This window comes from Ictidomys tridecemlineatus, chromosome 7 (genome assembly GCF_052094955.1).
Source record: "Ictidomys tridecemlineatus isolate mIctTri1 chromosome 7, mIctTri1.hap1, whole genome shotgun sequence".
Lineage (NCBI taxonomy): Eukaryota > Metazoa > Chordata > Mammalia > Rodentia > Sciuridae > Ictidomys > Ictidomys tridecemlineatus.
The window spans coordinates 139,697,960-139,986,317 of NC_135483.1; the positions used below are offsets into that span (position 1 = coordinate 139,697,960).

At 35.7% G+C, this 288,358-nt stretch overlaps 3 protein-coding genes, 1 non-coding gene and 1 pseudogene across 11 annotated transcripts; 4 read left to right on the forward strand and 1 right to left on the reverse strand.

The window, feature by feature from the left end:
• The first annotated feature begins 529 nt into the window (after window positions 1-529).
• Window positions 530-31,919, forward strand: Gorasp2 (golgi reassembly stacking protein 2). 2 transcript variants are annotated; one of them, XM_078017583.1, is made up of 10 exons: window positions 530-759; window positions 14,537-14,617; window positions 16,015-16,218; window positions 16,814-16,900; window positions 19,808-19,938; window positions 20,809-20,941; window positions 22,455-22,578; window positions 27,793-27,879; window positions 29,132-29,232; window positions 30,794-30,983. In XM_078017583.1, the coding sequence occupies exons 1-10, from the start codon at window positions 697-699 to the stop codon at window positions 30,905-30,907; spliced, it is 1,125 nt and encodes a 374-aa protein (XP_077873709.1). In that variant the 5' UTR covers window positions 530-696; the 3' UTR covers window positions 30,908-30,983. The 2 variants fall into 2 exon arrangements, with proteins under 2 accessions (XP_077873709.1, XP_005324635.1); XM_005324578.4 differs by having other exon boundaries at window positions 536-759; window positions 29,132-29,242; window positions 30,794-31,919.
• Window positions 31,920-32,073: 154 nt separating this feature from the next.
• Window positions 32,074-47,652, forward strand: LOC144365562 (uncharacterized). The gene is made up of 3 exons (XM_078017584.1): window positions 32,074-38,131; window positions 46,171-46,225; window positions 47,529-47,652. Exons 1-3 carry the CDS (start codon window positions 37,877-37,879, stop codon window positions 47,597-47,599), a joined length of 381 nt encoding a protein of 126 aa, XP_077873710.1. The 5' UTR covers window positions 32,074-37,876; the 3' UTR covers window positions 47,600-47,652.
• A 758-nt stretch (window positions 47,653-48,410) lies between these two features.
• On the reverse strand, window positions 48,411-187,856 carry Tlk1 (tousled like kinase 1). 7 transcript variants are annotated; one of them, XM_078017575.1, is made up of 22 exons: window positions 187,136-187,856; window positions 137,902-138,020; window positions 113,251-113,322; window positions 97,636-97,711; window positions 94,293-94,339; window positions 92,460-92,555; window positions 90,891-90,980; window positions 88,958-89,050; window positions 85,996-86,139; window positions 84,320-84,430; window positions 84,072-84,208; window positions 80,448-80,636; window positions 75,656-75,722; window positions 63,540-63,637; window positions 61,111-61,192; window positions 59,075-59,166; window positions 58,904-58,993; window positions 58,580-58,749; window positions 57,725-57,860; window positions 54,872-54,983; window positions 53,755-53,862; window positions 48,411-51,771 (listed from the first exon to the last, which is right to left on the reverse strand). In XM_078017575.1, the coding sequence occupies exons 1-22, from the start codon at window positions 187,272-187,274 to the stop codon at window positions 51,595-51,597; spliced, it is 2,445 nt and encodes an 814-aa protein (XP_077873701.1). In that variant the 5' UTR covers window positions 187,275-187,856; the 3' UTR covers window positions 48,411-51,594. The 7 variants fall into 7 exon arrangements, with proteins under 7 accessions (XP_077873701.1, XP_077873707.1, XP_077873702.1 ...); XM_078017581.1 differs by lacking the exons at window positions 94,293-94,339; window positions 187,136-187,856 and adding exons at window positions 112,145-112,213; window positions 115,658-115,777; XM_078017576.1 differs by lacking the exon at window positions 85,996-86,139 and having other exon boundaries at window positions 187,136-187,854.
• LOC120883852 (small nucleolar RNA U3) lies at window positions 116,662-116,894 on the forward strand (annotated as a pseudogene).
• On the forward strand, window positions 176,854-176,927 carry Trnaa-ggc (transfer RNA alanine (anticodon GGC)). Its single transcript has one exon. It is a non-coding gene; the product is annotated as a tRNA-Ala (tRNA).
• Window positions 187,857-288,358: the final 100,502 nt, after the last annotated feature.

Consider the following 288,358-nt stretch of genomic DNA (forward strand, 5'->3'; position numbering starts at 1 on the left):
AGGGCGGTTGAGCGGGGGAGATACACACACACACACACACACACACACACACACAAACAAATATAAACATAAAGATGTAAACAAACATGTGGGTATCCCATGACTCCATAACTCTTTGGGACAGCTAATTTACAATAGGAATGTTTTCCTTTATAAACCTGTGTACAGCTGTGGGTAATACCTAATGGCTCTTTGGGAGCGGCCTTAGTATTCAGCCTACGTATTACTCTCAGATGTACAATCTGAGACAGGCCTTGTGCACCCAGAGTACAAGAACCTCCTTGAATTTTGCATTTGCTTTCCTGCAGTAGCCCTTGCCCCTGTCACTGGCCACCAGGGGGAGCTGCAACCAGGCGAACGCGCCTAGATGAATCTTGTCCAACTCAGGGCCCTATAGCAACTAGTCGGGCTCGAGGAACTGTTTTCTCGCGAGCACAAATAGGCTCCTCCCCGCCCTTCCTCGCCGCCGGTGGGCTCTCAGGCCCCTTTCTGTGGCTCGCGGCAGGTGGCGCTGTCTGCGGCGTCTCAGAGGCCTCGGCTGCCTCGGCGACGATCTCCCGGCGGGCAGTGCGGCCCGGCTCTCGGGCGGCAGCGAGTGCCACGTCCTAAGTGCTACGCGGAGGAGCGGAGCGGGTGGTACGCTGGGGGCGGGGAGCAGCACGAAGTCCGTCTAGTCCACACCGATCGCCCGCCGCCATGGGCTCTTCGCAGAGCGTCGAGATCCCAGGCGGAGGCACGGAAGGCTACCACGTCCTACGGGTAAGGGCTCCGACGGCGGCCCGGGAGCTGCGGGCTGGAGGCGGGGCCCGGCCGCGGGGAGGCGGAGGCCCCGATCGGCCCCCTCCCGGAGCTGCCAGGCCGGATCCTGCGGAGGAGCGGCGGCCGCGGGCGCTGCCTGGGCCGAAACTGGGTCGGGAGGCCGCTGGCGTCCACCTCCCTGAAGCATCCCGGGCCCGGATCCGCGGCTCTGGGAGGACCGGCCAGAGCCAAAGGACAGTGCGGGTGCCTTGGCCAGGGGACGGCCCTGGAGAGGGTCACTCTTGGCTCCTCTTCCTGCGCACGACCTTCTTGGCGCCCTCCGCCCCTCCATTCTTAGCTTCCAAAGTTTGGAAGGGCTTGAGAGCAACGTCTCCAGAAGGGGTGATGAAGATAGCTGTTGAGGTTTCCCAGAAAGGCATCCTAAAACCCCTCAGTCGAAGCTAGGGATGCGAAGGCAGGTGTTGATTCACCTCGGCGCTGTCTGTGTGTCCGGAAAGGCCAACTAGACAGGAGAGGGCAAATTGAATGCCACCAAGTAGTTTTGACGGGCTTAAATTTACTTGATATTTGACAGGGCTTTTTTCTTTCCTGTGTCATCCCTGATTCTTTCAACACTCTCCTTCAATATTTCCTGGAGGGGAACTTCTGTTCTTTTCTAAGGCTGATGAGGACGTGTTGGAGATTAAGGTTTAGATCCACAGTGGTAAAAGATGTAATGGGGAAGAATGTTTTCCAAATAATCTGGGTAAGTAAAGGAAAGCAACCTCCAACATCAGGATGCAAAACAAACAAACAAAGAAAACCATCTACCTGTGAACGACCTTGGCTGTACAAAAAACGCTGCTTTTTCCTCCTGGAACCAGAAACCAGGAGGCATTAATGGTTGTGTGCGGTGACACCTGTGTGAGTGGCAGTATGGTGAACGGTGAACAGAGTGATCCCAGTCTGTAGCGCCATTTAGGGATGCAGTAGAGTGTCACAACATGTTCGTTTATCTCAGGCAAGAGCATTTTCATTCAGAGAATGCACTTCCTGGTACTACCTTCATTTTCTGGTCCAGGTCCTGTGTTCTAGGTGAGATAACATTCCTAAATTACCCAGATCTCTGAGTGGTGGACTGTGAGAGGTCTCCTTTCTGATCTTTAGGATTTTTGTGTCCAGTTTCCTGTTCATTTATTTCACTAAAAAAAAAAAAATCCATCTTGATGTCACATTCTTGGTAGGAATAGGTGATTTTTTTTTTTCCAGGAAGAATAGAGAACCTATAAATAAATCATATTACCTTCCTATTCCCTTCACCTAACCCAAACCACAGGTGCCTACTGATAGGGAACATGGAAGAACTGTCAGTTTCCAGACATGAAATGAAAATTAGTGACAGTGCTTTTCTATTATCTGGTCTGAACTGAGTTATCTACTCTGGGGTATGTTATCCAGTTATCAGCTCATTCTCACAGTAGCTGATTGTAACCATAAATCCTGGGGGATTTGTTATATTTTTATAATATATACACTCAGGGAAACTTAATAAGACACATTAGTGTTAATGAGTAGAAAATACTCTGAAAGACATACACATCAAAAGGGCTCCAATTTAATGGCTTCTGTAAGTGATATAATTCCAATGGAAAACAGCTTGAAGTGTACTTTCTTCTTCTATAGGTTCAGCTCAGTAAATCTGTGTCATACATATTCGATGGTACAGATGTGTTATTAATATATAAATCTAATTTTTGGAAACACTACAGACAACCTTAGTTACCAATATGCATTTGGAACATAAATGTTGTGAAACATAGCAGGACATAGTGGCATACTCCTATAATCCCAGCTCCAGAGGCTGAGGCAAGCAACTACAAGCAAGCCTCATCAACAAAGCGAGATCCTGTCTCAGAATTTTAAAAAAATAAAATAAAAAGTGCTGGGGATGTGGCTTAGGTGGTTGAGTATCCCTAATCCCTGGTACCAAAAAAAAAAAAAAAAGTGTTGTAAAAGATAATTCTTATTTAGTTAGAGTTTTAGTAAAGGGAAGCTTTGAAATAATAATGATCGAGTTGGAGATGGGTGCTTCCAGCCTACAATCCTCCTGTTTGGGAGCCTGAGGCAGGAGAATCTCAATGTCTAGGCCAGCCTACACAATTTAAGGAGACCCTGTCTCATTTTAAAAGGGCTGGGGGTACAGCTTAATGGTAGAGCACTCACTTAGCATGTGTGAGGCCCTGAGTTCAATCTCTAGCAACACAAAAAATAAAAAATAATAATGAATGATCATCTAGTTTAGAAAAATGCTTCTGAGTTCAGAACCCCATCTGCCCTTAATTCTGGAATTGGATTCCTTATCTTTGTTTTCAGAGGGAAAAGTACTATGTGAAATCTAAACATATAAAAATGTCTTCCTTTATTATTGCCTAAATATATAGTTTTAAAATTCCATTGGTGAATTATTGAACTTGTAAACCAAAGTAGATATGGTAGGATATTCAGGGATTAAAAATCACCTGTGTTCAATGAGTTCTAGACTGATTTAATTTGCAGTTTTCTTTGATAACCAATTCCTTGGCCATTTCCTTATTAGTAATAAATAATGTGATAGGTTTGAAATTATTGTGGTATAAAACACCCAAATCCACTGCTGTTTTATTGTTGTTATTTCAATTCCTATAATTGATAGAGTAAACTTTCCCCTTTTTCCATTTTTTTTCAGTATCTACTTTTAGGTTCTGCTTCAAAAATCTTTAGGGAGGGCTAGAGTTGTGGCTCAGTGGCAGAGTGCTTCCCTAGCACGTGTGAGGCACTGGGTTCTATGTGGTCATGATCCTATTATATATCCAACTCTTCATCTTTATGCCAGAGATAACTAACCTTTGTGCAATATCTTTTGTGACCTATCCAATTTATTTTATGCATATAAAAGAATCTTTCCCTCCACCTCTTTTTTTCTAAGTATATATATGTACATCCTTAAATCCTACTTTTTGTTTTCACTTAAAATACACCTTTCTAGCAGGCTGGGGTTGTGGCTTAGTGGTAGAGCACTTGCCTGGCATGTGTGTGGAACTGGGTTCAATTCTTAGCACTGATATAAATAAAATAAAGGCCCACTGACAACATAAAAAAATACACCTTTCCCCAAATTATTGAATTTTAATATTTTATTTATGTAATATGGATCTTCTTTTTAGTAAATGGCTACATTGTTTTCTGGTTCTCCATTCACCAGAGAACATTTGAGTAAGTTCAGCAAGTACAGTAAAATCCCTAAATTACATGTAACTCTACTACCTAAAGGTAAATTCTGTTGAAGTGTTTTTCTTCACTTTTTTTCCTATCCTCCACCTCCTTTTTGCCTAACTTTGTACCTTAACCATGTTTTACAAAGATTTGAATGATATGGACATGTTCAAGCACAGTATGGTGGAAAGTTGAATTAGCTTTCCAATCTAAATCATCCAGTTGCTTTATTTATTGTTACATAAATCAGGGCCTAATCACTGATCACAATGCTATGCATTCAGTGGAAATCAATGTTTAAAATTAATACCCTGTGTAGATACATGTATGTTCCAGTGCCTAGGAGAATAAAACTGAAAGATAATAAACCAGAATTATTAGTAGATGGTGACATTTTTATATTCCTTTTACATCTAATATATTTTCTAGAATTTCTGCCATGATCATGAAATACTTGAATAACCATAAAAAATATAGTGGTAAAAAGTTATTTTTAAAAAGTGGATTCCTACTGGAAAATTTAAAAAGATTTTTTGAAACCTTTGAAAAATAACATATTTCAACTTCCATATTCACCATGAGTGCCACTTTTATTGAGGTCCTCTGATCCTTGTACAAGGTGGGAAAATTTTTAATCTAGGCTTCTCAGTTTTATTACTATGTGTTACCTCCTATAGTTGAATTATATTGAATACAGAGTTCTTGCTTTGATTCTCCATTAGTTATCAAGAGAACCCAGCAGGGCTTTCACCCCGCTCCCTGGTGCTAGGGGTTGATGGAATCTAGGGCCTTTTGCATGTTAGTCACTTAACATTCTTTGAGATGGAAGATACCTAACAGTATTTTGGAACCAGTATTCATACAGTGTGGGAACATGGAACTATCATGTTCAATGTTCACTCTTCCCTATGATTTCCTCTAGGAGAGATTTTGAGGTGATGGATGTTTCAAAGGAAGGGTTATTAAAATGCAGTGTGTCTTCAGTATAATAACAGACATTTATTCCCTGAGTCACTTGCTGCAAATTGGACAGCATTTAGGTGTTTTCTTAAGAGGACAAAGTGCCCACAAGTGGAATTATTTTTATAGAAAACAAAATACCTAGCTGGGTGCAGTGGTGCACACCTGTAAACTCAGCTACTTGGGAGGCTGAGGCAGGAGAATCACAAGTTGAAGGCCAACTGGACACCTGTTTCTCCTGGGTATAACTCTATAGTAAAGCCCTCCACTGGATTCAACCCCCAGTACCAAAAAAAAAGAAAGTAACACCTTGACCATATGTACTATTAGATGGAACTGCTCTTTTAAAATGGTGCCTCATTAATCTACTGAAATTCTGCTGCAGTGGGATTTTGATTTCATACTTATTTTGAAAAAATTAATTTGTAATATCTGATAGGTATAATTTTTCTTTATTGTTCTAAAGAAATGTTTCAAACTTTTTAAACTTATCCCTCTTTTGAAAAACAAAAATCTCATTGCAGCTTCTTTCTCATCCATTCTGAAAACAATATGTAAACAGAAAACACTTGGATTATTTTATTTTGCTGTCCAATTATAATTGGAAAAACTTTATAGAGACTCTACCTGAATATTCTGTCCTACTTCCCAAAATTAGTCTCTTTAGTAGACGTTCAAGAAGTTCTTTAGCTCATAAACATTCTTTGAACTTACTTTCAAATGTAGGAATCAGAATATTTTTGTTTATTAAGGCCATGGACTATAATATGTGAACCTTTGGACACTTGGAAATTCTATCATTAAGAAAAAAAGAAATTACATCATTGAACATAAACTTTCCTCTATATTGCTAGACCTTGGATAAATTAGTATCATGTTGCTTATATATATTTCATTTTTATATGATGAAGTATGTTTTAATGCCTAACACTTTTGAGGACACTTTCTGTTAGGGATTAATTCTGGTTTCGGTAAGCAGTACATTACATAGGGGTGGTTCTGTCTTTTGGGACAGACACTTAACAGGACTTTTTATGAAATTTTCATAAGAATTGAGCTTAGAATGATCACGAACATCAGTACATTTATTTTGTTGCCCTTAATATTCTACTGGGAGAATTATATTATTTTTATGGATTCTCTAATAAATTATTAATAATCTAAACTGGAAATATTTGTGAAGGTTTAGTATATGCTTTGGTATCTGACTGTAAATTTCCTGGGGAAATATGATTATCAAATAAGATGGCTTGTTTTTTAAAATGAAATACTCAGAATCAAAACAGTTACTTAGAGACTATATACTTTCCTCTTGGCATCACAGGTAAATTTATTGCAGCGTAAGAAGAATGATGCAGGGCTTTTGTTCTTTCTCCCCCTTCTTAGCACCAGTGAGACATCATTCAAGCACATTTTCAGAAATAAGGACCCATGTCATCTTGTGGACATGAATATATTGAGACTTAGTAGACCAACAGAGACTACACTGGGAACTGGAATCTAGTCCCTGCTCCATCACTTCATTGTGTTTCCTTGGGCAACTTTCCATTGAACTTCTTTGAACTTCTCTTTTTATCTTAAACTTTAGTCTGGAGATAATAGTAATGCCTCTTCCACCTCTTTCACTAAAAATCCCATTAAATATTACATACAAAAATATTTTGAAAACAATTGAACACTGTTGAATCTCTTTATTAAAACAATACTGTCTACTTTGAACACTGTTGAATCTCTTTATTAAAACAATACTGTCTACTTCAGTGGGTATTCTTTGGATCAAATGAGATATTGTAAAACATTTAGCATATAATCTGGAATATGATGAAGATTCAAGAAATGTTAGTTGATACCTTTATTATTAGCATTTGTATTATTATATCATTCATTAAGAACCCTATTGCCATGGCAATACTAGTTAAAATACACTAGTTGTAAATATTTTTAATAGTATTTCCATTTTATCAATCAGCAACCTACCTTTTGTATAACTAACCATATACTTTACTGCTATTTAAAAGATAAGTTCTGGGTCAACTCACCAAAGCACAAATACATATGTTGCCTGTTAAACTTTAAGGATCCTCATTTTTTCTTTTTAATTTATTTATTTATTTATTCTAATTAGGTATATATGACAACAGAATACATTTTGATTCATTGTACACAATTACAGCACAACTTTTCATTTCTCTGGTTGTACATATGTAGTGTCACACCATATGTGCAGTCATACATGTACCTAGGGTAATGGTCAATCTCTTTCCACCATCTTTCCTGCCCCCATGTCTTCTCCCCATCCCTTCCTCCCTTTTGCCCAATCACAGTTCCTCCATCTTTCCTATCTCCCCCAACCCCTTTATGGATCAGCATTCACTTATCAGAGAGAACATTTGACCTTTGCTTTTTTAGGGATTGGCTTACTTCACTTAGCATGATAGTCTCCAACACCGAAGGATCCTCATTTTTCAGGAAATTGTAAGTCTGTTATGTTCTGATTAATTTTTTTGTTTTGTTTTGTTTTTTGATACAAGGGATCAAATCCAGGAGTGCTCAACTGCTGAGCTGCATGCCCCGCCCTGTTTTTTATTTTTTATTTTGAGTCAGGGTCTTGCTAAGTTGCTAAGACTGGCTTTGAACTTGCAGTCATCTTGTCTCAGCCTCCCAAACCTCTAGGATTACAGGTACAGGTGTGTGCCACTGTAAGCCTGTTTTTAAAAACATAGGTAGGTGCTAGTATCTTCCTCACTGCTTTACTGCAGTGTTACTATGCACATTCATTAAAATAACTTGAGTCTCTGTAATTAAAGATCTTACCACATTTGATTTTTTTCATTGTAGAATCTGTAGATAGCTTAGTGACAGATTTTTTTTTTTTTCATGGTGAGTCATTAGTCTTACCATCTCCTAGATTTACAGCAAGAGAAAAGGAACAGAGAGATTAATAGGATTTGTCCAAGGTCACATAGCAAGTTTTCTTTCCCTAAGAAACAAATATCTGAATGGATATTTGAAGAGAGTAAAATGAGTGGCTGGTTGTGAGAGTGGCTTCTTTTGGAGCAGACTTCAGTTTCTTTCAATATTATTTTCCTATTGTTCAAATCTTTTTTAGGAAGCTGGTATATGTAAAGACCAATTTTTATTTCCTTTTAGTTGCCATTAGTGGTTTGTTTGTTTTGTTTTTGTTTTTAGTGGCAGGGTTTCCTTATGTTGGAACTCAGGGGCTCAAGTGACCCTCTTGCCTCAGCCTTCTTGGTGGCTGAGACTATAGGCCTGTGCCATCAACCCAGCTTAAAATTTTATTTCAAAGTGCTTTATATGTTGGAAATTGTGTCATAGGGCCAGTGTCAGGAGGACATACCCTTTGAGTTATTATGAAAGAATGTGTGAGAAAAATGTCTTAGTGTGTAAGGTTTGAACTCTTCTAGTCTATTGCAAAATTATTTACCGCACATTTGTGTCAAGACTCAAACAGGGAATCTTGCCCATTTGCAGTCATAAAGTAGCCTTTATCCCCCTGAAACTAACTTTTATAACTATGAAGGATTTAGGATTTCTTTTCATTATATCACATTTGCAGATCTTTTCCCATCATTTTGATCACCTGAGCACATGCACATATAATGTGACTACTCACACATATGAGTGTGAGTGAACTATTCACCTAAGTGAGTCACTTAGGTGTTACTTGGGTTGAATTTATTTTCTAGTCTTAGCATCTCTCCTTTTTTTAAATATGGTGCAGAAGTGAGAGTGCTGATATTAAACTAAGCTAGAGGAAATGATGATGGAAGACAAAGTCATTCAAAGGGACTTATGAACATTTGATGAGGACTGCATGGTACAATAATCAAAAGGAAACAGTTGCATTCCACTTAACCTCCTGTGTTCAGAAAGTAACCTTGTGGTTTTCCATTTTTGTTACTTTAAGGTAGCAGGTCTGTATACCTCAGAAGGATACATAAGTAAATAGACCAATGTATTTAGGAGAATTTCTAATCTACTCCATCCAAACTTTTCTTCCCTTCTGTTTTGCTACTCTGCAGTTCCTTCCTCCCTCTTCTAATCAAAGAATTGGCAGAGAAAAAAAAGGTTCATGTAAATGTCTCAAACCTATTTTAGAATAGTAATATTTGAAGTCTTAATCCTAGAAAAAAAGATGGATGTGTCACTAGAAAGCAACAGGAAAGAACAACAAGGTCTATAAAACAAGACTGGGTTTTTTTTTGTTTGTTTGTTTTTGGTGTTATTGTTGTTGTTGTTTTAAGTCTAAATCTGGTAATACTTTCAGATCTAGGATCATAAGAAGAGGGAAAAGTCAAAAGTTTGATTGGTTATTACCTGGAACTTGATTGAACAAAAAGGTTAATTATATCTTGTAGGACAGTTTTTCAAATTTAAATTGCATTACAGCTCAAAGAAAGAAAAATTTCTTTTGTATCCAGTCCATACTACTATGTCATGAAAAATACTGATCCTTATTATGTCATGATTTTTTTTACATTTTTTCTGTTTGACATGTTTTGTTGTTTATCCTGTCTTTGACTCACTAATTTCAGAACTGAAACTACTTGCTTTTAGTTAAATTGACACCACAAGAGATTATTTCTGAGAAGTAGTGGTTCAGAAACCCAGCTTCTAATCATTGGTGCTAATTTATTTTCATGTAATAGGGATTCTCCTTTACTGTGCAATCTCATCATAAGCAGCTAATTTTTGCTTATTGAGGGGTTAAAAATGTTTAGCAAATTTCACCTCAGGCAACCACTAATCTTTTTACTGACTCCTTGATTTGGCCTTTTCCAGAATGTCAAGTATTTAGAACGAGTAGTATATAACTGTTCATACTGGTTTCTTAAAAATCTGTGTTTACAGTTTATTACATGTTTTCCCCAACATCATGAATAGGTGCTAAGTATCATTTAACCCCTTTGTGACTTTATTGGGGTAGGGGTGGGTGGTGAGGATCAATCCCAGGGCCTCGTGCATGCTGGCCAGTGCTCTACCACCAAACTGCATTTCTGTATCTTAATTGTTATTATGACCATCAGTTAATGATGTGTTGAAATACATGTAGTTATCATGAAGACTTGGGCTGTCTGGTACTGTAGCTTTTAGCATCATATGACTTTTTAAACTTAAATGTAAAATTAATTAAAATTAAATGAAATTAAAAATTTAGTCCCTCAATCTCACTAGCCACATTTCAAATGCTTTGTCAGTCACATGTGACTAATGGCTGCCTGATTGGACAGTACACATACAGAACATTTCCACTATCACAAAAAATTCTGTAAATAATATCAAACTTTTGTATCTCTTTGTTCTCTATAAGACACTATCTAATCATACCTTATATATACGCACACAGTAACTACTCACTACTATGTGGTAATAGTATCTCTTTCCTCTTTCACTTCTTTTGCCTATCATTCTCACTGTTGGTGGCTTGGAAGTCATATAGCTAAATTATGTAAAATAAATGTCAGTGGAGCCTGAGAGTGGTCCTGAAGCGTTCTTTTAAAGAACAGTGAGCATTAGACCAAGTTATTTTGTGGTCTTAATATTGACTATGTAGAATCCTTTTTGACTTAATTGTAGGTTCTCAAATTGTTCCTTTAGGTGAGGTGTGGGATATGTTCTTAGGTTATAGTATTTCATTTCCACTTTTTTGGTAAAGAAAGAATGTCTAAAAACTTTATGTTAATGGTGTACACATAAATGTACCGTTTCCCATCCCTTTTTAGTTACATTTCACACACACCCCACCTCCCCCGTGTGAATATTATCTACTATCCTGATTTCTGGCAGCATAGAATTAGTTTGACCTATTCTTGTATTTGGTGTATATGGAACCAAGTGGTATGTATTCGTTTGTATTTGGCTTCTTTTGCTCAAATTTTGCCTGTGAAATTTATTCATGGTGTGTATTGTTGTAGACCTTTCATTTCATTAATGTTTTTAATGTCATAGAAGGTTTTAATGTCATACAAGGTTCTTGTCCTAGCATGTATCAATACAGTATTTCATTCCTTTTTATGTGGATATACCACATTTTATTTATGCAATTTATCCACTGAGGGATGTTTGGGTTGTTTCTACTTTTTGACTGTTATAATTAATATGTATGAAATTTGTGTACAAGTTTTTTTGTAGACATGTATTTTCATTTCTCTCAGTTGTATATCTAGGAATGGAATTGTTGGGGTCATACAATAACAATGTGTTTAATATTTTGAGGAACTGCCAAACTATTTTCCACATTGGCTTTACCATTTTACATTCCCACTAGTTTCCTCTGGATTCCTTTGTCGGATATGTATCTTTTCACTTTCACCATGTACCTTTTGATGAACAGACGATCTTAGTTTAGTATAATTCTTGAATTCTTCAGAACTTAGTATATTGGGGCTGGGGATATGGCTCAAGCGGTAGCCCGCTCACCTGGCATGAGTGCGGCCCGTGTTCGATCCTCAGCACCACATACCAACAAAGATGTTGTGTCCGCCAACTAAAAAATAAATATTAAAAATTCTCTCTCTCTCTCTCCTCTCTCACTCTCTCTTTAAAAAAAAAAAAGAATTTAGTAAGTTCTTGAGTTTATTTGGTTGACAATGCTTTTTTTGTCAGTGTTAGGAAGCCTTTGCCTACTTAAAGACCTCAAGTATTGTGTTTTTCTCTAAAAGTTATATGGTTTTCCTCTTGGACCTTTAGATCTGCTACCTATCTAAATTGATTTTTGAGAGGTGACATTTAAAAAAATTGTCTTCTCTTACCAGCTGAATAACATAAATATTTTTTGTTTTCTTTTTTAAGGAGTAAGAGATACTTAATAGATGGTTGGAAAAATAACCTTATATCCAGGTATTGATTGGTTACAAAAAAATTGCCCTCAGATAGTGTTTGCAGAGTTAGGGGATGACCTTAAGTTTTATAGGGCTCCTGTCGTAAGCTAGAGATTGAGATGGCATTTCACAAAGTTTAGTTCATTGAATTTTTACAGCATTCTTGTAAAGTAGATAATATTATCCCTTACTTGCAAATGAGGAATTGAGGCCCAGAGAAGCATATGAAATTTCCCAAGCTCACCCAACTAAGTGGGCAGAACCACAGCTTGAAACCAAATCAGTATGTTCTGAACTTTTATGTTTGCACTGTACAGATTTTTTTAAACTCTAAAGTCTTAGTTATTAAATTTTTACATTGAGTCTGCTCATCTTAAATTGCTATGGTGTTTGGCTCAATAATAAGTGTTAAATGACCTATGGAGCCAAATATATTTGTAAACCACTTAATTAAAATGGACTGAAGAAAGCAGAAGATAAATTTTAACTATCAAGAAATCTTATAGGAGACAGAAGGTATTGAATTAGTAATTCAATGCTGGCGAGATGAGGTGCCTAAGAGATTCTTATCAGTGGATAATATTGCAAAAGAAGTTTGCCTGTGCACATGTTTAGTTGCTGTATTTATCCATGCTGTGAAATATAGGAAATTTCCTTCAAATGTAGAGGCAAAGAGCATTTTCTAGGGCTCCCCCTGCTGGTTTCCTAGCACTAATTAAGATACCTACTTATTTATAAATGATATAAATAAATTTGGGGAAGAAATTAATTTCAAGGCCCATTAGAAACAGGAAATCAATATTTGTAGCAAATGAAATGGAAAAATAGAGTTTAGGGAAGAATTATTTAAATTTTATTTGTTTTAAAATTCACACTTAACTATTGGATCCTTTTTGAGTTATCAGAGGTACACCTGATCCTAAAAGCTTTCCATTTCAGAGAAATAGTTTAAACTTTATACTCAGAAGGTGGCATGATAAGAATCATTGTGTAGGGTCAACTTTCTGAGTCAGTGATGACATTACAAAAGTGTTGTCGTTAGTCTTTTTAACAAAAAGATAAAGTTGACAAATTCAGTGAAGTCTAAAACTGATGATGAACTAGTTGCCTTCTAGATAAAATGCTATTAATGGTCATTTGGAAACATTAGATTAGATAATTAGATAACCAGATGACTAGACATGGACCCTTTAAATGAAACTCCTAGGACTCTAGGGATCTGTACCATCAATCCCCTTTTCATACCTGAGGAGTTTCTCTTCTAACTGATGGCCACGTAATGGCCAATCATTTCATGCCTGGTAGAGGTGACTCCCAGGTGGTAGTGACTTATAGATCCAGGCAGCCACCACTTTCCCGTTCAGAGTTGTCATTGGGGTGGGGGGAATTCTTTCTGTTCCTTGGGTTCTAGATATTTTGTTTAATACATAGAATAGGAAATAACTGAGCATAAGAAAAGAAAACAGTATATACTGATTTTTTTATTAGAGCTAATACCTTTAAATAATGAACTCCTTTGATATTTAACTTCATTATGAAAAGGTTTTAGTTCTAAATTTGCAGGAAATGTACATAATGCAAGATCAAACAGTTTTAGTAAATATTGAACCATCTTTCTGTTTACTGTGGCCAAAAAAAAAGAAAAGAGAATTTAGTTTTTCTTCCTTCGTACAGTGATAATATGATTTAAAGTAAATAGATAGAAGGTAACACTAATTCAAGAAGTAATGAACAATTCTGATTGACATTGGCATTAGAGGAATGTATCTGGGAACAATCTGAGTTCCATTTTTAAAGCATTAAAATGATTTGTTACTGTGTAAATAGCTACAGTTTTATGTATAGATGAATGTGTATCTTTTATTTGCATAGCTTTAGAATTGACTATTATAACTGTGTGGATTGTTATAGAAAATCAAAAATATTGGTGCAGACTTTTTGCTTTTGTATGATAGTTTTGACAGTACTTAATAACAGGTAACAAAGTAAAAATCCTTTAGACAATTGTGAAAATTATTTTAGTAAAGGAAGTATAAGGGCTGGGAATGTGGCTCAGGCGGTAGCGTGCTCGTCTGGCATGCGTGCGGCCCGGGTTCGATCCCCAGCACCACATACCACCAAAGATGTTGTGTCTGCCGAGAACTAAGAAATAAATATTTTTTAAAAAAAGGAAATATAAAGTTGATTGTATTCACATTTTGATTATATTGGTCATATTTCTATTACTAGCTACTAATATTACTGGAAATTTAGAGACTGGATAATCAATTTTAATCCATTTCAGACTTTCTCCTTAGATTCCTATATCTCCATTATAAAGCTACCCTCTTTGGTCCTCGATTAGAGGGCTGTGTTTCTCTTCTCACCTGTTTCTCAGCAGATGACTATCTTGACAGTCCCTTGACAGTCAAGGAATAATGCTTGAATTTTTTGCTCAGTTGTAATGATTAACTGTTTACTAATTGCTGGAGGAGTGGCATCTTCCTCTCTAAAAAAGAGAAAGTAATGTGGAAATAGAGCCATAAAGGGACAACCTCATATAGGAGATAAACTTAAAAAGTGAGTAGAATTTAAAGAGCTGAAAGGCATTCTCTGGGAGAGATGAAGAGAAATGCAAGAATTAGCATGTGTCTGTATTTCATTGTTAATGAAATTAATCTATTTTTACTGAAAAAGGATAGCTATTGAAATTTAGCTTACAATTTTAAATTAAGGTTTACATTTTTAATATTTTGTTTTTATAGGTACAAGAAAATTCCCCAGGACATAGAGCTGGACTGGAGCCTTTCTTTGACTTTATTGTTTCTATTAATGGTTCAAGATTAGTAAGTTTGGCTTTTTGTTAGTTTTGTCTATAGTACTTTGTGATCTTTTGGAAATGGAATTTTTCTTATTATCTGGGATGGATGTTTATTAATTACTTAGATTATTTAGAGTATGATGTTAATTTTTAGAAATAATCACAGGTTGGTAAACTTTAAAATGTCAAATCTATACAGTGCCTCACACCCCAGTGATTACCTTAGGGGGGGAGTACAATCACTGCAGTCTTTTACTTTATATGTTAAATATTTGATTTTTATAAGCCGAAAGAAATAATTAAGATATAAAGGATTGTTTTTAAAGGTGGTAGACTTTTGAACATTTTGGCAAATGGATTAGTAAAATGTTTTACTAAATGTTTTCTTGGGGCTAAATTCATGACATACACATAATTTTATTAGAACCAAAAGATGTTCTCCAAAAGTACAGAATTAAAAACTAGTTTTTATAAATCATTTCATTTTACCCATAATAAAGCCCTACAGGAAGGAAATCATGTCCTATCAGCAAAGGAATCTTATGACAATAGATACTTGATTAGTTTGTTTGTTCCTAATAGACTTAAAGTTTTGTTCATTACTTACCAACACTCTGACATAATGGCCTTTATTCATTTATCTAATAAAATATTTAATATTCTTTTTCCATTTTCTTTTCCTTCCGGCTCCTAATAAATAATAAAGTATATATTTAGAAGCAAAGTTCAAAATTAAACTTTAACCACAGTAGATATTTTAGATTGTGACATCAAAGTCATTGCAATTGTGTTAGTAATCTGATTATAGTATATTTTGTTTTTAATCACTGAAGCCCTTGATCACTGTAAATAATGTTGAGATGAAAATTCTATAATCCATACTCAACTATTAGAAAAAAGGTTAGTTTATGACCAATAATGGGTAGGGAGCGGGAGCATGGGAGGAATAGACAAACTCTAGATAGGGCAGAGGGGTGGGAAGGGAAGTTGGGGGTCAGGGACAGGAGGTTAGCAATGATGGTGGAATGTTATAGACATCATTATCCAAAGTACATGTATGAAGACATGAATTGGTGTCAACATACTTTATATACAAACAGACATAAAAAATGTGCTATATATGTGTAATAAAAATTGTAATGCACTCCACTGTCATGTATTTAAAAAATAAAATCAATAAAAAACAAAAAACAAATAGATCAGTAAAAAAAACAAAAGGTCAGTTTAAAGATAGTACCAACATAAGAGTTGTTCTTAACTTCTTGACATTTTGTATATAAAGGAATATTTGAATGTTGATGAAACTTTTGCCTGATGAATGTTATATTTATATAAATTTGATATTATTCCTTGAGAGCTGTAGAATACTTACACTAAGAATAGTTACATTTCTTAAAAAATGTGATTTCTGTGTGTTCACAGAATAAAGACAATGATACTCTGAAGGATCTACTGAAAGCAAATGTTGAAAAGCCTGTCAAGATGCTCATCTACAGCAGCAAAACCCTGGAGCTGAGAGAGACCTCAGTCACACCAAGCAACTTGTGGGGTGGCCAGGGCTTATTGGGAGTGAGCATTCGATTCTGCAGCTTTGACGGAGCAAACGAAAATGTCTGGCATGTATTGGTAGGTACGACCATGAACTATTACCTGCAGTGGAACAAGCAGTGTGGAAAGGTGTTTGTAACAGTGATTATCTCCAGTTTGGGGAGATCATAATAAATCATCGCTTATTGCTTTTTAAATATAGATTGATTTCTTTTTAAATATTTTTTTAGTTGTAGATGGACACAATATTTTCATTTCTATCTATCTATCTATCTATTTATTTATTTATGTGATGCTGAGGGCCTTACATGTTCCAGGCAGGTGCTCTACCACTGAGCCACATTCCCAGCCCTTAAATATAGATTGATTTTTTTAAAAAATGTGAGGAGATGCAAATATCAAAACCTAAGAATGCTTTCTAATGATGTATCTGTTAGAATAAGATGTGTTAAGCAGAAAGCTACAGAAATATTTTAAATAATATTTGAAAAATATTATATAATTTTTAGTCTTGAAAGTTTTAAATTCTAGTTTCTGACTTCTAACATTATTTCCAATAAGTAAGATAGATAGATTTCTAGGGTTCTTAACTATAATTAAAAATAGTGGCTATAAAACTTGGAGCATTACTTTATATGTATTAATTTTAGGATGTGTTTTTGTGTCATCCTAGGAAGTAGAATCAAATTCTCCTGCAGCACTGGCAGGTCTTAGACCGCACAGCGATTATATCATTGGAGCAGATATGGTCATGAATGAGGTAATTAATGTGTTCGTTAATGAATTATCTTCTAGTACTTTCTCATTGTGTGTGGACTCAGAAGAATGTTTGCATGCTTTCCATTTAGATTGAAAATTTTGTTCTTTGCTGATCAAGATAGCTTATGCTTCAGTGTTTGATGGAACATCTGGGAGGTATCTTATTAGGTATATTATGAGGAAAAACACATACTTATGGCAGTTGCACAGATTTTATGTATATGATATACAAAATTTCTTATGTGCCTTAAAACTAAATCAAATCTTCATTTTAGTCATCAATTTCATTTTTTCTTCCCCTTTTGTTTTTTATGCCCCCCTTGAAGTGCTACATCATCTCCTTTTTCCTTTTCAAGATTACAGAATTGGCTCAGGTGTATTAGTCAGGTCCTTTTCTAAATCCATTAGCTGGCATAAGTATATATTACCAATTCAAGATGAGAAAAAATAAGGTGCCAGAATAACCAGGCTTTATATTTGTTTGTTGTTTTGTTTGCTTGCTTGTTTTTGTTCTGAGGGTTAAACCTAGGGGCTCTTTACCACTGAGCTACATCCCCAGCATTTTTATTTTTTATTTTGATACAGGGTCTCACTAAGTTTCCCAGGCTGACCTTAAACTTGCGGTTTTCCTGCCTAAGCCTCCGAAGCCTCTGGGCTTACAGGCATGCACCACTGCACCCAGCTAGCTATCAGGTTTAAATAATGGAGAGTAAAAGGAGAATATGTAGAACTTGAGGATACAGGGGTTTGAATAAGAATGCTGACTAGGTCTTATGGACTGGGCTCAAGCCTTACACTTAGTAGGCCTTTTTTTAATTAAATTATTTATTTATTCTAATTTGTTATACATGATGACAGAATGTACTTAATTTCATATTACACATATAGAGCATAATTTTTCAAGTCACTGGTTATACACAATGTATTTTCACACCATTTCTGTCTTCATGCATGTACTTAGGGTAATGGTGTCTAACTCATTCCACCATCATTCCTACCCCCTTGCCCCCTCCCTTCCCCTTCCTCACCTTTGCCCTATCTAAAGTTCCTCCATTCCTCCCATGCTCTCCTCCATTGCTATTATGAGTCAGCATCCTCATATTAGAGAAAACATTCAGCCTTTGGTTTTTTGGGATGGCTTACTTCACTTAGTATTATTTTCTCTAACTCCATCCATTTACTGCAAATGCCATGATTTAATCTCATTTAATGCTGTATATGTGTGTGTGTGTGTGTGTGTGTGTGTGTGTATACACCAAAGTTTATCTATCCATTCATCTACTGAAGGGCATCTAAGTTGGTTTCACAATTTACCTAATGTGAATTATACTGCCATAAACATTGATAATGGCTGTGTCTCTATAGTATGCTGTTTTTATGTCCTTTGGTGTAAACCGAGGAGTGGGATAGCTGGGTCAAATGGTGGTTCCATTCCACATTTTCCAAGGAATCTCCATACTGCTTTCCAGATTGGCTGTACTAGTCCTACCAGCAATGTATGAGTGTGCCTTTTTCTCTACATCCTCACCAACACTTATTGTTGTTTGTATGCTTGATAGCTGCCATTCTAAATGGAGTGAGATTGATTTGCATTTCTCTAATTGCTAGAGATGTTAAACATTTTGTTGATTGATTTATATCCTCTTCTGAGAAGGGTCTGTTCAGTTCCTTGGCCCATTTGATTGGGTTGTTTATGGGTTTTTTTGTTTGTTTGTTTGTTTTTGGTTTAAGGTTTTTGAGTGCTTTCTATATCCTAGAGATTAGTGTTCTATCTATCTGATGTGCTTGTGGTATAAATTTGCTCCCATTCTGCAGGCTTTCTACTCACCTCACTGATTGTTTCTTTTGCTGAGAAGAAGCTTTTTAGTTTGAATTCATCCCATTTATTGATTCTTGGTTTTAATTCTTGCAGTATAGGAGTCTTATTAAGGAAGTTGAGGCCTAATCCCACATGATGGAGATTTGGGCCTACTTTTTCTTCTATTAGGTGCAAGGTTTCTGGTTTAATTCCTAGTCATTGATCCACTTTGAGTTGAGTTTTGTGCATGGTGAGAGATAGAGGTTTAATTTCCTTTTGTTACATGTGGATTTCCAGTTTTCTCAGCACCATTTGTTTAAGAGGCTATCTTTTCTCCAATATATGTTTTTGGTGCCTTTGTCTAATATAAGATAACTGTAGTTATATGAGTTAGTCTCTGTGTTCTCTATTCTTCTGTACTATTGGTCTACAGGTCTATTTTGATGTCAATACCATGCTGTTTTTATAACTCTGTAGTGTAGTTTAAGGTCTGGAATAGTAATGCCACCAGCTTCACTCTTCTTGCTAAGGATTGCTTTGGCTATTCAGGTCTCTTATTTTTTCAGATAAATTTCATGATTACTTTTTCTATTTCTATGAGGAATGTCATTGGGATTTTGATTGGGATTGCATTGAATCTGTATAATGCTTTTGGTAGTATGGTCATTTTGACAATATTAATGCTACCTATCAAAGAACAAGATAGATCTTTCCATCTTCTAAGGTCTTCTTTAATTTCTTTCTTTAGTGTGCTGTAGTTTTCACTGTAGAGGTCTTTACCTCTTTCGTTAAGTTTATTCTTAAGTCTTTTTTTTTTAAGCTATTGTAAATGGGGTGGTTTTCCTAGTTTCTCTTTCTGAAGATTTGTTACTGATGTACAGAAATGTAGTAGGCCTTTCTTGAGATAATATATTGCATTGTACATTGAATGAAATCTTTCGTGGCATATCAAAAAATGATTTCAGTGTCTGGGGCAGAGCCCAGAATCTGACTTTTTTTTTTTTTTTAAGAATGTTTCCCAGATGATTTTGATCGTAGCCAGGTTTGAAAGCAACTGATTTGAAATATTATTATATTTAAAAACTTTTTTCTCCGATGACGGTTTTGCAGTCTGAAGATCTATTCAGCCTTATTGAAACACATGAAGCAAAACCACTGAAGCTTTATGTGTACAACACAGACACTGATAATTGTCGAGAAGTGATTATTACACCAAATTCTGCATGGGGTGGAGAAGGCAGGTAAGATCATTTTTTAGGCTGAGTTTTGACTGTTTAACCTTTCCATTCAGATGTATTGTAAGCATTGATTACATTTGTTTTGAAATAAGGTATTAATTTATACTAAGACTCCTCAAAAAATTCCTCCTCAATAATTCTCTTTTTTTAATTTTATTTATTTATTTATTTATTTTTGCTTTTATTTCTTTTGTACAGTACTGGAATTTGAAACCAGGGATTCTCATGTTAGGCAAGCACTCTACCACTGAGCTTTACCCTCAACCCTTTCTTTGGCAGAGGGTGTGTCTCATCAAGTTGCCCAGCTAGTCTTGAACCTGTGATCTTCCTGAATAACCAAGATTATAGGCATGTGTCACCATACCTGTTTTTGTTGTTGTTGTTGTTGTAGATGGACACATGCCTTTATTTTATTTCTTTTATTTTTTTATGTGTTGCTGAGGATTGAACCCAGTGCCTCACACATGCTAGGCAAACGCTGTAGCCACAGCCCCATCCCTGATGTGTATAACATATTGGTTGACTGTCACCATGTAGCAAATAATTGTCTACATGTGCCAGGAACTGTCAAGGCAGTAAACAAACAAGGTCTCTGCCCTTACAGGTTTTAACACTTTATTGAGGGAGAAATACAATAAACAAATTGGTAGTCATGGCATACAATGGCTATAAAAGCTTGGGGGAAAATATTAGGGTGCACAGACACAGATAGTGTCTGTGGTGGAGAGAGGTGTGCTGTTCATAGAGGGTGGACAGCAAGGCGACCTTATTTACAAGGATGGAAATATGTCTGAGTGATTTACATTTCAAAACCTCAAAAAAAATGTAAACTGTGATTGATAGCAGTGACCTTAAGAAAAAATGTTTTTATAGCCTAGGATGTGGCATTGGTTATGGTTATTTGCATCGAATACCTACACGCCCATTTGAAGAAGGAAAGAAAATTTCTCTTCCAGGACAAATGACTGGTACACCTATTACTCCTCTTAAAGATGGGTTTACAGAGGTAAGATGATATTACTGCCTGAATAGCTCAAGACATTTCCACTAAAACAAATCAAATGTGTCAGTGCATATGTTGGTAGCAACAGTTGAGATAAGGGCAGATAATGAATTAAGTATTGATAATCATGTTGAACTTGAGGTTTCTGGAAGGTATCCTAATGAAGGTTGGGAAAGAGAACAGAACTAGAGATGCAGATTTGGGAATCATCAACAAAGAGCAGATAATTCAACCTAGTGTATATTGATGATTGTTGAGGGATTGGGCCTGCCTGGTTAGAGGACTAAAGTTAAGATTTTGAAAATCTGAATGGATTGAGAAAGGGAATCAATCAAAGGATGCTTAGGAGGAAGCCAGAGGGAGAAGAAAGCTTCAAGCACGCGGGTGTGGTCAGCCAGGAAGGTGCTGCAGAGAAGGCAGGTGAGAGGAGCAGAAGGATGTCCTGAGGGAGGGCCATTTCAGAAACTTGAATTACAGGGCACACCAAGTGAGTGGTGGGGGATAAGGGAGTCTCACTGATGTGTACTATTTAAGGAAACTTGATTGATATGCAAAGAGAGCTAGGTATTTGAGCAGGTATATAGGATTTTTAATTGTTTCTTAGGTAGGCATCACAGCATGTATAACTAAGGAAAAACCAGACACCCAGAAAGAAAATGTAAAGACCAGGCTGGTGCCACTGTCATTTTGTGGTACAAATCAGCCATCCCCTGTTCTAGACAAAGTGAAGCTACCAAGAATCTTCATCCCTTCTCACCCGACTCCCAGCATGGGCTCAAGGCCAGAGCCAGCGTAGTTACATGTCCCAGCTCTATCGCCATCTCTCCCACCCCCAATCAGTGCTTTTGGTCTCAGGTGAACCTCTAAAGTTGGTCTTAGTAGACCAAGTGGTAAAATGACAGCTGGGGAAAGGGTCAGAATACAAGCTGTTGGAATGCAGTGAGGGGCACCAGAACTGGCAGAAGTTGGAGTAATTGGAAGTAACACTGCCCATCTGTGGTGTTCATATGGAGTATAGCCTCCCACAACAGGTAGAGATCCAGGGCCATTTTTATTCATTGATGAGAAAAGATTAAATTTATTTAGGGAGTTAGAAATCTTGAGAAACTTAAGAAATCTGTTAAGACTTCTTGCTGATTTCTTCCATGAGCCATGAAAATATTTTTTAAAAACTTGAGAATTCACAGAGGAATAATTAGCAGCATGTTTAAGAATTGAATAAAATGATTTCCAGGTGTCTAAGAAGGGAAAGAGGAAAATCTCTCCTCGTATGGGTATAGCTAGCTAGGCCAATATGTGTAACTGGGGCTAGAAGCTATGCATTCAGAGAAGGGAAGTGACAGGATGGAGCATAAGTATAGTCAAAATTAGTAAGCAGTGTCTAATGCAGAAGTGCCAGGTAAAATTTTGGACAGCTAGTATGTGATCCAAGTGTTCATCTGTAGGGCAGGTGAGAGGCAGTGCTCACATATTCTTTTAAACTAACTTGATTTTCCTTTTTTCTCTTTTTTGGAAGGTCCAGCTGTCTTCAGTCAATCCCCCATCTTTGTCACCACCAGGAACTACAGGAATTGAACAGGGTCTGTCTGGACTTTCTATTAGCTCAGCTCCACCAGCTGTCAGCAACGTCCTCAGTACAGGTGTGCAGAAAGACTACTTCAGTCTACTTTTTTTTTTTTTTTTTAATAGTTGTAGATGGACAGCATGCCTTTATTTCTTTAGTTTTTTTATGCAGTGCTAAGGATGGAATACAGTGCCTCACACATGCTAGGCAAGTGCTCTGCCACTAAGCTACAGCCCCAGCCCATTAGTCTACTTTGTCTTACACATATTTGTACATAAAATTTTAAGAATTAATACCAAAATGCCTTGAAAACTATAAATGTGGTCCTGTCTATGTAAACATAGTAACCCACCACACTTCCCATGCACAGGTTCAGCACTTCAATTTCTTCTCTGTGTAGTTGAGACCCTAGGCTTGTTTAGATTGTTTTATTTATTCAGGGTGTTGGCCTGTTTCCTAGGTTGTAGGCATAGGGGTACAAAAGTGAGCAGGATACTGTTTCTTCCAAGGGATTCAGTCTTGCTCAGGGGATATATGCTTATTCCCTCTTTTATTCCTTATTCTTTCTGATATAGTGTCTTTTAGTTTTAGGGGGTTTTGTTATTGTTTTAACTGTTTTATCAAGATAGAATTCTCATACCATATAGTTAATTCATTTAAAATACACTAGTCAGTGGTTTTTAGTATGTTTGCATAGTTATACAACCAACACCTCAGTTAATTTTAGAATAGTTAATTGCCACAAAAGAAACCCTGTACCCAACCCCAGTCACTGCCTAGGTTTCCCAAACCCTGGAGTCTACTATCTGTCTCTATGGATTTGCCTAATCTGGATATTTCCTAAAATATGCATGGTCTTTTGTGACTGGTTTCTTTCACGTAGCATAATGTTTTCAGGACTCATAAGTGTAATTTCTTGTATTTATGTTTCATTTTTATTGCTAAATAATGTTTCATTATATGACTGCACCATCTTTTCTTTATTAACTTATCAATTGAGGGATATTTAGGATGGTTCTACATTTTGGCTTTTATGAATAACACTGTTGTAAGCATTTGTGTACTAGTTTTTACATTGACAGATGTTTTGTTTTCTGTTGGTTAGATACCTGGGAGTGAAATTACTAAGTGTTGATACAGTTCTCACTAATATTGGTAGATTTTAATTTTTTTTTCTGATCTCCTGTTTTCTAGTTTTTGTTCTTTATAATACCAAGAGTTATTTCATGTACTCAATAAAGGTTGAGTAAATAAATGAAATACTGGCATTACACATGATGAAATATTTCCAGTGTAGTAAAAATATTATTCATAATTTTGTTCTTGAGCTCTTTTAAATATTTATATTCAGAATTTGCTTATATCCCACCCTTTTCCAGAATGGATTTCAAACTAGCCCACCAAGAAGCAGTAATAAGGTGAACAGTGTGGTATCTGGATTTGGTCCCCTCAGTTCAAACCCCAGCACTTTTCAGAATCTTTGTTTTATTTTCCAAAGATAGTTTTTTCCAGATGAAATTTAATGTTTGTAAACTTAGCTGGGTATGGTAGTACAAACCTGTAATCCCAGTGCTTCAGGAGGCTGAGGCAGGAGGATTGCAAATTCAAAGCCAGCCGTACTAAGTTAGTGAGACCCTGTCTCAGAATAAAAAATGAAAATGTAGCTCAGCTATTTAGTACCCTGGGTTCAATCCTCTATACCCACCCCACCAAAAAAAAAAAAGAAAAAGAAAAAAAAGTTTTTTAATTTTCAAACTTACACAAAAGTGATGGAGTAATATAATGAACCCCATTACCCAGCTTCACTAGTTATCTATATGTCGACATACTTCTCACCCCTTCTCTACTAGTTCTTTTTCAACTTTACTGAGACATAATTTGTAGACCATGAAATAAACTAACATAAGTGTACAGCTCAGTGATTTTTAGCATATTTATAGAGTTGTGCAGTCATTACCACAGCCCAATTTTAGAACATTTCCTAGATGACATTAAATATTAATGTCATCAATATCTAATCATAGACACAGTCATAAGTGATCCTAGAGTTTATTTCATTCAAACAAAGTGAGTGACTCCTTTTCATGATATTATATTTTTTTAAATATCCTATCAGAAGGCCTTCTAGTTCATGCTGAACTAGAAGCTAAAGGTAGGTTGAGGTACTTTTTAAAGATAGCAGACCATTCTGTGGCTGAATATCTCTTTCCTGTTCTAGAGTGTTCCAGATGCTATATGACCACTCTTCTGATCTAGGAAAGAACTGATATCTCTTTTGAAATTTTTCTCTGACATTTAAAATCTTCCCTCATTAAATTATAATTGTACTTATATATGCTTATATGCACTGCACTGAGATCCCTGGCTTTTAACACTGAAGAGGAATGGCTTCTTGAATATTAAAGACAGAAACATAAGTGAAAGAGTAATTGTTCACAAGAGACTGAAAGAAATTGGCAATTTATTTTTTGAGTAAATCAATTTAAAAAGACTAAAATGTTCTGGCATCATGACATGTGAGAAGTTTTTGTTAGACATTTATTTTTCCATCATCACTTTTAATTATATTGCTTGTAAAATAGCCCAAAAGTAACTATGGAGATATAAAGGTGCTTTATATATATATATTATTTTTTAGTTGTAGTTGGACACAATACCTTTATTTTTATTTATTTATTTTTATGTGGTACTGAGGATCGAACCCAGGGCCTCTCACGTGCTAGACGAGCGCTCTACCACTGAGCCACAACCCCAGCCCCTATAAAAGCATATTTTTAGGGCCTTGTAGACCCTTTTCACCAAAATGGCGCATAAAGCTAAGAAGGAAGCTCCTGCTCCTCCCAAAGCTAAGCCAAAGCAAAAGCTTTGAAGGCCAAGAAGGCAGTATTGAAGGGTCTGCACAGCCACAAAAAGAAGATCCACACGTCACCTACCTTCTGGCAACCCAAGAGGTTGAGGATCCAGAGGCAGCCCAAATATCCTTGGAAGAGAGCCCCCAGGAGAAATAATCTTGACCACTATGCCATCATCAAATTCCTTCTGACCACTGAGTCAGCCATGAAGAAGATTGAAGACAACAACACACTTGTGTTCATTGTGGATGTCAAGGCCAACAAACACTAGATCAAACAAGCTGTAAAGAAGCTCTATGACATTGATGTGGCCAAGGTTAACACCCTGATAGGGCCTAATGGAGAGAAAAAGGCATACATTCAAAACAGAGTCCAGCTGCCTAATTCTAAATATATATATATATTTTTTTTCAACATAAAAAAGTATTTAAAAAATATTTTTTTGAGGATTTGAAAGTTTTTAGATTATGAAATTTCTAGAAAGTGAAGGTATTTTGAGTTCCTTCTCCTCTCCCACTCTCACCCTTGAGAGAGAAAATGGGAGAGGAGTTGGTTGGGACAACCGAAAGAAAGAAAGGAAAAGAAGGTATTTTGACATGGCATTAGTCAGTGTGACTGTTTGATACCTGCTCCCTTCACACTTCCTGTCCCCCTTCCTTGCTTGATTTTTCTTCAGAGTACTTATCGCCATTTTTCATATCGTAGATTTTACTTGTTTGCTATCTGCCTCCTTTCCTTTTCCTTTCTGATTAGAATGTAAATTTTCTGAAAGTTGTGATTTCAGTTTCTTTATGCTGTAAAGTGCCCCAGTACCTAAAACAATGGCTAGCATACTGTCGGTGCCCCATAAAACTTGTATGAATGAACACACCAACCATCCATCCAATCCCTTTGAGAATCTGATGAAAACAAAGATCTCTCTTCCCAAAAAGTGTGTGCAATTTTAGGGGCTTTACACACCTTGTGAAACCCATTCAAAAGCCCTAGGTTAAGAATTCCTGGCTTAGATTCAGTCTGTTATTTTTGAGGCAATGTATCTACCCTTTAAAAATGAAAAGAAATTTATGTAAAAGATGTTATTAGGAAATAGAAGGAAGTTGCAAGCAAATCCAGGTGGTTTTCATTTTCTTTAAAATAATATTTAGACAGAAATATAAAATAGCACTGTTTCTGTAATAGACCACTTAGCAGAGCACAGAGTATCTAATAATTTGGTACAGAACAGAGAACGTTCCAATATGTGAGTAAAATTAAGTAGACTCAGTGGAGCTGTGGCTAGTGCTTCAGCTAGGCCTTTTTCTTTTTTGCCATTTGCATGCCACCAATTTCTGCAGAAAATAGATAAATTAATAAATGAAAGATGATTTAAATATGGTCATACTTTGAAGCATAATTCATTCCTACTACTATATTTAAGCAGATCTTGTAAAACAAGATCTGGAGTCTGAGAGTCTGTGTTGAGCATCCTTGTGAGAAATGGTTGGGACCAGAAGTGCTTATTTGCATAAACATAATGAAATATCTGAGGGATGAAACCCAAATCCAAACACAAAATTGTTTCATATATACCTTATACACATATTCTGAAGATAATTTTATAGTATTTTTAGTGCGTCTGCATTTGACTTGTACTCATCACATGAGGTCAGATGTGGAATTTCCTACCTGTGGCATCATGTTGACTTTCAGAAATTTTCAGATTTGGGAGCATCTCAGATTTGGGAATTTCAAATTAATAATGTACAATTTGCATTACCATTGCTTTAACATAAAAAAATCTCCTACTTGAGTAGATGGTAAACAGCAATGGACAAATCTTTATTAACTGTGCCTTGAGGGTCACTTGTACATGGAGAATATAACCTCGAGCCACCATCAGTACAGATAGGGGACATGTTAGACTGCAGAGGAGTGTGTCATGGAACTTAAGGTCAAAGGAAGTGGAGATTTAGTCATTTTCTCCGCCTCTAGAAGTCCATATGTTCTTTTGTCTCTCTTGGGTTTCTGTGTCATTAGTCCTCTTTCATGGATGAGCATTCACTGCTTCTCAGGGCACAGGGAGGGCCCCAGCAACTCCAGGTTTACAGGGTCTTCTAGTTCAGGAGACCAGTAGAAATTGACTAGAATCCTTAATCCCATTTCCAAATTTCTAAGACAGTTTGCTAACCCTGCCCTATAGAGGTTCTGTGCACACATCTTGTCCAGAATTTGCTGGAGGCAGGTTATATAGCCCTCTGCCCTCTTAACCTTGGTTAAGGTCTCTGCAAAGGCCATGGGCAGAGTAGGTGGATCAGCTCTGAAGGGTGGTGTGCATCTAGGGGTACAGCCAGAAATTGGGACTGAAGAAGACCTGATTGTGGGGCGTTCTATTGTAGTCTGTTTATTCTTTTGTCAGAGGAATTTGTTAGAAATTTTTTTAAATTGTGCTTTTATTTTAGGTGTGCCAACAGTACCATTGTTGTCACCACAAGTAAATCAATCCCTTGCTTCTATGCCACCAATGAACCCAGCTACTACGTTACCAGGTAAGCAAGAGGGCCTAGAGACATATGTGATGATAATATTTGCATCTGAAAACAACCTGCACCTGTGTGATGACTGCTTATGCCATTTTCCCCCCTAATACTGGGGATTGAACCCAAGGCCTCACACATACTAGATAGGCTAAGACTGTGCTCCATCCCCAGCCTTGCTTATGCCTTTTAATCATCATTTTCTCTCTGCAGTAACTTTGTGATAAAGGAGAGAAAGTGGCCCCTCTTCCTTAGCCCTGTCTATCCCAGAGCTCCTTAACCCCAGCTAACTACCACCCACCCCCCAGTCCCACAGTGCAGCTAGCACTTTGTGATAGTTGTTGATATGAATATCCTGGGAGAGATGTTCTTTGTTTGGGTCTTCAGTAGCTCTAACATTATAAATTTTTGTGTTTTTCTCTTAGTATTGCCAATGGAGAGCAAGTCCAGAAACAATAGAATGTTATTTCAGTAACTATAAATATACTTTTATTGTGAAGGGCCTTTAATTATATAGTTAATGTTGTTGTACTTTTTTTTCTTTTGGTCCCAGAACACAAGTCCTCACATACACTGGCATGCGCTCTACCACAAAGCCCCATCCCCATCCCTTTTTGTTTTATTTTGAGACAGGGTCTCACTAAATTGCCAAAGCTGGCCTTAAATTTGAGATCCTCATGCCTCAGCCCCTCAAGTTACTGGAATTACAGATTGGGACACAAAAACCTGTCTGTCCTTGTACTATTAAGACAGGAACCAAGTTCTCACACACACAGTGATGGAGCAACTGTGTGCAAGATTAACTTGGGGAGTTGGGGTGATAGGTATGTGTGGGAATTATTTTTACTACTTTTGTAACTATAAGTCTGAAATTATCTCAGAATGAAAAAGAAAACCAGAGAGACTGTGAGCTCAACAATCAAAGAAAAATTCAGTTCCATTTACTACTATAGTGACTGAGTGAATCAGGCTATCTCCCAGACACTCAGGCCATTGTTGGTCTGATTCTTGTTCCAGATTTTCAGGAGTGTAAGTTATTTGTGTTAACTTTTACCCACATAGCCAACTAAATGGCTTAGGTATAGAAATATAGTTAAGTTGAGTGAGATTTTTTGTTGTTGATATTCTGGACAAAAGTGACACACATTTAGTGAACCTCTGGTATTTGCATTTTGAAGTGAATCATTTTTTTCAGTATTAAAGAATCTGTTTTCTTACCCAGGTGAAGTGATATAATTTTCCTTCTCTTCCCCACTCTGTTCAGGTCTGATGCCTTTGCCAGCAGGACTCCCTAACCTCCCCAGCCTCCCCAACCTCAATCTTCCCGCACCACACCTCCTGCCAGGGGTTGGCTTACCAGAACTTGTGAGTCCGGGTATGTTGCACATCTTACCCTCCTAGGACCCTGCTAATAAACAACTGTATTCAGGAAAGCCAGTCCTTTAGTTCAGTTTATTTCTAGAAAAGGCAAATTGGTTTAATAAATTTCAGCTAACTTTAAATACAAATATTAACCTTTTTTATTTAAAAACTTTTAAAAAGAGAAGACTATCTTTGTGATTCCTCTGCCTGCTGCCTCTCTTTTTTCCTCTCCCTGCATCCTGACAGCTCAAGCACCAGAAAGGCCAGTCATAGAAATAAAGAGCCATGGAGTGGCACTGCCACACTGAGTTTGGTGAAGGGGGTTCAGTTCACCCAGTGGAGATGAATGAATCCCTGTTACTCTCTTATCTCTGCAGCAGTGGCCAGCGGGAGAGGAGTGCTGCTATTTTGTGTAGTGCAAGCCCAGAAACTTAGGCTGTAAAATGATGAGACCTGCTCAGCCATCTGGGCTTGTTGTTTGATAAATATATCCCCCATTATTCACAAATGTTTTATAGTAAAAACTGAGAGATTTTAGCTGCAGATAGTTCAGTTAGCAGATATGCAGAGTGCTTGAATTTTGTGCACAGGTGAAAATGAAGCAGCAGCACCTCATAAATCTGCTGTCAGAGCTAAGATTCCCCAAATAAGAGCGACCAAGCAGCCCCTCAGTGATCCAAGGAGTTCACTGTACCATTGTGCTCAGTGTCACTGTCACATTTCTGCCTAGATCATAACTGTCCGTCTGTAGCACTCACAACCTTTGTGTTCATTGACTCACTTAGTTTTCAGTGCAAGGGAAATCCTAGTAAACCCAAACTGCCATTTCCAGTCCTAGCATCCCCTCCAGCTTTTCTTTTCTCTCTGTGTTCTTGGCTCTTCCTCTGCCCTCCCTCCACTTTAACAGCCTGTCAGAGCAAGAGGGTTGTGCCAGCCAGTGGTCACCCTGCATGTATGTTTGACAGCCTGCCTTCCCTTTGTTGCTGTTTAATATTCCTTTCATGCTTTCTGAATTATAAAATCATCAGAATAAACCCACTAACAAAAATATGAATAGTCGTCAATCATAGGGCTACCAAGATGCTGAGACTCTGTGGCGAGGCTAGTAGAGGGGCTGTTCCCCAAGCCCCTGCTTTCCACAGCTTTCACAGGAGGGTGGCTCCTTATCTCTTCTTCCTGGTTCTCACCAGAGAAAGCTGTAACGCAACTTGCACCTCACCTCGGGGAGCATGAGTCCTCCTCTCCCATATCATTGTAGCTACTTTGCTACTGGATGGCTAACGTCCATCTGGTGTGGATCCGTCTCCCCTGAGCCTGTTTTCCTCAGTGTTGGGCTGAGTCACCTGGGGCCTATAAGCCTGGGAACCTTTGCCCAAGGCCAGCTGCTGCAAGATGCATTTAACTCTTTCATGGCCTCCAGCTGGAGATAAGCAGAAATTGGGATTTATGTTCTCTGTCCTCAGCTTCAGCATTCCTGATGAGATCAGATACAGGCAGTCATCTGATGAGGAAAGCTGCTCTCTCAGTGCTGGGAGGGTGTATGACGTATGTCTTTTTGTCCTAGGTTTGCCACCTCTTCCTACCCTGCCTCCCCAAAACTTACCTGGCATTGCACCTCTCCGCATGCCGTCCGAGTTCCTCCCATCATTCCCTTTGGCTCCAGAAGGCTCTTCTGTAGCCAGCTCAGGGGAGCTGCTATCTTCCCTCCCACCCGCCGGCATCCCATCTTCTGACCCTGTCACGACTACTGCAAAGGCAGACGCTGCCCCCTCACTCACTGTGGATGCAACGTCCCCCACCTCCAAGGCCCTCGTCACTGTTGAGGACAGAATCAGCGACTCCACCCCGGCCAGCGAGAAGCCTGTTTCTGCGGTTACAGTTACGGATGCAAACGCTTCTGAGTCACCTTCACTCTGAACCTGTCTTCAGAATTGGCGTGGTGTATTTATTTAACCACGGGAGCGTGTCTGGAAATGCAAACTATCATTAATTTCATACTAGTTTGTACCGTATCTGTAGGTGTCCTGTAAATAATTCTAAGGGGAAAACTAAGCAAGCGGACGTGGGTTTGTATCCTGCCAAGTTGGGGTGGGGCTCACGGGCCAAGGAGGGAAATGTCAGAAAGTGCTTGTATTTCAAACAACCAAAAAGAGTTGTAAGGGTGGCTTGCAGCTAGGCGTCCACTGCCATTCTGGGGTGTACATCTTTGGGAAAGGAGGTGGCAAAGTGTCCACTGGGTTTCCTGACCCCTACTGCTCCTTCTATAAGAAAATGGGATATTTTATGCCTAGTGCTCACACACATTTCTTGTACTTTGTAAATCGTTGCAAGAATGCAAACCACCTCACTAAACTGTAAAAGGAAACGATAACTTTACTTTTGGTCTCTGTGAGTTGAATCTCTATTAAGGTTTACACAGAAGTTCCAATCGGAGATGTTTGTTAAATTTACACAGTGTGCACTATTAATTGAACATCTTTTTATTCAGCCTTGTTTTGAGCTCTCAGAATTACTCAGACAACATTTTGTAACTGCTGCTGTTGCTTTCTACGTCCACCATTAAGATGGCATTTAAAGAGAAATAAAGGAGATGTTGCACAATTTTAAACCAGAAGGTGGCACTTTGTGGCTACTTATAATATAGCTATTCTGGGGAAGCAGAGATATAGCAATAAATTACTGTAATTTTACTTTTCTTCTTGTGTTACATTTAAATTGCAATTCAGTTGCCATGTGTGTCATGTGTTATTCTCTCAATATGTCCCATGTCTTTAATTGTTTATGATTTATGTTTGCTTTTTTCTAAGTTTCTAAGAGATGGTAAGTTAACTGGAATTGATTTATTGAATGAAATTAAATGCATATTATGTCCCCAATTTTGAAATAATATGAAAGAGGCTAATTGGTTTTTGACCTAGTACTAGTATAAAGTCATGGGTACCAGCAGTGCTGCTGATACTGAGGTGCCAACATGGATGACTCATCTTTGACCACTCATCTGGGAACTAATTAACGCCAATCCTGCACCTCTGACAGGAGGCCCAGTGCTGACCAATTTTTAGGCTCTGTCCATTTCTGGAGCCAAATATGTAGTAAAACTGAGTGATAAAAGAAAGTTCCAACTCTAGTCATGGCTTTTGCTTGTGTGATAAATATTTACAGATTATTTCTTTCTGTTAACAGTCGTAATTTTTTGCAAAGGAACTGGCAGCAGGTAGGGATAATATTCACAAGCATATTTTAAATGTTAACAATTTTTGGGTTTCCAGTACAGGGAAAGTGATCATGTTACCACTTTCTAAAAGATGTTCACATTAAAATCAATAACAGATTTAAAGGACATCTCTAAGGGGAAAACAAGTAAGTGATTTTCAAGCTCTGCCAATTTATTTCTTTTAACAGTATGTCCTCCACTGCAGTGATTCTTAACTCTTGAGGTCATAGTTCTCATTTGAGAATGACAGCCCTGGACCATCTTCCTGGGAAAATATCCATAGGCATGTGGATAAGGCTGAGAGGGAAAGCAATTCTTGACACTCAGGTAAAGGATGGCACAGATTTGGCCTAGAATGGCTCACTGGATCGTCTCTGGGGTGGTAAAAACTTAGGTATTCTCTACTTTCTTCAGGAAATCTAGTTTCAGTCTTTTTCTTTCTTTCTTTCTTTCTTTTTTTTTTTTTTTTTGTGCTAGGGATTGAACTCGGCGTTGTGCTTGTTCTGGGCACTCACTTAACCCCTGAGCTGTGCCCTCAACCTTTCGTTTCAGCCTTTAAAGACAATAGAAGATCCCGTTTCAGGTTCTAAAAACACAGATATAAGATGGTGTCCCTGGCAGTAGCCCACTCCCTGGGGCCTCTTAGGGGAGACAGGCCATGGATTCCATCCTTAGGGCACTCCAGGATAGTGCTGTAGTCATGGAGATGGAACTCCACTGCAGCCCCAAGCAGCCCCGAGGGCCAGAGCCCATAGAGTCAGAAGGAACTTGGATAGCCTATATCTCGTCAGCATCTTCCCAGGTTCACAAATGAGAGTCATATGGCCATGATTTGGGGGGGGGGGGTTGACATTGATTTGGATTAGGCTCAGTTACCTCAGAAATTCTCAACACGATAGTATCTTAAACAAGAAAGCTTATTTCTCTCCCATGTTCAAATAGAGGTAGTCAGTCTGAGCAGATCTGGCCCAATGGTGCCAGAAACCTTAGTTCCATCTTGTAATTCTCCTGGGTGTGTTTTCTATTCCCAGGGTCATGGCCTGGTCTCAGATGGCAGGTGCAGCCCCAGCCATTCATCCTTGTTCAGCCAGGAGACATTTCCCCACTTCTTTTGGGGTAGCTTCAGAAAAGTTACGTGTAGCACTTTGGCATACATCCTTTTAGGCAGTGTGGAACCATGTGACCACGTCTACCTGAAAGAGGCTGTCAATGAGGGACAGTAAGCAGCAGTGTAGCCTTTAAGGTAGGTACACATGCAGCTCTACCATTTGCCTAAGATTTGAGGGAGCAGAAGAGACATTTCAGACAAGGGTCACTGGGAAGAGAACAGCAGCTTCTAAGGTGACATTTCCCATGAAGACTTGCAGAAACTGCAAGGTTAGATGAGTCTGAGCACCAGCCACTTTCACACAGATGGCATGGAGAAATGTCACCACGGGGCAGCGTGTCCTTGCAGTGCGCCACTGAGGGAAGCAGTGGGGAGGCTGAACTCCAGGAGAGATGAGGGAAGGTTACTGTCACCCAAGGCCCATGAGGACTGGAATGATTTTACCTTTTCCCTGTTGATTTTTATTCCTGTTTTGTGTTAGTTCAGCACTACATGCTCTTAGAACAGCTGCACTTAGCTCATTTCCTGAAACTTTTGAAGACCTAGAAATGGCTTTGTGGTCTCTTCCCTATTGATGTGGCACATACCAAACCTCCAGGACTGCCTTGCTCAGAACTGTGAGACCTGTGGGCTGCTGGAGCTGCTGTCATGGCTCAGGACATAGCCCTTCTTTAAGAGACTGAGAAATGCTGCGTGTGGTGACTCATGCCTGTAATCCTAGTGGTTTGGGAGGTTGAGACAGGAGGATCACAGGTCCGGAGCAAGCCTCAACAACTTAGTGAGGTTGTAAGCAACTCAGTGAGACCCCATCTCAAAATATAAAAAGGGCTGGGGTTGTGGCTCAGTGGTTAAGCACCCCAGGTTCAACTCCTGGTACAAAAAGGAAAAAGGGGTTGAGGATATAGCGCAGTTGGTAGAGTGCTTGCCTCACACGCACAAGGCTCTGGGCTTAATCCCCGGCACCATCAAAAGAAAACAATGAAGCAACTTCATGGCAATTCACAAATACTGTGACAAGTGAAGGGTCTCATGTAGAGGGAGGTGTGGAGCCTTGGTGACAGGAAGGATCTCTGGCAGCTGAAGAAGGCTTAACTGGGCTGACCCTTTAGATGGTAGAAAAGCACTCAAAATTTGATAGGTGCCCCTGGAGCTCTCAATAGGAAAGCCCTGTGCTGCTGCCTTGATCTGTTGGCTACAGGTACATTTGCTTTATTAGGAAATAAAATACATCTTATTTCAACAATTTGTCAATTTTTTTTTCTTTCAGAGTGGCCCTATTTATCAACAGTTCCCTTATAAGAAAGGCTGGGTCCCCATCTCTACCCTAAAGGCCTTCCTCTTTAATTATCTTGAGCACCAGCAAGAGTTTCAGCTCTGCCTGCAGTAATTAGAATATGGATTCTGGACTTTTGGAGTTTTTTAAAAACATCCCCTGGGAAGGAAGTGAAAGCCAGAGCACTGAACACTGACATCTTCCTCCTAGGTGATAATTAAGCCAGGCTGGTCCAAAACTGGAGGAGATAATAAGGCCACAGGAAGGTCACCTGCCCAGACACGGTTTAGCAAAGGTTAGAGGAGGGAGGGTATTATCACTGATATTTTTTTGCATTAGATCTGGGAAGAACAATTTTGAGCATGACTAGCCCAAGTGTTCATTTAAAGCCCTCTTGCATATCCATCCCACTGACTAAGTAGAATGAAAAATTAATGTTGTGTAGGTATTCACGCTCTAGAGCAAGAGACCAACGGAAGGGCAAGTAAGACCCACTCCCAAGCTTGTGTCCCCCTGGGAGCGTCACATGAGGGGGCTGAACGTAACACAAGGGTGCAGCCAGCACCCCGGGACAGTTTTTACCTGTTAAAGTGCAACTAAGAAGTGCAGAAACTGCTGCCTCTTAAGGGAGTGACATGAACATGGCTACTATCGTCAGTTCTCTTTTTCAAGTATACAAAGTTTAGTAAGAGTTCATGCAGGCTTGAATGACCTTATCCTTTCCTTCAAAGGGAACTCCACATACCATCTGCTAGTGAGGATGGGCCCCAGGAACTGTCAGTGTTATTACAGTTGAGGTGGCTCCATGTTTCCCAGCTATATACAAATACAAGCCTGTGCTTCACAACAGCCATTGGGACTTGGGGCAATTATTGTAGCTAAAATTTATTAGGCATCACTGTTTGTGGAGTGAATGATGAGGTGAGCTCAGCTCCAGGCAAGCCTTTCGCAGGACGGTCTGCACAGAAAACAAACGGGGTAGCAAACTGGTGTTCCAACACGTTTCTTTGAACTGCTTTGTGTATGACTAACACAAAGTTAGGTGACTAACTTGGGAACATCTAAATATCAGGACTTACATAAAACTAGATTTCTGGTTTCTCACAAAAAGTCACAGATCAGTCCCACAGGGAAACAAGTGCTCCCTAGAGCCTGCACCTTCCAGTCCTTCAGCCCACCTGGACCTGCATGAGTCTGAGTTTGCAGTGCCCTGTACTATCCTGGTCCTCAGGGTACAGAAGATGAGGAAAGGCAGGGCACAGGCTCAGGTGTCCAGAGCCCCTGGAGGTCCAGATTCATCAAAAAACAAGGTCCATCATGGACTTCATTCTTAGGAATCAAATGATTCATGGTAGAATGGGCACTAGGTTGATGAAATTTGAAGCAGTTGCTTAAACTATAAATGCAAGGGAGAAAATAGGTCCCTAGGCAATGAATGACAAGAACAGTGACAGAAATTTGAGTTTCACCAGCCTCTTTTCCCAAAGCCATATCCTGGGTCTCCAAATCCATTATTTATCTTAACAACATGCTCCATTAGAATTTATCGTCAGTTCTCTTTTTTAAATACAAAAAGTTTAGTAAGAGTTCATGCGGGCCTGAATGACCTTATCCTTCTTCCTAGTGAGAGGGACCTACTGTCCACCCAGCTCTGATGTGACTGGCCTGTTTTGACACTGGCACTCAAGTCTTCCTGAGGTTCTAATAAGCATCTTTGAGAAGCACTTAAATTAGGGTAACTAGGGACACAGTTATAGAAACTTCTCATTTTTTCTCTTACATACTCCTTTATTATCAGAATTATTATTTTTTTGTGGTGTTGGGGATTGAACCTAAGGTCTTGCACATTCTAGGCAAGTATTCTGTCATTGAGTGACATCCCCAATCCTGCTGAATTTTTAAAAACACATTTAAATTACTTTTTAATTAGCACAAACAAAAGAGTTGTTGTTTGTTTTCCATCTGGGAGTGGGGGATGGGGGGTAGGGGCTTTGATATGGACGACTGAGCAAGAGAAAGCTTTATTTATATGTTGGTCTTCTTACAGCTTAATCTCCCCCCCCTCCCCCCCAGCATCTCAAAGGTTCATGCTATGACTGGGCACACACAGAGGTAGCTCTTCACTGAGAAGTCCTAACACTGGTCCTAGAACACAATCATCAGTGATGTCTTAAAAGACTTGCACTGTGAATGATTTCCAATATTACTTTGTGTTTGTAAATAGACTTGACCAGGAATGTCCCTATTATGATACAGACAACTGTGCTGAAAGCAGACCTAGGGACCCAGTGGCAAGTCCACACTGCATCTAGGTATTGTTTTGGCCTTTCGATCTCTGGAAATAATTTTAGCCATCAGGTATCAGAAGCATACATAGCTCTAACACTGGTTCATTTTAAATCAGTAGCTAAACAACCTGTGTGTTTATTGGCAGTGAGGAGCAAACTCCATCATCTGGTTAAGGAGCAGAATAAAAGCAGGAAGAACCAGACTCCTGTTGAATGAGTCCAGGAGCTCCGAGCTCATTGATCTGCCTGTTCTCTGCCAAGGTTGTGTTTTTCTTTTCCTGAAATGACCAGAAATAAAAAAGCATGAAACTGCAGAGATAATGAAATTCATTTTTAAATTTATCTCTCTCCTAGGCCAAGAGTTTAAAGAAGGGTGGGGCGTTGGCAAACCAGGCTCAGGCTCTAAACTCCATCCCATGGACTAATGTTACTCAGAGTATGATGTACCCAAGAAAAAAAAAGAATTTCTAATTTAATACCTAGTGTTTATTTTAACATGTATTGCAACAAATAATTGCTTTAAATAGGCTGAAGTAGTTTTCTTTACAAATAAACTCCAGTGAGAAAAAGGAACCAAAATAAAGCAAGCGTTGTGTTGATTGTGCCTGCCAGGCCCAGGGCTGGGAGAGTTTTCCTGCAGGTGGTACCCAGACCTCACCTCAAACCGAGGCTGGGAGGGCCCCGTTCACGTCGTAAGAAAACCTAGGGGTAGGAGCTTAATCCAGCTCGATCTGTTCAGTTTCAAGCCTCAGTTCTGTCCTCATATGGGGGTTCACCTGCTCTCCGCAAATTTTTTTTGGCACAGCTTCACTTCGTCCAGGGGCACCTTCTTGCTTCTGCCCACGAGGGGAATCGCCGCCAAGGAGGACTCCCCCGCAGGACCTTCAGTGAGCGCCGTGGGCCACCAGGTGGCGCTGCGAGCCTGGGAAAGCCGCAGCCCGTCGGAGGCCGCGGGGTCTCCGGACCGGATTGGCAGGGCCCCTGGGCGGGGCCGAGGCGTCGCGGGAGCAGCCCCAAAGGTGGGGGCGCTTTGGGTTGTTTGTAAGGGACCCTGGTCCCGCTATCCTTCTAGCACAGTTATGTGACTGGATGTGGGATGCAAAAGAGCCTGGGTGCTTTTACCAAAATTTAAACTAAATGTATTTACTTTATATCTATCTACCTGAGGATGGTTAAATAAAGCGGAAAGGCCCTTCAGGCGGCCGGGGTGCCCTCGAGGGTCATGAGGAACCCTAGCACCTCGTGGAGGCTGCTGGCTCCCCTCCACCCCAGACCCGCCTCCCTCCGCCCGCGTCCCGGAGTCACGTTAGAGCCCGCGGGGGTCCCCTGTCCCAGTCCCCGTCCCGGGCCTGGGCGGTCCCTCCCGTCGCTAACCTTCCCCGCAGCCCCGCAGGACAAACATTCCTGCTTCTCACAGACCCGAGAGCATCTGGGGGAGCCGCTGCGATTGAACCCAGGCGTCTCTGAATCCAAATCGTCCCAAGAGGAGCCACTGGTCCCCCCGTGTGGCGAAAGCAAGGGACGGAGCTGCGCAGTCGAGTTACTCCACCTGAGGCGATCAGAGAGGCTTGGGGAGGAGGCGACGTCAGGACTTCGGGGATGGATAGAGGTTACCTTAGGTGTTAAAGTGGAAAGGCAGCAAATACCGGCAGGGACAGAGCACACTCGGCCCTCGGAACTGCTCACTGCTGTGGCGCTGCGGTGCCGAGGGTGAAGCACGGTGTGAGCTAGTGGCATCAGGAGGGGAGGTAGAGCCCGGTCGTGCAAAGCCTGAAATGCCGCGCTAAGGAGCTTAGATCGTCCAGTCAGGGAGTTCGTAAAGGGGTGCCTATTGTTTGGGCAGGGAAGTGCTCAGGGAGCTTGTTCTTTACAAAGATCAGTGGTTTCCAAAACCTCCTTGTTAGAAGAAGAATTCTTTTGCAATTGACACACATGGAAACGTGGGTTCAAAGCACGGAGCAACCCAGTCAAATGGTGGCCATCAAATCGCCCGCTTCTGGGGGAACTTCAATTATTGGAGAGGCGGCCACGTCCTCTTCCTAGGCATAGCCTCTTTCTATCCTACGGATTGGCAAAGAAGTAGACGGTCAGAGTGGACCACTCAACGTGACCTTTGGAGACCGGGCGCCTTGGGGTTTGTACTTTCAGTCTTCCTGCTTGGTGGTTGGGACCGTCCGGTTTAGCAGTCCACTCCCCAGCACTCGCCATCTGCTAATTGAACATCAGACAAGTTTAATTCCAAGTGGTGACCTCCGGATGATAGAATAAGGGTAGCAGTGTCTGATGCATGGAGAGTACATCGTGGGGTCCCTGACCCCACCCTGGCCTTGACCCTATGTAGACCAGAGACCCTGGACAGGGTTGGGTGGGGAAGGGCAGCCTTCCTGGCGGGGTGGGGTGGGGGGGCACAGAATGGGCTGAGGAGGAGGTGGGAGAAGTTTAATATTACAACCTCCTGCCCCTTCCCTCAGAGCCCTGGGCTGTCTCTTGAAGGTGTCTGTGCCTGTGACCAGAAGAGACTTGCAAGGCAAGGGCTGCTCTGCCCAGTGGCCAGGTTCACGGTTTTGTCTTTCACCATCCAACTGGAGGATAAAGAGAATTTTATCCTAAAAAATTCTCAGTAGAATTGCTTTTATGTTAATTATCATAAACTATCCTTATGAATCTCATAAAGATATAGGAAACATGATCTGCAGGAGTTGAATGTAATTTTTCTTGATATTGCATTGTAAGTTAATTGAAGACTTTGTCTTGCCATTACTTTTGTCAATTCAAAGGTTTCTAAACAGTGTGCTGGGGATTTTAAGGCCTCTCAAACACAGGAGTGATTTTAAGAAAACACTAGGGGCTGGGGCTGGGGCTTGGGCTCAGCGGTAGGTAGCTCACTTGCCTGGCATGAGTGAAGCCCTGGGTTTGATTCTCAGCACTGTATATAAATAAATGAAAAATAAAGGGCTATCAAATACACACACACATATATATGTATACACACACACACACACACATATAAGCAATAAAAGTTAACCTGTGAAAACTTCTGAGGAAATTTTTAAAATAATTTTATTGTATATTTTTTTAATGTGATCCTGATGACCCAACCCAATGCCTCAAGTGCTAGGCAAGTACTCTACCACTGAGCCACAACCCCAGCCCAGGATATATTGTTTTAAAAGAATGATGCTGGTGAATAATAGAACTAGTGATGCTTAATCCAAGTGGGCCTTAGAATCTAGGCTTTGGGGCCAGTCGGGCCTGGGCTTAAGCCCCTGCTCTGTTACTTCACAGTTTGAGCTAACAACTTAATCTCTCAATGCCCCTTCCCCTGCTCTGCCTAAAATATGGGCTTTGTTGTGGGGTTGTTGTGGGCAATTCAAGAAAAGGTTGATTATAATACCTGGTATACAGTAAGTGTCCAACAAATTGACTTCGGTGTTCTTTCCTTCGACAGAGGACATGGTTGTGGAGATGGAGTGAAGCTTCATCTCAGTTTTCCTTTGCTCTTCTGCTTAGGTATGCCCCCTCCCACATGGGTTTTCATCCAGAGCATGGGGCAAGGGATCTGTTACTGTCTTGATGGAGGACATTAGGTTAAGTGAAATAAGCCAGACACAGAAAGACAAATACTGCATGTTCTCTCTCCTATGTGAAAGCTAGAATGGTAATTACTAGCGGCTAGGATGAGTAGAATGGAGGGAGCACACAAGCAAGATGAAAAATAGGTCCCAAAACAGAGTTACCAGGGAGGAGTTAAGTTTGATGTTCTGCAGCATAACGGTGACCAGTACCTAGTATCCGAGTATCACAGTACCCTAGTATCCACTTTTTGAGGATCTGTAAGAGGAGCTCCAAGGCTCCAAACATAAAAATCAAGGAGAGGGAAATGCTAGTCACCTTGATTTAATCAGTAAATCTTGTATATATGTGTTGAAATATCACCCTGTACCTATCAGTATGTACAGTTACTACATGATAATGATGATGATGGTGGTGGTGGTAATGATGCTAGTAATAATAATAACAACTCCAGGGATTCTGTAGGTTAGAAATTTCCAGTTAAGCTCTTTAGGCTTCTGCTTTATACAACTCCCCAAATCTAGCATGTCACCACAGAGACCAAGGTTGGTCTCTTTTTGAGACCCTTTTTAGAAAGTACACATTACATATAAAATGATTCTAACATGCAAATTATTTTTGGTTTGTTTTGTGACCAAGCATTAAACCTAGGGGCACTTAACCACTGAGCCACATTTCCCAGTCCTTCTTATTTTTTATTTTGAGACAGGGTTTCACTAAGATCTTAGGCCCTTACTAAATTGCTGAGGCTGGCTTTGAACTTTCGATCTTCCTGCCTCAGCCTCCCAAGCTGCTGGGATTACAGGCATCCTCTGCTGCACCCAGCTCATACAAGTTATTGAGGGTGATAGAAATATAGTACCTCCTGTACAGTTATTTGGGATCATATGACTCCACTGTAGCAGGGAATGCCACTCTGGTCTGAAAGATTTGAGAACCAGGAATGTCTCTCCCTCACTTTTCTTCCTATACAAGTGAATGGATCCACAAAAAGCAAGCAACCTGGATCTCATAGTCATTGCACGGAGGAGATCTGTCTTGGAGAGTTGCCCAGGAGAGCCAAAGTAGATTTTGCATGAATTGACAAACCAACCTTTCCTTTGAGGGGTAGGGGTGGGCAGTGAAGTGGGTAACTTGTTAACCATAGCTTCTCCCATTCTATTAATTATACCATTTCATCCTTAGATGGAAAAATAGCCATAGCAAAAAGATTTCATACTTGTAGAGGAAAAAAAAAACAATGAAACAAACAACAACAACAAAGCAACCTTAATACTTTCAGGATGCAGCCTGGGTTAGGTACCTGGGAAAGCTACATGGAAGAGAACTTGGATACTACCATTTTTAGCCTTCTGTCAATTATTAAGCAGTATTTACTAACATTTATTAACTTGTGTGTGGCATAGTATTATCTATGAAGAAAATAGACAAAAAATTTTAAAAAAGAATGATTTTAAACCTATGTCTACTTTTAAGAGTTTAGGGTCAGGCTTAAACTTTTAATTTCTGTGGTAACAGCAAATTACTATAGTTATCAATGTTTCCATCATGGTTTTATTCAGCTTTATGAACCACTGAAGGAAAGAGTTCTAGTGCCAAAATAGTTGGCTTGTGAAACAAAGGAAAAGGGGCTTTCTGGAAAGTTTAAATTACAAATTCAAAACAAGACACTTTGTTGCCACCGTGTCTGGCAGTGCCAGGCCACTAAATAAATGCAGGCATGGTATTCCTCCCAACTAATGTAGGACTGAAAAATTTCCTAGGGCAAGTCTTTATATTTTCCAGATTTTTATCTCTGAATATGGCTTCTTTCCACAGATGTGGGGAGGAATTAATTTTGTACAATAAATTTCCCTGTGGAACTCAAAACTTAAGTATCTCCATGGTCCTCAGCAGAATGAACATCTTCCATACATGGTACTAGAAAGTCTATTACTTTTTCTAAATATTCCTTACAAATAGGTCAATTTACTAAGGACTTCTACCTTCCTTATTTTGTAACTTTAAAAACCAGAAAAATAGGGCTGGGGATGTGGCTCAAGCGGTAGCGCGCTCGCCTGGCATGCGTGCGGCCCTGGTTCGATCCTCAGCACCACATACCAACAAAGATGTTGTGTCCGCCGAAAACTAAGAAATAAATATTAAAATTCTCTCTTAAAAAAAAAAAAACAGAAAAATAGGGGCTGAGGCTGTAGCTCAATGGTAGAGTACTTGCCCTGCATGTGTGAGGCACTGGGTTCGAGCCTCAGCACCACATAAAAATAAATAAATATATTGTGTCCAGTAAAAATAAAGAAAAATATAATTTAAATAGCATTTTAGCAAAACTCTATTTCATTAAAGGTTATTTCACTCTCCCAAAGAAACTACAAAGCACAATTACTTTTGATAAAATGTAGAGATAGTACATTTGAATATAAAAGTGTTGTTGATGCAAGACAATAAGAGAGAATGCTGCCCATGTTTAAAGTTTCTCACCTCATACAAATTTGGATACAATATGGCTAATTCAGCTTCATGAATCACCTCACAATGCCCTAGAATAATGATTCTAAGCTCAATTTCTTTTAGTTTTATAGTAAAAACTATGAGTGTGCAATATTCTACACCTCTGGGAAGAAAGCTTACAAACTTTAAAAAAAAATCCTACTGCTAAGTTAAAGTTCATTGTCAAAATGAAATATTAGTAAATTTTCTGTCACATTAGTCTAGAAGCCACCTATGCTAATATTCATGGTAGCTTGACCAGAAAGTTTTGAGAGCTCAGAGGAATGGAACCAGCCATCTATGGACTGAGACCTTGGAAACCATGAACCCCCAAATAAGCTCTTCCTGTTCTAAAGTTGTTCTTGTTAGGTCTTTAATCACAGCAGTGAAAAAGCTATCTAAAACAGAGGCTCTAAACCTCTTCTGCACTGTGGCATTTGTTCCAAGTGTCCAAAGCCAGTTGGGAACATTTCCCAAGTCCACTCCTGGAGCAAAGTGCCTGTTAGGCAGGCACCATTTAAAAATTTTTTTTAAAGTCCTATTTTTTTAATCTGTATTTTATTTGGCTTATTTTTCACATGTGGTGCTGGGGATCAAACCCAGTGCCTCACACATGCTAGGCAAGTGCTGTACCACTGAGCCACAACCCCAGCCCCATTTGTAGAAAGAGTTTAGATGTGGAAAGTAAGCCGCAGAGAAGTTAGTGGAAGCCACTAACTATGTTGACTACTAAGCAACAAAGTTGGGAGACAAAGCCAGGTCTGACTTTCAAACCTATGTTTTCTGCCTTTCATCCTTTTCCTGAGTACCTTAATAGGAGGTTATGAACTTGGTCATTAACAGAAATAGATTTCTAAGAATGCATATGATCATTTGAAACAAATTTCGATGGATATTAATAACAAATTAGTCATGCTTATTTTTTGGACCAAGTCATCCAAGTGTCTATATTTGATTGCTACCCTGTTCTAGAACTCACCATATCCTGTTAATGGCATTTAGCACACACATTTCAGACACGTGTGTGTGTGTGTGTGTGTGTGTGTGTGGTGCACACACACACACACATCAGGGATTGAGTCTAGGAGCATTTTACCACTGAGCTCTTTCCTAGTCCTTTTTTAATTTTCTACTTTGAGATAGGATCTTGCTAAGTTGCTGTTGCTGGCCTCAAACTTACCATCCTCCTGTCTCTGCCTCCCACACTGCTGGGATAACAAGCCATGTGCCACTGCACCCAGCCAAACTTAAACAATGGTGGGCTGTTGACCACGTCCATGGTCATGAAAACAGTCTATGGGCTGGGGATGTGGCTCAAGTGGTAGCATGCACGCCTAGCATGCATGAGGCACTGGGTTCGATTCTCAGCACCACACAAAAACAGTAAAGATATTGTTTCCACCTAGAACTAAAAAATAAATTAAAAGAAAAAAGAGTGAGTGGCTCACTAATAGAAGAAATATTTTTTAAAAAACAGTCTAAGGTGTTTCCAATGAAAATGATCATGTTCAAAGGGAAATTTAAGCTTTACATGCAGAATTTTGAAACCCATTAAGAGCCACTCGATGCCGTCAGGGTCATGCATGTGTGGTGTTGCTGCTGAGCACTGCATGTGAATCATTTTGTCAGTCTTAGATGATTCTGAGACAGAGTTTGGGATAATATAACCACTAATGAATTTTACCCAAAGTTCCAGGGCTTCCATTTGAGGAAGCTGTTCAGAGTTGGTTCCACAAAGTTCTTACTAGAGATCAGCTGGCTCAGGGAAGCCAGGATGTATTTCTGTGTTCCCAACAGTGCCCACAACCAGGCATGGAAGCCTCTCTTCAAGGTAGACAGGGCCAGACTACATCTTGATTTAAAAAAAGCAACAAAAACCTGACAGAACAGGAACAGGCCTGTGACCCACTCTTCCTCTTACCCAGAATGAGTTTGGGACTACATTTGCATTTTTATAGTGACAATCATGTTTGCAGCTATTCCTCTGTTGTCAGTCACAGTATTCCACTGTTGTCAGACTTAACTCAGTGAACAATGTTTATAATAAAGCAAATGTTAACATGGCAAGGAGCTTGCTCCAGGACTCCAATGCTTATGCTTTAGCTCTTCTTCTGCTTATGTGTTACCAAGTTATATCCCCTCTCCAAATCTGTTTCTTCCTTTGTAAAAAAGAGGGTCAATACCAGCCACCCTACCTCAGATAGCTGTTATTAGAACAGAAAACTCTGGAAAGTAGAGTAGCATTGCCTGTAATGAAGCAGCATAAATGGTGAATGCATGATCATTTTGGTAATTATAGTTCACAGTCACTACCTTTTTCTGTTTCAAATTGCTACATTTTCTCATGTTCCATTTTCAGGTAATCTGATTATCCCTTCTTTGAAACCAGCCAAGCAGTGTATAACTACTTTTTTCTTAGAATTTAAACTATAAAGACCACCACAATTTTATACAGAAGGCAAAAATAGAATAATCTTTTGAGTCTTAAAGACAGTGGCAACAGCATGTTGTTACACATGCTATTCGCTGTGTGCTGGACACGGTTTTGAGTGCTTTTACATGTGTCCTTATTTATTCCTCACAACCACTCTGTAAGTAGGTACCTCTTATTATCTTCATTTTCACATAAGGAACCTGAAACACAGGTAGTTAATTTAGGTCCATAAATTCTTTTTTTTTTTTTGCTTTGGTAACAGGGATTAAAGCCAGGGGTGCTTAGCTACTAAGCCACATACCCAGTCCTTTTTGAGATAAGGTCTAAGCTCCTCAGGGACTTGCTAAGTTGCTGAGGCTGGCCTCTATTTTGCGATCCTCCTGCTTCAGCCTCCAGAGTTGAGACTATAGCCATGCACCACTGCACCTGGCCAGAAATCTAAATTCTTAAAATCATATTTTATTGCCTTAAAAGTCATATGTATGCAGGCAATTCACATCTCCTGTTTTAAACAAGTGATTTCTGGCTGAAAAAGTAATATATTTCCTCTTTCTCTGCTTCCAGGCTGCCATAAATGAAGCATCTTCCTTCTCTCTTCTCCTGGGCCATGAGCCAAAAGGTACTTTTCTTCCTCTAAGTTGTTATTGGCAGATATTTTGGTCACAGTGACAAAGAAACTAACACAGAAATTAGTATATTAGTGGAGTCCTGCTGTGTCTAGTTCAGAAGTCTGTAGAGTTGGTTTGCTAGAAGAATTTGGAAAAGGCTGGATCCGTTTGTTTTCAAATGTTTTAAAATGGAGTTTAATGGGCAATTCTGATGGGAGCTCAAAAGATCAGAATACAATAAGAACTGTGTTCTGTACTCATGAAGTTACAATGGTAATGGAAACCACTGGGAATTGAACTAGAGGCCACTAGGGTTATATTATGGCAAAGAACTTGTCTACGTTTTGTCCATGTCCTGAGACTCTGTCTAAGGCTGAACCTAAATGTGATGGGCTAAATTAATCTGGTAGAGAAAAATTCAAGGCAACATAGCAGTCACTACATGCCATGAATACTATAGGCATCTTTTAGCCAGGTTTACTGTGAAAATCAGGAACAAAAAGCAGAGCTAAAGGATTTTAAAGACTTCCATGGAAGGTGGGATTGATAGATTATAGACTGTGAAGAGATGCCAAGTACTTTTCACAGAGACAACAGGAGAGATGGCTTGAGGGAATCTCTAGAATTTGCAAGACTGCAACCGTCACAGACTAAAGGATGTAAAAGGGAAAATTCCTTTGAGATCTTGGGGCAAGGGTCATAGATCAAGCTCAGCCACACAGGCACTCAGAAACCACAGTCATGATTCCAGGAGGTACAGGTTGATGGCAGACCTTGGTGTCATCCATGTGGTACTAGCTGTTGAAGATGCAGGATGCTGGAGTTACAGGGTCATGCAGGCTCCCACCAAGATTCAAAGACAAGCCCAGAAGGTCAGGCAAAGTATAGCAGGGTTGGAGTGCCTCTGGGCTGCCCATGAGAGGGTAAGGCATGAAGTTGTAAAGGTAAAGCCAAAGCAGGAAGAGAGATCCCAGAAATTAGAGATGCCAGTAATGTGCACTGTCCGCAAAGAAGTCGTTGACCACTGACTGCAGAGAAAGTTGTGGAGATGCTGGACTAAAAAGAGAGCCCATGTGTGTTAGGCTAAAGGAGATGGGGTGGGAGCTGCTCAATCCCTCTCCATAGGACATCTTGCCATCATGTGTCCTCTTGTACACAAGAGTTAAGGGACCTGTTTTCCCAGATGGATTTACGTCTTGCTTTGGACCCATCCCTTCTTTCTATGCTCCTATTTCTCCCTTTTTAAACAGGAATGTTTACTCTGTCACTGAATACTGGACATATGTAACTTGCCTTTTTTTTTCTTCTTTACAGGGGAACAGAGTCAAGAGTGTGCCTTGAGTCTCAGAGGATACTTTGGTTGTGGGATGTTTGGGCAATGTTGAAACTGTAAAGACTATGGGACTCTTGGAAATGAAATAAATGCATCTTGCATGAAGCTTATGGGGGTCAGGGAAGAACATTATGGTTTGGATATTATGGTGTTCCCAAGAGCTTCTGGGTTAATGCAGGAATATTCAGAGATAATTATTAGATTATGAGAGCTGTTACCTAATCAGTCAATCCTACTTTGAATAGATGGTGGTTACTGTAGACAGATGGGGTATGGCTGAAGGAGGGGGTCACTAGGGCATGACCTCGAAGGGCTTATCTTCCCTGTGGCTCCTTCTTTCTCTGCTTCCTGGCTGTCACGAATGGAACAGCTTCCCTCCTCCATGATGTGCTACCTCACCTTGGGCCCAGAGCAATGGACCATGAGCCAAAATAAACTTTCCCTCCTTGTCAAAAAGAAAGCAAGCAGGCAGGCAAGCAGGCAGGCAAGAATGCAACGCATTTTGATTCTAACTTGAAATAACTCTTCTACCAAGTTCTTCTCTGGCTTTATACATGGTACTCCTCAAAAAATGTAAAGGGGGAGGGGAGGGAAAGTAAGGGAAGGTAAATGGAAGTGTTATGTGTTTGGGGAACTAAAGTTAATTCAAATCAAAAGGCAATTTATATAAATTATAAAACTGTTTCAGCGTGAACTGAAACCCAAGAACTAGAATTCTAATAATTCCATTTAAAAGCACTTATTGAATTAAACATTCCAAACAACAAATACCTGCCAATGTACTTATAAAAGTATAAGTAAGGCTAAGACTAAGTGAAAGATACAGTTGGCATTTCCACTAAAACATAGCTAGTAACATCTGATGATAATCAACACTGCATTTAATAAGTAATGATGAACAGCAAAACAACACAACAATAAACCACCATTTTGGCTTTCTTTAAAGAGGTATTTGTAGAGACATTTGTTCACATTTTATGTATAATTAAACTGAAATGACTTGTTCTTGCTCTTTCTCTCTCCCCAACTCCCAACTTAAAAAATTAGGGTGATCTTCTATACTTACTTTTTCTCAACATGCATACAACTAAAGCTAATTTATTCCCATTTTCTGTATTTCTTCTTTTTTTGGGGGGAGGTGGGGCTTGGTATTGAACCTATGGCCTCACACATGCTAAAAAGCACACACTACCACTGAGCTACAACCCCAGTTCATGAAGCTAATTTAAATGAAAAAAGATTTAAAAATTATATATAATAACTACATTTTGCCTTGTATTAGTTCTGACTCTTAGAAACACTTCAGATATCACTGTAAGGACAGAATACATATTTTAATTCTGAAGACAGACATCAGAGGACTAGAAAATAACAGAAGCTTCAAAAGATACTAGAGCTAAAGATTACCAGAGTAACTTAGAAATAATTTAATAGTAGGTACCAATTTCCTATCATAAATTATTCTATTTGGCTCAGTTAGCCACCTTGGACCTACTCGGTGGCATGTTCCAAAATCTATAGCACTCACTTGGAAAAACGTTAGAAGACCTAGATCTGTTAAATTGATTCATCTCCTATATACCTTAGACATCAAAATGATTACCTAAACCCAGGTCAAAGGAGCAGTGTCATTTTATGGCTTACTTCCCTCTTCTGCATTCTTACACAAGCTAGAACTGTCATTCACTTGAAAATGATACGGTGAAGCAGTGATCTAGGTCTACCACTTTTTCAGCTTCATGTAAGATTCACAACATTAATTCTATATCTCAACAACAAAAAAATTTTTTTGGGGGGAGGCGCGGTGAGAGGGGAGTGAACTCAAGGGCACTCAAATACTGAGCCACATCCCCAGCCTTATTTTGTACTTTATTTAGAGACAGGGTCTCACTGAGTTGCTTAGCAACTCACTGTTGCTGAGGCTAGCTTTGAACTCCGAGATTTTCCTACCTCAGTTTCCTGAGCCACTGGGATTACAGTTGTGTGCCACTGTGAGGCCCTCACCAAATTTTTAAATAAAAGTGGGCATTTTCTTTTTAATTCAGGACTTTACGAATATAGTACTTTGATTCAGAAAGATGAAAACCCAAACAACAAAACTGAAAAACATGCAAGCAGCACTAAAAACACTCAGCCAGTGCTAACGTTTCATGACCAAGTCAGTATTCTTATAGGATTTCTATCTTAAATCTCCAGAGGAACAGGTATAGCCCTTGAGCCATTCCTGATAGTGCTAAGTGTTACTTACCCAGGATTAGCCTTGATAATGGTTATTAGGTTTAACTCCAACAGCTTCAAACACTTTATACTTGTCCTGAAGTATACTTAAAGATTTTTTTCAGCTGATCCTTAAGTAAAGGAGCTAAGTTAGCCAATATCCTAAATCTTGAAAGCTCTCTTTGAATGTAATTTTCATAGTCTTTACTTTTTAACTATTATTGTTTATTACTGTTTTGGCTACATTCTCTACAATTTCAGCAGCATCTTAAAGAGACAATGTGTCTATGTACAATGAAAAAACAAAATGGCTAGCAACTTCAGAAATAAGAGCCACAGTTTAACTGTACAATATTAAGGGGAATCTGTGGTAGGTAGGTATAGCCTCTGTTTTCTGCAACATGGACAACTTACATGTAAGTATCAGCAATATGAATGTGACAATAAAGAAAAGGTCCTTGTAAGAATGAAATACAACATCCTGAAAAATATTGGTTTCTACCCATACAAGGCAGTTAGAAAATGTTCACATTTTAACAAATTTGTACAAACCACAAGAAACTTTTTTATGGGACTATCATCCCACCTTGATGATAAGAACCTTCTACAAGTGTAGAATAACCATGAACAATTGATAAATCTAGTATTTATGTGCTCCACAGCCCTAGAACCCAGGAAACTAATTTAGAGAACTCAATATGCCCAACATGGATCATTTTTACATGCCTTGATTGTTAGTGAATGCCTGTTTTTAATTTCTATAATGTACAGTCAACTTGCACCTTCAAGGAGCTCATTCAATTCTTTTAGCAAAGAAGCAACATCATTTTAGCAGCAATTAAAGCGCCTTCAAGAAGACTTAAAAAAAATACAATATCCAATTAGAAAAGCCATATTTTTAAACATTTGTACAAGAATAAGCTGCTGAAACTTAGTAATTGAAATAGGACATCTGTACAACAATTTACAATAGAGCTAGAAGGGAATTTTATCATTATCCTGCATAGAACTGGTCTGCATTTGGTTACAAACTATCTCTTGTTTTAATGAACAAGGCCTGGAAATGAAAGAAAAATACCTGTTAATAATTCTAACATGTTGAAAGCACTGGAAATATTACAATTTAGTGAATTCAACTGATTTCAAAAGAAGCAGATCTTTTCATCAAAGGTGTAAAATACCTAGGACTAACAGCTCTCCCTTTAATATAACCAGTGGAAAAAAAACGGACATGTGGTTTCGAGGTACAACTTGGTAAAAGCCAGAATAGGCAAAAGACAAAGTCTAACTCTGTCCAAAGATTCTAACTCTCACATTCTACTATAAAACACAATGGCCACTGTCATTCAGTTCTTACTTTGGTTTCAGCAGATTAACTGCTGAATGCTGAAGAATGTATCCAGGCACTGTAGTTCTTGTGTTAGAAATATGTCTCATATTTTCTCCATGTGTTTTTAAATAATGAAAAACTACCCTTCAATTAGAACTCTCTAGTAACAATCAAATATATTTAAGTATTACAAACGTTATTTACAGTGTTCCCCCAAATAAACAAACAAAACCCCCATTTTTCTTCTATCTTCACATGGTATTCCTGTTTCTGTGCAACAGGCAGTCATCCTTCACTGCTCAAGGTCAGAGTAAGAAGTGTGCATTTATTCACTGTCCATGATCCACTCTCATACAAATGATGCTATGAAGAACTTTAGTTCACAAACAGTTCCTAACCATGTCCTGTAAAAAAACAACACAAAAAACACTCAAATGCTCTCAAACTCAAGTTTGCATCTGGAAGCAATTCAAAGATATCATGCCAATCTTGAAGGAAAGTCAGTAAGTAATTATGCTTGAAGAAGGGGGCGTAGGGGATGCTGTCAGCCCAGCCATGTGTAAGTTTCCTGAAGAATTTGATCTTCTCATGTGTGGGAGAAGGTATGGGTCATTTGCCAGTTGGTGAACATCAAATCGATCCTCTTTTCGGTATGCTAAACAGCGTCGTATGAAGGCCTTAAAAGGAAACAAAAAACAAAAAAAAAAAACAAAGCCAGCCATTAAAATGATCTTTTCTCCTTCTAAATATCAATTAATGCCTAGCTATTTTCATTTTACCATGATTAGCTTACTCCTATTTACGTAAAATCCATCTCATCCTTTAGAGGTCTTTATCTGTTTTAGTCTTTAATAAATAAAAGTTTTAGAATCTACTTTGAAAATAATTAAGATGAAGAAAAAATTAAAGGTTACTGATACAGTAGAAGGCAGAATTTGAGGGAGTGAAAGGCTATCAACAGCAGGTTAAGAAGTTAAGTAAAAACAAGACACCCATACACAGCCATACACAGGTTAGGGAAAATACTTGACAAAGGTGTATTCTGTAGGGACATTAAGAAAGAAAAAAAAAAAATGCACACGGAACCCCTCCAATAGCCTTTGATGAATTCCAGATACTAAAAAGTGATTATGAAACCTATAAGGTGTAAGGATAGAACCAGAGAAGGCTAAATGAACTCCCTTGTGACACATTCCATTCATTCAGGGTCATTTTTGTCAGTATTAAAAAATAAATAAATGATTTAATTCAATTTCTGTTCTCATTGACACAAGATAGGTAAGACCCTATTTTGAGATAGAGTCTTACTAAGTTGCACAGACTGGCCTTGAACTTAAAATCCTCCTGCATCAGCCTCCTGAGTAGCTGGGATTACAAGTGTGCATCACCACAACCAACAATATTTTTTTTAAAGGAATCATATTATCTTCATTACATTTTAAAAGGACATTATATTTACCTCTTAAATTTAAAAAATCATAACTATCACTTAAATAACTTGAAAAGAACAATAAAGACTTAAGGTGCAAAATGGAATGCTTACTAAATACTTAGTGAGATAAGGTAAAACCCAGCACATCTTCAGTTATGAAGGCTACTATGATTGCAAACATCTAACAGTACTTTTCTGTACTATATGTGAATAACAGAAATATAGAAAACTATATACTGCCTGCTTATGAATTTTTTTTTTTTTTTTTTTTTTTTGGTATTGGGGATTGAACTCAAGGGCACTCGACCACTGAACCACATCCCCAGCCCTATTTTGTATTTATTCAGAGAGTTGCTTAGCACCATTGCTGACACTGGCTTTGAACTTGAAATCCTCTTGTCTCAGCCTCCCAAGCTGCTGGGATTACAGGTGTGCACCACCACGCCCGGCTTATGAATTATTCTTATGGGTTTGTTTTTTGAATTTCATGGGATTTTAAAAGGAGTCCCATAAAAAAGAGCTTGGGAACAAGTATGAGAAAGCAGGAGTAAAATAGATATGAAAGGTCAATAGGGCAAAGGGGAGAAGACACTCAACATAAAAAAAGTTTTGCTATTAATTAGAAATATCTATTTCCTGTTATTTTATTACAAAGACATATGGTTTAGAACTGGATTACTGGATATACATGGATTATACTGGATTAGCTCTAAAGAGTTAGTGCAGGGCAGCACAGAGGTCAAGGGTGTGGATTTTGGTGTCTGATAGGAACTGCAGCTCTGCTACCTACTTGCTGGTAAGATTCTGAAGAAGGTACTTTTGTGGTGGTAAGGCTGGTTTCTCATTCTACAAATCAGAAATAACTAAAGTATTTCATAAGTTTGTTAAAAGATAATATATATAAAAGCACTTAAATTTTATCTTAGTATTAATATAAGCTGATTAAGACTTAAAAGTAATGATGGCCCCAGACCTTGTGATTTTCCCTGATTTTCAAAGCAAGCTGATTTTCACAAAGAATCAGGAACTATACTTGAGTACTTAAAAGATGAAAACTATAATAACCAATGGCTAAAGCAGCTCCTTTTTCCAGCACAAATCACTAGCCCCTGCTGGACAGATCACCTGCAGTGATGATTCCTGTCAGGGTACTTGGTAGTAAGTACTTACTATGTTGTAACCACAATTGAAAGTTACTGCACAAAATTTATACAGGTGAATTTTATACCTTGGCTTCACTGCTTACAACTGGTTTAACAGGGAACTGGACTTCTGTGGCTTTTAATATTGTATTTTCTTGAAGAATGTCTTGTTGAGATTGATTGTGACCAAATGGCTTTAAAAAAATAAAAATAAGATGTTAGGATATTTATCTCACAAAATATAAAACAAAGATCATCAGTGAATCCCCCAAAACAAATAACTTGTTTTCTAAGATATTGTCCTCTGTAATTCAGAAGCTGGAATGCAGTCTCAATGGGAATCAGATTATAACTGAAACCAGGCTGAGAAAGCCTATCTAATACAGTCCTTAGCACAGATAAAATGCTATAAGGAGAAGAAGAACATAATGCTGTTACAATATAAATAATTAAAATAAAATTACTCCAGATTTGGAGTTAGGAGACCTAGATTTGGTCTTAACATGCTGTGAATTTTCAGAAAAGTCCATTAACCTCTCTTCCCATACTGATGCAAGAATGGGGTGGGATAATATCTACAGCAACTTGTACTTCTGACTTTAATGTAAAAAAAAAAAAAAAAAAAAAAAAAAGGTTTGGAACCAGGTGCAATGGTGCATGCCTACAATCCCAGCTACTTAGAAGGCTGAGGTAGGAGGATCCCAAGTCTGAGGTCAGCCTCAGTAACTTAGCAAGACTTTGTCTCCAAATAAAAAATAAAAGGGCTGGGGATGTAGCTCAGAGTGCTTATGGATCCAATCCCCATTTCCATCCCCCCCCCCCAAAAAAAAAAGTTTGTGAAGAATTAAAATGAGACTCTGAGGAGTCACAGTGGAAAATTATGAGGAGACCAAACTGTGTCTGAGGTCTGATGACGGTGGATGTTAGAAAAAGTGGAAAGAATGGATAATGAAAAGTGATGCAGGGTTCCTAACAACAAATGTTATTAGCAGTGTTAACAGAGAGTACTGGAGAGACAGAGAGAGAGAAAGCCAAGTACACTGCTATATTAAAATAATTTTAATCAATGGGAATTCAGGAATAAAGAGAGAAGGCTAGGTTCCCATGAAAGGATTTAAATTGACTTCAAATTAGTAAAATTTTATATTTAAAAAGGAAAATGCAACTTAATATCTCTATTCAGTTGAAGCTGGGGTAACTTACCTTTCTACCATAAAGACACTGAAAGAAGATGACGCCAACTGACCATACATCGACCTTATTGGAAATCTTTGGTGGCTCTTTTCCAACTACAAAACACTCTGGAGGTAAATACCTATAAAGTTATTTGGGGGAGAAAAAGAAAAAGAATACTGTTAATAATCTTTAACTTAAAACCTTTAAAAACACTCTAAATCTTAGAATGCACATTTTATTCATACTATCAATTAAACTTCTGAAGTATTTACATTCTTTTATCATTTGATTCCAGAGTCAAAAAATATAATTTTGTGATAGTATATTTTATATCAACATATATATCTACAGAAACAAAAATTATCAGAGACTACAATATTCTAATTTGAGTATCTAATAAGAGAAGAACTCCTCTCCTATCACTATTCACCATTGTTCAAACTATAGGCAGTTCCCTTCCTAAAATGTCCATCAGATCACATGGTTCTCTTGTTTAAACCACCAGGAAAGCACTTACTGTCAACAAGATAAAACCTCCTATCATTCTCTTTAAAAATAAAAATAAATTAAAATAAACCTAATTTGACAACAATATAAACTTCAAAATCTGTACGCGCTATCCATACTTTCTAATCCCCAGTTAACTCACTTGCTTCTTTACACTTCTCTCCTTTTCCCTCTGATTTTGAACCTACCTAATGCCCTTGCTAATCATTCCATTTCATTTGAGGAACACAATTTCTTCTTTAAGACCCCACCTCCATGAGCCTTCTTTATGTCTCTCCAGGCAGGGCCTTGCTTGTGGCCCATGTTAGGGCAGGATGGTGTGGTACCGCTATGACGACTAGACTGTGAACAGTTCAAAAAGCTCTTATTCACAGTGCAGTTTCAAGCACTGGCAGTGTCTAAAATATACCGAGTATTCAAAAATACTATTTTTTAAAAATTTATAAGTGCTATTCATTAATTCATTCTTTTTGATAAAGGAAGGGTTAAAAGAAGTGAAAAGATCCATCAGGAATGCAAGCATCTCACACTTCAGATAAATTAAAAATCGTGAAAAGGAGCAATGCAGTTATATGGGAATCTATTTTTTAAAAATCTAGTTTTATACTCAGTGTACTAAATAAAATCACTGAGGTTTCAGCAGGACATTGAAAGATCTCTTAAAAATGCAAGAAACTTTTCTTAAAGTAGAGCCACCAAAGATAACTGATGACTCACTTATGATGGAAATCCTTTCCTCCCCCAACAAATAAAGTAAAAGGCTTAGATTTGTTCTATCAATGAAAGTGTCAATATTTTGTATAGGTGTCTATGTATGTAACTAAGAAAGCAGGGCCCTTGAACACTATGAATATTGTCTCTATAGGCAAAAGGATGTAAGCAAGGAAGCTAGATATCAAGGACATCTGAGGGAAAAAAGTCCACCAGGATTTTAATGGATGACTGCATCTGACTTCAGGGAGAAAGGAGGAGACAAACTTATTTTTTCTAAGTGATACTGACCAATCTAAGTTTGTGGGGATGACACATAATTTATTAAAGCAATATACATGTATTCTAAAAATATGGATAAACCATCCCAGTTTTTAAAAACACAGCTAAATAATATGGCCATAGACACTAACCACTTGTGGGAAACTTTTTCTATCGGAAATATAGTCATGTTCCTATATGGAACATCATAACTGTATCTCCTTCCTGCACAGACCCTAAAGTAAGCTTCCCTGTCTCATGCCTGAGGGAAATTTCCTTGTGTTGACCTTCATTCGTGAAGCCAGAGCAAGAGGGAAGCAAATAATGAGTATGTTCTGCAGAAGAGGAATGATTTCCTGTTCAGAACATGATTTTCAAGCTGTCTTCCACAAAGGCAAGGTTTCTACCAAAGAGCCTTGTTTTTGTTGGTTTAATCATTGGGATTCTAAGTTCTTGTGAAAAAAATGAGTCCTGCTGCTAACAGAAAAAGTCTGAAGACTAATGATTAAATATATTAACTTTTAAGGGGTTAGAAGTTTAAAGGGCAATTTTCTTCAAATATGGGAGGGGGGACACTGACACTGTTATTTTATCCATACCAGATTCCTGAAGAAATGCTACCAGCACAAAAGGGATTATGAGTAATCCCTTTTCATGAAAGTTAAATCTATATAGACCTGTGGCATCTTGTAGAACAGGTTATCATGTGCCCATGTAAGCTATGTGAAGACTGAAACCCTCAGTCACATTTATATCTGCAGTCAAAATCCTGTTCAAGATGAGTATATTTCTCTTCCCATTAAAATTCCACTCCTTTTCCTAAACTAATTTATTCTGCAAACTATGTTTGTTTTGAGATTTTTATAGTCTATGTTCTTGCTTTGGTGAATCTACCAGTAAGTTTGAAAATTCAGCTTTTATAAATACCTAGGTACTCTGGGGAGATGACATTCAGTTAGATTTTTATCTGTAAACTGATTCTATCTATGTTTATGAAGTCTTTTTTTGTGTGTGGTACTTCAATCACAAAACTGCTACAGAGAAAGCTGGATGCTTAGTTTTCACTTGTATAGTTAAAACATTATATTTATATAAATATCTACATGCATGATAAGTATCACTCTAACATTATAGAAGAAAATCCATGAATTCTCCATGTGTGGAGTTTCTGGTTGGTGGGTACTGAAGTCATTTGTTAATGCCACACACGTCATTCTCCTTCTGGTTAGCTGGTATTTGCAGTTGAGAAAAGAAGGCTAATCACGATATTCTTCCTCTCAGATCAGAGGCTTAATATCAATACCTTCACCATAATAATTTCAAAGACAAATGAAAATAAAACTAAAATCTCATAAAGCACTGGGGGCTAGATAATTGTGATATTTTTAACAATACATTTACCAGTAAGTGCCTGCCCCTTGGGAAGTTAGATCCATTCCATCTACACCATAGCTATCATCATCCATAATCTTGGACAGACCAAAATCGGTGATCTTGATTTCTCCACATGCTGTTCCATCTACCAGGAGGATATTTCCTAAGAACAAAATATTTGATTCTTTTTATGACATATATGTGCAAAACATTATCTTTGATACTTTTAACTCTGGGGAAGTAAATATTTTAAATGTGGCAGTATAAGCTGGATGTGGTGGTGCACTCCTGTAATCCTAGCAGTTTAGGAGACTGAGACAGGAGGATCACAAGTTCAAAGCCAGCCTCAGCAATGGTGAGGCCCTAAGCAATTCAGTGAGAACCTGTCTCTAAAGAAAATACAAAATAGGGCTGGTGATATGGCTCAGTGGTTGAGTGTCCCTGAATTCAATCCCCGGTACCAAACAAACAAACAAACAAAAAACCCAAATGTGGCAGTATATGGGTGGAAGGCACACAAACCCGTAATCCCAGAGGCTCAAGAGGCTGAGGCAGGAGGATTCCAAGTTCAAAGCCAGCCTCAGCAATTTAGTAAGGCTCTAAGCAACTCAGTGAGACCCTGTCTCAAAATTTAAAAAGGACTAGGGATGTGGCTGAATGGTTAAGCACCCCTGGGCTCAACCCCCTCCCCCACAAAAACAAACAACAAACAAACAAATAAAATGTGGCAATATAATAACACTTGCAATTCTCCTAGTATTCCATTGAAGTTTTAAAAACTAAACCAAAAAGTGTATTTTCAAAGGACTTAACTGAATATGACTTTCTAAAATTCACAGTTTAGAACTTTAAAAAGATTATGAGACACATTTCATTAATTACCTGGTTTAAGATCATAATGTATAATAGGAGGTTTGATCTCATTGAGATATCTTAGTGCATTTACAATCTGCATTACAATAGACCTAGCTTCTTTCTCTGACATTAATTTATGTTGCTTCAGATAGAAATCCAAGTCATTGCCTTCACAGTATTCTAACACTGTACAAAACCTACAACAGGAAAGAGAAAAAAAAAATCAGGCGTTAACTATTGTTTAGTAATTCAGCATCACAATGGAAAATATTTATATCATCACCACAGGATAGGGAAAGCAAAAGCAAAGGTATCTTTTCTTAAAACTTAAATCCTTGAGTATTCACTTACGTATCTGTGTCCAAGGAAAAATAATCATAGAGTTTAACTATTCTGGGGTGATCCAGTTCTTTGTGTATTCTATACTCTCTGCAGGCATGCCTATGGAAAGAGAGTGTGTTAATTCTCCATGACCATTAAAACTTTTTCAATTTTTAAAAACCATAAAATACTAATATTTACTTGTGGTAGTTTTCTTTTTTCTCATCTCTCCAGCTTTTATTAAGCTGATGGATCTTCACAGCAGCATATCTTTGTTCATATAGGTCAAAAGCCTAGGATTAAAGGCAAAGAACAATGATTTCTAGAGATCAAGTAAATAACTAAAGATCTATATTTTAATTTTAGTGAAAAAATTTTCAATAATACTAAGAGTTAGAAGAATATTACAACTTTAGTGATCATCTCTGCAAATGTTATATATAGTTGAGTGACACATTTACTAAGGAATGAGATATAAGTTTCATGGTGATAAATTAGAAAATCTTAATGTGAATTTTCACATTCAAGTTTTTAAATGTCAACACACTGAATCAAGATTAATCAATAAAACTGGTATTTATTTTTAAAATGGACCTCTTCTTCTGTACTGGTAGTAGTAGTAAGCAGCAACGAAAACAGATGGCTGGGATGCTTTTCTATGGGTCAGATAAAACAAACCTTTCTATCTATCTTTTCTTGGTAATCCCCTACTTCTTTTTTTAAACTAATAAGTTCCTAATAATTTCCCAATTACTAAAAACAAAACAAAACAAAACAAAAAAACAACTAGTCATTACAGAATTGCCCAACATATACAAAAGTAAAAAGTAGTATAATGAACCCTTATATATCCACCATCCAACTTCAAAATTTATCATCACTTTGCAAGTCTTGTTTCGTCTATTTCCTATTACACATGCTTTTTCATATATGTGTATTTCTTTCTCTCTGTCCTTTTTTTTTTTTTGGTGGTGCTGAGGAACCCAGAGTCTCATGTATGAGAAGCAAGCACACTACCTGCTGAACTGTATCACCAGCCTCTCAAGCATATTCTTCCTTGAATTTATTTATTTGTTTGTTTGTTACTTATTGGAGTGCTAGGGATTGAATCCAGGGCCTCCTGCAGGTGAGGCAAATACTTTTATCACTGAGTCACATCCCCAGCCCTCCTTGGATGTTTTTAAAAACAAATCTCAGACTATATATCATTTCATCCATAATTTCTTCAGTATTTATCTCTTACAGATAACAAGGCTTTTACAATGTAACCACACATCATTACCACTATTATCCTAACTACATCTATAAAATTCCTTAATCATATCAAATATCCAATCTGTCTTCCACATTCTCTGGTCTCAAAAAAATTTTTTGTACTTAATTTATTCAAATAATCAATCTATTTTTTAAGTTAAAAAAAAAAAAAAGAAAAGAAAGAGGAGCTGGAGTTGTGGCTCAGTGGAAGAGCACTTGCCCAGCAGGTGTGAGGCACTGGGTTTGATTCTCAGCACCACATAAATAAATCAATAAAATAAAGGTCCATCAACATCTAAAAAAATATTTTAAAAAAAGGAAGAAAGAAAAACCAAAACCAGAATGATTGTACTTTAAGTCTTCACATGATTCATAAGTATTTTTTTAATAGCAATAAATGTCACTGCAAAAAAATTTAATAATTTAAGTTCCACTGTCATTTATACAAAGGTATCCCTGTGAAAAACACATAGGGGGGTTCAGGGTACAGCTCAGTGATTAGCATGGGCAAGGCCCTGGGTTAGATTCCCAGCACTGCAAAAATAAAAGTAAAAAAATATATATATTTTTTAAATTAAAAAATCCAAAACACTTAGAAGCTTACATATTTGTTAGAAGGTAGGTTCCCCAGTCCCCCCACCTGCAAATTTAACCTAAAAATAAGTAGTAGAGGAAAAACAGTAAAATTACTGTTTTGTTACAAAATCATTAAAGCACAAAAACAGACATAATACAGTAATGAAGAAGTTTGGAATGCTCTTTGAGTCAGATGAACTTATTACCTGAGTGACTATGCTAAGTTACCCTCTCTGAGCCTTAGTCTTATCTATAAAGTTAGAGTTGTTGAGAGAATTAAATGGGGATAGTGCAGGGGCAAGGACAGGTGTTTAGACAAGTACTTCTTAACCACATACTCCTATATCTTTGCTATAAAAAGAATTTTTATCTTTGTTAGTGAGAATAACAATAAAATGTACAGTTACCTTATATACTTCACTAAAGCCACCTCTTCCAAGCAGATGAAGTAATAAATACCTTTCATTTAATGTTGGGTGATCTTTGAACCTTAAGGGTGGAGAAACAAAGCCCACTCAGATACATTAAAAAACACACATAAAAATTCTGTCTACGTTAAAGTTCCATTCTCTTTTTCTACTCCTAGCTAGCTATTTCTTCCCTAGCTCCTCTACTGATAATTTCACATTTCATCAATATTTCTTTTCATTCTCTTCAGGAATATCACCTGTCTTAACAATTTTGTACTTACAAAGCTTGATAAATTACAGTACTCTCATAAAGACAACATTTACTGTATTTTTGTTTTCTTCTTCTTTGCACTGGGAATTTAATCCAAGGGTACTTTACTACTGAGCTATATCTTCAGACCTTTTTAAATTTTTGATTTTGAGACCGGGTTTCACTAAGTTACTTAGAGCCTAGCCAAGCTGCTGAGGCTAGCCTCAAACTTGCAATTCTTCTGTCTCAGCCTCCCAGGTCATAGGATTACAGGACTGTATTGACATGAAATGTCTTCCCTACTTATTCTTCAGCAATGATTTCTGTGGTAAAATATACTCTTTTATGGGGGGAGAGTATTGAACTCTGGGGCACATGACCTCTGAGCCACATCCCCAGCCCTATTTTGTATTTTATTTAGAGACAGGGTCTCACTGAATTGCTTAGTGGCTTGCTTTTGCTTAGGCTGGCTTTGAACTCTCAATCCTTCTGCCTCAGCCTCCCAAGCCTCTGGGATTACAGGCCTGTGCCACCACGCCTGGCTGGAAAATATACTTTTATATTGAGAGTTATGGCTGATTTTATACTACATAATTAAAATAATTTTATTTATAAATAGGTCTTGATTCATGATAAAATTTTACTGTCTTTGCACATCTATAAAATAAAACTTTGAAAACCAATTTAAAAAGTAAAGGTTTTTTAGAACTTATAAACAATATTACTGTTATTACTATGTAACAATTATGGTACCCTTTACATTTTAAGCACTTAACTCAATGAAATAGGTCCCACTACTGGATCTATTTTATATAGATACTAAGAGGATAAGTAACTTAAACTTAACAGCTAATATATGGCAGGTATTAGCAGAAAAATGTAGTTCCAAAATGTGTATTCTAAAAAAAAAGGCAACAATAGCTTTATAATTCCAAGTGAAAATACATTTTGTTTTATTATCTTATTCAAAATCAATTGAGTGTAGGTTGGATAATTTGAGCTTTCCTAAGAATCTTGTGAATAAGAGAGACTGCTGTTTAGTTTTAAGGCATATTGTAAATCTGAAACAATTCACTTTATTTTAGTTACTTGGGATTTCAACTCAGGGATGTTCTTCTATTGAGCTACATACCTATCCCTTTTTATTCTTTATTCTGAGACAGGATCTGAGCTGCTGAGGCTGGCTCTGCACCTGCCATCCTTCTGCCTCAATCTCTCAAGCAGCTGGCATTACAGAGGGTTGTCACTCCACATGGCTTAGAATAGTTAATTTTAAATTAGTTTTATCCTATCTGCTTTATTTGAATTTTAACTGATAGAATTTAGGTTATTCTATAACTTTCATTATTTCATTCACCTCACACACTGGGTTACTTTCTTTGCTTTGCATTCCTTTAACGTGTACTATTCATGGCACTCATTTGATTACTAGGGAACAAGAACAGAGAATTATAAGTTATAATTGTTTTCCATTTCTTCCCAAATTCTTGCATCAATAATTCTTGCATATATGGCATACTAGAATACTTTTAGTTGAAATAATTTCTCCTCCAATAATATAACATTAACTTTGATATTTAGGCAACAAATATTTATTAAGTGCCTATCATATGTCAGACACTGGTCTAGGTTCTGGTGCTACAACAAGAATAAAACCAAGTTCATTTTCTCATGAGGCTTACTGTCTGGCAGGAGACAGATAATAAGTGAAATTTTTCCAGATAGTAATAAATACTATGAAAAAATAAAGCAAGGTAAGCATACTGATATAGGGAATAACATGAGACAGGGACCGTTTTCTGAGATAGGGAGGTTGATGGACAGCCTTTCTAATAAACATTTGGAGTGAAATAAAAAGTAAGCCACTCTGGTATTTAGAGGAAAAACATTTCAGTAAAGGAAATGGTAAGTACTAAAACCCTGAGATGGGACTATGCCTGACATGTCTGAGGAGGTCAATGTGCTTGTGACATGTAAATAAGGGAAGGATGACAGAGATGGAATGGTGCAATAGTCAGGGACTAGCATACAAGGCCTTCAATGCTGTGAGAAAGACTGTGGATCTTTTCTATGTGTGATGAAAGGCCTGACAAGGAAACAGTGTGTTTATGCTCTTCATGGAGGAGGGGGAAGGGAACTTTTATCATATACAACTCAAATACAAATAATGACTCACTGTGAATTATCTTCATTGTTTATTCTTTTGAGCTCCCGTATGTGAAGATTTCTGACTCTTTCCAAACGTTCAAGTTCTGCCTGGATTTCTGCCTCTTCCTGAAAATGAAGAGAGGGGACTATAACAAGCTCAATTTATTTGTGATATAAAAAAGATATTTTTACCCATGCATCAATTTTCTACAGTGATGGGAAGAATAGTGCATTATAAAGTTCCACTGAGTTAAAAGACCAAAGTGCTTTTTTTCAATGCCTGAAAGATAGAAAAAGATAAGGCAAAAAGCCTATGTCAAGAAACCATCCTCCACATAAAAAAAAAAAATCTAGACCTAATGAGATGGTGGATTTTGTTCTGTAGTACAAGAAATCTACTTTTATAACGTCTGTACCAAAAGTGAGTGCAAGATAGTCTGAAGTTATAAAACAAAATGACCTGAAAATCTTATTTTTTGTCCATCCAAATTTTAAGAGGGAAGAACTTAGTATAAAACACATAAAATGAAGAAATTTTATAATAATTAAAAGAGGAAGAAAGGAAGAAGATAGAATCATTGAGTATTCCTAGACCTTACAATATTTGGAATAAATCCAATTGTAATCCTAAAGAGACAGTAAAATAAAAAATGTAGGGAATGCTGTGGTGGATCCTCAGTTATCAGAGCAAACACAGACTAAAGATTTAAGCACTTTAACCACTATTTAATAATATTTTTATGAATGTATTTTTAGTGTCTTTAAAATACATAATTTTCAGAAAAACAAACTAGATGCCAAAACAAATAAGCAGATATAGCACCCATGTTACTCACTCTCTCTCACACACACACTTTTGTCAATATAAACTTCAGTACTACTTAAAGGATGTACATGTACATAGCAAATTTTGGTGGAAATATCTAGAAATGTCCTGTTTTTAAATATTCTGAATAAATACTGTTGAGTAAATAAATAAAGATTACCTTAGCTTAATATGTATCCAATACAATTACAAACTTAGACCACTTGCAACAGAGATTATTTCTGAATATTTCATTAGCTCTTTTGCTTTTCCTTTACTAATTTATTTTTACCTCAAAATATTAATAATTCTGAAATTTATTTTGAAATATAAATATTATCATTTCATTCAAATATAGATAACAGAAGTGTAAAGTCTATTACATCTATACCTAAGAAGTTGAAAGGAATACTTTAAGTAGTATGGAGAAAACACAAATCTTCAAAGATTTTAAAAAACTAAGTCTAGCTATATTGTTTGTATTCTACTTAACTCTTAGAGTTACTTTTATTATTTAAAGTGGAATTCAACCACAACAACTTTTTGCAAAGATATTTAATAGATTAGACTTACATGATAAATGGAAAATTAAATAAAGAGAAACCTTTCTAGAATTTTGATTTTTCTAAACAGGTACACTTAACAGACTGTCTTAATTACAATTTCCTCATTTAATATAGCTTCAGTCATAAATATTTTTTGTCTTCCTCTGCCCACCTTCAGTACTTGGGATTGAATTCAAGGGCACTCTACCACTGAGCTACATCCCCAACCCTTTTGATTTTTTAATTTTAAGACAGGGTCTCACTCAATTGTTGAGGCTAGCCTCAAACTTTTAATCCTCCTGCCTTAGCCTCCCAAGCTGCTGAAATTACAACAGTGTGCCACTGTACTTGGCTACAAATATTTTTCTTAATGAAGAAAAAAGTAAGGTGACATACTAGGAGATTCATTAATCTAAGAGTCATTATAACAGGAAATGAATTTTAAAACTTTGCAACAATAAACTCAAAACATAACTCAGCTATCTTAATTTAGTCATACAAGACAGAATAAGAAACTGGTCATATAGATGTGCCTATGAATATGGAAAATCTTAATTTAGACTATTGAATCTAGAAAGGGGTAACTTTTTCTCTTTGTATTTGTCTTTGTACTAACATTTGGTAGGCTGGCTAAATTTTAAATACTTGAAGCCTATTAAAATATCACTGAAATAATTTTAACTTTTTTTTTAAACTGTGGCATAGGAAGACTATTTCAACAGCCAATTTACTGAAGTTAAATTTACTGAGTCATATATATATATATATATATATATATATATATATATGAGATTCAACTAGATTGTTGATGCAATTATAAAATTTGTTTTATAATCACGTCTATAACCAATGTCACAAAATACTTATTTAAGAAAATAAAATATCTGTCTATATCAGTAAATTAAAGAAAGTTTTCCTCCTCTATAAAACATGACAAATGTGCTCCATAAAATTTTACAAAATAAAAGCAGTCAATCCTCATTCATTTTGAACTGTTATATTTACTGAGGGAAAAAAAATGTTCAAAGAACTAGGGGATATTACTGGATTCTCAGTAATTAGGAAGAAATGTCAAAAGGACGAAACTCTACCTGAACCTTCCTTACAAATAAATCCATACGCCAGTAAAATTTGTTTGTATTTTCCATCTTGTAATGCAACATTTCACAGTAGTAGAGGCCATAATACAAAACAACATGATTCTGGATGAGAGATAATTCCACAACTCTAAGTAATTTCTCTCAAATCCCAATGAAAAAAGAATATACGCTACAATGAACTAAATATCTGTGATCCCTTCAAATTCATATAACGAAGCTCTAAAACCCAATATGATGGTATTTGGAGACAGGGCCTTTTAGGAGATCATTAGCATTAGATATGTACCTGAGGGTGGTGCCCTCATAATGGGATTATTGGTCTTGTGAGAAGAGTGCCCCACCACCTCCCAAAGAACAAAGAGAAAAGGCTATATTTAAGCCAGAAGAGACCACTCACCAGAAACTAAACCCTGTTGGAACTTTAATCTTAAAACTTTTAAGATTTCAAAACAAGAAAATAAATTTCTGTTGTTTAAGCCACCCAGCCTGCTATTTTATTATGGCAACCTGAACAGACTATTACACATCCTGTTAAACAAATGTCAGAGGCAATAGTATTCTAGTATTCTCTCCTCACAGAAAGGGGCACTGCCCAGACTGGATCTGGCTGCAGGCACAAGAGTCTAGAAAGCAGTGGTTTCAAAAACTAATTTATCTTTAAGATACATTCAGATCATTTCCAAGGGTTTATCCTATAGGCTATACTCTACTTGCTTGAAACTGACATTAACCTCTGGGACATCCTCAGAATTAATCTTTTTCAGAGGGTTTAGGAGAAATGAGGATGACCTGGATTCACAACTAATCACTACAGAATGGAATCCTCACACTCACAGCAAAACTAGGCCAGATCAGTACAATAAAAGAGAATCCAACCAGCTGAACTGACTTTAGTAAGAACACTTAAGTTTCAACCCTGGATTAATCCAGGAGCTAAGCAGTTAATTAAAATGGAAAATTTAAAAGAAACAAAGAAAGAAATAACATTGAGAATGATTAGGTCTCTGTAGGCAATTACAATGTAAAAGGAACATGAATAATAGACCGTATTGAAGAGAAGTAGTCTTGGTGATCAAGTACAAAATAAATGGACATAGCTCTTATCTGTTTAAAGGCACAATAATAAACAATGCAACACTACATACTAAAGCAGATTTAACAGTACTTTAAAAAAAGCTCTGATATTCTGAATTATATAAAAAAACCAAGTCACACAAGTATACAGCAACATATCTCAATACTGCCTCATTGTTTAAAATAACCTGCAAAAACACCACCTGCGACATTTAAAATTTTTAATTATATATATGGAAGATTCATCCCCAAACAGTTTTGTCTCTCACAGATCTTCACCACAAAAATGTTTTCAATTTGTAAACAAAGTCTCCTCTGATAACTTAATATCTCCTTGGCTCAACTCTCTTCTAAGCCAAAAGCAAGCAATAATAATGAAGAAACTGTTAACTTTCAGGTTAAAACTACCAGATTAATTTGGAGTAAGCATTTCCTATTGTAACAAATTTTCAGAAAAGATAATTATTAAATGAAAGGGAGAGTGTGAAGGCTTTGAAGAGTTATAAAATGTATTTCAACATATAAATCTGATATATTTCATTCCCAAATTAAGCAGTTTTGAAAAGTATTTAGTAAAACTTGATGTATATTACATTTTATCCCCACCAAAAAAACTTAATTTTCCCAAATTTCCTTTTTTTATATTAAAAAAAGCCAAGATAGGAAATATTTCATTTGTTTTTGCAGTGCTGAGGACTGAATCCAGAGCTTTCCTCATGCTAAACAAGTGCTCTACTACTGAGCTACACCGCCCCCCCAGCCCAGGAAGTATTTTGAAGCACTCTCAACTTGCCTATAATCCACAAGTGTTGGCAAAAGAAAATAATTTGTATGGCATATTATAAAAATGGGGAAGCACAGAAATGCAACAGTATCCAAATAACATTAATTAAAAAAAAAAAACTAGTTCAGACTGAGATTTCAAAAAGCCTGATACCGAATTTACTTAAAAATTAACACCTTTAAGTCCTCAAAAACTTGTCTCATCAACTATTAATAATGACATTCTAAAGACCACCAGGCAAGTGAAAGGTGAAATTGACAAAATGCACTATTAAAAAGTAATGGAGGGGCTGGTTGTAGCTCAGTGGTAGAGCACTTGCCTAGTATATGTGAGGCACTGGGTTCAATTCTCAGCACCACATATAAATAAATCAAATAAAAGTCCACTGACAACTAAAAAATAATTTTTTAAATAAATATATAAGTAAAATAAAATAAAGGTATTGTGTTCAACTACAATTTTAAAAAATTAAAAACCTAATGAAATAAAGGGCAATGTAGAAAAAAGAAATAAAGGAGAAAAGTACCAACTTAATTCATATTTATCCTTATTATATGTCTCTAGATACATGCATTCCCAAATTCTAAATACAGATATGGGAGATCTGAACTGACATAAATATGAGCCAACAACTTGCAAAAACCACCTATACAAAGCGTGTCTGAATTTACCTTAATTTAAAAACTACTGCCCCATAATCATATTTCTGAGTATAATGGGGGGAGGGGGAGAACAAAAGTTATGAATTCCTATGTGTTTTCTTTTCCAACTATATAAATATTCCCTCCCATTGCCATCGCTAAACCCCATTGATGGGAGCATGGTGTATCTTCCTCAGGTGTATTTAATTAGGTAAGATTAGAATACAACATTTACTACTAATGTTTTCTTCTCTCCACCCTTTAAGTCCTCCGTTGCCTTTTAAGAGAAGAGGAGGAGTGGTGGTTTATTCTCAAGTGCATAAACAAATACACTGAAACCTTAATGAGGAATGACTTATGCTAAAATAAGTTGGTTCTGATTTTCTGAATTTTCCTCCATTTTATTTAAACAACACCACCACCCCCAAAAAAGAAAAAAAAACAATCAATCAATCAAACAAACAAAAAAACAATAAATAAATAAGCCCACAACCTCCTCAGCAGCAAATAAATGTAACAAATCTAATGACTGGAAAATTTTAAACAGTATATTTATGTACCACTGTATCATGGGGCTGAAATTCCTTAATGTTAAACACTAACCAAAGTGCTGACACCAAGCCCTAGCACACACAGATACAAGACCTTACTATAGTACACTGTAGGCTTTTCTCTTAGCTTTTTGCTGCTTTTTAGCCTTTCTCAGGATGTTGGTGGATTACAAAGATTTTAACAGCATGAGAAGATTTAACTCTCCATCCAATAACAGCAAAAGTCTAGTCTTCAACTCTTCCAATATGCATGTGCACATAAATGTCATGGCTTTAACAATCTGTATGATTTTTTAAAGGGAAAGGCTGGTAGCTAAGAAACTTTTCTCTTTTTTGTAAAACAGTGTTCTCTAGACTGAACTACAAATCTGAATTAAACAAACTCTGCTCTAAGTAATGGAAAACATGACTTCTAAGGGTCTTTCCAAATGTATAAAAACTTTTACATTTCATTGCTTATGTAACAACTGGATTCATATTGAACACTGAGGGAGTAAAACAACTTTTATCTCTAAATTTTCATTTTGGTAAATGAACATCATCTACTACCAAGATGTCTGATTACAAATGTGAAAAATCAGAGCCAAGAATATCTGAAGGTCCTTAAGAAAATAGGAGATAGAAATATTTATAAATGACTGAGAATTTCCCATCTATAGCTAGTTTCATGCTCTCTCAGCAAACATCTTTTATAGGCTACGGTTTTTAAGTGAAAAGCAGTAAAGACAAATATTAATGAAGAATTCCAACACTTCTTAGCACCTTTCTTGTCCACATACACCAAGTCATAACATTCTTCATGAGCTTAACTGTGACTATTTCAAGCTTCATGCATTTCCACTGCAAACCACTGCCTATGCAAGTAGCATCTGTGTTACATTCTATAGAACACAGTGTACAATGTAGTTGGTTTTATTTAATTGATAGAAGAATTCTCAAAATATTTCTTTTGGTCATGGTCATAAAATTGAGATGAACACAGAGTTTTAAAGATTAAGCCCTCTAACATTATGTTTGCTCATTATTTTAATTCAAATCTAAAGTGACAAGAAATGCCACTTTATGCAAACTTAAATCTTTGTGGTCATACTAAGATGATTATGGTATTCTAAAAAGAAAGACCAGAAGGGATATCAAACTCCAAGAATATTTGGGGGTCAAGTCACCTAAAACCAACGCCCTGTATTCTCCACTGTTCAAAAGGCTTGTAGACAATCCATTGTCTTCCATTTCAACTAGTTGCATAGTCCACTGTGAAGGAGTGAGAAAGAGCTGTGTACTTGTTCTTGACCTGTAAAGATTTCATCATGGAAGATTAATACTGATGCTGCTGCTGCCTGTTACTGGTTGTTTCTCTTTGCAGGTGCCAATATCGGTCAGAGAACAGGATTTCAGTGGCAGAGTTGTTGCTATACTGTTATCTCTTCAGAACGGAGGCACAAGGAGAGATGAATGCCACATCGCAAGGAGCAAAGGAGAGAGAGAGAAAGAAATGGTGTCAGGTGGCATGTTGGATGTGATTTTTGTTTTAGTAGAGATTGAGATGACTGTAAATTGTCTAGCTGATTCCTTTGGTCTGCAAAGATACCTTTGTGTTGGTGCGGATGATTCTTGTCTAATCCTGTTTCAATCACAAATCGGTTATTTTTTCCCAGTTAAACTTTTGGCATGTATATTTAGGGCTTACAAATCAAATAAACATACTCTCACACGCACACACCAAACACACATTAAAGCCAATTCCTATTATGCTATTTAATATTTGATACTGAGTCGTCCAACTTTAATAATCAAATATTTAAATAACCAAGAAGATGATGAAATTTGAAGACTAGAAAACAAAGAGCAACACATATCCATATGCTGTTCATATCACAAACTTGAGTAACAGCAGTGTCAAGACATAGTTACAGATTCTAATAACTTCAAAAATTCTATTCCCTTGTAAGTATGACTGGCAATGTGTAGCTTTTTAAAAGCATTATAACTACAGAGAGAATCTATCATAAGGAAGTTGGTTTTTCAGGAATTTTTCCCCTAGTATGTGTTCATTTATAACAGTCCTTTCAAATCATTTCTTTCTTGTCTTCAACTTCTGAATGATAATCTGATTATACAAACAACCTAGCAGAGCTTCTCAAATCACAAAGATAATTGTTTTCCCATAACTTGAGTTTATGAAAGACTATTATCAAAACAGGATCAACTGGTGTGTGATTTGTTTGTTTCCTTAAATCCTAAGATTCCACATGGGGCAGAAATACATAATATAGGAATGTTTGTGGCTTTGCCTTAAAGAACTTTTTTTTTTTTTTTTTTTTTTTTGTACAAGGGATAGAACCAAGAGGGTACTTTACCAGTAAGCTACATCTCCAACTGTTTTTATTTTATAAGAAGGGTCTCACTAAATACTTAGGACTTTGCTATATTGCAGAAACTGTCCTCAAACTTATGATCCTCTTGCCTCAGCATCCAGTCCCTGAGATTAAAGGCTTGTACCACCACACCTGGTGAGAAACAACTTTTAAAAGACAGGAAACAGTTGCCTTTGCAACTATAAGTTTTTCATAAGTGAACACTGAGGAAGTTATGCATAAGTATTAGTAACAGAAAAGTTACTTTCTTTTTTGTTAATAATTTTTTTTTAGTTGTAGATGGGCCCAATACCTTTATTTTATTTATTTATTTTTATATGGTGCTGAGGATCAAACCTAGCACCTCACATGTACAAGGCAAGTGCTCTACTGCTGAGCTACAGTGCCAGTCCAAAGTTACTTTCTTTGTGAAATATTTTCAGTAATAACTTGTATGGTCTCATGTTTTATTATATAGTTTTATTCTGTTCTATGAAATCCTTAAGATATTTTTAAAAAAAATATTCCAGAGTATACATCTTACAAAAAAACGTGCTTCATTGACCTTTAAAAATAAATTTAGAACAGAAAATCAATAGAGTAGCTAGTAATAAAGAAATATTTTAGCTACTACAACAATCATGAACATAATGTGAGAGAAACAAAAAGGATGTATGTAAAAAACACCTGATTAACACTGCTCTGAAAAAAAATGTAATGTTTCTCAAAAAACCCAAGGAGCAAATACTCCCATTACTTGAAGACTGTACTTTAGGAGATATGCAATGAGAGCTACAAAGAATCAACTTACTATTCATCTACAATAAAATAAATTTAGAAATAAAGCACATGCATGTTGCCAATGAAAGATGAGTAAAGGTCGACGTTCTGGCTCTGTCATTCACTAGTCAGTCACTAGTCTTTATAAATAGTCAAAGAATACAAAAAAAAAAAAAAGATCTTTGCATTCAAAAAGTTAAAATTTATGTCCACTCAAAAGTGGTTAAAACTTCAAAGTCTACAAAAAGTATTATTATTTTTTAAAGGTAATATTATGAAATGAGAATTTGAATCATGTCTGTATTAGGCAGAGTGTGAAAATAAATCACTTGTAAATGAGTAAGCAATAAATACAAAACTAGTAATAACTAAAATAATATTTATATTAAAGAATTTTTTATAGTGAAAAAAAGTAATCTGTAAAGTGACTTTCCTAATCTCAGAAGACAAAGGTAATAATTTCATAAGTAAAGTTTACTTTTACTTTTTGGTGGCAATTAGAAACACCAACTTTATCAATACACTTTATCATAGCCATGTGCTTATTTTTGGAGGTTTCTATCTGATTCTATCATAGTTTAACCACTTTGGACTTATTATTTTTCCAACACTACAGATTAGCATGGAATGTGAACTGAACATTATGACTTATTCAATGGTAAATAAACTTTTTCATACTTCAGATTACCTATTTGATTATCATTAATATCATTACAAAATACAGTGCACATAATTTATTCTGTTTCCAAAAAAAGGAAAAAAGATCTGTTCAAACTGCATCAGCTTCCTTATGAAGTTAGTTTTTAACTTCTCTACTAACAAATTTAATCTAATAAATAATTCTGCTTAATGTTAAGCATTTATTAAAGGAAAAGAGAGAAGAGAGAGAAAGAGTTACCCCTGCAAATGCAAAAGTATGCCAGGTTCCAAACCTAAACCCTAAACTGACATCCCACAGGTTACTGGCTGTACAAGTTACATGGTCATTAAATATTCAAAGATCAGATCTGATCCAGCATGTGGTAGTAGCTACACAACTTACAGGTTTGGGTATACTTTGTGTCAGCCTAATAAACCCAGAACCACAGAGAGATAATAATATAGTGGTGGTAATGTCTTTTCTCTTGACTAAAGCCTGTCTTCTGTGTTAAAAGTTTATTCAATCTTTTTTTTTTTTAAAGAAAACAGAATAACCTATTTATAATGACCTATTTCCAACTGTGCTTTAGAAATCTATTTTTAATACATGAACCTTACTGCTTGTTATTTTTAATTGCACAATTAAATAGTACCCAATTGTAAGCAGACACCTGCTATTTATTTGTGCTCTAAAGGTGACAATACTTGCTTAGTTTTATCCTATGTATGTACTACTAGCAACATTCTTTATAAATGCATTCATTCTTCTCATCCAAAATAGTCTCTCAGAAGAAAACGTGAGTAATTCAAAACATACAGGTATATTTCAGCATTACTAGTGATCCATTATCCCAAAATATTCTATGATGGAGGTCAAGGAAAAGTTGTAGATTAAGAAGATAAAGTCAGAAATCTAAGACTGCTCAGTAAATTTGATAAAAGCTGGGGTGGGGGGAAAGCACGAAAAAGATTATAGAAAGGACAATTATTAGAAAGAATGAGTGAATATGAAGAATGTAGAAGTCAAACATTGTGAAAGAGGATAATATGAAGGTTAGAACAGAACGTGAAGTATTCCGTAGTAATTTGTAAGTATTTATATAATAACTAGATGCATAAGTATTCTTCACTTTAGAAAATAAACGTATTATTTATAGAAACAAAATATTTCCCAAACACAAGGAAAGCTATAAATTAATAATCAAACAACCAAAATCCCCAAACAAACTCTCCTCTGAAGCCTTTTCAAAAGTGTTGTTGTTTTTTTTTTGTAAAATAAGTAGTCAATTCTGAATTAAACTGCTTTAAAATTTTGAATTTTCATAAGATAAGATTTTTCATAAGGCACACATATACAATGTAATCATTATGTAATTTAAACTTTGTTATTACACGTGAATAACCCTTGAAGTAGAATTCTAAATATATACTTAGTTGTATATACTAGTAAAACTAAATATCTATTTCTTTATCACCAAAGGCTGGTTAGAAAATAATTGTAGCTTTTTATATGGGATATCAAGAATAAGCATTATTAAAATAGCTTAGGTAGGCACATAAATACTTGTGATTCATCCTGTACTAAAAATCTCTTCTCTGCTGCCACAGTTCCATAGATCCAATATAGCTCTATTACTACAGAATGATTACTACAGTTCTATTGTTCCACCTGATGTAGAAAATAGACAAAAGCTGTCTACTGTATCTCAAAGAGCAGGAAAATGTCATTAATTGCAATAGAAAAGAATAAAAGGACTTTTAAAAAAAGATGACCAAAATAAATAATTTGGAACTCACTGTTCAAGTAATTTAGGTTGAAGCTTTCTGGGCAGTGGCAGAGACAATTATAGTTTAGTAAAGAACACAGATACAAATTATATATTATACATCTACAAAAACACAAAACATTTTTCTATTCCCTATAACCAAATGGCAGTGTGTATATATTTATATATATATTTTTCTATTCTCTGTAAGCAAAGACAGGTGTCTCTGGCATATTGATAATATTACAAAAACAAATTAGTATATAGTGTGATGGTAGCAGAATGGATTTCTCAGTCCTGTTTCACCCTACCCAAGGGAGATGACCTCATAGATAGTGTCTTTAACTAGTTCATTAACTCCTTTTTAGCTACACTTTAGCCTGTTAAAATTTTTAAATAAATCAGACAAGCAGAAACCAAAATAAAACACTGGGTAGAACAAAGGAATCTTTATGTCTATTAGAAACTTCATCTGGCAGGGAAAAACTCTACTTTCTTATCACTAGTTCTTAAAAACAGTTTGAATTAAAATAAAGACCTATAAAATCAATGGAATTTTTACAACTTCAGAGTTAACAAACAAATACAAAGCTATACATTATAAAAATTTACAATAACATACAGAAAGTTTTTTCTAAATTATGTCATTTTATGACTAATGATTATTTCTTTTAAACTTTATGTACATATTTCAATCAAAACACGTAAAGAAGCATTTGACAAAAAAAATTAAGCCAAAGAATTTAAGTATGTTTTTGCGAGTTGTTATTTTAATTCATTATGAAACAGACACAAACAATATGGAATTTTACATTTTACCTTAAAAATCAAACATTTTCTATCAAAAGGTGGCACTGAAGAGTAATCTAAAAACCCTGGCATATCAGAATCTCAGTATTTTTAAAGTTAGTTGCCACAAGGTGAAGAAATGTTATTTTAATATACTCAAGATACAAATGCAACTTAAGAGGTTTTTGTTTGTTTTTTTGGTCTGGGGGTTTTACAATTGGCATCTTTCTCTTAAGTTTTGGCTTCTAAAATACAGAGAACACAATTCTCTACTTTGGTAACAAATTAAACTAAAAATCCAGCATGTTTCACATACCTTTTTGAGATGTCCTAGTCTAAGTTTGAAAATTTCTTCCTGTTCATGATATTCTGCCAAAGTCAACCTGTCAAAAGTGAAATTTTAATTCTACATTTTGAGATTAATACTTATTATTTCTTATTAACAACTAGAAAAACATGATAAAAATGGCCAAATGATAATACTAAAAATGGTGACAATTTTTAGCCAAAAATTCTTTAAGATATTCTTCAGAGTATATGCCTAATACCTATAGATGGAGCAATTAACTAACAATTATTTGATCAGTACCATCTATGAAGTTACCCAGAATATAGAAACAAAGGACACAGAGAAAAAAGACAATTTCTCCTTATATTTTAGTTTGAGCTCACACTCTATATGGAGGTAAAGAGGTAAAAAAAGGAAACAATTAAAAAATAATAATTTTAGGTTATATTAAGTTGTTCTTAAGAAAACAAAAAAGCATGGTGGATAATGACAGTAATTTGCTCTAGTTGTTAAATGCTCTTGAGACGATTTCAGAGTACATTCTATACAATGGCAAACTAGAAGAAAATACACGAGCATCAGGCTGTAGATGGGCAAGCAGGGCAGGGCAGATCATGCATGCATTTTAGGCCAGGTAAAGAATATCAATTTTACTCAAAGAATAATGGGAAACCACTTCAAAGGATGTCAGTCCAGTCTAGGTATTGATTTAGGAAAAAAGGAAGAGGGAAAAAAGCAGATGTTACCCCCTTGTCTATATCAGTGTATGAGGAGCAAAATAAAGGAAAGCTAAAACTACCCAAAGCACGCAATTCTAAAAATTCTTTAGTGCTGGGGACTGAACACTGGGCCTCATACATGCCAAGTAAATGATCTATCACTGACCTATATCTCCAGTCCCAAATTCTTATTTATTTATTTTTTTGAGGTTCTGGGATTGAAGCCAGGGCCTTACACATGCTATGCAAGAACTCTACCATAATTCTACTATTGAGCTATATTCTTTTCCCAGTACTAAATTATTATTATTATTTTGTACCAAGGATTGAATCCAGGAGTGCTTAATCACTAAGCCACATCCAGCCCCTTTTTATATTTTATTTAGAGACAGGGTCTCACTGAGTTGCTTAGCGCCTCGCTATTTGCTAAGGTTGGCTTTGAACTTGCGATCCTCCTGAGCTGCTGGGATTACAGGATGCGCCACTGAGCCTGGCTCCAGCACTAAATTCTTAATAAACATACACTTTATATCTTTAAAGTATGGGATATGATCATTTTATTATCAATTCCAAATATTCTTATGATAGCTTTGAAAACTAACCATTTTAATATATGTAATGGGACCACTGTAAGACTTATATACTATTCTTAAGAAAAATGATTCTGTGTTCTGATAAAGTAGAAGAAAGGAATAAACATAGGCAATACTAAAAGAAAATGAGGTTTAAAAACTAAATATAATATCTCAACTAACTCAATGCAAGAAAGCTTTTAGGAAAGCTTCTAGATATGTACATATGCCATGGGTGGAAGTTTAATTATATAATGACATAATTTTCTACTCTTAAAGTGGGGTTTTAGGCCCCCTAGTAGAGCATGGGATGGGCTCAGACTTTTTAAAAACTGAATATTTTTGTTTATTTCTCTATACAATTCTTTACACTGATTTTTACTGAGTTAACAAAACACAGTTAAAATCTGGAATTTGAAGGCCAAAACTAGTACATAGCAAGTTCTTTGAAAGTTTTCTTTTTCTTTTTCCAGGTACCAGGGATTGAACTCAGGGGCACTCAACACTGAGCCACATCCCCAAGGTCTCAATGAGTTACTTTTTGCTGAAGCTGGCTTTGAACTTGTGGTTCTCCTGTCTCATTATCCTGAGCTGTTGGGATTATAGATGTGTGCCACCATGTCCAGCAAGTTCTCAAAATCTCAAAGCTGTATTCTACTAAGAAGTTTGGTTATCATAAAAAACTGCAAAGTTCCTACACATGCAGATTGTTGGAATTTCTCCCATTTGAGAGGAAGAATATTTTGCTTTCTTGAGTTGGTATGCTACTGACTTTCAAGGGCAGTGATTCTTACCATTTTATAACCACAGATATCTAAAGAACAAATCTAAAGCAAGTTATAAAATACTCTCCCAAGAAACGTTTACATATATATAAATAACTTGGGAGTTGACAGATACCAGTTTTAGTGTTCCTATTCTAAAGGTCTTGTCTCACTGACTATGATGCAAACCTCATCATGGCAAAAGAGCCATTTCTTACATTTGTCTACATTTCCCTATTAAGAAGTACCTGACAAAAGCTTTTTAGATATTTCTGTTGTCTATCTACATTAATGGAAAACGTTTTTAAAGAAATGTATATATTTAGATAAATGAAAAGTGGTCAATCTTCTCTAAAGAAATAGGATTTGGGGCTGGGCTGTAGCTCAGCAGCACAGTGCTTGCCTAGCATGCATGAGGAACTGGGTTCGATCCTCAGCACCACATAAAAACAAACAAACAAAATAAAGGCATTTTTGGGCTGGGGATGTGGCTCAAGCGGTAATACGCTCGCCTGGCATGCACGGAGCTCTGGGTTTGATCCTCAGCACCACATAAAAATAAAATAAAGATGTTGTGTCCACCGAAAACTAAAAAATAAATATTAAAAAATTCTCTCTCTCTTTCTTTAAATAAATAAATAAATAAAGGCATTCTGTCCATTTACAACTACAAAAAATTTTTTTTAAAGAAATAGGATTTGATTACCCAGAATGAAAAGAACTAAGCTAGAACAGTATTAACATTAATGGCTTTTAATTACCAATTGTTAGGCTGTTTTAAGGTGATTTTTCAAAAATCCTCCTAGCGAGTCATTTGGTTAAGTTATTTAACAAAATCTTTTATTCACATGTACTATAAGGATATAGCTCTTCCCAAACAAACCATGTCTTCCTATATGAATCTTATCAGATATTAGGTTGAATTTATTAATATTTTATTGTGTACAAATACACAAATATATTTTATTTAGAAGTATGTTAACACTCTTAAATAAAGCTGTTGTTCAGTAGGTTTAAGAAAATCTTCAGTAGGTTTATAAAAAAACAGGGGCTGGGGTTGTGGCTCAGTGGCAGAATGCTTGCCTCGCACATGTGAGGCACTGGGTTCGATCCTTAACACCACATAAAAATCCAAATAAACAAAATAATGATATTATATGTATAACTAAAAAAAAATTTTAAAACCCCCAAAACTTTCTAAACAAATTTAATATTCAATGACAATCTGTTTCATAAGGAAAAGAACTTGAAGCCTCAAAGTTAAATGATACAAGCTATAGTAAATAGACTATTAGAGTCACTTAAGGATGTGGGGAGCTTAACTCGTTTATTTATTAAAATTTAACAGAGCTTTACTGAACATTTAACCATAAGCCATGCTTTGAGGATTAGATTTTAAAGGGAGGGGGCATGGTTTGCCTTTGAAAAGCATAAAACAACTAGGAATAAAGGGAATTTCTTCAACATTATAAATGGGGTTTTATAAAAATAGATAACTGACATAACAGTTAATGGTAAAAATTTTGAAGATTTCGCCCTAAGATCAGGATGTCCACTTTCACCACTGCTATTCAATACTCTAGTGGAAATCCTACCAGAGCAGGAAAAAGAAACAAAATGCATTAAAATTATAAAGAAGTAAAACTGTCTGTATTCACAGATGGCATGGCTCTTCATGTAGAAAATCTGAAAAAATGCATGAGGAAAAAAAAACCCGTTAGACCTAATGAATAAATTCCGCAAACACACAGGGTATGAGATCAATACACAATAATCAGTTGTGTTTTTATACACCATAAATGAACAACTTGAAAAGAATATTAAGGAAACAATCTCATGTATACAACATCTAAATAAACAAAATAATTAGGACTAAATTTAACCCAGGAAAAGAAAGACTTATATAGGGAAAACTAAAGAAATTTTAAAAGATCCAATTAAATGAAAAGACTCAAACATTGATGGATTGAAAGGAAGGAACCAGTAGAGAGCAAAAGGTTGAAGATGTAAGATAAAGAAGGTATCAAGAAGTTCCTTACATAGCAGATGATGGGATTCAAAGCACCATATTCTAACAGAGGAGGAAATATATCCATACAAAATATCAAGGGTATACATATTTTCTAATCACATAAATTCATGTAAGCTCTACCAGAAAAATTAGAAAAACTTTTCTTACAGAAAATATTAGTTTAGATACACCTGTACACTGAAATTTTAACAAGGGTGTTCTCTGTGGGATAGGATCACAGTCTATTATTACTCTCTTCCACGTTTTCCAAATTTTCTATGATAAGCATGTGACAACTTTTTAAAAATGCTTTCATCATTTGAAATACAAAGAGCAAGTCACTTACACAGAAAATTTAGAAAACAAAGAGCAGGGAAAAAAAAAAAAAAACAATATTCACAACCAGCCCCGTGAATTGCTTTCAGAAAATAAATGACAGTTATATTACTTAAATTAACATTCCCTCAGAAAAGGAACATCAATAGGAACATTGAATTGAAATAATCAAAACTTTGACACTTTAACTGATTCAGACTTATAAAAAGGGCAGATTCCAGTATCTACTTACAAAAGTAGAATTCAGATGTTTGGGGCTTATTAATTTAAAGCTACATTTTCAATACTGACTTCCTTCCTGGCCATAACTATTTTTACTTTTTAAATATTAATTATAAACAACATCCATTACTAACATTTATACTCACTACCTACAATTTGGAAAAAAAAAAAAGAAAATTCAAAATAGAGGCTTACAGTTGTGGTAAATTTGGTCTAACAAAGGGATCATTTTCTGCTCCATTGACTGCTTTGTTTTTTCTTTGTTTTGGTTCAGAATTGGTAGAAGGTGCCTGAGAATTATTAGCTGTGGGAGGTTTGCGTTTGGCTAGAAGTTTCCTTTGCCGTTCAATATCTTCCCTTTGCTGATTCACCCATTCTTGTTGCCTATGTAAAAATGAATAAAACCATATTAACCTTCAATTCCTTTTCATAGTTAAAACATGAAAAAATACATTAGAAAACATGAAAAATCAACATAAATTTGTAACCTTTTGGTTCTACTCCTGTGAATCAATTTCTACTCATCCTTCAGGGCTCATTTGAAACAATCATTTTTAAGTGAGATGTTCCCCTAAACTCCTGGTCCAGGGAAAGGTGGGTTGCTATACAGAATCTCATGGTAACTTGTCCCCATTTCTGCCTTCCTAACAAATACAATTCCTGTAGATACTTCACCAGAATGTCTCTGGTAAGCCTACCTCCCTAAGAATGGAGAGCATATCTACTTTATATCTTCTTGTATCCCTAACACTAGCACAGTGATCAATACATAATTTGGTATGCCCAATAAAAAAAATCATTGATGAAATAAATGAATGATCTTAAAAAAAAACCCTAGCAGTTAAGAATGGGGTAGGCTTTGTACATGCATCTCACATATAAAAACCTTTATTATACATTTTATATTTATATTAGCAGATAAGATTACAAAAGGTGAATAGGAATTTAATATGAAAGTGTTATTTTCTAAATTTATCTGTTAAAAAGAAATTTTGAAGATGTGTAGTTGATGTTTTGAAATGAAACAAAAATTTGCCTTAATATAAAAAAATTGGGGAGCAAAAAGAATTTTGACAATTTTAGGAAAGACAAATATGGGAACACTAAGAGACTCAGCATGAATTTGAAAACTAGGAAGTTAATAAATGTGAAGTTATTAACATTTTCCATTCAAGAATCTAAGCAATTTTGCCATGAGCTCATTAATTCTGAAAGAAAATAGATATTATGTCTATTACAAAAATACAGGTTGGAGATTTTTAACAGTTTGATCAGAGCATTAAGTAGCTTAACATGGGATTTTTTTATTACGCTATCCCATCGTATAATACCCTAAGCTAATCAAATAGTAATTATCTTGCTTTTAGGTCACCATACTGTGTAATGCAAAAAATTTAAAACTCTACCTAGTTATGGTATTTAGATTTAGAGCAAGTCAAAAGTTTCATCTAACTCCATCCCTACCATTCAAACCAGAACTATAGAGCCCCTACTGGTCTTCTGCATACACTCCCTTCCCTTTCCTATGCTTTGTGTAAGGGAACAATAGAATAAAACAAGAACGAAAGAACAGGAAGAACCAAGGTAGAAGAGCAAAAGGGTATAGAAAAATCTCAAGAACAGCAAAGTGAGACTAGGACCTTAAGCCAGTTTTCACTTGGAAAGAGGAATAAATAATTTCAGTTATTAAAAAAGTAAATTTTAGAGCTGAGATGTAGCTCAATGGTAGAGCACCTGCCTAGCACCTGCAAGGCCCTCCAGTTAGATTCCCAGCACCACACACACAAAAACCCAAAACTTGTGTGTGTGCATACAAACCAAAGATTGAACTCAGGGGCACTGGACCACTGTGCCACATCCCAGCCCTTTTTTGTATTGTATTTAGAAACAGGGTCTTACTGAATTGCTTAGCACCTCACTGTTGGTGAGGCTGGCTTTGAATTTGTGATTCTCCTGCCTCAGCCTCCTAGCTGCTGGGATTACAGGTGTGTGCCACCATGGCTGGCCAAAAGTAATTTTAAAAACAATTTCAGAGTACAATCAAGATGCTATAAGTGCAAATAAACAGCCTAGTTATAATCCTAATAGAAAGTAAAGAATTACTAGAATGGATATATAGCTAATATCTGATTATTCAGGAAGGAACGTTCAATTTAGAGGTTATTAACATGATTTATTTTCATTAATTCATTTCTCTTTTCATCCACTAATCACTTTATACCAATGATTACAAACAGCATAATTAAATACCTAGTAACACAGTAAATCCCGAATAAATGCTTATTAGTGATAGCTAAGACACGAAAGTTATTTTGATCTTTTCTGATAGTTCAGTGGAGAAATTTTAACTATTGGCATGCATAGTATTTATACTAGGTCATATTATGCATATTAGACCATGCATATGAATAATGTAACCTTCTCTTTTATTCATTATAGGACAACTACAGGGTCTGGGTTTTGTAGCAAAGTTTCTTGCTAACAAGACACTAAAAAAATTATGGCTTCTATCTCAAATCCATTTCTTGCTCTTCTCCACTTTTACAGTCAATATATTAATTCAAGCATGATCACTTTCATCTGTATACTTTTCCATATTAACTGTCAACAATCTATCCTCTTTTCACTATTATTTCCATATTATCAGTTGTCATTCTACAACTCAGATCCGATCACACACTACATATAAACCTTTAACAATGTCCATTATTCACAGAATTAAAACCTAAATTCTAGCATCACAAGGATACTGTCCCTTATTGTGTTATGCTTAATACCTAAGCACAGCTGTACTGAACAAAAAAAAAAATAAAATAAAGTAAAATCTGTTGAGAGAGAAGGCCATTTTTTTTAGCAAGTCGTCCTGGGAACGCGTGTTTGAAGCAGCATTGCTGACGTGATACCATGTGAAATAGGCTTTACTCTGCTTTTCATAAGGGACTGACTCTGGGAAAGCTGATGTAGAATTCTGGCATACTCTGCTTCCTTGATTTTTATAAATTTCCCAGAGGAAAGAGGAAGGAAGGAAGGGAGGGAGGGAAGAAGGATGGATGGATGGATGGATGGATAAATAAACAAATGAGCCAATGGGAGTAGCATAGGTCCTGGCTCCCTTAACACAGAAACAGCCAACCTATTCTTACCTAACACCATCTAAACTCAAGAAAATGCAGTGTATTAAAGTACACCTTTGAAATGCTAAAGCCACATGTTCATTTCAACTGAGCTATTAAATCTGACGAAAAAGAAGAAAAAAAGTTCTTTTCCTTAGGAATAAAGAGAGATAAGGGCTGAATATTATCACTTATAAATTATGAAATGGCAAAAATAAAATTAAGTAGAAAGCCAGGTGCAACAGCACAAGCCTTTAGTCCCAGCACTATGGAGGCTAAGGTAGGAGGATCACTTGAGCCCAAGAGTTCAAGACCAACCTAGGCAACATGAAGAGATCCTACATCAAAATAAATAAATAAGAGGTATGTAGAAAAATCCCAGGAGACAGACAGACACAGACACATACAACTCTTCCAATGAACAAATTTCTAACAATTTTCCTCCCCAAATTATCACCCAAAAGTTAGAAAGTTGGTTATATTTAGGAAAGTCAGACTTTAGAATACTACATTATAGATGAATGCTAATTAATCAATGTCTGTTTAAAGTTAAAATTGTTAACACCCGTTTCACATTCCTTTCAAAAAGTAAGGGGAAGATGTTGAGTGTAATTCCAAATTTATAATATTTTAAAGTAACAAAAACCCAAAGAAATACTAATTTTTGAAAATATAAGAATGACTAAAAAAAAAAAAAATGACTAACTTCACAAGATTCTGAAATGCAAAACCATCTGTCCATTGTTCAGTAAATGAAGCGCCATGTCTAACTGTTGTAAAGTGCCCAAGGCGTAATCTATCTTGCATACTCTTCTCTCGGCTTGACAATTTTTCTTGTGTACTCTGAAAAAAGGAGGAAATATCATCATTCAATTTTTATTCATTAAATTTTAAAAGCATACAGGACAAAAGGGGCTAGGGAAGCAGGGAAAATTTAGTGAACTTTGAACTTACCTTTTCAATAAGAAGTTTCTTGCTCATTGATATGCACTTATTTAATCGTTCTTTGTATTTTTCAAGTAATTTTTGTTGATCATCTATTTGCCGTCTGAGATCACAGTTAGCCTAAAATATACATACATAGAAAATGCAAAAGGTCTAGAATTTTATCTATGAAAAGCTTAGGATTTTTTTTTTTTTTTTTTTTTTTTTGGCAGAACTAGGGATAGAACTCAGGGGTCATCTCCTACTGATCTATATCCCCAACTTTTTCCATTTTTTAAGACAAGGTCTTGTTAATTGCCACAGGTGACCTCAAACTTGAGATCCTCCTGAGTAGTGGGGATTACAGGCATATGCCACCATACCCAGCTCTTAGAAATATTTTTAATGTTTTTGAATAAATTGTACATAGATAGGATTAATAAAACTAAATTATCTGAGCATGATGCTTTGAAAAAAATCAAGCCTACTTACTAAGGGACAATAGAATTAAATGTAACTCAACTTTGTGCTAAAAATACATTAAATTTATATACATATTCCATATATTCAAATCCACACTCTAAGGTCAGTTATCTGAATCTAAGTTCAGTTTTCTTATTTCTAAACAGGGGCAACAACATCTACCTCAGTTAAAAATAAATGAAATATGGTATAAAATATGTCTTAACACTTGAGAATATATCTGAGCTAGGCACAGTGGCACATGCCTGTACTTCTAGCAACTTGAGAAGCTAAGGCAGGAGGATCATAAGATTGAGTCTGGCCTGAAAAACTTAGAAAGACCCTTCCTCAAAACAAAATAAAAAGGGCTGGGATGTAGCTTAGTGGTAGAGCTTCTGTGTTTCTGTAAAAAAAAAAAAAAAAAAAAAAAAAGTTTTTTTTAAAAGAAAAAATGAATGTTCTCTTAAAATAAACATCTTCTTTATTAAAATTGTGGATGATGCTGTAAGGTGCTTATCCAATAACTATCCCCACCATTCTTTCTTAGCAATAAGATACCAAAACTCTATTTAACTCTGTAGGCAGTCATATGCTCAAAGAGGCCTTCCTCTGATTAGAATAGTGTAGTAGTAAGAGGATTACCTAGAAGGCTTGCTGAGACACACTTCTGCCAGATTTCTGAGTAAATAGGTCTAAGAAAGGGGCTAAAAATTTCCATTTCTAACAAGTTCTCCACTCATGCTGATATCTAGTCTGAGGATGACCATAATCTGAAAACAACAGGTCTAGGCAAATCATGGAAGAAGCTAAAGTACAATGACATTATGTCTTGAAAATGCTGAGAGACCCTAACAGCTGACCTAAAATAGATGTAATTCATACAAGACCAACAAATTGTGTGTGTGTGTACACAATGTGCATGTATTTAACTCGAAAAACTGACTCTAAAATTCCCTCAGGACTACAAAGGTCACCAAAAGAGCCAAAATGAAGTAGAAAATATTTGTTGAACCACATATCAAATTTAATATAAAGCTACAACAATCATCATCATCATCATCAACCAAATTCTTCTTAATAATGGAAATCCAATGCTTTATTCTAGATTGACATGTGCCTAGCTAAAATATTACATTTCCCAACTTCCCTTGTAGCTAAGGCTGGTCAATGAAATGTTAGCAAAAGTAGTTTGACTAAACATCCAATAAGGCTGCACATGGAACCACACTTTTTGTTTTCCTCACCTCTTCCTGATTTCTGCTTAGAATACAGATATTATAACTGTGACTCAAGTAGATATTTTGGACCCTGATGGGACTGTCAAGATGGAAGCCATGTGCTGAGTATGAGGAAGCAGAATACTGAAGTAGCCAAGGTCCTATAAGATACTATGGGAAAAAAAAAAAAATCACACCTGGGCTCCCATTTCTGCTTTTTGCTTGAAAAATAAATTTCTATCTAACTTAAAATATTGTTTTTTTAATATTCTTTGTTACAAAGACAACTACGAAATGATAAAACAACAACAACAACAACAAAAAAGGCTGGGGTTGTGGCTCAGTGAGCACTTGCCAAGCATGTGTGAGGTACTGGGTTCAATTCTCAGCACCACATAAAAAAATAAACAAATAAAATAAAGGCATTGTGTCCATCTATTAAAAAAAAAAACCAGATACCATCATGGAGCATTCTATTCTATGTTCCATTGTTCTGCCTGAGTATCACTATACTGGTACTCAAGCAGAACAATGGAACACAATATAGATAACATAAAATAGATCCACTTGCATATGGAAATAACAATTTATGATGGAGTTGGCAGTGTAAGAATGGACACTTGATTAAAAGGAGTTGAACAACTGGTTATCCACACAGAAAGAAATTAAATGGAAACCCTACTCCACACCATACCCCAAAATCAATTCTATTGAGATTAACAACTTATACTGAAAGACCAGAACATAAAAGTTCAAAAAGAATATATAGAAAAACATCTTTAAGATCTAAGAATTTTTAAAAATAAGCAAGGCAAATATAAATAAATATTTAATAACATAAAAATTAAAAATACAATCACCAAAGGACAGCATGATATAATGAAAAGACAAATCACATAGTGGGAGAAAATCAACATGCCCAACCAAAAAAAAGTTGGTATCACTAAGAGTCAAACAACCCAATTTAAATTTAAATTGGGCACCCCCCCCCCAATCAGTTACTTCATAGAAGAAACATATAGTTAATTTAAACCAATAGTAAACCCGGACTGCATAACAGAGCCATGAGACATCCATCAGATTTTCCAGAAAGAAAAAAAAATTGTTTTAAACCTTATATTATTAAGTCTTGGCAAGGTTTATATGCAATAAATTCTTCTGGACCACTACAGTTGGGAGTATATATCGATGCAACCAGTTTTGAAAAGTTTGGTATCATAAAGTGAAGCAAAAGATGTTCATGCTTTGTACTATTGCCATGTCTTCCCTAAGCATACATAATAGAAAAAATCTTGCACATCTGCCCTACAAGAATATTCTTAGCAGAATTATTTATATTAGAAAAAATGAAAACAAAATGTCAACTAAAAGCAGAAGAGACACACAAATCATGGCATATTCATAGAGTAATGCCTTATTCTCCCATATATAATGTTCAGTGAAAACAAGCTGGACAAAAGGATCAACATAAGATAATTTCACTTAAATAACTTAGTGTACAGGCATATTTAATATAAGCATTAATAAAAAACATAATGGCAAGATATATACAAAATTTGGAGGTTAAGGGGGGGGAGCATGAGAGGAATGGAGGAACTTTAGATAGGACAAAGGAGAGGGAGGGTAAAGGAGGGGGGCAAGAGGGTAGGAATGATGGTGGATGAGTTAGAACATGTATGAAGTATTATTCTTTATTACAAAGAAAACTACTAAATGATAAAACAACAACAAAAAAAGGGCTGGGATTGTGGCTCAGTGGTAGTGCACTTGCCTAGCATGTGTGAGGCACTGGGTTTGATTCTCAGCACCACATAAAAAATAAACAAATAAAATAAAGGCATTCTGTCCATCTATTAAAAAAATACTGAAAATACTTTGCATACAATCAGTAACTTGAAAAATTGTGCTCTATATGTGTAATATGAAATGAATTGCATTCTGCCATCATGTATAACATATTAGAATAAATAAATAATTTTAAAAAGAATAGAGGTTAATAGTAAAGAGAGATGAAAGAGTAAATGGGACAGAATTAGGAAGGACACTCTGGATGTTCCAAAGGGGAATATGGTAGAATCATAGGTGTTGATTTTATTGAGTTTCTATACCAATGGTTCTCAATGCTTGCTTAATTAGAATAGTCCGTAGCAGCTTTTAAAACTATGAGATGGACATCGTTATCCTAGGAACATTTATGATTGCATGAATAGTGAGATCCTATATTGTGTACAACCAGAGAAATGTAAAATTGTGCTCCATTTGTGTACAATGAATCAAAGTGCATTCTGTTGTCATGTATAACTAAACATCCAGGGGCTGGGGTTGTGGCTCAGTGGTAAAGTGCTTGCCTAGCATGAGTAAGGCACTGGGTTCAAGCCTCAGTACCACATACAAATAAATGAATAAAATAAAGGTTCATCAACATCTTAAAAAAATTAAAAAATAAAATAAAAACAAAGAACTAAGCATCCAAGCTACATCACATCAATTTGATCAGAACTCCTCAAGGTTAAGAGTTCAGACATTATTAGTATTTCTACCCTTTCCATATGGTGATTCTAATAAACAGCAAGGAGTAAGAACTACTGTTTTATACCTTACTCACATTATAAGTACACTTTTGGATATATTTTTAAATAAATTTTTCCTTAAAAATCTCACTGGACTACTTATTTTATTCTCTATAGTATCAGATATAAGGCAGGCATATAGCACAATCAATTAACTTTAAAACTAACATGAAATGATTATCTGTCTGATGAGTAGCAGATAATATAAAAATCAAATTTTAAAGATTTCCATTTTATCATCCATTAAGAGCTAAAAGAATAATTTTAAAGTTGGTATTATCAGTCACATACTTACACTACTAGACAAAGCTTATTTTTTTTTCCCAGCTATAGACAACTTTACCATGTTTTTTTCTCATCAGTTTCACTGATGCCAAATAATTTTCTCAATTTTTTCCACTCCATGACTTATTACTTACCCTGAGCAAGTCATCTATACGACCTTCCTTTTTTTCCAGGTCCTGGTTTTTATTATTTTCTAATGCTGCTAATTTCAGCATTGTGAGATCAGTCTAAATGAAAGAAAGTTACTTTGTTATTTCCATTATATAGTCTTCTGCATACAAACATAAAACTAGATTTTATTTAATTTCCAAAAGCAAAGAAAAAGGTGTTATATTTGTATGTAAATGGTATCTCAAAAAGTCTTAGTGCAGCTTTAAGCTTTAATAACTTCAGAAGCAGAAATGCTACAAACATAGGAAAAAAACGTTAATTATTTAGAATACTGGTTTCTCATTAAAACTCAATATAGTCACTGCTTTGTACTAAACATGACTCTAGTTGATTCCTGAACTTTGTGAAAAACCTTCTTTATCAGGGCTTGAATCCAGCAGCATTTAACCACTGAGCTATATTCCCAGCCCTTTATATATATATATACATATATATACACACACATATATATATATATATATATATATATTTTTTTTTTTTTTGAGATTAGGTCTTGCTGAATGCTTAGGGCCTTGCTAAGTTGCTGAGGCTGACCTTGAACTTGTGATCCCCCTGCCTCAGCCCCCTGAGCTGCTGGGATTATAGGATATACCATCACAACTGGCTTCAATTGTTTTTTAATTGACAAGTAAAAATTGTATATATTTATAGTCAACATCATGTTTTGAAGTATATGTACATTGTGGAGTGGCTAAATTAAATATTTAATATATATATTTTTACGTGTGATGAGAACACTAAAATCTATTCTTTTAGCAATATTCATACATACAATAACTATAGTTATCATAGTGTACAACAGATACATTGAACTTCTTCCTAAATTTGAGTTAACATCTCAAAACCTTTTATGAATTGCTCAGCGACTAAAAGGAATACCCTGTGCTTGAAATCCTGGCCAAAAGGGCTTTGATATATACATAATGGTTTGAATATGACCCTACAAATAAGAATTGCATGAAAATAAAACTGGGGAACCAAGCTGGTCAAGCAACAGAATCTTACTCTCTCAATCCCAAAACTAATTAAAAAAAAAAAAAAAGTGATCCAGAAACTGTCACATGTACAATAATAAAGTAAAAAACAGTACTGCAAGATTAGGATGCTCAGTGGCAGAATACTTGCCTAGCATGTGTGAGGTACTGGGTTTGATCTTTAGCACCACATTAAAAAAATAACAAATAAAATAAAGGCATTCTGTCCATTTACAACTTAATTAAAAAAGACATACTTTGTGTTTGTATAAACATGTCAAAATATATTCTACTGTCCTATATAACTAAAAAGAAAAACAACAAAAAACCCTTCTTACTGGACTAGGGGTACAATTTAGTAGTAGAGCATGTGCTTAACATCATAAGGCCCTGGGTTCAATCCCCAATACCAAAAAACAAAGACAAAACAAAACTTAGTACCTAATTCAAGTCATGAAACTCAATAAAAAGAATAACAAATATCCAAATAATTCAATTTTCTAATGACTTTCTAACTTATAGCATATATGTGTACACATCTACAAATGAACTGCCTTAATGTTTACCTCTAACAAATATACTAGTATCAACTCAAGATATCAATTATATATACTTGAATGCTATGTTCAAAAACAATCAGTAAAGAGAATTACCATATTAAGAGTGCTCTGAATGATTTGTTTAAAACATCTATGTATTTGTCAATGTGTTACAAAGGACAAAGTGATAGTAAATTGGGTGTTTCAATTTTTCCCTCCCTCCCTAAATGTTTTATTGTTGTTGTTGTTGTTTAGTATGTTAGTTTTCTTGATGTTTAATTTTACTTTATATCTAAAACAATAGTATATGTCTTTAAGTTATTAGTATAAAGTTGTGCAGTGGTTTCCTAGAAGTCATAAGAATGATTTTAGTTATTAATTACCTGAGTAATTTTAAAGGATAACTGCTTTGGTTGTACAACAGGGTGGTCCCCAAAAGCTAACGCAGTAGGGGAAGGGCTATTCGGTCGAACCTGAAAAAACATATATTAAAATATTTACCTTTAAGCAGGAAAAAAGGTTTCTATTTGGTAGCAACTACTTAACATTTCTCAAGTTTCTTTTTTAAATCAGGATAATACTTGAAAAATAGCTGACTTTTTAATCACCATTTATTCAACAAGCACTCTTTGAATACCTCCTACATAATGCCCAGTAAGAGCTACAACCATACATTTTCTCCCTCTAGGAGCTTATATTCTAGTGCCATCAAAGAAATCTTAATAGTTTCAGTTTCATACTACTTAAAACAATTAAGGCCAGATAAATTGTTCTGAAACAAAAATATCAAAAACAAATTATGATGGTTCAAAAGGAAAAACAAAAATATCTTAATACAGAATTCTTAGTAACAGGGATAATAATACATGACCATAAGTAGGTTGATATCAATTTATTAATATATTCTATGATTTATCCAGTCACTAGCTTAAAAACACATTCATAGAAAGTAACAGATTATAGCACTGTATCAATGCTATCTATCACCATAATTATTAAATTACTATTGAATCTTTTGCCTACTTTGTATATGGGTTGTATGCAAGGGACAAAATAAAGAAAACTAAGTACACCAAGGGGTAGAAGCAGACACAATACTTGAATACGTAAGTGAAACTATGATTTTCAAAAATTTCTAAGTTATCTTTAAATTGTTAAAAGCCCACTTTATTTTTCTAACTAGATACTGAACTTTCACACAAAGTAAATAAAAAATAAAATCCAACATGAAAAACAATGCACATAAAAGTACTATGTCTTAAAATGTTACAAATAAATTGAAAAGTTATAAAATTGGCCAATGTCCTTCTCTCCTATGTTTAATTAAAAGCCCACCTTTTTCTTAAGCATTCCCAGAAATGATTTATACTATTATTTTCATGGTTAAGAAGTTTAATTGATAAAAAAGTTAGAAGTCAGAAATTAATAACTGACTACATAATGATTCAAGAGTTATTTATTTATCTCAGTTCCAGAGGCTCAACCACATTATTTTATAAAAACAATACTTATTTAGATATAATTAACTCAGGAAATCTTTGGCAGCTCATTTTCAAAAACAAAGTTCTTTTTTGGGGGTGGAGGGGGATTGAACTGAGGGGTGCTTGACCACTGAGCCACATCTTCAGCCCTCTTCTGTATTTTATTTAGAAACAGGGTCTCACTGCATTGCTTAGTGCCTTGCTTTTGCTGAGGCAGGCTTTGAATCTGAGATCCTCCTGCCTAAGCCTCCGGAGCCATTACAGGCGTGTGTCACTGTAACTGGCTCAGAAACAAAATTCTAATGGCATCAGATTGTTAAAAAAAGAGATTCAGCTCGACTCATAAAGATTATTTTTTAAAACATAAATATTATTTTATATAGAACTTCCCAATAAAAACAATGAATTACAAATGTCATTCAATGTATATGACCTCCTAGAAGACAAAGACTACAACATGAAAAAACTTACAGATGAGGAAGGAGTGGAATGTGAATGTGAATTCTGAGGAGAACGGATTGCAGGAGGTATGCCTCTTACTGGACTTGAGCCATTTCCTCCCTGGTACTGAGAAAAAGAAAAAGAAAAACAAATCACCATTCATTAAAACAGGATTAGATAATTGTTATTTTAGATACCTTATTAAGAAATAAATTAAAAATAACTTATTTTATATGCAATGCTGAGGATCAAAGTCAAGACCTTATACATTCCAGCCCTAAGTATATCCAGTTCTAACTCATATCAAGTAGTCATTTAAGCAGGTTCAGAAAAAGCAAAACTAAGATCAGTTATGGTTAAGTCCTAAAAGATTAGAATACTCCTAATCATAAGAACATGACAAAACTACCTCTGATACTTATTAATTTATATTCTGACTATAATTTGTTATTGTGGTTGATTCAAAGACAAATAAATTACTTCAGAGCAATGAACATGTTTTATTTTTTCTCTAAAGCTCAGTACAGTTCTCCTGAAAATGTTTCCTGAGCCAGTATTCTCCCAACAAATCGTAAATTGTTCTCATGTGGATTTTAGTGAACATAATCAACTATCTTAAAACAGAATCATCATTCTCAAATCTATTAAAAATCCAAATGTTCATGGCACACAAGAATTACGTGGAACGAGTTCCTTTAACCCCTTTAAAAAAAAGTCATTCTTTCTTACAAAAGGCATGAGTTGGCTAATCTGTTTCTTAGCTTTCTCCTTCTCAATGTTTCTATATTAAGAACAGAAGAAAACAATTTGCTGCTACTGGCTTCCTTTAAGAATACAGTTTATTGTCTACTTCATTTTTTAATACTTTTTAAAAAACATATTTCTTTTTTAGTTGTCAATGGAACTTTATTTTTATTTTTTTATATGTGGTGCTGAGAATCAAACGTAGTGCCTCACACATGCCGGGCACTCTACCACTGACTGAGCTATAGCCCTAGCCCCTCTACTTCACTTTTTAAAATACTCAACTTTAATATAAACAGCAGAGATAGGACTTAGTGTTCATTACACAATTTCCCCGAAATCTAAGAATTTTGTCTCACTATAGTGCCTAGTATAATGCCTAGCACACAGTAGGCATTCAAGAGATGTTTATTTTAATTGATTCTACTTTTAGCAAAGGTTGTTAAGAAATTAACATTGAGTGACTGACCTCAACTAAAGGGCATCAGGTAATTTATTGTCAGCAACAGTTTTACCTTAGATTCTATAAACTTGAAGCAATGGAGAGTTTAAAAAAAAAACTTTAAAAAATTCAGCTATTGCTTTAATCAGTCAATTCTGCTCTCACCCTCAAGTATGTATTTTTCAACTGAATGGATCCTATTTGTTGTTTTAATAATCACATTAATATGCCCTGCTATAAAATTGGAAGCCCAAAGTATTTCTATGTAGAAGGAAACATTCCAAATTGGCTAAAACTCCAAATGTTCACTCTTTATTGTTTTTAAAGACTCTAATACTTATATCTCTAGGAATTATTCAATCTCCATCCACAGGGCTCAACATGGGTATTGTGTGACAAAGCCTGTACTGATATGAGAGAACTGGCAAACTTTTAAGTCCTTAGTTTCATCTTTTATAAATCAGAAATGTATACCAACTTAGCCTATCTAATGGGTTGTTATAAGTAAATTTGTGAGAAACAACTTTGAATGTTATATATGATGTGTCATGCCAATGAAAAATATCACATAGTACTAAAGCTCTGGTCAAAAGGTGACCCCGTGCTTCAAAGAAATATTTAGTTCACAGCAAAATTATACTGAATTAGGAATCAGAAATACTTCTCAATGAACTTACTTCAAAATAGTCGCTAATTTTGTGGCCACGTCCCCCAATACTTTTTCCTAAAATATAAAAGTAAAAAATTGTACTGATTTAAAGTCAGTCATGATTATCTACCATATATAACACCAAAAGGAAAATGTGCCAACATTAAATTCCTTACTGTACAAAAAATCATCTATTTAATAAAAAAGCATATATTTTAGTATGGTAGTGATAAACATTAAAAATACTGAATACTTAGGAGATCAGATTTTTTTCACCCATTTTTATTGGTGCATTATAGATGTAGTTGTACATAATAGAATTCACTGTTAAATATCCATACATGTGTATAATATAATAGTAAGAATATCAGATTGTTAAGAAATCAAATAACATTTTTTAAAAGAAACACACCAATTTTTAGAAGTCCCAATTATTGTGAAATTAAGCAAATAAATGACAAGGAATTTCATGGTGTTTGTGTTAATGCTGATTTTTGCTTTGATACTAGAGAACAAACCCAGGGCTTGACCCATTCTAAGAACATGCTCTACCACTGAGCTACAGTCTCTAAAGCAGGTGGATCCCTGTTTTAACAACATTATTAACATTGCCTAATGACTACAATTTAAAAAAATAATGAATTAAAAAGTGGTAACTGCATAACTGATAAGCAAATTCATTCTTGGTAGAAATAAAAAAAAATTGAATTAATATAAACCAAAACATAATTCCTGTCAAAATGACAACATACTTCAATATAAATGTTATTTTGTAAAATGTTATTTTGATTTTCTAAAAAGTATTTCCAAATTAATAGAATATGTTTTAATGAACTAAATTTTAAATACTAGTCTTAGGACATATTGATAAAATCAACCAAGTCACAAGAGATTACATTGCGCTTTAAAACATTTTGCTCTAAAATGGAGTCTTCATCCATTTTATAAATACTTAATTCAGAACCTGTTAATATAGATGGTGTCTAAAGAAACTTTTGTGGAGGAGAGGCATCCATCTTAATCAGAACTACATAGAATACATGATTTCTTCAAGTTATAAGAGAGAAACTAATGATATCACAGAGTCAAAAGATTTGTATAACATAAATAAATATACAACTATCAATTCAATACTGATTTAAATTCATGCATTTATGTATTTTAGCCGACAAATATTTCTTAAGTAGTTACTATGTGCCAAGTATTACTGAAATGAACAAACAACATACTTAAAAGCTCAAAAACCTTAAATTCTTTCTTGAATAAGATAGAGGAATTTTTAAAAAAAACCAAACAAGTACCCAGATTTATAAATAGTACCTAAAAATTTGGAACAATAGTTTTGTAGCAATTCATTTAGAGGTCTGACAGGACTATGGAACCAGTTTTATGCCAAAGGAACTTCCTTGCTATCTATGGTAACTTCCCTGCGGATTCTAAGGAGGTACATCTATTAATGTTTGGGGTTGTCTACCCAGAAGCCATTTCCTCAACCCTGTTCCCTTAATTTAGCTTTTATACAGTCCCCACTCCCAGTTCCTCTTTTCCTCCTTACCAGATTAAATATATATTTATAAATATATATTTATTTATTTCAGAAAAATCAAACAATCCTGTGGATGACAGGAATCACACAAAGAAAAAAAAAATCCCTCAAAACAAGTTCTTAAAGACAGGTTGGCTCAACCAGAAGCCCCATGCAATGTGAGACACTCTCTTTCTCCACACAGTCCATATTTGTAGGGGTAACTTTATGCCATTTCCAGTTTCAGAGATGGGCCTGATTTCTCTAGGGGCAATAGTACCTCTGTTAGACATTACTAGTTTTAGAATGGAAACATGATCCCATCTGGTCAATATGGTGATGGGGAAGGTTTGCTCTGAATCTGAAGACGCTTACTCTCAATGAGTGGGGATGGGAAGGACACAGAAAGTCAGCCTCTCTCCAAAGCAAATACTGAGTGAAGAAGAGGAAATGAATAAATCTAATTTAGGCAACTATCCTAAAACTAGAAGAAAATCAGACAATTCTGTGGATGGCAGGAAACAAAGAATCCCCCCCACCACACACACACACACACACACACACACACACACACACACACACACACACAGGTTCTTAAGATAGGTTGGCTCAAGCAACCCAGAAGTCCCACCTTCTTCTGGAACTTAGTTTTGAAGTGACTTTAATCTGCTGTAATTAAATTAAATGGCCGTAATTAACATATCTTTAAGTTACAAGTCCCCTAACCACAACTTTGGCGAAATACATTAAGATCAAAAAAGGAGCCCCATGCCAAGTAAGATACAAGTACTACAAACTAAAGAAAAGGTCCTATAAACCTAAAAAAGTTGTTAACTAACCACTTCTTTCCACAAAAAGACAGTTGCTACAAATATGTTCCTTGATTCAAGTGCCATATATAAACTGGTAAAATACAAGTTCATGGTACTTAGTCAACTAGAGATTGACTCCAAAACATGTAACACTAGATGTAAAAATTATCATCCTATATGAGTTAAGAGCCTAATTTATTTTGAATACCTAAATTAAACAATAGTACTGTTTTTGTTGTCCATTACAAGAGATTTTTTAGTCTAATGAAAATGTTTTTCTTAGCTCTTCTCACAAAAGGCAGGTATGTAAGAAAGGATGAAAAGTGGATAGTAAGAGAAAAACATGCTTTAATTAGAATCTTTTTTTTTTTTTTTTGGTACTGGGCTTGAACTCAGGGGCACTTAATCATTGAGACACATCCCCAGCCCTATTTTATTTAAAGACAGGGTCTCACCGAGTTGCTCAGTGCCTCACTGTTGCTGAAAACTGAACTTGAGATCCTCTTGCCTTAGCCTCTTGAGCCACTGGGATTACAAGCATGTGCCACCTAACCCATCTTACAGTCTATTTTTACATAGCCTTTTTTTTTTTTTTTAAATGAAAGGGAAGAGGAAAATGGAATACTTGTTTGAAAGTGAGATTTAAAGTTTTTATTTTAAAACAAGAAGCCATTTCAATAATATAATTCATATAAATAGAGATAAATCAAAGGTTATAAAGTAATGCTTGCCAGATTTGGAAATGATACTTGACTTTCTAGGACACAAACTGAAAAATAAGGGAAACATCAAAAAGCATAAGTAACCTTAAGCTAACTATCTATGGTACAAAAAGATTGTAGTTTCATATAATTATTTCTTATAAAATATAGTCCTAAGCTATTACAAATTCAGAAATTATATAACAGCTATCTATAGAATTCACAAAAACATGAAATTACTTTTTAACAAATTTGAATATTAATTGGTTAAAAATCAGAATGATTAATTGTAAGTGTCTACTAAGCTCGGAAGTAAGATATTGCTCTGCTTACCCTGACTACTTTCATTCTGGTTTTCTGCTTTTCTCTTTCTTCCCCTGGATGATTCCGATTGTTTCTTCTCTGGTGTCTATGAAAATAAGTTAACATAATTTTACATTATAATTATAACGTAAAAATCGTTACTATCAATATAAAAGTCATTTTTATTTTCAAGGCCAAAAAAGTGTTTTAACAGTGCTTATGAGAGGTAAACATAGTTATAGACCTATAATTTATTTAAATGATAAAACTTCCTATTCCATAAATACAAACAATTTCAAGTTTAGAAAAAACCTTATACATTTTACCTGAAACTGACATTTACAAAATTTGATTTGACATGCATAAGAAATCTGAAAGTAATTAGCCTTTACAAGATGCCCTTCAAATTATTAACTAGATAGGGCAAAAAATAAAATCACCTTAACTTTTTCCTATTTCTTTTCTACTACTCATACATATTTTGCTTAGAAAAGTAATCTTGGATGAGGAAAAGGAGCAGAACACAAACTGACATGTTGAATTCCAACTAAAAAGTACCACTCACCTAAATGCCTGGAATTATTATCCAAAAACAATTATAGTAAATTCATAGATTGTACTCTAAATCAGGGGTCAGCAAAGTATGGCCCATGAGCCAACTGTGTTTAGCCACCTGTTTTTGGACAGCCCATGATAAAAGCATTAGCTTTTATTTTAAATGATTGATTTTTTAAAGATTAAAACCAAGAACACTTTGTGATATTAAAACTGTAAGAAATTTCGATTTCAGAATCCATAACAAAGTTTTATTGGAACATAGCCACTTTCATTCATTTCTGTATTGTACATAGCTGCTTTGACATTATACCTGCAGGGCTGAGTAGCTGCAATAAGAGATGGCAGAGCCCATAAGGTCTAAAATATCTGCCTCTTTACAGAAAAACTTTGCAGACTCCTGCTCTAGATAGTGGCTCTGGTCCCATTAAAGGCCTGTTCCTTAAATAGATAGCAAGTATTTTCATTAGGCTAACATAAGTATTTTTTGTGGAGTCTGACAAATTGTTTGCTTAGTCAAAAATTAAAACTCAAGAGCAAAGGCAATGGCTCCAAGCCCTAAAATTCTAAAAGCCTGGTTAAGTAGCTCTGGTGCCTTAAACTTAACAGGAGCTCAAGAACTCTTCAAATAAAAGAATGAACATTAGGCAACTTAAAATAAATCTTTTATGGCTCTGTGGTCAACAAATAAGAAAGAAATCAAATCATATTTTTCTGTCTCTTTGTAGCCTTAATTAAATAGCATAAACAATAACAACCTAATTCTATGAGAATATATTGTTCCCCTAAGTACCATCCTGGGTATTTTAAGTTCTCTAACCTCCACTATGCCAAGAAAATAAGAGATTCAGAGAGGTTGTACTGAATGCTACTATCTGAGTTCTCTAAAGATAAGCATTATTTCTCCTCCCCATCTCACCTTCCCACCACATATCTGGCACATAGTTATTACCTGATAATACATAATGAATATTAAATAACTCAATCAAAGTTAAATCTACTAGTGTGGCAGGGCCAGGATTCAAATCAAATTCAGTTTTGTGTAATTCTAAGTCCTAAATGTTCTTTGAATTTTCTTTATGTGACATGCTACACTTCCTACATCAAGAACTAATAACTAACTTAACAATGCAAAGATATTTCAAAATGTTATTGTTTGTAATTAAAATTCAGTATGTCCAATAAATTACCTATATGTTTTTACCTCATAAACCAGAGATTTTAAGGAAATCTGACCTGTTAATCTACTTGGGAGGTAGTCTGATGTACCAGCAATGTAGAATACATGGTTCAGTTTAGTTCACTGTCAAAATTACAAAACTGAAACTTAAACAATAAACAATATTTATTCCGTTTTTCTAGGAATAAAAATATCACCAAATAAATATTCTAAATTAACATTTTCATGAAGAAACCTATATCTATCATAAAATGAAAGAGGATCCCTAAATAATAGTTCATTCATATCCTTCCCAACTTAATCTGCTAAAAAAATAATTTAAGGCAAGAAAATGATTTTTTCAAAATTAATCAATATAAAATTTATACTTAGTATTAGTATAAATTATGATAATTTTTAAGCAGGCAGGTTCCTCCTGGAATTCCATCTGAAATCTTGACTAGTTACTTTTGAATAAAGAAAAAAAAACTCACTAAATATTATAATTATGAAAAAGTTATACTGGAAACAATATTTTTTAGTTAGAAAACTAAAGGAAGCATAATGTTCTAAATGGTCCCATACAGTTTTCTGAGGACAACTGGTTCAATGATAGGCTGAGAAAGCTAACACTTAAGTGGGAGCTGAGGGTGAAGAAATATTCACCTAGGGTGAATAAAGTTAGATTTCTTTACTACAGAGCTTTCCAGAAATGTTAAAATGCTAATGCTCAGGCTATCTCAAAAGGAGGGATAGGGTAGAAACATAATATATAGATACAAATTATATGGGATGGGGATGTGGCTCAAGCGGTAGCGCGCTTGCCTGGCATGCGTGTGGCCCGGGTTCGATCCTCAGCACCACATACCAACAAAGATGTTGTGTCCGCCGATAACTAAAAAATAAATATTAAAATTCTCTGTCTCTCTCTCTCTGTCTCTCTCTTTTAAAAAAGTCATTAAAAAATAGATACAAATTATCAAACTTATCTAGGATAACATTCATTAAATACTTCATTGGATTAAATACTATAATCAAATATTTAAGATTATTTCTTTTTAAAAGAATAGATTGCTTAGCAAAACTTATTTCTCTGTAAGGCAACATTTCTTAGTATGAGAAAGTAGAGCAACCCTTTGGAGAAAATGTCACTTCATTAAAAAAAAAAAAAAAAAAAAAAAAACGCCCAAATGCTCTCCATTATATGAAGAGCATTTGTCCCTTCGCATGAACCCTAATCTTTTTCCATGTGTCCTAACACTACTCCCTAGTGCTGACCTTTCCTTTTGTTCTCACCTCAGAGATCTTCTATTTAGATAAACTTAAGAGTTGTTCTCAGCACAAATAGACTATAATTTCCTAAAAAGCATGTATCATGTGTCTGAATAAACTGAACAAGAGTAAAACTCTGAATCCATTATTTACTATAACCCTTGGCATGTTATTTAACTCAAGGATCAACAGGATCAACTTTCTTATCAGTTTAAAATGTGATAATATAGGTATAGTTGGACTGTAGAGATTAAATGAGAAACATACTTAGTTCATAGTATCAGCATATAGTGGGTATTCAACAATGTCAGTTAAGTACCCAATTTTCCTATGTAAATGGCTATCCTTCTATCATTTCAAATAATCATAAGCTTTATGTTTTAAAACCTTAATTATGTTTTGTATGCAAAGGACCACCAATTTCTGCTCTAATATCTTACAAATAATTTGCAGGACTTGCAAAATAGGTAATATTTTCTATTTAAGGCTCTACTTGACTATATTCTAGACTATAATCTGTAACACCAGCAGTCTAGGTCACCCTCAACCTTCAGGCAAATGTATATTGGATAGTTTTCTGGTTTTGAATTAAATAATATGAGCAACATCTATATTAAACAAAACAAAATAAAAACTTTCAGTGAAGCCCAGTGCTGCTGATTCATCCCAAGTCACATAGGTCTATTTGGGAATATAGAATGGACATGGGGGGAGGGGGAAGATAAGGCAGAAACTCACCAAACACTTAATCATTTTAGAGATTGATGAGAAAAAGTTTGAAAACAGCAATTTTCAAACTCTATTTCAGCAATTCCTTAGGGGAGAGAAGGTTGTGCCCCCACAAGCTATTAAAGAGGAGGAAGAAGGAAGGGAAGGAGTGGGAAGGGTAAGGTAAAGCTTTAGCCTACCAGAGACACACCCTGTGCCACCTCCACCCCTGTCCCTGCAAACACAGCATCCCTATTTTAATATAATGAGATTTCCTTTCAAGAAACAGCTTGTACCTTTAAAAAGGTTAGAAAAACTACTTATTCATTACAATCAATGATTTCCTTGAAGAAATCCTAAGGACTCAATCATACCATCCATGTCCTTAACAAAATGTAAAATTTGCTCATATCAAATATTTCTTACATAGAACATTTTGAAGCTTATTATTTCTTTTGCTAATAATGCTGTCATTTCTTCCTTCTCTACTTTTTTAGAACTAGCTCACTACAACTGACCACAAATAAGGAAGGACTAGTATAAGGCAACATAGTAGGATTTGATTTTAAAGTAAAAATGGAAAGAATATAGTAATTACAAAGCCAATAAATTTCCACACACAATGGAACAGCAGTTAGCAGAAAACAAAGAAAGGAAAGATTAGTACTCCTAAATCTATTTAGCTTTGTAAATCCCAGATTTGTAATCATACCAAAACCAGAGTGACTACTCTGGCATTTAAATGTTCCAAGACATTAGTATGAACTTACACAGTATTTTCAAGCAGTTTAAAGTTTGTTTAATAAAACAAAGACAAATTTAAAGCACTCATGAGATGACTAATACAACTAAGCTAATGCTATAATTGTATTTGGAAATTAAGTCAATGATTATTAAACAAGGGTTTTATATCTAATCATGTGGCTTCTTGTTTTATGTTAAAGTTTTTTTTCAGTCTTTCTTCAAAGCAAAAAAGACCAAGATTAAAGAAAAAAAAGAAAGAAAGAAATCTTAATGCTACCACAGAATAAGGAACATAAATCAATATGAACTATTTTTCTACAAGCCTCAAACTAGAGAGACATTTAAAATTACTAACATAAATACATTACAGAAAACTGTTACAGTATATGAAAAGATATATCAATATCAGTTAAAAAGGAAGGAACTTATTCTTCACTCTAAGCTAGAGTTCATAAGGTTTGACTAAACAGATGACAACCAAAGTTGGATATCATTATCTCTAACAAAATTACTAAAAGAAAATTATTTTTACAAAAGTTACACTACTAATATCTTTAATAAAATATTCAATCCTGAAACTTACCAGAATGAATATCTTTGGACAGACTCATTTAGCCAAAAATTGGTTTAAAAAATACAACTCGTTGGCTATTCTATGATTCATATTCATGGTATCAAATACAAGGTTACATAATTTCAATAAATGGAATGGCAATGCAACTGATAAAAATAATCCTTAATTTTTACCCACATTTCTAGGCAAAACTTTTTGATCTAGATTGAGACAGGATAATGCTGGAGAAATATCTGTGTTACTTTAATAGCACATACCAAAACAGCACTGAACTAGAAAGGAAAATCTGGGTCCTTACAAAAATAGTCAATGTAAAGTAGATGTTCTTTTCAAGAACACTTAAATGGATAAAATGTCCTGTTTTTTTTCCCCCCAAAATTTTAAATTTTAAAAAACTGGGTTAGATAATAATATACCATAATAAAACAAATTGTTTATGAAAATTTTCTTGCTATTTTGTATCCTACTTACATTTTGATAAAATGCATCAAGAAATATGTACATTTTAATTCATAGATGATTTTGAGCTGGCATGACCTAAAATTCACAGACTGTCTCTGTTCAAGCATTGAAACTTTAATATCAAGAACTATTATCTGGATTATATGTTGTGCTTTGTTATATTATTACATGTTTGCTTGAATCTTTGGTCTCTAAAAGATCTCTGTTATATTGCTGATTTTAATATTTAATATAAAAAGGTCATTTATGCAATATTTTGGAATCCTATCTTCAAATAAGAGAATTTCCTTGCCTTTCTTAGTAAATCACATCAACAAATCAGCAATTTTTAGTGTTGTCTACTTTTTGCTCTATTGCCTTTATTATTTAATAACATGTAATAAAAGATGGTAGGGCACCAATAATAAGAAATTGGAGAAACACCAGACTAAAATGTGAGCTGTTTCACAGGGAAACTTGCTGTGTGCCAGTTCACAACACTTTTAAAAGCCTGAAGGATTTTCACTTTTTTTCACACATGTCCACCATCCACAACCATGGGTTTCAAAAGAAACATAATACTAAAACAATTACTCTTCATTTTTAAACCACCTTACTTGCTGGCTCACACTCTGGCTTCTTAAACTCTTATCACTTGTATCATTTAAATTTATATAAATCAATGCAGGAACATACTCAAGTTTTCAGTACTGATGAAAAGTGATTTTGTTTGCTGTTTTCTTATGTAGCATAACTATTAGCATTTTTCTTTCTCTTGCTTTACCTCTAAGGATTCATTTGTTAAAGAGTACTATACCTTAAAATTAGAATAAAGCTGAATTTTCTCTCCTATTCAAATTATCCTGTCGGTAGTTTTCAAATCATACAACCAGAATAAAAAAGACATACAGACTCGAACCATAGTGGCATACACTTGTAATCCCAGAGGCTGGGGAGGCTGAGGTAGGAGGATCTCCAAGTTCAAAGCCAGCTTCAGCAACAGCAAGGGGCTAAGCAACTCAGTGAGACCCTGTCTCTCAATAAAACACAAAATAGGGCTGGGGATGTGGCTCAGTGGTCGAGTGCTCCTGAGTCCATTCAATCCTTAGTACTACCCCCTGCCAAAGCCATATAAAACAACAGCTGTGAGGAGCACAGAGGAGAAGCAACATTTCAAGATAATTTATTTGGGAAATTTTGGCATTTTGAGAGTACTTAGAATAGTAAAATATATAACAATGGTCTTGTAACTTTGTCCCATTGTGACATCCATGATAAAAGTAACATTTTATAGCATGTATAACCCTACAAACATTCCCTTGAGCACAAATCCCTAGGTCCTTATACCACAATTTCTTTGGGATATTTTTAAATGTAAATGCTGTCTCACAGAATGTGCACAATTAAATTTTTAGATGCAAAACTGCATTTTCAAAGACAGTATCAATCTACTTTTATACTAGTACTATGACAATGTTTATTAATCTTTCAAAATCTGTATCTAATGGGTAAAAAAGTATTACTGTTTTCTCTATAACAAAAAAACATTTGCAACCAGAAAAAAGTGTGATTTATTTTTTAAAAAGTTGTGTTATATATCTTTTAGCGTTGATACTCAATGTTGACTACACACCAGAATAATTTACAAAGTTTTCATTTAAAAGTTCTTTGGGAGCTTCCTGTCCAAATTTAATTACCTCTAGAAGACCACCAAAGGAATTTTTAAAGCTCCAGAAGTGATGTGATTTTGATGTATCATCAGGACTAGGAACAATCGATCTAAAATAATAAGTCAATATTTCCTATATATTCCACTTTATAGAATCTCTAAAATTAAAAACATTACTCCATAAAATCTTTTGTTAAAAATAGGGACCAAAATTGTGACATACAGCAGAAAACTAATTAGGTTACAACAAGTCCAATAGGTTGTTATGGTTACTCAGTTATTTTAGAAAATGAGAATTAATCTCAAATAAAATTAGTAAAATATGCACTGTATCCTGCTAACATAAAAATAAGCATTTTAGTATTTATAGCACTCTACTAAAGAATAAAATATTAAAACCAAATTTCTCAGTAATGTCAACTTCTGCCAAATGCCCTTAAAACCTAATCTAAAAGTAACATAAAATTAAACATTTGTGAAGTACAATTAGTCTACATTATTTTCTTGGATTGACAAATTTGATAAATACTATAAAATATCTTAAACCCAAATATCCCCCCCAATAACATTTTCATAAGACTAAAAGGGTCATTTATCTAACTATTAATTCCCATACTGCCAGACATTGAAGCCATTACTTTAAAATAAGACAAGATACTTTGGAATAAGAATTCTGACTTCATTACTTACTATCTATGCGACTATAGGCAAATTAATTACATCCTCTGTACTTCTGTTCCCCCATTTAGAGATGTAAAATCTAGAAAGTTGTAATCCAGAACTTCAGTTAACTTGCTAAAATTTCTCTTCTCTATTAATGGGATGGTCCTTAACTGTAGGAAATTTGCGCCCTACCACCAGCAGATATTTGGCAATACCTGAAGATATTTTTAAAAATTATTTTAAATATTTTTTTAGTTGTAGATGGACACAATACTTTTATTTTATTTATTTATTTATTCATTTTTTATGTGGTGCTGAGGATCAAACACAGTGCCTTACACATGTTAGGCAAGTGCTCTACCACTGAGCTACAACCCTCCAGCCCCCTGGAGATATTTTTGGTCACCACTCTGATAACAGGGAGGAAGGGGGTTACAGGTATTTTAATGTGTACAAGCAGAGATGCTGCTAAGCATCCTATGTTGACTGCATAGCACAGCCTCTGCCCAACCCCAGGCAAAACTACATTAGCACAAAATGTTAAGGCTGAGAAACCTTACTCTGATGAATATGGAAGAATTATTTGTAGCTGGCACATAAACTATCTACCTGGCATATTTTTTTTTTACTTTCATGGTCTCTTGAATTTATAGCGAAAATTTCCAGAGGCTGTATGACATGTGATGTCATCACAATCCTGATGATCTACAAACTATGTATTTCTGCATTCCTGCATTCTAGTATTATAATTTTTAAGTTTTTTCATTTTAAATAAAAGAATAAGTTACAAGGAAATTCAAGTTATTTCACAGGTACTTTTAGGCCTCATAATTCATGTTTGATTGTTAATGTTAGTACGAAAGACAACAGATTTCTCATTCCTCCATTGAGAAAATTATAAGTATTCACTGATGTTACAAAATACACCATTTCTGTTGCATATGCTACCCTTCAAAACAACATAGTTATTGTACATATTGTATGATGTATATAAAGCAACACTGCTACATTCTATGTCAATACAATAATCAACTTAAAAATATTTAAAAGAGTTTTGGTAAGAAGCAAAGTGAGAAAATACTACCGTAGGAAGAAAAAGAAAGGAAAAGACAGAGGAACCCATCAAGAAGACCATAAATATAAATCAGGCTGAAATATTTTAGTAAATAATTTAGGTAACAGGATACAGACAGCATTTCTTAAAATTGAAGAGGGCACCAAGCTAGGTGTCCAACATTTTCAGAAATTCAACAGATTTTAATCAAAATAAGGTCATAAGTAAGGTATTTTATTTGAGGTAAACAATAATAAAAATGTAACTTTCCGGCTAGGTGCAGTGACACATGCCTGTAATTCCAGCAGCTGGGGAAGATGAGGCAGGAGGATCGTAAATTCAAAGCCAGCTTCAGCAAAAGCAAAGCACTAAGCAACAAAACCCTGTGTCTAAATAAAATACAAAATAGGGCTGGGAATGTGGCTCAGCGGTCAAGTGCCCTTGAGTTTAATCCCTGGTACTCAAAACAAAAAGAGTACCTTTCCATTACACTCAACCTATTCATCACTAAATTCATTTTTAAGTTCTCTTTTCTTTCTTGGGGGTTTAGATTATGGCATTAAAACTTCTCCAAGTTATAGCAAATATATGTAAACAAAAAAATAAATAATAATCTTTAAAAATGAATCTAAAAACCCAAAATTAAGGCTAGTATTATCTCTATTTTCAAATAGATCATAACTTCCAATTAATCTATTGTACTTAATTTGTTCACTGAGGGCCTTAGTCAAGCTAAGAACTATTAAGAGGAGAAAAAAGAAAACATCAGAAAGTAGAAGTCAGATGTGGTGGTGCACACCTAAAATCCAAGCTACTGAAGACACTGAGGCAGGAGGATCTCAGGTTTGAGGATCTAAACATGGCAACATAGTAAGACCTTGCCTTACTGGCAGAGTGAGGGGATGGTGGGGGGAGAGAGAAAAAAAATTTAAAGAAATAGAAAATCAAGAGATGAGAACATATAAAACAAGATAAAACAGAAAATGTTCAAGATGCAATAACTTCAATGTACTCATAACTTGAAATATTTAATGATAAATAATATAAAAACCCCAAATATATTTTGATAGACAATAAACAGTAATTTAAGGCCAGTGGATAAAGGATTAAGATTCGATAATTACCTAGTAGGAAATGGGGAGGGGGGATACTGGTTCTAGAGAGAGATTTATTTTAAACATATATTATTCAACTCTGATTTAAGTTACACAAACATATTGTAAAAGATGAGTATTAAAGATTAAATTAAGACAAGAACAGAATAATTATATATGTATACTTTAGAAACATTAAAATTATGGAGTATACTACATGTAAGCACACATGTACAAAGAGACAACTGTTTTTCCAATATAAATTAATGAAAATAATATAATTCAATGAAGTTTATGACAAATATCCCAACCTCAGTAGAAAATAAGTAAGAGAAATATATTCTAGGACATCTAAAAGTAAACAAAGAAAAATGGTTGGGACATTAAATCATTATAAATTCTAAAATAAATAATTAATCTTTGCATCTTGAGCTCAGGTAGGGGTTGGAACAGAAATTGTACAGAATTTAGAGAAAACAAAGAAAGAAGGTCATTGCGTTTAGATAGAAAAGAGTCTTACCAAAAGAACTGCAAGTAGGTAAATCAAGGTAAGTTTAAAACATGGTAAACACTAGTAATTAAGAAACATGGTGAACTGGGGTGTAGCTCAGTGGTAGAGCGCTTGTCTCACACACATGAAGCACTGGGTTCAATCCTCAGCACCATATAAAAATAAATACATAAATAAAAATAAGATATTAGAAAAAGAAAAGAAACACGGGCTTCTTATCCTCATAAAATGAGGCAGCAGATAAGCTCATGACCATATTTCTAACTCCTTCAGGTACTACTCTAAAATGTTTATATAAGGCTTGGGGTTGGAAGGACAGTTTTGTGGTAGAAAGCTTGCCTAGCGCACGTAAGGTCCTGGGTTAAATACCCAGCATGCATGCATAAATAACTTAATAAGTAAATAAAAGATAACTCATTTTCACAATGAAGTAGATGAAAAGTTATTAGATATACCTGTCTGTGACTAACCTTGCCACCCAGGGTGTCTAGATTTCACTTGTTCATACCTCTTTCTGAAAAAGATGTTAGGTTTTGTTTCTATCCCTTCTTCTCTTTTCAGTACTTTCCTTGTTTCCATCACAGCTCTATAATCCTTCCCTTCCCATATAATATAGAAACTACTTCCTTTCCTTCACAATCAAGGTTCTGTCAACAGCCATCAATATTTGCTGTCAATTCCTCAATTACAACCCTTAATCTACTAAAACTAAGCCTAAGTGACAAATTCTTAGTCATTCTTTTTTAACAATCATACCCTTGACTTTTATAAGACATCTGACTTTACTCACTATTCCTCCTCCTTCATTATCTGTTTTTCTTCCCATTGTCTGCCCACCTCCATAACAAGTTACTCTTTTTTTTTTTCTCCAACCTATCTATCTCACTTGCTAATATCTCCAAGCATTACACAGAGAAAGAGAAAAACAGGTGTGTTCATCTATAAAAGCAGTTTTTAAACTTCTGGGTTTCAGAATCCCTCTACATATTATTGAGAACCCCAAAGAGCTTTCATTCATGTGGGTTACAACTATTGGTATCTACCATTTAGGATTTAAAACAAGAAATTTTATAGCACTAGAATGTAGAAATACACAATTCATAAATCATCAATGTAATGGCATCATGTATCATACAGCCTCTGGAAATTTTAATTATAAACTCATGAGGAAATGAAAGAAAAAAAGTCATATAATTTCTTAGAACTGTTACAAAAACCATTCTGATCCTATAGACTCCTTGAAGGAACTTCAAGAACTCCTAGGAATCCTCAGACTACACTTCTGAGATTGTGCTATCTACACCCATCCATTGATTAATATGTATGGCCAAACACTTCTTAGTCTGACCTTTTTCCAAAATTCCAGATAGCTTCTACCATCTGCAGGTATATCCCCATTTGTTCGTTCCACAGGTATTCAAACTTGATATTACCAGAATTCATTTTCTAGAGTGACAAATCTATTCATCTTCATTCTGTGTTATCTATTTCAGTCAAAGGAACTAAAGCTAGATACCTTTCAATTTGACTAGATACCTTTTAATTATCCTTTGTACCTTTCTTTTCTTCTTTATGCTAATTCAAACTCATCAAATCTTGCTGATTATAATTTTTAAATATAGTGAAATGTCTGAGCTTATAAGAAATGCAAACACTTATCCAGACCTACTGACTTAAGAATATAAATGATTCATTTGCACGTTATAGTTTGATAAGCATTTGCCGGGATAGTGAAAGTCTTAGTAACTTCTCAGTAGAGAATCTAAAGAAGAAAACAGAGTCCAACAAACTTGAGAACAGTATAATTAGAAACTCTCTCCTTTCTCCCACTTTTTCATCTCAATATTAAACCTTGGGGACTTGGAGTTTTGTAATGAAAGTAGGATTCCTTAACAAAATGACTTTCCTAACAACTCAATCCTATCCTCTACACTGCCAAAAGTACACTGTAAAAGCCTTTTACAATTCTACATTGTCTTTTTTCCTCCCGTTTCAGTGGTTCTCCATCACCTCAAGTCCAAATTCCGTATCATGAGATACAAGAGTCTTCAAAACCTGATCCTGATTATCTTTCACTATTTTTGCATATACTCCCTATAGTTTGCAAACTATTGGAATCACAAGGCAGCTTGGTATTTTTACGTTTCTCAGGTAATCTAAAGTGCACGAGGGGCTGAGAGTCACTGATCTATGCCTGTAACCAAGTTACTTTCACACCTGTATATAGAAGCAAAAGCACACTCTAGTCTCCTTCTGCCTACCCTTTTCTCATGCTTTGTTCTTTGGGATAAATTCACAGCCTTTCTTAGTTAATTATCATCTCTTTTTTGAAGGAAGCCCTTTTGCCTATCTTCTTCTGAAGACAGATGGAATTGGGAGTTGCTTATCTTTCCTCCCATATTCCCTTGTGCTTATTTAAATGTTACAGCACAGCACACCCTGTTCATAAAATGGTGTCTAAATATCTGTCAATCCTACTAGACACTGATCTCCTTTGAAGGACGGGATTGTATCCTGTTTATCTTTATATCCTGTACTTGGGCATAGAGACTAAAAGACAGCAGATATGCAGTAAATGCTTACGGAAAACAACACTGAATTTTGGAGCCTGTTCAAAAGACCTAGAGTAATGCAAAATGAAAAACAAAACCACTGACTGCTTATCTTGGTTTCATTATTAACAAGAGGAAAATGTTTTCTTTCTACATTTAGAAATAAGTCAAATTCATACATAGAGTAATTCACATATAAGAAAAATAATAATTTCATTTGAAGGAGATTCAATCTCCCTAACAGTGCCTATCATATGCTTTTTAGTTATAACGGAGGACAGAAAAAAATAGGATTCTGGGTGTCTGAAAAGAGTATGTATCAGACAGAAGAATACAAAGTAGAGAAAGGGGACATTACTAGGTAAAATCACCCAAGAGGGAATCAACAGATAATATGCAAGTTATGAACCAAAATAAAATGTACACTTTATATTAAAATATGGAAATAAATACCAGGAATAAAAGTTAAAAAAATTGAGGATGGGCATGGGTGGGTGGTAGAAGACAGCTATTTTTAAAGAAATAAACCTTCTTGTACTATTTACTCACAAAACCAAAATGACTATTTTAAAAATATAATGATCAGGGAATGGATTAGCAAAATAAATAATATCAAGCTAATGGCATACTACATAATTTGCAACAGATTACTCTCAACCAATTCAGTTAACAAACTGTGAATATCTGTATTTTGATGTGTATAAAATTTCATCTCAAAGGAGTTAATTAAGGTACCTACTATAAAGGTAAAACCTGGAATTCGTTTTCCAATAAGCAACTTCTTACATGGAAAAACAGAACAAAATAATAATAAAAGTTGATTCTTTGTATGTTAAGGAAAATGTATAATCTGTAGTAATGCCCCCAATATTTTGCCACTAGACTTATTAAAAATCCCAGATAGGCAAAAGCCAAAAGATTTTTTCAAGATTTTCTAGTACCCCAAACATGAAACTTCTACACAAATAAAACTTTGTACATTCAATGGTTAAGCAAATTGTGTTTCATTGCAAATGTAACTATAGTTCTTAAAACAAACAAAACAAAACACCAACATTTTTAAAATGTAGCTTTGGACTTCTCTAAAAGTAAGAGGAATTTTCTTATAGCTAACTTCTCTGAAAGAGTTTATGTACTACCTAAATCTATAACTTATATGGGGAGTATAGATACCTCCAAAGAATATAAAAGATATAATGGTTATAGGTGATCTAATTTTTTGCCTTTTTTAAAAAAATATAAAAACACCACATTTGGTGAATAGAAAAAAAAAACCTCAAAATTATTTTATTGCCTGCCCTTCTTAACACAAAAGACTAGAAAAGAAGAGCATGTTAAATTACTGAATACACCCAATTCCATGAAAATATCAAGAAATGTTCCAAAGACTAGGAAATAAAAAGTAAAAATTTCTTGATACACTGTTTAAAAAACTGTACTTGACTAGAGCTAAAGCTGCCATTTTTAAGGACTTAGTAAGTGTGTTTATTTGAAAAAATCTAAACTGTGATAATCTGGTGCTACAGGGGCTACTAACGCTTACCTCAAGGGAACCTACTGCAGATAAAGTCCCGTCACTTGCACAGTCCTTTCAGCTGCCTGCCAGTTGTCTCTGCGGAAGGGAAAGCCTGATGAGTGAGAACCCTATGCCACACTCCTCTGGAGTGTCCGGGTGCCTGCACAGAACTGCACAACTGTCTACCTAGAGATTCCTAGATGCTTTCAATAACAAAGGACTAAAAAGATGTCATCATTGAACTTCTCTTTCCACTGAACATTGAAACCAAAGGCCAAAAGAGAGTGCTGACCACCTGTTGGTATTAACAAGGTGACAGATCTATACTAACCCAAGAAGAAGAAACACTGAAATGAATTAAGCAGAAATAAGTTAATACTGACAGGGAAAATACAAGCACACACACACATAAACGTTAAACATTAAGTGACAAGTATATAATCTGAGAGAAAAGTCTATGGTCACAAAAAGTGAAGTTGTAGCATCAACAAATGAATGCTAAAACACAAAGAAATTCCTGTCTACCTATTTTTTAAAAGATGCTATCAAGTATATAATGTTCAAAATGAACTCTACCTGGAATTCAAATCCCTACTTACACTGTGTATTTTCTTAGTGAGGTCAGTAAGTGGGTACGAGGGGAAGGATTCATCAGATTTTTTTAAATGTACAAAGTGAAAAATAGCAACATGTTTTCATAAGAAATTCTAAAAGCAAGATAACAATGAATATCTGTATCTAAGAAAGTACACACACTCTTACTTGTCTTCAAACTAAGGAGAGAAATACAAAAGTAATAACAGAAAACCATCAAATGCAACATATTTCAAAAACCACCTTCATCTGATAGAACTATGAATAGCTAATAATGGTCTTCCATTAAAGATATCTGTATATCACTAATGTACACGTTCAGCTACATAACCAAAGGAACAGTATTTTCTAATGTCAAATACAGTCTTCAATCTAAATATTGTGTTTCACAAGGTAGCACAAGATATTCCTAAAAGAACCTTAAATGCTCTAACTTCAGCATTACAACGATGGAGAAAAAGAGAAAAAAAAAACTCTACTTAATTAAAAGGTGATACCAACTTTTATTTTAACAGTACCATATAAATGGAAGTACTTACCTCTGATTCTTTGTCACTTAAAGATCCCAAGCTTCCAAAACTGTGATTAGAGCTTTCATTATTTGTTGAGGCCTGTTAAAAGATTTTTTAAAAGGTAAAAATTAGTAGTAATTTCAAATAAACATAAAGTACATAATCTATCTTCATAAATGAAAATAAAGTACGACTCTTTTAAGCACTGAATCCAAGTGAAATAAAAATAAGAAATACAAAATTCTTAACACTATCAATATCCTGGCAAGTTTTATCAAATAAATAAAGTTCTGCTGTGTTTCAGAAAATGACCCATTTTTTAGAGCACCAGTTCAAAAGCAAAGGAATTGGGCCACTGCTAGGATAACAAGATCACTAAAATTAGTACCCAATATAAAAATTATTGTATTGTTTGACCTTTAAAGTCTTATTTACACTCTTCAGTTCCCTCCATTAGTACCATTTCTATCATCTCATATACACCCCTTTGCTTTCCTTCATATTAATGAACTGCTCTAGATTTGTTGTTGTTGTTGTTTAATTTAATCTTCTAAAAAAATGTTTTACCATCCTGACCATTGCTTTGCTCAAGGGTTTCCCTATTTCCTGAAAAATTTTTGAACTTTGACAAACAGAAAAAAATGGGCTATCATTCTTTAGGATGACATCTGCTTTACTTCCAATACAGTTTTATGATGTTTATTATTTTGTGAACTCTTTTGTGCCATAATACATTGAATCAATGTCTTCCAGGAACGTTTAAAAAAAGAAGCCAACAGGCTAAGGCATATATGCCAAATGATGAATTAACTTCCTGTAGGCCAGTTGATGCACTCACATTTCCTTTTTATTTATTAGAGTAGCTTTCTACTAGTAAAAATAATAGTAATCTGACCTAATAGTAATCCTACTATTAATAAGTTACAAGGGGGCCTATAATCATCCTTACATAAATTTCTAAACTGACAATTACAAACATGTTCAGTACTATGCTGGATACAATAAAGGCTGTTTTCTATATAGGACAGTACTTGAAATGCTTAAGATTTAAGAAATACTCGGGAAAAGTCATAATCTAATTAGGACAAGTTTGTTAAACGTAAAAAAAATTTATGACATCACAGCAATTAAGTGATAAATTAGAAAGATTCTGAATAATGAAAGCAGTGGTAAGGTTTTTGAGCTTCCATGAAAAAAATAATATAAAACTAAATAGTAAATCAAAAACCCAGAGGCAACATTTACAACACTGGGTGACAGGAATTTCAATAAATCCCCACTAAAACAGTAGGTGGACAAAAAAAATCACCAACAACCAAAAGACTTGTATTGTATCATTATTTGCATGGGAAGAAGTAAAAAGAAACATGTCTGCCAGAACTGAGAACAAGATACTCCCCAAACTGCAAAGAACTCATCAAAACCAGCAGTTAACTGGAATATCAAAGCTATAATTGGAAGGATTTTGTCCTTTAAATAGTGACTAAGTGCAAGGAGTCCACAGTGAAGTCTAAGAAGTTGAAACAGTCTATCCTTTATGAATTCTTGAAACAGACCATTCCTTGATAGGGAGGTAAAATGAGTATAAAGCAATGGGTGTAGAATTAAAACTGAGCACCACAGGTACACATGAAATAAAAAGTGGGGAAGAAAATGACCTAGAAATCTCAGAAAGCACATGCACAGTTTTGAGGAGAGCCCAAAACAGCAAAAGTAGCACTCAGAAAAAAAGCCATCCTGAACCACATCTTAGCATACAGGACATCCAATTTCACAAAAAGTAAGCAATGGAAAATAATGTTGGGTCAGCCCCATAAAGTTGTTATAAGGAAAAAGAATAAGATACAGAATAACACCTAACAAATAAAAACATACCAGAAACACACATCCACAAAATAGGTAAAGATTGTAACCTACTATTTCAAAATGAGCCAAAGGACTTTACAAAAATGATTCAAGGCTGGGCACAGTGGCACATGCCTGTAATCCCAGTAGCTTGGGAGGCTGAGACAGGAGGATCACGAATTCAAGGCCAGTCTCAGCAAAAACGAGGCACTAAGCAACTCAGTGACACCTTGTCTCTAAATAAAATACAAAATAGGGCTGGGGATGTGGCTCAGTGTTTGGGTGTCCCTGAGTTCAATGTCTGGAACCCCCCTGTCCCCAAATGATTCAAGCAAGAACGAAAAGCATATATCAGATTTTCAAAACTCAGAAATAATGTATTTATAAGAAGTAACAAAACTCAGAAAAGCATTAAAGATAAAATAAAAATAGTACTGGAAATATATAAACCAAATGAATGTGGCAAATACATATAGCAGATAATCCTTTTTTTTTTTTTTTTTTAAAACCAGGGCTTGAACCCAGGGGCACTTGACAACACTGAGTTACATCCCCCGTCCTTTTTATTTTGAGACAGAGTCTCACTAACTTGCTCAGTGCCTTGCTAAATTGCTGAGGTTGACTCTGAAGTTGGGGTCCTCTTGCCTCAGTCTCCAGAGCTGCTGGCACGTGCCACTGCACCCTGCTAACAGATGATCCTTTAAGGGATCTAGAAAGTATAAAGGAGGAACATTCTTTAAATTAAAAGAAAAAAGATGAAAAGAATTTGAGATAAAACAACTAATGAAGCAACGAATATTTAATATACAGGCAACAGAATTCCTAAAAGAGTTTTAAGAAAATAATGAAAACTACAATTTAAGAAAAACTCCCCTGAAAAATGAAATTTCATTTAAAACTTCTGATTGAAAAACAAACACAATATGTACCTAACAATATCAACCCAGAAGGCCAACATCAAAGTTTTCAAAAGCGATACTTTATGCAAAAAGAAAACAAAACAACATAGTCAAGGAAAGAAATATGAGCAAAGTGCTTTATATTCACTAAAACAAATTGTTTTATCTGTTTACTTTTCAACATATTCTTCCTTAATTTTAAGCTCCTATTGTAGACTGAAACTCTGGTTTTCAGAGTTAGTAGAATACAATATTTGTTTCATATTGTATTCAAAATACAACATTAGGAACTACTGCTCCCATAAGCCCTTCCCAAAGAATCTAATGAAAACAGACTTCAAAAATCCAAAATGAAGAATTTAATCACTTTAAGAATTAAAATCAAGCAGCAATATTATTTACTTGTTGATAGAATTAAGTATTACATTATTTATTTAATCTCTATCTTCTGCATTGATCTCGAGAGCCATGATTCTCAATATAGAAGATGCAGATGCAAATAAAATTTTTATAGTCCTGAATTAGAAGTATCAATATAAACTCATGCAATATTATTTTTGAAACAAAAAAAAATGAATATACACGTGTACGCACACAGCAACAGCAACACCAACCACCAACAATAATAGAATATCTTATATCAGAATAACCTTCCCACAGATAACTATAAATTCTGGAAAAATATTTAAAAACTAAGACTATCCTTTCAGGGATCATTTCTATAGTTTGTTACCTGAAGATACTTGAGCAACCAAATGAGAGATTAACACTTTGAGGATGGGAACAGATTTGGAGGGCTTCCTGTTTTTACAGTTTTTTTTTTTTTTCCTGAAGGAAGGCCCTAAGAGTCAGCAACTAAAACTTTTGATTAAATCTTAAGTTTTACTGGTTTTAAAAACCAGTTTCAGTCTACAATAGCTGAAAAGGAAGGAGGAATATGCTGGAAAACAGAGAACCACAAAGAAAGAGTCCTGAACTCTGCATATTAATTCTGCCCACCTCTCTAGCTGTTCATGTACGAGTGGGAAAGACTACAAGCAGTCCAGGTAAGGCTAAAACAACTGAACAGAGATGCTGAGCTGCTGGCCCCATTTGGCAGGCACAGTTTAGATGTCAGTTCAGCTAAATTAACTGCCTACAAATGGAAGGAAGGGAGGAAGGGAGGAAGGGAGGGAGGGAGGAAGGGAGGGAGGGAGGGAGGGAGGGAGGAAGGAAATAAATCAACATTCTCAAGAATACAACAATCCCCAGTCACTATGTATGTCATTCAGAGTATAGAAAAAATACAACATTCCTAAACATATGAAGAAACAAGCTCATATGACCTACACTTGAGAAAAAGACATTTAGTAGAGAGAAACTATAAAGTAACACAGATCCTAGAATCAGCTAAATTAGCTATAAACATGGTTAAAATAAAAAAGGGAAATATGCTTATAATAAATGAACAAATTGGAAATTTCTGCAGAATGAAAACTGTGAAAAAGATGTAAATACTGGAACTGAAAATTTCACTCTGAAATAAAAAACAAATCACTAGATGGGCATAAAAGCAGAACTGAGAAGGACAGTATTGAAGACAGGTCAAAGAAATTATTCACATTAAATAACAGAAAGAAAAAGCTTTAAATTAGCATCTGTTGGACACTAGTAAGTAATTGAACATACATGTAATGAGAGTCACAGGACATAAAATGCAGCTGAAAAAAATACTTGAAGAAAATTTCAAAACTTGGTGAAGACGTTAATTTATAAGAGCTTACCAATTCTCCCAGTCGGGTTAAGTACAAAGAAAACCATACCAAGGCACATCATAGCCAAAAAAGGGAAAAAAAAATTTAAAGCATATAGAGAAGGCATACATGAGAACAAAAGAAGGATATAAGTGACTGCTGATTTGTCATGAATACTGGAGGTCACATTTTCTCTGTGGAAATCATAAGTCAGGAGAACCTTGCACTGAGGCATATAAGATGCCATCATTAAGGAAACTGAAGAGATTAAGTACAGGTGAAAAAAGAGACCTAATTTAATCTTTTTCTCATGTTTTATTCTAGAAAGTTAGTAGCCACATTTATCCTCCACAGGTAGAAGATTATTTTCTCTCCAGAAAAGCAGACCATTTCAAAAGACAAGATACTAAGTTGTAAATCCCTCAAAGAAATTACACCCAGCTAGGTTATCCTACTAAAAAATCCATCAGACAATAAGCCCTGCCTACTCACACAAAGCATCTAATAAGTGTTTGAGTACGTAATGCACAGAGAAGAAACAAAAGACAACATCACTACATGTTTGAAGAAATGTAAATAAAAATAAAATGAAACCAGTAAGAGTTAATCCAGGCAGCAGGGGAAAAACTTCACATACAAATCATCACCAATATACTCACTGGAAATTAAGTAAGTGACAAGTGAAGTACAAACAAGTGGGGAGAGGACAGATAAAGCTGAAGAAATCATCCCCAAATCTTCCCTTACATAGAGACTAAATAAAATTGAAAGAAAAAAGATAACTAGAGAATCAATGCAAGAAATCCTGGTTCAAATAATGAGAGCTCCAGAAAAAAGAATTTTAAAACTGAGTAGTTCAAATTATCCCAAAAAATAATTCAAGAAACTTTCCTAGAACTATAACGTGTGAGTTTCTGGACTGGAAGGACACACTGTTTTGAACCAAGCATACTGAACTCAAGACCATACCAAGACATATTATAATAAATTTAAAATGCTACAGAAGATCATAAAAAGCTTTCAGAGAAGTACAGGTCACTTACAAAGTTATCAGGATTCAAAATAGCAGTGGAGTGCTCAGCAGTAAAATGCTTTGAAAATTCTAAGAAAATGATTTCCAATCTAGAATTCTACTCCCCATATAAACTAACAAGCAAGTAGGAGGTACAAAATATGCAAGATCTCAACAACAAAAATTCATCACTCTTATACCTTTTCTTAGGAAGTGACTAAAGAATCTCTTCCATCAAAACAAAGGAATAAACCAAGAAAAGAACATACAAGATGCAAGAACAGGAGCTCAAACGCAGGACAGACAAAAACAGGAATTTTCATGATAAAAAAGGAGATTCTCAGCATACTACAGTGACACAGCTACATCAATGTTTATAACAACTCAATTCATAATAGCCAAGCTATGGAATCAACCTAGGTGTCCTTCAACAGATGAATGGATTAAAAAATGTGGTATATATACAGAATGGAGTATTACTCAGCCATAAAGAAGAACAAAATTATGGAATTTGCTGGTAAATGGGTGGAGTCAAATAAGCCAGGCCCCCATAACTAATGGCCAAATATTCTCTCTGATATGTGGATGCTAACTCATAACAAAGGAGTGTGGGGAGAATGGAAGTCCTTGGATTAGACCAAAGGGAATGAAGGAAAGGGAGTGGGGAGGGGAATAGGAAAGACAGTCGAATTAATGATCTATCCTTATATATGAATACACAACCAGGGTAACTCCACATCTTGTACAACCATAAGAATAGAATCCTAATCAGACTTATACACCAGTATGTACAATATGCCAAAAGGCACTCTACAGTCATGTATACCTAAGTAATAATAATAATAAATATATAAAATAAAAATAAGATTCTCAAATGACATGCATCCTAGATATAAAGAATAACTAGCATGGACAAAAAACAGAAGAATGAAGGACTATGGGAGTGATGTCTAAAAATAAATGAAAAGAGGGAAGGAAAAAATAATTTGTATTTTAAAATAAGAGAGACTGGTACATGTTTACTGGTGAATATATGGATAATCACATTGTACTTAAAAAAACTTAAAAAGACATCTACTATTAACTCTATGGGGAAAAAAGTTACACAAAAGAAGAAATGTAATAATAAAAATTTTCATGACTCATCTATGAATAAATTTCCAGTCAAAATATGAACACTGAAAAACTGAATTAATCATAAACTGAAATACTGAGTGCTATCAAAATTAGGATGGGAAAAAAATGAGGAGGGGAACAGGAAAGTGTGGATATTTCTTTAAGAGTACTGGAGCTGGGGCTGTAGCTCAGCGGCAGAGTGCCTGCCTACCACAGGAGAGACACTGGGTTGGATCCTCAGCACCACATAAAAATAAAACAAATAAAATAAAGACATACTGTCCATCTACAACAACAAGAATTTAAAAAAAAAAAAGGTATAAGACTGAGACCAAACTCCTTATCTTCTATAAAACGAAGTCAATAACTATCTGAAATTGAAAGATAAGTAACTATCATAATTTAAAATACATATGTAAAAAAAAGCTACAAAAGAAGAGGAACTGACTTTGGGAAGAATGCATCTAAGGCTGGAAGGATGGGACAAAGTTCTATCAATTATAATTATAGGCCTAAAAGATTTGCCTAAAAGATTGTGTGACTCTTACTTCTTATTTGTAGGAATTCTTTCTACATTCTGGGTTATAGGTCTTCCATGGTTTGCCTTTTCACTCTCTTTTTTTGTCATTTTAAACATGGTTAAATTTACAAATGTTTTTCTTTATGTTTGTGCCTTGTATAACCCATTTATGAAATTTGTCGATCCAACTCACAAACATAGTCTATTCTTATTAAAACTTTATTGTGACTACAATTTAACTGGAATTCGTTTTTGTATCACGGTAAGAGCTGGGAATTAAGGGATTTTTATTTCCCCATACAAATTTCCAATTGCTCTAGTGCATCTATTATAAAAATCACCTTTTTCCCAAGGCACTGCAGTGTCACCTTTGTCAAAAATCAAGTTATGACATAATGATGACAGTTGCTGAACTCTGTTCTGTTCTACTGATATACTTTTTTCTACCTTTTTGTCAATATTACACTAATTTAATTATTTTAACTTTATTATATTCCTTGATATCTAATAGTATGGTTCCTTCAGCTTTGTACCGCCCCCCAGCCTTTTTTTGTTTTTGTATTTCCTTTAAAACTGCCTTAACCATACTTGGCCTTCATAATTTGATATAAGTTTTGGAATCAGCCTACCAATTTCTCCACTCCTCAAAACCATGTGGGATTACAATGAATCAATAGAACATTTTAAGAAGTGATAGCATTATAACACTGTCTTCCAAAACATGAACTTTATACCTCTCATTTGGTTAGGGTTTTTTGATTTTTCTGTATTCTACAGTTTTCAGTGACAATATCTTGAGTATTTTCTATACTGCTGTACATGGTATCATTTTAATAACTTCATTTTCCATTTAATTGTTGTTGACATATACAAATATAATAATTTTAATACATGATTTATATCCAATGACCTTGATTAATTTACTTCTTGGTGATTTTTTTCTATGTCACAATCATGTTATGGGAACCATCTTTATTTCTCTATGGGTACCAGTTACATAACTGTGTTTAGTTACTGAAAATTCATCGAGCAATATACTTATGAGCTGGGGATTTGGCTCAGTTGTAGGGTACTTGCTTAGCATACACGAGGCCCCAGGTACAGTCCCAGTATAAAAACAATATCAACAAAAATATACTCACGATATATGCATTACTCTATATGTACTAAGGAGAACTACTTAGAAGCTCTGCAATTTATCTAATTTCACTATTGACATAAAAATCTTCATATTTCATCACAAGGCGTTTCTTGTAAAAAGCACTTATTTAAAAAGGTTGATAATCTCATTATTGATTCCTTGGAGAACATAACTATAACAATTCTTCATAGATTAGTATCCATTTATTCTTTTTTATAAGTATTTTTAAATTGTAGAGGGACAGAGTATTTTATTTATTTATTTTTTGTGGTGCTGGGGATGGAATCTAGTGCCCCACAAATGCTAGGCAAGCAAGCACTCTACCACTTGGCTACAATTGCAGCTCCCCCATTTATTCTTACCTTAGCTTCTGTATCAAAATTAATTCTGCATCAGAATCAGTTTAGAAATGCTTTTCCTAATTACAATATAACTCTACTTTTAAAATTATTTTAATTTATTTCTTTTCAATTATAATTGCACATTATTTATGGGGTACAGTGTGATATTTCAAAACACGTGTACAATGTGTATTGATCAAATCGGGGTAATTAGTATTTTCATTTCCTTACCATTTCTTCTAGCTCCTCTCTAGTTCTTTTTTTCTTCTTTCTTTATTTATTTTATTTGGTACTGGGGATTAAACTCAGGGGCACCTTATCCCTGAGCTACATCCCTAGCCTTTTTAATTTGACACAGGGTCTCACTATATTGCTTAGGGCCTTGCTAAATTGCTGAGGCTGGCTTTGAACTTGTGATCCTTCTGCCTCAGCCTTCTGAGCTACTGGGATTACAGGTGTGGGCCACTGTACCTGGCATTCTTCTAGTTCTTTACAAATATACAACAAGTTAATGTACACTATAGTTGCCCTACTGCTACTAGAATGTGTTCCTCCTATCTAACTGAACTGTGATACTCATTATCCAACCTCCCAACTACCATTCTTAGCCTCTAAGTAGTGCTACTCTCTATCATTTGGGGATCAACATTTTTGGTTACCACATAAGAAAGAAAATGTTTATTTATGTGTCTGGCTTATTTAACCTAACATGTCTTCTACTTCCATCTAATTTTCCCACAAACCACAGCATTTCATTTTTTAATGGTTAAATAATATTTCATTGTGTGTATGTGTGTCCCATTTTTCTTAACCACTCATCTGTCTGACTCCACATCTGAGCTACCAAACATAGTGCTGCAATACACATGGGCATATAGGTATCTCTTTGATATGCCAATTTAATTTCCTTTGGATTTATACTAGAAGTGGGATAGCTAGTAGACATTGGGAATGTATGGTTAGTTTTATGAGGTCTTGTGGTTTGAATGTGAGGTATTCCCCAAAAGATCACATGCAAGATAATGCAAGAAGTTTGGAGAATAAATGATTGGGTTATAGCCTTAATCTAATCAGTGAATTACTCAACCTCACCCCAGGGAATTAACTGAGTAGTAACTGGAGGTAGGTGGGGTGTAGTTGGAGCAAGTAGTTCACTGGGGGTATAGCTATCGGCTATATATTTTGTATCTGGAGAGTGGAGACACTCTCTCCCTGCTTGCTGATCACCATGTGAGCTGCTTCTCTCTGCCATACTCTTCCGCCATGATACTCTGCCTCACCTTGAGCCCCAAGGAATGAAGCCTGCTGTCTATGGATTGAGACCTCTGAAACCTTGAGCCCTCAAATAAATTTTTCCTCCTAAAATTGTTCTGGTAAGATCTTTTACCCAGAGCAAGAAAAAATTGCTGAATAAAACATGAGGAATCTCCATGTAGTTCCCCATAAGGGCCATGCTAATTTACATTTCCACGATCAGTGACTAAGAGTTCTCCCATTAGGCTGAGGCTGTAGCTCAGTGGCAGAGTACTTGCCTAGCACCTGTGAGGCACTGGGCTCAATCCTTAGCACCACTTAAAAATAAATAAATAAAGGCATTCTACCCATCTATAACTACAAAACATTTTTAAAAAGACAAAAGAGTTCTTTCTTATCCACATTCTTGCTAGCATTGATTATTTTGCTTTTTTTAAATAATAGTCATTGTTACTGGGTAAGAAGATATCTCATTGTGGTTCTGGTTTGCAATTCCCTGAGGGCAGTGATATATAATCCTATAAGGTTTTCATTGGTATTCTGGCCAACAGTATGGTGAAAAAAACAATATTTAAACTAGCCAATACCTTTTTTTTAAACTAAGACTATTAAAATTAACATTTAAAAATTAATTTTCTCAGTTGCACTAGCCATATTTTAAGTCAACCAACAGCATAACAGGCCACACAGATATAAAACAGAGCCACCATTACAGAAATTCTGTTGGACAGAGTTGCTATAGACCAGAGGTCAGAACACTATATAGTTCTCCATATATTTTTATAAATAAAATTTTATTGGGACATAGCCACACTCATTTGATTACATACAATTTGTGGTTACTTTAGTGTTATGACAGCAGAACTAACCAGAACAACTGAGACATTGTGTATGATGTACCATATGATGTACATATTAACTACTTGGACCTATAGAGAAAAAGTTATACACCTTTGCTATAGACCATATCCCCCCCCTCCAACAACAACAACAAAAATACGGTAGGAATGTGCATGTGTGTATACGTTAAGAAAGAATGAGAATGAATGGAAATGCTTTTACAGTTAAGAGTGCAATGCTATATTTCACCAACAGATGCCCCCACCTAACCAGCTATAATCTAGTGAAAAAAATTCCTCACTTCCCTAAAAAAGCAGTCTTAAATCTGAAATTTGAAATTCAAGTCTTTTGATACAAAACACAGTAAACACTTTCCATTTTAGGTGCTCAACATTCATTCCAAGTTCAAGACAGCACGAGTTTCCTTCTGGAAAACTACAGATTAATTTGCCTAACTACTGTTCTCCTTTCATATACACTCTCCACCCATACCAACAGCCAAGAAACCAAAGGGAAAGCACAAAACCAGTACTCAAATAATCAACTCTCTCCCCTTGAATTTTGTGTCTTGAAAGTGATATAATAAAGGAGGGATGGGGGAAAGGAGAGTGCGAGAGAATAAGAGAGGGTGTGTGTATGTGTATGTGTATGTGTGTTTGAATCCAGTAGAGATATAGAATCAGAATGTGAGTATTTCCTGCTGCCTAGAGACCCAGAGTTGCCCTAATTCCTAAGTCTGGGTTTCCAAGCCTCTGAACCATTCTATAAATTACACAATATCTGCCAAAATCTTCCCTTCTTTGTTTAAGGTAGCTAGAGTTCATTTCGTTTTCTGCAAATAAATTCTAACAATTAATATAAAATGTAAATCATTTAACAATGGTTTGGAAGAAAACATGGAACGGAATGAAGTGGAAAATAAAAATCACTATCTTAAAAACAAGATAATTTATCCATATATAACATTTAATTTTAAAAGGGCACACTGCATATTTTGACTAGGATGAGCTCTAAGGTAAAACTGTAAAACAGGCTAAGTTTTGGTCCCTACCCTCAATCTCAATCAGCACTACCACTATGCTGGTTCTACTCTCTTGAGTTCCCCATTATTCATCCACTATTCTGTTCTTACCTCTCTGTTAATTGCCAATTAATTCTAAGTATTAATTAAGGAGTATAAATTTCAGTTTGCATCTATGGGTACAAAGGCAAAGCCAGTGGTATGTTTCCCATCTCCCCAAACATCTTTAGTTCACTAATATTCCAAAACATCCACTTAATATGCCAATGGGAATGTGTCACATTTTAACAGAATATGAAATGTGGATTTAACCTACAAACTAAGATCACCCTCCAACTCCTCTGGCCATTATTAGAATGACTATAAGGAATCTGAAATAGGGTTTGTGTTCTCTGTATGTAAACCAAGGACATTAAATGAAACTTTATACATAATCAGTATTTTAAATATATGCTGAGGGCTGGAGATGCAGCTCAAAGGTAGACCACTTGCCTAGCATGTATGAGGTCCTGGGTTCAACAAAGCACTGAAAAAAAAAAAAAAGCTGAGGGAATAAAGCAAGTAGGTGTTTTATTTTGTTTTCCAGGTAATGTTATCAGCACAGAAATAAGTAAATTAGTAAACCAAACAAACCCTGGTCTTATTTTCAGTTCCAAATACCATGTTGGATCTTACTAGGGGCATAAAATCTCACTAGGGATCTTGTTGGTCATCACTAGGGGCACAATGTTAGAGCAAGTCCAGAAAGACTACATGAGCCATGGGCACTCCAGGTGCAATTCAAATATTTTCTCCAGTTTTCTTTAGAATACATCTATGTCTCAAATCTAGTCTTCTAATAGCCTTAGCCTCCAAGGTTTTCAAAACAGAATTAGAATCAAGGTATACTGTTTTGATTTCTTAAAGTTATTTCATTCCCCAAATTAAGCAACTGAGCTATGCCACAGTCCCTTGTACTCAAGATCTTAGCAGTCTGTAAAAAATAAATTAACATGTAATAGGGTAAAATCTGTTCTGGTACATATAGATTATCAATGGAAGGACATAGGTTTGCCAAATTTGATTTGGGCAATCAGGTGAAAAGAAGCAGTCATAGAAACATTTGACCTTTGACATTTAAACAGCAGTGAATCTGATGAAAAAGGGGGATAAAGGCAAGTGAAGCAAAGTTAACTGCATGTTCAACAGAAAAAAAGATGTGAAAAACTATGCTCATTATGGAACCACTGGTGGTCTGATATGACTGGATAAAAGTAGAACTATGAAGAAAAGATGAAAGGTGGGGCATAAAATTGGGCCATAGAGATAAGGCAAAGATTCCAAGACAAATCAATGGTAAAAAACAGGCATCTAAACAAAAGAGTCTGAAATTAACTGGCTAACCACATGAAAAAGAATGAATATGAACTCCCTTCCTCCTAAATATACACAAATGAACTCAAAATGGATCAAAGACCTTAAGAACCAGAACTAACTATACGTGTTTTACCAGAAAACACTATGTGTCTGTGTTTGTTTTTGTGTGTGTGTGTGTGTGTGTGTGTGTGTGTGTGTGTGTGTCCGTGTCCCTGGATTAGGCAATGGTTTCTTACATATGATACTCACAGAATTAGAGAAAATATGCAATCATATATCTTGATATGTATAATCCTTAGAACTCAAGTGTGAATAAATAACCAAGTTTTTAAATGGGTAAAATATTTGAACAGGTATCTCACCAAAGGAGATATGTGAACAATAAGTACATGAAAAGTAAAGATTTCCAATCATTAAGAAAATGCAAATCAAAACACAATGATACTACTTCACACACCACTCAGGCTGGCTATAATAAAAAAATTAACAAGCCCTGGCAAGGATGTGGAGAAATTAGAATTGCTTATACATTGCTGATGGAAATGTAAAATGGCAAAACTATTTTGAAAAACAGTTTGGTAGTTTCTCAAAATATTACACACAGAGCCACTGTAGCATTCCTATCCTACCTACATACCCAAGAGAGCTAAAACACAGGTCTACACAAAAACTACCAAAGTGTTCCTAAGAGTTCATAATATTTTTGTCCAAAAAATGGTAACAACCCAAATGTCCACTAACTCATGAGTGGATAAATAACATGTGGCATATCCATATAATGGAATTATTTGGTCATAAAGAGGAACGAGTACTGATATATGTACTACAGTACGTATGAACCATGAAAACATTATGCCAGGTGAAAAACGCCAGACACAATGTTACATAGTGTATAACTGCATTTATATGACATATCCATAATAGAAAAATCTAGAGAGACAAAAAGTAAACTAGTACCTTCCAGGAACTAAAGTATAAAGTAGGGGAACAGGGAAGTTGCTGCTAATGGTCAGGGGTTTCATTTACAGGGCAGGAAAAACATTCTGAAGTTTAACAATCATGGTGTGTGAACAACTGTGTATATATTTAAAAACTACTGAGTGCATATTTTAAATTGGTCAATCTTATGGTATGTGAATTATCTTTCAGTATGAAAAGATATAAAAGTTCAAATTACTGGAGAGAAAAGAGCAAAAAAGAAAAAAAGCTGGACAAAATACAGTATATAGCATACTGCAGGGATAGGCTCAGCATCAGTCATCTTTCAATTGTGTTTGCAGCTGCTATTCTCTAACACCAGTGCAGCCATAAGCCAATGAAGCTCTAGCTGAAGAAGAAGTGGGCTAAGGAGGTGTCAATATCATAGCTTATCTCAGCAGAATCCTCCTCAAATCAACAGGGTGGTAAAGCACTCAGGAAGAAATCAGCTACTAAAGTCACTTCCAAATGCACCGACTACTGGACAGATGATGAAATCTCATCCCAAGTCTAGGAACTGCAACACTTTGTGACATCTGACATTAGTAAAAGTCCACTGAACTTATGATTCATAAATCCCCCCCTTCCAGTAACTGTTGTGAGAAATTACTCAAGTCTTCAAAACAGATCTGCACTTCCAGACCAATTACTGGTGGTTTGCACGAGTCAAGTGAGATCTATCTGGTTGCCCTGTTTTGAACACACCAACCTATGTGCTATGCATATCAAACATGTAACAATTATGCCAAAAGACATCCAGTACAAGCCACATACATGGAGACTAAGAATTCATTATGATGGGACACATTTCATTCTGGGAAAAGAAAAATTCCCATTTTTGGTATTTTGGAATATCAAATATTTTCCCCATGGGGTCAAAAGGTACCTACCTAAGTGTATAATTTCAAGAGGGAAAACAAGGTATAGAAATCAGGTATTGGCAGTTTTCCCATTTTAATTTGTTTGAATTTTTTATATAAATGCAGGAACATAAAGCATTAATGCAAGTCAGAATGTATCAGTAAATAAGTTTCAACAGTTTGATTACATAACAATTATAAATAAACTTATTAAATTTTTCTGCACAATATCAGCACATATACTTTTTAAACAAGTAAATTTTTTATTGACAAACAACAAAAAAAATATAGCAGTATATAACCCTTTATATAAACATTCAAATAAACATTAGGTACACATGCAAACACACACACAGAGACTCAAAGTTTTCAGAGAATAAGAACTGTTTGAAATTGATTTTAAATAGACAATGTAAACAAACTACTTCAGTTCATTTCTGAGTATTTTTCTAGAATCTCTATGTCTACACAAGTAAATTAAATATATCTTCTTTGGTTCCTCTCTTCTTAAAGCTGGTATTAAACAGAGTGCCCTGCAATACATTTTTCCCTTAATGCATCTTGAAGAAACTTCCAAATCAATAAAAAGATAGCTTCATCTTTTCTTTTTTCCTTTGCTATTTCCTTTCTTTCAAACAAGTAATCTACTGTTTATGCCACATTTCAGTAAGTCCTTTTATGATCCTACCACAGAAGAGGAGAATTATTTTTGCTGGCACCAGTTTCCCCTTTTCTGATATATTTAATTTCATTTTTTATTCTATAAATCAGTACATTAACTTTTAACAATGTAATTTTTTTTTCTTTTAAAGTTTTAACTGTGTGCTGTAACTTCTCACTATGTAACATAAGAAAATATATCTTCCACTTAGTTTCTTTCCCCAAGTGACAGCTACATGGAAACTTTACATCATTACAGTTGGAAACATTTGCTTTTACCTTCTATCTATAACCTTACAACAATGCCACAAACCTGTGCCATAAGGGTCTGGCAAGTAAAATAAACAGATAAATTAAAAACAAAAGTATGAATTATAGAATAAAGGTTTTCTTTCTAGTTGTTTCTTACTATGTGCTGTAAATGCTGAATTAATTAATAAGGAGCCATCACTTCTAGGGGAAATAAAGAGTTATGTTCCTGTAAGCTTCTGAACAAAATTTGGTTTATTGATCAATACATAACCTTGTTTTATGTATTTAGGTCTAAAGATACCTTACTTAATAGATATATTATTGACTCATTAACATTTAACTTATGACCATAGCACTATAACTCACGTCTGAACAAAGTTTATCAAAATATGTATATTTCTTTTGTAAAGCACATCACAGCCTTCTTATAAATACTAGGCAGTAGTTCTGAACTATGTTTGGGGGTCATTAACAAAAATGTGAAAAATATAGCACTAAATAAACTGAGGAAAGAATACAGTATGAAAGCTTAAAAAAGAGCGGCAATTTGGCTAGGCACAATGGCGTATGCCTGTAATCGCAGCAGCTCAGGAGGCTGAGGCAAGAGGATTGCAAGTTCAAAGCCAGCCTCAGCAAGTGGGTGAGGCACTAAGTGATTCAGCAAGACCCTGTTTCTAAACAAAACACAAAAAAGGGCTGGGGGTGTGGCTCAATGGTCAAGTGCCTATGAGTTCCATCTCCAGTATGCCCCCCAAAATGTCCATTTTGTTTGTTTGTTTTGATTTTTTGCAGTACCAGAGATGCAAACCAAAGCCTCTCTACCACTGAGCCACATCACCAGCCCTTTTGAAAAATGTTGAAACAGGGTCTCACTAAGTTATTGAGTCTGGCCTCAAACTTTCAATCCTCCTTCCTCAGCTTTCAGAGTAGCCAGAAGTATAGGCATGAGTCATCGTGTTCAGTTTTTGGTTTGTTTTTTCTTTTCCCATAGCTTTACTGAGGTAAAACTGAACTACAATAAAATACACATATTTGAAGTATGCAATATGATCAGTTTTGACATGTATGTAACCAATACAATCAATATAAAAAGCATTTCCATTACTTTTTAAAAATTTGAAATCATGCAGACTATTTCCTACATGATTTATTACATTAGAAATCAATCACCTTATGAAATATAGAACCTCACTCCCACAAGTCAACTATTTCAAAATTAAATAGCACACTTATAAATATCTCAGCAATCAAGGAAGAAAGCACAAGAGAAGTAAATAAAAAGTACGTTGAACTGAGTGATAATAAAAGCTTAAAATATCAGATGTCTGGGATGAAACAGTACTCAGATGAACATTTATAACTTAAAGCACTGGTATAGAAAAAAAGCTAGAATAACAATCAGATTATTTTCAAATTATGTACTAGGAAGAAAAAAAGAATAGGAGCAGAAGTAATATGAAATAGAGAATAATATAGCTAATTTGATAAAAGCAAACAAGTCTAATCAAGAAAAAAAGCAAGAACATAAAAATTAATATCAGTGGAAAGGGAGCTATCAAAATAACCTACAGAGGTTAAAATTATATTACAATTGTATGCCAACATATGGGATATCTTACATAACACAGTCTATATTAAAGAAGGATCCATGTGCTGCTAAGAAAGTTAAGAGTGTCAATTTGTTCAGTCTCCGATAACTCAAATCTTTCACCATTCTCCATAGGTGCAGGCCCTTAGATGACAACAAAAGCAATAAGAGTTTTATTTTTGAAGTAATAAACAAATTTGAGCAAGTAGGTGAATTTGCAAATATGGAATTCTCAAATAATGAGGGCTGACTCTGTAGGAGGAAGGGATTATATTCATCAAATCAAGCAAATCTCACATAGTCTTACTCATTTATTTGAACAGTTTAAATCTAAAAGAATTATATTAAAATCCTTAAATACAATTGTGTTTTAACAAATCCACCATATATTTCCAGAACGGTTTGGCAGGTAAAAATTTACAGGTACCATAATCTTTAGCCTATAAAAACAGATTCAAGTCTAAGTAATCTTTGGGTTTCCATCACAAGAAGGGAAACACAATAAAAAAACATTAATGTTTAATACTATGAAGGAACCAATAGCTCTAGTTTTTAAAAAAGGAGGAGGCAGTGAACGGGGTGGTATAACATAGGTATCATCTTACACAACACAGTGAGAAATCTTCCCTAAAGAGGTGACATTCGAGCAGAAATTTGAATAAAGTGAGGAAGAACTGTAAAGCACCTGGCAGATAAGCCAGGGAACCATGGTGGTACAGCTGTTAATAGAGATGAGCAACTACCAATGGCTAGATCTTAGAAGGCTTTGTTGGCACAGTGAAGATTCTGAATTTTAAGTACAACTGAAAATCTCTGGAGAGTTTTGAGTTGGGGACAAAATTGATCTCAAACTTATATTTTAAATGTATTTTATTTTTCTATGATTATCTATAACACTTTCTTTTCAGAAGTTTTGTCATTTTTAGAGAGATGTTTCTTGTCAACAGCCTATAGAGGGATTCCCATTACCTATGATAATATATACTTGGTTTTATTTCTTCTATCTTATATAACAGCATATAAAAGTAAAATACTTTGTTTCTTCTTTCTCCTTCCCTGACTTGGATTATGTCTCTTTTTATTCTACCTTCCCAAACCCACTGCAGTAATTTACACTTCTGTGTACATCACCTCTGTTGTCTGTGTTCACTTTCTTACTTTTGGTAAACATAATACTAGTCTTCTTTACAGATAAATAAAATCCTAATTATTATTCTGTTCTCCTAGATGACTTTCTTATCACCTTTCTCCCTACCCTTTTCTCCCAGAGCACCATCACTATTAGAAATTTGATCCTTAAGAGTGCTTTTACTGCTGGGTGAGTGCATGAACACCTGTACTACCAGCAACTTGGGAGACTGAGGCAGGAGGATCACAAGTTCAAAGCCAGCCTCAGCAACTTAGAGACACCCTTTCTCAAAATAAATAAATAAAAGGGCTGGGGATGTGGCTCAGTGGGTAAGCACCTCTGGGTTCAATCATCCCTGCTACCAAAAAAAAAAAAATTGTCCTTCTATATTAAAACCTTCAGTGGTACTAAAATTTGCCACCCAGTAATACTGCATTTCAAAGGTACATTATCATCATCCATTTAAATTAAAATATTTTAAGAGCATTGCTCACTATTGGCTTACATTTGTAGTTTCATCTATATTTATTTTTAAATGAGAATTTTTTAAAATTATACACCCAAAAGATGAAAGCAACCATTAATTAATTATTATCTTCTGACATACATAAATACTCAAATTTCTCCTACTGTCTCAAAGATGTCCTCTGTAACTGATTTTCCCCCAATTCAGGAGCAAATTAGGATTCAGATTTACACATTACATTTGGCTGCTATGTATCTTTAGTCTCAATACAACCTAGAACAATCCACTTATCCCACTTTGTTCTTCATGGCACTGAATATTTTGAAGGGTCAGGCCAGTTATCCAGGAGAATGTCCAAGGGGTACTTTATCACAATTAAATTTAAAATAAACATTTGCAACATTTAAACTATAGCTGACTTGTGTACCTCCTACTGCATTACCTTAGGATACACATGTCAGACTTTTTGTAACCATGCCAAAGAAAAGTTTGACCTTATTTATTATTGTGGGAACCACTGGTTTCTATTTTAAAGACACATTTTTCTCTTTTGTAATTAATAACTAATCTATGTATGGGGGTGAAACATTGAGAAAACTTAATATACGGTTCTCCAAAACATCTTCTAAAAATGGAATACTAAAACATCAGCACTCACCTGTTCAATGGAAGGCAGATATTGCACAACAAGAAGGCATTAGGCAGTGTATAATGAAAAGGAGTCAGAAAATAATAATTATAACAAATAACAGAGGCAGAATTCACCACTTAAGAGAGAAAACACTCATATTTCCAACAAAAACCAAATGTTGTTCATAAGAAGTACTTAAAGAGTACAAAAGGACAAAAAACACACCCAAGACAAACATGAAAAGGAAGCTGAAGGTGACATAAATATTATGCAGTTATAAAAGGAACAATAAAACAAGATATATGCACGTAAAAATACACCCTCAAATGTGTATCAAGTAAAAACTAATAAACTGCAAGCAGTAATACATAAATCAAAAATCACACTATAATATTTCAGCAAAAGACAAATCAAGCAGACAAGGAGGTATCAGAAACCTGAACAAATACAATTAAGAGCTATTTAGATATGAAATGCTTATAAAACAGCACATTCAGGGACTGAAATCATATAAACTGTATTTTCTGATTAGAATGCAATAAATTAGAAATCTATAACAAAAGAATAGCTCAGAATATGCCATGGTAGCACTTCTGTGTTAAAAAGGAAATAAAGGCAATTATGAAATATATAAAACTGAACAATAATATAGCATCTACTGAAATGTGTGGGACAAAAAGGAATTCTTAAGAGGACACATTAATCAGGATATATGAGTGGTTAAAATAAATGAGCTGATACTAACCTCCCACTTGTTAGAATGGCCAAAAGAAAAAAGAAAAAAATAAATCACATTGCCATATGTTGGTGAGGACATAGAAAAATTGAAGTTCTTATACACTTTGAAAAAATTTCTCATATACTTTGAAACTCTGGAAGTTTCTAATCAATTTAAGCATATATCCACTCTATTCCTAAGTATTTTCCAAAGAGAAATGAAAACATTCACCAAAACATTTACACAAGAAAGTTACACAAACTTATTCATGATATGCAAAACAAAAATATTCGATCCAATTATCACTCCATGATGTGGTCAACTGATACAATAAAATACTTTTTAGCAACAAAAATGAATGAACTTTTAAAACAGCATCATCAATAAATATCAAAAATATGTTAAGTGAAAGAAGTCAAATACAAAAAAATTACTGCATGATTCTGTTTATATGGAATCCCAATTCAGGCAAAATTCATTTGTAGTGACAGAAATCAGGGACTGAGGCAGAGGGCATTTGACAAGAGGGAACTGACTAGAAAGAAGCAGAAGAAAACTTTTTGAAGGAATGAAAATATTCTATATTTTGTTTTATTTGGTATTTACAACATGTAAACTATTTCCAAAGCTCTAAGAGGGCAGAATACACAAATGTTTATAGTAGTTTTATTCCTAATCACTGAAACACTGGGAACAACCCAAACCTTCTTCATCTGGGAAATGGATTAAAAAGAGGTGTGGTGTATGCATACAATGGAATAATATTAATTAGCAATAAAACAATCACACTATTGATAATATTAAACAATACTGGTAAATCTCACATAAGAAACCACTACATTTAGTTGAAAGAAGCAAGACTCAAAAAACTACATACTGGAGTTCATACTCCATTTGCATGACATTTTAGAAAAGCTCAACTATAGAACTTCAACAGAAAATAGACTGGTGGTTGCCAAGGCAATCCAGGGGGGGTTCGATACAAAGGGAGTTTGGGGTAATATTTTAGGGTGAGGAAACTATTTTTTATCTTAGTTGTAATGGAGATTACACAATTGTATTTTTTTGTTTGTTTTTGTTGTTGTTGTGGTATCGGGGATTGAACCTTGGGGCACTCAACCACTGAGCCACATCTCCGGCCCTATTTTGTATTTTATTTAGAGACAGGGTTTCATTGAGTTGCTTAGCACCTTGTTTTTGCTTAGACTGGCTCTGAACTTGCAAAACTCTTGCCTCAGCCTCCTGAACGGCTGGGAGTGTCCACCAGCTGTCCATATTTTAAAAAATTTAAAACAGAATTATATAAGTAAAAGGGTGAATTTTATTACATGGAAACTATACCTCAGCAAAGACCACAAGGAGAAGATATCAGAACTGAACACATATGATCTATACATTTTATTTTATGTTTACATCTCTATAGAAGTAAATTAACTAAATAAGCACTCATTTCAACTGATGCAAGCCCAAAGCAACAGTAAGTAAATTAAGGCAAAAATCAATGGAAAAAAACAAGAGGAGAAAAACAGATACAGATTAAAGTGAAGATCTTTTTCTCTGAAATATTCATTAGATTAAACAGAGCTCTGGCAAGAATGAACAGAAAAGGAGACTATGAAGAAAGCAAGTTAACAAAAGAGGTTGTTTTTTTTTAAAGTTATACTTAAAAAAAAAAAAATCTTATTTATTTTTATGTGATGCTAACGTACAAACCCAGCACCTCACATGTGCTAGGCGAGCAATTTACCACTGAGCCACAACCCCAGCCCCCAACAAGAGGTTTTTAAAAAGTATTTTAACTATACACTAATTAAAAAATGGAAATTATTACAGCTTTACAGGTGAATGTCTTCTTATATTCCCAAAAATATTTCTCATGATACACTCGTGTTGTTGAAAAAAATCTGAAAATAGTGAAGAGGTCCAGATTCTTTTGTTTGACTAGAATGCTTATAAAACAGATACAGTGTGATAAAAATGCTGAGTATCTTGAGAGGCATAAAGATTACAAAAATGAATACATTTGTCAAAAATTAACGAACTAGCTGGGGATATATCTCAGTGGTAGAGTACTTATCTAGCATACAGAAGGCCCTGGGTAATCCCCAGTATGGCCAAAACAAAACAAAATCAAAAACAACATTTACTGGACTATACTTGTCCAGTTTGTACACCTATTTCTTTCAACATTTCTGTATAAAAATCCAAATGAAATCCAATAAATCTATTTTTAAAGTAATACATCAAAATTAAGTTTATCACAGAAATGCAAACAAGTTTAAACACTTTTAAATCTGCTAAATAACCATATCAATAATCCAAAGGGGAAAAAAATCAGGATTCTTTCAAACAACAACAAAAGAAACTTTCATAAGTTCAACACCATTTAGGTTTTTAAAACAAATGAACAAAAAGTTCTTAACTAACTATTAACTAAGTAATAGAAAAGCTATTCTTTAACTTGGCCATGGTTATATACTTATAATCTATAGCAAACATTAAACATTGGATGATTCCTCTTTTAGGGAAAGAATAAAACAGAGTACTTGAAGGTGGTTACAACATTAAGGAAAATAATTATATATATATATATATATATATATATATGTATGTATATAATATATACAAACACACACATATATACACACACATACACGCACACATACATACATATAATATGACGGCTAGACACCAGACCAGATTTTAAAAACTTAAAAGAAAAAAACATCTTAAGCTACAGTAACCCACTAGAAAGTAAAATTTTTAAAATTCTACAGAACTGAATAAAAATGGGGAGACATTTCATGGACTAAATAGGACAACCTAATCTTATAAAGATGTTAGTACTTCCCAAATTGATCTATACACTGAATGCATTCAGAAAAAAAAAATCACACTTGATTTTTTTAAGGAAATAGATACAAATAAGCCACTACAGAATCCCCAAATCCTAACAAGCACATGAAGAGATGCTCAAATTTTATGAGGGAATAAAGATCCATAAATCAACTGATCTTAAAAGAAAAAAAAGAGATTTGCCCTACTATATTAGAAGACATTCCAAAATACAATAATATTTTAATGTAATATTAGCACAAAAACACAGAGACAGACTCACATATATACATAGTAATCATCTATACTATCATGTGCCAAATGATATGTAGTAAATATACAAGTCATATATATAATAAAGGTGGTATCACCAATCAGTGAAAAAAACATGGACAATTTAAGAAGCATTGTACAGAAAACTGGTTCACCAGATGGAGGAAAAACAAAACTGAATTGCTACTACATACCACAGATGAATTTAAAGGTAGAACATGAAATATTGTTATTATATCCCACTAGGAATTTCTTCAGTATTACTCACGGCCTATCAATTATTCTCAGCTACACCAAACAAAACAAAACAAAACAAAACAAAAAACAGAGGAGAGGGGGATATAAGAAAACCAGTTGGATTTGGTGGCACACACCAGTAATCCCAGCTACTCAAAGAGGTGGAGGAAGGAGAATGGCAAGTTTGAGGTAGCCTAAGCAACTTAGCAAAACCCTATCTCAAAATAAAAAAATACAGAGGGCTGGGAGCATAGTTCACTGGGAAAGTGCCCCTGATTTCAATCCCCAGTACTGGGAAACAAACAAAAACAAAGAATAATGGTACACAGTAGAGGAAATAATGGTCAACACACTAATACCCAGAAACCATGACTGTTATCCTACATGGCAAAAGGAGCTTTGCAGACGTGTCTGAGGACAAGGACTCTGAGTTAAGCAGATTATCCCAGATTAGCTGGGTGGGCCTAAACTAATCATGAGGGAGTACTTAAAAGGACTTTTATTTGAAACATATAACATAACGTCCCTGAAAAATGTTATGCTGTATTAGAAATCAGGTTTATTGGATGGTGAGGCATATAATTCAGTGGTAGAACACTTGCCTAGCATGCACAAGACCCTGGGTTCCACTTCCAGCACCACCAGAAAAAAAACAAAAATCAAGTTTATAAACACTATTGTTTTAAACACATTATAAAAGTAATAATAGGGCTAGGGATGTGGTTCAAGTGGTAACGCGCTCGCCTGGCATGCACGGGGAGTTGGGTTCAATCCTCAGCACCACATTAAAAAGATAAAATAAAGATGTTGTATCCACAGAAAACTAAAAATAAATATTAAGAAAATTCTCTCCTCTAAAAAAAAAAGTAATAATAGTTCGCTGTTAAGCAAATATATAGAGTTCCTTTACAAAATATTTTAGGCAATTTAATACAGACAAAGAATATTAAAGAAAAATCAAAGTTTTACTCACTTTAGCTCCAACGCTGCAACTACCAGTGCTCCCAGTGCTCCCACTTGCAACTCCAGTAAATCTAGCTTCTAATAACTCTTGCCTTCTTGGATCCAGACTATGAAGCTCATCCATTGCACCTATTAAGAAAAAGAAAAACAGACATACATATGCAGATATGTACATGGGTGTATGTTGTGCACGTACATATTCATATACAAACATAAAATATACAGTTAGTTGTCAATGAAAATTTATAAACAAATGCTATAAACTGATGAAATTAGGAGACTTTAAGATTTTTATAATATTCACACATTTATCAAAAACATCCTGCCAGTCACAGTGGCACACCTCTGTAATCCCAGCAACTCAGGAGGCCGAGGCTAGAGGATTCCAAGGCCAGCCTCTGCAACTTGGTAAGACCTATCTCAAAACAAAAAATAAAAAAATACTTTGTGTACAACCAGTGACTTGAAAACTTGTACTCTATATGTGTAATATGAAATGAATGCATTCTGCCTTCATGTATAACAAATTAGAATAAATAAATAATTTAATAAAGAAGAAATAATTTTTAAAAATAAAAAGGACTGGGAATACAGGAATATGGCTTAGTGGTGGAGCCCTGGGTTCAATTCTCAGTACCAAAACAAACAAACCACAAAACCACACAAAAAATATCCTACACTTTTGACTATAACCTACAGTAAGAAATATATTTTCCTTCCAATTCAGTATACAGATACATATATGCATAAAGAAGTTTTCCACAAACACTGCACTATGGAAACTACTATAGTAATAAGAGTCCTGTATGGTATCTATTTTATTCTAATCTATTATGGGGGAGTAGACAACACTAATTGTGAGTTATTAATGGACCACAAATCCACAGTTTGAAAAATATCACTTTGATAATAAGCTTGTACAGAATTTAGATACCGATATTACCACCACTTAATTTTCATTGTTTCTATGCCTTATCTAGCTAACTACATTTTAAAATGGGAAGGATTATTTTGTCATTGATAGGTCCCTGAAGATTTTTTTTGTACAGCTGTCCCTTGTTTTACATGAATGATTGGTTCTAGGACCCCATGGATACCAAAATCCACAAATGCTCAAGTCCCATTATACTTTAAATCATCTCTAAATTACTTATAATACCTAATGCAATATCAATGCTATATCAACAGCTGTTAGACCATTTTGTTTACAGAATAATTACAAGGTGAAAAAGTCTGTACTTCCTCAGTACAGTTGCAACGTTTTTCCTCCCAAACATTTTCAAACTTGTCATTGACTGAATTCATGCATGCTAGAAGCTGAAGGTCCAACTGTACAGTTCACAGCTTTAAGTTTTCACAAAGAAGATGAAACATACACATGGTTAAAGCAAATCACTGAGGTACAACTATTAAACAATCACCTTGAAAAGTGGGGATGGGGGGTTTAGCACTCTCACAAATTCTAGTTGAAATTCAATTAACATCTTAAAAATTATTTTATCTATGTCTGCTAATTCTCTACTGATAAACTTCAGAAATGGGGGTTCTCAAAGGTAACAGGAAAGATATTATAGGGAACATTTGTAAACTAAAATAGTCCTTCCACACACCCTAATTACTTCCTAAAGTTTAACAACTGTTCCTATACACTTTACCTTTTAAATTTCCCTTACTTACCCTTCATTCTCATCTGGATAGAGGACTTAGATGAACAGTGACCATCTTTCCACATTTACTTGCATCTCTGTACCCAAATATATCCCCCCCATCCACTCTTTATTCCATCTCAGAAAATACAGAAAGCTAAAAAGCTAAAGTTTTTAACTCTTGCTTTTGATCTCATTTCTTTTCAATATCTACAAAATCTTACATTCACATGTATATCATCTCTCTAGCACCTTCTTCCCCCCCTTTACCTCCTTCTGTCCTAGTTTGTTTTCTTAAAAGTCCACCTTGGCTTGAATTTCATGCCATTAATATAGTCATTTAATTCTTTCCTCAAACTAGTGATTTGTTACCACATCATCCTTAGTATAGCCAATGCTCCCATTTTTCTCTGATCCATTAGTACAACAAAAAGTATACTATTACTTGATAGGGGATGGGGCGGGCAGGGATAGGGGGACAAAAGCAAAACAAAAATAATTCTAGTGTTCAAAATTCTACTATACCTTTCTATTTCCTCCTGGTTCTCTTTTAACTATGACCATCTCCCATGACCTTCTGTTCTCTTTTAGAGGCCCTGTGGCTCAAGTTTAGGATTCCCAAATCAAGTACCTATTATATGACAAGTCCACCATTTCTTAAGCTTGACACCATTTCTTAAGTAGATTGACTTACAATCTACTGAGGTTTTGGGTTATTAAAAAAAAAAATCCCTATTGGTTCTTCACTGGCACAGGGTCATTTTGAACACATTGTCACATTTTAAAAATAAGTATAAAGTACTGGCATAAAGACCAACATAAAAATCAATGGATCACAACAGCCCAGAAAATAAACTACCACGTGAAATTACTGAGTTCACCAAGACGATTCAACAAAGCAAGAACAGTCTTTTCAACAAATGGTGCTCGGAAAACTGGATAGCCATACACATGAACTCTATATCATGAATAAACAAAGTGTGTTAATTTTAATTTTTAAATAAAATGAGTTATTTTTAAATAACTCAAAATGGATACCAGAAGACCCAAAACTATTAGGAAAAAACATAAAGGGAAACTCATGACACTGAATTCAGCAATGATTTCTTGAATATGATAACAGGAAATAAAAGAATAAATAAATTGGACTTCAAAATCACAAACTTCTGTGCACCAAAGAATATAATCAATGGAACAAAAAGATATCCCATAAAATGGAGAAAATATTTGCAAATCTGTCTGATAAGGGTCTCATATCTGGAACATACAAAGAACTTCTATAATGCAACAATGAAAAACAAAAAGCAATTAAAAATGGACAAAAGAGGGCTGGGGATGTGGCTCAAGCGGTAGCGCGCTCGCCTGGCATGCGTGCGGCCTGGGTTCGATCCTCAGCACCACATATCAACAAAGATGTTGTGTCCGCTGAGAACTAAAAAATAAATAAATATTAAAAATTAAAAAAAAAAAGAAAAAATGGACAAAAGATGTGAACAGAAATTTCCCCAAAGATAACATACCAATAAGCACATGAAAAGACATTGAGTAATGTTAATGATTAAGGAAAGAAATCAAAGCCACAATGAGATAGCACTTCATATCCATGTAAGATTACTAGTATACAGAAACAAAAAACAAGGGCTAAGGATATAGCTGAATTGACAGAGTGTTTGCCTAACATGCCCAAGGCCCTGGGTCGATCCCTAGCACCACATACATCAAAAAGTGTTGGCAAGTGTCAGTTTGGATCAAGAATTTCTTCCAAAGGCCTGTATATGGAAGTCTTTGTCCCCAGTCCATGGCACTACTTACTGGGAGGTAGTGAAACCTTTAAGATGTGGAGTCTGGCAGAAAGATGTTTAGGCATTAGAGGTGAGCCCTACAAGTGGATATTGGGTCCCTGGGCCCTTCTTTCATTTTCCAACCATCATGGTGAGCAATTTTGCTCTACCATGTGCCCAATGCCATGATATGTTGCTTCATCAAGGGCCCCAAAGCAATAGGATCAATTGAACATGGACTGAAACCTTGAAAGCATAGCCAAAACAAACTTTTACTCTTTTTAAAAATTTTTTAGTTGTAGATGGACACAATACCTTTATTTTACTTATTTATTTATATGTGGTGCTGAGGATCAAACCCAGTGCCTGTACATGCTAGACAAGCACTTTACCACTGAGCCAAAACCCAAGCCCAACTTTTACTCTTTTCAAGTTAATTATCTCAGACATTTATTTTACACTATCAGAGAGCTACTGACACAGCAAGGAAGTGAAACCCTTGTGCAATGTTGATGTAAATATAAAATGGTGTGACCACTATGGAAAAAAGTATAGCAGTACCTTAAAAAATTAAACATAAAATTATATATGACACAAAAATTGCACTTATGAGTATATAACTGACAAAAAGTAAAAGCAGGGACACAGACATTTGTACTTCCATGTTCACAGCAGCATTAGAAATACTCTCTAAAGACAGAACCCAAGTGCCCATCAATGAATGAATAGATAAACAAAGTGTGTTATATACATAAGAGAATATCATTCAGCCTTAAAAAGAAAGTAAATCTTAGTGTGTGGTAAAACTTGGAGAAAATCAAAGACATTATACTAAGTAAACTAAGCCAGTCACAAAAGATCAAATAATGTATAATACTTCCTTATAGCCAGAAGTGTACATAATGTATAAGGGTGGTTGCCAGAGTTGGTGAGATGTAGAACAAGGAATCAAGTATATAATGGATACAGAGATTCAACTGGAAAATGTCTAGAGAGGAAAGGTGGTGATGCTAGCACAATAATGTGAATGTAGATAATACTGCTAAACCATACGCTTAAAAATGGTTTAAATGGCAAATTCTGTATTATTATATTTACCACAATTTTTAAAAGCAAAAAAATTAAATCAATGAATTGGTTTTCTTAAAAAACTTAAAATTTTGCAAATTTAAAAGACAGCTACAAAGTAAAAAGGCAAATAAAAGACTGGAAGAAAATATTTGCAAAATGTTATACACAATGCCCACCCTTTGGCTTGGTAACTGATGGCATACCAGCACTAAGCAAAAGATGAGAAAATGAGGTCCACTTTCACTTGGATCAGCCCAGCATCTTGTTTCCTATGTTTTTCTCAGTTGTACGGCTTCCTCCAAGACCTCAATCCTCCCACATCAGGTCTTAGGAGAAACTACACCCCCAAGGAAAACAAACAACATTCTAACCTTAAACTCTTACCCAACATTTCCTTAATTCTTTAACACCTTCTCACAAATTTTCAAGATCTTTTGAAGAGGTAATAGAGTCCCTGGTCTAACTCTTGGCAAATAACAGATGCTTAACAAATATTAGTAGCATTGTCTATAAATCTAGTCTTGTATACTAGAGATTTGCTAATCAAAATGCAGTCCACAGATCAACAGCAACTGCATCACCTAAGATGCAAATTCTTGGATTCCTCTGTAGAGGAATGTGCATTTTAACAAGATCCAAAGTAATTACTATATGCATTAGTATTTGAGAAACACTGTTGTAGAACAAGGATCTGCAAACTTTTTCTTTAAAAGAACGAGTTATAAGTATTTTAGTTCTCACAGGCCAACAGGAGTAATCAAGAAAAAAATTCCACAAACTTTATTAAATACTCTATTTTGTAATATAAGTCAGCTATTTTGTAATATAAGTCAGCTAACAAAAAGAATGGACGTTTTCGGGTGATAACACCTCACTTCACTGTAGTTTCCCATCCTCAAAATTTATTGCAAATACTTACTGTAAGCTGCTCTGTAATAAAATTTTATGTTTATATCTTTGAAAATTTTCAGAGACAGCTCTACCAAATAACAATACCAATCTACAAGCATATGATTTTAATTAAGCATATTTATTAGTTGGAAGATGGGTATATAATTTTATTAGATTCTTCTTTTGATATTTGCCTTCTTTGTTATTAATCTTCAAATTAATCACTTCTAATTAAAAGTTAAGTAGAAGTTCTTCAAATGTACAATTAAATGGACTTTAAAATTTTGAAATTTCCTTTACATTTACATTAATATATGAAATGTTGTTGGAACTACAGGTTGAGGCTGAAAAATATATTCATTCAAATTCATGGGCTGGGGATGTGGCTCAAGCAGTAGCCCGCTCACCAGGCATGCGTGCGGCCTGGGTTCAATCCTCAGCACCACATACAAACAAAGATGTTGTGTCCGCCGAAAACTAAAAAATAAATATTAAAATTCTCTCTCTCTCTCTCTTAAAAAAAATTCATGAAAAATGAAGATCTAACATCTTTGAAAGTATGACAAGTATAAAAAAACAGCTTGGCATTACTTATGAATAAAATTGGTTGTCACGGAAATGATTATACTGAACTTTATATTTCACATATAACCACTATTTTGCCTTGTAATTTTAGGCTAAATTCATTTAAAAACATTATCAAGTTTGCAGGAAAAAAGTAATTTTCAAAACTAAACACTATTTGATAATAATGGTTCAAAATGATCAGGAAAAAATTTCACCTCAAGTTTTAGCTCAAGTAATTACCAAAAAAACCTTACCAATGCTAACCCAATAGAGAGATTCAACCTCTATTTCTAACAAAAATTCATGCAGTTGATGCTAGCTTAAGAGTGAGTGACATTCACAGGTGGCAGTACTAATTCAATATATACAACAGACTCAAATATTTTCTGCAAATTACCTGCTGATGAATACACATGGAAAAACCATAGACTTTGAACATTCACATTTTCACAAATTTTGTAAATCTGTCCAACTAAGCCTATTTCCTGGCCCACACATACAATATCACCATGCATTGCAGCACATCTTAGAAGTTTCCACTTCATATTGTGCTTGGTGTTTTCTCAACTTTGAAAATATTCTTGTCTGTAGTTGTTACACAATGAAGATTCATAAGGTTAATTTTTTAACCACTACAATTTTGGCACTGAATCCTTCAATAAACAACAACTAAGTAGTATCAATAACATGTATCAAGCCATCAAGAGCCCAGAAAAACCACTCTAAATCATTTGCCTTGTTTTTTAATTGACTAGTAAAGTCTTCAACTCTTAAATAAACTGTTCTTGCCAAAATACTAATAGTTTACAAGAAGTTTATTTTCTCCAGACCTAGTTTTTTTGAATGCTTACTATCAAAAACAATTTAATTAACTTGACATCAGTAAATGGTTCTTCTTGCTTGGCTAACAAGCCAGTTGGAACTTGTTTTGGTGACAGCCTCATTTTCACTTTTAGGAAGAAATTATGCTATGATGAGATATTTCATTTTATTTTATGTATTTTGTGTGTTTTGTTTTTGCAGTGGTGGGAATTGAATGCAGGTCCTCACACATGCTAGGGTAAATGCTCCAACACTGAGCCATATCCCTAGCACAAGATATTTCATTTAAAATTTTATTTTTATGTTATGGTGTGATATATGCTTAATCTAGTAATTTCAACATGTTGTACTATTCTATACAGCTATAGTGTTACTGCATATTAAGAACAATGTTTTGCTAGCTAAACAATGAAATAATTCAAACTCCACTGAGACTTAAAAAAGTGTACCACTCAGGGGCTGCTGGTAGAGCTCAGTGGTGGAGCACATGATTATCATACACAAAGTTCTGGGTCCAATTCCCAGCAGTGTACACAAAATGTGTGCATGTATGAGCACCAAAGTCCATTAATCTTTTCTTGTTTTGATGTGTTGGATATGCACTGGTAGTAAAACAATTATTGAACACTGGCAGCAGATGTCGCACTCAAAACACTGTTAAGTTATAACCACAGCACTGCAATTTGCAGCACACCAAAGAAGTGGCACCACCAACTGATGAGAATGGCATGTATAGTTTGTCAAAACCACTCAGTTCTGCCATTGCAGTGCAAAAGAAGCTGACTGTATTTCCAGCAAGACTTAATAGTATTTATAGACACTGAAATTCAAATTTCACATGTCACAAAGTATTATTCTTCTTTTGATCTTTTTTAACCTGGTAAAAATGCAAAAATATGTAGTTTGGTGACCACTGTCCTCGAAAGTTCATTTCAAAGATTTCAATTGTTAAGAACTCAAACTATCTTTTCTAATGCTTATCAAAAAAGTCAGTACTCAATTTACAAGGGATGAGATGTTTTGAACAAAAAGTTACTTCACCACAATCTATTACATTATTTATTATATAATAAATGTTAATACTTGGAAAAAATTAAGAAACATACTAAAGACTATGTCATTCTTTAAAAAAATCTCATTTCAAAATATAACCAATTGTGTTCTAATTATGCTAAATGCTACTATTCTTACTAAACTATTCCCCCCAGTTTACAAATGTACACCCTAAACATCATAAAAAAAAAAGATGTCACTGCCTATATATTAGTCACACTCCACATATAGAAATATTTTAAAGGAAAGAATGAAGCATGCAATTTTATCCAATCAGCACAGTTTGTTATGCCCATTCCAACATTTTCTCTCCCTTGTTCACCTTTTGTCTTTCACACTACACTAACAAACTCATTTAATTAATGTTAACTATTATAAAGTATGGTCTTCCAAGGTGGCAAAGATGATGGTATTTGGACATACTATTAGTTCTGGTTAGTCAAGACTACCAAGTACTACCACCTTTACTTATGACAATAAGTTTTTTCATTATGTAATTTTTTAAATTATTTAAGTTTCATCTTTTTTGACACATAGTCCAAATAAAAATCAAAATATTTATAAAGAGTGTTTTTAAATCTAATACCAGTTACCAAAAAAGCAAAGAAAATCAATTTGTTCACTAAGATACTGCTAATGTAGATTCTACTTCTGAGCCATCATCTTATATTTTTAACTTAAAACTTTCAAAATCCATAAAAAACTCATTTCCTGATTTTGTTTCTTTTTCATATCATACCTGATAAACTGATGTTTACAAAATAGTTAAGTTTTTTTTTTAATTTTTGTATTAGTACTTTTCATATTATGCCTGGTAAGACAGAGAACACTTTTATTATAAAATAAAAACAATAAATTTAATTTATTCTAACAAGATAAGATACTTCATTTAAGTTATTCCTTTTCAGTAGTTTTTTAAAATGCAATTAAAAGTACAAGAAAAATTATTCAAGAGGGGTACACCATTTATAATACTGTAGACTCACTTCTGATTCTTAAAACATCCATTTTCACATAAAAGAATATTCTTTTTAAATTTTTTTTTGTAGTTGTAGTTGGACACAATAACTTTATTTGATTTATTTCTATGTGGTGCTGAGGATTGAACCCAGGTCTTTGCACGTGTGAGGCGAGCACTCTACCGCTTAGCCATAACCCCAGCCCTAAAAGAATATATTCTTTTTTCTTTTTTTTTTTTCTTTTTTTCTTTCTTTTTTTTTTTTAAAGAGAGAGAGTGAGAGAGGAGAGAGAGAGATAGAGAGAATTTTTAATATTTATTTTTTTTAGTTCTCGGCGGACACAACATCTTTGTTGGTATGTGGTGCTGAGATTGAACCCGGGCCGCACGCATGCCAGGCGAGCGCGCTACCGCTTGAGCCACATCCCCAGCCCAGAATATATTCTTTTTTCATTGACAATATTTTACATCATACATCCAGTGAACACAGCTATTATTTTTGTTGACTATATTATATTCAATCGTTTATTCTGCAATTTGATTCCCCATTTTAAAGCCAAATATTCTAATTTTCTGGCAGTTAAATAAATATGTTAAATGAGCTATCAAAACCAGTACAATGTTTCTATTTTCTAACAATCTCTCACATGAATTCAACAAAAATATCTCCATTTTTCTGATTCCTGATATTAACATTGAGAACTTAATCCATTTTAAAAACTATATATATCTGCCATTTTTTTTTCCAAAGGAAAAAGTCACAATTTCTCAATAATTCAACCTTTCACTACTAATCTGAAATACCTCTCTGGTCATCCTTTGCACTGCATATAAATACAAGTCTTTTTTTATACTTTATTCTGTTTCATCAAAATATTTATCTACCTCTGAGACACATGTATCTATCCATCTATTTATACTTACCCATATATATATATATACATATATATGTATATATATATGCATTGTACATATATAGACACATATGTGCACATCACAGATATTTCATCCAAATGACTGAAAATAGTAAGCACAGAGAGCAAAGAAATAGCATAAATGTTCAATTATATAAGCTGGTGGTAAAGACAGGAAAGGTCTAATCTAGAATTGCTCCAAGTCAGATTTACTTTTTTTTTTTTTTTTAAGAAAACTTGGTCATTTTAAACATTTTTGTTGTAACTCTTACAGCAAACAATTAAGATATATTGAGGGAAAAATGCAAAAACTCCTAAAAAGTAAAGTTAAAAACATACTATCCAGAGCCCTACTACCCAGGGATAACCAATGTCCACATTCTGGTTTCTTCTAGTCTTTTTTCTTCATATATTTTTTAAACAATTAAGATTATGCTTTATAATCTATAATCTAGGGTGTCTAGGAGACAAAAAAAAAAAGCAGCACTCAAAAATGTTTTAAACATTTACAACTTCAATCATTTGGGGAAAAAAAAACAACCTAAAAGTTCACCATAAATTTATAATTTGTTGGGCAGGGCTGTAGCTCAGTGGTAGAGCACTTGCGTTGTACATCTGAAGCACTGGGTTTGATCATCAGCACCACATAAAAAAATAAGCAAAGATATTATGTCTATCTACAAACTAAAAAAAATTTTTTTTAATTTATAATCTGTTGGGAAATGCTACTAAATGAGAGAAATTACATAAAACCTCCATCCACCCAATTCTCAGTTTGGATTTATTTTCCTTAATAGCAATCATATGCTCATAAACTCAGTTACCCCAACTCATCCACCCCACCAAAAAACTTTCATTTTTGAAAAATGCTTCCCCAAAATACCCTTAATAAAATTAAGTAATGTAAATGACAGCAGTTCTCTACTATAAAAAAAAAGTTTCAGATAAATTATAAACTTATGTACTTAGATAAACTCATTGCATGCTAATAATACTATTCTAATAATATAAAACAATACAGTTATTTTTAATAAAATTTTTAAAAAATTCTTACTAATGTGCTTCCTAAGATAAAAGTTTTAAAGGACCGGGCACAGTGGCGCATACCTACAATCACAATTGCTCAGGAGGCTGAAGCAGGAAGATTACAAGTTCAAGGACAGCCTGGGCAACTTAATTAGACCCTGTCTAGAACTAATAAATATAAAGGGGCTGGGAATGTGGCTCATCAGTAGAGTGCCCCTGGGTTCAATCCTGTATACACTCTGCCCCCTCCCCTGCCCGCCCCCTCACCCCCCCACCACCCAGTGCAAAAGCCCTAATGGAACACAAACTTTTGTATTAAAACTGATATGTGTTGGGGCTGGGTTTGTGGCTCAGTGGTACAGTACTTGCCTGTGAGGCACTGGGTATGATTCTCAGCACTGTACTAAATAAATAAACTAAAGGTCCATCAACAACTTAAAAAAAAAAAAGTTTAGGGGATGGGGTTGTGGCGAAGTGGTAGATCTCTCACCTAGCACAGGTACAGCAATGGGTTCGATCCTCAGCACCACATAAAATAAAGGTATTGTGTCCAACTACAACTAAAATAAAGTATTTTTTTAAAGAAGTTTTTAAAAACCCTGATGTGTGTCACAACTATGTGAAAGGTACACTAAACTTTATTACAAAGTTCATCCTACTTCAATAAACTTTAAAATTTTTCCATAAAAAAAGGTTATCAACTTTCTGTATTTTCCTACATTGCTGTAAGAAAATTTGTGTTTTAAAGGCATCTGCAAATATCAGAGATAGTAATGATAACTGCCAGACAACTTTTCTATCTATGGTCTACACTAATTACTATTCTATATCCTATTTTTTCCAATTATACAAAAGTAATTTCCCATATTATGGCATGTTTTCTTGAAAATCATTTTCATGGCTATCTAACATTACATTAAATAGATATACAATTTCATTACTCCCTGAAATAACAGAGATTCTGGTGGTTTCTGATTTCTTCCTACTAAAAACAGTGCTGTTAATATCAAAAATATTTTTACCTAAAACGTTTTATATGAATTTAGGATTGTTTCCTTAAAACAATGAATCCCCAAAATGTTGTAAAGATGATGATTCCATGCCTAGACTATCTATGCACACAATTTTGTATATGCCGAACACTTACATCCTTTTGGTAATATGCTGAGAAGATATACGCATCCCCCACCCCCCAAAAAAACCTGGATATAGAGTCTGACAGGCTGCCCTTGGTAGGCACTTCACGTATGTTGTTGCATCTTCACTGATGAGAGAAAATTAAGCTCTGTGTGACCTTCTGGTATGGAAAATAATAAAGAGATGCCAACATATAGATTCCTCTGGACTTACCTATATTCCCCCTCCCTTACAAACTGGCTGTGAATCCGGACAATGTCCCTATAATGCATCTCAGTCATGAGTACCCTATATGCTAAGTTCTACAAGTCCTTCTAGCAAATACATGAAATTGAGGCTAGCCTTTGGAACATCTGACAAACTATTTAAAGAACATTCTGGCTGCTAAGACCACTTCAGGACAGGCTGACAGAACACTTAAATATTAGTGAGGTACCATGTTTATAGCCCTAGGGAAGAATTAGTAACTGCCCTGCCACTGGAAGTTACAAAGAACCAAGCTAAGTTAATTTCATACATCTTCCCGTTAATACAAGCGTATGCTCATACTTCTGAAATTCCCTGGCAGACAAAGTCATTTTCAATCTAGAGGTGCATTTGTAAGTCAGCTTATCTTCACAAACAATAACAGAAGCTCCAGAATAATATTTCTGGATTTATTTGTTCACTTAAATATCAAGGTGTCTAAAGAGTAGCCAGGACATAAAGTATGAATAAATATTTATTGAATGTATATTCTCAGGTACCTTAAATTCTTTTTTAAAATTTCTTTTTGTAGTTATAAATGGATAGCATGCCTTTATTTTATTTATTTATTTTTATGTGGTGCTAAGGATCAAACCTAGTGCCTCATACATGCTAGGCAAGTGCTCTGCCACTGAGCTATAGCCCTAGCCTTCAAACTCTTTTAAATTGAAGAAATGTGGTCTATAAAACAAAACTAAATCTGAATCTCAGATCCACCACATAGTAATTCTTAGTCTCAGTTTCCTTATTCCTAAAAGAAAAATAAATATCAAATTCATTGGCATGAAGACTAATGCAACACTATATATAGATAAACTCTTCTTGGCATACAACAGACATTCAATAACACAATACTAACCAAACATAGTTTCTTACAGCTCATTGTAAAACTATATAATAATAAAAATAAACGGATATAACCTGACCTACTTTAGTCAGATAGAAAATTAAATACTGTTATTTATGAGGTATGATAGCTTCTACATTTCTGCCTAACAGTAAATTCCAAAGAGGATATATGCACACCTGCTAGGCAGCCAATGCAGTTGTCCAGAAAGAAAACAATAGCTTGAACTAGAACAGTATCAGATCAGAAGGGCATCTAGAAGACAAAACAGATTTGCTGACAGACTGAATTTAAGAAGTATGGGAAAACCTTCTGCTAAAAGGACAGATGGTAATAACAGGTACTAAAATTAGGACTACTGGAAGACCTGATTTAGGGAGAATACCATAAGTTCTTTTTTGAAGAAAATGAATTTGGTTATGTTTTAGGAGCACAGATCAGAAAGGACAAAAGTGAATTTCTTTCAGGTCTTATTTATCTTATTCACCTAACAATAAGAACAGAGACTCAATGACGTTAAGTCCTATTCTATAACCAATGGTTCAAATATCATTAGCAAAGAACATGAGATGACAAGAAAGAAGAAAAGGAGAAAGCACAGCTCAATGTAGAGAAAGGAAAAGTAAACAGAAAATGAGAAAAACTTTTTATTGACTACCTATATAGTAAAGAATTCATCCATACAAAGGATTATTTATAAGCTCAGTTCTATTATAAGTTAGAATGCCTAAAAGTCAAATAAGACATTGCTGGGACTTACACTATAATAAAGAAAAGAACAAAATGAAAGAAGAAAAGAATTAGAAATGATTTCGGCCAAACTTGTCATAATCAATTTTATGAACCATGTAAGCCTAAACATTATGCAGCACTGTAACTCTCTAGACTTATCTGCTGCTTAATACACTCTTCAATTATACTATACAGGCAAGGTATAACTGAATAATTCTATAGAAAACATAAAAATCAATATTTTAGTTATATTACATATTTTCATTTTTTCAGGTTGCTGTTTGTTTTTCAAAAAAATTATAGGATGTTTAGTTTCTCTATTATATTGGCATTTATAAAATCAGAACTTCCACTTACTTGTTCTCCCATTCTCACAAGATATTACCCTTATAAAGAGTAGAATTTTTTTATTAGTTGCTCAAGACAATACAATGATCTTGTCATAGCATACATTTGATTCAAATAGGGTACGAATTCTCATTTTTCCACGTGTACAGATTGCGGGACCACATTGGTTATATATCCATGTGTATACATACAGCAATCCTAGTGTCAATTGTATTCTGCTGCCCTCCCTACCCCCCATCCTCTCCCCTTCCATCACCTCTCTCTACCCATTCTACTGTGACACTTATCTCTCTCTCTCTCTTTTTTCCTTCCCTTCCCCCTCACACAATTGTATATGTATTTTGTGAAACCATGAGGGTCTCCTTCCATCTTCTGTGCAATTCCCCTTCTCCCTCCCATTCTCTCCCACCTCTTTTCCTTGTTTCGTGGTAATCTTCTTCTCATGCTCTTCCTCCCTACTCTGATTTGAGCCATCCCCCTTATATCAGAGAAGACATTTGGCATTTGATAAGGAGTAGATTGTGAATTTACTTAATTGTATTTTGTGGGCATACTCCAAGAGGGGAAAATATTGTTAAAAATACAGTTGGCTGGGTTGGGGTTGTAGCTCAGAGTTAGAGCACGCTTTTAGCATGCATGAGGCACTGGGTTCAATCGTCAGCACCACATAAAGTAAAATAAAGATATTGTGTCCACCTATACTAAAAAATAAATATTTTTCAAAAATACAGTTAGCTAACAACCTAATTAAAAAATGGGCAAAGAACTTAGACATTTCTCCAAAGAAGATATATAAATGGCCAATGAGCACAGGAAGATGCTCAAATCCACTTTAATATATCAAAGGAACTGAAATCAATGTCAAAGACATCTGTGCTCCCATATTCATTGCAAAATTATTCATTATTCACAACTGCCAAGACATAGAATCTACGTAAGCATCCATCAATGGATAAACAGATATAGAAAATGTGGCATACATACACCCACACAAAAAATGAAATATTATTCAGCCTTAAAAAAGGAAACCTTGTCCTTTGTGACACCAAGGACGAACAGAAAGGACATTATGGTAAGTGAAAATAAGCTGGGCACAGAAAGATACACATTTCTTATATGTGGAATCTTAAAAAGTTGAACTCAAGCTGGTGGTACACACCTGTGATCCCAGCAATCTGGAAGGATGAGGCAGGAAGACTGTGAGTTCAAAGCTAGCCTCAGCAACTTAGTGACACCCTGTCTTAAAATTAAAAAAAAATAAAATAAAAAGGACTAGGGATATGGCTCAGGGGTTAATGCCCCTGGATTCAATCCCTGGTAGCAAAAACAGAAGAAAAGAAAGACACGAAAGGAGAGGAGATAGTGGAGGGGAGGGGAAGAGGGAGGGGAGGGGAGGGGAAGAAAGAGTTAAACTCAAAGCAAAGTGTAGAATGGTGATTATCAGAGGTGGTGAGGAAGGAGTGGGGAGAAATACTGGTTCAAAGGTAAATGTTTCTGTTAATAATAATAATTTAAAATGTACTATATATTTCAAAATAAGTAAATTTCAAATGTCTTTTCACAAAAAATAAATGAGATGATGAATGTTTGATTTAATATATCTAAACATCACATTGTACCCCATACATGCACATAATTACAATCTGTCTATTAAAAATGTTATAAAGTGAAATAAGCCAATCCCCCAAAGGCTGAAAGGTCTCTCTGATATATGGATGCTTTACTGAGTAGTAAAGGTTGGGAGGAAAAAAAAGTTTGCTGGATTAGACAAAGGGGAATGAAAGGAAGGGAATAGGCAAAACAGAATGCACTAGACAGAACTTTCCTATGTTCATATATGAATACACAACCATTATAACTCTACATTTGTTCAACCACAAGAATGGGATCCTAATTAGATTGAGTTATACTCCACGTATGTGTGATATGTCAAAATACATTCTACTGACTATATAAATAAAAAGAACAAATAAAAAAATCTTTAAATATTAGTTGTAAACAAAGATGCAGCCAGGTGTAATAGCACACGCTACTCAGGAGGCTGAGGCAAACACATCTCCAAGTTCAAGGACAGTCTGGATAACTAAATGAGACCCTGTCTCAAAATAAAGTAAAACAAGATGGGTATTAGAATACTTGCCTACCACATGTGAGGCCCTGGGTTCAATTCCCCAGTACCACAAAAAAGAGATACTCCACATCACTAATAACTAGGGAAATATATATTTTAAAACCACACACCCAGTAAAGCTAACCAAAAAATGAAAATAAGCATTGGCAAGGATGTAAAGAAACTGGAACCTCTGTGTACTGCTGGCAGAAATGTAAAATCATACAGTCATTGGGGAAACCAAGATAGCAATGGCTATTCCTCAAAAGATTAAAATAGCAAAGGGTTCATCAATCCCACTTTCCAGTGTATATCCAAAAGAAATAAAAGTAGGTTCTCAAAAGAGATATTTACACACCTACTTGAAGCACTGAGCATAATAATCAAGAGGTGAAAGAAACAGATAAACAAAACATGATATATGTATACTGTAGAATGTTATTCTGCCTTAAAGATTAACAAAGGGAATTCTGAAACGATGCAAAATGGATGTACCCTGAAAACATTATACTAAGTAAGTCAAGCCACAAAGGGACAAATATTGTATGATTCCACTTATCTGAGGTATTGAGAATAGCCAAATTCATAGAAACAAAAAGTACAATTGTGGTTGTCAGGGGCTGGAGGCAGAGAAGAATGGCAAGTAACTGTTGTTTAAAGGATACAGAGTTCCAGTTTGGCAAGAGGAAAACATTTTGGAGACTAGTTGCACAACATAATGAATATATTTAGCACTACTTAATTTTGAAATGATCAAGATTGTAAATTTTATGTCATGTACTCTTCATCACAATTTTAAAATTCTTTAAAATATTTCCAGCTAAAATATTTGCTCTAATAAACAGAGCTAAAAATTTGGTCTCCGACTTTTCTCTATTAAAAGAGGAACATATGCTCTTTTTTTAAAACTTGAAAAAAATACTTGGGATAATTGGATGACTTGAAGTATTCGACTTCCTCAGGAAAAATTATGCCATCCAGAGGTAGGCAGCACTGCCTGTTTTTATAATAACTATCTTTTACATGCACAGTTTCACTTTGTTTGTTTATGCAGTACTTGGGACCAAACCCAGGGGGTGTTCTACCACTGAGCTACCTCACGAGCTCTTTTTATTTTTGGAGACAGGATCTACCAAGTTGCCCAGGCTGGCCTTGAATTTATAACCTTTCTACCTCAGTCTCCCATACACAGTTTAACTTTTTTAAATATGTGGGGAATTAGAAGATATCCCAAGAAGATTCTTTTTTTTTTTTTTTTGGTATTGAGTATTGCATTCAGGGGCACTCAAACACTGAGCTATATCCCCAGCCCAATTTTGTATTTTATTTAGAGAAAGGTTGTTTCGCACCTCACTTTTGCTGAGGCTGATTTTGAACTTACAATTCTCCCGCCTCCACATCCCAAGATGCTGGGATTACAGGCATGTACCACCCCGCCCAGCCCAAGAAGACCATTTTTTAAAAATATATATTTTTTAGTTGTAAATGGACACAATATCTTTATTTTAGTTATTTGTTTTTATGTGGTGCTAAGGATCAAACCCAGTGCCTCACATGGGTTAGGCAAGTGCTCTACCACTGAGCTACAAACCCAACCCTCAAGAAGACCATTTTATTACAAGTAAAACATATGAAATTCAGATTTTTGTGTCCATAAAGGTTTCATTTGAACACAGCTATACTCCTTTATTTGCATACTGTCTATGGCAAAACTCACAATGAACAGAGATTGCAACAACTCTAACTCCAAATAAAAAGTTTGAGAGGGCTGGGATATAGCTCAGTGGTACAGTGCTTGCCTATCATGTTTCAATCTCTATACCACAGAAAAATAAAGAAGGAAGAGGGAAGGTGGGAGGGAGGCAGGGAGGAAACAGTAAATATCAAAACTAAAAATACTGATTCAATAATGTGATATTTGAGAAATTAAAAGTCAGTCTTTTCTGGTTATTTGATTTCTACCACCAGGACAGTTACATAAACTGTGCATGGCAGCACGTACCTGTAATCCCAGTGACCCAAGAACTTGAAGCCGGAGGATCACAAATTAGAAGCTAAACTGGGCAATTTTGACAGATCCTGCCTAAAAATTAAACTAAATAAAACTAAATAAATAAAATAAAATAAAACTAAAAAGGCCCAGAGATGTAGCTCAGTGACAGAGTCCCAAGTTCAATTCTCAGGAACACACATACATACACACACACACACACACAAAGATATCTATGTATGCCAGGCACATATGCATCCACTTTATTTTTAATACTAGTATCTAGAATAAGCCTTAGTCTTAGGAATAACTAACTGCTTTTAATAAAGCACTTAGGGCACTCTTAGCAAATATAGGTTTTATACAACTAACTAGTTATATTGCTTTGTGCTCTCAAATAACTTGGGCTGAAAGTCACTTTTATTTTACACAGGTTTAGAAAAGGAATTTTTAAATACCATTAAAATGTACAATAAAAAGCTGAGGATTTTAGCTCACTATAGAGTGGATTGCCTACCATGCATGAAAACCTGGGTTCTGTTCCAAGCCCTTAAAAAAAAAAAAAAGTGTGTGTGTGTAAAATTGCTCAAAGCTAATGATAAGTTAACAATTTCTTAAAAGATTTTTTTTTAAAGCAAGGTTTTAAAGTGGGTAGAAACAGGAATTGTAATTCATCATGTTAGTTTTCAAAGGTAACTACCATGTCTACTAAAATCAGAAGTTTTGACAATGTTCTAACTAGCCACTCACCTTTGTTTAAGCCAGTTAACTTATTAACACAAAATTTAAAAGAGAATAATTTCTGGATATTAAGATACTTAAAACAACATATTTTATATATTTATCTTGATTCTAGTAAGTAGAAAGCAGATACTACTATGAATTGATCCTGGTAAAGAGACTATCAGTTAGCCTGGAACACTCATTTGAAAGTATCTATTTCAAGCCTCCAAAATTTCAGAAGACAGTATTTTGGGGTTAAGATAATATAATTTACCCCCTCCAAAAAATCCCATTTTGTCTCAATGTAAAAAAGAAAACTAGATAGTCTAAAATGCAAGTAATCCTAACATACAAATTACTGCACTCCTTGTAGTTAGTGTTATAGTGAAAGTAAGCACTGGGAGCAAGCAAGTAATAATGATAGGCCCATAGTAACTGCGTCCACAATGAAATGTCAGTTTCTACTTTTCTTCCTCCTTAAAAAAAACAAAACAAAACAAACCAGATCTAGATAATTTTATGATGAAGCAATTCCTTGAGCAAATTTTTAAAGTTTTGAAAAATTCTTAAAACACATTACAAATAGGCTGGGCATGGTGGTGCATACCTGTAACCCCTAAGGCTTAGGAGGCTGAGGCAAGAAAATCTCAAGTTCAAAGCCAGACTCAGCAACTTAGCGAAGCCCTGAGCAATTCAGTAAGACCCTGCTCAAAATAAGAAATAAAAAATGGCTAGGATGTGGCTCAGTGGTTAAGTGTCCCTGGGTTAAATACCAGTACCAAAAAACAAAGCAAAACAAAAAACACCATACACCAAAATAGGAAAGATTAACAAACACTGTTTAGTCTCTTAGAAATAAAAAACATGTAAAAATAACCTAGAATATCATACCTACTTAACAAACCAAAGCACTTCTTAAAAACACTACCACTAGAGCAGCAATGTTTCCATTCAACTGCCTCATGTGTGTGGTCCTACTAGTACTATAACTGTGTACAACTCATGATACAGTTAACAGCCATGAACACATCCATATTTTTTAACTAAAAACCTTGACCAACAAATTAAAATAATAACAACAATGTGTGAGGCATAAAATTTTTCAAAAGCATATATGGTATTACACTGTACTGTTTCTAAAGCTGACAGTTTTTATATTAAATTACTGCTCAAATACCAATAATTTAAAAGAAACAAAGTGGCAAAGATGTGTGATGCATTTTGTTAACCTATATGGGAATAACTAAAAGCAAAGAGCTGAAAAAATAGCCAACATTGAAGGAATAGTACATGTGTCCATTAACAGTGTAGATCCCAGCTATTAAATTATTAAAGAAAGGTACAAATACTGACTACGAAATTAACTTCTGAAAAAGCACAACTCCACTGTGATTGTAACTCACTACAAAACAGCTTTTTCCAGAATCAGAAAACTGTATTTAAGTGGAAGGATTGTGTGCTAACTTACTCAATATGTTATACTTTCACATAGTAGAAAACAAAAAAGTAAACCAAGATACCATATAACTAAATTTATACATTTACTATCACTATCTTTGATGATTAACAAATTTAGCTTGGGGCTGGAGGTAACTCAGTGGTAGAGCACTTAACTATCATACATAAGGCCCTAGGTTAAAATCCCAGAACCAGAAAACAAAAAATTAACCAATAACTACAATGTATGAAAATATTCCCCAATCCAAGAAAGCTACAAGGTTCTCCCTATAATTTAAAAAAAAAATAGTTTTAGTTGTAGATGGACACCTTTATTTTATTTAAAAAAATTTTTTGTCTTTGCTATAGTTGGACACAACACCTTTATTTATTTATTTTTATGTGGTGCTAAGGATCAACCCCAGTGCCTCACATGTGCTAGGCAAGTGTTACCACTAAGCTACAATCTCAGCTCCTCTTCCTATCATTAAAGCATAGTTTTGCATTAAGTTATTCTAGCCAAACACATATAAACATGAAGTTATAAATTCTTATAAATGACAATTTTAAACATCATGACTCATTATCCATGCCAGGCTCATTGTATCAGTTTCATTATAACTATTTCTTAAAGGAAAACACAAACAGTTGTTTAAAATAAATAAACACAAAAACACACACAGAGGGGGGGGCGGTCTAAAGAATTTACTTGAACACAAATATAACTTATCACTGGTATAAATTGGTTGCCAGAGAATAACTTTACAAACTTCAGAAATCTTGAAGACATTAAAGGCAAAGATATCTGTGCTTGAAATTAAACCTACAACTCTAGATGGCTGTTATACAAATTGACCATATTCAAATTCTGTACATAACCAACTTACAATTTAAACAAAAGAAAGTTAAAGAGGGAGTGAAAAAAGAAGGGAGCTGGGAAAGGAGAAAATTCAAGTCCCCCAATTTTTGAAACCAATTAAAGTATTTTTTAAAAAAGCAAACAATAAATTTCTATCTACTTCCAGTGGTTCAGGTAAATAAGACCAATCTTCTGGCTGAGGAAATCTGAAAAACTGGACTAAATTCAAAAGAAGTTTGCATTGAAGAATCTTGGGAACAAAATTCAGAAAAAGAAGAACACTTCAGAAAGGTGAATCTGGTATACAAGCTTTCTCTTCCCCTATCTATCTTCTGGTTCAAGAACTAGTGACTGTGAGGCTGAGAAGCTCAGTAAAACACATGACAGCCTCACTGGCCTAAACAGACAAAAAATGAAATCCAGTCTCCCCGAAACTGGGTTGAGATTCCAAAATCAGAGCAACAGTGAAGAGAATTAGGCTCAGCTTCTAAACATCTCAATCCTTAACAGTAAATTAAAACAATTTGAGATTTATAATACCTATATTCTGCCAAAATTAAATGTAAATTCTCTCACAGAAGACTACCACCATTATAGGCCTCAAATTATTTCTATAGTTTTCCTATAGAATGTCCCATACCCAGCAAAAATTAGTCAGAAATCTAAGAAAATAACACGTGACTGAAAAGCAAATGAAATATGGGACAAAACCCAAAAAGCTCAAGGTGTTACAAATATAGACTTCCAAAAAACTGACTAAATATTAAGATTGAAACTTTAGCAGTGACTCTGAAAGTAAGAGAACCAAGTTTATATTCTAGAATTAAAAAGTAAAAGAACCTAAATGACGAGCTCAATGGATGAATTTGACAGTATATTAGAATCAGCTTAAGAAAGAATAAACTGGAGAGTTGGTCAGAAAGATATCTTTTAAAATGTACACAGATAAAAAATGGGAAATGTAGAGGACAAAGTAGAAAAGATAAGGTACATGTAAGAAGGTCTAATACATAAATAACTGAGTATAGATAAAACAAAGACAAGTTAAGAATACTTTCTGAAGTAATATGGTCTGAGAATTATCAAAAATTGATGAAAGCCCTCACTAGTGCTGTACAATATAACTTTCTGCAATGATGCAAATGTCCTCCATCTTCCAATACAATAGCCAATAGCAAGTAGCCTCTAATGTCACTGGCTAGTTCAAACCCAAGTCACAGATATAAGAAGTTCTGGAATACCCATAGAACAAATGAAAGACAATCACATCTAGACATTTCAGTAAAACTGATAAAAATAAAAAAATACCACCCCCCAAAGTCACAAGCAAGATGACAAAGGAAAAATAAGGCTGGTAACTGACTTCCAAAGAGATAATGAAAACTAGGTCTCAATGGGGCAGTATATAACATGTTAATAAAAATAACTGTCTACCTAGAATTCTATGTCAAGCCAAACAAAACCACTCTTGAAAAATACAGATGTAAAACAGGACATTATCAAAACAACAACAACAAGAAGGCAAAATTTCTCAGATAAGTAAAAAAAAAAAAAAAAACCTAGAAACCCAAAGATACACTAAAGAATGAAGAGCTAAAAGACAAAGGTAAGAGCTGGGGCTGTAGTTCAGTGGCAGAGCACCTGCCCTTCATGCATGAGGAACTAGGTTCAACCCTCAGCACCACATAAAAATAAACAAATAAAATGAAGGCATTCTGTCCATCTACAACTATGAGAGAGAGAGAGAGAGAGAGAAAGAGAGAGAGAGAGAGAGAGAGAGAGAGAGAAAGGTAAATTTATAGAAAAATTTAAACGTATCAAACACTAATGATAATATTTTATGAGTGGGTTATAATATGTAATTGAATTATTTAGTAACAGCACATAATTCTAGAGAGTGAAATATACAATTAGCGTTTTCTAAAGTTGATACATTCATCAGGAAGAAGAAAAAATACTACTTATATAACACTTTTACATGTCAAGGAGTCCTATTGTAATCTCCAGAATAAACACTGAAAAAATAACAAAAGACAATGTAACTATTAATCCAATTGTATGGATGGGTTTTGGTGGATGAAAAATAATAACAATCCAAAAGAATGTAGAGAATAAAGTTCAAACGAACCAAAATATAAAAAAATATTTATTAGGTAGGAATACCAATTTAAACTCAAATTTATCAGTATGTTTATTAAATATAAATGTACTCAATGTTCCACTTAAAGAACAAACATGGACAGGCTATATTTTAAAATAATAATAATATATGCTACTTTCAAGAGAGCTAAAACATAAATTGTAGTTTAAAGAATGGAAAAGAATTTATCATGCACACCAAATGAACATGTACATGAGATGAAGAGTACTATTAGGCAAAATATATTACTAAGCACATACAAAAATTTGTCAGCATAAATAACATTTAAAATATAAAACAAAAACTATCAAACTATACATGATAATTGGAAACATTTTAGTAAATCTTTCATTAAATAGGATTTGAAAAAGAAACTGGACATAACTGACAAATATACCACATCTCACAACTAAAGCCTACAAAACCTGCTGTCATTGTTGTTCTAGACAAGGAATACTTACCCCAAGTCATAAATCTCGAATTTCAAAGAACTAAAAATATTAAAGATTTGATTCTTACTACAGTGAAATGAAATTAAAAATCTAGACAGCTCACATGTTTAAAAATTAAGCAATATACTTCTAAATAACCGATGAATCAAAGGTCAAATCATGAAAATTAAGAATGTTTTGAACTAAATCAAATACAAATAATATATATACATACATGGATACACAAATCAAAACTTACAGAAAGCCACTTAATCATAACTTTAAAATAGTTAATTGTATGTTATGTAAATTTTACTTCAATTTCTAAAACAGCACAAAAAAAAAAAAGCCAAAAAAACGGAGGTAGGACATTAGACTCATGCTTTGAAAACTTTATTACCTCAAATACATATATTGGAGGGGCAGACAGGCTGAAAATAAGAATTAAGCATTTGTCTCTAAGTCTACAAAAGAACAGCAAATGAAACCCAAATTTAATGAAGAGAATAAGAAAAACAAACAAAAATCAATTAAGTAGAATACAAAGGAGAAAGAATGAACATAGGTAAAAACCAATTTCTCAAAAAGGCCCTGTTATCTGGGCACGGTGGTATAGGCTTGTAATCCCAGTGTCTTAGAAGGCTGAGGCAGGAGGATTTCAAGTTCAAAGCTAGTCTCAGCAACTTAGTGAGACCTTGCCTATAAATAAAAAATTTAAAAAGGGCTGAGGATATGGCTCGATGGTTAAGTGCCCCTGGGTTCAATCCCCATATGAAAAACAAAATGCCTGATAATCAGATAAAACTACTCACGGAAAAAGCAATGTGATATAGATGGCAACTACCTGGAATAAAAAAAAAAAAAATCACTGCACATCCTATAGACATTAGAAAGATTACAAAGAACTATTATAGTCTTATGCAGACACATTTGATACTTTTAGGAAAAATAGAGAGAGCCTAGGGTATAGCTCAATGGTAGGGCATTTGCTCTGCATGTGAAAGGCCCTGTTTTCTAGGCCAAGCACCACCAAAAAAGAAAAAATGGAGAAATTCTTAAAAATTACAATTTATCAAAACTGTTATGAAAATTGAAACTCTGAAGAATTCTAAGACATTATGGAAATTAAACCTATTACTTAAAATTTTTCCATAAAGAAAACTCCAGGCCTAAATAGATTGACCAGTAAATTCTCAAATTTCAAAGAAAATATAACAATCTTCTTATATAAATTCTTGGAGATAATGACAAAAGCAAAAGTACTTCCCAACTTGGTTTTATGAAGCTGTTATCTTAATATAAAACCTAATAAGGACGTTATAAGAAAGGAAAGTCACTCTGATCACAGCTAACTCAACAGACTAAGCCAGGATGATCCCAAGTTGGAGGCTAGCTAGCCTGAGCAACTCAGTAATACTCAAAATAAAAAATGAAATACATATTATTGAAAAAAATCTCAATAATAAAAAATGAAGAAATAAAACTAATTCAAAAATGCAGGTGCAAAAGTACTAAACAAAAGACAAGCAGAATTTAAAAGGAAACCAGACCTGAATTTTCAGATTGGCTCCACTGGCCTCACCAGCTGATGAAGTTTGAGGTTGTAGTCTCAGGGCTACAATTTTTTTTTCCTCCCAAGCAACAGTGGGAGCAACTATTTTGAGGGTTTGATCACCTCCCAATGGATCCATTGCAAAAATTTAACCCAACCGCGACCCAGGAGTCTTTTCCAATGTCTGAAAATGAAGAAAATTCAGGGGACTCTCATCCGGTCAGTTCAGAAATGCTAGTAAAGAAACTTCATGACTTGACTCTGAATCCTTGTGCTAAATGGCCGTCCCCTCTGCCAGAAAGTCCACGCCAACCACTGGACAGGAGTGAGAGGGTCTTACGAGGGGTCAGAAAGGGCTTTCCCAACAGGCAGCGAGGAGTCCGGACATTGTTATCTGCACGGAGAGAGCTTGTGGAAAAATGGAGATATCTCCTAAGTCTTCAAAAACAAGAAAAAGAGAACAATCTTAAGGAAGTTCAGAGTGAATCACGAAGTGTACCATTCAAATGTACCTGCAGTTTTTGCGTATATCATGGATGGGATCCTTCTGAGAATGCTAGAATAGGATATGATTAGGACACAAAGTCAATATAGGCATAAATTGTACTTGTTCTTCATGATGGTAGTTTTAGGCACACTTTTCTATGCTTAGACTGCATACCAATGATTCTGAATAGCTTATTATGAGTTCTGTGATGTCTTTATTCTTTTGCATCCTTTTTATCTTTTTTTTTTTTGGTGTTAGGGATCCCTTCATGCCGTAATGCCAATACTTTATAAGGAATCTGAGCAGTTAAAATGTGCATAAATGATTTCAATATACTTTAATTTTACTTTTCTGTTTGACTCAAAGAAGTACCAATAGGTCTTAAGTCTTCCAGGAGATTTTAAAAGCCTGAAATCTGAAATAAAACTCAGGAACTGGAAGAGATGTAAAGAGAATATTGGATGGTTTGATTAGAGTGTAATAATTAGAGTAGATAATTAGATAGTTTCTGGTTTTCAAAAATTTGAGTTGCAATAAAAAGAAATTTTGATGTGCTGTTTTAATTTCCAGTAGCAAATAAACGTATATATAGAGGAACTTAAAAAAAAAAAAAAAAAAGACAAGCAGTGGTCAAGTGAACCTGAGTTCATTCCCTGGTAAACCTCCCCTCCAAATCAAAAACGAAAGCAAAGAAAATCAGCAATTTGTATAACAAATTTGTACAGCTCACACGATGTTTTGATTAGTCTAGGAATGCAAGGTTGGTTTAAAAACTTACAGAGCAATAATATAATCCACCATATTTTTAAAAATCTGGATAAAAGTTATAAAATTCCCTGAAATAGATACAGAATAAGCATTTAATAATTCAACATCCACACATAATTTAAATAAACAAATAAAAAAGAAAATCTAGTAACTAGGAATAGCAAAGAATTCCCTTTATCTGAGAAGGCATAGACCCAAATGCCTATATATTAGATTGTAAAATATTTCAAGATTTTCCCTCATGTCTAAAATTAAAAACCAAATAAGATTTCCACTCTAACCACTCTTATCACCACTGTACCAAGTCAGAGTTGTTATAATAAGGCTAGAAAAATAAATAAATAATAGTAGGATTGAAAAGATGAAACCATTACTATCCATAGGTAATATATTCAGAGAAAATACAAAAGAATCTGAGATAAATTAACAGAATTATAAGCAAGATTGCTTGTTACCAAGTCAATGTATTAAAATCATCTGTTTCTACATATCAGCAACAAATCAAAAGCTAAAAGTTAAGAGAGAGTTTATAATCACATTAAAAAACATTAACCACCGACAAGTATAACAATAATTATATAAGATCAATACAAAGGACCTATAGAAATGATGAGTGGAATATATTATCTATATGGCATGAAACTTTATTATAAAGAAATTATCTATAGATTCAATATAATCTCAATCAAACCACTAATAGGTTGCTTTTTAGAGAACTTTCAAGAGTCAAATTTAACCAAGGCAATCCTGAAGAAAATCAAGAAAGTATTGATTTTTTATTGCTATCTTAACAAATTACTACAAACTTAGCAGATTAAAAAATACCCATTTATTATCTATAGTTTCTGTGAGTCCAAAATCTCAGAAAAGTATGGCTCTCAACTAATTCCCTTCTCAAAATTTCAAAAGGATAAAATCAAGATGTCTGTCAGACTGTTCCTATAAAAATGCCACAGGGAAGAGTATGTTTTCCAGGTTCATTCAGGAGGTTGGCAAAATTAAATTCCAAGCAGCTACAGGACTGAAATCCCCATTTCCTTTCTCTCAGAGGTGGTTGGTCTCAACTTCTAGAAGCTACCTCCATTCCCTGGCTCATGGCCTCAGTTCATGACCTAGCAATGGTAGTTCAAAATCTTGAAGCAATCTCTCTCTGACCTTTCCTTCTGTTGCATCTCTCTTCTGCTTCCCTCTTCAGCTTCAATAAAGATAATCTCTCACGATTTCAAGGTCTGTTAATCAGTAACCTTAATTATATCTGCAAATCCCTACACAGCAATATCTAGATTAATACTCAATTGAATAAACAAGGTACAGAAACTTTGGGAGAACATCTTTAGAATTCTGCCTCCCTAGAAGGAGGAAGAATTCTTTTACTGCCCATAAGGTTACTGCCTATCAAGTTTATTAAGAAATGGTACTAGTACAAATTAGTACAAATGGTACTAGCAGAACAGATAAATGATACAGACATAAGAGCACAGAAACAGAACAGTGTACAGACACTTGATCTATAAAACAGGCAGCACTAACAGTAGGGGGACAAAGCTTTTCAGTAAATGGTGCTGTCCAACAGGATAATCATGTGCAGAAATAAAACCTACTCCTACCTCACACCATACAGAAGAAAACAGTTTCAGGAAGAACATGGAAAAACATAACATAATGACAACATTTCTGAAGATATTATATATATAAGAATGGGACTTCAGAAGCAGTAATATGAGGAGCTCTATAAATCAATCTCTCCACTGAGATAATCATGTAACTAGCAAAAATTATTATTTTATTTAAATCATCTACTTAATGTGGTAAAAAGAGCAAGCATCTGTGACACATGAACCACAACCAACTTCCATTCCTACCCTCTCAACTCAATGTGGTGGAACTACCATACCAGGCAGGTGCATGCCAGCTCCTCAGCTCTCAGTCTAGGACTACTACTAGGCAGAGAAGGCTGCTGGCATCTCTCACAACCCTGCCCTGAAACCCTAGCCTCATGTTGCAAATTATGTTCCAAGCAAGCAAGGATGAGAAGAGCTCCCTTCTCCCAATCCAATTCTCACTTGTAAGACAGAAGCTCTACCCTAGGTAGAGTAGGACAAAAACACTTTATGCCAATCACTCACTGGGAAGTCACTGGCTCTTCATGTGGAGAAGGAAGCAGAGAAGAACAGAGGCTACCACTGTCATCTAGGTGCCCCATTCCTAAAGCAATGGTAGCACTTCAGAAGGGATGTCCAGCTTACAGATTGAGTGGTAATGCAAAGTTTTGCAATACCATCTATAGGAACCCTTTGTTTGAAACAGACTAGAAAAGTTCATTCCTAAGAGCATTGTCAAAAACTATGAAGATCTTAAACAGTAAGCAACTAAAAGGAAGCTAGCAGTTCCAATGATAGTGTGGCAAAAAGCAAAGGTGCAGAACAGCTCAAGTTTAACAGAGAGAATGCGCAAAAGAGAAAGGTAATAAGAACCCTCCCTGGGGTAAACACAAGTTTAAAGCTTGACAACAATTAGCTTCTGCCAAGAGGCCTGATTTTAATGTGATCAGACTGTGGAGCAATTTAAGCTCCAGGATTTTGATAATAACAGAGCAATTAGTGGAAGATGACAACAGTAAACCAGTCAAAAACTTAGTGGAGACATCAAGGAAAGAAATGATAAAGAAAGCAGGACCAAAACAACAATCCTTATGGTCAAGATCATACACATGTCCAAAATAGTATCCTCTAAGAGGCAACATCATAAGCTGCACAATGTGGGGAAGATAGACTTCACTGAACTACTCCACGTAAGTCACTAAACAAATAAGTAAGTAAACAGCAACAATTCCTGGGGGAGAGGAATCCACATGCACTTACTATAATCTTATCATCTACAGTGTTCGGTTTTCAACAAAATATTGTGAAACACTGGAAAAAAACAGAAAAGTGTTCAGCTAAACATGGGGGGAGGGAGGGAATGCAGGCAAAAGAATCTGTTTCTGAGAGGGTCCCAGATGCTGAATTCAGCAGAGTATAAAGCAGTTATAATAAATGTATTCAAAGAACTAAAAAAGAAAACATGTTTAAAAATTAAAGTATGAAGACAATGTCTCATCAAATAAAGAATATTAATAAAAAGATAAAAATTATTTTCAAAATGAAAATTTTGGAGATGAAACAAACAATAAATGAAATTTAAAATTCTCTAAAAAGGCTGAATTGCAGACTAAAGCAGGCAAAGACTCAGAATCAGTCTGGCTACCCCAGAGAGTAATTCAATCTACATGAAAAAAACATGAGTGTAGGTAAAAATAATCACATAAGTGCAATTGCATATTCTCCTTTCTTAATTGATTTAAATAACAAATGTATATATTGCATGTACATGATTATAAATGTTAAGTCCATAATGTATATATTTGACATATTTTTGCTATATATTTGACAATAATAGCATAAAGGAGGCAGGTAAAGAAAAACTTCATTGAAGTAATGAAAAGACACCAAATGGCAAACTGAATCTATAAGAAGAAATAAAGAGAAACAAAAAAGTTAAATAAAAAGGAAACTAACTATAAATATGTGCTTTCCTTCTTTATTTCAGTTTCTTTCTTTTTTTTTTTTTTGGCATACCGAGGACTGAACTCAGGGGAACTCAACCACTGAGTCACATCCCTAGCCCTTTTTTGTATTTTATTTAGACACAAGGTCTCACTGATTTGCTTAGGGCCTCACTAAATTGTTGAGGCTGGCTCTGAACTCAAAATCCTCCTGCCTCAGCCTCTTGAGCTGCTGGGATTACAGGTGTATGCCACCACACCCAGCTTATCTCAGTTTCTTTAAAAGACATAATTATATAAATAATTCTAACCATGTATTTTGGGGTTTGTAGCACACAGCAATATGTGTAACAAAAAAGAGCGGGATTGACAAGAGCTATATAGGATTAAAGTTCTTATATACTACTGGACTAAGTTAGCATAGCTGACTTAATCCTGATAAACTATAATGTATATTAAACACTAATGCAATACACTAAGCAAATAATTGATAAAATAATGTACAAATCAGTGGAAGAATTTAAATCTTACAGTAGGAAGCTGCACTTAATGTGAAAGAAACTTGTAAATGAGGAAAAGGACAAAAAAAAATGAGACATACAGAAAACAAAAAGCAAAATGGGCAACATAAATCCAACCTTAGCATAACACTAAATGTGAATAGATTAACAGACTGGATTTTAAAAGAATAAGACCTAAATTCTATCTACAGAACATACTTTAGACTCAAAAAATATAAACAGGAAGAAAGTAAATGAAGGCAAAAGATAAGCCATGCAAACAGCCACCATAAAGAGCTGGAGTGCATATACTAATATAAAAAAAATAACAAAAATTATAACATTTTTAGAAGAACATTTTACAACAAAGGGTCAACCTATCAAGAAAATGTAACAATTATAAACATATATGTACCTTATAACAGAGCCCCAAAATAATATGAAGCAAAACTGGCAGAATTAAAGGGGGAAACAGAAAATTCAATAATAATAGTTTGGGCCAGGCACCTGAAATCCCAGCAGCTTGGGAGACTGAGGCAGGAGGATTCCAAATTCAAAGCCAGTCTCAGCAATTCAGTAAGGTCCTAAATAACTTAAAGTCACCCTGTCTCAAAATAAAAAGAAAAAAATTAATAAAAGGATTTGGCTCAGTGGTTAAGCATCCTTGGGTTCAATCCTTGGTTCCAAGTAAATAAATAAAAGCTGGAGCTATATTTATTATTATCAATACCCAGCTTTAAATAATGAATAGAACTAGTAGAAGATCAACAAAGAAATATAAGTTCTAAATACCATAAATCAACTACAGTAGACCTAACTGAATATTCCACTCAACACTACACACATTCTTCTAAAGCCCACATGGAATACTGTACAGGATAGACCATACATATTCTACAAACATCAAGAAATTGAAAAAGACTGAAAGCATACAAAGGATATTCTCCAACTATAATGAAATTAAATTAGAAATCAGCAACAGAAAGAAATCTGGGAAATTCACAAAAATGTGAAAATTCATATATTCCTAAATAACCAATGGGTTCAAAAAACTCAAAGGAAAATGAGAAAATACTTGAGACGAATTAAAAACAACAACAAAAACATACAACAACTTGTTGAATGAATTAAATCAATGCCCAAAAGGAAATTTATAGCTGTAAATGCCCATATTAAAAAATAAAAAATACATTTTTTATGAATTTGAGATGTCTTCTTAAACACCATAAAGTAGGCCAAAGAACAGGAGGAAATGCTTTAATAAAAAACAGAGTTCTTATCCAAAATACAATACCTTCAAATATATACACACATAATTTTACAGATATATATGTATACATAATTTTTTTTGTAGCAGGGATTGAATCAAGAGATGCTTTACCACTGAGCTACACTTTTTTAAAGTTTTGAGACAAGGTCTCACTAAGTTGCTCAGGGCCTCAGTAAGTTGCCACAGCTGACTTTGAACTTGTGATTCTCCTGCCTCAATCTCCTGAAATGCTGGGATTACACACAACCTGGAGTTTCCTTCAAGTATATTTTTTTAAAAATAGTTTTTTAATTGCTGATGGACTTTTATTTTATTTATTTGTATGCAGTGCTGATAATCAAACTCAGTGCCTCACACAAGCTAGGCAAGTGCTCTGCCACTGAGCTACAACCCCAGCCCTCCTTCAAGTATATTTTCAAAAGACAAACAGCACACAGGACTTTGAGCGAAATATTTGAACAGTCAACTCACCAGATATCCAGAAGGCCAATAAAATTTGTAAAAAAAAAAAGCAGTATGCATCTTCAGTAACAGGCAAATTAAAATTAAAACCACAAAGAGATACTATCTCACATTCATCAGAATAGAGAAAACCAGTAATACTGACAATTCCAATTAATGGTGGAAATGCTGAATTTTATACTGTGCATGGAAATGTACAACCACTTTGGAAAATTGGCAATATCTACTGAAGGCAAATGCACATATAGCCTATAACCCAGTAAACTTACTGTTAGACATATATTCAACAGATATTATTATAGTACACAGACAGGTATAAACATGTTTGTAAGACATTACTGGAGCTGGGATGTGTAGCAAAGTAGAACATTTGCCTAGTATGTACAAGGCCCTGGGTTTGATCCCCAAAACATGCACCCCCCACCCCACCCCACCCACACACACAGAATACTATTATTAATAATCAAGAAGCAGAAATATCCAAATGTAATAAATGGAGAAAATGCTTTAATAAAAAATAGAGTTCTTATCCAAAATACAAGAATTCCTTCAAAGATATACACATATAATTTTATAGATATATATGTATATGTAAAATATATTCATATGCAAAGTAATATCACAAAGTAATATTATAGAGCAATGAAAATGAATTATTGTTTCAGGAATACGATAAACCTTATATTATGTGGAACAAAAACAACTAGACCCAAAACAGTGTGAGTCCATTCATATTGAGTTAAAATCCAGGCTTAACTATGTCAGAATAATGGTTACTTTAGGAAGCAGGGAGAAGGTTGTACCAGGTGAAAGGAGGAGGGCTTCTGAAGTGCTGGCAATATTATTTCTTGTCTGAGTGATAGTTACACAGGTCAGGATTTATAATAATTCCCCGAGTTACTTCATTTGTTTGTATATCGTGTATGTTATGCTTCAATACGAAAGGTAAAACTCTATACAAACTTTAAAAATAAAATTAACTGAATTAACTGAATTAACTGAATTAATAAAATTAACTGAATTACAATAGAGTATTTAAACTTTGGGGGGTAATAACTTTATTTTTTTTAAATTTTTATTGTTGGTTGTTCAAAACATTACATAGTTCTTGACATATCATATTTCACACTTTGATTCAAGTGGGTTATGAACTCCCATTTTTATCCCGTATACCGATTGCAGAATCACATCGGTTACACATCCACTGATTTACATGTTGCCATACTAGTGTCTGTTGTATTCTGCTGCCTTTCCTATCCTCTACTATCCCCCCTTCCCTCCCCTCCCCTCCCCTCCCCTCTTCTCTCTCTGCCCCATCTACTGTAATTCATTTCTCCCCCTTATTTTTTTCCCTTTCTCTTCACTTCCTCTTGTAATGTAATTTTGTATAACCCTGAGGGTCTCCTTCCATTTCCATGCAATTTCCCTTCTCTCTCCCTTTCCCTCCCACTTCTCATCCCTGATTAATGTTAATCTTCTTCTCATGCTCTTCCTCCCTACTCTGTTCTTAGTTACTCTCCTTATATCAAAGAAGACATTTGGCATTTGTTTTTTAGGGATTGGCTAGCTTCACTTAGCATAATCTGCTCTGATGCCATCCATTTCCCTGCAAATTCTATGATTTTGTCATTTTTTAATGCAGATACTCCATTGTGTATAAATGCCACATTTTTTTTATCCATTCGTCTATTGAAGGGCATCTAGGTTGGTTCCACAGTCTTGCTATTGTGAATTGTGTTGCTATGAACATCGATGTAGCAGTGTCCCTGTAGTATGCTCTTTTTAGGTCTTTAGGGAATAGACCAAGAAGGGGAATAGCTGGGTCAAATGGTGGTTCCATTCCCAGCTTTCCAAGAAATCTCCATACTGCTTTCCAAATTGGCCTCACCAATTTGCAGTCCTACCAGCAATGTACAGTGTAGAGGGTAATAACTTTAAAAGACATACATTCAAAATTTGACAAAAAAACTGGTATTGAATTCAACAAAAGTATAAGGCATCATAAATGGAAAATATTCAAATATATAAAAGGAAAATAACAATAAAAGAAATGGTTCTATCAAATATAACAAAACATGACATTACTACTATATATTCAATGGCTAAGATACAGACTTCAAAAAAAATTGATAAAAGGATTCTGATACAAATATCAATTAAATCCAACTTCACTAACAATCAAGACATACCAACTGCAACGAAATACCATTTAATAGCAGTTAAACTGCAGATCTTTGGAGAGTACTTTGGTCATACCTCTGTGACAGAAAATACAACTACCTTTCTCTTCTTTTGAGAGAACTTCACAGCACTGGAAAGGAGAAAATGCCACTGTGATTCCTGAATCTCTAGTTTATAATTCAGTCCACTTGAAGCCTAACTATATTCTAAGAAACACTAGTCCTATATCCTACTAGTCTGTTTTATTTCTAATAACCAATCAATGAACATAACACCATCTTATAGTATATGTAACAACTATAATAATTGACAGCACAGGGCACACACCTATAATCCCAGCTACCAGGCGGAATTCACAAGTTCAAGGCCAGCCTGGACAACTCAGCAAGACCCTGCCTGAAAATAAAACTCACAAAAAGGGCTGGGAATGTGGCTCAGTAGTAGAGTGCCTGACTAGCATGGGGGGAGGCCCTTGGTTGCATCCCCAGAACTACACAAAGTAATACTAATAAAATTTGTTCATCTCAGAAGTTGAAAATTGGCAACTCAAAGATTATTTTACCTAATCCACCTTTAAAATGTGTTCTTTAATAGTATGAATTACATATTATAAATAAATCTTCCTCATTAGACTACAATCAAGCTCCTGGAAGGCAGGGACTATTATGAATCTGTTTTCCCAGTGCTAACTCCAGGCCCCAAAACAGTTGCTGAGTAAATAAACAAAGTATTTCAATACAGTTTCTATAAAACCCCAAAGCTTTGACAATTGATTCATCCTTGAGAAACAATAATAGACCTTAAAATCCCAATTCCCCCTCTGGGAAAACAACAATGACAACATATATTAAATAACATAAATAATATTCACCTCCTTTACCCAATAAAACAAATCCTTAAAAATGTTTACTAAGGTAATTAAAAGGAAGTGATCATGTATATAATACCACAATAACATAAAATGAAAAAAATGAGACAATTAACTGTAAGTTTGCATATGTATATTAACTAAATAAACTAGCATACATTCACTTCAAAGACAATTATGAAAACTGCAATATGGAAACAACCACAAATGAGCAGCTGTATCCCAAAAGTTACTTTTCAGTGACTTCCTATTATTAGCTTGTTTTTTGTCCCCTTCTTCTCAAAAGGAAAAAAATCACCAATATATATAACAACAACAACAAATAATATGCCCAGGACCACAGAGATCATAAACAATGGAGAAAAGATAAACTCAGGTCCATACTTCTAATTCCCATGCCACACTCCTACACATCCACTAGTAAACACAATTAAGCACTCAGTGCACATAAAGCACTTTCCTTGGTCCAAATACGAACACAAAAAACACAATGCAGGTCACCTTTAAAATTTATAATAGTACTTTAAAGATTATTACTGCAGGAGCTGGAGTTGTGGCTCAGAGGTAGAGTGCTTGCCTAGCATGGGTTTGATCCTTAGCACCACGTAAAAATAACATAAAGGTATTGTGTCCACCCACAACTAAAAAATGTTTTTTTTAAAAAAACGATCAGTACTGCATATCAAAGATAAAGCAAAATACTGCTAATCCAAATCTAATGCTTGATCCTTAAAAGATATAACCATGTCTCTTCATTTGATCAGATCAGCCATACAAAATTAGAGGAACTAAAATGGAAAGCAGTAATTGAGAACATCATTTGAAATCTGCCTCTGTCAGACAAAATTCTCTGGACAGAATTCTTTAAGCAGCCAGAGAAACAATCTATATAATCAAAGTGTGCTCTAGCCATAGGACCATTTAACTAGACAGTATTTGTTGTCTATTCTTCGCCATTTTAAAAAAGAGAAGCAAACATTTAAATTTTAAGGTATCATTACATCCACACCTAACAGTAATAGATGAAAAACATTCCAGTCGTTAATATGCCATATATTTCTCATTTAATTCTCACAACCTTTGAGGTACTTACTATTGTTATCCCAGAATTTACAAACAAAATCTATAGATTAGGCAATCATAGGTTAAATAAGTACATCAAGTACCAAAAGCCAAATGGGAACCTAATTCCAACACAAACAGTGTGCTTGAAAAATTGTTATAATAATTTTCTATGTAATAATGCTTTTTCACATGAGAAAGTACAGTCACATACCATTTAAAGCAGGGGATGTTCTAAAAAATGCAACCACAGGTCTTGTGCAAACATCACAGAGCAAATATAAAGAACTAAGAGAGCTACAGTAACATAATCTATACGTGGAAAGTCCTGATCTGGCAAATGACCATAGAATGTTGTCAACTAGGTCTGACAAAGAAGACATGAAAAAAAGTAAAAAGACCTGAGAGCTTACTGGGTGTTGTCATGTATTAGCCTTTTGGTTTTGTTTTTAAAAATATAAAATAAAATTTAAATATAATGAGAAGGGCTGGAGATATGACTCAGTGGTAGAATGCTTGCCTGGCATGTGCGATACCATGGGTTCAACTCCCGGTACCACCAAAAAAATTAATAAATAAATAAACACACAAAAATTTATTTATACATATGTGTAAATACACATATAAACATTATATATAAACGTATATGTATATATGTTTGTATGTATGTATATAAGAATAAGAAATACCCAGAGAGAATATAATAAAACAGTTGATAAATTGGATTGGATATTTGTTCGTGTCAGGTTTGCAACCCTTGGTTAAGTTCAAGACATATGTTAATAATACTTGAGCCCAAGATTTTTAGGATGGATTGAACTCATTGGTACATAAATACATATCCATCTCAAGCACTGTTTGTGCATGAGCTACATATAATCTTTCCAAAAAATAATTTGGCAACATTTACCAAATTCCCTAAAATTATCTTAATATTCTCTGCACTGATGGAAAAAAAAAACTTTTACTTACTGTACCATAGCTGCAGAATAAAAAGGAAAAGAAATTATCTAAACAACTCCTTATGTTGTTGTTTTGTTCACTGTCATCCACTCTGCAGAAAAACTACACCTCACTCAATCCACGTGGTCTTAAGGAAACAGTCAACCACAAATTTCTTACTCCATCCACAGCTTTAATGGCTATCATTGCTGTACCTCACCACTTAGGTCCTGGTAAGTAGTTAAAAAGCTGATAATTAAAAGAGATCTGCATCAACCCAGAAATGATACAGGGATACTGGGAAAGAGTAGTTGTCTTTCAAGTGCAGTTGCTAAGCTACAGGTATATGTCTGGGTCTCCAGAAGCAAAAGGCTAGAAAAAACTTAGTAATGGAGACACTGACATTATCTGAGATCTTGGATCTATTTGTTTCTTCTTCCACAGACAATTCCCAGTTATTATATAAACCAATAAATTTATTTTTTTAACTCACCGAAGCTGTTAAGTTTTGAACACCTGCAACCAAGAGAATCATGACTACCACACTAGCTGAGGAATGGTTAAATACCTTTTACCTAGTCAATGGAATAACACTGACAGATTAGTGTAGTCCTTAAAAACATGCAAGTCCAGTCTAAATCCTGGCTCTGATACATATTTTGTGTTCCTGGGTACATTATTTAATTTCTCTGTGCCTCAATTTTCTCATCTGTAAAACAGGAATAATAAATGTACTTATTTCATATGAAGTGAGGAGAAGTAAATGAATTTGTTTTTATGAAGTACCCAGAGCAGTACCTAGAGTTAGTATTTTTTAAATAAATAAGTAAAAATCTGTACAAGTTAACTAAGCCATATAATTGCATGGTTGCTTACCAAAATAAATAAATAAATAGATATTTAAAAATCTACACAGGGAAAAACTGTATTTTTAAGAGGAAAACACACGATTCATTAAAAAAAAAACATAAAACTAAAATATACCTGTGGTCTCATCAGATGGGATGAATATGATTAGCTTCACACAAATCCCTTGAACTCTCCCCAGTAGCACTACTGTTCATCATCAAAATGGGAAACACAAATACAGTAGCAAGTAGGAAACATGAAATTACATGATATACCACATTTAACTATATCAGCTCTTACTGACATAGCATAAGAATTCTAAACCTAAAGGAAGCTTGACATTTTCTTAGTTGATTAGCTTCCAAAGAAAGTACATATTTATGAGTATAACCAACTCTTTAATAATCCACATAAGATGAAGAACACATCATAAATCATCCTAAAAAGTCCACTCATATTTATCTAGCTTTCCAATGAATCTTTGGCAAATATAACCACTTTTATTGAATAACTTGCCTTTTTGAAAAATTCCAGACCCACAAAGGAAGCCACAATGAGAAAATTTAATTCAACACTCACAATCTACCACCTGGATCCATACTACATATTTTTCAACTCCTTGGTTTTAATTCCTACCAACACATTCACCTTTTCTCTGCCTGTTGTTAGATTTGCTATATGGTACATGTTACCAAGGACTTTTTCTTTTCTGTAAGCAACAGAGGAATTAAAAACAAGTGTTTGGGGCTGGAGTTGTGGCTCAGTGGTAGAGCGCTTGCCTGGCATGCATGAGGCACTGGGTTCAATTCCCAGCACCACTAAAAATAAATAAATTAATTAAATAAGTTTTTTAAAAAAAAGTGTTTTAGGGCTGGGGTTGTGGCTCAGTGGTAGAGCACTTGCCTAGCATGTGTGAGGCACTGGGTTCAATTCTCAGCACCACATATAAATAAAAAATAAAGGTCCATTAACAACTAAAAATATATATAAATATTATAAAAAGTGTTTTAAAAAATACTTTCTACATATGAGGCAGATTGCACATCAAGCTTCTTTCCTTGCCCATACTGAATACTAATAAGAGTCAAAGGTCTACCACAAAGCATCACAATTTTTTCAGAGCCACCACAACAAGAGAAGGATGAATCAACAATGGAAAATTCTTTGTTCTAATCCTAATGTTTATTTTCTATGGAACCTGTGGGCTTGTGAGGCCAAAATATTAAGATAAATGGAGCTCCAAATTAGATTACCAAACAGGAAAACAAGATTTTTCATTAATGAATTTCTAACATTTTCTATGAAGGGACTAAATTTATCTTAAAATAAAATGAAATGTAAGATCCACACAGTTGGTATAGCTTTCTAAACTGGATGTTTGGTTTGGGGCTTTTATTGTTATTGTTTATTTGTTTCAATCTTATCTTCACATACATAAAATTTGTGTTAAGGAAAAATAAACTTAAAAATTTAGAGGTAAATTGAATGAAATCTAAAAGACTGGTTACTAAATTAATATGTTAAGGAAAAAACAACTAAGAAATTATTCAAAATCAAACTTTAGGATCTTAGGCAATATGCCCTAATTATTAAAATACAGAGACTTGCTCCAAATCCCAGGACTAACATTTATTACTCTGGGTCACACTGGACCAATTGCTTTAATTCTCTGTGCCTCAGTTTTCTTATCTGTAAAATGAGAATAATAATTGAATATGCCTCACAGGGTTATGACATTAAAGGAGTTAAATGCAAATTCAATAAAGTTCAGTTATTGTTTTTACTATTATCCATATCATCTTCTAAAATACAACTTCCTTAAGAACTACTAAAATAAGCATGTTCCTGAGTCTGAAATGTGTGTGTGAATTTTATGCGTGTGTGTTTGTGTGACTACTTCTTTTTTCCTTCAATAAAACTTTTAGTTACATGTCAGCTCTGTAGAGGGCATCCTATTACATATTGCAAAACCAGTCTCTGAATTTAAGACTTGTCTGTCTGGTGGGTAACATATATAAAAGTGTAATAAATGGTAGCATGATGGAGGTGCCACAGAAATAAGAAAATCCTATAGAATGCTGAAGAACACAGGCACTTAACTAGAGGCAAACACAGGGTCCAGGCTGAAATATACTCCAGAAGTATTTTCTGTGGAGTAAATCATTTAGTTATTTCACTGCAGGGCATCACATCTAATTATTTCAATTGAGGGTATCACATTTGTATTTATGTAATTTACAAAATTTTAACAGATAAGTATTTTTGTGCATAGATCATTTTCAAAAAACAAGACTACCTAGCACACAACTTAGCATGTTCATAAACCTAAATAGACTTAACAAACCTATCTTCTGAGATAGGATCTTGCTCAACTACTTGGCTCAAGCAATCCTTCCAGTTCAAGTCTTCTGGGTACCTGGACTTGAAAAGGTTACATTGTTTCTTCAAGAAACATTTCCTTGGCCAATAAATAAAAGGTACAAACTTTCCACTAGAGTATTATATTCCAATGTCACAGGAGTTTTCCAGCTAAAAGAGACATTGAGTGACTTTAATCCTATCCCCTCAATTTTGTAAATCAAAATCATTGGGAAAACCACTACCCTAAGAGTTGATAAACAGCATTTTGGTCCCAATCCGTAACAGTGAAAGTCTGGGCAAATTATCTAAGTTTCCACATCTGTAAAATAACAGGTTTGTACTAGATTGCTTCCAGGGAACCATTCAGGTGCATAATTCTCATTTTATGAAATCAAAGCAAAGAAACTAAGCAGCTTGCCCAAGATCACACAGCTAATTAATGGCAAAATAGGGACTATACTGGAAAGCAATCACTTTCTCACCTAAACCATACTTCTTTGCCCATTTTTAACACTATTCCTCTAAATCATTCTAAGACACTTAAAAATTATGAAAATGCATGAAGGAGTTATGAAACTAAATAACTTGTTTCTATGACTTTTTTTAATAGAAAATGAGCTTGAAACCCAAATGCAACAAGTACATGAAGTTTCAAGCTGGTGTATCACTTACTACAAATTAAATTGGCCTCAAAAAAGTTATGAGAGGGGGCTGGGGTTGTGACTCAGTGGTGCAAGGCCCTGGGTTTTATCCTCAGCACCACATAAAAATAAATAAGGGCCAGAGTTTGTACTTCAATGGTAGAGTACTTGCCTCGAAAGTGTAAGGCACTGGGTTCGATCCTAGCACATTAAAAAATAAAAATAAAGGCAGAGTCCACATACAATTAAAAATAAATTAATTAATTAAATTAAATAAAGGTATGTGTCTGACTACAACTAAAAAATAATTTTTTAAAAAAAGTTATAAGAGTTCATGCCTAACTTCTAGCCATCTAAAAACCCAACTCACAGAAGTGATTATCTCCCATATAATTAAAATAAGAATTTTTACAAGTAATGGTAAATATTACAAGTATAAGTCTCTGAACAAGAATTAAAATTCTTCACTTTATTTTATGTATAGGTTATATTTAATGTGCATCTTTAGATTCAAGAGAGATCAATTTAAACACTTTTCCTTATGTTTCCTCTTTTCCTACTCTAGTGTTGAAAATATCAGAACAGTTTAAGCATATTACTTTTTTTTTTTTAAAGAGAGAGTGAGAGAGAGAGAGAGAGAGAGAGAGAGAGAGTGTGGGGGGGTGACGAGCAACTTCTGTAGATTGATACAGCAGGAGTAGGAGCCATTTATTGTAGGACAACAGAGCTATTTATACATTTCACACAATTTATCTTAATTAGCATAAACTAGATACATCAGTCAACCAATAAGGAATCTCCACATTTAATAGCTCGCTTTTGTTACTTCTCAAACCACTCCCTCTGGCATTTTGCCAGGCACCATCCAGACTTGTTTACGAACTCTAACATTCCCCTGGCAAAATATCAGGTGTTATTTTGACTTGTCTACAGACCTTAACAAGAGAGAGAGAGAGGAAGAGAGACAGAACTTTTTTAAAAATATTTATTTAGTTAGTTAGTTAGTTTTCGGCGGGCACAACATCTTTGTTTGTATGCGGTGCTGAGGATCGAACCTGGGCCGCATGCATGCCAGGCGAGCGCGCTACCGCTTGAGCCACATCCCCAGCCCCTAAGCATATTACTTTTGAAATCATATAAACAATTACAAATATAACATTATGTAAACTATGTTATCATTTCTCTTTCAAAACTGAAAATAAGCCCCCATAGTACTCTAAAACTCTGTTCTCAAATATATTACAATTTAACTGAACTATATGATAAACAACATTTGATTCCCTGAAATATCTTCAAAGCTATTATATTTCACAAGAAATTTAGCAACATTTCAGAAAGACTGATCTTGTTGACTCCAGAAAATACAGGAAAATCCTCAGAGGAAAGTCACAATAAAAAATACAAAATAGTCATGAAGTCAACAATAGTTGACTGATTTGAGAGAATATTCAAAAATGTTAACAGATATCTAACTATAGTTTAACTATTTGTAAGAATTTTTAAAGAATCACAAATATTTACATTTTTAAATTCCAAGGACCTTAAACTGTAAATCCATCAATATCTAATATAAGAATCTGTAATTTATCTCCACTCTCCTCCAAAAATGTTCTAGTACTCTATAAATTCTTACAGCTAAATACTTCTTTCTGTTGTTGGACAAGTCTAACTAATCTATGTCTTCCTGATTCACTTACAGGTCTGCTTTCCAAAACAGGAGAACACCATAGAGCACATTCATAATCCCAGTAGCTCGGGAGGCTGAGGCAGGAGGATCACAGCCTCAGCAATTTTGAAAGACCCTGTCTCAAAATAAAAATAGAAAGGGCTGGGATGTGGTTTTATGGTTAAGAGCCCCTGGGTTCAATCCCTGGTACCAAAAATAAATAAATAAATAAACAACCAAAAAAAAAAAAAACCAACAGGAGAATGAATCTATTCTCACTTCTATTTATGCTTGTGAAATATATATCTGAAAACAGTTATGTGTATCCCACCCTTTAGTCTCTTTTCTAGACTAATGAATGATTTTCTGGGGATCCTAAAGACATTTCTGGACTTTCACATTGCAAGTAACCTTTTAAAGAAAAACTGCAACTTGTCATTTTGGTGTAACATCAGAGAATATTCACTCTAAAAGGCTATTAAATATTTTTTTTTCCTTTCCAACTACATATCTATGTGAAGGTGAAGTTTTTTAACATACCTAAATAAAAACATATCACAACAGACTGAGAACAGAAGCATAAACTTAGTTAGCCAGAAACCAAAGTGATTTGCAAAAATATAAAACAATGCCACTAGCTGCACTAATTTTTAGAACATTTTTATTCTTCACAAAAAAAAAACTTATTAGTATGTAGTTGGTTTACCACTCTTTTTAAACTAATAAATATTTTCAAAAATTTTTAATTTCTAATACAGCAAATATTAACAGATATAACTCACATAAACAAAATCTCTTTAGGGTCTATAATTTTTTGTTGTTGTTGATAATGGGATTCATTGTATGGAATCTTTAATATTTTTTAAGAAAATAAAGGAGTCCTGAGACCAAAAAGGTTAAAGCATATTTTCTTTCTTTCTTATTAGTACTGTGAATTGAATTAAGGGGTGTCTTACCACTGAACCACATCCTCAATCCTGTTTTTTTTATTTTGAGATAAGGTCACACTAAATTGCTCTAGCTAGCCTTGAACATGCAATCCTCCTGCCTCAGCCTTTCATGTTGCTGGGATTACAAGTATGTGCACCATGCCCCACCATGTCAGTTCAAATACTTTAATTCTTCTATCTAAGGAATGCAGTCTTCAAACATGAAAACAGAGAAACAACAGTTTAATTGTACTGTTTGATACCAACTTTTAGACCAAACTACTTCCACTATTTACAAATAAGTAAAATACATTGCTGGTGAGACTGCAAATTGTTGCAGCCAATATGGAAAGCAGTATGGAAGATTCCTTGGAAAACTTGGAATGGAACCACCATTTGACCCAGCTATCCCACTCCTCAGTCTATACCCAAAGGACTTAAAAACAACATACTACAGGGACACAGCCACATAGATGTTTACAGCAGCACAATTCACAATAGCTAAACTGTGGAACCAACCTAGATGCCCTTCAGTAGATGAACAGACTAAAAAAATGTGGCATATATACACAATGGAATATTAGTCAGCAATAAAAGAGAATAAAATCATGGCATTTGCAGGTAAATGGATAGAGTTGGAGAAGATAATGCTAAGTGAATTCAGCCAATCCCAAAAAAGCAAATGCTGAATGTTTTCTCTGATATAAGGAGGAACTGGTTCATAGTGGGGTAGGAAGGGTGAGCATGGGAGGAATAGATGAACTCTAAACAGGACAGGGGGTGGGAGGGAAAGGAATGGGCATGGGGTTAGAAATAATGGTGGAATGTGATGGACATTATTATCCAAAGTGCATGTATAAAGATACCAATTGGTGTGAATATACTTTGTATACAATCAGAGTTATGAAAAATTGTGCTCTATATGTGTAATGAATTGTAATGCCTTCCACTGTCATCTATAAATAAAAAATACATAAAAAACAAATAAGTAAAACAAATTATTTATAACTGACAAGATGGTAAAGAAAAAATTGCAAGTATTTTGTATAATCAATCATTTGATGCTCAGCAATTAACTCATTCAATAGTAACCTTTATAGCCGGGGTGCAGTGGCCCACATGTGTAATCCCAGCAGCTCAGGAAGCTGAGATAGGTGGATCATGACTTCAAAGCCAGCCTCAGCCATAGTAAGGTGCTAAGCCACTCAGGGAGACCCTGTCTCTAAATAAAATACAAAATAGAGCTGAGGATGTGGCTCATTGGTTGAGTTCAATCTCCTCTAAATTCAATCTCCGCTTCCAAAAAAAAAACCACCTTGTGCTGACGTGTTGTTTTGTTTTTGTTTTTTTTAAAAAAAAAAAAAAAAAGGAAAGAACCCATCTACTTATCTAGTCAATATCACACTAGGTTCCTGAACTTCAACAAAATAAAACTTACCATTATTTGAAAACTTACTTAATTTCTTAACTCCCTACCTTTTAAATTACAGGATTATAGAAGACAAAATGAGATGGAGATTACAGGTTCAATAGCTCAACAGAAAATCTATTCTAGGCATGGTGGTATATGCCTATAGTCTGAGAGGCTGAGGCAGGAGGACTGCAAGTTCCAAGTCAACCTAAGCAATTTAGCAAGAAAGCAAACTTAGTGAGTCTCTGTCTCAAAAGAAAAAATAAAAAATAAAAAGAGCTGGGGATGTGACTCAGTGGTTAAGGCCTCTGGGTTCAATCCCTGACACAAAAATAAATAAGAAAATCTAGAGCTACACTGCTGAGTACCTCTAAGAGAACTTAAAGACTGATAAAGAAGAAGCTTCAGGCATTTTGGGGCATACATGAGGCCCTGGGTTCAATCCCAGAACCACCAAAAAAAAAAAAAGAAAAGAAAAGAAAGAAAGAAAGAAAAAGCTTCAGAACCCAAAGGAAAGAAAATAGTCTACACTATACTTGACAGATAAATTCCTAAATTCAACTAGATTCCTAAATCTCTTAATGTTTAAAGCTGTATTTTACCTGTAAATCAAATAAAATTATATGACCATGATAATAGGAATAGGGTAAGAAAGGGAAGAGGAAAGTAAAAATATAGAGCATTAAGAATAATAAGCAGCTCAGGAGGCTAAGGCAGGAAGATCAGAAGTTTAAAACCAGCCTCAGCAATTTAGCAAAGCCCTAAGCAACTTAGCAAGACTCTGTCTCTAAATAAAATATTTTTTTAAAATAAAGGGCTGGGGATGTAGCTCAATGGTTGAGCACCCCTAAAATAAATAATAATAATAATAATAGATTATATCAGGTATAGTGAACACATTGTAATCCCAGTTACTTGGGAAGCTGAGGCAGGAGGATAGCCAAATTCTCCGCCAGCCTCAGAAACTTAGAAAGACACTCAAAGCAACTTAGTGAGGCCTTGTCTCAAAGTAAAAAAAAAAATAAAAAGAATTGGGGATGTATCAGTAAGTCACCCCTGAGTTCAATCCCTGACACCAAAAAAAAATAAAAATAATAATCAGGTTATCATCTTAGATTTTTGGGTCTCAAATGTCAAAATTTCAGAACAAATAACTTCCACAGATACTTATTGCCATCCATCCATATCTTTAACTCATTTTCAAAATTAAGTTTTCTTAAAAGGAGTTCATCACAAATAAAATATTTGTATATGTACATACTTTGAAGTTTTTTCTATTACTATATGTAAAGTTAAACTGGATCAATTTTTCAAGAAACAAAGTTTGTTCTCGTCTTGATATTTACATTTAATTCTTTCAAATTCCACTAATAGTAACAGTTCTTACAAGCAGAACCTGAAGTTAAAAGCGCTCTCAAACTTCAATTCATTGCTATGCAGGTGTTGCACACCAGCAACTCGGCAGGCTGAGGCAGGAAGATTGCAAGTTTGAAGCCAGGCACAGCAACTATGAAAAATCCTCAGCAATTTAGTGAAACCCTGCCTAAAATTGAAAAATAAAAAGGGGTGGAAATGCAACTCTTTGGTAAAGTGCCCCTCAGTTCAATCTCCAATACCAAAATCAAACAAAAACACACACAAAAAAACTTCTATTTATGAAATATATTAACATGTTCCTACAAAAGGAGCTAAACCCATTTTTAAAATAAAAACTGGGACTCCATTGAACAGTAAACTTCTTCATCTTGATATTTGGTGCTTCATATATACAATTCCTATTAGCATTAGTGAAATCTGAGAGTATACCACAAAAATCTCAAAATGAATAAATAACCCTAGAGGATTAACACAGTTTTACCTTACATGCTGGTTATTCAAAAAGAAATATCCCACAGTGGCCATACAAGTACTTGATGTGAGGGCTAGGGGTGAAAGCTCATTGGTAGAGCACTGCCTGGCACAATTCATACCCTAGGTTTGATCTCCAATACTCCCCCACTCCAAATAAGTATTTGATGTGAAGTATAACTTTCACAAAAGTACACTATTATTTCTTTAATTAACATAAACTCATTGCTATAGGTTACAAAAAAATCTACTGTAATCTAAACTGCTACAAAAAATTCTGGTTATTTGGAAGTTCAAGCTACATTATTCCAACAATTTCAAAGTTTTTCAAACATTAGGAAAAGTGCAGAATAGTAGATACACATGAGAAGTTTAACTAGAGTTTAAGTTACCTCAGAAACTCACCATCTAGATTTTGTGACTCCCAAATTCCCAATACTGATAAAAGATATCAACAGACTGAACAATTCAACATTATGCCCTCAGTATCTAGTACAGGTTCTAGTTCATAGTAATGACCCAGTAAGTACCTGAGAAATCAATGAGTGAATGATAAAGAGTTTTAAAAAATAAAATGTTCTTTCTTTTACTATCATTAAGCACCTTAATGAACTACACACAAGTAAAATTATGCTAAAAGCACCAACTGCTCTATTCAGAAATCACATTTAAAAATACAAATTTTCAAGAAAATCATCAGATGTATTAAATTTCAGTCATTCAATAAATTAAGCTTTTACCTTCTAATAATGAAAAATCAGTGTTGAGATAGATAAAAGGGGAAAATGTCTGTCAATGTAGTAGGCATGTTTAATGGATGCCATAAATCAAACCTTTCCATGAATTTTCTAGAGCATATTCATGCCAATCTTTGAGCCTATTGTCACTTTCACACATGCTCACAGGAACAAAATGACAAAGAATGCTATGCCTGAACCACTGGATTCGGGGCACAAAACACTTGATTAACAATTGTCATGGCTCTTAGTAGTAAATATCGACAGATATTTTCAGAATAAATTAATCCCACCGATTCCTATGTAAGTCGAAGCTCTTGATTTCTTTAAAAGATTCACTAGACTATTGGACTTCCAAACGTTTTTTTTTTTTTTTGAAATGTGCCTATAATCTCCTTGTGTGAGACAACTGGGAGTGAACAACCCATTTACCAATTGCTGATGAATACCGCTACGCATTTTCCAGACAAAAGAGCGTTAAAAGAGATTCGATCCACATTTGTTCTTCCCCCATAAATGCGTGCTCTCCCAAATTCCATTTTATGTCGTATACTTAAAGTTAAATACAGCAAGTTGAAATTTTAGTCAAAAGCACTCTCCTCTGCCTTACTAGCTGTGTAACTGCTACATCTGGTGGCAGCACACTTGCATGCAAGAAGCCAGAAAACTTAGAAAACAATTGTAACCGATCTGGTGCGTGTTTGCAGTAACCTTTACGCAGACATTTCCCACAAAACCCATAACCCTGTCAGAGAGGAACAGTAGCCTACTTGCACTAAGATAACGCACAAACACGCAGGAGGCGATGGCGAAGGAGAGAAAGTTGCAACCATCTGGAGGGGTGGTTTAAACAGCCTGCCCACGAGTCAGTCTGTCGTTTGAATTGCTCTAGGGAACCACGCTGGGGATCAAAGTCTGCCCGAATAATTTCAGCGCCTCTCCCAAAGGGCAGGCACCCTGAAAGCGAAGGGCATCCTCCAGGTTCGGGGCAGCAAACCTCGCAGAGTGGGGACCGCCTCTATGGGAGGAGTGCGCGGGGGAAGGGGAGGGGGCTAGAAGATGAATGCTCCAACGGGAGGGAAAGCCCACCAGAGACCGGAGGCCAGGAGGTTAAGAGTACTGAGTGTACTAGCAAATGGAGCAGAAAGAGGCTCGCGTCCAGGGGGAGAATTCCCACCCTCGCAGTACTGGCTCCTTGGAACCCCAGCGAGTCTGTGCGCCTCACCCGATCCCCACCAGCACGCACCCCCTCGTCCGTCTCCTCCGCCACCCGCGAACCACCACCCACAGCCAGCGCACCACCTCCCCGGGGCCGGGCGGCCTCGCGTCCACCTCGCCACCACCCCCAACCCCGGGGTCAGGCGGAGGAGCGGCGGGGCGCGGGTCCGCGGCGCGGAAGGGAGGCCCTCGAGCCGGCACGGGCGCGGCGGCGCTTACCTTCCCTGGGCCTCCCGGATGGCGGCGTGTGATTCAGCAGGGACCTGGCCGCCGCCGCCGAGCCCGGGGTTGGAGACGTGGAGAGCTGGGACCAAGATGGCGGCCCCTCCAAACTTCCACTGCTACTTTGGACACTCATCAAGCTACTTTCTGGGAACCCGACTCCCCCCCTGCGACGGCAGCGGCGGCAACGGCACCGGCACCCGCCTCCGTCATGGCGGGGGCCGCGCTGAGGGCGAGCGAGAGAGCGAGGGCTGGGAGGGGAGAGTCAAGGGGATGGGGGAGGAAACCGAGAAGAGGGGAGGTGGGGAGGGAAGAGGTGAGGGAAGGAGAGGGGACGGGGAGGAGGGAAGGGGGGAGAAGTGAGGGAGCGGGCGGGCGCGCCGAAGAGGCGGAGGGAGGGAGCGCGGCGGCAGAGGCGTCGAGGGGGCGCCCGCCGGGGCCGGGGTCGGAGCGCGGGCGGAGCGCGGGCTGCGCCGGCCGAGGAGACTTCCGCGGGCGGAACCTGCCGGCACCTCTGCAGTGCGTCGGCCCCCGGCGTCGCCCGGGTGGCGGCGGCGGCGGCGGCGGGCGGTGGGTGGCGGCTGAGGCAGCGGGGTAACCTCTGCATCAGTTACAGGCGGCGGCAGCGTCACGCGCCGCCTGTGCAAACACTATCGCGAGGCTCCTGCGCCTCCGGTAGCGGCGGCGGCAGCGGCGGCCGCAGGAGCAGGCATGGGGGGAGGGACCTGCCAGGGGCTGGGGGCGGGGGGGCGGGGAGGGAGCGGGCGCGCGAGGGAGGAGGCGCGGGCGCCGGGGCGCCCCTGGCGCGCCCGCGGATCGCAGCGCGGCGCGGGAGCCTGGGGCTGGCGGACTCGCGTGCGCGGGGACTGCCTCCCCGCGCCCGCCGGCGGGAGGCGCGCCGGCTCGCGCCCCCGCCGCGCTGCTCGGGCTCCGACTCCCGCTCCGCTGCCACCTGACTCCCCCTCTCTCCCGCGGAAGCGCGCCTGGCTCCCGACCCACACCCAGCCTGGGGAGAATTGCTTCTGCTCTCGCCGGGATGTCGCGTCTCTGGAGTTGGATGTGATCGTTTCTCAAAATGGAACTGAAAAGTTGAGAGTTGCTTCTTTCTTTGCCCCTCTGCACTGTGGAAAAAAAAAAAAAAACCAAAAACAAAACCTGTATGCGCCTCCCTGTCTGCAGAATGGGAGTAATAACTGGAAAAAAAAAAAACTAAGAAAATAAGGAGGTGGCGGGGGTGGGGGGGTTGAAAATAAAACTTTCTGTGTTTTAGGAAACAATCTTTAATAAAGGGATTTAAAAATACTACCGGTGTTGTGGACTATATGTGTGTGATAGCAGTTCTTTGTTTTAAAACAGTACATAGATAATCTAAGAAAAATTTGATTACTGCCTATATTTAGAAAAACTATACAGCATTCATCTTGTAGAAAGGGTATGGTTTCTAGAAATTTCCAATTTGTTTCTGGTGCCGCTGTTGAGTCCTGACTACAAAATACCAAAACAAATTACAGCATTTGCTAAAATTTATGGATACAGTGTAGCTTTACTGCACACCCACCCACGTACACACACCGAGCCTGGCCATCTTGTACATAAAACAACAGTCTTAATAGTTCAGGAAAAATACAACAAGGTTATTGCTCTTTAAAAAACCAAATTGAATAGAACACTGAAAAGATTATGATATGGAGAACTGTGCAGACATGAGGAAATAGCATGATCACCAGAGGGACAAAAATGTCATTTCTATTTTTTATTTTTATGACTTTGCATTTCTCATAGTAATGTTTTCTTCAGATAAACTATCATGCTAGAATGGAACCTTGGTTGTCAGTTATCTGCAGAAGTAATTTTAGTTTTCTTGTGCTTCAGATATTTCAGTGACTTTTTTGTCACTGCTTCTCATTTAAAAGGGAGATCTCACAAATTAAACTTCATGAGTTAATTGACATATAATAAGTTGCACATAATTAAAATGTACAATTTGTCAAGTGCTACATGTATACAACCCAAAAACCACTTCTACAATCTCTTACCCTCCAAAGTTTCCTTTATCCCTTTGTGACTCCCCCTTACTCCAGTCCCATACCCAGGTAACCAAGATCTTTCTGCCTCTACTGAGTACTTTGCATTTTCTTTAATTTAGATAAATATAAGGATACAATTTGCATTCTTCTGTCTGGTATCTTTATTCAATATAATTATTTTAAGATTTATCCACATTTGTGCATGTATAACTACTTCATTACTTTTTATTGCTGACTACTACTCCATTGTATGAAAATACAACACTCTGCATTGTTTCCATTTGCCTATTCTGAATAATGCTGCTATGAACATTCATGTACAAGTCTTTGGACATATGCTTGCATTCTCTTGGATGCATACCTAGGATCTTACCATGAGATTTTTGTGCCAGCATGCATGTACTATAAGGGGAAATGGTTCCCATAACAACATGTAGATAAATGTATCTTCTTTCTGTATTTTTAAGAATAAGCTTAGTCTGCAGATTGTAGTGAAAAGAGCATAGGACAAGAAGGAAGAGACATGGGTATTAGTCTCAGCAGAAAACAATATTTGTTTCAATTGCCTCACCTATGAAAAAGAGGTTAGAGATACTGGGTGGCTCCTAGGAATTCTATGAGTTTAAACAAAGCTCAATTCTGCATAAGGAATATGATGACCCTAGGTTATCCTCCCAACGTGTCCAGAGCTTACAGTTACTTTTATACAAACTGAGCTGCAATTTAGGCAGTCTTACTGCTTTTATTTTAAGTGGTAATTAGAGGAACACAGCATATGTATAATCAAATTACTTTAGATATTTTTTGGTTGTGAGTGTTGCCTAAAGACAATTAGATGTTTGATTCTTGCCTTCTTACAGCTTATGATAAAGATAGCACTTGCTGGGCTGGGACTAGGGCTCAGTGGCTTTCCTACCACATGTGAGGCACTGAATTCAATGCTCAGCATCACATAAAAATAAACAAATAATAAAGGTATGCTGTCCATCTACAACTACCAAAAAAAAAAAAAAAGATAGCACTTGCTGACTTATAAAGAGGCTACTACCAGTTGCAATAAGAAACTAATCAAAGAAACCATGGTTCACCTTGAAAACGGAATGTCATACCATTATTTAAAATCATGTCTTCAAAAAATATCAAAGAAGATTGATAACATTTTCACATTGTAGTAAAGTAAAAAGTGAGTATGATCCCAATTTGTTTGCAAGTATATATGACTAGAAGGACACACCCCAAAAAATTAATAATGACTTACCTTAGGCTACAAGATTACATAATTACTACTTCTTCCTTTATGTTTTCCCAAATTTTGCACAATGAATCGAGTATTTCCTCTTATATTCTGAAAAAAATTCAATAAATACTTTTAAAAATAATCTAAGCATAAAAAGGGCCTCCAGACACAAATTGTGCCTATATATAATTTTATTAAAAAATGATTATGTCAAATAAAAATTTCCGAATGGTAAATAATTAGTCTCACATCTTGCACATTTACTATTATGTAGGCATTTAAAAAATGTCTGATGGGATGGCTGGGGTGATAGATTGCACGACAGAAAAAACTGCAGAAAAATCAAGCGTTTATGGGCTGGGGTTGTAGCTCAGTGTTAGTATGCTTGAGACACTGTGTTGGATTCTCAGCACCACATATAAATTTTTTAAAAATAAAGGTATATTAACAAATTAAAAATTAAAATTAAATTACAAAAAAAATCAAGCATCCAAATTTGGACAGAAAGGATCCCCTGTCATTCTGTGACAAAGGAGAATTCTCAAGAGCAAGAAAAGATCACTAGAAAGGCTCTTTGGATAATCTCATTGAGAGAAATATTCCCAAAGAGAAAGCCAGCTTGAGAATACAGCTAGCAAAGATTTTCTCTTATTTTGTAGGTTTTTTTCTTCATATAGTACATTTATCATTGCTGTAGTACTTCTCTCTCTTCCATTTCCCTGCTTTGGCTAAAAATCTCAAGAGGTCAAGGCCCTTGGTCTTTCATGTTTACAATTGTATTTCCAACACCTAGCATCTGACTGGCATACAGTTGTGATGCATATTTATTGAGCCAATCATTTACCAACACAACTGGTTAGCAAACACTTGAGCCCCTGAGCTGACCTACTCATAAACATCTGATTTAGTCATCTAGCAAAGGAAGAAAGGACCAAGAGCCTATCACCCCACACACTTACTCTTCTGTTTTTTTCTCTTTCTACATTTTTTATTGGTGCATTATAGTTGTACATAATGATGGGATTTGTTGTTACGTATTCATACATACACAAAATATGACAATATAATCTGGTTAGTATCACTCCCCAGCACCACCACCCCCCGCCCCCGGCCTCACACCCCCTTATTCCTTTCCTCTACTGATCTTCCTTTGATTTTCTTGAGATCCCCACTCCATCTTTCTTTTCTTTTTTCCTGACTTCTACATATGAGAGAACACATACTACCCTTGACCTTCTAAGTCTGGCTTATTTTGCTTAACATGATTGTCTCTAGTTTCACCCATTTTCCTGCAAATGACATAATTTCATTTTTCTTTGTAACAGAAAAAACTCTATTGTGTGTATATATCACATTTTCTTTATCCATTCATCCATTGATGGACACCTGGACTAGGTCCATAGTTCGACTATTGTTTATTATGCAGCTATAAACATGCGTGTGCAAGTACTGCTGGAGTATGATTAAATTTTTTAGACTAGGGATGGGATGTGGCTCAAGCGGTAGCAGCCCTCGCCTGGCATGCGCAGGGCACTGGGTTCGATCCTCAGCACCAAATAAAAATAAAATAAAGATGTGAGCCCTCTCTCTCTCTCTCTCTCTCTCTCTCTCTCTCTCTCTCTCTTAAAAAAATAGACTAAATACTGAAGTAGCGGATTAGCAGGTCATAGGGGTTCCCATGACTACTCTTTTGAAGAACCTCCATACTAATTACATTAGTGGTCATACTAATTTACAATCCAACCAACAGTGCTAAAGTGTTCTCTTTTCTTCACGTCCTCTCCAGCATTTATTATTATTTGTATTCTTGATGACTGCCATTCTGACTGATGTGAGATGAAATCTCAGTGTAATTTTGATTTGCATTTTTCTAAGTGCTAATGATATTGAACATTTTTTCATGTATTTGTTGGCCATTTGTGTTTCTTCTTTTGAGAAGTGTCTGTTCAATTTATTTACCCATTTATTAATTGGGTTATTTGATTTTTGGAGTTAAGTTTTTTGAGCTCTTTATATATTCTAGATATTAATCCTCTGTCAGAAGAGTAGCTAACAAAGATTTTCTCTCATTCTGTAGGGTTTTTCTCTTCACATTCTTTATCATTTCCTTTGTGTGCAGAAGTTTTTTTTAAATTTAGTGCCATCCCATTTATGAACTCTTGGCATTATTTCCTGAGCTTTCGGAGAAAGTTGTTAACTGTGCCTATATGCTGACATGTTGACCCTCTCTTTTATAAAAATCTAGGAGTTACATAGTTTCTGCTCTAATTTCTAGATCTTTGGTCCATTTTGAATTGATTTTTGTGCAGGATGAGAGATAAAGGGCCCCAGGCTATCTTTTCTTCAAAGTATGTTTTGGCACCTTTGTCAAGGATCAGATTACTATAGATGTGTGGGTTTTTCTCTGTGACTTCTATTCTGGACCACTGGTCTGTCTGTTTTATGCCAGTACCAAACAGTTTTTGTTACCATAGCTCTTTAGTATAATTTGAAATCAGGTATTGTCAGACTTGCAATGTTGCTTTTTTTTTTTTTTTGGTTTAGAAATGCTCTGGCTATTCTGGATATTTTATTCTTCTGAATGAATTCTAGGACTGTTTTTTTTTTTTCTAGTTCTATAGAAAATGTCATTGGTATTTTGATGGGGGTTGCACTGGATCTTTTGATTTTGGTTGAATGATCATTTTAACAATATTAATTCTGCCTGTCCATGAACATGGAAGGTCTTTCGATCTTCTGAGGTCTTCCTCAATTTCTTTCTTCAATGTTCTACAGATTTCATTGTAGAGGTCTCTCGCCTTCTAGGTTAGATTTTTTTCTGAGGTATTTTATTTTATTTGGTTTTTGGCTATTGTGAATGGAATTGTTTTCCTGATTTTTTTCTCAGTAGATTTGTTATTAGTATATAGGAAAACCATTGATTTTTGTATGTTGATTTTTAACCTGCTACTTTGCTGCATTTGTTTATTATCTCTAGGAGACTTTGGGTGGAGTTTATGTATTTATCTATTTTGATCTTTTAAATATAGAATCCTATCATATGCAAACAGTGATAATTTAACTTCTTCCTTTCCTATTTTTATTCATCTTATTTCTTTCTCTTGCCTAATTGCCCTGGCTAGAATTCTTAGCACTATATTAAATAGAGGAGTGATAGAAATGGATGTCCTTGTCATGTTAATTTTAAAGGAAATGCTTTCAGTTTTTCCCCATTCACTATGAAGTTGGCTTTGCATTTTTCATTTCACAGCCTTTATGATATTGAGATAGGTTCCTTCTGTCCCCAGCCTCTTCAATGTTTTTATCATGAATGGGTACTGAATTTTGTCAAAGGCCTTCTCTTCATCAATTGAGTTGACTAGGTGATTTGTCCTTAATTCTATTTATGTGATAAATTACATTTATTGATCTGTATATGTTAAATCATCCTTCTATCTTTGGAATAAAATCAACCTGGTCATGATATACAATCTTCTTAATATGTTTTTGAACAGGATTTGCCAACATTTTATTAAATATTTTTGCTTTTGAATACATCAGGGATATTGGTTTGTACTTTTTTTTCTTTGGTGTGTTCTTTTCTGGTTTTGGTATGAGTAATACTCAGTCTTCTTGGTCAGTGTTTGTGGTTTGATAAATTTTATTGATCTTGTAAGATAAAACATAAATTTTGCATAAGCCTTACTTACACTAAAATTGTTTATTGTTTATTTGAATTTCAAATTTTACTGAGCATCCTGTATTTTGATTTGCTAAATCTAGCAATCCTAGACTTTTTGAACTAAGCAAAGAATAGTTCATAAGGTAGTACCTAGTAAAGTTGAAGACACTATAACTTGGCAGTTCCATTTCAAAGACTAGATCTTAGAGGATCATGTGAACTAGGAGATAAGGACACAAATGTTCACAGTGCTATTGTGTATAGTATCCAAAAGCTGAAAATCACCTATATGTCCATTGATAAATAAACTAGAGTTATGTATATTTACACACTGGTTTACTGTACAACAATAAAAATGCTCACAAACATAATCTTGATTTAAAAAAAAAAAGTTACTAAGATGAACATGGTGGTCCACCTCTATAGTCTCAGCTACTTGGGAGAGCTGAGGCAGAAGGATCACCTGAGGGAAAGATTTCTGGGCTAGCAAGCACATCATAGTGAGACCCAGGAGCATGACCGCGAGGTGGGGGTGGGTAGGAATTGAGGGTAAGGAGGGTGAGGGTAAGGGAAGCAAGGGAAGAGAGGAAGGAAGGATGTAAAAAGGAAGGAAGGAAGGAAAACATAAGCAAGCAGGTGAGCTGGCTACAGAAAGATAAAAGTCAGTTTGACTCCATTTATAAAATATTCAAAACCATTAAGAAACTAAAAATATATATATAATTTAGAAAAGAAAAAAGTGAGAATGAGAAACCAAAGTCAGAGAGGTTACTTCTGTCAGGGAAAAGGGTGGATGTGATCTTGAGGGACCAACGGGGACTTCAAAACCTTGCTAATTGCTAAAAGCACCACTTGTTAAATTGGGTGAGAATATGGAGGTTATGTTTCTTTTTTCTTTTTTTTTCCTCTATTCAAAATTGCATATATCTATTAGATCTACTTTTACACGTAGGAAATATTACATAACAATGTTAAGAAAATGAGAAGTGTTTGGCCTTCTCCCTCCTTATCAAAGTGAAGTGAGATGCCAGTATGGCCTCCTCCACCCAGACTCACACCGAATTTTGATTCCCTTCTTTGTTCAAATGTATACACATAGATTGGAGCCCTTGAGATGCCTGCCCTCGTATCTCTACATGCCACCTTACTCATCTTTTTTATTAGATATTAGACAAATAACTCTATTACACTGGATTTTGAAGAACTCTCATTTCAAATATGAGCAGGTTAGTTAGTTCCACCTGCACTATGCATTCAAAAAGCCACTGCTTGAAGGTTTCAGTTTCCAAATTCCAGTAATGATAGTTCCAAGGTTTGTGCATAACAGGCTGGGTCACACTTTCTCTAATCTATTATGGAAATGATTTCCCTCAGGTTTGTCAACACATTTGGAGGGAGGAAGACTTGGTCCATATAAAACAAAAATTAGAGCTACAATATTTTCAAAATTGATTCATTTTGCCCAAGTTTAAAAAAAATCTTAATATTGCCTCCCCCAAAAGTACACTAGAAGCTATCCACCAAGGATAAGTATTATAAAATGTTTACAAAAACAAAGTACAACAAGCAAACAGTACTCATATAGCAGATTTTAAATTGACAATGTACCACTCAGTAAAGCAGGCTACTTTGAAAAGTAATGGAGAAAACATATAAAACCAATTGTAGTCTAATGTTACACTTTACCCATCCTAAATGTTACTGATTAAACCAAAATATCACATTAGAGGGAAAAACAAAAATCCCCCAAATCTTACCTTGGACTTTGTTTCTGCAGCATAAAGGTTTTTTTTGTAGGTGAAGAAGCCAATGTCACGTTTCATTAGAAATGAATCAAACATCCTTAATTCTTTACAGCTTTTAGAATTCCTAACTCTATAGTTTAAAGACTTTAAAAGTTGCTTTAACATTTTTCTAGCAAATAAAAATAAATGCCAGGGGCTGGGGATGTAGTTCCACGATAGAGAGCAAGCTTAACATGTACAAGGCCCTAGTTTCAATCCCCAGGACAAAAGGGAAGGGGGGGGGCGGGAGCCAAATATGTATGTGTGTGTGTGTGTGTGTGTGTGTGTGTGTGTGTGTGTGTAGTTTTTCTTGTTTTGTTTTGTTTTGTTGGTGGTGGTACTGAGGAATGAACCCAGGGGTGCTTTACCACTGAACTACATCTCCAGCCCTTTTTATTTTTTAAAAATATTTTTTAGTTGTTGATAGGTTTTTATTTTATTTACTTATTTATATGCTGAGATTTGAACCCAGTGCCTCACATGTGCTAGGCAAGTAGTCTATTGTTGAGCTACAACCCAAGCCCTCCTTTTTAGTTTTATTTTGAGAAAGGATCACTAAATCTCAGAGACTTGTGATCGTTCTGCCTCAGCCTCCCTAGCAGCATGGATCACAGGTATGCACCACCCTGACTATACACACACACACACACACACACACACACACACATATATACATATATACACACACACACATATATATACATATTTATGTACATATACATATATGTATATATAATATTATTATATATTATGCTATAATATAATATTGTTATAATAATATTATATATTAATATATTATACATATAGATATATGTATATATACACTTTTTGACAGGATCCTCCTGCCTCATTACCCAAGTAGCTAAGACTACATGCATGCATCACAGTGCTAAGACCAACAAATCTTTGTTAATTTGAAATGACAAAAATAAGATGAATTATACATAACCTTATATATACATGAAAACTTTGAAACACAGGAATGTCAAGTACTGATGAGAATTTCTTCCTCTCAAAAATATAGTCAAAATGCCACCATGGCCTAGCATAGTGGCACACAACTTGGGAGGCTGAGGCCGGAGGATTGCAAGTTCAAGGCCGGTCTCAACAATTTTGTGAGACCTTCAGCAATTGTGTGAGACCTTTATCAAGACTCCATCTTAAAACAAAAATTAAAAAGGACTTCGGATGTAGCTCAGCGTTTCAATTCCCAGGAAAGGAAGGAAGGAAGAAAAAAAGGGGGAGAGAGGGACAAAAAGGAATACAGACCACCATGCATAAAATAAGAGGGGGGCATCTAAACTGCAAGTGATATTTAGTTCCTTGATCTAGGTACTGATTAAAGATGTGTTCAGGTATCTGCATGGTGTTGCATACTTGTAATCCCAGCTACTTTGGAGACTGAGGCAGGAGGACAAAAAGTCAAGGAGAATAGAAATTCAAGGACAGCCTAGGCAATTTGGTCTCTATCTCGAATGAATAAATAAAAAGGGTAGAGATTTAATTGCATGGTAGAGCACCCCTGGGTTCAATTCCCCAGTACTTGGGGTGTGGGGTATAAAAATTCATTAAATTATATACTTACAGTAAAAAGAAAAAAATTAGAAAGTTTAACAGCGCATTGTTGTTCCAAGTTTTCTCTTCTCTCTCTCCCTTTCTCTCATTGTCTCTTTCTCTTTGGAAAATAAATTTGTATTTATAATTGTTCAATGAGAAAATGAAAAGAAATATTAAAACAAGAAAAATGTTATTAATATATGGAGAAATGAATGGTGGTTTCCAATGGGCAGGAGAGATGAAAACGATGTCTTAAAAACAATAAAACTACAATTAAATTCCTAAAATCGCCACTTTGAAGTCCTTGGATAAGTGTTTATGTACTAAGCTATTGTTCACTTTGGGCACTTAGTAAAGAAAGTTGTTTGGAAATGGTTTTAACCTGTGTGTTCATCGGTGTTGAAAACAGCTATGGACTGATAAACACTCTGGTCATAAAATACTTGCCGAGCTCTTGAGCTGGGTAAGGCTGCTTGCCCAGAGTAGTGGGAACACAGGGGTGAGTCACACACGGAGATCAGGCTGGTGAGGAGAGAGCCGTGGAACAAATGATGATCATCCAAAGTAGAAAATCACCCATCCTTGAAGTGAAGTGTAGATAAATGGATGGAAAAATCCAGAAGCTTGAATTTGAAACTTCATCAATAAAGAGCAATTTCTGCTGGGCTACAAAGTATATCAAAGTGATTTAGATTATTTCATTTTCAAGATCCAACACTTCTCTACTTATCCATCAGAGCCTGGATCTACTCCTTACACAACTTAAGACTGGTTTTTATTATATCTTAAGTTTCGTGTAGTATCAAGTTCCTGGTTCAATCTTTGCTTTTTTCCTTTTTTTTTTTTTAACCTTGTACAGAGACCTTCACACACTTTCAAACCTCTCCTAGAAATTCATCTTTAAATTTGGCCTAAGCTTCTCTTTGGTGTAGGTAGCAAGTTTGCAATGGGTAGGGAGAGGGCAAGGACCCTAGTAGCAAAGTGTAATTTCCCTCTGTTAAACTAAGTCAGCTAACTACTCAAAATACACCAAAGAAACCTTCTAATTAAGTCAAATAAAGCACTGATTTTATTGGTGATCAAAAAAGCATATCAGGAACATTCTCCCATGGATTTGACATAATTCCATGAATCATAAAATCATGACTCATTGAATCATAAAAAGAACACATGATTTGGAAGATTGTACTCGGAAAGACTTGGTGGAGATACTTAAAACACACTTTGGCTATAGATTGAATTAATATAAACACTAATGGGAGATGAATTGATATTGTTCAGCCTAAAATACAAACAGAACTAGAGAAATATAGTTATAATAGTGTAATATAGTATTTATATAGTGCATAATACAGTAAATATACTTACACTGAGATTGTATTTATAATAATGAGATTTCTTTTGGAAACAATTCAGCAATGTAGATCAAGAGTTCTTTAAAAATTATTCTTTTTTGACCCATTAATTTCACCCTGAAGAAAACAATCTTAAATTAGAGGAAAAAGTGATTTTTCTAAAAATCTGATTCAATATTACTTTAAACATTGAAAATAACTTAAAGGTTCAATAACAGGGAAAGGTAATAATTAATGGTTCACTAACTTATAGAAAATGATAAGGTCATTAAAATGTTTGTGAAGATTTTAAAATAACCCAAAGCAACTGATTTACTTTAAGATCATTTCAGTGAATAAATCAGCATATTAAAAAGTTTATATATAGGGCTGGGGTTGTGGAACAGTGCTTGAGTGCTTGCCTGGCATGTGTGAGGCACTGGGTTCGATTCTCAGCACCGCATATAAATAAATAAAATAAAGATCTATTGACAACAAAAAAATATTTTTAAAAAATTTTATATACAGAGCCTATATATACAGGCATATATATAGGTATGCCTATAGTCCCAGCACTGGGGAGCAGAGGCAGGAGAATTGTTTGAGCCCAGAGTTCAATAACAGCCTGGGCAAGGTAACAAGAACCCATGTTAAAAAAAATTGATATTTACATAACATAGCCTCGATCATTTAAAATGTGTATACTAAAAAGTTTGAAAGGCTATATATTAAAATATTAAAGAGTAGTATTGGTGTAGCTAAGTGATGACAGGTTTTTGTTGCTGGCCTTTGACCTTTTCATTATTTTCCAAATGTTTTATTGGAACAGCAATTACTTTATGGGGAAAAAAATCCTGTATTTTTTCAAATGACTAGGTGTACTACCCCAGATTAAATTAATGAAAATCAACCAAAAGAAGGGTTAACTGGGCCTAAGGGGAGGAAAAAAATGTTTGACGCCTCCTCTTCCACAGGGAGTCAAAAGTTAGTGTTTGGCTTTGTATTGGTACAATTAAACAAAGATAGATTTTTTTAAAAAAAGTATTTGTGCAAAGCTCTCCAAAATCTAGTAGCAGAAATCAGAGGAAAGTCCATCTTCAAAAATCATAGCAGAAGATAAGAGCAAACAAAACCAAGTCTGCAGAGCAAATGACAAAACTGAAAAGAAACAGCAGGCACATATGAAAACAAAGGCACGGAACCATGGCAGGATGAGACTAAGCATGATCAGTTGAGTTATTAAATTTAGATTCCCTATTAATAGAAACAGCCTCTCGGATCGTGTTAAAAAATTAAATTCAATTCTTGGCTGCTTATAAAAAATACATCTAAATAAAATAACACAAAAAGACTACAAAGAAAAGAATAAGTAGAAAGGTAGTAAGCACATTTGCAATGAATTAATGGTAGTATTTTTAAATTACAATACAATCCAAAGCGAGAAATCTTAAAGGTTATTTTGAGAACATAAACATAAGATATGTACAAATAAAGCTAAACATCAATAGACACAATTCACAAAATGGAAAAACAGTTATGACATTGTGGTGGAACCACTATCTCTGTGTATCTAGTTTTCTTCACTGTTCTGGGCAAATGGGAAAACTATACTTTCCAGGCCCCTTTCAGTGAGGTGGGGCCTGCTACTAGGTATAGACAATGGAATGTGAGAACCCTAGTGTGCCCCTTGCAGGCCAAAGACATTGAGTCAGCACATTACCATCAGATTCTTCTTCAGCAGGAGAGACAACATAAGGATGTAAAGTCACAGGGTCAAAGTGGCCTGGATATCCCCGTCATGGCAGGGAGAGCAGCTGCTGTATAAGTTGGCCACTGGCACTGACTGCACATAGAGAAATAAACACACATTGTTTGAAGGCTCCAAAATTTGCTACTTTATTTCCTATTGCAGCATAGCCTATTCTGTCTTGAATAATACTCAAGAAATTCAAGTTGAACAATAAATTATGACTTTTCCTTTGTTAAACTGTAAAAAAAAATGAAAATATATTAACATCCAGCACAGGAGGGAAAGAATGATCTTCTCAATAAATCAGCCTGGGTCATAGGGACAAACGGCTGACCACTGAGAGAATACGCACCTTGACCCCTACCACACACAAACCACAAAAAATAATCCAGATGGATTGTAGCTCTAAATGTGAAAATTTAAAAAATAAAATATTAAAAGAAAACATAGGGAAATATTTTCATGACCTTGAGTTAGATAGACAAAGTTTTTTTAAACCAGATGCTGAATATGCCTACTATAGGGACAAACCTGACAGATTGAACTATATGAAGTAAAGAACCTCTGATTGGACTGGGGTTGTGGCTCAGTGGTAGAGCTCTCAGCCTGTGTGAGGCACTGGGTTCAATCTTCAGCACCACATTAAAAAAATAAAATAAACAAAATAAAGATATTGTGCCCATCTACAACTAAAAAATTAAAAATTAAAAAAAGGAACCTCTGATCATCAAAAGTCTCACTTTTAGACAGTAGAGGGAATTCAGAATATGTAAAAAACAAAACAAAACCTACAAATCAATAAAGAAAAGACAAACAATAGAGTAGAAAAGTGGACAAAAAATTGAACAGTTGATTCACAAAAGAGAATAACTAAATAACAGGGAGTGGTGGGGAGAAAAGATGCTAAACATCTTTAGTTAACAAGAAAATGTAAATTAAAGCCAAATGAGATACCACTCACCAGAAAGGCTAAATGAAAAAGATGAAGTATTAATAAGCATGTGAAATATTGGGAACTCCCATAGACTAATGGGAGTGGATATTGGCACCTTTAAAAAATGTGTGGCAGTAAGCACCAAAGACTGAACACAAACATCTATGATCCATCAATTCTATTCCTAGGTATATATACTCAACAAAAACACATATCTCCATCATAGGACATGTACAAGAGTGTTCATAAGAAGCACTGTTTATAATAGTTCAAAATTAGAAATCATCCAAATTCCCCAGAGTAAATACATTATGGAACATTCACACTGTGAAATACTATTCAGAAATGAGAATTAATGGACCCACACACCGATGTGGGTGAATTGTACAAACATAAAATTGAGCAAAAGAAGATAGACATAAAAGCTTGTGTACTATGTGGTTCCATTTATATCAAAAATGCAGAAAAATAGGCAAAACTTTTCTATAGAGTTAAAAATCAGGACAGTAGTTACCCTCAGAGGTATAGGAGGAAGGCTTCAGGATTGCTGGTAAAGTTTCCTCATTTAGGTTCAGATCGCATGGTGTGTTTACTTTGTGAAAAATTCATCAAATTGTAAATTTTAGGTTTGTACACTTTGACGCAGGTATGTTGTACTCAAATAAAATGTTTAATATACATAATAAAATTATATGCATGCCCCACTCACATGTTAACACCTGATAAATATCTAGTTAAACACTTGTTTTCATATATTTGGTAAACTAGTACAACCATTTTGGAAAGCAATATGAATACATATGTGCAATACACATTACTTTTATAACACATATATGTTCCAATTTCTGAGAATCTTTTCTAAAAAATTCAAGTTATAGGGAAAATATGAATAAAAATGTTTATGACAGAACTCAATTGAACCATAACTATAGCATGTTCTTTTAGTTTTAGTTAGCTAAATGATCACTTTGAAAACTCCTGCAACATGACAAAAGTTTGGTGTTTTTTTGTTTTGTTTTGTTTTGGCAGTACTGGGGATTGAATCCAGGGTCTTACACATCGTAGGCAAGTGCTCTACCACTGAGCTATATACCTAGCCCCTAAAAGCTTTTGATATAATATAAGGTGAACAAGGAAAAATGAAATTATATATATGTGATTATTATAACTAAATAATAATATATAAGTTAGAATAACTTATATATAGAATAAAATGACTAGAAAGGAAAACACAAGTGAAACATACATAACTTCTCCAGTTTCATCTACTCTTATGACTTCAAGAATTACATATGTAATGACATCTTCCTTTCCAGAGCTCCAGTATACTCATACTGGCCACTACACATCTTCCTTTGCATGTTCAATGGGTCCCTCGAATTTCTTTCTTTCATAATCATTGCCTTGAGTAGAAACAGGACCAAAAATAAGAGCCAGAATAAGGACACAGTTATCCAAACCAAAGATCTGGGAGTCATTAACTGTTTCATCCACTCTCCATATCCCATACTCCCATGCCTTACCGGTCCCTAGGTCATACTATATACTACAAAGTTCTTTAAATTAATTTCATTTAATCCATCCATTCATGCATTCATTCTTCTGCCATTGCCTTAGTTCAAACTTTTATTATTTCCTTCCTAGATTATTGAAACATCTTTCAATTAATCTTCCTGTCTCCAATTTCAGTCCCTTTCAGTTCAACTTCCATAGTTATATTTGTAATACCAAATTTGATTTTGCTTTTCCATTTTAAAATTCTTCTGTGGCTACTCCTAAAGTTCAAACTCTCTAGCACTCTGTGATTTTTATCCTTTTATCACTTGCCTGTCTTTCCAGTTTTACCTCTGGTTACACCCTCATGGGAATCCCACACTCCAGACACACCAAAGTTATCACAATGGCTTAACAGGTTAGACACTCTCTTTCAATTCTCTTGCCTTCTCCCAGTATAGAATTCCTTTCCTGGCCCGGCCCACCATTCAGACTTGGCTCAAGCCTTTCTTGGCTGGAAAACCTTCAGGGATCACATTTGTACATGGTTATAAGCAGAGAGGACACCAATTTTCTATCTTGTTTTTATCACTAATATTAAAATATGAACAATTTTCCAGTTAGCCAAGGTGCTCTTCTTAATTACCATTTAACATGCAATATTAAGTTCCCAGTCTTCTTTGCTTCCATGGTACTAAGCTGTATATAACTTTTATTATATCACTTATCACTTTCTTTATAATTGTGTTTTTTTTATGTTCACCTCCCCACTTGGCCCTGAGTTCTTTAAGGGCAAAGACTTTTACTGAATTCATTTCTTAATTCCCCTGACAGAACCTGATGCAGAAAAGAACTCACTAAATGTAAGTGAATGAATGGCTACATAATGGTGGTTGTGTTAGTGCAACAGAATTATAAGTGATTTTTTTTCCTTTTTTTCAATTAACCAAATATTCTATGGCTTATTCTTTAGATTCATCATTTTTTTAAAGTGTGTGGGGGGGTGCTCAAAATACAATTCTTAGTCATATTGTATTACCTTTAACATTTTAAACTATTTTTGAGTTATAAAATGTTTTATGACTCCCAATTTTGCCTAATGAATACATGCACAATGAAGAAAGACTGCAGAGATTTGTTATCTTCCATTCTTTTTTAAACATACTTCATCGTACCTAATTAATAGCTAACTCTCAGTCCTTGTCTTACTAGTTCTTCTATCAGCATTTGATTCCAATGATTACTCTCTCCTCCTTGAACCTCTGTCTTTATTTGGCCTTTGGGACCCTACCTAGGTCTTCCTCCTACCTTGATGCCTGTGTTTGATCAGTCCCGTTGCTGGATCCACCTCTGAGACACTGAATATTGGAGCCTGCCAAGGCTTAGTCCTCAATTTCCTTCTCTTCTTTTCCTACATTGAGTTGCCTCACTCCCTTGTGCCTTGGTTCTCAACGGTGACTGAATATCAGAATAATCTTAGAAGCTTTCAAAAGCAAACTACCATATCTAGGCCCTTTTTGTATCAGAATTTCTGGAGTAGAGTCAGGATCTCACAAGTTTTAAACCAATCCAGGTGATTCTAATATGAGACCAGCATGGGTTTGAAAACATCTCTATGTATATTAGTTCAAAAAGTGTGTCTCCAGCCCTGACCTCTCTCTGAGTTCCAACCTTAAATATCTACCTGCTTCTGAACAGCTTCTTTTGGTCCATCCAATAACTAGTATATCTAAAACTGAATTATTGATTTTTGACTCCAAGCTTGATTTTTTCCGAGCCTTCCCCTTTCTGTAAATGGCCCCGTTATTTAGTAGCTGGTCAGACTAAACCCCAAGGAATTATATTTGATTCCACACTTCTTTCACTTCCCATGTCCATATGACTAAGTCCAGATATGCTGCACATTAAAAGTATATTCCTGAGCTAGGCATGCAGCTTTTCAAGAGGCTAAGGCAGGAGAATCACTTAAATCCAAGAATTCAAGACGAGTGAAAACTTTTCCTCCCAAAGTGGAGTATGTTTAGGGTATAGCTTAGTGGTAGAGTTCTTGCTGAACATGCTCAAGGCCCTGGGTTGGATCCTTAGCAATGAAGAAACTGTATTTTTAAAAAACATTTTTAGGGGCTGGAGTTGGGGCTCAGTAGTAGAGTGCTTGCCTAGCACATGTGAGGCCCTGGGTTCAATCCTCAGCACCACATTAAAAAAAAGTAAATAAAATAAAGGTATTGTGTCCAACTACAAGTAAAAAATAAATATCTTAAAAAAACATTTTTAACATTTCTTCTCTTCTTCATGCTACCATCCTAGTCTAGGCCACAATTATCTCTTACCAAACTAAAGCAATAACCTCTATGCATCTCCCTTCTTCCACTCTCAACACATCTATCTTCTGTTTCCCACATAATAGCCATCATTCTCTTGCTTAAAATCCTTCAGTAGTTTTCATCACATTTAAAAGAAAACCGATACACAATAGCTAGACTGTGGAGCCAAGCTAGATGCCCTTCAATAGATAAATGGATAAAAAAATGTGTCATACATACACAATGGAATATTACTCAGCAATAAATGAGAATAAAATCATGGCATTTGCAGGTAAATGGATGGAGTTAGAGAAGATAATGCTAAGTGAAGTTAGCCAATCCCAAAAAATCAAATTCCAAATGTTTTCTTTGATATATAAGGAGGCTGATTCATAGTGAGATAGGGAGAGGGAGCATGGGAGGAATAGACGAACTCTAGATAGGGCAGAGGGGTTGGAGGGAAAGGGAGAAGGCATGGGGTTAGAAATGATGGTGGAATGTGATGACCATTTTTATTCAAAGTACATGTTAAAAGACATGAAATGGTGTGAATATACTTTGTATACAACCAGAGATACGAAAAATTGTGCTCTATATGTATAAAAAGAATTGTAACGCATTCTGCTGTCATATATAAATAGAAATAATAATAAAAAAGAAAAAAATTTTAAAAATTAAAAATATCTGTTGGTAGTAATAAAATGAACTTGGAAAACCCCAAACTCAAGGTCCATAATGATCTGACCCCTGTCTAGATCCACAGTCTCTCCCTTGATCTCACTTAGCCTTGCTTGCTCTGTCACAGGAGAAGAGATGTATTGACTTTCTTAGAGCTCAAACAGAGCAAGAATACTTTAACCTCATTTAATATTCCCTCTGTCTGGAAAGCTCTTCCACCAAATCTGAACATGGCCTATACCCTCACTTCATTCAGATCTGTATACAAATGTCCCCTCCTCAGAGAATGCCCCTCCCAACCACTCTATCATACACTTATCCTCCTACTTGACAACTTTTCTTTAGAGCCTCCATGGCCACCCGAAATTATACTACTCTCTCTTTTTGAATTTCTACATTTTTTTACACTAGGATGCAAGCTTCATGAAGGCAGACTTTTATTTGTTCACATCTAGTTTCCCAACACCTAAAGCAATACCTATTTTACCTGTTAATATATGTGAAGTCAGGTTGTCTCTTATAATTGTTTCCCTCACTTTCTTTATATAACAAAATAAAAGCACATGTTGTAATCACTGTATTTTAGATTCAGTGAAATATGGTAACAGGCACTCAATAAATAATATAAAGAACCAGGGCCACAGAATAATCATATAAATAATTAGAATAGATTTTAATACAGTTGGACCAAAAAATTATATCCTGGTTGCCATATACATTGAGGAAATACACACAGAAACAGATATTCAGAGGAAGACAAAAAATGCAGTAGAAGCCTTTGGCATGCAAATGTTGAGGGTCTCAATGAGAGAGGGAGTGGTCACTAGAAAGAGAAATCCAGGGCTAGGATTGTGGCTCAGTGGTAGAACGCTGGCCTATCATGTGTGAAGCACTAGGTTGGATCCTCAGCACCACATAAAAATGAATTAAATAAAAAGGTATTGTGTCCATCTACAACTAATATGTATGTGAGAAATCCAACTTGAAATAGAACTGGTCATCAAAGCCAGATTTTACCATTTTGTCCAGAACCTATCTCTTCTCAACTAGCAAACTGATGCCAATATACCATTTTTAGGTTCAAGATTATTGCTGGAAAAGGTTTCCAAAAACATATGAGAGCATCTCCTACCAAAGAAAGAGTGTGTTTTTCAAACAAAAATATTTTTCTATTAATAGCATCAATGTTTTATTAGGTAGGATCTTTGAATGCCTTCCATTTGTAGAGTATTTGCATGTATTATCTAAAGTGGTCCTAGGAGACAGGTACTATGTTAGCTTCATTTTACAAGTGAGAAAACTAAGACTTAGAGGGAGTTTGTCCAAGGTCATTCAAGTAAAGGGAAGAAACCAGAATTGAAACTCAAGTATGCATATGGTCCTAGCCCTGGTCTCAACTGCTTTGCATATGTATTTTGTTTATTTCTGTTTCCACGGATCTGCTTCTTGATTTCTGGACGGAATGTCATGGAGCTTCCCATTACAGATAGGACATGAAGGGAAGTATGCTCTTCAGCTTCTCACCATCTTCTCTGTTCATTGACTCAGCATGAGACAAACAGGATTGGGTAAAGATGTAACTGGTGGCAACAGTCATAACCTAGGCTGGAAAGCAGTCAAAAATAAGAGTGGAATTATAACTCCAAGCCTGGTGATCAAAGTAACCAAAGGCAAAACCTTAGCTGAAATGCATTCTCAATCCATTTCAGCTTTATAAGGGAAACTACAGAGAAGATTAGGATCTCACTTGTCTAAATACAGTCAAACAAAGCTGCTGTAATGTATATTGCTTTTATTCTTTTTGTTAAACATTTATAGACTTATTAAACTGAAAAAAATGCGTGTAAGTTTAGGCTTTGTACCACTTTCCTGGTTTGGGGTATCAATTTAACTTAACATTATCAAAACAGTCTTAATTTGCAAGTATTATAGCCTTTTATACTGATGACTATTAAGTTTTATATATGCTTTTTATTGCATTGGATAATTCCGTGCATTTTCAGTGCTGTAATTTTGAATGACTCTTTTTCAGGATTCTGAGGTAGCTTGTACCTGCTCTAGTTACAGCTTTTTATGGCTCCATCGAAGGATGGATTTGAAGACCATTCTAATATTTATTGTTACACCAGAAAGAGTCTTGTATTTCACATAAGAAAATATGGAATAGAAATTACCAATTGTATGGGGAAATTGGCAATGCTGCTGCAATGACAAGCACAGTTGGAGTGGTGTGACCGATTTATTCGTTTCCTTAATAACCTTCATAGTTGTAATGAGTCATCCCTGTCTCTTATACTAAATTGCAGGGCACCCTTTTATTCCCAAACCAAATGAATATACATGATGACATTTTTTTTCTTTCTCATTCTCATTTCAAAGACCTAATTTTTCATAATCTAGCAGTTAAGAGAATCAGACAGACATGAAGTTGGAATCTTGATTAAGAGGCAAAAAAAGGATAGAGAAGGTATGGATTCCCCCTGTGCACCTTATTTGTCCTCTAGACATCTTTCAGAGGCTTTGAAACATGGACAGGCTCTTTACTGCTGTGAGCCTGACATTTAAGCAGCAAGCTCCCTCCATGCTTTTATTTATTTATTTATTTTTTAAAAAGGAAGAAGAAATGAAGAAGAGGAAAGGGAAGTAGTTTTTGGTTTGACATGCTGACAGTATTTACTCTATACATCACTTTCATTATCCACAAGGAAGAATTATTTAAAGCAATAACTAAGGAGCATTTGCCTTCCAGGTCTCAGTGTCCTGATAGGTAATGTTTGTCATAGCAGTTCAAATGCTGAGCTGATGAGAAGGAATGCCATGGCATGTGATCAGTGGTTTTATCCATATTGATATCTTTCTCTTTGAGTATGGGTAATTGAAATCACAAATTACAACCTGGGAGTACTGCAAACTAAGGGGACCAATTGTTTTCTCCTGTAATTCCTCGAAATAGGAGGAACTGTCTGAACCCAGGAGACTGCAATACATTTTAACTTGTAGTTTCAATAGCACAGGAGGTTTTTCTGTACTGGCTCAAAATAAGTGACTTATTTAGACAAAGAGTTGAGACTAAATTTTCAGTGGTTTGTAAATTCTGCAAACAACTCACTTGACATGTTAAAGAGTATGTGAGCACAAAAACAATGGTAAGAGGAAGTATATTTGACTTGAACATAAAGTCTGAAGTTGAAGACAACGACTTTCATAAGATATAAAACTATAGGCCTAATGAAAATGTTCAAAAGTTCATAAATTTGGGACTTTCAAATAAGATTAGCTTTGATACTGATGGCTCAGAAATCAAATTTTGAACAGATTTAATCTAAGAAACCTTGAACACAAGAACGTTTTGGTTTGGATTATGAACAACAGCAACAAAGGTTTGCGATTTTTTTTCTGATTTTTCAACAGAAACTGAAAGAATTAATGTCTCACTGAGGAAAATAGCAACTGAAACAAAATAACTTGTTGCTGTTACATCTTGAAACAAACCTCAAAGTTGGAGGTATGAAACTATCACAACGCCTCAAAATGGTCCTACTCACATCTGAAGGCAGAGCTGAGTTGTTCCTTGACTTCAGTGGATGTGAATCACTCCAAACAATGAGGTGGAATACAATTTGTGAGCATCTGAGAAATCCAAAATAAAAAAACGGAGCCAGCACTTGAAACCAACTGCTCTAATATCTTTGCCCTGTTCCAGAGCTGCCCCTCCACCATGGTAGCATTGTGCAAGGTTCTGGGTCCTCTACCTTCCTCAGCTCCTCCTATTCTGTCAGCTGTTTCTGCCTTTCCTTCCTTCCTTCTCCAGATAGACCCTATGATCCATCCCTTCAACCCCACTCTTGCCAAGCACATTAACCCACTTTGGACCAATCCAACCACTGCCTTCTCCCTCTGAGACATGAGCATCTAGGGAAAACTTCCCACCAGACTAACAAAAATTAATGTTAGTGATGGATATCTCTGAGAGTAGGGGCTCTAGGGAAATCATGCTCTCTCTGCTGATAAATGTAAAAGGAAAGATGAAATAGGAAAACCACTCTTCAACAATGAGCATAGTAAAAATACAGAAGACACACCAATGGATAGCATTCCTAGTGGGTGAAAAGGAAATGAAGAACAGAATTTTAGAGTCTCAAAATACTTCCCCCCAAATATTTATTTTTAACTACAAAGTTGTTAATTACAAAGGGGAGTAACTTTCAGTCAAGAAACCTGGCATATACCACCTTAATCAACGGATGGAACTAATACCACCAGAAATGATACAAATTGACATCACGGGCTACTCATTGGAATGCAGCAAGAACTCAGCTGCACTTTCATGATGTTCTAGCATGACCTGAGTATAATCAAAAGGAAACTTCAGATGAGCCTAAATTGAGAGACATTCTGCAGCATTATTGGCCTTAAGATCATGGGAGTCAAGAAAAAACTGAAGAACTATTTCAGGATGAAAGAGATTAGAGAAATGTGACAACTGGGTACCACACATAAACCTGGAATGGATTCTTTTGTTATAAAGAATATCATTGGGACAAATGGCAAAACTTGAATAGGGTCTCTGGACAAAAGGTATATAAGATTTCTTTGTATTATTCTTCCAACTTTTCTGTAAGTTTGAAATTACTTCAAATAAGTTGTTTCAAAATAAAAAGTTTAAAAACCAATCTTTCTGTTTAAAAAAATCATAAAACTATGAATTCACACAAAAAAGCATAAATAAAACATATATATATACTAATGGAATTTAATGATTAAAATACACATCTATGAATTTACAACTCAATTTGAGAATTTTTTCTTTCAGTGCTGGGGATTGAATCCAAGGCCTTGCACATGAAAGGAATATTCAATATCCTAATCCCAACTAAAATATATATATATATATATATATATATATATATGTATATATATATATGTGTATAAATTTTTTTCCCTCTGCTGAGCTATACCCCCAGACCAAGAAATAAATCAATAGGTTAAAATTCCCAGTTAAAGCTTCATTCCACCTTACTTCCCAAAGGAATCATTATTCTTAATATATTTTATCATTTCCTTTATTTTATTTAAAGGTTTATTATACCTGTAGAAATTCTTAAAAGACATTTCCTATTAACTAAAGTTTAGTTGTCCCCCTCATTAGTTTATTGGTTAGGCTTCTTCTCTAAATTATCTATTTTACCTTCTGCCCATTTTTCTTTTCTTTTTTAATATTTTTAATTGTAAATGGACACAATACCTTTATTTTATTTATTTAGTATTTTTTAAGTGGTGCTGGGGATCGAACCCAGGTGCTTCATGCATGCTAGGCAAGTGCTCTACCACTGAGCCATATCCCCAGCCCTGTCCATTTTTCTATTTAGTGTTTTTTCCTTTGTGATTTGTAGATATTCTTTATATATACTCTATATAGATATTATCTTCACCTGTTATACATGTTGCAAATATCTTCTCCTAATCTGATGCTTGTCTATTAAAGTTATAACTTTTTATGATTTTCATTTTAAATAATTTAAATATTTAATCAAGTCACTAATTTTACTTATGACCACTGAGTTTCTTATCCCATCCAGAAAGAACTTCTTTATTTTAAAATATCCTTCTATATTTTTTTTCTCATATTGGCACTTTTGTTAATTTTATGTTAAGATCTTTAATCCATCAGTAATTTATGCTTCATGATGTGAGGTAGGGCTCTAAATTAACATTTTTCTTTTTTACTTTTCTTTTTTCTTTTTTTTTTTTTGAGAGAGAGAAGAGAGAGAGTTTTTTTTTTTAATATTTATTTTTTTCAGTTTTCGGTGAACATAACATCTTTATTTTATTTTTATGAGGATGGACCCAGCGCCCCGTGCATGCCAGGCAAGTGCATTACCGCTTGAGCCATATCCCCAGCCCCTCTAAATTAACATTTTTCACCTGTAGTAGGAAAAAAAAATGAATACAGTGAGATGTCCTGCCCCAAACCTTAGACCTGTGGATGTTACCTTACTGACAAAAGGGATTTTTCCAGATGTAGTTAAGGTTACTGAATTTGAGAAGAGCAGATTATTCAGGATTATCTGGGTAGGTCCATTCTAATCATATGAGTCCAAAAATGTGAAACACTTTCTGGCTCTGACGGATAATTGCAGAATGGTTAGAAAAAATCCAATGTTGCAGGCTTAGGAGATGAAAGTTAGGGTCCAAGGACCAAGGAATGAGGGGTGGCTTCTAGAAACTGGAATAGGCAAAGAAATACTTACCTAAGGAATTTTAAAAGGAATGTGTCCATGCTGACACCTTGATTTGAGACCCAGATGAGATTTCTTTTTTTTCTTTTTAAAAAATTGATTTAAAAAAAATGACAGTGAATGAATTATGATTCTTATTACACATACATAGCACAATTTTTCATATCTCTGTTTGTATATAAAGTATGTTGACACCCAATCCGTGTCTTCATACATATACTTTGGATAATGATGTCTATCACATTTCTCCATCCTCGCTAATCCCCTGCTTCCTCCCTTTCCCTCCCACCCCTCTTCCCTATATAGACTTCTTCTATTCCTCCCATGCTCCCCCTCCCTACCCCACTATGAGTCAGCCTCCATATATCAGAGAAAACATTCGGCATTTGTTTTGGGGGGATTGGCTTACTTCACTTAGCATTATCTTTTCCAACTCCATCCATTTACCTGCAAGTGCCATGGTTTTATTCTCTTTTAATGCTGAGTAAAATTCCATTATGTATATATGCTACATTTTTTTATCCATTTATCCACTAAAGGGCATCTAGGTTGGTTCCACAGTTTAGCTATTGTGAATTGTGCTGCTATAAACATTGATGTGGCTGTGTCCCTGTAGTATGCTGTTTTTAAGTCCTTTGGGTATAGTCCTAGGAGAGGGACAGCTGGGTCAAATGGTGGTTCCATTCCCAGATTTCCAAGGCCAGGTCAGATTTCTGACCTACGGAACTACAATTCATTTATATTTTCAAAGCCACCAGGTTTTTGGTAATTTATGAATTAGGAAACCAATATACCCTTCTAACCAGCACCTTTTATTAAATATTCCACCAATTTCCTACACAATTAAAATACCATTTAATATCTTTACATTTATATAACTCCCGTACATCTGCTAGTTTCTAAACTCTGTCCTGATTCCATAGAAAGTTTCTAATATCCATTCATCACATAGAACTTTTTTCCTGATTCAGGACCATGCTTTAATTAGTTATTTTGTAATTTTTTAAAATATCTTTCCTCTCCATCCAGTTTCCATTCATTCCTTATTTAGGACTTCCTCATCTCTTCCATCTTTCTTAACATCTGAACTCCTATCTCTGTTTTCATCTTCCTTTCATCCATTTTCCCTTTTTTTTTTTTTTTTTTTTTTTAGCAGTGTTGGGGATCCAACCCAGGGTCTCATGCCAGGCAAGCACTCTACCACTCTTAACACCCTCAGCCCTGTGGAATTACATAAAATCAATGATTTCTCCTCTGCAAATCCTTCACAGCATGCTTCGTCTTTAATACAAAGTTCAAATTCCTTGATATGGAAAATCATGGCATTTGCAGGTAAATGGATGGCGTTGGAGAAGATAATGCTAAGTGAAGTTAGCCAATCCCACATAAAAGAGGAAAGACAACCACCTTGTCTACCCACCAGGGTCATTTCCTGCCCCTTCCTAATAGATACCATCAGCTCTAGACCCCAAATAACTTAAAGCTCACAGAGTATACCACATGTTCCATTCTTCGTATCTTTAGATATGATGCTGCTTCCGCTTAGAATTATCTTCCCTCGATCCTCTAATTAGCACTGTACTTTTGAAACTCAGAAAAAGCGTCAGCTTCCCTCAGCAAATCTCATGGCATCCTCCCTGTTAGGTTGAGGAACAGCCCTGGCAGCACTCATACGTAGGCCTCTTCTAGAAAGTACTTACACTTTTTTTATGGTAATTTTTTGTTTTCTTGTTTCTCTTCCTCACTAGATAGTGGACTCCTTAAAGGTAGAAATTGTTATTTATTTATTTTGTTTCTGTATCGACAGCATCTAACAGAATGATAGCAATCTTGTGATAATAAGAACATGAAAAACAATGAACTAAGTGATACCTCTTATAAATACCAGGACTAAATGCTTCTCATAATTCAAAAACTGCTAAGTGTCAGCTCATAATTCTGTGTTCTGTGAAACCGTTTTTAACTAAAAATAATATTGTCCAGCTTGTTCATTCATCTTATTCACAGGCTTGGCTACAGGGATTTTGAGATATTTCCAAAAGAAGGAAGCTTACTCTGTTGAACAAATTCAAAAGAACATGATTCAGGCTCTAAAATAAACCCAGAAGAGAAGTTATCAAATGCTTTGAATAAGAATGGCAATGTTGGATTATGTTGATAGGAAGGATACTTATCCAAATGCCTGTGGGAGTCACCAGATTCAGTGGGTACTTCTCCCTCTGTGCTCCCACAGCACTGAACACAACATTGTACCTAGCACCAACCACATCACCTGAGAGTGATGCATTTAAGTCTCTCTCAAGATCAGTGGTTCTCATCAATGGGGAAAATATAGCCTACTCCCTGGTAGGAATATTTGGGGAAAGTTTTGTTTAACATACTGACAAGGGGGAGGTGTACTTGTCACTTAGTGTCTAAGAACCAGAGATGCTAGATACCCAACTGTATGCAGGACAGTCCTATACAATACCTAACCAAAATGTTCACAGCAACCCCATTAAAAATCAACTTCGGCTGGGATGTAGCTCAGTGGTAAAACCCCTGCCTTGCAAGTGCAAAGCCCTAGGTTCAAAAATGAAAAGACCCCCTAACCCCAATTGACTTTGTTTATCTTCGATTTCTCATTGACTAACAGCACTGAAATTTGGTGAACTGCAAAGCAATATAAGCAGGAATACCTTGTCATAGTTTGAAAGTTTTGTGGGCTTAAATTATCAATTACTGGTAATCACCTTTCATAGTAGCTACCATATCACTCTCACATGCAATTGATGAAAGATGAATAATGAAAGAATGAAGTTGTTAAGTCCAGATATTTCTTTTTCTTTTTTGGTTGATGGAGCAAGGTTAATTCTGATAGAAATAGAAAAGTTCATCTTCTGTACTGTCTTCCTTTAATCCACCTATCTCTGAGTCTCCTTCATATTTTGGTGTCTCCTCCCACTAACCTCCTCAGTTTCCCATTATCCCAAGGAATGAACATCCTGACCTGGAATATGAACACCTGATGGGCCATCTCCTCAGGGGACAAGGTCTTAATTGTTTAATCTGATGATCCAGGCAACTCTTAGATAATATTTCTGGACTGCCTCCCTTCCAGCTTTAACATGCTATGATTCAGTACAATTAAAAGTCTACAGGGTGGGAGGGAAAGGGAGGGGGCATGGAGTTAGAAATGATGGTGGAATGTGATGGGCATTATTATCCAAAGTACATGTATGAAGATACAAATTGGTGTGAATATACTTTGTATACAACCAGAGATATGAAAAATTGTGCTCTATAGGTGTAATAAGAATTGTAATGCATTCCACTGTCACATATAAATTTTAAAAGTGTCTACAATATTTTCACAAGTCCTTCTTAAACTTACTAATGACTAAGCTATTAATGAGCAATTACAGCACTTAAGAAAATGGTATCAGTACCATGAGTTGAAACACAAGGGAGAATATTAGGAGAGGGAGACCCAAGACTATTTCAGTCAAGTGGGAGCTGCTAATCTTTGAGTCCAGCTTTCCACCATTCCTTAGATCCATTCCTAGTGTTAAAGCATTATACTCTGTTAACTTCTGCTCCTTCCAGTTTAATAAGAACATTTTTTTTCCATACCAGGAATTGAATCCAGAGGTACTTAACCACTGAGCCACATCCCCAACCCATTTTATATGTTTTTTTTTTTTTGAGACAGAGTCTCATTACATTGTTTAGGACCTCATTAAGTTGCTGAGGCTGGCCTTGAACTTGCCATCCTCCTGCCTCAGCCTCCCAAGTAGCTGGGATTACAGGCATGCACCACCATGCCTGGCTCAATGAGAACTATTTTAAATGTAAATGATGCAAAATCATTTACATCATTTGTGTTAATAAAAAATTATTTACCTTTTGTAATTATTTATATAATTAATTACTATATTTATTATTTAAATTAGTTAAATTGTTTACATTTTATAGATAATTAACAATTATTATATTATTTATATTTTACAGAAGGACAAAATAAAGAAACTTCATGACAGCAAGAACCTTGTCACTATTTGAACTCCATCTTGGGCACAGTGGTACACACCTGCAGTTCCAGTAACTCAGGAGGTTGAGACGGGAGCCAGCTTCAGCATCTTAGCAAGACCCTTAGCAAGACCCTATCTCAACAAAATAAAATAAAATAAATCAAAGGGCTGGGGATATAGCTCAGTAGTAAAGCACATCTGGGCTCAATTCCTAGAATCAAACTAAATAAATAAAATGAAATAAGAGTGTAAACTACATTTTTAGTGTCGTGAACTGGACCTGTAAGAGGTATTCATTAAGTATTTCTTGAATGAATGCATAGGTAAAGGTTCAATTATTTACCAATAAAAGAATGAAGTATCTGGGTGCTGTGCGGCACACCTATAATTCTAGTGGCTTGGGAGGTTGAGGCAGGAGAATGGCAAATTTAAAGCCAGCCTCAGCAACTTAGCAAGGCCCTAAGCAACTCAGTGAGATCCTGTCTCTAAATAAAATACAAAAAAGGGCTGGGAATGTGGCTCAGTGGTTGAGAGCCCCTGGGTTCAATACCTGGTACCAAAAATAAACAAATAAATAGATAGCTAATAAATAACGGAGTGGTATATTCTACAACCAAAGAAAACTGTATATGTTGAAGCAAGGGAGATTGTATGACATATTGTGAACTAGAATTAATTGTAAAGTCATGTGTGATGTAACAAGCAGGTACCCAGATGCATATAGTGAAATATAAAAATAGATATCACTGAACTGTAAGGATTACTCAAGCATGTTGCAAAGTCAGGTGAAACTCCTCCATCCCTTATGTCTGATCTAGGTGAAGAATGTCTGGAAGCCTCTCAATGAAGAAGGGAGGCTGATAAATTCTAAAGCATTATTCTGAGAAAAGTCCAAAGTCATTAACTTAAGCAATGATTTTGGACACACTTAAAATCTTATTTTACAGAATCCTAATATGCATAATTAAGGCACAAGCAAAGTACCTCCTAGATGTACTATTTGATTCCTTAATGATGGCATACAAAGAAATTTTACAACAAACTCATTTACATCCTTTGTGATTCATAGAAAACAATAATCACTTCTATTTTACAAAAGGATAAAATATGGACATATGATATAAAAGTGTATCATAAAAATCATCTTAAATCAATATTACATCCTAAAATAAAATTACCATGCAATCGGAGCTTGTGTGTGTGCGCATATGTTGCTCTACCATTGAGCTAAACCCCCAAGCCCCCTGCAACCAGACTATTGCAGCAAAATTTAAATGAAACTGAAAAATTAACTCCAACATTGATAGTAGATTATTAACATTTCATAATATTGACTTCAAATATTTCATGATTTTAAAATATCAATGAGAGGTATGAAAAAGGCTTGTGAAAACAATGTGCATTATTCGTTGCCTAGACCAACTAATTTTTACAATATTGAAAGTCCCACAGAAGGGAGAAAAAGAAATTTTGCCCCCTGGATCCTTAATTCCAAATCAGTATAACAAGAAGTGTTTCAATTTGTGATCACATTCATAAGCAAATAACAAGGAACATGACAAACATTTTTCAGGTACTAAGAAGTCGCAGGGTAAACAGTGACCTGGACCCTCTGTTGTCCTGTGCCTCTGTTTCAGCATGTGTCTTTTGCCTTCCTGTTGTCCTTTTGTGGTCACAAGATGGCTGCCCACACCCCTTTAGCACTGCACACAAGTTCCCAGAGGGAAGAAATTGACGAATGGCAAACAGTAAGTGCCAGCTAAAACTTAAGAGATTTATCAGAAGCCTCCATTCAGTGAAGGAAAGATCCTGGTGATATGTTTACAAGATCATATGTTTCTGTCAAATTCCCATAATTAAGATATTTTAACTTCAATTAGGGTTGGGGAGTGATTGGTAGAACCCTTACCTAGCATGCCCAAGGTCTGGGGTCCCATGTCCAGCCCTGAAAAGAATTGCTAGTAACTGCCATCAACTAATACCAGGATCATTTTCATTCAGACTTCCCCACCCTCAACACAAGGCGAGGACTGCTGGAGTGGCATGGGTATTTGAGCCAGGAGGCTAATGGGAAGTTAAATTGAGGATACATTCAGTTCGAATTTAATGGGATACACTCAGGAGTTACAATCCTTCTGTGTACAGTGGAGTTAGTGCCAGGCGTCGCAGTAAAGAAATCATTATCAGGAAAACTCCCGCTGCCCACTGTGTGAACCCACCTGGCACCGTGTTACGAAGGCACACACTGGGCTCCACGTAAAGCTCATTATCAAGCTGCTACCATAGCACATGGCTGACAAACTGCTCCACGAGCGTCTTCAATTCAAAGAGGAGTTGCATTCATCACTGACAAGAAACACTGAAATGCTCTGAAAGCTGAGAAACGAAAGAAACTAGGGAAAAGTTTTCCCAAATTCTCCACGTGGAAAGTTCTACATGACATTTCCCAGAAGTTAGGATGCTGCCATGATTTAGATCTGGTGTGTCCCCATTCAAATTCCTGTTGAAATTGGATTCCCAATATAAAAGATGGTGGAGCCCCCATGAATGGATTCATGTCTCTCTCAAGAGACTGGGTTAGGTCTCTGAAGACTAGAGGAGGTCTCATGGTACTGGATTAGGTCTCGTGGGAGTGAGTTGGGTCTCTTGGGACTGGCTTACTTTCCTCAGAACTGGGTATTATAAAGTAAGGTTGCCTCTGGCGTTCTGCCTATTCCACATATGCAGACCTTCCATTCTCCAATGCACTCCCACCATGTGATGCCATCCGCCATGACACCCTCACCAGAAGTCCAGCACATGCTGTGTCATGCTCTTGGACCTCCAGAACTGTGAACTAACTAAAACTTTTCTTTGTAACTTATCTAGCCTCAGATATTTTGTTATAGTAACCCCAAAGGGACTAAAACAGATACTGATATGGAAAGAAACTTTGTTTTCTTTCTTCTATATTTTCTGGGGGCACTGGAGCTCAAACTCAGAGTCTCACATGTGCTAGGCAAGTGCTCTACCACTGAGCTACACCACCCTCCAGCACTGAAAGAAACTTTTCTAGATTATCAATAATAAAAAACAAATTTCAGGAGCTGGGGATGGAGCTCAGTGGTAGCACACTTGCCTGGCATGTGTGAAGCACTAGGTTCAATTCTCAACACTGCATATAAAGAAATAAAATAAAGATCTATCAACAACAACAACAACAAAATTTTTTTAAAAAAATTTCAAATAAACTTACTAGAAAAAAGCCTGGATTCTCTTTCTAGTCTATATAATATGTTCTTTTACAATGTGAAATCTTCACATGAAGAAGCAAACAAGCATGAAGCCAAAAACAAAAACCAAAAACCAAAAAAAAAAAAAAAACCTTTTTAAAAATATGTAGGTAATCAAGCAGTTAATAAAATTTGTGGTATTTTTGGAGGGGTGAGTTATGATATTTGTCAGTTTTAAAATCTTTTAAAATCTTGCTTGTTGTGATTTCTTCCCTTTTTAAATAGTACCCCTCCCACTTTTGTATTTTTTTCTTCAACAAGTTCCCCCTCCTCCAACTGGCTAACTTTCAAGCCCCATAAAACCAGAATCTGCCTTAAAAACCCTTTGAATCCCCCCAGCAGGAAGCAATGTTGAAGATCTTCCAGATTGACTTCCACATTGGTGGGAGAAGAAAGTGTAAGAAGATTCCAATCTCCTCTCTAGTCAGAATCAGAGCTGACCTGAGATGCCCATGCAGAGTGTCCTGAGCACACCCCGAAAGCACTTCACATTCCTAAGTGAACAGCATCTCCAGTCATCTCACCCTAGTCAGGGGAGATAGAAGCAAGGGGGATTTTAGATCTTCTTACTCCTTCCACTGAAGACTGAATCCTTTGGCTCATTGCCTCCTGAGGAACTCTAGTTTCTTATTGATTCACATCTGCAGACATTTGGACATGAAATGGGGTTTACCTTGCTAGGACCAGAGGCTTCCCTATAGGTGACTTATGAAGCATCAGTATCACAAATACATCATCCTTTAACATCATAAATTGGGGAAATGCTGCTTACTAGAATCTCTGAAGATTCTCAATTCCTTCTAGCATCTTTAAGGCCTTGAGAAGTCCAACAGTAAGTTAACTCTGATTCAGCATTTCCCAATCTAATTTGACCATAGAATCCTTTTTTTCTACCAAACTATGTTGTGAGAATTTTTGTTCTAAATAGATAGACATTTTATTATTATTATTATTATTTTCACACGAATGGCAAGCTTCCAAAGGACATTTGGATTCTAAAGAATTCTGGGTAACAAAAGAAACCAATCTGTTGTTGGACTTCAAGGTGTCATGGCCAAAAGGTGAGAGAGAGATTAAGGCCTGGGTCAATTTGCACACTTCAAATTCCATCTCCATCACCGTTATTTGAGCTGTTCATAAGGCAGATCTCAAGTCTGTTCAGAAAAGAGGATTATTCCGGGAGATATTGTTACTTGATTATGTTTCCATGCCATTTTTCTCAAATTTGGAATTTGGCTTAATGGATCAATAATACTCTAACATCTACCCTTCAGTTTTCAGTTACAGAATCTATCGAATAATAAAGATGTCAAGTCTGCAAATTTTGTTTGGTTACTAACAAAGCCCTTGAAATCACTATAAGAAATCTTGTTTAAATTAGCTCTTTAAGCCCTTCTGCTCAGGTATAAACTCATGTAGTCTTTGCAACCACACATTTGGTTTTTAAAAAAAGCAATCTGTGAGCTCAGCCATATGCTGACATTAATCAGATGCACGAGGCCAGCAGCCATGATTAGAAATACCAGTACTAGGAGAGAATGAAGGCCCACTTTAGGAGGAATCATTTCCACTTGCAGTGGTAAACTTCAAAAGCTTGCATCTTAAATCACATAAAATCCATCTTCCTGGTGACTATTAATTTTAGGACCTTTAAAAATTATTTACTTATTTATTTTGTAGTGCTAGGGAATCCAGGACATTGGCATGCTAGACAAGCCCTCTACCATTTTATTTTATTTTATTTTGAGACAGGGCCTTGCTAGTTGCCCAGCTGGTCAATTTTAGGATTTTTTTTTTGTTTCCTTTATTTATTCATTGCTTTAATAACATAATTGCCCTGGCTTGGTCTTAGCATATGAGGATCTTTTTTCCCTCTTATGCTGAAAGCAAATGACTTATATGTCAGTGTGTGGAGGGCATAGTTGGTGCTCACTGGTGGAAAAAATATATTTAATTTCTATCAATATTAATCTGTAAATGAAACACTCAAGAGTAGGAAAATGAGCCTCAACAGTCAGGGATGCTACATATAGTGGTGCAGGTTGTGGAATGCACAACCCACACAGTTATAACAGCAGTCCTATGCTCTGATCTTCAGTGGGGCCCCATGCTTCAGTCTTCCATACTTGCATAAATGACTTGATTGAAGAAGAGAAATATGTAAAGGAACCTTATAAAATCTTGTGATTTTCCCCCCACACACGTGTGGTTGATTGCTTATACAACTTTAAGTTCCACATCCTTTACTACGAAATAAAGTAAATTTTTGTGGTTGAGAAAAGATTCAGTGAGATAATATTTGAATAGAAATTAGCAGTGAAAGGTATGGCAATTATTTTTTCATTAAGAGAAAAATCCATTTTGTTATATGAGGAAAAAGAAAAAGAGGAAGGATGAAAGCATGAGGTTCTTAACAAGCACTATGTGAATCATGACTTGCTCATCCTCTGCTCCTTTTCTAACTCAACCCTTCCTCAATCAGCTCAAAATACACAGAGTCTATGGCTGACAAGCTGGAGTCAGCAGCAAAATTTCCCTGAGATGCATTTTCATATATTTGCTGACAGTAGAGATGGAACCAGTGAAATTCTTCCATCCTCAACATTAGAGACACCAAACGTTCTTCACAGCCGGAAAATATCCTTTTCCCAACGAGTGGAGACTCTCAGAAGAGCACAGTTCTGGTAGACTACGTAATCCCCCCTTCAGTAAGATCTGTATATAAATATGTATTATTTTCCAGTGGGTAATGATGAAATCCATCCTCTTGATCACAGCTTAAATTCAGCATTTACCTAAGAAGAGTATTCATCTATGTTCTATAGTTACCAGGGGAAAACAAGTAGCAGGAAAAAAAAAGGGAGGAAGGGAAAAGGATGGGGGCTGGCCAGCTGGAAATACATTACAAATGTATTTGATATGCACATTTAACGTGTGATATGAATGCATAAGCTCAATTAATGTGCTAAGTGTTTCTGTTCAATTAATTAGACCATGAAGCTCTTCTGCTCAGAGGCATCGTTTAAGAAATACCAATGGATCAACAGAGCCCCAATATCTCAATTGGAAAAATAATGTAAAAATATTTGCATCTTATGCATGACTAGAATCATTTTCAATTCAAAAATAAGCACATTTAAAAGTGCAATGGAAAAATCCCAGAATGACGGTTGCCAAAGTAGAGGATTGGAGTGGGTTTGGATAGACGTATAAAAGGGCCATTGTAACTATTCAATTAGCAGGTTGTGAGAGCAGCTGGGCTAGATAGAGTTGGTGGTTGGGTTGGCAGTGACAAGAATGGGAAGTTAGACCAGTATCCAAAGATGTGTTAGAAAATAGGTCTGATTGACTAAAGATGGAAATGAGGAATGATTACAAACGGTCTTTAAACGCTGTGTGATGAGAAAAATTTGACTCTAATAAATTTGTCCTCCAATGTAGAGAAGCAAATATTTTGTTTTTGTACTTTACTGATGATAACTTAAAGCCTTTCCTATTTGCCTATTGACTGATTTTAAGGTCAATTTGTGACATATTCCCCATATCAGTACTTTAATTAACAGATTAAAGTGATCAAAGCATGGCTCTGACATTGTTTGAATCAAATTTTTGGGTCATCCGTAGCATGGATTTGTTTTGTTTTGCTTTTTGTTGAAGTGCTGGGGGTTGAACCTAAGTCCTCACAAATGCTAAGCTTGTGCTTTCCCACTAAACTACAACCCCATTCCTGTAACATGAAGTAGCAAGTTTTTAGTAAAAGGTCGATATGCCCAAAATTCATTTTTTCAAAATAATGAAAGTATTACTTTCCATTCACCTGCAAATAACTAACTTGTTTGCTACTTAGAAGTAATGTGTCCTAGAAGTAGTGTTAAATTAAGTATATGCCTGCATATCTATTGGACAAGATTTCTAGACTAGACCAAGAAATTCTGCCAGGTCATTCTGAACTCAAAAATCTCCAAGAAGTCTGTTTTTCTGTTTTGTTTTTGTTTTTATTTTTGAGTCCTAAAACTCTGTTCTTCGAGGGATCCTCCAGCCATTGGTCTTCCTGTATGTGTGTCTTGGGATTAGGGCATTAGTCAAAATAGTTCCCAGTAGTCCTTTTCGCTGGGGAAGAAGTTTTCAACTGTAGATAAGGGTCATTTTGCAAATTCAAAATTGAATCTGGAAATTTCAGAGTCTTGAGAATTTCAGATTTCTTTAAAAGGCTCTTTAATAGGAAATACGGAATATGAGGTTTGGTGTTTTCATGTCTTTAGGGTACGCGGTGGCAACAAATAGATAAGCTAAGATTTTGTTGATATTTTAAATAGAGTAAATCTAAAAGGCAAAAGGATGTTAATCCACAAATGGACAGTTAGTAAACTGCTGAGTTGGTGGCACAGCTTTGACAGAACCTGCAAGAATGGCCAATGACTCATAGACTCCCTTTTCCTGAACACATGTTACTTCTAGGGAGGCTGGAAGGAGAGGCTAATGTGGCAAGAGGTGGTTTATCACCCTAATTAAGTCAGAACTACTATTACAAAATAAGGGATTTTAAATTGTCATCTTATTTATGTTTTTGTTTTTGGGTACTGGCGATTGAACTCAGTGGCACTCAACCACTGAGCCACATCCTCAGCCCTATTTTGTATTTTAGATAGAGACAGGGCCGCATTGAGTTGCTTAGCGCCTCACTGTTCTGAGGCTGGCTGTGAACTCACGATCCTCCTGCCTCAGCCTCCTGAGCTGCTGGGATCACAGGTGTGTGTCACTGCCCCAGCTTAAAGTCTTGTTCAAACATACAAATAAACACATTGCTTCTTTGTAAAATATGGAACATATAGAAATTGTGGATTTTCACTTTCTTCTTCCATAAAGATGCTTGCTGTTTGTCAAATTCCACAGTTACATGGTATTGCATTTCTTAAAGTGTGCTTCAGTTCATCCTTCAAGTGTATCCTTGGTTTTGTATTTGTTTGTTTTGTCATCCCAATCCTGCGTTGTTACATTTTTGCTGTTAAATTCAGTTAAATTTCATTGTTAAATTTTCTATCATTTAAAGAGGTTTTATTTTATTATTTATTTATTTACTCATTTTGGTACCAAAAATTGAATCCAGAGGTGCTTAACCACTGAGCAACATCCCAACCCTTTTTTGTACTTTTATTTAGAGACAGGGTCTCATTAAGTTGCTTAGGACCTCACTGAGTTGCTGAGGCTGGCTCTGAACTTTCCTGCCTCAGCCTTCCAGGCTGCTGGGATTACAGGCAAGTGCCACCACACTTGTCACTTAAAGGGATTTAAAGTGCCATCGGTGCAACAACCATGGTTTGGAATCACCTTGATCACATGACCGTCTGGAAGCCATGGTTTGTTTCTTTGCACTATTAAGTTGATATGCATAAAACTGGTGCAACCACTCTGGAAACAGTATGAAGATTCCTTAGAAAACTTGGAATGGAACCACCATTTGACCCAGTTGTCCCACTCCTCTGTTTATACCCCAAAGACTTAAGATCAGCATACTATAGTGATACAGCCACTTCAATGTTTATAGCAGCTCAATTCACAATAGCCAAGCTATAGGACCAACCTAGGTGCCCTACATACAACAAATGAACAGATAAAAAATGTGGTATTTATATACACAATGCAATATTACTCAACCATAAAGAAGAATGAATTTATGGCATTTGACAGTAAATGGATGGAACTTGAGAATATCATGCTAAGTGAATAAGGCAGACCCCCAAAACCAAAGGCAGAATGTTCTCTCTGATACATGGATGCTAACCCACAGCAAGGGAAGGGAAGATTAGAAGTTCATTGGACTAGACAAAGAGGAATGAAGGGAAGGGAGGGGGGAATAGGAATAGAAAAGTCTGTAGAATGAGTCAGACATACCTTTCCTACGTTCACATACGCATACATGACCAGTGTAACTCCACATCATATATAACCATAATAATGGGATCCTAATTAGAACAAGTTATACAAGTACAATATGTCAAAATACATTCCATTGTTGTGTATACCTAGAAAGAGCAAATAAAAAAATTACATGCATATAGCTCACATTTTACAGCCTTGGTTCAGTGTACTGGGATCCAAAAAGGTAGACTTGGGCTTAACAATTTAAAGTTCAGGCAAACTAAATGACCCTGGACCAAAATCAAAATTATTTGGGAAGTTTATATCAGGTTCCATTAAGTCCTCAGCATCTGCAATATATGAGTTTCTAATTTTTATTATTTTTATTAACTTAAATCCTTTTTAAATGGATCTTGATAAGTCAAATTAGGTACTCTCTTGAGATTGCCCCCCCAACCCACCCTTTCTGGTGCTGAGGATCAAACCCAGGGCTTCACACATGCTAGACAAGTGCTCTAGCAATATACCACACCCCTATCCCCGTTTTATATTAGCTCCTTTCTCAAAAGTGGCACATTTAAGTGTGAGTCTGTGATTGATTTTAAGTTCACTTGTTAATCAATTATAATTTAAAGGCCCTCTCATTATTTATCCATTTATACATATTTCATCAACAATCATTACCAAACATTCTTTGAAATCATGATTTCATAAGAGCCATTATACCAATACCAATCCTACTGGACCTCACTGCAGAGCATTTGAGAAGACACTGGGCCATACGTACAACCTCTCCATTAGGAAATCCCCTTTATGACCTGTTTGGCAAGAGATGGCTCAGTCTTGATTGTCAAGAACTCACTGCTACTTTAGGTTCTAGCTTATTGGCTGTACAAACTGCTCTAACCATTGAGAATTTTATTCAAAGTGAGCTGCAGCCTGCTTCTAAGGCACTCTTCCACTTGGGTTTTCACCTTATACTCTTCACACAACTCTGAAGAAACTTCAGGGACTCTTTCACTTAAAGTATTCATTCTGTTCTTTGAAGGGAATTGCTTCATTGCCTTGAACGCCTGTCTTTTCCCGATGCTGCAACCCCATCATTAACTAATCCAGCTTGATCTAACCACAGAAAAGCAGCAAACCTCTCAGCTCCTTAGGTATGGATAACACTTGAACCACTTCATCTATCTAGCTATCTAGCTAACTAGCTATCAATTATCCATGTTTCTATCATCATCATCTGTCTAACCAACTTGCCTCACTGGGGGCTCACAGAGAAACTGAAGTTTGGGACTGTTATTTGGTTTTGATCACATTTGTTGAGTTCCTATTATGTTTAAGGCATTTGGGGGACAGTTAAAATACAGGATGCTCAGTTAAATGTTAGAGCTGGTCTATTTTGATTACATTTAAAGTTATTTCAAATCTTAATTCTGGCACATGTACATTTTGTTCTTATGTATCTGTGACTTATTTATTAATTGTGGAACTGGGGATTGAACCCAGGAGCATTCTACCACTAAGCTACAACCCTAGCGCTTTTGACTTTTTTCTTTTGAGACAGAGTCTTACTAAATTGCCCAGGCTGGCCTTGAATTTATGATCCTCCTGCCTCAGCTTCCAGAGTAGCTGGGATAACAGGCAACCACAGTGCCTAGCTGTCTTCTTATATTTTTATTGGAGAAGTCACTTTCTAATATTTTTATTTCTGTGGAATAATAATTTTCAGTTTCTTTCAGTGGTATATAGACTGGTGGGGGTTGATGTAAGCTGTGGGTTGTCGCAAGCTATTAATGGGTGTGTGTGTGTGTGTGAGCTATGCGCATTTGAGCATATGAGGGGACTGGTCTGGTGTTGCCAGCTCATTGGGCTATGCAATACAGTGTGCCTTTTCTCTGGCTCTGCCTGTGATCCCACATGGCACCTGAGATGGGTGGGGCTTTCCAAAATGTCAATCAACCTGCTGACCACAAGACATCATCAAGCAAGACTCAACCCTTGGAAACACAATTCCTTGCCTTATTTGGGTGGAATATTCTATGAATGGCTTTTCCCCAATAAATTAAGGGGGGGTTCAGGTGTCAGGTGTGCTCTCTCTCTTGCCTCCCTTGCTCCCCTTGCCTTCCAGCGTGGCAGATGAGGTCTCAGAGCTGTCCCTGATCCCAGAAATTGAGAAAGAGGCATTTTCATGTTTGTGTGGTTTCTTCACCATTTTCTTAGTTATTGATTCAGCCAACTCCTTGAACCCAGCTCATCTCATTAGCCTGGCTAGCTGGTGACAATGGATTCTTTCAGAGGGGGAGGAAAACACATGTGACCACCCGTGCAGCTTTGTACGTAATCTCAAGGAGTTCTGCAAACCCATTGTTAATCTAAAATTTCATGGGTTCCCAGATAAGAACCCATTTTGAGAGAATGTTAAACTATCTATTGTTTAAACATATTAAATGATATTAAATATTGTTAGTTCTTCCAGTTAATTCCTTTAAATGTGAAAAATAAATCTAGTTGCTTTTTCCAAAATCTACTTTTCCAAAAAGTAGACTTTGAAGAAATAGCTACTATTCTTGTGCTCTACTGGTGACAGTATAAATTTTAAAAAAAATTGTTTAGATGTGGTGAAGTATATTTATAAGATTTATTGTTTTAGCCATTTTTAGTGTATAGTTTAGCAGTACATTGCACGTTGTGTAATCAATCTCCAGAATTCTTTTCACCATGCAAAACTAAGCTCTATACATTTAAATGAAAATTCCCCATTCCCTCCTTTCTCAGTCCCTAGCAAACACCATTTTTTTTTTGTCTGCATACATGTGACTACTCGAAGCATCTCATAAATGGAATCATATGCTATTGGTCTTGTTGTGACTTGCTTATTTCACTTACCATAATGTCCTCAAGGTTCATTGCGTTGATGCATGTGTCAGAATTTCCTTTCTTTGTGAGGCTGAATATTAACATTTCATTTATCATTCATCTGTTGATGGATGTTTGGGTTATTTCCACATTTGACTATATAAATACTGCTGCTATAATCATGAGAATGAAGAGTGAATTTATACAAAATGTGTTGATGGAGGGAATTTGGCAATATTAATAAAATTACTACAGATTGGTGATTGATGATAAAAACAAAGATAGTTTTTAATAGTAGTCATTTTGTATATAAAAATATTTAAAACTTGTGTATTAGATCAGAATTTAGAGGTTTTAGAGTTAGATTGTAATACTTCTCTGTTACATGTGGAGAAATCAACACAAACTCAAAATTTTCAAGAGAAGTACCTTTTTCATGAAACTGGTCTAGCAGTACTATCATCCTGGTACACAGGAACTAAAATGAATAATGTAACTAGGAACCTAGTATGGAACCAGATTTTGGTCTTTATTTCCAGTAGCCATTAAAAGTACCTAATGACGTATTTTATGATAGGGAGGAGAAAATTAGGCTTAAATTTTAATTGTTTTTTAGAAAGTAAGGATGTTTTAAAAATGATTGCATAGTGTTGACAGAAAAAAGGTTCTATTTAAAAGACTGAGATGTAGCTTAGTTTGCCTAGCAAGAATTGGGTACTGGGTTCAGTCTCCAGAGAAAGAGAGAAAGAGAGAGAGAGAGAGAGAGAGAGAGAGAGAGAGAGAGAGAGAGAGAGAGAGAGAGAGAGAAGAGGAGAGAGAGATTGATTTAATTGAAATCATATCTGTGAAAATCTGTGAGTCTGTAATAATACTCAAAAAAGAGAAAATCTATAATTTATTGCAGAAAAGGTAACTGTGAAGCTAAATAAGGGTGAAGTACAAGAGAATATGCTTACATTTTAATGTATTTTTAATAAATAGAGAAAGGTTGACATTTATGGGTGTCCTATATATCTTCTACTAAATATATAAAGGTTAATCAACAATAGATGATTAATTTTAATACCTCTGAAATCGAGGTATAACTTCCGCAGTGGATGGCCTTTTAATTGATGTAGGTGGGGAACTGGATGTTCACACTTGGTGACAACTGTCCCTACCTAACCGATCACTTGAGCTGAGTGATGTGCATTGTTGGTATTACAGGTGGAGTTCAACCACTATTTGAAATGTCTTTTTAAAAATTTCTTTTTCTTTTTGGTTTTGAAATGAGGTATTATATACACAGGAAGGAACAAAACAGAAGAATAAAATATATATTTGCTATGAGTAAATAAAACCTTTATCTTCAGAAGGATGTCAACATAATTTCTATATTTTCTTTCAATGCTTTATGATAACTAGGAAAGGAAGATACCTACAAGTAGTTGGAGCCATGTTACATTTTGCTATTGAGATAACATGCAAAAAGATTTTTATTAAACAACAAGAAATGCAACTAAAGGAGGAAAAATTGCCAAATCTCTCAGGATAAGTAAAAGAAATTTCAGAGCCATGAAAGACTAGTGTAACTGATTCTTAGCAAGACTATCATAAATACTCTGTCATAGTTTAATTAGTTTTTTCTTTCTTAAAGGTACATAAATAATGAAACAGTTGATAATCAATGACATATTTGGTAAAATATGGCATTATTTTTCTCTAATAAGAGAAAGGGAAAGTCATAGAAGTGTGAAATTGCCAAATAGTATTGAAAAAAAGTAGAAACTCTACCAAGGATAGAAAGAATGTAGGAGAGGGTGGAAAGATGATGGATTGGCCAAATGTTCTGAAGAATGAAGCTGGCAGTACAATCTCTATCTCTTGTTTCTATGGAGACAAAACTTTTAAAGGGCCTGTTACTTCTAGGGCTCAATAAGGTTTGCTTAAGTTCTAACAGTGCTAGAAGATGATGAACAAACAAATAAAAAAGAATACATCATTTCATGGAAAGAGATCAGCTTGCAAGAAACTAAAATCTATGGAAAAGTATGGATATGAAAAGTCCCCTTGACCTCACCAAAGAAGATATACATGTGGCAAATAAACACATGAAAAGTTGTTCAATATATCATGGGTAAATTGCAAACTAAGCAATGAGATGCTACTACATACCTATCAGAATGACTAAAATTGAAAACACCAACAACAGCAAATGTTAATGAGGATGTGAAGCAACAGGAAGGCTCATTGGTTGATAGGTAGATTGCAAAACAGTAAAACAGTATAGACACTTTGAAAGAACAGTTTGTTTGTTTTTACAAAATTAAACATACTGTTACCATGTGATCCAGAAATCGCACTCCTTGGTATTTAAGTGAACTGAAAATTCATTGTGACACAAAAACCTGAACATGTATGTTAATAGCAAGTTTATTTATAATTGTCAAAACTTGTAAGTAACCAAGATGTCCTTCAATAGTGAATAGATAAACTGTGATGTAGCCAGACAATGGAATATTATTCAGCACTAAAAAGAAATTAACTATCAACTCATGAAAAAAATACAGAGGAAACTTAAATGCAGATTATTTACATACATATTACTACATGAAAGAAGCCAAACTAACAAATCTGGATACTGTATGATTTCAGCTAAATGCCATTTGGGAAAAGGCCAAGTTATGGAGACAGAAAAAAAAAAATAGGGCATCAGGAGGAAAGGAGAAATAAATAGATGAACATTGGATTTTCTGGTCAGTGAAAATACTTTGTATGATGCTATATTTGTCCAAACCCATAGAATGTCTAACACCAAGAGTAAATCCTAATGTAAACTATGGACTTTGGATAAATATTATATCAATTGTAACAATGTACCTCTCTGGTGGGGGAATTGCCAGTGGGGTAGGTTGTGAATATGCAGTGGTAGGATATGGCAACTCTGTCATTTCTTCTCGGTTTTGCTGTGAATCTAAAAGTGCTCTTAAAAAAAATAGTCTCTTTTAAAAGAAGGTGTGATGGGAAAGTAGGAACAGCCAAACCTGATGATGGATAATTTAGGTGTGAATCACCTTCAAAGATATAAGTGCAACTCAACTAAATCGACAACTCAGATTTTCTAACTTAGTTGATGCAATCTTTTTTCTTTTATTGCTTCTGGCACTGGTAAAATTACTATTACCCAAGTACAGAAGTTAGTATTATTGTACCCTTAAGGAGGTATAAGAACAAGTATAGAGACATTTTTTAATGAATCAAATTCATGGTGTTGCTATTTTTAAATAGTGTAAGTTTTTACCATGGCTGTTTAAGGCATTTGAAATATTCTAAGTAGTCTTTTATACTATATTTATAATTAATTTTGAGCCATTTAATGGATTTTAATTAATTAATTTAGAATCAATGTTTAAATGTTCATACAAAGTGATTTTCTGAGTTCTGTTTATTAGCTATCTAAAGTTAGAGCATTAGTTATACGTGAAGCAACAGGAAAGTAGAGAGTGCTCTTCTCCATGCTGAAATGTCCCCAAGACTTCAGGAATCTCCCAAATAGTAGAAATAAAAGCTCTAAAGATGCATGTGCTCCTAGAACAATATACTCAACTTTGAAAATTTTATTTTAAGGAAATAACTAAAATATGGGCAAATGTGTAGCTACAAGGACATTTATCTTAGTGTTGCTAAGTGCAGCAAAATGAAAACAACTGAAATGCTAATATATATATATATATATATATATATATATATATATATATATATATGCCATTTGGGGTGGCACAGTGGCTCATGCCTGTAATCCCAGCAGTCTGGAGGTTGAGCCAGGAGGATGGCAAGTTCAAAGCTAGCCTCAGTAACTTAGTAAGGCCTTAAGCAATTTATTGAGATCCTGTCTCAAAATAGAAAATAAAAAGGGGTCTGGGTTTCGGCTCAGTGGTACAGCGCTTGCCTACTATGTGTGAGGCACTGAGTTTGATTCTCAGCACTGCATATATATAAATGAATAAAAATAAATGTTCATCAACATCAAAAAAGAAAATAAAAAGAACTGGGAATGTGGCTTAGTAGTTAAGCACCCTTGGGTTTAATCCACAGTACAAAGAAAAAAGAGAGAGAGAGAGAGAGAGAGAGAGAGAGAGAGAGAGAGAGGCATCTGATGTGGACAAATATTTCAAAGGTTATAGCTCTGTCTGTTGGGGAAGCTGTGAGCAATTAGTCACTGTTCACTACAGGTGGGACTACAAAATGATGCAACCTGTCAGTGTCCATCAAAATTACCAAAGCATTTGACTCAGCAATCCCACTCTTAGGAATTTAGCTTAGCAATATACTTGTACTTGTATGAAATGGCAATGAGTGAGTTTATTCTTTGCCCCTCTGTTTGTGATAGAAAAAAGATAGGGAACAATCTTGGATGAAGGAAACTATGGTACAGCCTCACAACTGCATATGTTATGGCTATGGGAAAGAAAGGGAAGCTCTTACTATATGGATAATGCAGAAGCTCCAGAAATATGTTAAGTTGTTTTTTTTTAAAAAAAGGTTCAGAGCAGTATAAATACCATGTTCCCTTTTGTGTAAGAAAGTGACAAAATAAGAATATATATTTGCATTTGCTTTTATTTGCTTAAAACACTGAAAGGATACTCAAGAAACTAATCCAAAGATTATTTATGAGAAACCTGGTGGGATGGGAGGGAAACTTCTTGGGGTAGACCCTTTCATATTACTTTAATTTTGAAACATATAAATGTTTTTCTTATCCAAAAAAATTAAGTTAAATACAAATAAATTTTTAAATACATTATACATTGATGAAAATTGATGCCATAGGTATTTAAATACATAAGAAAACGTTCAAAAAATTACAGGTAAGAGAAGCAGGTTGTAAATAAAGAAGGTATTGTCCTATAGATCAAGAAGTTCGCTTTATTTCTTTAGTATTGTTTCCTAAAAGCAGAATAATTTAGTAAAATGTCCTATTGTAAGTCTATTGCAGTCCTAACTTCCCCATAATGTGACTACACTTAGAGATACAGTCTTTCAATGAGGTAATTAGGCAGGCCCTAATCCAATACACCAATCAATGTGAGAAGTTTGATCACAGATATATACAAAGGAAGACCACAAGAAGACTTAGGGAGAAGATGGTCATTTATAAGCCAAAGATCACAAGACGCCAGAATTGTGAGAAAATAATTTTCTGTCCTTGAAGCCACCCTGTTCTGATTTACTTCGTTACAGCAGCCCTAGTAAACTAATCTGCTATTGACACATATTCTCCAACTATTCAGGAGTTTGTGCCTATTTCATACCTTCTGCCTGCTAATCAGGGAAGTCAAAATAGGGTATCACATCTTCATTTGCATTTATTTACATTTTCCTTATGTTAAGAAATTGTATTACTGCTTGGAATTTGAATGTCATTATGTTTCCAAAAGCAGGGTACCAAAGGATTATTCATTATATGAATAAAACTGAATTGGAAAGTGATGACCAAGGTGTGCATTATATTGCCCCCGCCCACAGGAGGAACAAGGCTGTAACGCCACCCATACCTTCATGGTCATGGTCAATATTGCTCTCTCTCTGCCTAAGAGGCTCTAGCTGGGGCCGCCCCACCACTTCTCCTCTCCTGCTCCAGGCCTCACTCTCACTGTTCTACTTCCAGCTTTAACACCAGCTTTCCTGGAGAGTACACCTAGGCAGGTAATTGAGAAAGGGAGAATCTCAATCCTAGAAACAATTTTTAAAAATCTACAATAATTAGTACATCCAATGGGCTGAGCACCACAGTCAACAAAAACATTTCTCCTATGCAAAAAAAACAAAGCCAAACACAACAAACTAACACCCAGTTTTGAAATCCAAGGCTCTGAAGTTTTTTGCACTGTGTTACAACATCTTGGTGTCTGAACCATTTGAAGAGGGAACTGGGATGCTAATTAATTAGGGCAAGGTTAATTCACTGAGAATGCCACAAAATGTTAAGAGGAAAGGAGAAACAGGCTTCTCCTACTGTGGCCAGCAGGGAGAAAGGAATCTGTGTTTGAAGCTGAACACAAATCCAGAAGGCTCAGGGAGAAACTTCACCCAGCAGGCCCCACCAGGACGCAGTCATGAGCAGCGGACTGGAAGGCGCTTTTTCATGTACATCTACGTTATCGCCTATGATCTTTGTGGTGACATCCTTTTGGCACTTGAAAAACCTTACTTCAGGTTGATTTCTCTACTTCCTGCCTCATGTTACATTCTTAGAAACTAAAAAGCAGTCTGAAGACAGCTGAATAATTCAGAGAACTCAGATCCTACAAGGGCATCAGTGTCAGTAACATGATTTACATTGCTGTAGAGCCTTTCATGCAAAAAATTTTTAAAAAGTATACAAGCATTATTTTATTATTTACTTTTACTGGCTCACTTTCTACAACAGGTTTTGGTTGTAGGAAGCCTTTGGTTTTTACCACAAGTTATTTCAAACAGTGTGTCATGGTAAATTCACTTCCTTTTCCTTTTTTTTTTTACATACTTAAGCTCATCTAAGATGCTACAGTGTGGTTACCTCTCATTTTTAATACACCAGAAACATCATCTATAAAGGTACCTCCTTGCTGTGCAGGCCATTTGATTTTCTCAATACTATTTTCTACTGACCACTTTCAGTCCAACATTCTACGTCATCAACACGTGCAGTGATATCTGAGTTAAATGGATGCTTTGTCTTCCTTTCCTCGCAGTTTCAAATCTAATGAGCCTTGCCAGTTTGGAACTCCTGAAATTGATGAGCATCTGCAGAAGTGCAGCCTGGCCTCTCCAGCAACTGTATTTTATCACAGAGAAACATTCCTGGGTCCCAACCCTGACTCCCTACTCTCCCTTAGGCTGTCTTTTTGACACTTGAATCTGATACTCCAAAACTTCCCAACAGCTTTTTTGGTTAATGTTATCTTTATATCTGGTAATAAGTCCTTGGTGTTTGATTTCATTGTATTTTTCTTGCCTGGATAAATAAGAGTATTCCCCTCAAGCAAATAAGAGCCATCCTATTACACTTCCTGTGTCAACATCAGTAGTCTAAAGAACGATTCTAAACCAGGAGATAGAAGATTTCAATTCCAGTACCAGCTGTTTTTTATAACTAGTTGTGTGACCTTGGAAAAGCAATTTAAGTCCTCTCTACCTCTAGCATGTAGTTTTTCCTAAGTGTAAGACACATTATAAATCCATTCTGTCCTCATCATTTTTATCATCAAAGAACATTTATCAAAAGCCTACCTGGTGATGGCAGCTTGCAGGACAGGGCAGGCAGCCTGGCCCCTGCACATCAGGGTCCTAAAGCAGGACACTTGAGCCTTATATGATTTTTCACAACATTTTGCTTCTCTGTGGACAAAAGAGAAGAAAATACACAGCAAAAATATTTTTGGGGTTAAAAAAAAAAGCTAAATTTATTTACTATTTTAAAAAACTCATCTTTTTTTCCTAAAGTTATATATAATTTATTCTTTTTTTCTTTTTTAAATATTTGTTTAGTTGTTAGTGGACCTTTATTTTATTCATTTATTTATATGTGGCGCTAAGAATATAACCCAGTGCTTCACACATGTTAGGCAAGTGCTCTGCCACTGAACTACAACTCCAGCTCTGATTTATTCTTTTGGTATAAAAAATGTCATTTATTTTATGAAATTATGTCATTTGCCATAGCAAATGTTATTTTGTATAATTTTCTTTTCACCAAAATAAAGATGTTTTGCTCTCTTTAAAGCAAAAGAAAAAGAAAGAAAAAAAGAAATTGTCTCCCAGAGGTAAAGGTTTGAGGTAAACTACAAGTCTAGGCTGTCTAAGCTCCACTAGCCTGACAAGGTTCTGCATCAGGCCATATCTCTCTTGAGAAGGGGTTTAGATCCCATCTCTGCTTTATGGTGAATAGTTTTAGATAATTCTGAGTTAGTGGTCTCTGGACAAGGTGGGCCTAGGATCTGTCCTGCCTGTTAGTGTCTGGGTGGATTGATGTCACTTACTTATCCCCTGTGCATCTCGGCTTCCTCGTCTGTAGAATGGGGTCTAGACGAGGTCACTAACTGTCCACCTTTTCTCCTACTGGGACACTGAAGAATGACATGTATACTTGTACGGCCTCTGCATTCCATTCCCTAGGTATTTGTTGTGTACAACTTCACCCTGTCATTTCACCCTGTCACTCTCCCTTGATGAAGGGCACCTGAAAGCCAAGAGACTTAAATTGATGCTGTGTTAACAGTGATTCTCAGACTGAAGGAGCATCAGAATTGCCAGGAAGGCTTATTAATCATGATTGCCAGGCCTCACCTACACTTTCTGATTCAGTATACTTGGGGTAGGGCTCACGATTTTGCATTTCTATAAAGTTAAGGTCCCAGGTAATGCTGAACCTCACTTCTAGTAGCATTGTATGATAAAGACTTTGAATGCACTGGACTTTAGTAATCAGTCAACTAATCTGTCAAACTACATTCTTAATATTTGGAACAAATTACTTTCTATACTTTGGTTCAACTGCTGGATTAGTAACTTCTCAAGGGCCTTCCATCTAAAAAACTCTGACATTTAAGTGAGGCAAGACAATGGGCCTTGATTCAACAATTCAACTCCCTCTGCAATCTTATCCTTTTTCAACTCTTTATCAGTGTTCCCCTCCACTCCAACTTCCACTCCACCTACGTAAAGACTAACACTCAGTTTCATAGGAAACAAGAATGGCACATTATGTTTAGTTGCTGCATGGTTACAGAATGGAGAACTTTTCTCTAAGCCTTGTCAGTTGCAATGATAATCTTCTACTTTCCACAGGGATATGACTAAGGGACCCAAATCTACATGGTGGTTTTTCCATGGCTCTTTCAGGCAAAAATCTTACGCTCTTTAGAATGTCCAAGGCTGGCATAAGAGCATTGCTCTTATTTTGATAACGCCTACAAGTCATTTTAGGTTGAAATTTAAAAGAACCAAAGAAAATTTAAATTTTATATATATATATATCTCCTTTCCTAATAATGATATTTCCTTTCTTCTTTCCTTCCTTTCTTCCTTCCTCCCTCCCTCCCTCTAGCCCTCCCCTCCCTTACCCTCCCCTTTTCCCTCTCCTCCCCCCTCTCTATCTCTATCTCTCCTTCTTTCCTTTTTTTCTTCCAATGCTGGGGACCAAACCCACGGCCTCACACATGCCACATATTTTCTGTGAGAATCTTTCAATCAATTGCTCTTCAGAGGTTGGTTGTCCAAAAGAAATAAGAAATATTTCTCTGGGGGTGTTGGAAATTTATTGGCTTTCCAGCCAGTCAGAGGAAAGGTAATTTAGCGGTATATGCAGTGAGAACACTGGGAAGTTACCCCCTCACACATTCTAGGTCCAGGTGGTCTTAGAAGTATAGACAGGTGCAGGCATGCAATGGAACAATGTATTCTATTTTTTGCTACATACCTACCATCACTTTTTCTAATGAGAATTGATTGCAAGAATCATGAACCCATGGGCACTGTATTAGGGTTCTCTAGAGAGCAGAAAACAGGATATGTGTATAGATATAGGAGAGGATTTATTAGGGGAGTTAGCTTATACTATTATGGTGACTGAGGAATTCCTTGAAGGCTGTCCATAGACTAGAAATCCCAACTAGCTAGATCAGTCCAAGTCTAAAGACCTCAGAACCAGAGAAGCCAATGGTGTCATTCATTCTAGTCTGAAAGCCTAAGTACCTGGGAAAGGGTAGCTGACATAAGTGTCTTAGAGTCCAAAGGCCAGCAAGCCTGGAGTTCTGATGTCCAAGGCAAGAGAGGAATATGTCCCATTCCTGGGGTTGGGTGCAGGGTGTGGATACCAATTTATTCTCCCTGGTCCCCAGCTGATTGGATGGCATCTGTCCATAATGAGGTCAGGTCTTCTCCGCCTACTCTACCCAGACTGGCATGCCACCCTCTGCTGGAAACACCCTCACAGACACACCCAAAGGAATGCTTTTCCAGGTTTTTAAGTATTCCTTAATCCAGTCAACTTGACATCTAGCCTGAGTACAGTGGCACAGGCCTATAATACAAGCAATTCAAAGGCTGAGGCAGGAGGATCATGAACAAGTTTCAGGCTAGACCCTGTCTCAAATTCTTAAAGAACTGGGGATGTACCTTAATGGTAAAGCACTTTTGGGTTCAATCCCCAATAATCCCCCCACCAAAAGTTTTGACACCTAAAGTTAACCAACCTAGATACTCATTTTTAATAAAATTAGCTATTACATATCAACATTCTCTTGTACTACCATTGTTCCAAGGACTTTCCTGGTATTAATTCATTTAATCCTTATAATAGTCCAATAAGTAGTATTATTATCTCCATTTCACAAACCAGGAAACTGAGGAACAAAGAATTAATTAACTTGCCCAATGTCGTGCCAATTAGTAAGAGGTAAAGATAATATTCAAACTGACTCTAGTCCCAGAATTTCACACTAAATATTATGCTGTAAAACAAAACAAAACAACTATTAACCACTACCACCAACAGAGAACAAGAACTCCCTAGATTAATTAAATACGGAATTCAAATGTCTCATTGAACCACTTGACAATTAGAAGCCATTATGGATTAAATTGTGTATCCCCCCAAAAAGATGTTGAAGTCCTATCTCACAGTACTTCAGAATGTAAACTTACTTAGAAACAAGGTCATTGCAGATGTAATTAATTAATATGAGGACATACTGGGGTGCTTCAAACCCCTAGTTCAATATCATTAGTATTATAAAATGGCTATGTGACCAAAGCATAGGGAGAAAGCCACATGGCTACAAAGGCAGAGACTGTAATCATGCAGGGGCAGACAGAACTGTCCAACCAGCCAGTCAAGCCTCTCCTGTCCTGTAAAACTGTGAAGATGATGTTTCTTGTTGTGTTAAGCCTTTTAAGTTGCGAGGGTAATTTGTAACATAGTGATACGAGAAAAGGAGAAACCAAGCCCCCCTTTGTCCCCAAATCCTCTACACTAGAAAGAAAACAACAATTAAAAATAAAAAGAAGCACACCTCATCCTACCCATGTATTTAAGTAAAATTATATATATTGTAAATTTTTCACAGAAAATAATTGGGATTTTTTTTATAATAATCTCTGAGAAAAAGAAGTGGATTGGGGGGCTGGGGATGTGGCTCAAGCGGTAGCGCGCTCGCCTGACATACGCAGGGCTCTGGGTTCAATCCTCAGCACCACATACAAATAAAATAAAGATGTTGTGTCCACCGAAAACTGAAAAATAAATATTCAAAAAATTCTCTCTCTCTCTCTCTCTCTCTCTCTCTCTCTCTCTCTCTCTCTCTCTCTCTCTCTCTCTCTTAAAAAAAAAAAAAAGAAGTGGATTGGAATGCCAGGCAGCATTTCATATTGCTGGGAGCAGAGAAAAAGTGGCTGTGGTTTTGTTGTAGTTACCCTGCATTTATTTATAGCGGGGGTGTAATTAATATCTCCTGCTATTGCTTACCAAAAATCCATTCTCTTTTCTTCTAGAAACTGGATCGCTTTCCCTGGGTACTATCCTGAAAAAACAACATGAGCAACAAGAAAATGGAAAAAAATTAGATTTGGGAGCATCAGTGTTTGAATAAAAGAGTAAAGCCCCTGAATGCTTTACTTATGATTTCAGTGATGTAATCAAACATTTAAAAGAATACCTATGTATGTATTGTGAAGCTACCTTGCTCCAAACCTGTTCAGAAACCCCTTGAAGGAAAGGATTATGTATTAACATACTAGCTGTTAAAAAAAATCCAAAGCATTCCATTGCCTGACAATTAAGCTCAGATTAATTTAAAGCACTCTATAATTATGGTCCAATCTATTTCTCTAATCTTCTCTTCCTCTTTGTGGTTGAGACATTGTATTTCTCAACCTGAGCTGCCCTAACAAGACACCACAGACTGGGTGGCTTAGTTTACAGACATTTATGTTCTCACACTTCTGGCATTCCAAGATCAAAGTGCCAGCAGAGTTGGTTTCTACTGTCACCTCTTTTTTTTTTTTTAATTTGCATTGTGTCCTCAAATGGGCTTTTCTCTGTGCACATGCAGAAAGAAAGAGAGACATTTGTGGTGTCTTTTTTTATCTCTCAAGGACACTAGACCTATCAGATTAGGGCCCTACACTATGACTTCATTTAATCTTAAAGGCCCTGTATTCAAATGCAGTCACATTGGAGGTCAGGGCTTCAGCATATGAATTTTGAGGGAACCTATTATGGTTTGGATCTGGAATGTCCCCCAAAGGCTTGTATGTTGAAGGTTTGGTCCCTGTGCAGTAAGGTTCAGAGGTGGGGCTTTGGGGAAGTGATCAGATTACAAAGGCTCTAACCTCACCAATGGATTAATCCACTCTTCAATGGAGTCATAATCTGATGATATTATTAGGAAAAAGTAGATCACTGGAAGTGTGCCATTAGGGACTCTTATCTTGTCTTGTTCATGATCTCTCTCTCTCTCTCTCTCTCTCTCTCTGTGTCTCTCTGTAGCTTTCCTCTGCTACACTTTTCTACTATGATGTTTCTACATCATGGAGACTCTCAACATTAGCCTGAAACCTCTGAAACCATGAGCCTATATTAATCTTTCTTTTTATATTAATCTTTCCTCCTTTAAGTTGTTTTCTTAGGTATTTGTTACAGTGACAAAAAGCTGACAAGCACAGGGCATAATTCAGTATATAACAGATATTTTCTGCTCACCAAATATCCATGTGCTTTCTGATATTTCCCAGGCACCTTATAGTCAAACAGAATTGGTTGTTAACAAAAAATACATGTATCCCTTCTGAGTGAAGCATTTGAAAGCTGGTGCATGAGGCTTCAGATTTTTTTTTTCTTTTCTCTTGGTAACCTAGAAGCCATGTATTCCAGATGATTCAAAAAAAGGTGATATAGTCTCCATTAGCCTGAGTCCTTCAAGGATTCCATTGGAATACAACTCCATTTTGCATTTCACTAATGACTACTGATGTTAAGTATCTTTAATACGCTTACTGGCCATTTGAATATCTTCTTTAGAGAAATGTTTGTACAGATATTATGGCGTGTGTGTGTGTGTGTGTGTGTGTGTGTGTGTGTGTGTGCGGGCACTAGGAATTGCACCAAGGATCTCACATAGGCCAAATGCATGCTCTACCACTAAGCCGCACCCGCAATGCCTGCCCATTTTTTAATTTATTTTTCTTTTCATTGCTGAATTGTAATATTTCTTTACACATCACATGTATCACATGTATTGCAAATTAGAAATAAACTTTGTGGTGTTAAAACTTTGGAATTTCAGAGTAAATTCATAAATAAGTAAAGCCTACCATTTCCTAAGTAATTATTAAAACTTATCCTTCAACCATAGTGAGATACTACATAAATTAAAAGATATGCTACATTCATGTTTCTGAAGTCTTAATATTGTTTACATGACAATGTTCCCCAAATTGATCTATACTCAGATATTTATTTTTCAGAATTTGACAAACTAATCCTAAAATTTGTGTCGAGATGCAAGGGATACAAAAGAATCAATATAACCTTGAACTGACAAAATGAGAAGATTCACATTTCTCAGTTTCTAAAACACATCACAAAGCTGTAATAATCAAGACATTGTGGGGCTGGAGCTGTAGCTCAGTGGTAGAGCACTTGCCTAGCATGCGTGAAGAAGGGTGGGAGGGGAAAGGAAGGAGAATGGGGTTATAAATGTTGGTGGAATGTGATGAATATTATCCAAAGTAAATGTATGAATATACAAATTGGTGTGAATATACTTTGTATACAACCAGATATATGAAAAATTGTGCTCTGTATGTGTAATATATGTAATAAGAATTGTAATGCATTCAGCTGTCATATATAAATAAAAAAATTAACTTAAAAAAAAGAATAGATGGTGAGTCGCATTTAAGCAAGGTGTCAAGACACTCAGGTGATTTTTTTCCCCTTGAGTTACCAATACAGAGAATACTACTAATCCAATGGCAATATTATGTTTGCCTCACTCAATAATATAGCATGGGACTTTTCCTTTTCATTCTTATTTTGGAACAGTCTAAATAGCACTGGAGTTGATCTGCTCAGGTTGAACTCCCTTGGGTCACCATGTGGAAGGGGGCATTTGTTGGAGCACACTTCTTCTACAACTTTTCTCTTGTTCTTCTTGATGTGTTTTTGTTTTGTATCTGTCATAGGATCCATATTGGTAATTTATATTTTTCTAGAATGTCATACAGGTTCTCAAACTTAACTGAATAACACTGAACAAGGTGTTCTCTTAAGCTTCTTCCCCTTCCCTTTGTGGTGATTCCACCTATGTTCACTCTTTTTTTTCTTTGTAAGCTGTAGTTAATGGTGTATTTTATTATTCTTTTCTCAGAAGATAAGTTCTCCAATTTGCTTTCATGTTTACTTTCCTTTTAATCTTTATCAATTCCTTTTTAACATAAGGAGCAGAAATAAGGAAGAGATTATCTTTCTCTAATTTCTTTCATGTTTACAAATAATGGACTGAATTTGTTCTGAGATCTGCTTTTGCTGAATCTAGAACATTATATTACCATATAGTTTATGTTTAGATTTCCTCTTTTCTCGAAATATGTTTAAAATTATCATTTTTAGGTGATGTATCTTCAGTTGTACTTTCTAGTTTTATTATTTTTTCTTAGTTTTGTTACTTTATGATCACTTTATGCTTTATAGTATACTTTCTGGAGTTTATCAAGGTTACTTTGAGACTTGGTATATAGTCATTTTTGTGAGAATCATGTAGAAGATAATATTTTTTCTTGATTGAATATTTTATTATGAAAATTGTGAATATTCATATAAATAGAAAGAAAATAATATCATGAATACCCATGTTCCCATCACCCAGATTCAAAGATTAACAACATTTTTCCACTGGGAAAAAAGAAAGAAAGAAAGAAAGAAAGAAAGAAAGAAAGAAAGAAAGAAAGAAAGAAAGAAAGAAAGAAAGAAAGAAAGAGAGAGAGAGAAGAGAGAGAGAGAGAGAGAGAAAGAAAGAAAGAAAGAAAGAGAGAGAGAGAGAGAAAGAAAGAAAGAAAGAAAGAAAGAAAGAAAGAAAGAAAGAAAGAAAGGAAGGTTTGGGAGTAAGCTCAATGGTAAAGCAGCCCTGGGTTTAATCCCCAGGACCAAAAAGAAAAAAGAGAGAGAGAGAGAGAGAGAGAGAGAGAGAGAGAGCCAATGCAAAAGCAACAAACAATTGGGAGGATATTTGCTAATCATATGTGTTATTACAGTTTTGTATGCAGACTATATAAAGAACACTTACAATTCAACAATGAAAAGAAAAATAACTCAGTTCAAAAATGGGCAGAGGGTGGGGGTAGCTTAGAGGTAGAGCATGTGTTTGGCATGTGCAAGGCCCTGGGTTCAATCCCCATCACCAAAACAATACAAAAGAAAAAGCAAAGGGTCCCCACAAAAGTTTCCCCAAATAAAATAAACTAATGGGCAGTAAGCATATTAAATATGCTTAATATTAGTAGTCATTAGGAAATGCAAAAATAAAAACCACAGTGAGATACTACACATCCACAGGGATGGTTATAAGGGGAATAAAAGGAAAATATCAAGTGCTAGCAAAGATGTGGACAAATGAACTCTGTAATGCTGGAGGGGATCTAAAATGGTACAGCTCCTTTGGAAAATAGCTTGGCAGTTCCTTAAGAATTCAGATGGAGTTACTATGACCCAGACTTTCTACTGCTTAGTTTATATCCAAGAGAATTGAAAACAAACTTATACCTGAATATTCATGCATTTTTACTTCTGTATGTGTGTGTGTGTGTGTTAGCTGTAGTTAGACACAATAACCATATTTTATTTTTATGTGGTTCTGAGGATCGAACCTAGGGCCCTGCACGTGTGAGATGAGCGCTCTACCGCCACAACTCCAGCCCCCATTATTACTTATAAAAGACAAAAATCAGGAAAAAATCCAAATATCTATCAACTGTTGAATGATACACATGTTTTTAGTTACTTAATGCTTCTTTATTCTCTGGACCAATTTTTGTTTTTGTTTTTTCTTTCATAATTGAGAGTTTATTGATTGTACTGGGGATCAGTACACAGACATTTTACTTTGTACATAATTTTTTAATATTTATTTTTAAGTTTTATATGGACACTATATCTCTATTTTATTTTTATGTGGTGTTGAAGATTGAACCTAGTGCTTCACACATTAGGCGAGTGCTCTACCACTTGAGCCTCAACCCCAGCCCCTTTGTACATAATTCTTAATGCACATACTGAAAATCTAAAAAGTCTTTAATTGTGATTCATTTTTTTTAGTTATTCCAGTGACCTTCCAGCTTCAAATTTTGAGGCAAATTTCCTAAAGAGGATATCAAAGTACCAGTATCTTCAAATGCTGAAAGCTGTTACTTAAGTCCCACCAATTCACAACTTCATGTCATACACTCTACATACTCAAATACTCCATCGTTCTTAGCACATTAAACATGTTTTTAAAGGAAAATGTAGAGCCTTAATTGCTTTCAGCATTGGTGAATGGAATTTAGAAGCCAAATCTGGGTATTAGATGTGCTCATTGGTATGGCTATATTGGCTTCTGGGGACTATTAGTGCATAGAACTGGCTTTTCTGGTATTAGTTTTAAAAAAAAGCATTCTTAAAAAAAGTATACTTGTAATTTTATATGTAATATAAATGTGTATTTATGAATTTTTCTTGGTAGTCTCATATCCTAGATCCCCAAGGAAGCAAATTGCATGATAATATACAGAAAGTGGTGGGACATATAGTAAGAATGAGAAATAAGTCTCATTATTACAAACTATTGACATTTAGGATCATTTGTTAAATCGTTTGTTAATCATCTGTCTTGTTCTGACTGTTGTAGTACAAAAGTACTGGCTAGGTACAAATAGTCATTTTAATGTAAGAAATTAAAATCTTGTTTGCTTTCATATAAATCAGTAAGGCATCAAAAGAGCAGAAGACCAATCAGAAATTGCAAACTGACCAAATTTCCTGAGAGCCATCTGGAACTCAATTCTGACATAATAAAGGGCAGTTTCTACGTAACAGAGACTGAAAACCCCTTGAGAAACAGGGTAACAAGGGCCATGTTTTCCATATAAAAATCACTTCATGAGAATATGAGGACTCCATGTTACTGTACAGATTTATGAAGAAAACAGAATTCTTAATAGAGCCTCGGGCATCTGCTCCTATCATGGAAGGAAAGCACTTCCAAAAGCAAGTAGACAACATTTGCCTAGAACCTGCTATTATTACACTCTGTGCATATGGTAGCTAAAAACTCATTAGTTTTATAATTCTGGCTGAAGTTGGCAAGCCACCTCCAGAAATATTTCATACAAGCAAAGTGACAGATGGCAATTTCCTTTGTTATAGGATGAGCTGGTTGAGGTAGTGGTCACACATACAAAAATTATCCAAATAGTGTGAAACTACTCTTACATAAAATAATTTATTTGCAGTTTCTGGTAAGTTCATCTTCATGTAATCAGCCTCATTTTTGTCATCCAGGAATACATTATTGGTTAGAATTACATAATTTCTTTCAAATGGACTTAGAAATGAATTCCATAAATTTCAATGACCACCAAGAGGTAGATATAGTCATCCTACACTATTCATGAGAAATTGGTTCCAAGACCTCCCCTGCCCCATACCAAAATCTGCAGATGCTCAAATCCTTTTATAAAATGTAGTATTTGTATCTAATGTATGCATATCCTCCCATATGCTTTAAATTACATCTAGATTACTCATAATACCTAGTACAATGTAAGTATAAAGAATTGCTGTACTATATTGTTTAGAGAATAATGACAAGAAAAAAGTCTATATATGTTCGGTGTAAATGCAGCCATCACAGGCCTAACTACCTGGTACATGAATAAGACTCGAGGAGAACAATATTCAAACAAGAAGTGCTGGAGAGAAACTTTGTGAAATGGCAAAAGCTACAGCAGGGTGTTGCCCACACATCACTTGGGTCACATGGATTCTGTATAGCAGTCAGCATGTGTCAAATGCAAGTTTTGCTTTTTGAAACTTTCTGGGATTTTTTTTCAAAAACTTCACATCCATGGTTGGCTGAATCCTTGGATGCATAATCTGAAGATACTGAGAGCTGACTGTACATAATCATTTCAAAGCAACAAAAAACCAGAGGGTAATCATTTTGACTTTTCTCCCATAGCTGCAGTCCCTTATGTAGGGATGGTTTTGTTTGTAGGCCTCTTCAACGTACCATCCCCGTCCTTTTTTTTTTTTTTTCCCCATTCCAATCATACTTGCTATCTGTTCAGCTGATCCCTGCTTTAGCCTTAAGCTCCATCTAGTGATAATATAGCCTGGCTAATTAGAATACCCTATCTACTGTCCTCGTGACTGATTCAGAGAGGTGTATGTAACCCAATTTGGGCCAATGAAACATTCCTCCAATTTTGTACTGAATTAATTAAAAAGAGATACTCTCTTTCCAATGGATAGAATGTAAGCCTTTTATTCCCTTTGGACATTTTTTTTTTTTTTTTGCCATACAGAGGACAGCTGGATCAAGACATTACTGTCTTAACACTTGTTTACCTGAATGAAATAATTTTGAAACCACCCTGTTTTTTTCATTTACATTAGTCAGTAAATTTCCTTTTTTTTCCCTTCCTGTTTAAGCCAGTTGGATTTCTTTCACTTGTAACTGTAAGAGTTCTGACTAATGCATTCGCTATTTTAGAACAGTCAAGCAGCTAGAAAAATATTACAGTCCTCCTTGGTCTTATCTCTATGACTTAGTCATTGAACCAGAAACATAGTACAAATAAAATTTCTTCTAAATATAGTACATTTTCCCAAAGAATCTCTAAGCATTCGTAACCTTGGAGAATATCCTGAAGTATATTAGACACCTTGAAAGAACACTGCTAACTCTTGTTTGTATAGTTAAAAATAACATTCATCTTCTCTGAAAAATAGGCTGTATGCCAGGAACTATACAAGGTATTTTATAAACATTACCTTATTCAATATTCCCAACTCTTTTTTTTTACCAAGTAGGAATATTATTATGCCCACTTTACAGATGGCAGAGACAAGGCTCAGAGATAGTAATTTTTTGGAGATGACTCAGTTCATTTAAATTCATGTCTCTCTGGCTCTGAAATTGGTTTTGTTCTGAGACATACTGCCTGTCTCTTTTGTTAACCTTGAATCTTAGATAATGGTTCTTTAAGTCTGTGAAGGCAGTATTTTGTACCCTGGGGACATATTTTATGAAGCTAGTTGCTTAACTTTATGAAGCTAGTTGCTTGCAGAATGCTAGACCTTTCTGTCAATGCCTGTCTATTGATCTCCCTCCTTATGACCAGAAATGTGTAGACCAGAAATAGACACTGAACCTGGTCACCTTAATTATATTCACTTGGAAGTTTCCATTCACCAGTAGATTCTAAAACTGAAAGGATACATGTGTGGTTTGTAAGACCCAGCTCTGCAGCTTCAGGAGCAATAGTCTTGTTTTTTATTGTTTTTTTTTTTTTTGAACTGGGGATTGAACCCAGGGGTGTTTAACCACTGAGTCACATCCATGGCTCTTTTTATTTATTTTTTAGTATTGAGACAGGGTCTCACTAAGTTGCTTAAGGCCTCACTAAATTGCTGATACTGCCTTTGAAATTGTGATCCTCCTGCCTCAGTCGCCCAGGCCACTAGGATTACAAGAGACTGAATAATATAAGTAATGTAAGAGATAGTCTTATATCTTTCATCTTCCCAGTAACTCAATGTTCTATATGTTCTTTTCCAGGATCTCTCCTGTGCATCTTTCCTATTAAATTGTCCAAGACTCCTGGGGGCTTTCTGAGAGGAAAGGATTGACCCTATAAAATCTCCAAAGAAGCCAGGCATGGTGGTGCAAGCCTATAATCCAGTGGCTCAGGAGGCTGAGGCAGGATGATTGAGAGTTTATAGGCAGCCTCAGCAACTTAGCAAGGCACTTAGTCACTCAGGGAGACTGTCTTTAAATAAAATATTTAAAAAGAACTGGGGATATGGCTAGGTGTTTAAAAACCATCTGGGTTCAATCCCTAGTATCAAAAAGAAAAGAAAGAAAAAAAGAAAAACTCTATAAAAACAAAACAAAACAAAACAAAAACCCTAGAAATCTGATTAGTTCAGTTATAGTATTAATTAGATCTGTGTCACAGAGAATTGCAGTTGGATGTCGGTCTTAGGCAACCTAGTAGATTCTGGACTATCTTCCTGATTTCAGAGTCTAATGCTTGGCCTCCAAGATCAGAGCTTTCTTGACTAGCATTTTCTTATTCAACACAATTCCAGGTGAGCTCGGTGTCACAGAGAATCCCCTGTTAGAATTGTGCCCTCTCTTGGTGCCCTCTCTTTTAGAAACTGTGATATCCTACTTGAGCCATTTTGTGTCAGAGGTATGATGAGTTAAAACAGGAAGCTGAAGTCGACAGATAAGGGTGTGGGGACTTTCTGACTGCACAAACCTCCTATGCACAAGGCTTGCTCTTTTTCTTGTCCATCCTTTAGTTCCACCCATGTAAGTGGGAAGCACCCTCTATTTAAGGGTTCATACTAAAAGTCAGGTCCAGGGCTGGGGTATAACTCAGGAGGTAGAGCATTACCTATCATGCACAATGTCCTGGGTCAATCCCCCGCACTGGGAAAAAAAAAAAAAAAGTCAAGTTGATATTCCAGGAAAATTGTGGTACTTAGATTAAAAAAAGAGGAATATGTAAAAGATAATGATTTCCAGCTGGTCACAGTGGTGTATACCTGTAAGTCCAGCTACTTGGGAGGCTGAGGCAGGAGAATCACAAGTTGAAGATCAGTCTCAGCAACTTGGAGAGATTCTGTCTCAAAAAATAGAAATGATATGGTGATATAGCTCTGTGGTAAAGCACCCTAGGGTTAAAGCCCAGTAGTAGGAAAAAAAAAGCCACCAGATAATATTTTCCATAAAAAATTAATATATATTTCCATATAACTCTTTTTATTCATTCACTGCCACAAAATACACTAAATAACACTTCATTACCTTGCACAAATTTCATTCTTAAAAAGCTGATTCTATATGCATGTAAGAATGATAGTAGAATGAATCGGACATTATTACCCTATGTGAATATATGATTATATGACCTGTGTAACTCTTCATCATGCACAACCAAAAGAATGAGAAGTTATACTCCATTTATGTATGATGTGTCAAAAATGCATTCTACTGTCATGAATAACTAATTAGAACAAATAAGAAAATTTAAAATACGTAAATAAAAGAATGTTGATTCTGAGCTTGATGTTTGAAAAAATAATTTGGGGGACATGCTATGGAGAAAACCAAAAACAAAGACATTTTTGGTGAGATAGCTTGAGTCAGGCATTAGAGAAAATAAACTGACTTTCTCTTTGCTCTCAAGTCTGTGTAAATGTCTGAAGCTCAAAGCAGCCCAGACATGAAGGAATATTTTACTGTTGGTGGGATGGATTTCCCTTTAAGATATAAGAATAAATAAACACATAAATAAATAAATACACATATGTAAATATATGTAATACTTACATATAATATTATATGGTAATTTGAATTGCTATATAAAAATATATTTATTATTTAAAATATGTAGAAAAATACAGAGAATAATTCCCATAAACCTCTAAGATTTGATGTATATTGGCTTTTGTATTGTTGTATGATTTTGTACTATTGTACTAGGGCTACTATGATAAATTATTACAAACATGGAGGCTTAAAAACAACAGGAGTTTATTCTCTCACAGTCTGTATGCCAGAGGTCTTCTGAGGGAGAGTCTATCTGTTCCCCACCTCTCTCCTATCTTTCAGTGACTGCCAGCAATCTTTGGAATTTCTTGTCTTCTCCTCTTTTCATTTCTTTAAGAACGTGTATCACTGAATTGAGTGCATACCCTAACCCAGGATAAACTCAATAAAAATTCTTAAGTTAATTACATTTGCAAAGATCCTTTTTCCATATAGTAATCCACATTACTTTTTGGTGAGTGGGGCCACCATTTAAACCACTACAACTATCTACTTAACTCTTACAAATACAGTGTCACAGGTAATTAAAATTCCCTCTCAGTCCCCTTCTATCTCCTTCCCCTCATCCGTAGGTATAAATATCATAAATATTACTGCCATGTATATTTTAGTACCTTTACTACCTTTGTGTATCCACAGTGAATTTATGTAGTTATTTATATACAGGTATCACCTTTATAAGATTGAAAATATCTTATACCTTTTTTTGGTGCAACTTAGTTCTTTTCACTGGTAATTTTTTAAAAATCTATGCTGACACATCTAGCTTTTATTTATTTTGACTGTGGTATGAATTTTCCACAATTTACTTATCCATTCCTCTATTGAAAGGCATTTAGCCACTTCATGGTTTGGGGTATTATAAACTTTGTGGTCATGATCATCCTGGGATATTTTCTCCCTAACCTCAAATACACAGCTGTAAGAATTTCTTGAGTGTTGACATCTTGAAGTTGAAATGATAGTTTCTTTACTCTATTTTTCTATTCTCTGGAAGAGAAAAAGATAGGTGTTGACTGTTTCTTAAAGGCTTGTTAACATTGGGCTACTAACTGGACCATATACTGTTTGGGAGATGGGATTTTTTTTACTATAATTCAATTTCTTTAATGATTATAAGGACATTAAAATTTTAAAAATATCCTCTTTAGTTAATTTTGGTCATTTATATTTATCTAGAAAATTATCCACTTTACATTTTCAAATGTTTGGACTCATGGTTGTTCATAATAACATCAAATTATGGCTTTGTAAGGTCAAAAGGTTGAATGTTGGCAATTTCATATGATTCATCATATTAATATCTGTGGCTTTATACTTTCCTTCCTTAACTGTGGTTGTAAGTCCTTTTCATTCCTAATATTATTATTTGTGCCTCCTGTATATTTTGGTTTGTTACTGGATGTTTCTCTGTTTTATTAGGCTTTAAAAACATACGATTTATCCCTACTGCTTCTTCATTTTTAAATTTCATTAATTTATACTCTTAGGCTGGGGATATAGCTTAGTTGGTAGAGTGCTTGCTTCACCTGCACAAGGCCCTGGGTTCAATCCCCATGGACCACACACACACACAAAAATTATACTCTTGTTTTTATATTTTATACTCTAACTCTCCTAGCTAGATTTTTTTTCTTTTTCTTGGTGCTAGGATGGAACCCTGAGCCTCATGAATGCTGGGCAAGCACCTTAACCACTGAACTACATCCCCAAACCCCAAATTTTTATAGGTACTGTTCTCACTATTATTTGGTTCTACATATTTTTTAGTATATGAAGCTTAAAACTATGCAGAACAATAATATACACATTTTAATTTCTATCTTAATTTTTCCTTTTAATAGAAATTATCTAAAAGAGTACTTGTTAGTTTCCACAATAGGTTTTATGACTATTTCTTGTTTAGCAGTGCCATGTTCAAACTCAAGGTCTTGCACATGTTAGGTTAGGCAAGCACTCCAACACTGAGCTACATACACTCCAGCCCATCATGCTATGATAATTCATTTTAAATTTTATTATGTTTCATCTGAAGAAAATACATCATTTTTAAAATTTCTCTTCATTTACGGCCTGATATTTGACTTGGCTGATATTTGGCTTTTAAAAAAAAAATCTATGCAAGCTTTAAAGTACTCTTTGAATATGAAGCTGATAATTGTGTGGTTCAAATCTTCTAGAGGGGCACTGATTTTTTGTCTCCTTAATCTTTCTGTTTTGGATACCAATATTAAAATCTTCTAAGATGAATTTGCAATTCCTGGTTTTAAGCTAAGATTCTGAGACTAAATTACAAATGGGTTTGTAAAATTTTCATGTGATCTTGTTCATTTTTGCTTTTTTATATTTTAAGGTTTTGTTATTAGTCATATATAATAGACATTTTCTCTTAGTACTTTTAAGATGATGACTCCTATTGCTTCTGACCTCTATTTTGTTGTCTACTTGTTGATACAGTGTGGACAATCAGCCTTTTCTTTGTAAAGATTTTTTCCTTTGTTTTTAATGTTTTGCTGATTATTATGATGCTTCTATGTCAATCTATATTTATTTTCCCTATTGGGGACTCTCAGAGAGTCCCAAGGTTATATGGGTGCTGCCACTCAGCAGCCATCCTGTGGTCTCAATATATTGGTTTGGTCTCATTGAGCAACTGATACCTCCTGGGTCTTATCACTGTGATTCTGAGTTTTGTCTTCATTTCTAGAGTTTATTGCATTATTTCTTTTAATTTTTTTTTCATTACTCATTTCTTCCATTAAAAAGTCACATAGTGGAGCTGGGATTGTGGCTCAGTGGGAGAGCTCTTGCCTAGCATGCGTGAGGCACTGAGTTCAATTCTCAATACCACATATAAATAAGTGAACAAAATAAAGGCCCATCAACGTCTAAAAATATACTTTAAAAAAAAAGTTACATAGTGGCATTTTATCCAGCATCTCTGTATGTTGATAGTGGGAAGATGGTCTTTGTTAGATCTCTCCTCCATACTGATTAATTAGAATCTTCTTTACCCTTCTGTGAAGTCATGAAGAATAAATGAAGAGTCAACTGCTTTCCACTGAGAATCCTAGCATTGAGAATCAAGGAACATTCTTTGCCAGCCAAATTCCTGGGTAACTTAAGATCAGTGCAATTTAGAAATGTGACAACTTGTGGATAAAAATGTTATGTAAAAATGAGGGATGCCAGTGTGAAAGGACATGTTAGTATTCACATTTTATAGAGGAGGAACTGAGGCTCAGGAGTGAAAGAACTTTCCCAAATTTGCAAAGACAGTAAGTGGCAGAACCAAGATTTTAGGCTAGGATTCTGAGACCAAAGCACACATTTTCCCTACTATGTTGCCTCTCAGGAAATTGCAATTTTTATAATACCAAGAGACATTTTAAAAAGGTAAAAATTAAAGAGTTAGATAGAATATATGTAAGGGCCAAAATGTGTAGTTCAGAAAAAGCTATAAAAAGAAGACATCAATGCGGAATATATATCTCTTCATTCCTGTTGAGAGAAACTAAATAGCTGCATGTCAGTTGAATGCATTCCTCACAGATAGAATTACCTGTCGAGCACATTTTTGGAAGAGCTCAGCAGATGGCATTCCAAATGAGAGATGCCCACATGGGCTGTGAAGGCTATAATGCATTTCAAATGCCTATGTCTGTCTTACTGGCAAATGAGATTGCTTTGAAAGGTGAAAAAAAAAGTATATATATATATATATATATATATATATATATATATATATATATATTCTTTTTAAGGCTGTATCTACTTGTAAAGAGATGCACATCTGCCTTTTATGGATGAGATCTAAATCTTTATCAATATCAGATTATGTGTGATTCATTGATGTCAGGTAATTCTGGTGTTAGGAGTATTATAGTTGATTTTATTACCTCTAATATAGCCATTTTTATTTATAAGATAAAGTCTAAGAGTCTCCCAATGTGAAGTTGATAATAAATGAGGTCTCCTATCAATTCTAACTCTTTTGGTTGTATATAACAGAGAAGGCAACTAAATGTGGCTTAAAGAGTGAGGAGTTTGGAGCTGGGGTTGTGGCTCAGTGGTAGAGCACTTGCTTAGTTGTTGATCCAATGTGGATTTTACCTTTTTAAAATGTCTCTTGGTATTATAAAGATTGCAATTTCCTGAGAGGCAACATAGTAGGGAAAGTTTGTGCTTTGATCTCAGAATCTTAACCTAAAATCTTGGTTCTGCCACTTACTGTCTATACACTGGGTTCGATCCTCAGCACCGCATATTGTGTTCATCTACAACTAAAAATACTTTAAAAAAGAGTGAGGAGTTTATTTTTCCACACAGGAATTCTGGATATAAAGTGATTTCCAAGTTAATTAATTTAAGAGCTCATCAGTGCCTTCAGGGACTGGTTCTTCACAAGTTTTCTTGTTTCCATGTTCAGTTTGTTGTTTTTTGTCCCCTCACTTATCTTGTCATGATTTCAAGATGGCTGCCACATCTCCAGGCTTCTTCCCTCATACAGTAATGTTGAAGCATCCAAAAGGGTCAGTTTTTCTCCAAAAACCTTTCCCAGAAGCTACCCGCTCACTCCAGAAAAATTTCTTCCAAATCCTATTAACCAGTATTACCTCACAAACCTAAGTTATCAATGGTAAGAAAAATATCATTATCACAATGGATTTTGCCAACATATGCTCACCATTTGGGGCTCAGAGGGGATCTTTCAACTGAGCACATGGCCATAATGTGAGTAAAACAAATCAGAGTTCTATTGATAATCAATATGGGAAAGGCTGGCTGTTGACAGCACCCAACTGTATCTGCCATACTAAGTCCTGTTGGACTGAGGAGATACACCCACAGTTATTGCCTTGGCCAACTGGTTGAAGGAGGACCTACTATCATCATCCAACCATCACAGTGCTATGAATAACTTCTATTTTTAACTAGAAAGACATTATCTTTTTTAGTTCATGAGGCTTCAGCCTGTCTTAGAATGTTATAGCTTTGCCTGTCCAGAAGAGCAAAACCCCACCTCCTTTTTTTTTTGAAAATTGAATTTTTCACCACTCTAAACAAGTTGCTCTTTTGGGAATTGCTAATCCCCATGCTCATTCCTGTGGCCATAGATGTGAACATCTAACCCAGGATGAGCCAATACCTCTCTGTCCACAGTGATTGGTCTATGGATGGGTCCCCAACTCAAGTCAGATCATCTTTCTCAAGACTTTTCTGACTGAAGATGAAAGATGAAAGACAATAAAATAACGTGTTATAATATACATGTATTAATATAAAATAATTTAGTGTGTGTGTGTGTGTGTGTGTGTGTGTGTGTGTGTGATCACACAGAAAGAAGCAGAGGCAAGATGTGAGTGGGGGAAGGAATAACAGAGAACTCACTGTTCTGTTATGAAGTGGCATCAATTTTTTCTAATATCTCCTTTCCCTTATTCTTTCTTCTTCTTATTCAGAAAAACAAATAATGCTTCTCCAACTTTAATTTTTCATCTCCAACCTCCAAAGTCTATGTCTAACCACTTTGTTTCTTTTCAATTAGGAACAATTTACTCTAGTAACCAAGCTACTAATTCACTCAAGTAACTTCCTCCTTCATCACTTCTCAGTTAGCTTAATTGATTTCTTTGCTAAACCCTGCATTTTACAATCTGCTCTGACCAATCTTGAAAGAGACTTTTTTAAAAAATCAAAACACTATATAAACACTTCTTCATAGAATAGAACCATTTTAAAATAAGTTATATTATTATGATAAAGGTCTAGGTCTAGGTGTCTATGTATCTCAATTGATTCATAGTCTCAAAAATAGTATTATCAATAAAAATGATGTAAGTTGAATCTGACTTTCTCTTTTGAAGCTGTGGGAAGGAGATGAAGCATCTCACTAAGGGCTTGAAGCCCATAATTTAATAAATGCTAGGAACTAATTAAAATGAAACAAGTGAGAAACTGGAAGTAAACTTAAAAACATCCAGAGACTCTAATTCTTTTATTTTACAAATATGGAATAGCAACTTCATACTCTACAGTCAATAAATTATATAACTGATGTTGAAACGTGTGTGGTTTTCAAAAACATATGTAATCCAAACAGTAATTCATCACACACAACTTCAATTTATGATATATTATTAGTCTACAAAGCCTCTTTTAATCTTCTTCATAATTTGTTTCTTATTTTTGTTGTAGCAAAGCCAAAATGGAAGGACCAAGACAAGAAACCTTGGACCAAGGAATTGAAAATAATGTGGGTTTTTTTTTTGGTGCTGGGGGATTAAACCCAGGGGTGTTTTACTACAGAGCTACATCTCAGCCCTTGATATTTTTATTTTGACACAGGATCTTGCTAAGTTGCTGATACTGGTCTTGAACTTACCTCAGGCTCCTCAGTACTTGGGAACCACTACTGAACTGTGCACCACAATATCTGGCATGGAGCGTCCCATTATTCATAATGAAAGAGCCCCTTTTGACCATGACAGAACTTGTGCTCATGAGGTGACTCAGGGTGGGGCCTCTGGATAGATTCAGAATGGGAACTGGTCACCAGAAAACCAAATGTATGATTAGAGGATTGGAACTTTCAACCCTACCACCCAAACTCTAGGGAAGAGAGGGAGGCTGGAGATTAAGTTCAATCTTGCTTCCATAATGAAACTTTGTAAAAACTCTTGAATTGTGAGATTCAGTGAACTTCTAGGTAGTAATATTGATGTTCTGGCAGGGGTGGCACCCCAGAAGAGAAAATGAAAGCTTTAGATGTCGCTCTCTACCATCTCTACCATTTGTATCTCTTACATATGGCAGTTCCTGAGTTGTTTGTAATTAGATTCTGCAGTTCATCCTAGCAAATTATCAAACATGAGAGAAGGTTGTGGGAACTGCTAAATTTGTAGCCAAGTAGGACAGAGGCATGAGTAGTTTGGAGACTTGGGACTTGGGGTTGGCATCTGAAGTGGGGGGCAATATTGTGGGGCCAAGCTCTTACCTGCAGGGTCTATGCTATTTCCAGGTAGATAGTGTCATAATCTAATGGAATTGTAGGACACCCAGTTGATATGAGAGAATTGGTGGATTGGTTTTGGAACAACATATTTATTGTTAGAAAAGACACTACACATTTGGTGTCAGAAGAAAAATCACCCACATATATGTCTGTAAGGTTATGATTCATTTTCTACTGACTGGTCAGATGATGCCACATTCTAGCACTTGTCACACTTGCCTATTCATTCTACTAGGCTGTGAGCACTTGGATGATGGAGATGTCCTTTAATGCATCTATATTCACTTACCAAGGGCAAATCCAGGTTCTACAGGCCTGAAACTTAGATAATTTGGGGAGGGAGGGATTTTTCAAAGGAATCCAAAACTAGAAATAAAGAAATTACAACAAATTATGGGGCTGAGGTTGTGGCTCAGCGATAGAGCGCTCACCTAGCATGTGCAAGGCCCTGGGTTTGAGCCTCAGCACCACATAAAAATAAATAAATAAAAGAAAGTCATTGTGTCCAACTACAAATAAAAAATAAATATTAAAAAAGATATTACAATAAATTAGAAATATAGGCTGGATGCAGTGGCACACACCTGTAATTGCAGCAGCTCCAGAGGCTGAGGCAGGAGGATCATAAGTTCAAAGCCAGCTTCAGCAAAAATGAGTCACTAAGCAACTCAGTGAGACCCTGTCTCTAAATAAAATACAAACTAGGGCTGAGGATGTGGCTTAGTGGTTGAGTGTCCCTGAGTTCAATCCCTAGTACCTACCCCCCAAAATTAGGAAAGAAAAAAAAAAGAAATATAAAATGCTGGAAAATATCACAAAATATATAAAAATAAAATGTTTTTATTTATTAACTGACCAATCTCTATATACCTTTTTCCCTTACCTTTTTTAAAACTTGTACTCTTTGGTTATTTCTCTCACATGACAACAATTTGTAAGATACTTTTCTATGTTGAATAGACATCAGTGTCAGACATGATGGCACACATCTGAAATCCCAGCAACATGGGAAGCTGAGGTGAGAGGGTTGCAAGTTCAAGGCCACCCTGGGCAATTAGCAAGACTCTGCCTCAAAAAAAAAAAAATGGGGCTAGGGGTGTGGCTTAGTGATAGAGGCCTTCTGGGTTCAACCCCTTGTTCTGAAAAGAAAAGAAAAGGAAGGAAAGAAGGAAGGAAGGGAAAGAGGGAAAAGAAATAATAAACATTAGTGACTGGGCAGATTGAAGAGGAATATTTCTAGAAGTCAATCCTAAACTGGGTGTCAGCAATAACTTAACTATTCCCAGAAATGACTGCCAACCACATAACTTATCCCACTAAACCCAAACTATATGTTCTTAGCTAAAGTCCCTTAGCTAAATGCCCCAGATAACTGTGGTCTCTCCAATACTACCTGATACAAGAGAGAATTATGAAAGAGGGATTATCAAAGTGTAGAGAGATAATGGTCTTAATCAATTGTGGTTAAAATATTCTGCTTTTACAAATTTTGCAAAAACAGGACCATATGATTACTTTGCTAGGTGCATCTTTGGAAGAGACATGAAATTGAGGGTCTGTGAGGATCAAGCTTTATTGGCTTCACATTGAATTCCCCTCTACTGACAGACAGCCAGGCACAAAATAGACACCTAATAAATGCTTGCAGAGGGCTGAGGTTGTGGCTCAGTGGTAGAGCGCTCGCCTAGCACGTGCAAGGCCCTGGATTCGATCCTCAGCACCACAAATAAATACATAAAAATAAAGGTACTGTGTTCAACTACAACTAAAAAATAAATATTTTTTAAAAATAAATGCTTACAGAGTGCATGAATGAGAGTTCATCTGTGTGCAGCCTGTCGAAGGCAATAATGATAACATGGACAGGGAAGGAGTAAGCACTTAGAGTCAATTATTTAAAGTCAGGGATTGTCCGTGTGCTTTTTCTTTTTCTTTTTCTTCTTCTTCTTTTTTTATTTGTTCCAATGTAGTAAAAGAAATAATAAGTTCCTCAAGTTAAAAACAGTGAAATGATTAAATCTTAACAGCTCTGAAAATAGCTTTTGCAGCAATACCTCATAGTCTCTCCTTGCTGCCTAAAAGCAAAGTGAGGGCAGGCTAAACCGCGGGGTGATAAGGGGACCTCCAACCTCCCTCTTGCCCTCATTCTAAATATCCCCACGCTCACCTAGCTTTAGGACCCTGGTGAGCCTCTCCAGTCATTTGGGGCACTCTTCAAAAACTTGGATGTGACAAGGCCTTTCTCATCTTTAGATCAGGGCTTAAGTTCTATATTCATCAAATAAAAATGTGAAAAGAAGCTTTTAAAAATGTAATTGGCACTCATAGGCACCATCAGGAGTATGCCTGCACAAACTGTTTAGGGAACATTTCTGATAATGGGAAAGAACTCACATTTCCAAAATTTGAAAGAATAACCTTGAGTCCATATAAGAACATACTCTAACCTAATAATTTTTCCCTCCTGAAAAATGTGCTATTTGCTAATATTATGGAACATGATAGAGGTCTGTATTGCTGTGTGGCTTTTTCTTTTATAGCTTCAATTCTGGATAGTGCCCCAAGTTGGAACTTATGGGGAAAAGATTGTGACAGTTGGGAGTCAGAAGTGGGTGTCAGAGTTGGCTAGTAAACAGGTCTAACATAGGAGAAAACTAAGGCTAATAAAAATAGCTATACAAAGGATAAGGATCTCAGTGAGGAGCACCAGGAACATATCCAAGACAGGCCAATTTTGTTGGGTGTATATTTGCAGTTTCTCTAACGTCAAGTAGCCCTCTTCTAACCCCTTTAAAATCCCAGATGGAAGATATTTATTGTTGTTGGGGTATGACTTAGCTTCTGCACTGCCTTCCTGTGTTTGAGGAATCTTACTTTATGGGTCTTAGTGGGAAACAGTGCCTGTGTCCCACTTTAGAAGCAGAAAGTGCCAGATCTTCATTCTGCAGCTCCCTTTACTAGAAGTGGTGTTACATAATGTGGGCAAAGCCAATCAGAAACCCCTACCTTGGACTTTGAATCAGCAACACAAAGATATATAGATCCTGTAGAGAATCTCCTTTCTCCCTTAAATTAGTCAGAATTCTATTTTGTGAAATTTGTGACCAACTTGTAGCTTCTGACATGTTGTCACAAGTAAAATTCTGCTTTAGGGGGCTTGAAGGGCATTTTGGAATCTGTGTAGTTCTCTTTAACTATTTAAATATGAGTTTGTATTGCATCTTAAGCTTTAAAACCATGCTGATATCTACTAAATCATTCATCTTCATAGTGACATCAAATAATTAGGGCAGGTATTTTGAATCCAATTTTATAGCTTGGGAAACTGAGGCACAGAGAGCCAAAGTGCTCTGCTTCAGTAACAAAGTCTTTTTAAAGGCAAAACTGGGAATTTTGAAATCCAGTCCTATGAATGTTTTCTTCTCTCCTTTGTAAATCTTTATTGTGCAGGCAAAATAAAAACAGAGAGAAAGGCTCGTCATGAGAACTCAACCTGAATCAAGATCACAAAGGCAAAGACCAGCATTAAAATGACCTGAGTGAGGGCTGGGGTTGTAGCACAGTGGTAGAGCACTTGCCTAGCATGTGTGAGGCACAGGGTTCCATTTTCAGCACCACATATAAAAAAATAAGACAAAGGTCAATCAACAACTAAAAAATATTAAAAAAAATAACCTGAGAGGGGCAGCTTCTCCTGCCAAAGAGGAAAACAGGACCCAAAGGTGGCAGAAAGGGATTTTTTGTTTTATTGCTAAAAAGGTAAACCAAGAAGATTTCTCCTTTTTCTAAGCCAGCTTAGATTGTGACCAGTTATGAAGGGCAGTGACAAGATAATCAATCATCATTTTCTCTATGTAAGAAGGAACTCTGCTAGGTTACCTTAAGGGAAGTAATTACTGCTAAAACATAGTCATGGAGTAGTAATCAGAAAAACTTTCTCCAGTAAAATTCCCAAAGGAGATATTTGTACTGAATAACACACTTAAAACAAACCTACACTGCAGAATACATTTCACTTTCCTCATAATGCTACTCCTTTATATAAGAACTCAACCCCGTAAAGAGTAGCTTGAACAATCATAGCTCCCAGGATATCAACCTCAAAACAGTAATGTGCATTTAATGAGAACTTCAAGGAATGTTCCTTAATTTGGAAGAGGTGCTGTCTATAGACAATGATTGTAGTTATTGCAGGCAGCCACAGAGAGTTCAGCTGTTGTGTTAAAAATAAAAGGTCGGATTCCATCTTGGAGTTTCTCACAGATTATGTTCTATTCACAGTGACAAATACAAAATGTTTGGGGAAGTTATTCTTCAGTGTACACTCTTTCGATTCCATTTTTGCCTGTATTCCATTTAAAAAAATGTTTAGTTGATCATTTGTATCTTCTATTACCCAGACGTAGATAATGACTTCAGACTGAGCTCAGGGGAGATGGTGATTCCTGTCTCTGGTCACCTGTGGAAGGCTGGGGAATAAGCCTAACAAGGGAAAAGTCCATTTCCTTCTTTTTAATAAACTTCTTATGTGGAAATAGTTTTAGCCTTATAGACTCATGAATTACAGAGAGTTCTCATACACCCTGTACCCTGTCTCCCCTATTGCTAACATCTCACATTAGTATAGAATGTTTACTGAAACTGATGACAAATATTGATACATTACTCACGGAAGCCCAAAGTTTATTCAGATCTCCTCAGATTTCCCCTAATGTCCTTTTGCTGTTCCAGGATCTCATCCAGGATACAACATTACATTTAATTTCCATGTTTCCTTGGACTCCTCTTGGCTATGACAGCTCCTCAGTCTTTATTTATGATGATTTTTTGAAGAGTACTGGTCAGGTATTTTGTAGAATGTTCCTCAATGAGATCTGTTTAATGTTTTTCCTCCTGATTAGATGGTGTCTATAGGTTTGGGGAAGGAGAACCATGGAGCCAAAGTGCCATTTTTTTTCACATCTTATCAAGGGTACATACTACACTGGATAGTGTGACAACATGCCAGAAGCTACAATTTAGTCACAAGTTTCACAAAATAGAATTCTGATTAATTTAAGGGAGAAAAGAGATTCTCTATAGTGTGATATATGGGGAGTTACTTTGTCCTCTCAATCTGAAGTACCTTATTTCAGGTCCCCAAACAACACTGCCTTTCTTTTTTGATAACAATTATAATTTCAAAAGTGAAATTGGGAACCACATATTCAAAGGCAGAGAGAATCCCTAATGCAGGCAGGAATTCTGAAAATTCTAGACCCATACCCAAGGAGAAGCTTTCTTGTTTGTCTAAGCCTCTGCCTTCTCATTGTTCCCTTGACAAATCAAATCACTTCAAACTGGTGAGACTCTTCTCATGCCAGAATATCAACCAGGTGATATTGCCAGCAAAAGACAAGGAGAATTGCCAATTGTGTCAATCATGTTGTCCAGTGCACTTTTATAGAGCTTTGGTTTGGCTAAATATAGTTGTAATCTGTTTCTGTTGCTAAGCATCATATTTTTATTAGGCAAGGTAAAGTATTTGAAAATGCAAAGTCTGTGTCTTATAGTGAAGTGCTTGGATAAGAAGGGAAAGACTAAATGTCAACAATGCCGGTTAATTTGAGCTTCCAACATGGAGTGGTAGTTTCCTAAATCCACCTTACAAATGAGTCCTGGGAATGACCTGCTTTCATCATGCAGCCTACTTTATTTTATTGCCATCTCTGAGAATCTTATTTCATGCATCTTTACTGTCAGCTCTGGCAAAGCTGAGCTGTGGGTATGGACACTGAGTTGTGTCTATCCAAAGTCATGTAGTTCAAGTGACAAAGAACCAAGTAGATCACTCAGTAGAGCAAAGGCTTTCTAGAGCAAGGCAATCTTCAGGAGAGAGAAATAAAAAATTATTCAAAACTCTTTCTCATGAGGAGATTCTGGTTTATGTTAGACAACCTTCTGCAGGGATCTACGGGCTGCTAAAAATTGTAGCAGGTAACTTGGAAGTTTATGTAGAACATTCTTCTCTGGCAGTTGAAAAAAAGCAGAATAAGTGTTTTCTATCTCAGGCAGCTTAATAATAAGCTTGTCTTAAAACAAGCCTTGACTAAGTGTATCAATCCAGCTTCATCCTTTCAAATCAGAAACCACTGCTAGGTCACTTACATAGAAAAGCCATATTTGCACAGAAATCAGCAGATGCAGTCTGTCATTTATTTTTGTATGGCACACAGCTAAGTATAAGTTTCTTATTTCAAATACTTGGACAAGAGAAGTTTAAATTTCTTTTTACTTTTTTCCTGTAGTACTGGGGATTGATTGAATATAGGGGTGCTTTATAGCACTGAGCTATTTCTTAGGGTCTTGTTAAATTGCAGGGGCTGCCCTCAAACTTTCAAACCTTTTGCTTCAACCTTCCAAGTAACTGAGATCACGAGCATGAGGCACCATGCCTGTGACCCAAAAAAAAAAAAAAGTTTTAAAAAGAATCCTACTCATGAGCCATGAAAAATATATGAAATTCACAGCAGCAGCCACACTCATTTGCTTACATTCTGTTCACAGCTGTTTTCAATACAACAGCAGCAGAATTGAGTGGTTGCAACAGAATCTAAATTAAAGCCAGGCACAGTGGCACATGCCTATAAAGCCAGCTACTCAGAAGGCTGAGGCAGGAGGAACCCAAGTTTAAAGCCAGTCACAGAAATTTAGCAAGACCCTGTCTCAAAATAAAAAATAAAAAGAGCAGGAGATAGAGCTCAGTGGTAGGGCGCCCCTGGGTTTTAATCCTCAGTGCTGTGGGGGTAGGGAGTGTAAAATATTTACTTATTTGGCCTACAAAGCCTAAAATATTTACTAATATCTTAGTTGGCTCTGTCTATCTTAACAAAATACCATAGACTGAGTGGCTTAAGCAATAGAGTTGTATTTTCTCACAGTTCTGGAGATTGTAAGTCCAAGATGCAGGGGTCAGGAATGGCCTGGTTGTTGGTGAGGACCCTCTTTGGGTTGCAGATGCCTGCCTTCCTGTTGTGTCATTACATGGCAGAGAGAGAGAGAGCTAACTCTCCAATACATCTTCTGTGGGCACCAATCCCACCATGAGGACCCATCCTCAGGACCTCATCTAAACCTAATTGCTGCCCATTATATCATCACTTCGGAGGTTAGGATGTCAACATATGCATTTAGTGGAGCCACAATTCACCACAGCAACAAACTACTCCTTTCAGAAAAGGTTTACTAGTCTCTGTATTAGGATACACTCAAACTCCAAGAGGGCCAGAAAACCAGATTTAGAGGCAAGACAGCCAGGAAATTCACAAAATTACACCATAAACTTGTTCGATTCCAATTCTACCATCCATGGTGCTGCTAATGCTTTCAACACCAGGCACTGGATAGGACTGCTAGAAGCCTTGGCACTTCTCTCTCTGCAAACTGAAATGTTGCTCTTTGCACTTCACCAGAACGGATTCTGCCAATGCCTGCTACTTGTACACAAGTTTTTGATTCTGGTGTGGGTGGATCTGAAGGTTGGATCCCAGATTATGTGTCTGTGGTAAAGCTGCAAGGGAAACAGAGACAACGAGTGTCTGACTTCTGTGGTGATGCAGGTGGAGACCCATAATTCAGGGAATTTCCCAGATATCTGAAGGCACTCCTATTAGCAAATCACAGTACCATTTCAGAGAGTACTAAGTAAGAGCTTGCCTTTTTAGTAGGGGATAATTATCCCCAGACTAAATGCTTCTCTGGTCCCACTTAATAAATCATAAAAACAAGATACAAAATGTTCAATGTTTCCAAGTAATTTAACTGCATTCCAGAACAAGGCTCAAGAATATTTATAGAGGCCTGGAGATTTAGCTCAGTGGTAGAGCACTTGCCTAGCATGCACAAAGACCCCAGATTCAAACCCATCACCACACATACATGCATGTGCACACCCATGCATACACACACACACACACACACACACAGAAGAAAGAAACAAAGAAAGGAAGGAAGGAAGGAAAGAAGGAAGGAAGGAAGGAAGGAAGAAAGGAAGGAAGGAAGGAAGGAAGGAAGGAAGGAGGGAGGGAGATATTTATAGGAATATGAAAATATCTGTCACCCAGTGGATTAAAATTAATGTGGGCTGGGGATGTGGCTCATTGGAAGAACACTTGCTTGGCATACATGAGGCCCTGGATTTGATCCCAATCAACACACACACACACACACACACACACATACACACACACACACATTTGAAATGTCATATTAAAAAAAAAAACAACAAAAAATTCTACAGAAACCAACCAATTGAAATGAATAAAAAAGACACGCTGGGGCTGAGGTTGTGGCTCAGTGGTACAGCACTTGCCTAGCATGTATGAGGCACCAGGTTTGATTCTCAGCACCACATATACATTAATAAAATAAAGGTCCATTGACAACAAAAAAATGTTAAAAAGACACAGCTATAAAAATTAGTAATGAGGATATTAAAATAGTTGTTGTTACTGTATTCCAGATATTTAAAAGGTTAAGCAGAGCCAGGCATGGTGGCTCACACCTGTAATACAAGTGACTCAGAAGGTGAAGGCCTGAGGATTGCAAATTCAAAGCCAGCCTCAGCAAATCAGAAAGGCCCTAAGCAACTTAGTGAAATCCTGTCTCAAAATAAAAAAGATAAATGGCTGGGGATGTGGCTCAGTGGTTAAGAGCTCTTGGGTTCAATTACTAGTACAAAAAAAAAAAAGAAAGAAAGAAAAGAAAAAGTTAAGCAGAGACATAAAGTATATTTTAAAGAATAAGATTGCTAGTGATAAAAACTAATATCTGAGGTGAAAATTACACACTGGTGGGATTAATGGAAGAAGATCAGTGACCTTGAAGACATAATAATAGAAGATATTCAAACATAGAACACAAAAAGAAAGATTTGAAAACTGTATCAATGAGCTGTGGGACAACTTCAAGCAGCCTAATTCTGTAACTTGAAACTTTAGAGTGTGGGCAGGGACAGAAAAACTTTTTGAAGAAATGATAGCTTCAACATTTTCAATTTTGATGAAATTTGGATTACACATCCAAGAAGCTCAATGAATTTTAAGCACAAGATACATAAAGAAAACCACACAAAGGCACATCAGAATCACAAAATCAGTGATCAAAAGGAAATGTTAAAAGCAGACATTGAAAAAAGACATATTATACACAGACCAAAGAAAAGGATGACAGAATGTTTCCCATAGAAAATGATAGAAGTGATAAAACAGTGGAGCAACATCTTTAAGCTACTGAAAGAAAAATAAGCCATAATCCAGAAACTTATGCCCACAAAGATATCTTAAAATGATGAAGGTATACAAAGATTTTTTCCAATGTATAAAAAAGCTAAAAAAATTACCATTATCTTATCTGTTATTCAAGAAATGTTAAAGGGTGTTGGGATTGTAGCTCATGGTAGAGTGCTTGCCTGGCACATATAAGGCATTGGGTTTGATCCTCAGCACCACATAAAAATAAATAAATGAAATACAGGTATTGTATCCAACTACAACTAAAAAATAAATATTTAAAAAAATAGACTGGGGATGTAGTTCAGTGGCATATCACCCTGTGTACCTAGTCCCAGGAGGGAAAATAAAGAAATAAATGGTTTAATAACAAGATGATAGATTTAGACCTAACAGTACAATCATATTAAATGGACCAAAGACTTCAATTAAAAGAGATTATCAGATTGGATCAAAAAGCAAGACCCTATGTTTTTTTCTTAGGCAAGAAAAAATCTACCTTATATATAAATAGGCTAAAAGAAAAAAATATATATATATATACCATGTTAACACTAGTAAAAGAAAGTTGAAATGTCTATACAAATACAAGAAACTGGAAGTTTCAGAACAAAGCATGTTATTAAGGATAGAAAAGTTCATTTCATAATGCTAGGGGGCTCATTTCATCAGTAGGAGAAAATGATGAACTGAAAGGATGAATAAACCAATATACAGCTATATTCAGGATTTTAACATTCCCTTTTCAATTATTGATGGCAAAGATAAAGACTCGATTAATACTAACAACCAAGTTGACCTAATTGACCAAAAAAAAAAAAATCAGCACAGTAGTGTTCTTTTAAATTGCTCATGGGATATTTTATCAGGAGAGATCATATTCTGGATTATAAAACCAGTCTCAATAAATTTAATAATTTAAATTTATTTTTTTCTGTACACAATGATACTACATTAAAAGTCAAACATTCTCAGATATTTGGAAATTAATAACATATATCTCAATAACCCATGGATTAGAAAAAGGAAATCAAAAGGGAAATTAAAAAGAACTTTGATCTAAATGAAATATAACACACCAAAATTTGTACATGCTGCTAAAGAAGTACTTAGAAGAGCCAGACAATGACATATACCTGTAATTCCAGCTACTCAGGATGCAGAGGCAGGAGAATTATGAGACCAGCCTTCGTGACCTAGCAAGACCCTGTCTAAAAACAAAGAAAGCTTGGGAAACAAAGTAAGTTCAGCTTAGTGGTAGAGCATCACTGGATTCAATATCTAGTACCAAAAATGGAAAAAAGAAGAGAAGGAAGGACTCAAGGACCCAAATTAATTATTTTCCATCTTAGGAAATTATATAAAGAAGAACAAATAAGACCCAAAGAAGCAATAAAATCAGAGTAGAAATCAATTAAATCGAAAAAAGAAAATCAATAGAGAAACAGGGTCTTTTGAAAATGATGTTTGTAAGAATTATATCTGATATTAGACTCAAAACAGAATTTTTCAAAACTCTGAAAATACAATAAAATTTTTTAAATAGACAAGAGATTCGAAAAGACATGCAAATATGCATCTGAAGCATTTTAAAGATGCTCAGCATTATTAATCATTAGAAAATTCAAATTAAAACCACAGTTATCAAGTGGTTAAAATTCTGGGTCTCTTATTTTTCCAAATGAATTTCATGATTGTTTTTTCTAGTTCTATGAAGAATGTCATTGGTATTTTAATAGGAATTGCATTAAATCTGCATAATAGTTTTCGTAGTATGGCCATTTTGTCAATATTAACTCTGACTATCCAAGAGCATGGGAGCTCGTTCCATCTTCTAAAGTCTTCTTCAGTTTCCTTCTTCAGTGCTCTGTAGAGGTCTTTCACCTAGTTTGTTAGATTGATTCCCAAGTATTTTATATTTTTTGAGGCTATTTTGAATAGGATAGTTTTCCTAATTTCTTTTTCACTGGATTCATCACTCATGTATAGAAATACATATGATTTATGGGTATTGATTTTATATCCTGTTACTTTGCTGAATTCATTCATTAGTTCTAAAAGTTTTTTGGTGGAACTTTTTGGATCTTATAAATATAGAATCATGTCATGTGCAAATAGTGATAGTTTGAGTTCTTCTTTTCCTATAAGTATCCCTTTAATTTCTTTTGCCTGTCTGATTGCTCTGGCTAGAATTTCAAGGACTATGTTGAATAGAAGTGGTGAAAGAGGGCATCCCTGTCTTGTTCTAGTTTTTAGAGGGAATGCTTCCAACAATCCTTAGCAATAAAAGTGAAGCAGAAGGTATCGCAATACCAGACCTTAAACTATACTACAAACCAATAGTAACAAAACCAATATGGTATTGGCACAAAAATAGAGATGTAGAAGAATGGAACAGAATAGAAGACAAAGAGACAAACCCACATAAATATAGTTATCTCATATTAAACAAAGGCACCAAAAACATACATTAAATAAAGGATAGCCTCTTCAACAAATGGTTCTGGGGAAGACTGGAAATACACATGTAACAAAATGAAATTAAACCTCTATCTCTCATGAAGCACAAAATTAAACTCAAAGGGGATCAAGGACCTGGGAATTAGACCAGAGACCCTGCATCTAATAGAAGTAAAAGTAGACACAAATATTCATCATGTTGGATTAGGCCCAGACTTCCTTTACAAGACTCCTAAAGTGCAAGAAATAAAATCAAGAATCAATAAAGGGGATGGATTCAAACTAAAAAGCTTCTTCTCAGCAAAAGAAACAATCATTGAGGTGAAGAGAGAGCCTATAGTATGGGAGCAAATGTTTAGCGCATACACATCAGGTAGAACACTAATCTCCAGGATATATAAAGAAACAAACAACTCAATCAATAAGTGGGCTAAGAAATTGAACAGACACTTCTCAGAAGAGGATATACATGCAATCAACAAATATATGAGAAAGTGTTCAACATCTCTAGCAATTAGAGAAATGCAAATTAAAACTACTCTAAGATTTCATCTCACCCCAGTCAGAATGGCAGTTATCAAGAATACAGGCAATAATAAGTGTTAGAGAAGATGAAGCCAGACAAAAAGGTAGGCACTGTTTGAGTTCATTAATACAAAATAATCTAGAAAATGAAAGCTAATATAAAGTGGCAGAAAGCAGATTAGTGGTTTCCGAATGGATAAGAAGATGGGGAGGTACAGGAGGTAAGGTCTACAGAAAAGTAGGAGAAAAGTAGGAGGAAACTTTTGAGGGTGATAGATATTTTCACTACCTTGATGATGGTGAGGGTTTCATGACTACACTAATGTGCTATAATGCATCAAATTGTACATTTCAAGGGTATGTTATATGTTGTATGTCAATTATACTCCAATAAATCTGTCAAACATTTTTGGATATTGAATAGAATCAGTGTTAGGCATTACCAACAATGTATCTGACCTGATTCTTCCAAGGTGAGATTCTTCAGTTACCAGAATGGTTTGGGTCCAGGAATTAATAGTTCTTTTTGTGGAGTTTGGGAGCAGTTGAAGTGACTTGCAAAGACCTGAAGCCAGGTCTTTGCAAGTCATGCAAGGTGATAGGAAGGGGTGGGGGACCACGTTGTTGAGCTTGTTGATTTCTTTCTCCAAGGCAGAAATTAAAGGCACCTGGGGTTTTTCAATCTCAATTTTTAAAATCCAATTGAGCCACTATGGAGCAGGTTTCTTTGTTTTATTTTATAGGAACATAAAGGGTGAGCATGATTCCTAAACAAAGTAGGTGCAGATGTTCCTGTCCCTTGGTGCAGATATAAAGCTTATCTTCTGAGAAAGGACACAGAGATTACTACGTGCCGCTTAAGAACAATAGGCAATGTCATGGCCTGTTAATTCCATCGGCTTCCTGAGAGAAGAATACAGTTCTACAATGAGGAGTCGGAGAGTCTTCCCATGACAACCTTCCTCTGTATTTAAGCTGGCATACTCCACCTACTAGGGAAGCCTCTTTATCTCTAATTGTGGGATAAAAAGCTTTATCTTATTAAAAGAATCTGAGGCATGGGGAGAAAGGAAAGTATTTGGATTGGTGAGACGAGAACTCACATGGTTGCAGACTTTCTTGGTCATGATGGAGCCATTTGTGTAGGAGAGAAACTGAACACCATCCCTAGTAAAGTGCTGTCAGTGACCATATTCCAGAAGTCATTTGCTTTCCTAACGCATTTGGTAATTGGAGGAGACAAATTGCAGGCAGATGACCATGAGGACCAAAAGAGTCAATGGATCAACTTTGATAGCCTTTCCCCCCATTCTTTCTTCTAGGTTTGGGAGTTTGTGTTTGCACAGTAAGTGGTCCCTTTATTTCCCCTTTTCCCTGACAAAACCTCTGAGACCTCAGCTGTCTCCCTGGTTCCAGTGCTTCCATCCGAGCAGGCCAAGAGCAAGCAGCTATGCAATATGATGTGTGGGTGTCCAAAGGGTTCCTACTAAACACATTGCCCCCGCTTTGGCCATCTTTCTAATCTTCTGTGGAGAGTGTGAAGGTGGCCTCACAGAGGAGTTACCCACGACTGAAGTCTCTACTCCTGGTAAGGTACCCTCTGGGGAATCAGGTTTGACCTCAGTCAGCTAGAAAGGCTGCGGTCTGTTTTCCATTTCCAGGTTCCTAGGATATGTGTTTCTGCCTCATGATGGTGCATGATGGCACAGCTTAACAACCGAGGAAATAATGGTGTGGGCATTGCATGTTATGTCTGAAAATGCCTATGGGACTCTAGGGGGATTCTCAAAAGTGAATAAAAATAAAAATCATTCTCGAGTAGTGTGATCTCTCCTCAAAGGTAGCACCTCAGAGAATATTTTCAAGCAAAGTGAAGGTCAGAATAAAGTGAAAAGTGATACTTCTATTGCTTTTACTTGATTGGCAACATTAGGCTTTTCTGTTCCTTAGGGCCTGATCCTCAGCCCCAGAAATCTTCCAAATACATGAAAGATGGGGTAGTCACTGTAGGGATGAAAAGGCATGGTTCCTCTCCTTACACATCATAGGGGACACTGACGCTCCTAAAACAAAAGACAGGTTAACAAGAGAAAGGCCCAACAGATTTGTTAAGTCAGAGTTTTACCCAACATGGGAGCCTTCAGAAATGAAGGTCTAGAGACCCAGGGAAAGTCTACTTTTATGCTTAGTTCAATGAAGATGGGACAAAAGGGAATTGTCTACTAGTAAGAGACTAAGGGGGGAAACTGAGCAAGGCCTGTGTCTTCGGATTCTTCTTGGCTTTTACATGCGGCATGTCTTCCTCCCTGGTATTAGGCAGTCCCCTTCTTGAATGGGGCTATTGAAGCCAAAGGGAGAAAAGGGAGAGTGACCTTTTTAGGTTCTATAACTTCCTCTGGGAGAGAGGGTTTCTAGTTTCTATGACCTGAAGTAATTCTTGTTTCTTTAAGTTACTTCATAGGGAGAAAGAGGGACAGAAAACAGGAGGGAAGGCAAAGGTCAGAGAAACTTTCCTTCTAAGGCTTTTTACAATTTTTAGTTCAAAGTATTTGGGACACCAAAATGCCATGCTTTGGGGTGTTGTGTCCTGAGCCCTGAAAATGCACAACATTAAAATAAACCATGTACCTGGTGCTATGTTACATGCCTGTAGCCTCAAATACTTGGGAAACTGAGGCAGGAGGATACCTTGAGTACACCAGGGCTTCAAGACTAGCCTGAGAAACACAGTGAGACTCTGTTTCAAAAAAACAACAAACAAAAAAGGCCAGGCCTGGTGGCCCTCACCAATAATCCCAGCTACCTCTGCTACTCCGGAGGCTGAGGCAGGATTGCAAATTTGAGGCAAGTCTGGGCAACTTAGTGAGACCCTGTCTCAAAATAAATATCAAAATGGCTGGGGATATAGCTCAGTCGTAGAGTGCTCCTGAGTTCAAGTCCCAGTACTACAAATAATAATAATAATAAATAAATAATTTTTATAAGAATAAAGTTTAATTAAAAAAACCCTTTTGATTAACCATAAGTGAAACCTAACTCTTTAGTCTTGTCCACCCTGAAAAAGTAATCAGGGCTGGAATTGTGGCTCAGCAGTAGAGTGCTTGCCTAGCATACACGAGGCACTGGGTTCTTCCTCAGCACTACATAAAAATAAAATAAAGATATTGTGTCCACCTAAAACTAAAAAAAAATATATATTTTAAAAAAATAATAATCAATTTGGGGGCTGGGGTTGTAGCTCAGTGGTAGGGCACTTGCCTAGCATGTGTGAGGCACTGGATTCAATTCTCAGCACTGCATATTAATAAATAAAATAAAGATCCATCAACAACTAAAAAAATTTAAAAATATATACAGAGAGAATTCTTTTTTAAGAAAAGTAGTCAATTTGTCTGATCAAAAATGAAATCACTGTGGCACACACCTGTAATCCCAGCGGCTCTGGAAGCTAAGGCAGGAAGATCACAAGTTCAAAGCCAGCCTCAGCAAAAGCAAGGCACCGAGTAACTCCGTGAGACCCTGTTTCTAAATAAAATACAAAATGGGGGTGGGGATGTGGCTCACTGGTCGAGTGCCCTTGGGTTCCATTCTGAGTACAATAAAAAAAATATTTAAATTGAGACTTAAATCTGAAAAATATTCAATAATAAAGAAAGGAGAATACAATGAAAGTAATTCCTCATTTAATCTCTGTTCCCTGTTCCCCTTCTAGGACCATTGCTAACAATTACTTAAGTAGCTAGGCATGATATGTAGATTGTATACATATACACATGTTGTATATACACGTTGTATATGTATATATGCATAAAACATTTATAGACATAATGTGTGTATATGTATTATATATCTCTCTCACATATCTTTTTTATTTTTGTGAATTTCTTCACATATATAAAGGACTAGAATGTATAAGTGTTGAACAAAGATTATGATTAATATGATCACTTTTTGTATCAGTCATAATCCTGGAAACAGATGGTATGCTCAAACTGGGAAATGGAAGAGAATTTAACATGACTATTTACAGAATTTCAGGCAGGTTTATGGAAACAAATAAAGGATAGTGCAGTACTCAGCAGTTTATCCAGGTTTTGAGGGATCTAAATCATATTCAATTTTTGAGCTTTCTTTAAGAAAAAGAATGCAAAATAACTGACGCAAAGGTACAAAAATGAATTCGGAATAATAAAAACTTATAAAGCTACAAATACATCTCATAAAGTCTAGATAATAAGCATTATTATCTCATTATTAATCACATTTCTTTACTAGCTTTTCCCTTACCTTTGAGTGTGTGTGTATGTGCTATGTACTCTTTGATCACTGCTTCATATAACATTGACATCATTCTCTACAGAAACAATAGAAAACTAATTTAGTTCTTCCTCTAGTTGGTCTCTTTCCTCATTCTCTATTTTGTTCAATTGGCCCAGGAGTATCTTCCTAGGACAGAATGAGAATAGGTCAGCGGCAGGACTGGAAAAACAAATCTTAGCACGAGTCCTGCTGAGAGCATCAGCCGGAGGAACCATTTTTTAAATGCAAAGATCAAGGCATTTTTACAAAGCTAAGAAAACTCTGAGTTCATCTTCTGCACCTAAGAATAGTTTTGTCACAGCTTTACTACCAAGTATTCCTTCAAGATCAAATTGAAAGTCCTCTACACGGCAAATGAGGTTCTTCATCCTCTAATTCCTTCTTACCTGCCTAGGCTTATCCACCTCCTCAATTTCCTACCACTACTTCCACCTGCTCCTCGCAGGTTATACTTCAGTAACACTCAGCTATCTATAGTTCTGGAACATGCTATACTCAGTTTCACCTCTGAACCTTTGCACACAATGTTCTCTCTGCTAGGAATACCCTCCCCAGCTTGTTCACCTGGCACACTCCCCCCGCCTCCCAATTCATCTTCAAATTGCAGGTAGAATGCTATTTTCCTTGTGAAGGCTTTCTTGACCACCACCACCCCCATCTCAGAGCATTCAGGTTTTCTTTTCTTCATTCCTGTTACTTGAGTTCTAGGCCAACCATCTGACTTTGGGGATCCAACAAATCAGGTCTGGCCATTCACCCCAAAAACCAAGCAGAAGAGGTAATGGTGAAAAACATGAAAAGAATTTCAATCAGTGTAACTACATTGGGAAGATTAGGAGATCCATGTGCTTAGACCTGTCTTCAAGGGGCTGACAGTGGCTGTGAGGTTTTATAGAAAAAGGGCATAAGGGCAAGCGTTGGGGGTTTGCATAGCTGGAGGCTTTTCACAATTGCCAAAGCAGGTGATCTTGTTCAGATGTGGTCTGTCCATCATTATCTCAGGATTGGTCAGGCAAGGACTTGTCCCAGATAAGAAAGTTGCTGTTGTTGTCAGATCAGACCTTGTTCCTGAAATCCAGGGTGACTCTGGAGCAAAGAAAATGGATACAAATGGAGGCAGCGAGGCCAAGTCTTTAATCCTGCTTTTAGCCACTCATAGGACATTTGCAGGCAAGAGTGAAGAATCTAAGTCCTATTTATAGTTCTATGGACCCAATGATCCTACTCTAATGCAATGGTTTCCAGGTCTGTCTCTTCATTAGCCTGTTTCTGAAGATCATGGGCTGAGACTTCTCATTCTTGTATCCCAGGCATCTCACACAGGGTCTGGCACACAATAGGCACTAATTAAGTGTGTTTTAAATGAATAAGCACTGAGCAACTTCTAAATGCCTAGCCCTGTGCTAAAATGTGATCTCATGGAGTGCTGATAACAACCCTATTGAAACTTGAGTTTTGAGATGAAACTAGATTCTCCACCAATTTCTTTCTGGGTTCTTTTCTTACAAATTTTAAAAATAAAATCCATGGACAATAATAGAAGATAAAAGTAAACAGAGTAGGATTTATTTAAGTGAGAAAAGAAGAGAAGATATAGAACTTCTACAATGTGGCAATGTGAAGGTGGCGATTTGAATGTGGCAGACCAAAATCCATTTTGGTCTGGTAGCTTATAGGCTTATTGAATTTTGGGGGGTATGAGCATTGATCGAAATCTATGATAAATAGGCATTGAGGGCTGAGGTTGTGGCTCAGCCTAGCACATGCTGGTAGAGGGCTCGCCTAGCACATGCGAGGCCCTGGGTTCAATCCTCAGCACCACATAAAAATAAATAAATAAAATAAAGCTATATATATATAAAAAATAGGCATTGAAAAAGTACCAGTCATTGGCTGTGTTCTTTAGTCTTTGGGTTTTAATCCTTCCTGTAATTCCCATCTGGGTTCATCCCCACCTTCCATCCTTCCCCCCAACCCCACTCCTGGACTACGGGAGTTAGCTGGAATGTTCCCACAGGTAAGACTCAGCCTCAGCCTCTTCACATATGAAAAGGGCCTTGATGGGGCTTATTACCCTGATTGTGTGGTTATTATCTTTTCTTATTCACTATGAAGAAGTATTTTTATCCTTACTCTTGTGGGGCCTTAGAATATACTACCCAAAATATGCCACGTGGACATAAGGCTTATTTTGATCTGAAGATAGTTGAGAAAAAGCACAGGCCAAAAAGTCTCTATTTGCTTAAAAGCAGGATATACATTTTAATTTGTAGAGGTATCTCCATCTCTCATACCAGGAAAAAGAGAACAGCTCCTAGATTCTTAGTCACCGGAGATAACTCTAGAATCTTATTACCAAGAGTGTTTAGGGGACAGATAGGTGCAAATGGTGAGGACATGAGGTTAAGAGAATAATTCTATAAAATGAGCCCACCGAGCTGACCCCCAGATGCTTTCTTTTCCAAGAAGCAATTTGCCCTCAGCCCTGCCTGACCTAACTGGACAGGATGTGTCACATTCCTCAGCAAGCTACCTGTTAACTGCAGGAGAAATGCAGACTCAAAATAGTGTTGATAAGAAGCACCCAAGTTACAAGAAGGAGACTTTTGTAACTCTCTTCATAGATCAGCTCTCAAAATTCAAGAAGATAAGGATAATTTCTCCTAACCATAAAAAACTAAAGAATTTATGGTTAAGAATCCAATTAGAACCCATCAGCATGGGCCAAAGTGACCTGGAGTTGTCCTGGCAGTGGGGACTTGAAAGTCTGCTGTCACTCTGCTGTCAGTCAAAAGTCAAGAGATGGAACTGGGCAGGACTCTTCAGAAACATCTCTGGGATCCCCAATAAAACTGGTGTGCAGAAGAGGTCCATATTCCTCTCCTCTCGGAGAGGACCCACTCTCTCCCTTGAAAGTGTTTCCTTTCTCTTTTCTATCCCTTTAATAAACTCATGCCTGTTCCTCTGAATGACATGTCTGAAATCTTTCTGACTTGATTGCAAAAATCAGGGCTTGAAGGGGGCTGTCTTTGTGCTGCCTTAGTTTCCAGAAGACCTCACCCCTGTAACAAGAAGAATTAGCAAAACAGACCTTACTAAAATAGCCCTCATCTTCCATTAGTTCTTCCCATATTTTTACCTTCCCAGTTTACCATCCCTGAAAGCCTAAATTTGTTGCCATTTCTCTACAAAATTTGCTGTTCTTTGTTAGATGTTCTAAAAGCCCCCAATTCTGTAAGTTACTCATAAATGAATTTCTCCCGTGGGTACTGTGTTGCATGCATTTTTAAACTTTTTTTTTTCCTTGTTAAACTGTCTTTAGCTAGTTTAATTGCCAGGGCCCCCAAGTATAAAACCTAGGAGAGAAAAGGGTTTGTTGTTATTGTTGTTTGTTTGTTTTTAATTCCCCTGTAGTTACAGATAAAGAAACTGAAGTTAGATGGGTTTAAATAATTCACCGATAGCTGTTTCAGGCCAGTTCTGTCTGATGCTAAAACTTGACGCTGTTGACCGTGCAGTTCCTCTAAGCAGGTGAACTGCAGTTTCAGTAACACTTCAGCAGCATGTGGCATGGCTGGTCCAACTCTTTCTGAAATAATATACTAATCTTCCTTCTTTGTGAGATCAAAAACCCCCATTATGTTTCTGCCCCATCTTCTCCCACTGAAATTGCTCTTTTCAAGGTCACAAAGTGATCTCTTTGCTGCCAAATCTAATGGCCACTTTTATCTTTTTGACTCTCAATAGTTTTCCACAAAGTTGACCGCTCCCTTTGTTCTGGAAATAATGTTCTCTCTCAGTTTTTGTGATAAATCATTATCATGCCTCCCCCTCCCCCTTACCTTACTGGGTACATTGTCTCAATTCCCTTTTCTGAATCTTCCTTCTCTTCTGTCCCCCTTAACATTGGACTTCCTCAAAGGAGGCCTTGAACCAGCTCCTCTTCTTCACCCACCTCCTGCCCTGGGGAATCTTGCCCCATTTTGTGAAATTAAATAGGATCCACATACAGTCTGCCAATGACATCTCACAGATGTGCAACTAAATACTGAAATCCTCCTTGGTCATTTTGCTGGTCTACCCTCAAATTTCTTTGGCAACTCCTTATTTGTCCCCTCAATGTTTATTTCACTGGATGTGGTGGCACATGCCACCCTCCCCGCTGCTCAGGTAACTGAGGCAGGAGGACCTCATGTTTGAGACCAGCTTGGGCAATTAAGACCCTGCCTAAATAAATAATAAATAAATAAATAAGAATTATCTCCTGGGATTTGAGCTTATAGTACTATGTGACAAACCACTTCAAATATTAGTGGGTCAGAAATTCAGACTGAGCATCTTGGCTCCATGATATTTGGGACCTCAGCCAGGAAGACTCAGTGATCAGGGTGATTGAACAATGGGGGCCAGAATCACCTGGGAGAATCTTCTCACACATCTGGTGGTGGACACTGTCTGCCAAAGGGAACCTCAGTTGGGGTTGTTAACTGGAACATTTTTACATGCTCACTTCATGTAGCCTGGGCAACTTTATAACAGCTCAACCTGGGAGGACTTTTTAATGTGTGGATCAAGCAATGTCCAGCAGAAAAGGCAGGGACTGCATGTCCTCTTATGATCTTAATTTGGAAGCCCCGGGGTCATTTCCACTGTTACTCCATGGGTGGAAGCAGTCCTGAGTAGGTTCAGAGTCAGCGGGAGGGGAGGTAGAGGGGAGGTCTCTCAGTGGGACATTGATACAAGTCACCATCACCTTGCATCCCCTAACTGGTCTCATTTTTTCCCACATTTGTCCCCTTCCACAACATTTTTCATAAAACAGTCAAAGGCTCTCATTAGAGCACATCAAACCCAATTCTCTTGCTTAAAAGTCACCAATGATTTCCTAGGGCTCTCAGAATAAAAGCCTAATTTCTCATCCCTCAAACCTCATCTGATATCACTCTTCTCTGGACTCACGACATTCCAAACACAGTAGAGTATGCCCCTTCTTTTCTGCTCCATGGACTTTGCTCTTGCTATTCCCTCCATCTGAAATACTTTTTCCTTCTCTGTTGTTGTTTTCTCCTCCGTTGCTTGGTTCTTTCTCACGAGTCAAGACTTGGTTTTGTGTGATCTGATCATTCCCACTAAGGTGACTTTTATTAGCTTTAGTCACCTTTTAATTTACTGTTTCATCACCCTGTTTATTTCCTTCAGAGTTCATTTTATAATCTAAAATGTTTGTATATTTGTGCACTTATTCATTTTGGACTCTTTCATTAAAATGTAAACTCCATTAGGGTCTCACTAATGAGATTGCTTTCTCCCTAGCACTCCCTAGCACTTTCAGCACGACAGTGTCGTGCATATTAGGTGCTGAAAAAGTATTTGTTGAATATAACAAAACATAGGTCAAAAGATAGTTAAGTAGATGTTCATTCACCCAGTGGCAATAAAAGAGGGAGAGAGAGAGAGAGAGAGAGAGAGAGAGAGAGAGAGAGAGAGAGAGAGAGAGATTTCTCCTGAGAGCCTCCTAAGCGAAGAAGAAAACTAATTCTGCCATGAGAACCCAGGTCCAATTCCCAGTTTTTTTGAGATGGACACCTGAACTATGTCCTGGAATAGACCTGGCATCTTGAATCACATCCCATTCCTGGAGAAGACATGCCTGTCAAATGATCAAAACAATACATCACCTGTACTCTTTTTAAGGAAGCGACATACTTAAACCATGCTGGTTTCTGAAACTCTGAGGGGTCTGTGATAGGTTTCCCAGGATCCTCATTGCTTTGGGGCAGCCATTTGCAGCCAGGCCTGACCATCCACTTTTAGATTGTCATCTCTACAATCATGCTGCAATTCCAAACATTCAAAGTCACAGACATTATGGTTTCCAAACACTTTGGAATTGTTACAACACCGCATTTATGCTTTTTAGTCCCCCACCCCCATTATCTAGAGATATAGGCATCTATTTGATTTTCCTGAACTAAATAAAATCATAATGAAATAATTTTGAAAGTATTTTGAGACTTTTGCCAGTTTTTAAAAGCATGGTAAACAGCCTCAGGTGTCAAAAAATGAGCACTCACAATTACCCATCAGAAGGTCTCTCAACAACCGTATTCCAGGTTGGTTTATCATTTCATGTGGCCTTATCAGGTATTATTTTTCCTCCCCTTTATTCACATTAAATATTTTTTTGGTAGCTGTAGATGGACCACGTGCCTTTATTTTATTTGCTCATTTTTTGTATGCAGTGCTAAGGATGGAACCCAGTGCCTCACAAGTGCTAGGCAAGTGCTCTCCCACCGATCCAAACCCAGCCCTCACATCAGATCTTTAGCTAAGGAAATGTGTTCCCAGCTTCCCTTCAAGGAAGATCTAGCTTTCATTGGTTTTCACTGGACTTCTTTTTCAGTCTTTTCTTTCTTGCTTTACAATAACTTGCCATGTTCCCTCTAAATTTTACTCTTAGGAAGGTGTTTAAGCCCTTTAGAACCTACTTTATCAATAACAAAATGGAAGCTTATTTGTCTCTTTCCTTTGAAACTCAGGAAGGATTTGTCAAGTGTGACGTTTAAAAAAAAATACAACCAACTGTATCTGTTTGGCAAAGATTCAGTGCCGCATTTGTGATTCTCCTCTCCAGTACTTTTCCTGGAACTGACAGTTTTTTGGTCTATTTCACTGGCTGCTGTAACATGCTCCCTTCCGCAGGCTCATGCCCAATGGTTTGGTAGCAAGTCACAATGAATGAGTCATTGGTGAACTGGGAGGTGGAGTTAACGCTTGGAGCTCTCCACCCTTTTGCAGGCCACCTTGCACCCTTTACCTGTAACTGGTTCTAATTGCTATTCATCCTCTACCAGTAGAGTTTCGCAAAACCTTTGTGAACACAAAACATGGCTGCTATATCTGGAATTTCCTTCACTGCTCCTATCTCCTTGGAGAATTTATTCTGTTTTAAATTTAACTTTTCTGATATCTAAAGAATAGTTTTATGGATAGAAAAAAAAGATTGAATGTTAATGGACAACATTTTTATCAATTCTCTTGAGCATTACCCAAATCACTCAACTATCTTATTACTAGAAAGAATTCTACAAACTCTTTTGCAGTAGAAATCCTTTGGATTGAGGCTTTACAAACCAACCTTGAGAACAATTTAATGTGACTGAGCTTTTATTGTTTTCAGTTCCTTCAAAGGAAGGCAAATATTTACTACATCTGATACTTTGTCTCTAGTCAACTGAGTTTTTTAAAGACAAGGTCTTTTTGAGCACTTTATTTTCTCCTAACTACTTTGAAAAGTATTCTGTTTTGCAATGTTCTTCATAATGCTCCATCTGTTCTGAGCTTTCAGAAGATTTTTTAAAAAAATCTCCTCAGAAAATTCAATGGAAAAAGGTAAAGGCTTTACTGCCAGTAGATTTTTATTTCTCTTCTTTCTGGGAAAGAGCCAGTGTGAGTTTAAAAATAGACCTGAGAAATATCTACAGCTTGAGTTTCATTCAACCTTCTAATATTTGCTGTAGAATAAAAAGGAGAGTTGATACATCTGAACTAAAATGACCCCCATAGTTATCACCTTTACATTCAGATCAAATAATTTATCTTTAGAAGCCTTCTGGTGAAGAAAATTCCATTATATGGACCACACACTCTTATTTTTAATTCGTCCTGACAAAAACGGAAGGTGACAATTTAGGTCATTCCAAGTGTCCCAAGTGAAATATATGTAATTTTAAAAAGAACAACTTGTTTTAAACTTTAAAAAAAAAACACCAAAATTATTGAGAGATAGTTCCATACAATAAATTTCATAAAATTTAAGTATACAATCAGCATTTCTGATGAGCTGATAAATCCAATGTGTGGCTGCTTAAATTCTTAATTACAAATTAGAGACATTCATATTTACACACAGTTATTTTGATGGACTTTCAGGGTCAAGAACAAAAGACCTCTATAACAAGATGATTTGGATGCTGTATCTTAGAAACAGGTCATCTATGCGTACAAAATGGATTCTAAAGAAGCAGAGGGTAAATTTCCCATATTAGCTATTTCCAGAGTGAAGTAAATACCTCCTTCCCCTGTAACAGGTATGACTTCAGCTGATGGCAAATCTATTGCTTAAGGAGAAGTAGAGTGTAATATAGGAAGAGGGGTCGGCAAGGGCCCAGGTAGGCAAGCTTGTGTGTCCTCTTCTGGTTTCTGTCTCACTCTCCTGCTTACATAGCTTTTTTTTCTTTGAAATTTTTAATTTTGATAAATTTCAAATTTGAAGAATAATACAAGAAACTCCATATGCTCTGCTCAAATTCACCAATTTTTATATTTTTCTACAACCTAAATAAATTTCACATTTAGATTTTGTTTAATTAAAAAATAAAGTGGCAGGGGCTGGGGGAGGCTGAGGTTGGGGCTCAGTAGTACTGAGAGTGCTTGCCTAGCATGTGGGAGGCCCTGGGTTCAGTCTTCAGCATCACATAAAAATAAATAAAATAAAGGTATTGTGTTCAACTACAACTAATATATATATATATATATATATATATATATATATATATATATATATATTTTTTTTTTTTTTTTTTTTTTAAGGCAGAGCTCCAAGATGGTGGGCTAGAGAGAGGCTGCAATCTGAGCTGCTCAGTGACCTGGGATTCTAGTAATGGAATTCTGTTTCTCTGTGAGTTATTAGAGGACCTCCACAGCTGCTCCCATGCAGAAATCCCAGCCACCATGCCTGTGCAGGTCCCCAGGCCTCAGTATCAGTGTAGGACCCCAGCCACTGCCCATGCACAGGACTTCCAGCCACTACTCCCGTGTGGACCCCCATCTACCATCATGGGGCTTCCCACATCACTTCCATCTTGGGACACTGCAACCACTGCCATAGTCCCCTACACACGGTAGCCCACACCTGGGGAAACCGGACAGGGTCTGGATACAGCTGCCAGCCACAACACAGAGCTGCATCTCTGAACATGCCGCCCAACACCACCACCTGGGCCTGTCAGACCCAACACCCTATCTCTGAAAGCAGCCTCCTCCATCTTGGGACACCTTTGCCGCCATCTTTAGTTAGGGCAACTCCCAGCTTGAGACAAAGCTGGGGCCTAGAAGCAATATCAAGGTAACTATGCCCCCCCAACTCCCCCCTCTCTCCAGCAGCCCTAACCCAAGCACAGTGTTTGCAGCTACATTGCCTGTCCATAGCTCTCAAAGCCTGGTCCTGAACTGCCCAATACAAAACAGCTCTCCATGATAGATGGGCAGCCAGCAGAGACCAGCCCATAACACCTCAGGAGAGAGGTTCCTGATTGGGAAGTAGAAAGGGAGGGGGTGAGTGAGATACAGTTTAGAGACTAAGTTAGAGACCAGGAATTGTGAGGTCTACAGGCTATATAAGAAGATAAAACCAGGTGCCCACATCACACGGTCCCAAAGGAGATCCTTGGGGTGCAGTCTCCCATCAGGGACTGGCAAGTGCTATACCCCACCTCCAGGAGCTCCACCCCAAAGACCAACCCTTCCACCCTAATAACTTTCACCACTCTGAGGGTGGAGATACCAGCAGACAACAGACAACCCCAACAATTGGATGAGAAGGGAAGCAGGAAAGATACTGAATCTCCCACCCTCAAATCCCCAACATTTGTGAAACCAAGTACTTTTCATGAATTAGGCTACTGAGGACTGGGATGTCTGAATAGTATATTACAGTGTGTTGCATATTCTATTATCTCCTATTTTTACATTTTAAAATTTTTATTAATTTTTATGTTTGTTTTTAGTACTCTCTCTATTGTCTTCCCATATACTTGTCTCCCCCAAATCACTTTCTCTCTTTTCTCCTGCTATTAGCCAACTTCTTTAGATTCCTCTTTCATGCTTCCTAAGATCTAATAACTATATTTTCACCTCTTACCTCTTTATCATCTCATCCCATCCCCTACCCCCAGTTCTCTCTTTGTCCACCATCAGAAACTGTAGACCCTTTTGCAAACCTACTGTTTATATTGTAAATTATAATTGAACTCACCATTTCTATATATTGCAACAAAACTGTATACCTCTTAATAGCAGCTATTTGGTTTAAGGCTGTATATTGTTTGCATTGGGATCTGTTAATATTGTTCTCCCCCTTAAAGAAGAGGTATTGGAATTCTGCAGGGACACTCTAAGCCTATAGGGTAAAAACTGTAATGCCTCTGATCCATGGTGCTAGAAAGGAAGACATACAAACAACATGAAAAAAACAAGGGAAGAAAGTGCCCTAAACAAACCAAGATACTACATTATTAGAATCCATGGGCAGCACAGCAGAAGAAATTACAGAAAAGGATTTCAGGATGTACATAATCAAAAGGTTCTGTGAATTAAAGGATGATATAAGAGAGCAAATACAGACACCAAAAATCATAAAAGAGCTACATAAGCAAATGCAGTAAGCAAGAGATTACTTCAATAAAGAGATAGAGGTTCTGGAGAAAAAAACCCAGAAATCCTTGAAATGAAGGAAACAAGAAACCAAATTAAAAACTCAACAGAAAGTACCACCAACAGATTAGATAACTTGGAAGACAGAACCTCAGACAATGAAGGCAAAATATATAATCTTGAAAATAAAGTTGTCCACACAGTGAAGATGATAAGAAACCATGAGTAGAACATTCAAGAATTATGGAATAAAATGAAAAGACCAAAATTTAAGAATTACTGGGCTAGAGGAAGACATAGAGTTACAAACCAAAGGAATAAGCAATCTACCAATAAAATAATATTAGAAAATTTTCCAAACACGAAGAATGAATTGGAAAGAAAAATACAAGAGGCTTACAAGACACCAAATGTAGAAAATCACAACAGATATACACTAAGGCACATTATAATGAAAATGTCTAGCATACAGAATAAGGAGAGAATTTTAAAAGCAACAAGAGAATCAGATTACATATAGGGGGAAACCAATTAGGATATCTGCAGATTTTTCAACCCAGATCCTGGAAGCTGGAAGATCCTGGAACAACATATACCAAGCTCTGAAAGAAAATGGATGCCAACCAAGAATCTTATATCTAGCAAAATTAAGCTTTAGATTTGATGATGAAATAAAAATCCTCCATGATAAACAAAAGTTAAAAGAATTTACAATTCGAAAGCCTGCACTACAGAACATCCTCAGCAAAATATTCCATGAGGAGGAAATGAAAAACAACAATGAAAATTGGCAAATGGAGTTATTACACTAAAGGAAAAAAACAATCAAAGGAGAAACCAAGTCAAGTTAAATACCAAAAATAAACTATAATGACTGGGAATATAGATCATGTCTAAATAATAACCCTGAATGTTAATGGCCTAAACTCAACGATCAACAGGGGCCAGGGTTGTGGCTCAGTGGTAGAGCGCTTGCCTAGCATGCACAAGGCACTGGGTTTGATCCCCGGCACCACATACAAATAAACAAATAAAATAAAGGTCCATCAGTTAGCCAATCCCTAAAAAAACAAATGCAGAGTGTCTTCTCTGATATAACAGCGGGGGGCGGGGATGATTCAAAATGGGATAGGGAGAAAGAGCATGAGAAGAAGATTACCATTAAATAAGGAAGAGAGGTGAGAGGGAAAGGGAAGGAGAAGGGGAATTGCATGGAAGATGGAAGGAGACCTTCATCGTTATACAGAATACATGTATGATGATGTGAGGGGGAAAAAATAAGAAGTGTGTCATATTAGATTGGGTAGAGAGAAGTGATGGGAGGGGAGGGGAGGGGAAGGGGGGATAGGAAGGGCAACAGAATAAAATAGACATTAGTATTGCTGTATTTATATAGGTAACTGTATGACCAATGTGATTCTGCAAACTGTACACTCAGAAAAATGAGAAATTAAACCCCATTTGACTCAAATGTATGATATGTCAAGATCGTTGTACTGTCATGTGTAACTAATAAAAATAAATAAATAAAAAAGGACATAGACAGGCAGATTGGATTAAAATAAAAAAGACCCAACAATATGCCACCTTCAAGAGACTCATCTCAGAGGAAAAGACATCCACAGACTGAAGGTAAAAGTTTGGGGAAAAAACATACCTCTCACATGGACTATGGAAATAAGCAGGGGTTTCCATGCTCATATCAAATAAAATAGACTTCAAGCCAAATTAATTCTCAGAAGATGATATAGAATCAATCAACTTTTAATATTAATAATTAATTTTTAAATATTTTATTTTAAAAATATTTTTAATGTTAATAATTAATTTTAATTAATTTTTAATTATTTAATTTTAATTTTTATTATTTTATTTTAATTATTTTATTTTAATTATTTAATTTTTAAATATTTTTAATATTAATAATTAATTTTTAATATTAATTAATATTAAAAATATTCAACATCTCTAGCAATTAAAGAAATGCAAATCAAAACTATTAAGAATACAAACAATAATAAGTGTTGACAAGGATGTGGGGAAAAAGTCACACTCATACATTGCTGGTGGGACTGCAAATTGGTGCAGCCAATATGGAAAACAGTATGGAAATTCCTTGGAAAACTTGGAATGGAACCACTGTTTGACCCAGCTATCCCACCCTTGGTCTGTACCCAAATGACTTAAAAATAGTAATACTACAGTAATGCAGCCACATCAATATTTATAGCAACACAATTCACAATAGCTAAATTGTGGAACCAACCTAGATGCCCTTCAATAGGTAAATGAATAAATAAACTGTGGAATATATACACAATGGAATATTACTCAGCATTAAAAGAGAATAAAATCATGGCATTCACAGGTAAATCGATAGGGTTGGAGAATATCATGCTAAATGAAGTAAGCTAACTCCAAAAATCTTGAAGTAAGCTAACTCCAAAAAGCCAAAGGTCAAATATTTTCTCTGATATGTGGATGCTGATCTATAATGGAGGTGAGAGGGGAGCATGGGAGGAATGTAGGAACTATAGATAGAGTAAAGGGAGGGAGTGGAAGAGAGGGGGCATTGGAGTAGGAAAGATGGTGGAATAAGATGGACATCATTATCCTAGGTATATGTATGAAGACACAAGTGATGTGACTCTACTTTGTGTACAACCACAGACATGAAAATTGTGTTCTATATGTGTACTATGAATTGAAATGCATCCTGCTGTCATATATGACAAACTAGAATAAATAAATTAGTTAATCAAAAGCCCAACAACTACAGTCTGGTTCTCTGCAACTTTTTTGTTTCTTGGTGCTGGGAAGAAATCCAGGGTCTCTTACATGCTAAGCATGTACTCTACTAATGAGCTATATTCTCAGCCCCTTTTTGAAACTTTAATTTCCATTTATCTCCAGCCCAGTTGGAAGAAAAGTAGCAATTAATCCCACTCTTTTATTGTTAGGGAGCCTGAGATAGAGAAGTGGGGACAGAACTCTGGGCCCAGTACTGCCTACGATCAACAAAATGAAGTAAGTCAGTATTCAGCATTTTTTTTTGGGGGGGTACCAGGTATTGAACTCTGGGGTGCATAAACACTGAACCACATTCCCAACCCACCTCCCTTTTTCATTTTTTATTTTGAGACAGGGTCTTACTAAGTTGCTTAGGGCCTCACTAAGTTGCTGAGGCTGGCTTCAAACTTGTGATTCTCCTGCGCAGTCTCCCAAGACACTGGGATTACAGGTGGGCACCACCACACCTGGCACTGAACACTTAGTTTTGATGGCTGATATTCTTATTGTGTTGATCATTGATGTCCTTCTGCCTTTGACTATTTCCGCATCCAATTCAGTCCACCAAGGACCTTGTTCTGAGTTCTGTTCTGTCTCAGCCCTGGTGGCAGGCAACTTCAAAAGCTGTAGAATTTTTAAATATGCAAAACTAGTGACATCAGGTATCTTAGAATGAGTACCTAAAATCATAGAAAGAAGACATATTAGTGCTGGAGTAATCGTGAGGTAATTCAGTACGATTCTTTATCATTCAGATGAGGACACTTGAGGTCCCAGAGACTTAGTATTTTGTCAAAGTCACATAAGTTGGTAGCAAAGTTATGACAAAACCCTATGCACAAGGCCCTGGGTTCAATCCCCAGCACCATATAAAACAACAACAACAACAAACTCCCAGTTTTATGCTTTTTAAAAAAATAACATACAGCCTCAAGTTTTCATTTCTACTAATTCTCAGATGTAAAAGTTCATACATTTGATCATGAAGTTAACATGTTTACTGAGCATTTGTTATTTGCTAACTAAATATATAAGATAGACTTAATCTGTCCTCTCAGTGCATGTGTTCTAACAGAGATATAGATAATTAAAAAGTAGTCATGACTGTGCATGGTGGTGCCCACCTGTAATCCCAGCCACTTGGGAGGTAAAGGCAGAAGGATCAAGAGTTCAAAGCCAGCCTCAGCAACTTAGCAAGGCCTAAGCAACTCAACAAGACCATGCTCTAAATAAAATATAAAAAAGTGCTGGGGATGTTGCTCAGTGGTTAAGCACTCTAGGGTTCAATCTCTGGTACCATAAAAAGAAAAAGAAGATAAAATACATGATCTAGTGATTTTGAAGACTAGCAATAGAAAATATCCAAGGAGAGGGAGATATAAGGCTTAAAAAACTAATGGAGCTTCAATAAGCAATGGAATAATTTCAAGCAGCTTAATATATGCATAATTGAAATTCCCAAAGCATATTTAATTCCTTAGGACTGCCATAAGACTCAGTTGTTTAAACATAAATTATTTTCTCACAGTTCTGGAAGTTAGAAGCACTAGGTCAAGGTGCTAGCAGGTTTTGTGTCTCCTGAGGCCACTTTCTTTGGCTAGCATATAGCCACCTTCTTGCTGGGCCCTCTCATGGTCTGTTCTCTGTGTGCATCCTTGATATCTCTTCCTCTTCTTATATAGACACCAGTCATATTGGATTAGACCCCATGCTTATAATTTCATTTAGCCTCTTTACAGCCCCAATCTTCAAATAGTCATTTGATGTTAGCTTAAATATGTAAATT

Bases quoted from the DNA above. Each gene is read 5' to 3' on its own strand.
- Gorasp2 (XM_005324578.4), top strand. From the start codon at position 697: ATGGGCTCTTCGCAGAGCGTCGAGATCCCAGGCGGAGGCACGGAAGGC. The intron at 20,942-22,454 runs GTAAGATGATAT...CTTTTTTGGAAG, and splicing joins TTAAAGATGGGTTTACAGAG to GTCCAGCTGTCTTCAGTCAA. The intron at 27,880-29,131 runs GTAAGCAAGAGG...CACTCTGTTCAG, and splicing joins CCCAGCTACTACGTTACCAG to GTCTGATGCCTTTGCCAGCA.
- LOC144365562 (XM_078017584.1), top strand. From the start codon at position 37,877: ATGGGGGTTCACCTGCTCTCCGCAAATTTTTTTTGGCACAGCTTCACT. The intron at 38,132-46,170 runs GTGGGGGCGCTT...CTCTGCTTCCAG, and splicing joins TCGCGGGAGCAGCCCCAAAG to GCTGCCATAAATGAAGCATC. The intron at 46,226-47,528 runs GTACTTTTCTTC...TCTTCTTTACAG, and splicing joins CCTGGGCCATGAGCCAAAAG to GGGAACAGAGTCAAGAGTGT.
- Tlk1 (XM_078017575.1), bottom strand. From the start codon at position 187,274: ATGAGTGTCCAAAGTAGCAGTGGAAGTTTGGAGGGGCCGCCATCTTGG. The intron at 92,556-94,292 runs GTAAGTTCATTG...TCTTTTTCTCAG, and splicing joins AAATTAGCGACTATTTTGAA to TACCAGGGAGGAAATGGCTC. The intron at 57,861-58,579 runs GTAATTAATGAA...TTTTGTTCTTAG, and splicing joins ACATTATGATCTTAAACCAG to GAAATATCCTCCTGGTAGAT.